The sequence below is a fragment of the Salvia splendens genome, chromosome 22 (genome assembly GCF_004379255.2).
Source record: "Salvia splendens isolate huo1 chromosome 22, SspV2, whole genome shotgun sequence".
Classification (NCBI taxonomy): Eukaryota; Viridiplantae; Streptophyta; class Magnoliopsida; order Lamiales; family Lamiaceae; genus Salvia; species Salvia splendens.
In genome coordinates, this window is record NC_056053.1 from 21,924,970 (window position 1) to 22,173,193 (window position 248,224).

Here is a 248,224-nt window from a genome sequence, read left to right on the forward strand (position 1 = left end):
AGTTTGTTTGCCACTCCGGCTTGGATGACAATGGCGTCTTGGTGAGGAGAGATGGCCGGGACGGGATCAGCATCTGAGAACGTAATCACTTCGTCCTGCTTCAGCCTTTTATGCGTTGGCTCTTCTCGATTGGAGCCTCTGCGCTCTGACTTCAGGGACGACTTGGTCTTCCCGGCAGGGAGAGCGTCAATAGTCAGGATTACTCCATCATATTGCGGCTCGTCATCGTCTTCGGGATCCGGCTGCCTTTTCGGATCCTGAGGAGCGCAGTTCGCACCTCTCTGCTTCTTATTCTTCTTTGACTGCTTGCTTTGGTATTTTTTCAATGTCCCTGTCCTCACAAGAACATCGATACCTGCAGCCAAGTTTCTGCACTCCTCGGTATCGTGACCGTGGTCTTGATGGTAGGAGCAGTAGTTATCCTGGGGTCGGCGCGCGGCAGATTTCGTCATCCGCTTTGGCTTTTCGAACAGGTCAGAGTGTAGTTCGAAAATTTCCGCTCTCGGCTTGTTCAGCGGTACGAACTGAGCGGGCGGCTTCTCGGGATTGAGACGGGGTCCCAATCTGTCTTGCACCGGAGTCCTTTGAATCCTTTCAAAAGGAGTTCGGCGAGGATGTCCCTGATCGCCAAAAGGAGTTCGGCGGGGATGTCCCTGATCGCTGTGATCGGGCTTCCTCCTGTCTCCTCGGGACGATGAGCTGTCTAACGACCGTTTGCGACGGTCTGCCTCATCGGCCCGGGAGTACTGGTCCGCAATGTCCCACATTTCCTGAGCTGTCTGCGGACCGCACTCAACGAGCTTCCTGTAGAGAGCTCCGGGCAGGATTCCATTTTGGAATGCCGAGATGACAAGCAGATCGTTGAGATCGTCTACTTGCAGGCATTCCTTGTGGAATCTTGTCATAAAGTCGCTGATTTTTTCGTCGCGACCTTGACGAATGGAAAGCAGCTGAGCCGAAGTGATTCGGGCTTCCGCTTTCTGAAAGAACCTCCTGTGGAAGGCATCCATTAGATCTCGGTAAGATCTGATGCTGCCCTGGGGGAGGCTATCGAACCACCTTCTCGCGTTCCCGATGAGCAGCTCGGGAAACAGCTTGCACATGTGGACCTCGTTGAGACCCTGGTTCGCCATGTTATACTGATAGCGCCCCAAGAAATCGTGAGGGTCCACGAGCCCGTCGTAAGTCATCGACGGAGTTCGGTAGTTCTGTGGTAGGGGAGTTCGGGTGATGTCGTCCGAGAACGGAGTCTTCAGTGCTCCGTACACGGCGAATCCGATATCTCGTCGGTATGGAGGAGATTGAGTTCTCCTGTGATTCCGGTACCGAGGAAGAGCAGGAATATGTCGGGGTTGAGGATTCTTCTTCCTGGAAGACACGGCACTACTGCGGTAGTGACTTTCATGTCTGGATGAAGAAGGAGAATCCTCCGTTTTCGTCTTCGGCTCTTGGCTCTTTTGCAGGAAGGCTAAGAACTCATCCTGCTTCTCAGCCAAGAACAGCTTGACAGTCTCATTCAAATCAGGCTGCTGGGAAGACTCAGTGGGACGATTTTTGGAGCGGCCTGTTCCTTCGCCATGAGAACTGGTGGTGGATTTATCCCTAGGTTGTTTTCCAGACCTATGGGATGGATTGGCTTCCTCCGGGTTCTCACGGGCAGGAATGCGGGTATTCTGCGATCTGGTATGCATTTTTTTGGGTGGAAAAAATGGATCAAAAATTCGCTTTATCACAAATTTTGTTCTCTGCTTCCCACAGACGGCGCCAGTGATTGATCCGCGAATTTTTGATGTTAGCAAATGCTGGTAGAGAATGAAAATGCAGACACAAGGAATTTACGTGGTTCGATTTACTGAAGTAAATCTACGTCCACGGGAAGAAGGGAGGGCAAGATTGTATTGCTTGATCTGTTTTCTACAGCTTACAAATACAAACTTGCTATTTGCTATATGGTATTTTATCTCTAGAGAGCTTAACCTTCTCATATCAGATCTAAGTTCCATTTATATCTTGGACTAAGATCGTGGCTTGCATCACCACCCTAAGTCGTGGATGTCGTGTAGGTCATGGCCTAAGATCGTGGATGTAGCGTAGGTCATGGCCTACGATCGTGGCCTGAGTTGACACCACGTGGTAGTGGGTGTGTTGGACATCCTGTATGGGTCCACTAACTCCTTGTTCGGTCGAATACTGAGACCGAACTGCTTTGGTTGCCGATCTGAGAGTAGAGCTTGATGCCGACCTGAGAGCAGAGCTTGATTGGTTGGCTTTTACCGAGCTGTAGGCTGAGGCCGAACTCTTTGGTAATGCCGAACTCATACTCCTGCTTTGGTTGCCGATCTGAGAGTAGAGCTTGATGCCGACCTGAGAGCAGAGCTTGATAGGTTGGCTTTTACCGAGCTGTAGGCTGAGGCCGAACTCTTTGGTAATGCCGAACTCATACTCTTCCTTGGGCTTTGGGCTGATGGGCCGTCATTGCTGTTGGGCTTGTTTAGTACGCACCCCATCAGATACAATTATGTTTTTACAATCTGTCATATACATGGGATTACATTATACTAGTAAATGCTAAAATCAATATAGCTCACTAATACATACGGAGTACTCCCCCCGTTCCAGGTTACTTGAGTCGTATTCCTTTTTAGGTTGTCCCAAGTTACTTGACTCATTTCTATTTTTAGCTAAAAACAAAACATCTAATCTCACCTACTTTACTCTTTCTTTTTTCTCTTACTTTATTCTCTCATCTACTTTATTTAATTCACTATGCACAACTTTCTTAAATCAACTAAAAATAAATTTTTTAAACAGTGGGCGCCAAATTATAGATAGGTGATGCATGCATTCATGATGATTTTTATTTACTGGAGGACTAGATATAGAGACCATACTGATGTTAGATTTGAAATTATAAATCAAATCAACTAAAACAGATATAGAAACTTAAAGGCCCAGAAGAAAAGGCCCAAACCGGTAGTTTTTTGTTTTAAAATTTTGACTTAAAAAATCAAAGGACAAAATAGGAATAAAATAAAATGGAGATGCGGGGTATCGATCCCCGTACCTCTCGCATGCTAAGCGAGCGCTCTACCATCTGAGCTACATCCCCTACGTTAACTGTAGATTCATAATAATGTTTATATACTGACACATTATCCGTGTTTTGGCAGGATAAACTTATTATAATATGTTAATTACTTTTATGGTACTCCCTCCGTCCCACCACAAGCGATGGATTTCTTTTAGGCACGAGATTTAAGAAAATGATATATGTTGAGTTAAAGTGGATAGAATAAAGTATAAGAGAGGAAAAAGTATGAGAGAATAAAGTAAACAAGAGAGAGTGAATAAAGTAAGAGGGGGTTAAAGGTTTGTTTTTTGTTAAAAAAAAGAAATTGATCACTTGTGGTGAAACAATCAAAAATGGAAAGTTGATCACTTGTGGTGGGACGGATGGAGTATTAAGTCTTACACAAATTAATTTTATAAAATATCTATGTACTACCACGTGTTGACTAGCAAAAGAAATTACGAATAAATTTATAAGAGCATCTCCGAGGAGAGAAGGTATATAAAAAATGTATATTGTGTATTTACCTTCTTAAAAAGTGAAATATACCTTTTTTAAAAGTAACACATTCTAAAGGGAAAAAGTATATAGAAAGGTAATTATTTTTAAAAAATAAAATAATAGTACAAAATACATTAAAAAACATAAAGTGTAATACTTTCTCACATACCTTTCCTCTAGTTGAAAGATTTTTCATGAAAAGAAGGCAAATATGGTAATTATAAAATTTTACCTCTTCATTGATGGGGAGATAAAAATACCTTTTCAAAATACAATTTGTCATTCTCTCAATTCATCTTCTTCCACATTCAAACTACAATTCAGTGTGTGTGAGTTATTGTTTCTTCAGCTTCGGTCATCCAACAATAAGAAGTACTACAATCTATTTTAAATCTATCATTTTTTTCACAACAAATATGTTCTCAAATCAACTATTGAAGATATCCAATAGTATAATTGTGTTACTTTTATACATCTAAAATTTAAAGTACTATTCCAAAACCTAAATTAATTCATAAAGTACAACATATTTCTCTAGAATAATTCTAAGCTATTGCGTAACAAGTGTTATGTCCTATTGAGTGACTCAATATATTACTAATTCAACTGCGTATTTATTATTTTTCTTTCATTTTGCATTGCCAATTATCAAAACATTGATAAAAGCAAGAATTGCCATTTGTATTTGGAATTTGCACTATGATTGAGATTGATTCGACTTGGTGTCTTGTTTTCTTTGCCCTCTCTTTGTCGACATGCATCACCACTTCAGATCACATTTGTTTCACTAACAAATATTCCTCCGTACCATGTTAATAGAGTCGTTTTTCTATTTTGGAAAGTTCCAAGTTAATTGAGTCATTTTTATTTTTGACAAAAAATAATTCTCTATTTTACTTTATTCTCTCTTCATCTCTCTTACTTTATTCTAGGGCTGACAATTTTTGATCCGACATGTTAATCCGACACAAATCCACACGAAAATAATGGGTTTGGGTCAAGCCTTATTGTGTTCGTGTTCTTATTGGATTGACCCGTTAAGAACCCGGAAAATTCGGATTGGGTGCGGGTTGGATACGGATAACCCATTAAAAATAATAATATTATTTTTATTATTTATAAAAAAACAATGCTTTACAAATTTCTTGTAAATCAAGATTAAATCATGCAAAATGATTTTTTATCGTATAAATCAAGTTTAAAATTAGGTTAAATCTTGTAATATCAGGTTTTAATAGTATAATATCGGGCTCGGGTCGTTATCGTGTCGCGTCAATCCATATTATATCCTGCTGTTAACGGGTTCGTGTTGGGTTCGGATCGTGTTCGGGTATGAGGGTAGCAGGTCGGGTTCGTGTTTGGATTGACAGTTTCTTTAACAAGTTGGATTCGGGTTAGACCTTATTGGATTGGGTCGTTATCAGGTTGACCCAATAACGACTCAATCCGCACGATTTGCCACCCCTACTTTATTCTCTCTTATTTTTTCCACCATCCATTTAACACACTATTCTTAAACTCCGTGCCGAAAAGAAATGTCTTTATTAACAAGGAACAGAGGGAGTACTATTTTTTATTTTTTAAATGCTGAGAATACGCATATTAGTATTATTTAGTCTCATTTTTATGATTTATTTCCATTCTTATCTACTGCTAATTCCACCTAGTTTAGGCTCATGTGTCGTATTTTTGGGTGTTACCAGAGGAAGAATACTAGCTAGCCCTAAAAGCACAAATATAATTAACGGGGAACCATTAATTAAATAAATACAGAGATAGTAATAATAATTTTTTATTTTCTTCATATTTAAAGTACAACTTGTTTATCCGTCTGTGTATTAAATGAAATTGTTGGGGGTGGTGTAATTTTTAATAAAATGGAAATATAAGAATAAGATTATCGCATGTGGTGTAGGTTATTTTGATAATGTTTTGGTTCATTCAAAGGGTAAAACGGTCTTTTAAAGAATTAAAATGTATTATTTTCCTCTTAAAATGATATATAATACTCCCTATTTATACTTTGTTGGAATATATTGTGATGACCTAAAATGGCTACAGAATAACCCTTGTTCCCAAACCTTACATTACCTAGAATTAACAAAAATACTACTCCATATCTAAGAATGTCCTCTCTTAACTTAATTAAAATAAACCTTATATTAGTGTAGAGAATCTTAGCTAAAACTCCATAAAACAAAGTAGTACAAGTAGATGTGTAGCTTTCTTTGAATGTATCCATCTACATCTACACAACACGTTTGCTTTTGTTCATCCCCACCAGAAAATGAAATGAAATGAAACAGAGTCTCTTAGCTCAGCTATCAAGGATTCCTCCTCATAAATACCCAATTCGCATATATCTCTGAGTCTCCTACCCCTTGCCCCCTCCCATCCCCAAATAGCCAATATTTTACGCTTACTTTTTTCCTCCACCTTCTTCTTGCTAACTTCCCACTACTCACGCACAACACAACACACTACTCTGCCTGACGAAAAAAAGAAAGAAATGATGGGTGTGATGAGCAACCGTTGTTCCCACACTTCCCACATCACGGCCATCATCATCACCAGCTTCTTCCGCCATAAATTCTAAAGATTTCACCTTTTTTCTGTGTTTGCCAACAACCATCTTCAGCCCGCACTCCCGCCAAAATGCCCAATTCTTGAATTCTCTTGCTTATTTTTGTCCCCCCCCCCCCCCCCCCCCCCAAAAAAAAAACTTTCTTTTTTTGTTGATGTGTTAATGGGCAGTGGCAGCGCTATAGATCTGTCTAAGAAGATGAAATCTCGTGGTCTTGATTCTGTGTTTGCTTCTGCTCCTTCAGATTCGTTTCTTGGTAGCCCATCTCCACAACTTTTGTTATGTTGACTTGTTTTATTTGTTGAATTTTGTTGCTGTAATTTATGTCTGATTCTTGGAATTGGTTTTTGGGTATGATTTTTTTTTATCTATATGTGTGTTACTGTGTGTATTAGTTAGTAGAATTCTTGTTGATCATCTTGTAGAAGGGGATAGGCATACTTGTTTGGAGATTCAAGGATTGTGTTGGTTTTGAATTTTTGTTTCTATGCTAGTTTTGCTTAAGATTTGGACATCTTTGGATCATGAGTTGGAAATTAGTTTCTAGGGAGTATGATTTTTTATATATTAGGTGTGTGACTGTCTGTATTAGTTTGCAGAATTCTTGGTGTTCAATTTGTAGAAGGAGATAGAGATGCTTGTTTGGAGATTATTGGTTTAGAATTTATGTTTCTATGCTCGTTTTACTTAAGAGTTGGACATCTTTTGGATCATGAGTTGGAAATGGTTCAAGATCTCTATAGATAGGAATCAAATCACCATTTTAAATCTGTTTCATTCAGTAATTTCTTCATTCTTAGCAATTGATTTGTGTTGATTGTGAGTGAAATTTCCTTATTCTCAGGGCCGGGAGCGATGGTGAGTTTCGGAAATGTTGGTAGGGATGACAGATCAGGAAACTCGTTCTATCAGTTGTTTGAGATGCAGGAGAACGGGGACGAATACTTTGATGACTATTTTAGTCAGCCGGAGAAGAAGAGGAGGCTCTCAGCAGATCAAGTCCAGTTTCTCGAGAGGAGTTTCGATGTTGAGAATAAACTCGAGCCAGATAGGAAGCTTCAGCTGGCGAACGAGCTTGGCCTGCAGCCTCGTCAGATTGCAGTGTGGTTCCAGAACCGGAGGGCTCGTTGCAAGACGAAGAGCCTTGAAACAGAATACGAGACATTGCACTCGAGCTATAAGAGCTTGAAGATGGACTATGATAACCTCGTCAAGGCGAATGAGAAGCTAAAAGCTGAGGTAATGCAAAAGTCCTTCTTGAAGATGTTGCAAAACTCGATATTCTTGCTTCGTATATCTGATGTTGCTATAATCTGAGCAGGTTCTTCACCTCGAACACAGCGGGACTGCTCAAGATGTGGAGATATTGGATACTAAGGAACTATCAGAAGCAATGCCAACATCTACCGATGAAGAACATAAAGTTTCTATTTCGACTTCTAAGAATGATGAGCAAAGCTCAACAAAAAGTGATGTCACCAATGAAGACAGTCCCCGGTTGAGAGGCGAGGCTCATCATCACCATCTGTTTGTTGAATCAGGTGAGTCTTCTCATGACTTTGATCCCGGTCAGTCTGTTTTCTCGCTTCATGGAGAAGATAGCTTGAATCACGAGGAATTGCTACAACATGCCTGTGTCTTTCCTAAGACCGAAGATGTCTATTGTCACAACCATGCAACTTCCTGTGGCTATGGATTTTCTGTCGAAGATCTTGCCTTCAATTTCTGGTCGTATTAAGTTCTTGTCCGTATATTTTTACGACCTTTTTGACACCCTTTTTCGTATTATTGCTAGGTAATAAGTGAGTGTTGTAACAATAATCCCAGTTCCCCCAATCATAGTTGGGCCATGTCTAAATGGTATAGGCTTGTTTCAAGCTTTTGTTCATCTATGTATCATATTTTAGTGAAAAATATGTGAAATATGTGATGATTGCAAACCAAAACTAAGAAAAACAATGGAATTCATGATACGGATTATAATTGGCGGGGAACTTGAAGCTTGAATCTTCAATCGTCTTCCAAGAATGCTTCCTCCAGAGAAAGTGTGTTTTTGCGGCTGGTAGAATATATCCCGAGTTGCCCCAACTCTTTTCTCTTATTTCCCTCTTCTAAAATCGCGTTTGGCTTAGAAAATCGTCAGTTCGACGGACCCGGCCGGGTGGAATTATTCAACCAGAAATCTTTCAACATGAAATCCACCCAGTCGGGTAGAAGTCTCTGGAGTCCTCACGTTATAAAAGTGTCACCCGGCCGGGTGGAATTATTCAACATGAAATCCACCCGGTCGGGTAGAAGTCTCTGGAGTCCTCGCGTTATAAAAGTGTCACCCAACCGGGTGGAATTATTCAACATGAAATCCACCCGGTCGGGTAGAACTCTTTTTGCTCCAATTTCGCCTATTTTTGCCTAAAACACTCAACAAACACGTGAATTCTAAAACACAGAGTAATTGGCTGGAAATAACCAATTTGAGCACAGAAACTCAACAATTATGCACATCAACATACTAATCACAGCACTATAAATACGAGTTTGTCAAGCACCTTGTCACCGAAGCACAAGATCACGACGCTGTGAGCCTTCAATTGCATCTCATCGTGCTTCGCCTGAGCCTTCTCATCAAGAACAGCCGCTTTCCCTTTGTTCTCAGGATCCGCCTGAGTCAAAGCCGCAGCTAGACCTTGTTGAATCAAGATTGCACGCATCTTCATCTTCCAAAGACTGTAGTCATTTTTCCGGTGAACCTCTCCGCCTCAAGTCGCGTCGCCATCTGCAATTTCTTGGTCGTCGATTCGATTCCCACTGGACGACGCCAATTGTTGTGGATTCTATCTTAATCGAAGAACAAGAAAGAACTTTGTTTGAGGGGAGAGAACGAGAGCTCAATTTTTTTTTTTGGAATGTGGAATCTTTTTTGAAGTGATGAAGAACTTACTCAAGATACAAACCTCATGCCTTATATCTATGCACAAATTGCAGCTAACAAAAGAGCTAAGCTAAAACAGAAAGTAAAACGGTTGGAGCGAGCTGTTCCAACGGATAGATCCTAACGGTCACTTTCTAACAAACTCTCGGATGCACCGAGCTTGTTTCCTTTCATCTCTTCAAGCTGAATGCTAATCAGCTTTCAACAGAAACCAAACAACATAACGTCTACGTCTATAAAATTAATTTGGGCCATTATATGCCAAGGAGAATATGAAGGATCCATATTATTAATTAGGCCCAGTACAATAAATAAATGTAGGCCCAATATATTTATATGAGAAAAAATAATTATTCAGCCATTTAAACCTAAAGTAAATTTGCCATGGCAACACACTATAATCTGAGCATGTTCTTCACCTTTAATTTCTGGACCGTATATTTCTACGACCTTTTTGGTATAATTGCTAGGTAATAAGTGAGTGTTGTAACAAATGCCAGTTCCCCCAGTCATACTTGGGCCATGTCTAAATGGCTTGTGTCAAGCGTTTGTTCATCTATGTATCATATTTTAGTGACTCATTTTAATGAAAATAATTTAACTTATGTGTTGATTGCTTGTTTGATACCAAAATTGATACGCCTTCCATCCGCAATATAAAATCTTATTTTGTCATTTTGGTATGTCATCGATTTAAAGTTTCATTTATTTTATTTTTCCATTCTAAACATATGGATCTCAGCATTCAACTAAATCTTTACGGTCATATTCAGTGGCGGATCTAGGGGGGGCAGGAGGGGGCGGTCGCCCCCTCCGTGCGACTATTTTCCCCTTATCGGGACGTAAAATTACCATGTCCGCCCCCTCCGTTTGCCTCCGGCGTCACCCCGAACAACGAAAAGAATAGCCATGTCCTCACTCAATCAAGCTAATACTATATATTCCGCCCCCTCCGATTCCGGATCCTGGATCCGCCACTGGTCATATTCTACTATAAATCAATATACAAAATTGGGGTTCACATTCTACTAACTCATTTCCCCATTTTCTCAACTGATACATTTCTCATTTCTCATTTCACTTTCAATTAGTGATTATAGATATATGACATAATTATTTTATCAAATTCCATATTTTAAAACTATATACTATCAGAGTATATAGCTAAAGAGCTTTGATTAAGAATTTTGCTTTTTATATATTCGAGTCCTCACTCCTCCATTTGCAAGAGCAAAATTGGCTTAAGTGATGTTACGTTAATGATAAATTGATAAGAGTATATATTGGCTTTTAAGTGAAGGCTTGACCGTATATGTTAAATTTTGTTTGATATTGGAAAGTGGTTGCATGTCTCCATCGTTTTTACTTTTTCTGAAATTCGTATTTAAATGCTACTCATCATACTAATTCGATAGTTAAATACAAGATTGCTAAAATATAATATGCGTGTGTTTCAGTGTTTGCACGTCTTCTTCATTATTTCATATAATACGTGGTAATGACTTAAAACTGACTCTGGCATATAAAAGGGAGTAGGCAAAATTAACACTTACCCATTTATTAATTACAATAATAATAGCATAAAAACATTCAAAGAGTTGATAGAGGAGGCTAAAGACCTAACCTCTAACCAATGTTTTAAAAACCGGACCGGCAAGCGAACCGGCGACGTTACTGGTTCACGGTCCAACCGGTCCAACCGTTTTACTGTTGCAAATATATATAAAAATATATTAAATTTAGTAAATGATTTACAATTAATAATATATCACAAAACATTAAACCTTATAGATAATTAGTGATGTATAAATATAAATAATATTAAAATTTAGTAAATATATTCAGATATATATATATATATATATATTTAATATTAGTTAGTCTAGATAAAAATTTAATATTTCATGTATTAAAATAGATAATGTTTATATTAATTTAAGAAAATTTATTTCGTAAAATAATATATAATTAAATACGAATTAAGTACTTATTAATTAGTTTAGATAAGATTATTCATTAATGTCAATAGCTAGGGTATATAAATTTAGTATGTAATATAAAAAATTTATTTATAGTAAATAATGAATCTTATATGATACTAATAATAATATAGGTGGTAAGTAGAGCATCATTAAAATATAAAGGATTAAAGGATGACAATTATATATATTATAATTAACAATTATATTAAAGAATAATAAAATTAAAATGAATTATTAGTTTTTTAGATAAAATTAATGGTTAATGTATAAAAATATTTAACGTTCAAATTATTTAATGAGCTCATCTGGTGGAGTGGTAGAGGTCTTCTTAACTAGAAGAGAGGTCATTAGTTCAACCTCTACCAACAACAAATTTTAAAAAAAATTGAATGGTTGTGAAATAAAAAAAAATAAGATTACTACATTAATTTAATTAGATCTTACTTCATTGCTTTGAGCATGTTAGCAAAATGATCTTGGTTGTATTTAGTCCTATCATTGTCATCATCGCATACCATTTTGGCTGTCTTCATGTGATCACTCTCAGTGGCAAACCCTTTTAGAATTTATAAGCAGTTGTTATTATATCTATATATATATAAAAGTTGAGTTTTGGGGGCAATTTGGGAATTAAAAATTTTAAGTAGAAGTGGAAAAGTTATAGATAACATTAAGATTTTCAATTGTAACTGCCACACTCTCCAGTGATCTATTCATATGATTTGTTGCATCCTAAATTCACAATATCACCTCTAATTTTCCATGGTTCTATGCATTATTTATTTTTATATTACTATGCAATGTATTTTTTTGCTGTTGATTATTTTATAATACACTACTGTTAATATAGTCTATGGGTTTAGGATCACTATTATGATTTCAATGTTCTTTAAACTTTACACACTTTTCTATTTCAGGATCAGAATTCACAACTTCACCTCCAATCCATTAAAAAAGAAAGAACGAAAGTCACATTCAAGGAAAGCAAGATGAATGGTTCTACCGAGTTTTCCATTTTTGTATGATAGATTCATTTTTTAAAAATGGTATAGTGAATAGTAGAAGGAAGTGAAAAAAACTTAGTACTACTTACTACATGAGGAAGAAGACCAACACTGAAGAAATGGAGAAGAAAATTAGAAGCATAAAACAATTAGTTTAATGTTAAGTAGTCGTAGTATTTATTTATTTAAGTTCAGTGGGCTAAATTTGTTTTTTTATTATTTAAGTTTTAACACTATTGTTTATTACAAAATTAGTTTTCTACTAAGATGGATTTTTTTTTTCTATTTGTGTATTAATAATGTTTGCTTTCATCCTCAATTCATTCACTCGGTTATTTTGTGATCGGGGGAATTACCATTTATCTATAAATTTTTAAGAACTGAGTACTCAGTGGCTGACTATAGTTCTTTTGCAACGGTAGTGAAGGAGGAAGTAGAATGAGAGTAGTGTGAGAGATGGTGATGTGAAGAGCTTCTACTACTATCATGGTCTCCCAATATGTTGGTATAGCTAAAATCTATAGTAATATTTTAATAATTAATCATACTCAAATTGTTTTCATACTCTTATATGATTATTACTTTTATGGTCATAGATATTTTATGCATTTAACGTTATAATTTGTGATTTATTATTCTATATTGATATTTTGAATATTAGTATAATTTTTTAAAGTTGTAATAGAGATCCAAAAGTATTATAGTCAAAATATATCGGAGTATTTGCGTTATTTAAATGTCAAATTGATTGAGTTTTATGTGTTTTTTTTAATTCTTATATATTTTCTTCATTATAGATTTTGCACAATGATATCGTTTTCCATTTCAATTAATTAATCGAATGAGACCCATATTTCTTATTAACGTTGTTTCACTAATGAAGTACACGTGTTCTTGATTATATATTGTTGTGTTTGTAGTTTTTGCATTAGATATCAAAAATATTTTAATCACTATTTATAGGTTATATTTAATGATGAATTTTTTTATACTCTGACTTTTACGCATAATAATTTCATAATACAATTTTGAAGGAAATACAATGGGTCGTGCATATAATTGCTATAAAATACTGCTATGTCTTAGTGAGGAAAGTCAAAAAATTTTTCCAATTGTTAAGATATATGTTTAGAGTTTAGGGTTTAGGATTTAAATTTTTAAAATGAAAAGGTTTTTAAATCAAATAACATAAATGTTAAATATTAGAAGTGATAGTAAATTTATTTAAAAGATTTCTTCAGTTACAATATTATTAGTATTTGATTAAATGACAAGCCAAAAGCTCCCCAATTTAGTAGCATATGCAATGTAAAATTCATTCACACAGATTTTTTACATTTAAACGGCATCTTGACCTTCTCAATTCCAACCGTCCTCTTTCATAATTTCCAAAATAAATAATTACACAAGTTATGTAACAGAACAAATCTTTTAAATCAATTTATTATCACTTCTAATATTTAACGTTTGATATTTCAATAGCCATTTATGTTATTTGATTTAAAAACCTTTTCATTTTAATGCTTAGATGAATGCAAGCAAGATTTTTTTGTTTACCGTTCACATAGCCCTATTGTAAAGCACTTTCTTGATATGAGCATATAAACAGATTTACAGACAAGATTCAGATAAAAAACCTCCACTATCAATAAGGATTATCAAGTAGGCTAACCCAGTGTAAGATATCGAATACAGATCTAAAACCCCCAAAATAGAATAAGTGATCAACAAAGTAAAATTGAACTGGAACAAAAGAAAGAATTTTATTGATATTTGGCTCATTTGTTGGTCTTGATGAGTATATTTTAAAGTTAAGGGTTTAGAATTTAGGTTTCGAGGTTTGAGTTTTTAGTGTATAGGATCACTATATTGCAATTAAATGAAGCTCGATAATTTATAATTTCTACTAAAGTTAAGGGTTTAGGATTTAGGTTTCGAGGTTTGGGTTTTTAGTGTATAGGATCACTATAGTGCAATGAAATGAAGCTCGACAATTTATAATTTCTATCTCTATTAGTGGATAATTATTATATTAATAAACTTACTTTTTATATGTCTACGTGAATGTTGTTTTACATTAATAATCTATTTTATTATAATTCTAATCTTTCTAAAATTGATATACGTACATACTTTACTTCCAATTTTAGCTTTATTATCACAAACAACGTTTATGTATGGTATTATTTGTGAATTTAATCAATTTTTCATTATTTTTTACAAGACCAAATTGTTGCTATGTATATTACAAGGGTGTGTTATATTGCTAACTCATATTTAAATTGCTAACTACAAATAAATGATAAAAATTAGATATTCAATCAAGGGTCAATATCCATCATTTGCGAGTATCAATGTATCCAACAAAAAAATGTGAATTAGGGTATTTATGTCAATTAACAATAAAATAGTTATAACAAACTTTTTTAAAAATATCTCAAAAGTTTAAATGCATATAACTATCTCAATTTAAATTATTTTTTCACACAACATATAGAAAATTAAAGATAATTTTATAATGATTCTAACGAGACCTTATTTGCATATATTCCGATGTCAAAATTTGAAAAAAATTATTGAGTTTTCGTATTTTTGTAGTGTCAGATTAATGTAAACATAGCTAATAAAATATGTCAACATAATACATATAAAATGTCAATTCGAAATTATGTTGACATATTCCAAGCATCATAGTTATTATCTTATTTTTAATTAATTCACAATATGAATTTACTATAGTGAAATTAAATCGATCCGTGTGGACTAATTTTAAAATACTACTACTAGACTTTAAGTTCAAAAAATACGATGGATGATGGTACTATTTTCTGTAATTATCAATTTATCACCTATTGTATAGTTATATATATGTATCAGATAATCAGAGGTTATAAGAGCATCTAAGGTAAGGCGGATTATAGTTTGGATTATGCATAATTCGGCTTATAGTCCGCCATTGCGGCCTTGCGAGCACCCGAACTATAGATCGAAGCCATCGGACTATAGTATTCTATTTTTTTTTTGCGTTTTTTTCTTTCTTATTTCCACTCTATACATACACCACATTTTATCTTCATTTATCACACCTTTCAATCTCTTCTCAATTCACTTCCTCATTTCGAAGAAATTTGGTCATGTAGTCGTTGAAATTGTAGTTTTTTAGTATTTCGCGTTACGTTTTTCAGCTTTTTAATAAACTGATGATTTTCATATTGATTTATGTATATTTAGCGATTTTCTTTTATCTTTTTTTTTAAAATCAAAATATTAAAAATAATTCACAAAATAGTTGTTTAAATATTAAAAAGAATTCACAAAATAGTTGTTTAAATATTAAAAAGAATTCACAAAGATTTCGAAATGTCAACTGCAAGTAAATTATGTCAACTCGGAGGTATTATCGTCAATAGCATGCACATCAAATGTCAATAGTTTGCACATCAAATGTCAACAACTTATAGTTGACATTGTATATGTATAGTTGATATGAATTGTATATGTAATTGACATTATATGTGTGTAGTTGACGTGAATTGTATATGTAGTTGACATGGATTGTACACATAGTTGACATTATATGTGTATAGTTGACATGAATTGTATATGTAGTTGACATGAATTGTATATGTAGATGACAAACAAAAAAATTTAAAAAAAAATTAAAAAATTAAAATTTTTAAAAAAATATTTATTGAATAAAATGTACCATGAAATTACCATTCTGCCATTTCATAATTAATTAATCTAAAAATATTTTCCACGTGATAAATTATTGACCACTCATTTAATAAAAATGAATGACTAAATCTTGGTGCAGAATTGTTACTTTTGAAGCTTTCTCAAGGCAAAAGTATACCTGCAAAAATAAGTGAAGATTTTACAAAATAGTTGCCCACATATATTTTTTAATTGTTGCAATAATATAATGAATAGAATAAAATACAGTAATAAAAAGGAAAGATAAGAAACTAAAATAAGATAAACATCAAAAGTAAAATAACATAATTAAAAACACAAATTAGATTAAATAGTTGGGAGAGAAAGATAATACTCCACATGATTTGACGGACAGAAGCATCTTTACTGAAATAGTATTTTTTTTATTAATAGAATTGGTATTTATAGAAGATTTGATAGTAACTCAATGGTATAGTATTATTTATTGTAAATTAAATTAATAATAAATATCCTTTATATCTTGTGACCTTTCAAATTATTCAAGTGGAAGTGAAGAGACAAAGCACATTGTTTTTAAATTTGACCGCTTGATTTTTTCGCACGCTTTGTTAGATTAGATAATTTAGTATGGAAACATATGCATGATTATAATGTAATGTTAGTAATGGATCATAGTATCGAAACATTTCCAACCATAAATCGAACGCAACAATATTCAAGAAAATACATAAAAGAAAATGAATGACAATAAAAGAAAATACAAAATTTGAACCATTACAATATTAATTACCATTACTATTATCATTGCCATATTTATTACCATTACCATTATTTGGGATTAAAGAATTAGTGCAATTTACCACCACCCCCAATTAATTTGTTTGAATCATTTCTATGAATTAATGGTCTGCAATCAATTTATAACGTGACAATTATAAACGACAACTTTGATAAAAAATCTATTGATTCAAATTATTTTTATTAATGGATTACAATTTGAATGGGCAAAAAAATTTATAATTTAGTTGTTATTAATTTACTTTATAACAAATATTATTGGCTTTAAAGTCACTAGGAATATGAAGAGCTACCCGTTTTCTATAAATTTTGCTTGTACAAAGATGCTTTGCGAAAATAAAAACACGAAAACAATTGAGTTCCACCAAGCGAAGAAGCTCGAAGAATTGATGCAAATTCATTCTTGCTAATGGCAACTTCAACAATAGTGCAACTCATTGTTGGGATTGAACTAGCTCCAACCATTATATAAAATGTATCCGATTTTTTTTTTTGGCTATTTTGTACAATATCTACGATTTATTGTGTTGAACTATAGCAATCGCAAATTTGCAAATATGTTTTTTCTTTTCAAATTTTGAAATTTTCATTTACACTATTGCTTCTTTGTTTGTTGAATAGAAAAAGGAAGAGATGTCACTGGTTGAACTGGCCAACGAGCAAAGCTTGGGTAGGAAGGTGTTTGTCGTCCGCACAGAAGAAGATACTTCTTGGAAATTTATGTAACGTTAGAGGCGTCGTTTAAGTATAGATTATAGGGATATTTTCTTTTTTGAAAACAAAATTTTATATATATGCGTAAACGTAACTATAGTTTTGTATTTAGTATAATGTATTATATATAATTTGTGAAATAAATTAGGTTTATAATGACATTATTGTTTTTTATTAATATAATGACATTTATTGTTATTTCTTAGATAAAACTCCTTTTTATATAAAAAGAAAATATTTTTCACTTTCCTAATTTATAAAAAACATCTATAAAGACACTTATTATTTTCAAAAATAATTTCACTTCCACTTCCTTTGATCATTATAAAAATAAATAAATCACGAAGTTTTCCTATTTTTGTAAAGGTTTAAGGTTTAGGACCTTAGGTGATTACTTATAAAATTCTATCAAATGTTGGGTATATCAATATATATTAATTATAAATTGTGAATGATTCTCTTATAATTAACTATATTTTTAATTGTAGACCAGTATAATAATATTATTTCATGTTTCAAATAAATATTTCGTACTTTGATATAAATAGAATGGATCGTGCATAGCCTGAGTGTAATTAAGAAAATAATTTGTTGATCCCAAACTAATTAACAGTAATAAAACGTATGCCAACAAAAATGTCATTGTGGAGTATAAGGAGATTGTGGGGTATTTAGGAAATGCCATTTTAAATTTAAATATTATAATTTAGATCAAACTGATTATATTAATTAATTTACACTACATCATCTTAGTATTTATGGAATTGTCATTTAAGCTTAAATATATAATTTAAATACTACAATCTAGACATTTAAGAATAAAAACTTTCTCACATTTTTTTATTTATTTGTGTAGTAATTAGAGAAATGAAAAGGTTCCCATGATCTCCTTCCACAACTCACCCCATTATATATGTAGTAACTAGAGAAATGAAAAGGTTTTTATGCTTTTGTGTAATAATTAGAAAAATGAAAAGGTTTTATTTATATAAAACAAGTTACGTACATGATACAATATAAGAAAAATCAATCTATTTAGTAGTATTGTTGGAAAATGATGGTTTCAATTAATTTAATATTATGTGGTGTTTAATTTTCTTTTATGTATTTTCTTGAATATTGTTGTGTTTGATTTATGATTGGAAATGTTTCGATACTATGATCCATTACTAACATTACATTATAATCATGCATATGTTTCCATACTAAATTATCTAATCTAACAAAGCGTGCGAAAAAATCAAGCGGTCAAATTTAATTTTAAAAAAATGTGTTTTGTTGGTCATGATGATTATATTTTAACGTTAATGGTTTAGGATTTAGGTTTCAAGGTTTGGGTTTTTAGCGTATTAGGGTCACTATATTGCAATGTAATGAAGCTCGACTATGATAAAGTATAGTACTAATTTAAATGGATACAGAATACAAAAAAGATTACACATAATTTTGTGACAATATTATTCTGCGTCGGCGTTTTTATATTTCAAAATATAATTTTAAAACCGTTTTGAGGTTTGAAAAGCTATCGTCCAATTTTAAAATTTGCAATACTACCAATTTGTTTTCGGAATCAAAACTTGATCTTGTGTTAATCAATTAACAATTTAAAAGCGTATGATAAAAAAATATTTCGTCGTGCATCGCACGTGGGTTGAAACTAGTTATACTTAACATAAGAGTATGTTTTATTACCTAATAAAGTAATCTTACCATTTTCAGTGATATATATTTCTTTGAGTTCTGGATACTTGTCATTCATATACAAGAGCATCTCATGAATCCCCTTTGGAACAGAGTAAAGCCACACGGCTCCAGACTAAAAAGAAATTGAGGTGAAATTTATATAATGTTGACTATGTGAAATACTTATGAGATAGAATAGGAGATAGTAGTAATTACCTTTGTTCCAATGTACTCATCTCCCCTCTTTGCTGCAAAATTAATATAAAGAAAATATTACTCTATTATATAAAGTTTGTGAACTCATCCAAAAAATAGTAGAGACGACTCATTTGGTTTATAAATCTCACATAAGTTGTATTACGGAATACTCACAGGAATACTTAACCCTTTGATCTGCATAGTATCCCTCTCCATTTGGAGGGTGAGGATCATCGGAAGCATACTGCGCCGTGTAGAAATTCAGACCAACGAAATCGTAGGAGCCTTGGATCTTTTTCACTTCTTGAGGTGTGAATGATGGGAGATTGTCGGGTGGAACGTAGTCTTCCATACTTTTGGGGTAATGCCCGTACATTATAGGCTCCAGAAACCTATACAATTATAATAAGATGACGACAGTTTAAGGTTTAGGGTTTAGGGTACATACCATCCCAACATGAAGTCCACTCCCCTCAAAGCGGCTTCACCATCTGCGGCTGAATGCTCATCGAAGGGCGTAAACCAATGGGAGTTGAGCACTATGCCTATCTTCCCTCCTTGTGCCTCTTGAAATTTGCTTCGATAAAGATCGACTGCTTCTGCATGTGCAAGGAGAAGATTTTTTGTGGCTGTGTACCCCTCGGAGGGGTCGGCGGCGATGAACTTGTCGTTGGTCGTGGAGTTGAGGGGTGGGACGCCGGCGATCTTCGTGGAAAGTTTGTCTCCCGGGATGGGAACTTTGTGGGCCGGCGGACTGTAGCCTTGAACATATCCGCTCACGGCGCAGGTCCATGGCTCGTTCAAGGTTGTCCAGTGCTTCACACGATCCCCGAATTCCCAGAAGCATACCTCTGCGAACTCTCGAAAATCGTCCCTGCACAGCTCAGTTGGTAAGACTGACGTTTATTTTACTAGTGCCAACTTATAAGTAAACAAATAGGGATTAAATTTATATACTTGACTTTATTGGATAAGAGGCCAGCATATTCGTTTTCCAAGCACAAAGGAAGATCCCAATGAAATAGTGTCACAAATGGTTTTGTCTGCACACAATATATATATATATATATATATATATATATATATAGGGGAGCGTTATTCTCCTTTTCACATCTTAGATCCTTTTTCCTTCTTAATATTACGCGTTAGATCTAAGGCATCAACGGATCAGATTGATTCTATAAAACTGGTTCCGTGTTGCATTATAGAAGGTGGTTGTATGCATTACAGGGTTATTATTGACATTTGAAGGAAAAGTAACTGTCACATTTTGGTATCTGCGAATAATGCACCACATGGTCACGAGTAATGCATATAATTGACTATATAATGCACAATATGTGAACTGCAATGCATACGAATAAGATGTACCATGTTATGATGTTTGACACACGTTTCTTGTTTCCCCTAAGGGTTTAATAAGCTTAGGGGCTAGGGTATAGTACGTACGCATTAATAACAAATTATAAAACGATACGAATAATTCACCAAATTGTCACGAGTAATGGATGTTATTAACTATATAATGCACAATATGTGAACTGCAATGCATACGAATAAGATGTACCATGTTATGATGTTTGACACACGTTTCTTGTTTCCCCTAAGGGTTTAATAAGCTTATGGGCTAGGGTATAGTACGTTGACATTACTAACAAATTGTTGTTATTGGAATATACGTATGTGCATTATTTGGTTTAGGTAGTGCATTATGTAGCTGTTAATTGTCATTATCTCAGTATATTATGCATTATTAGAGGTATTGTGTATATGGGTTAATCAACGGATTGAAGATTACATACATGCATTTAGTAATGTCTACGTACTATACCCTAGCCCCTAAGCTTATTAAACCCTTAGGGGAAACAAGAAACGTGTGTCAAACATCATAACATGGTACATCTTATTCGTATGCATTGCAGTTCACATATTGTGCATTATATAGTTAATAACATCCATTACTCGTGACAATTTGGTGAATTATTCGTATCGTTTTATAATTTGTTATTAATGCGTACGTACTATACCCTAGCCCCTAAGCTTATTAAACCCTTAGGGGAAACAAGAAACGTGTGTCAAACATCATAACACAGCACATCTTGTTCGTATGCATTGCAGTTCACAAATTGTGCATTATATAGTCAAATATATCCATTACTCGTTACCATGTGAAGATTACATACATGTCTACGTACTATACCCTAGCCCCTAAGCTTATTAAACCCTTAGGGGAAACAAGAAACGTGTGTCAAACATCATAACACAACACATCTTGTTCGTATGCATTGCAGTTCACATATTGTGCATTATATAGGCAATTATATGCATTACTCGTGACCATGTGGTGCATTATTCGTAGTGGTTTCCAGCCATTATTACATTACTATTGTACCCTCATAATGCACAAAATAGGACAAATAATGCAACACGGGATTAATTACCCAATGTTGATCTTGATCGTCCATTTCTCTAATCTAATGGCTGATATTAAGAAGGAAAAATGAGGAAATATAGGAAAAGGAAATGAATACATCTATCTATATATATATATATATATATATATATATATATATATATATATATATATATATATATATATATATAGGGTTTTGATCTATGCAAAACTAGATTTAAATACAGAAACGCAGAACAATATCATAATTAGGTCACTTTTAGGTCATAATTAGGTAATTTTTAGGTCATGCTAACAAAGCATGACCTAAAATGATCTTAGCATGACATTAAACTCAAATCTTATAATATGACCTAAAACTGCTTAATTATGACCTTCTGTGTTTTTAGTTAATTATTGACCATTAGATCATCTAATCCTAGGGCTGAGATTTGAGCTGCATTTCTGGATTTAAACACATACTTATTTTGATCATCTCCATATATATATATATATATATATATATATATATATATATATATATACATACTTATTATAGTATTGTGATTGCAGAGAGAGAAATCTCAAATTAACAAATTACTCCATATACTAACCATGTTGTAACAGAGTGTCGATAACATCATTATAGTAAGCAATTCCTTCTTTGTTGATTCCACCACTACATCTTCCAGCTGTTGAGAGTTTCACTATAATTAATTAACCAATTACTCAAAAAACACATTCTTTAACAACATATAGTGTAATTTAAACCTGGCAATATTCTTGCCCATGAAATGGAAAATCTATACGAATTAAACCCCATTTTCTTCATCATCGCAATATCTTCCTGCAATATACATATAGAGTGAGTTTAGGTCGACGACACGAGTTTTAATTGTATATGAAAAAATAATAATAACCTTATATCTGTTGTACATATCACATGCAACATTTCCATTGGATCCATCAGCTATTTTCCCTGCACCCACACACACAAACCACAATCATATTAATATATCACTTCTTACTTCATTATTTTCATGATCTCTTATTTAAATAACTAATTAGTTTTAAGAGTAAGAAAGAGACAAGGAAGCCTCATAGAGAAGTCATCCCATATGCTAATGCCTCCCTTAGCAGCAGCCCCTTCAACCTGCCCCAAAACAACAAAATGCAATTATTATAATTAATTAGCCTTCATTAATTGAATAATATCTTGATAAATTAATGATATCAACACACATAAATAAACCTGAAAGGCAGGGTTCCAGTTCCAAATAGGAAGTCTTGAGGAAACCAGTTATGGTTGATGCCACTGTTATCGTTAGAATCCGGCACCGGTCCATCGATATTCCACCACGTTGAACCGCCAGCTGATGAATTCCGATCTTCAACGGTGCCGTTCTTATTGTCATCCAGAGGCACCATCGCCATTGCTCCAAATTAGTCGCACAAATATTTTTCTGTGAGTGAAATGTTCGAAACCAACTTCATCTATTTATAGTGTGACACTCACTTTTTCATCTACTTATCATGTTCATAATAAGAACTAACAAAATTAAAAGCTAAAAAAACTTGAATTTGCAATTATATTCAAATATGAATATATGCATGGCGTGCATGCTTAGTCACTTAGCCTACTAATTATCGAATGATAGTTCATAATTGCTCATAATAATTTATCAATTTGTTGAGATATAGCTATTAAAAGTTTCAAATGTTACGTGTAGAAAAGAATTTATGCTCAAATGGAATCACCAATAATTTTTGGTATATTGCGTGTCTGTTATTTCTCAATATTGTCTTCCGAGAAAGAAACACAAACAAGGACAGATTAATTTAAATAGTTGAAAATAGAGAGAACCAAAGGAATGAAAGATCGGTTGTAAAGTCATTAATTTGCATAAATAAGGCTAAACATGTGTTGTTAAGCTGAACTAATTAATTTGAGAAAAGAACCAAACAAACTAAAGTCTACATTTATAAAATAAATTTGGGCACTAAAGTGCCTGGTAAGGAAAGGAACCATATTATTTTCATTCAAATTGGGCCAATTATCATAAATAAATGTAGGTCAAATAGAGAAAATTAAATACTCGGCCCATTGGGAACCTAAAGTCAATTTGGCGTGGCAACACTCGACTCTATTTTCATTTAAAAAATATACTATAACTTACCCTCGAAAAATAAATAAAAGAATGAAGTACCCTAATAGTCCTTGATCTTGTCAAAAAATGAATCAGTGGTCCTTAAAAAAGTTTTATAGCATTTTTGGTACAATAAGACTAAAGTAACCCTAGGCACCAAAAGTGTAAATTTTTTATGTTTAAGGATATTTTAGACTTTAAGTACTATACTATTTTTGTATTTTAGTTACTTCTTAAATACTACTCCTAGTATACTCTTTTTATATTTTTATTTACTTAAAATAGTTTATTGTCATTATAAGTTTAAAAATAAATACAACCGTAAAATATTTTAATTATACTTTATTTATTTCTAAATTTAAATATTATTCATTATAAAACTCAGTCTATATGAAGAAAAAAATAAATGTAATAGTAACTTTTTTTAATAAAAATATTAAAGTGAATTATAGAAAAACTTTTTGCACGTGATTTGTTTTCATTTAAAAATTTTAATTAATTTTTTTTAATTTCAGAAGAAAAAATATTATAGTGAACTATAGCAAATTTTTTACTTAAAAAATGTTACTTAAATATTTAAATGTTGCTATACTTAAATGAAAAATAAATATTTTAATTACGTTAATTAAAATATAGTATAGTGAGAAAATACTTTTAAAGTATAATAATTAAAATTTAAATTAATTATATCTACTGTAAATTAAAGCGAACTCTTGTAAACATTTTTAATAAAAATATTAAAGTAAACTAAAGTAACTTTTTTATTATAAAGATCAATGTATACGTTATTCAAGTAATTATTGAAAAAATCTAAGTGAATTATAATTCAAAAGAAAATGTTTTATGTTGTAAAAATATAAAATCAACTAGTACTAAAAAGGAAAAAACATTTAGCCCGAAAATGTGTTTTTATATATGTCCAAAAAAATTGCAAGAATGAAGAGGTACCAAAAAAGTAATTTTCAAATACCAAAAATGCCCTCCATGACAGCTAGGGGATTTTTCAAATGTAGAAGTGTAAAAGAGACCGGCAGGTATAAAAAATGTGATTTTTAGGGACCAAAATGACTATAAATTTTTTTTAGGGATCATTGATGCATTTTTTGACAAGATCAGGGACTATTAGGGTAGTTAAATAGGAAAGGAAAAGGAAAACATAAGAATAATTAAAAATGAAATCACTTAATTAAACTTTTGGTATATCACGTTTGAAAGAATAAGCCAAACAATCCAATTTACACCAAAATAATTGGTAGACCATATACAAACTAGTGATGTACTATCTTAATTTGACAAACATACATCAATCAAAACAACTCATTTTCACACTGTTAATTATTCACAAGAAACAAATGCTAACTAAATTGGTACCTTCAATGGTCCCATGCCACGGTCAATACTATATGCCATTACTTAGTTGTAAATTAGTAAAAATATTTATAAAGCAATAATATATAATGTGCAATAATCCCATGCCACGTCCAAATACTATATGCCATCGTTGTAAATTAGTACAAATATTTATAAAGTAATAATAATACATAATGTGCAATAAGTGTTCGTTTCTAAAATTGATACAATGAAATAGAAGTAGATAGCAGGCAAGATGAATTAAAATTTGACACTAGCTAGCATATAAAAGAAAGTAGGCGAATTAACACCTACTGAATTATTACTTTCAATATTCATAAAAACATAGTAAGAGTTGATAGAGGGGCTTGAAAACCTACCTCTATCACATTATTGCCTTATTCAAAGATACTCAAACAACGTACATAACATAATGCTTAACTCGACCGTAGTCGTATAGATGCTACGTCAAATGAAATACTCGGATAACTGCCTCAACATTAGTCTTGATTGAATTCCTCCACGAGTTTGAGTCTTTTCTCTGTATTCATATTCTCCCCGTTCTCTTCATACATTCTCTTCTCAAAAAGCGGCCGTGGGACCCACCGGGGATGGAACCACGCAGGCGGCTGGCTTTTGCTCTTGAGAAACTTAGCGAACCATGAGGCTGAATTCTTAGGATACCTTGTGAGGTCATTCACATAGTCTACGTAGTTCAACCCAAACCTAATTGTGTAGCCGTCGCCCCATTCAAAGTTGTCGCACCATGACCACACGAAGTATCCCTTCAGTTTCCTCAAAATGTCTTTGTGTCTGTCATCCATGTACGTCACGTGTATTAATTAATAGTAGTGATATAAAACAAGGGATTCCTATATTAATTTGAGATATTAATTAATTTATATCTTACTTCATTGCTTTGAGCATGTTAGCAAGATGATCTTGGTGGTATTTAGTCCTATCATGGTCATCATCGCACACCATTTTGGCTGTCTTCGTGTGATCACTCTTAGTTGAAAACCCTATTAGAATTAACAAGTCGTGTTATTAACTACTACATCTCATATCTTTTATTTAAAAATATAATATATGCTTCATAACCTAATAAATGAATGTTACCATTTTCAGTAATGTATATTTCTTTGAGTTGTGGATACTTGTCATTCAAATACAAGAGAATCTCATAAATCCCCTTTGGAACAGAGTGCAGCCACACAGATCCAGACTAAAACAAAAGATTTAGGTGAGATATATATACATATATATAAAAGGTTTTTAACACTAATAAATAGGAGATGGTCCTAACCTTTGTTCCAATGTATTCATCTCCCTTCTTTACTGCAAAATGAAAAGAAATCACATAAAGTTTGTGACCATGATGATACTGACTAAACATGAGAACTCATTGCAAAAAAGTCAGACAAAGAGTCCATTTGGTCTATAAATGCCTTACACAACTGATGTGTTCCGTAACATATATACTCACCGGAATACTTAACCCGCTGATCTGCAAAGTAGCCCTCTCCATCTGGAAGGTGAGGATCATCGGAAGCATACTGTGTCGTGTAATAATTTAGACCAAGGAAATCATAAGATCCTTGGACCTTTTTCAATTCTTGAGGTGTGAATGATGCAAGATTGTCTGGTGGAACGCAATCCTCCATGCTTCGGGGGTAATGCCCGTACAATATAGGCTCCAGAAACCTATATGATTATATTCAAAATGACGACGACGACGATGAATATATTAATGGGAATGGTACTAGTATTTACCATCCGAACATGAACTCCACTCCCCTCAAAGCAGCATCTACATCTGCAGTTGAATGCTCATCGAAGGGCGTAAACCAATGGGAATTCAGCACTATGCCTATCTTCCCTCCTTGCGCCTCTTGAAACTTGCTTCTGTAGAGATCGACTGCTTCTGCGTGTGCGAGGAGAAGGTTTCTTCCGACTGTGTATGCCTCGGAGGGGTCAGCAGTGATGAACTTGTCGCCCGTGGCAGAGTTGAGGAGTGGAAGGCCTCTACAGGGGGCGATCTTCGTGGAAAGTTTTACGTCCGGGACGGGAACTTTGTGGCCCGGTGCAAAGGAGCCTCGGACGTATCCGTTCACCGCGTAAGTCCATGGCTCGTTCACGGTTGTCCACTGCTTCACGCGATCCCCAAATTCCCAGAAGCATACCTCTACATACTCGCGGAAATCGTCCCTGCATGCACAATTCAGTTGGTAAGATATTTTTCGGGGACTACTTACTAGTAATCAAGACTGGGATTGGATTTCTTTACTTGACTCTTTTGGATAAGAAGCCACCATACTCTTTCTCCAGGCATAAAGGAAGATCCCAATGAAATAATGTCACAAATGGTGTCATGTCTGCACATTTGTATACACGTATTATAAACTTATTACTTATTGTCATTGAAAAAGAAATAAAAAAAATCAATCAACTAACCATGTTGTAACACAGTGTTGATAACATCATTATAGTAAGCAATTCCTTCTTTGTTGATTCCACCACTACATCTTCCGGCTGTTGAGAGTTACACTATAATTAATTACTCATTAATTACTTAAAACCACATTAATTCTATAACAACATATAGTGTAACTCAAACCAGGCAATATTCTTGGCCATGAAATGGAAAATCTATACGAATTAAACCCCATATGCTTCATCATCGCAATATCTTCCTGCAATATATACACAGAGTTTAGAGACGGCACGAGTTTTAACTGTAGATGCAAAGAAACAAATAATAACCTTATATCTATTGTACATATCACATGCAACATTTCCATTGGATCCATCAGCTATTTTCCCTGCACAAACAAACCACAATCATATTAATATATATCGCTTCTTACTTAATTATTTTCATGCTCTCATAATTAATTAATTAATTTTAAGAGTAAGAAAGAGACCAGGAAGCCTCATAGAGAAGTCATCCCATATGCTAATGCCTTTGCCTCCTTTAGCAGCAGCCCCTTCAACCTGCCCCAAAACAACAAATGCAACTCTATTTGATTAGCCTCATTTAGTTATATAATCATAATAAAATCAACAAAAATGAAAAAAAAACCTGAAAGGCAGCAGTTCCAGTTCCAAACACAAAGTCTTGAGGAAACCAGTGATGGTTTATGCCACTGTTGTCGTGATAAGCCGGCACTGGTCCGTCGATCACCCACCACCTTGAAGCGCAAACTGACAATGTCTGATCTTCAACGACGACGTGGCTGTTGTCATCCAGATGAACCATCTCAACTCCTTGGATCGCCATTGCTCTAAAGTTGTACAAATATTTCTTAGTGAGTGAATGAGTGAGTGAAATTTTCAAAACCAACTTCAATTATTTATAGTAGGGCAAACGGGCAAAAAAACTATGAGGTTTGATCAAATTATGGTCTATCCCGCAATTTTAAAAAATGGTTGATAATATCACCTCTAAATTTATCAACGTAATGCGTACATATGTAAAAATTAAACACATAGTGACTAAATGTATTAAATGGTGTCATCGTTTAAATAGCCGAATGTTTTGTTCGCGTGATATTTTTCATTTGCCAACAACATACTAAATAATTTCTCTCAAATCATGGACTATGAGACAATCGAGAAAAATATCAAAACTATTTTTTTGGTCATTTGCCCTTTAATTATAGTATGCATCTCACCTTTTATCTCATTTTCTTTATATTTTCGCAATCCTTTGTTGATTTTTACTTAGGATAGGGATATTTTAATTAAAGCTATATATGTCGTATATGTTGTGTGGAGGGTAAATTTCTAATTTTAATTTTTCCTGTTTATTTGCCATTTTTGGCATATAATAGAATGGTAATTGATTCATTGTGAACTTATCAAGTCATAATTGATAGTATTTGCTAAGCATGGGTTGTATTTGTTTGCACATTTTTATTGCTAGATTAATTCTTTATTATATACTCCCTAGTATTTTTAAAAAAAATCTACGATGATTAGTTTGTAGTAATAATTTATGTGAATTAGTATCACGTGAAATATGAGGACAGAGGACTGAAAGATATCGTTGTAGTGATCGTGAAAATTTTCTATTTTATCCTTTTGTTTCACATGGAGAATTAAATTGGCCAGCAAAAAACATTTATTTGTGTTCACTTTGGAGTTGTGTGTGAACGTTGACGTTGAGTCGAGACCATCATATTTTAATGAAATTGCTGGCGTTTTCTATTGGCGCTACCTTGGATATTTTTATCGATTATTAAATCATGTTCACATTATATATTAATGAATTAAATGTAAATAAAAAATAAAAATAAATAAATAAAAGAAAAAAAAGAAGAGGAATTTGCAACGCCTACTGAAAGTTGAATGATAGTGTGTAATTATTAATAGTTTGTCATTTGGTTGAGATATAATTATTAAAAGTTTTAAATGTTACGTATATTTTTCAATTTTATCTATGGGAAAAGAAAATCAAACAAGGACAGATAGGTTAAAACTCATTAATTTGGAAAAGTGAACATTGGGTTGAACATACTGACGGATTAGCGACGGCAATAGGTAAAGATTTAATTTAACCCGTTGTTGACCCGAAAAAAATGGAAAAAATTTATAAGCTAATAAAATTTCAATTCGATTATCTCGCAATCCAATGAATTAGATCTGTGCACAATTATTGTTTTGTTTAGCAACTGATTCGACACTTGATTATTATTTTAATAAATCGAATTACTACATATATAGGGTCTTGATGAAATATACTATGAAGTCAAAAACATAGAACTACTTTAAAATTTATCGAAAATGTGGAGTATATGTTACAATTTTGGTACATCACGAGCTTATTAATTATTTTCATTTATATCTTTGAGTGGAATCACGTGCATGGCATAAAATGGACCCAAACAAGAACAGATTGGTTGAATCACATTAATTTGAAAACAGAGAACTAAAACAGGTTGAAATTCACTAATTTGAAAATAGAAGGCCAAACTAGTACAGTTAAGCTGTAACTAATTAATTTGACAGAAGAAACAAGCAACCAAACTTAAATTATTGCATTAATTAAAAGTGAAATTAGATGGTGAAAACAGTTGCCATATTAATTAGCAAGAATAACTAATTGCCCAAGAAGACGAGACGTAAAGTTTCAATTTTGTGAGGTACAACACAAAAATTAAATAAGCTGAACCTTAAATCAAGAAAAAGAAGTGAAAACAATCTAAATAAGGATAAATATATCTGAAAGAGAAAATCAAGTTAGTTGCTATTCGCTCTAAATAGAGAAAATCTCGTACACTAAACGTTGTCCACGCGCAACAAAAAAATTATGTAATCAATACATCTTACAGCATCAGCAATGGGGCGCCATAAGCATTTTAACTGTTTTGTTAATTAATTTAACTGTTTTCAAATATATAAATGCAAATTTATTAAAAAACACAACGATTAACTAAGAACGGTAAAAAATTTATTGATTATAAAAACAAATTTACACGAGTTAGAAATTAAAAAAAAAAAAGACTATCCACCGTGCGACATCTCCAAACGTCGGCCTATTAGGACTTGAGTATCCACCGGAATCCATTGTATAGCGTAATTTGAGAGTTGAAAAGTGAATCGAAAAGTTACAAATGAAAAGTGAAGCCAGGGTATATATATATATATAAACAAAATTTTCGAATAAAAAAAAAACTAAAACGCGTTGCATCGTCCGCATTGCCCACAGTGGGGGACGATGGCGCGGACGATGCCATATCGTCCGGGCTTCGTCCGCGGACTAAGCGTCGGGCGCGGACAACGTATCGTCCATCGTCCGCGGTGTCACAATGGCGGACGATAGCGCGCCCGAAGCATCGGGCGCGCTATCGTCAGCCTCATTGCTGATGCTCTTAATTAACACTTAATTATCCTAATTAATATTCTAAATTCTATAATTAATCGTAGGGCGCGCTATCGTCCGCCTCATTGCTGATGCTCTTAATTAACACTTAATTATCCTAATTAATATTCTAAATTCTATAATTAATCGTGGTTGATTATATAGAGTTCCTTTTTTATGTCGCTAGTATCTCTGTGAAGATATACAATAATAAAAAATACACACAGGCCCTGCTAGGAGAAAATTAAGGAGCCAGGATATTTTCCTTCGTATTGGACCCTTAAAGTAAAGTTAAAAATAGGCCCACTTTTATGAGCAAGAAATGAATACTCGGCCTATTTTAAACCTGGTCCTAGTCATTATAATCAGCACCCAATTTAGATAATTATATGTAATTTAATTAATAGCAAAATATTTTTCACACTTTCACCGATAAATCATCTGATCAATAAATCAATAAATACATGATTACATAAAAACTCTTGGTAAAATCTTTCTTACTCTCGCCAATAAATCCTTTGATCAATGGTCAAAATTACATGATTTAAAAAATCATTATTGAATTTAAAAAGTACTATATTGAACCCTAAAATCACTATTGTTATAAACTTGAAACAAATTGTTATATTTGTTGTATACTTAAAAAGTAGTCTATTATAAACATTACATTTCATGTGTTAAATCCCAAGACGAGTCAATCGTCATATCTGGTTAACGTAGATGGTATTTTTTTGTGTAAATGGCCAAAAAAAATCACAAAGTTTAATCAAATTCAGGTATATATCTTAACTTTAAAAAGTGGCTTATTAAATTATAACTTTAATGATTTTATGAATTATTCCATGAATTTGAATTTCAGGAGAATTAAGCATGATGTGGACGATGAAAACATATGATGTGGACGTCGGTAACATATTAATAAGTTCAAATGCTTATTCAACATCTTGTTCAATTCTCTCTAGACATTCCTGGCATCCACATCATCACAATTCCCCCCAATTTAAATCCATGAGACAATTCAGAAGATCGTCAAAGTTATGATTTAGTCAGTCATTTTTTAAGTTATGGAAAAACTATAATTTGACTAAACTTGGTGGCTTTTTTTCTGTTTTTCATTTTAATTATCATATTTGACACAACTAATTGGAAATGGCGTTCTACATGATTTTTTTTATCTTACTTGGCATGAATTTTAAAAGTGATTTAAAATATTAAAAATATTTTACGGTTGCTAACATAAGATTAGTTTATGCCGGAAATATCGTATTCAGGTCTAAATTAAAACATGACACACAGAAATATAAATTTTGTATATAATCTAAAACTATTTTTAAAGTTGAATTTACCAAGATTAGACAATATTTATGTTCCATATCTCATTCTAAAACACACTGCTCAATCTTCACTTTCAGAAGTAACAGTTGCCCTCAAAAAAAGATAAAGAAAAAAAAAACTGAAGAAATTTGAACAAAAATCGTCTTCATGAGAAATCATTTTTTCTAGAGTAAAGGCCAAAATTAGTCCTGAACATATGCCCATTTTATCATTTTGGTCATAAACTTTATCTTTTGAATTTTTTGATCCTGGACATTTCAAATCGGATCACAATTGGTCCTCCGTCAACAATTCCGTTAATATTTAACGGTCAACGATTTTAATCACAATTTGGACCAACTTAAACAATTTTTAATTATTTAATCATCAAAATTATTATTTTTAAATAAAATCATAAATTATTTATTAGAAATAATTAAATAATTTTTAAATAATTAAATTATTTATTCCAACTTAAACAATTTTTAAATAACAAAATTATTTATGATTTTATTTAAAAAAATAATTTTTATGATTAAATAATTTTTAATTATTTAAGTTGGTCAAAATTGTGTTTATCATAAAAAAATCATAAATTATTTATTACAACTTAAACAATTTTTAAATAATTAAATTATTTATGATTTATTTAAAAATAATAATTTTGATGATTAAATACTTAAGATTTTTTTAAGTTGGTCAAAATTGTGTTTATCATCAAAAAATCATAAATTATTTATTACAACTTAAACAATATTTAAATAATCAAATTATTTATAATTTTATTTAAAAAAATATTTTTGATGATTAAATAATTAAAATTTGTTTAAGTTGGTCAAAATTGTGATTAAAATCGTTGACCGTTAAATATTAACGGAATTGTTAACGGAGGACCAATTGTGATCCGATTTGAAATGTCCAGAACCAAAAAATTCAAAAGATAATGTTTAGGACCAAAATGATAAAATGAGCATATGTTCAGGACCAATTTTGACCTTTACTCTTTTTTCTATAAAGATTTGTTTGATTTTTCAATATTTTGCAGTTTAAATAATAGAAAAATGAAATATTGACAAGATAAAATGACCATAATAGGTCGGCGCGTACAGAGATTTGCAGAGCGGATGATACCGCAACTGGTTTCACCAACCGCCGCATCGCCTTTTCTACCCATTCTCAATCTACGCTCCTCCACCACCATGAGCGCCGCCGCACCTCTCGAAGCCCTTTTCAAGGAGAAAAAGGCGCTTCGCTCCAGAGTCAGGAAACAGCTCAAGTCAATGGACCCCGCCCTCAGATCTCAAGAAGGCAATCACCAATAACCAATGCTTACATTTTTGGATGATTTTCTCTCCGTTCTGGAGAAAGATTGGATTTTGAAATGTGGGTTTTTTTGTTGATGCAGATGAGGCAATCCAGCGTGTGGTTTTGGAGGCTCCTTGGTTCAAGTCTTGTACACGACTCTGTGCTTATATCAGCTGTGCTGCTTTGAGAGAAGTTGATACTTCTAAAGTGTTGTCTGAAATCTTGAAGAATACACCCCAAGGTAGTGTGTGTGTGTGTGTGTAGGAATTGATTAAGGAGTATCATCTGCTTGAGCTGGCTTATATGTGATCTTACTTGTTCCAATTGTATTTCAAATTGCATTTTGATTCTAGGACTTTTATGGATTTAAAAAAATGAATTTTTGGTAAGTGCAGTCTGTGGTGCTATGTGAAGCCTATTTGGTGCAATGCATGAAGCAATAATCCTTTCTTAGCATTTTGTATTATGTGATTTTGCACAATGTCACTCGTTTGGGTTGAAAAGTGGGAAGGTAGAGGTGTATGCAATGGGATAAGGGGGATTTCTTTATGAGATTGTGTGTGGTGAAATGAGTTCTAATTTGCCCGTTGTGCGATAAGATGATGATTCGCAGGCGAGGAAGAAGCTCTATGTTCCGAGGGTGGAAGACAAGAACAGTTTCATGAGGATGCTGAACATCACTAGGATGGATGATTTGGTTGCAAACTCAATGGATATTTTGGAACCTGAATCTTGCGATGCTGAGGGGAAGGAACGTGAAGACGGTATGTAAAGTTCCTCACTATACTAACTGTTGAACAGCATGCGTTTTTGCTTAATTTCTTTTAATTTGACAGTTATATCAAATGTTTCTTCCATGCTGTGATCGTCTTGATAAATAGGCTTAAAATGCAATGCATAGCTTTGAACTGTATGTTATACGAGAAAGGAGTTTAAGAACAGTTATGCTTGTTAGTTGGTCACTCAAAATGATCTCTGATTCTAACTAAGCTTAATTATTCATATGCAGTCATGCTTGCAGATGCACCTGTAGATTTGTTTCTTTTACCTGGTAAGGCTTCAAACCTTTTCAATTATGATTCTTCTAGGAAACCTAATGTACTGATTCGACTAGATACCTGTTTCCATCAACATAAAGTGTAAGTACATATATTCTTTAATTTTGCAGGGCTTGCTTTTGACAAATCTGGTAGGCGCATTGGCCGCGGGGGAGGGTATGTCCCTGATTCTTGTCCTTGATATGTTGGATTTTATACGGTTATGATATCATGAATCTATGTATACTTGAAGATCTTCAGAAATTTCTAGAACCTGAAAGTAACAAATCTCAATATAGAAAGAATAATTTGCAGTAGTATTGTCATTTATTGCCTTAATGTATGATCTATTTATATTCATGTCAGAAAGATTACTGCCAAAGGCAAAAGAATACGGAGTTACATAAAAATTTAAGATTTTGATGGAGACAGCATTAAGTGCCACCATTTTGTTTTCTCTCTTAGTTTTAGCTATGATATTCTATCTTCATCAAACACATTGATGTCCATCTCCCTTTTTGTTTCTTCCGATGTTGCAATTCATATACCGAAGTTATTATGATACATTCCTCACAAAATACCAAGAGCTTGCCAAGAACCGTAAGTGGAAGAAACCTCTATTTGGTGCGTTTCTGTATCCTTTACACTCGTACATACGTTCGAAGTTTTAGCTTCTACATGTCTTTACATATACTGACACATTCATTTTGCTTTTATGTATAGTTGCTCTTTCATATTCACTGCAAATATTGGAAGATGGTGTTATACCTATCACCCCCAATGATGTCCCCATTGATGCTCTTGTCTCATCCACCGGGGTGATCCCCATTAGTCAAGCAGCCAACGAGATGCATCTGTGATGAAGGTACAACGAGATGCATAACCACGTTTGTCCTGAGTTACTCAAACAGCATATGATACAAGGAAATTTGGAATTGTTGCTGGATAAAATGCTCTTAAACACCATGAATGTATCACAACTCTATTTCATTTTTCCTGATTTTTACTGGATTTCATGTATTCCTACAATTTACCTATGCATTTATGATAGATTTTGTTGGTGGTCAATTTCAGTTCTTACCAGAGACAGGTCTATTATATGAATCATAAAGGAAGATTCTTTCTTGATTTTTCCTTGTAACTTGGCATAACGGTTCTATTAGTACGGTTTCGATTCCAATATTTCGAACTGTGAACCGTCAATTAACCGACAGCTACAAACCAAAACCAGCAATAAACCACAGTTTTGATCCAAATTGTCATACGACCGGCCAAAAACCGCCGGTTTGGACACAAAACCGTAACTGCCAGTTTTAGATACATAATCAGAACTGCGAATAGGGACTAGTAGCGAAAACCAAGCCAACCACAGATGCCATTCATTAACAATGTACAATGATTGTTGTGCAGCAAAATGCTGCATTTACTCAATAGCACTTCAGCACTTATCTGAATAAGACTCATAGTCACTGAGGCACGGCGATATCACTTCCCGCTCCAACAACTGCAGCACCTGCTGCATCGTCGGTCGTGCCTCAGGGTCTGCATCTGTGCATCTCGCTGCTATCTCAACCAGCACCTCCACCGTCTCCATTGTCACGTCCCTGCACCTCCTGTCGACTATATCCTCCACTCTATTCTGTGTGTTGATCCATCCCACCACATTCAATCCCCTTTGCACGAACATTGGATCCGTTGGCCTTTTCCCCATCACCAGCTCCAGCAGCAGCACCCCAAAGCTGTACACGTCCGACTTCTCTGTTGCTCTACCGCTCTGTAAGTACTCTGCACCGTGTTTAAAACCCCTGTATTACACATTCCCCGTAAAAGGCTCCTACTTTTATGAATTGAAACAAACCTGGAGCCAAGTAGCCGAATGTGCCTGCAACCACGGTCGTGACATGAGCATCCTCGTCCACCAGCAGCTTAGCAAGGCCGAAGTCTGACACACGGGGCTCTAGTTTTTCATCAAGGAGGATGTTGCTCGACTTTATATCACGATGGACTATCTTCGGAGAGCAGTCATGGTGCAGATACGCCACTCCTCTAGCAGAGCCAATAGCTATCTTCATACGAGCGTTCCAGTTCAGCAGACACTCTTCATGGATATTGTCTGATCACATTGAGTGGCAAATGTTAGTAACCATATGATAAACATCGTGTTTTTTCATTGCATTCGAACGAGGAGAGCTATACCGTGCAAGAAATAGTCCAAGCTTCCCATGGCTAAGTAGTCATATATAAGAAGCCTTGCTGTCGGGAGACGACAGTAACCTCTTAGGTTTACGAGATTTCTATGCTTGACACTGCCTAAGATCTCGATCTCTCTCTCAAACACCTGATCCGAGCCTTGTCTCGTCCCGTCAATCTTCTTTACCGCAAAAGTTCCACAGTCGTTCATAACCATTCTATATACAGTTCCAAACCCTCCAGCTCCAACGACATCTTCCTCTTCAAGAGATTCGATTTTCTCTACAAGCTCGCACGAAGGGTATGGAAGGTCACCATGGAAAGTTATGAGCTTGGCTCCTGTTACAATATCAACAAGTAGATAATAAGATATAAAAAGGATCGAAGGAATCTGATAAATTTGTTGAGGCATTTGTTCATACTTCCTTCTTGATGTACTTGTTTTTTCACTTCTGTGTAAGTTTTTGCAGCTCTCTCTTTCTTCGTCAGCAGCCAAACCCAGAGAAAACCGAGAAGGAAAATAATCCCAACGCCTAACATGGATACTGCTCCAATCACGATACCTTTGATGTAGTGAGAGGATCGCTTGTGCACTGTCGAACCTACAAGTTTGTGTTAATACTTGCTGTAAAATCCGTAAACCAGAGCTGTGTTTTTAGCGGTTGCTACTAGAAAGCATGTGATACCTGTTGCTTCGTCACTTTCAGCATGAGGAAATACAGCCGGAAAACCAAGTGAAGTTCGACAAGGCTTGTTTACTAGTTGGCCACACAGATCTAAATTGCCAATAAACCTAAGCATAAGCATAGAACTTTAGAACAGTTTCTGAATATTGTTGGAAAAAATTCGATCTGTTTAATGATGAAGTTCGAGACGGAGGATCTTACGATTTGCTCCCAAACTTGCTTAGCACACCAACATCAGGGATTTCACCAGACAAGAAGTTTGATGACAAATTTCTGGAAAGATTGCATAAAAAACTTTGCTGTCAACATCTCCTTGAAGCAATAGAGTGGCATGTATGACAGAATGTTATGTAACTTACAGATATGCTAGACGCGTTAAACGACCTAGAGAAGACGGTATAGCACCTTTCAGTGTATTGCTCGATAAATCCCTATGCATCACATCACATACATACATCAATAAAGCTAGACATCAATTAAACAGATGCTACAATCTGAAGAAAATAAGCATTGATCTTACAATATGGTCAGCATAGAAACGTTTCCAATAGTCGAAGGTATTCCTCCTTGAAAATAGTTCGCTCGAAGATACCTACACAATCTCACAATAAGGATCACTTTTTATCCCATAAGAACACCAATTCATTCCAAGAAAAACTATGTAAATCGCCAAAAAAGAGCTTCCACATTTCCACTTACAAGGCTCTGAGTTCAGAACACTGTGCAATCTCATTAGGAATAGAGCCATGAAGACTATTCTGATGAAGTGCCCTAAATCAAACAATTCAAAACAAGCAAATTAGATAAACGAATATGCTTGTAAACTGACAATTAAAACAACAAGATTACAAGAGGGACTCTCACAGTCTCTGTAATTTGTTGAGTGCACAAATGCTAGGGAGTATAATTCCTCCAAGCTGCATATGTGGTAGGTTTCTAAATGCACAAAAACAAAATTCCTATCAATATAAGCTGAAAATTTGATGAATGAACATGAATGTGAGAGCAAAAATAAGGGTTACACATACATAGATATCACTCTTTGGTCATGTGGGCTGCAAGCAATACCAGTCCAATTACAGGGAGATTCATCAATATCTTCCCAGTTACTCAGAAAGTTGTTGCTGTCATTCAAACTGGCCTTCACTTCCAACAGTGTAAGACCTAGAGAGAGAAGATCAAAAAGACTAGATTTTTACAATGACTTTGGCGAAAGAAGATGCTATACCATCTGGAGAGAGAGCAAGAGAGGAGCCCAGCAAAAGGGCTGTTGCCAAAGCAGCTAGGAACTCCAAAATTGAAACACCCATTTTCATTTCTGGACTCCAAATGTGAAAATCTTTACCACGTACATAAAGCTTCCAAGAATGGAATTTTTTTCACTTATTAATGTAGCACTACTTTCGTGGAAGAATTTGAATGGAAAGAGAAAAGGGGAAAGTACTTATGATGAAAAGGTTGAAGCTTTGTAGGGATGGTGGGTAGTATGATTAAAAATGTGCTTACTTCAAAAATTCATAATTATTACTTTCATTACAAGAAGTTACTAGCTGAACCAGAACACTGTATGAGAATCTGTGCAGCGAATTTGCTGGCATTTTGAGGCGCGCAAAAACTGTTTGGTAAAATGAAGAAACAAGATAGGTGTCGGGTTTTGAGATTGGGATCGGGTAGACAAATTATACGAACTCAAACAATCATAGATAGCCCAAGATTTGTTCTTGTAAACAATAATAAAATGCTGAAGGCAACTTTCATTATGGGCAACCATCTACAAAGCTTCATCTCTAGCTAACAGTAAACTAAGAACATGCTTCTACAAAAATAGCTAAGCCAGAAATGTAACCATTATCATTGCAATGAAATTCTCAAGATAACCAAACACACAAAGGGGTGAACACTCTCAACGAGGCTATTCCAAAATTTATCGAGGTTTACTTTAAAAAATAAAGTAGCAAGTGAGTATTTATACAGGTCGGAAAAATGGATATGGGAAAATAGTGTTTAAAACCAAAATTCGGTGTGCCATGTTGCCTGTAAGAGCATCCGCAATAGCGGACGTCGGGGCAGACGTCCGCTATTGCGGTCGGACGTCCCGGCGGACGTCCCAATTTTTGTTTTTTTTAAACTCTATATATAAGGCTCGTTGCACTTCATTTCATTCGCACTTTCTCTCTCTCTACTTTCATTTCTTGCGAAGATAAATGGAGCATGACAGTGATTCTCCCGCCATGAGCGATTCACAAACGCCGAAGTTCCCCGTTGGAGGTGGGGGAAACGCCGGCGGAACTGCAGGGATGCCCCAAATGATGCCCCAAATGCCAGCGATAATGGGCGGGTACTATAATATGTGCCCTTGGATGGTACCCCAAATGCCCTGGGGGAGTGGAGGGACAGTGCCCCAAATGCCTCAAGGGTAGTGGAGGGACGGTGCCCCAAATGATGCCCGTGATGGGGGGAATGATGCCCGGTATGATACAGGACATGCCTGCTGCTGCAGGAGCAGCAGAGTGGGGGTCCCTCAATCGCCTGGGGACAATGTGTGTCGCCCATACATGGATTTATTGTCTAGTGATTCATAGAGTACTCCACTTGAGACTCAGTTCACCGTCATTGAGACTTTCTCTTTGGAGGAGTTGGTGATATCTCCGGTCAGGGAGTCTCCCACTGAGATACCACCAGCGGTAGGAAAGTCGAAGAAGAAGGGCAAAGGGAAGGGCAAGGGCAAGGGCACTAGTGAGTCCTCGTGTGTCCTCATCGACGAGGGGGGGTGGCGGACGAGGGAGAGGAGGAGGAGGAGGAGGAGGCCGGCGAGGGAAAGAGGACCGTCTGGAGCGAGGCGAGTGCGTCGCCCTGGCAAAGGAATGGATTAGTATAGTCGAGGATCCCTACATCGGGGCTAGCCCGGCAGGTGGGAGGACTCACGATGGAGAGCAATGCCGGAAACAGTGGGAGCGGCTGAGGAGATCGTTCACCCGATTTACCGGCATCTACGAAAACAACGTCCGTACGGCAACCAGCGGCATGTCCATGGAGGATGTGAAGAGTTTGTCCATGCAGCAGTTCATCGACAAGAAGAAGAAGTTCGGCGTCTTCAAATATTGGGATGTCAATCTTGTGCTGCAAGATTCCGCCAAGTTTTTTGCGGGTGTTGAAGCTGGCTGGCCGAAGCGGGTGAAGCTCAACTCCTCCGGCGAGTACAGCAGCAGTGCCGATTCCCACGACCTCCCCGATGCGGACGGTTAGGGGAAGCGCCAGCGGGTCCCACGAGGTCCAATCGGCAGCTCCTAGCCAGGACAATGCCGAACTCACCCACCTCGCGCGCATGCAGCACAATCATACTTTACTCGACACCATAGAAAAGTGGCGGGAGGCGACTGACCCCTTATACAAGGAGATGTTGAAGGGGGTCATCGACAGTATGAGGCGCGAGTTGGGTCTCGCACCCCTGCCCGGGAGTGACGGCAGGTCTGGCCAAGGGGACGACGAGGAGTGAGGCGGGGGCCGCGTGTGTCGAAGTTTTTGGATGTTTTTTAAATTTGAACTATGTATTTTTTTAACTATATATTTTTTTTATTTAATCGTGTATGTTTTTTTAAAATAAATTTGAACTATGTATTCATGTCGAAATTTTAATTCCGTAAAATTGCATATTTGTGAATTTGTGAATTTTTATTATTGGGATGTCCGTCGGGATGTCCTTGGGGATGTCCACTGTTATATAGTGGAATGTCCTTATGACGTGGCAGTGTTGTGGGATGTCCTTATGACGTGGCAGGAGGTGTTTGGAATGTCGGTCGGGACATTCGTTCCTATTGTGGATGCTTTAAGCCACCTAGTCGGTGACCCTCGTCTTTGATGTCACATTTAAAAAAAACTAATCACACTTTCTCTCTCTTCATTATTACTCCAATTTTCTTTTTTTTTCTCTTGCATAAATATATTAAAACCCTGTATCATTCTCAAGTTAGTATCAATAATTGAATATGTCGAGAACGCATACAATGCTCAGCGGAGCTACCAACAGAGAGAATGTAGAGATATACGAAGAATACCATATTTCAGCACTTAGAATTCTCATGTTGTACATATTCCATATTTAAAGGGCTTACATTGCTCTAGCTGGCTTCTTCAACCGCTCTCAATACTTTTTAACAACTTCTGTAAAGCTAAGTAATAGTAATTTGTAGTAACTGTTAAGCATATTGGATGCTTAATGAATAAAATAGAAAGTTAGGGACTGAAGTGCAATAAGTCATCTTTTGAATTCTGTTATGAAACTCTTGGCTCATAAACGTCGACACTCGCACACCAATTAGAGTCTCAAGCTCTATTCCAGATTAGGGAGAGAGGAGAGAACGAGCTGTACATTTTCTCGCTGTTCAAGAACCAAGTAGAGTTCTTGCAGTTGAGTGTGTTGCTTCTTGAATGTACTTGGTTCGCCTGAGTGAAGTTTGTTTGCTATTTTCATTCCAAAGGCAGCAAGATCATTGTGTATTTTCCTGCTTGAATGTTGAACGGATCATACTCATGAGACAAGGTCATCCCAATCTAGCAGGGAAGCATATCAATCACTATCCAGTACACTAAGATGTTGCAAATAACTCATGTTTCCTTTCACGCAGAAGATTTTAATGATGATTAAAAATTGGGGCTACCCAACCTCTTAATAGAAGCAGGCCACATGAAACATAAGAAACAAAATGGAATGAATACTCCAACCTCTATTTGATCCACATCATCAAACACCCTAGCACACTTGCCTAATTTTTATACTACTATTAATTAGTACTAGTATATGTTTCAGAGAAAGCAGATCAACGCTGCAATAATACACATTTAGATTTAACACCAAAAAAATACAAAATCCAAGCATATTCGTACAATTCTAACACTGGTGAAACAAATAAACTACATCGTTTGCAAATTATCCTCATTTCAGCTCATCCCTTCCAACAATATAATCTTGGTACGGCTTAAAACTTCTTTGAAATTCTAAGTCTTGTTTTTTTTTAAGTTCGAAACATTTCCAATTCCGTTGGCCCATAAACATCAGTGCTATCATCAAAATCCAATTCTATTGGGCAACCCACATCAAATATCTCTTTCCCTACCATATCCTTACCAAGATCACAAGCAAGGTCTTGGCTTCTCCTAAAGAAATGAGTTGAAAATATGTTTTTCTCACATCCACGTTTTGAAATATCCATTCTTGATGGACTTTGCACGAAGGAAGACGGATTATGACAAGATAACTTCAGTTTCTGGATATGATTGCTCATATCTTCAGTATCATCTGCAAGAGAAACAGAATCATGTTGAGGTCTGACATCTGAGCTTGAAATGTGTTCCTGAGCAACCTCCACAACCTTATCACATAAAATTTTGAATTGAGAATGAGATGAAAAAGCTTCTGGATCTTCACCGTACAACTGGCTTTCCTCTTTAAGGTCATACTCACAGAGGTCATTAAGAGCATGCGTAACGCCATGGGCCGGGCCGCAAATCGCGAGTCCCGGCCCGTCCCATGCATTACACGGAAGGCCGGCACGGCTCAGGCCCGTCCCGGGGCAGCGTTCCCGGCCTGGGGAGCGTCCCGTGTCACGGCCCGGGACGGCGTTGCACGGTGACGGGCCGCAACTGGCGAGTCCCTGCCCAGCGTTACACGGTCCTCGGGCCGGGCCGCAACCAAATTTTTTTTTTATTTTAAATTCGAAAATTTTTTCTATAAATACTACTCCATTTTCATACACATTCAACTTCAAATCTCTTCCTAGAATTCGAAAAAATGCCTCCTCGTCAAAGAATATTCGAAGATCAATTGACCCGAGTGTTAGGAGAGGCGGTACCGGCAATCCAAGAAGAAATGAACAACGAAGTTGAACGCTTCCAAGCTGCTATTCAAGCTTGGAACGAACAACGAACCCGGGAACCACGTACCCGGATGTATATTCACCGAGACCGTGAACAAGCTGCCTTGCGGCTTTTCACGGATTATTTCTCTAGAGATCCGCGATGGAGTGATCAGATGTTCCGTCGCCGGTTCCGGATGCGGAGGCCTTTATTCATACGCATTGTCAACGCCGTTGTAGCTCGTGACCCGTATTTCTGCCAAACTACCGATGCTGTGGGCCGGGAAAGTATATCGACGTTGCAGAAATGCACGTCTGCCATTCGTCAACTCGCTTACGGAACTACATCAGATATGTTCGATGAGTATCTCCATGTAAGCGAGCCTACTGGACGGGAGTCCCTCGCTAGATTCTGTCGGGCAGTCGTCGAAGCATTCAAGGATACGTACTTGAGAAAGCCAACGACCGACGACGTTAGCAAGTTGGTCGACATGCACGAGCGGGCCCACGGCTTCCCGGGGATGCTTGGAAGCATCGACTGTATGCACTGGCAGTGGAAGAATTGTCCAACGGCTTGGAGAGGACAATACACTAGCGGGCACAAGGGCACACATCCCACGATTGCGTTGGAGGCCGTTGCCGATTGCAGATTGTGGATCTGGCATGCCTACTTTGGTGTCGCGGGGTCCAACAACGACCTCAATGTGTTGAACGAGTCTCCATTGTTCAACGACTTGTGTGCTGGGCGAGCACCGAACGTAGAGTTCACGGCCAACCACCGTCGGTATAGTATGGGGTACTATCTGGCAGACGGGATCTACCCTCGATGGCCCGTGTTCGTGAAGACTATCACAGCTCCGACAACCGATCGGAGGGCAATGTTTGCCCAAAGGCAAGAGGCGGCTCGGAAAGATGTCGAGCGTGCATTCGGAGTCCTCCAAGCGCGGTGGGCTATCGTGAAGGGAGCGGCCCGTGGTTGGCAGCGGTCAAACATCGCCGACACAATGTATGCATGTATCATAATGCATAACATGATCGTTGAGGACGAACAAGATAACGTCACTTTGTGGAGCGACGATCCGCTCGCCAGCACCGGGAGTAACTACGTTGTCACCGAGCCGCCCGTGCAGGGCCTTCCTCACGACATCCGCAATGTCATGGCTCGTTCAGCTGCGATGCGCCAAGAGGAACAACACACTCGCCTCCAAGCCGATCTAATCGAAGAAATTTGGACTCGCAACAACGTTTTCCAGCATTGACGTTATGTTTTTATGTATTTTATTTTCAGTTTGAAAATTTATATGTTGTAATTTTGCAGTATTCGATGAAATTAAATTTTCCGTGTTATAAATTTTCAGTGTTTTTTATTTTACTTTCAAAATAGGCTGGAGTTGTGAATAGTGTCGTTTATTAGTTGCGGCCCGGGCCGCAACCTGCAGGGTTACAGCAGTTGGGGCCTGGGCCGCAACTGTAGAAGAATGATGACGTGGAGGGGACTTGGGGCCGGAAATGGGGACGGGGTTACTGATGCCCTTAATAGCTTTTAGAAAATAAGCAGGAACAACTGTACTTTTTTCATGGCTACTTTTTTATGGCCCCACTGTACTTTCCTCTTATTCGTCCCTTAACCGTCTCTTAAATTACTATTCATGGGTCTCACTGTACTTTTTTACTTCATCTTTTAACTAAGGAACAAAACCTGCAATCCTCCATCTCTTATTCGTCTCTTAACCGTCTCTTAAATTAATATTTATTCAATTTCGTTTTTTATTTTTATTTCCCACAAATTCAATTAATAAAAACACACTTCATTAATTAAAATAAAATTACAACATAAAATTCGTAAAATCCTAAAAAATTAAAAATACATAATTTAATAATTTCCTCCGCCAAATTTTGCCCAAATGTGCTCCATTAGATCATCTTGGAGTTGGGCGTGGGCGGTAGAATCACGTGTCCTTGCCCGAATAGAGAACCGTTCTTGTATAGACGGATGCACTCCACTGCGAGGCGGACTACTTGCGGTAGAGCTTCCGGGGGCTTCAGGGTCGAACCAATTTCCCGCCTCAGGTCCTTCGTCTTGGACAATCATGTTGTGCAAGATTATGCAAGTATACATGATGTCGATCATGCTCTCCATGAACCACGTACCAGCCGGGGCTTTGATAATGTTGAAGCGCGCTTGGAAAACCACGAACGCCCGCTCCACATCCTTCCGAGCAGCCTCCTATTTCTGTGAAAAAAGAGCCTGCTTTGCGTTCACAGGCCTGGTGCACGTCTTCACGAAGGTTGGCCACTTCGGGTAGATGCCGTCGGCAAGATAGTACCTCATTTTATAGCGCCGGTTGTTAGCGGTGAAGTTGATGGCCGACGCTTTACCATCCAAAACTTCGGCGAAGAGGTCGAATTGGTGGAGCATGTGTATGTTGTTGTTCGAGCCGGGGACCCCGAAGTACGCATGCCAGATCCATAGCTAGTAGTCGGCAACGACCTCAAGTATAATGGTGGGGTGGGTGCCTTTTTGGCCGCTCGTGTACGACCCCCTCCACGCCACCGGGCAATTCTTCCATTGCCAGTGCATGCAATCGACGCTGCCAAGCATCCCAGGGAATCCGTGACTTCTTCATGAAGGAGGAGCAGAAACTGGCAATCTGTCGTGCTTGGCTTCCGAAGAAATTCGTTGGTGAAAGCTGTCCGGACGCCTTTACAGAATTGGATCAAGCACATTATCCTAGTGCTTTCTCCAATGTGGAAGTATTCGTCGAACACATCCGTCGTTTGTCCAGTCGCAAGCAGACGGATTGCTGCAGCACATTTCTGCCGCGTCATGTGGCTGGGACGACCGACGGCGTCAAACCTTTCTTGGAAGAACTCTTCCCGGGCCTCCAATGTATTTGCGATGTGGAGAAATAGCGGTCGCCGCATGCGGAAACGGCGACGGAAGTAGGTATCTCCCCATACCGGGTTATCGCAGAAGTAGTCGCGTACTAACCTTGTTGCTGCTTCCTCCCGGTTATGATGGATGTAAGTCCGGGAGCGTCTTTGGGGCGGCGCGGCTTCCTCCGCCTCCCGGCGTCGATCTTCTTCAAGTGATTCTTGCATTATTCGATGCATTTGCTCAAATAGATCCATTAGATCGATTAACTTTGAGAGAAGAATAAAATAGATGATTTGAGATGAAAATTGGAGTGGAAAGAGAGATGATTTAAGAAGATTATATGTGTATTTGTGTGTGAAATGAGGATGAAATAGGAGTATTTATAGAGTAAAAAATAAAAATAAAAAAAGGGAAAACCGTCGAAAACAGTAATATTACCGTTTTTGAATTTTAATTTATATTTTTTTATTAAATTTGAATTTAAAAAAAAATGATTTATTGTGTCAGCGTGACGAAACTCACTCACGGCCGACGAGTGGGCGTCACGCATCACCCCTGAGCGCGCCACGTCGCGCAAGCGCGTGGCGAGACAGCTCGCACGCTGTCTCGGCGTGACGTGGGTCTCAGCGGGATGGTGACGGGACAGGACGCTGCAACGCGTCTCGCGCCCGTCTCATCACAGAGGGATGGGATTCGAGCCACCCACGTAACGCGTTGCGGGTGGCCTTAAACTCTTCGGGTTTTCCCTCTTTCATAAGGCTCAACAATTGTTACCTTTCTCTCTTTATTTTTTTACGCTATAGATACCCACAACTTCTTTCCTAATTTTTCCACTTTGTTGATACATGAACAAATCCAGCAATAAATAATTACTACTCCTAAAAATATTTATTTTTTCATATGGGAGTGATCAATTGCTAACTCACTCTCTAGTAGCTAACTACAACTAATTTAAGACTATAGGATTTTAAAATTTTAATGGTTTAAAATTTGCCCCGTGTAATTTTCGTTTTTATTAATTAAATCGAAAAAGATTAAAAAAAACTACCAAATTAGGGTTTTTGATGAAAATATCAGTATAATGTTTTGAAAATATCAACACAATGCTTTGAGAATATCAACGCATTGCTTATGACAATACATTGCTTTAAGAATGACATTCTACATGTATTATATTGACATATTTTACATAGTATAGTGACATTAGTTGCAGTACGAAAAATTGCAAATTTTTGAATTTTTTTAAAAATTTTGAAATCGGAACATATGCAAGTGAGATCTCGTTAGAATCCTTATGAAATTATCTTTAATTTGATATATGTTGTGCGAAAAAATAATTTAAATCGAGAAAGTTATATGCGTTTTAAAGTAATGTGTTTTTTTTAAAAAGTTAATTACAACTAATTTGTTGTGAATTGACCTTAATACCCTTATTGACTTTTTTTTATCGTATTGACATTTCGAGACTGATGATCTAGGCCATTGATTTGAATATCTAAGAGTTATTATTTAATTATAGTTAGCAATTAAGCATTGAGTTAGCAATATAATTAGGGATGTCAATCGGGTCGGCCTATCGGGTTTCGGGGCAACCCTAGTCGGGTTGCGGGTCAATCGGGTGCGGGCTAACCGGGTTGTGATACTAATATTTGATATATTTCGTGAAATTTTAATATATGTTTTAGAAATTTAAATATTTTTTTAGTGAGTTTAATTTATTTAATAATTATAATATTAATAAAATTCAATATATACTTTTATATTTAATATAAAATTGAAAGTTATTTTTTTTAGTTATCTATATCATAAAATTAGTCAATGAAGTGTCGAATTAGGAGTAAAAAAATAGAATAATAGAAATTTTATCGGGTTTTCGGGTCAGCCCATCGGGTTTCGAGTCTGGCCCTAACGAGTTGCGGGTTAATCGGGTGCGGGCTTATCTGTTTTAATTTTATCGGGGTAGATATTTCCGGCCCTAACCCTGTAAATTTGCAGGCTATTCGGGTCAGCCCACAGGTTGCGTACGACACTTACATCCCTAAATATAATTCTCTCCTCATATACTTCTACTTATATACCGATAAATTTATCTTTACTGAATATTGTAGGTCGACTATTCTTCAAAAATATAAATACTTTAATTAAAATTGTTGTAAAACATTAACAAAAATATGCATATATTATTTGGATTTATTGCCAAATTTACTAATCCATCGCTAGGTTTGGACGGGGCAAAGAAGCGGAGACGGTTTTTATTTACCCATTGATTATACTAACTACGTTTATCAAAAATAATTTTGTTTTTTTATATTTGGATTATCAGCTAAAAATTTTCTCTATCGATTTATAGCAAGCTTTAATCTACCTTTCTATCTACATCTTTCTTATTTATTCAATTTCGCATTTAAATTTGAGTCACTATCAAGCCTATTTTTTATGGGCGGATGTAATATATTGCATTCCTCTATAATTTGGATGCGGATGACATGACATGACGCAACCTTATCTACGTAAGAGCATGCAAAACGGTGGACGGACGGCGTCCGTCCGTGCCGCTGGCAAGAACAAGGTCCGCCGCCGCTGGCACGGCGCTGCTCACTGCATCAAGCGCGTCCGTGCCAGCGAGCAGGCGACGTGGCGAGCAGCGATTGGGCAACGTTTTTTTTATTAAAAATCGGTTTTTAATTAAAAAACCGATTAAAAATAAAAAAAATATTTTTTTCACTTCCCAAAAAATATATATCCGTTTTTCACCATTTTCCACTTTTTAATTTTTTTTTATTTTTTTTCCCAAAAATACACATTTTCATCTATAAATACCTCACTTTCACACCCAAAAATTCACACCAAACTATACAAATCTCATCTTCATTCTCTCATATTCATTCTCATCTTCATTCTCTCATTTTCATTCTCATCTTCATTCTCTCATTTTCATTCTCATCTTCATTCTCTCATATCCATTCTCAAAGACAATTGGGAGTAGTGCCGTCGGATGAGTAGTCGTCCACGGGGTATTTTTAGTTTTTAATTATGTAGTAATTTTTAATTTTTAGGAGTTTAATTATGTAATTTTTAATTTTTAGTATTTTAATTATGTAATTTTTAATTTTAGGATTTTAATTGTGTCTTTTTTATTTTATTTGTAATTTAAATATTTATTGTCGTTTTTTAATAAATTTTAATATTATGGAAATGTTTTTGTTTAATTGAATTTTAAATTGAATTATGCTCGTCCTTACGGAAGAGCACAGCTGTGGGTGTTGTGCTCTCGCTAGAGAGCAGGTAGAAAAAGTGGAGTCGGGCCCACAACCATGCTCGCTGCCAAGAGCACGGTTGTGGTCTTGTGGATGCTCTAACCGTGATTATTGGTATTATAGCTTAGTCAAATTGCTAGATTTGGAAAAAAGGAAAGGAATTCATTAGAATCGCCTATGTACTAAATTTGTTGTTTAAGATAATATTCCAAATTTTTATAGATGATTCGAGGACTTGGTTTGAGACTTGAGTAATCACTAATTTTTAAATTTTTTATGCTATATTATGGATCCATACATTTCCGTCCATGCAATGAGTATCTTTTAGTTTGTTTAGTTACTTTATATTCCATGATTCCTACTTCCACAATCAATGATTATATTTTCCTACTTACGATTCATTAATTCATAAAAGTTAGTGGTGACACAAAAGAATTTATCCTTAGTTGATTTGAACAAATTTTATAAAATCATGACATTGTTATGATAGAAATTTCGAACTCAATTAAATATACCTCAATAACTAAAATGATGTGATGTTAGTTCCAATAATGTGAACACCCTAACACAAATTGATATAAAACATTGACTTATGCATGCATTCACATTTATCTATTTGCTTCCATCCCAATTCCCAAGTGGATTGTTTTCTTGCTGCCTAGCTTTATTTTTTAAAAGAAAAAAATACATCAGTTAACTAAGATAAAATTTGATGATGATAATAGTAGAGTTAGAGTATATCTATCCTATTAAGCGAGATTCGCGGCTTGTAATATCTTTCCTATTATTTTGCGATAGGGGGTAGTTCTCTTTTTCTAATATTTATATATTCCCACATAAATATTTATAGAAATACTAGCAAAATAAGTAACAATTGCATATGAATTTGATCTAAATTGTGGGTATGTCTAGACTAGGGAATTTTTTCTCATAAATTGTATGCCCACAAGGCCACAAGATCTTCGCCCATCTAGCTAATTCTAATAAATGATCTTTTCACAAGATGTCAAAACTACCATTTTGTGAGTGTATATAAATATTTATCGGGATAAGAAAAAGACATTATGGCATATAGAATAGATGGAGCACTACATAAATGGACCACTCCATTACATTACTCATCACAAATTCATGATAATAGCTTCCACTCTTTCACTTAGCAATCATACCAACTCTTTTATTTTACTTTTTCCCAAAACTATTGAAAGATGATATTATTGCCACAAAAATTATAAGCATAGTTTGGTAATAACTAAAATAACCTTGAGGCTTCTCCAAGAAAAACGTCCACTGTAGTTCAAAATCTAGTAAAGGAGGCAGTATTTTTTATGAAACCTGATGACAAAAAAAGATTACTATGAACATAAATTAATTCAAGTTTTTTTCATAACGTAATTCAAGTTGTGATTTTCCTTAGGCCCACAAATGTACGTACATGCCGATAATTAGCGGGCGGTTTGGTACTATTCTATTATTAATACCTCCGTCTCCAAAAATTTGTCCCACTTTGACGGGTTTTAAGAAATGTAATGGAAAGTGAGTTGAAAAAGTTAGTGGATTGTGGGACCTACTTTTATATATTAGTTTTATAATAAAATGTGAGTATGAAAGAGTTAGTAGAATATGAGGTCAATGACTAAAAATGGTAAAAAGTGAAATGGGACAAATTTTGGGGGACAAACGAAAATGGAAAACTGGGACAAATTTTCAGGGACGGAGGTAGTAAATTATAAAACCTTTCCTTTTAACAATTTTTTAAAAACAAAAGTTTTATCCAGTATTAAAGGATAAATATATCATTTTGTCTGATTGTTTTGATGTTTTAATAAAAATGACTTAATCTTTCGGTAATGAAAGACCGAAAAATTCAATTTTCAATCAAAAATGTTCTGATAAATTTTTTTTTTAAGTTATGAAATTATCCATAGAGTATTTAAAGTCTCTTCCCCAATTTTTTGACAAAACTCTAGCACAATTCTTAGAGCATCCATAGAGGAGAGCACACCGTTGTCCGTCCGTCCGTGCCACTGGCAAGAACACCCTGTCCGCCGCTGGCATGACGCTGCTCTTAGCTAAGAGCACGTCCGTGCCAGCAAAGCAGGGCGACATGGCGCGTTTCTATTGGCCGTTGGCATTTTTTTTCTTTTTATAAAAAAATCAAAAATAATACCAAAAATTAAAATAAAAATGGATTCCCAAAAATATACAGATTTTATTACCATTTTTTTGAAATTTTTTTGAAATTTTAAAAAAATTAATCCCAAAATCATCTATAAATACACACATTCATCATCCATTTTGGCGAAATTCGGCCACGAGTAGTGAGTTTTTTTAATTTTATGAATTTAATTATGTAATTTTTAATTTTTAGGATTTTAATTATGTAATTTTTAATTTTTTTGTAATTTGTAATATTATTCCAGTTATTTTTAATGCATTTTAATATTGTAGAAATGTTTTTATTTAAATTGAATAATAGAATGGTGGAACCCTTGAGCATGTCCTTGTGGAAGAACACGGATGTGGGTGTTTGTGCTCTTGCCTAAGAGCAAGGAGTAAAAGTGGGTCCGGCCCACATCCGTGCTCGTTGTCAAGAGCACAGATGCGGATACTCTTATTCTCCATCGTTAAAAACCTATGCCTATCATGTCTTCCTCGGCAGCCATACCTAACTCCTCGGGATTCTAAATCAAGAAGATGCTTTGTAAGCAAAAATTAACTTGCTGATTTTTATTTTCTGAAAATTGTTTTCAAGTTATTCACCTTTGTAACAATTGGTCAAATTTATCTCCAAATTAGATAAACCAAAATGGAACCAATCCAAAATTAATTAAATTGAGAAAATAATTAGATATATCCATTTTAGTTTGACGAAAGTTGCCTTCCCAAGAACAGCATTCCTGACAGTCTGCATGGTCCATGTATTAAATCACCAATTATTCCTATTTATGAATCACATTTATAGTGACAACATCCATACACACTAAATTAAACATAAAAATGAAATAAAGCTCAGCAAAAAAAATTACCAAAATCGTAACGAGATGAAACATGTTCTGACACATAGAGATTAATTACTTAACAAATAAATAAAATAGGAGCATTATATTTTACAACTACAATTATCCTAATCTTTATCGGGAGTCAAACTTACCTCCTAAACTAATTCAGTTACTGTGTGAAACAACACTGTAGATGGATAATCAATCATCAATCCACGATCCAAATCCCCAATTTCTCCCAATTTTCTCACAAAATTCCACTCCCAAATTTTGGCGTTTCAGCAAATACCTCATGTGCACGCACCCACCCTTCGTCATCATCACACAATATTTTTTTCTACAGAAAACGTGCCCTGCCGACGACAAAGACAGGTTAATTTCATTATATATTCCCGGCCAGACAACGTTAACAAATCGCCCACGCTTCTGAGCTAATGCTCTTCCATTGCCATTTCCTCTCACATCGTAAAAAATGGCGGAAAATGAGAGAGAAAATGGCGACGGATCTCAGATCCGCCACAAGGATAACAACGATGAGGAAATTGTGGTCGGAGATGACGATGAGCCTGAGGTTAATTACAGAGGAATCAGAGCCATGCCTTACATCATTGGTACACTAATTAATCCATTTTTCTTTGTTTATTTCATTCTTCTTCAATTGATTACGAAGATTAATTGTGTGTTTTGAATTTTGATAGGGAATGAGACGTTTGAGAAGCTTGGAGCGTTGGGAACGCTTGCTAATCTTCAGGTATACTTAACCACCGTTTTCAACATGTCGCGCGTTTCCGCAACCACGCTTCTTAGCATCTTCGGCGGCACCACCAACTTCGCCACTCTCCTCGGCGCTTTCTTCTCCGACACCTACTTCGGCCGCTACAAGACCCTCGGGTTCGGCTCCGTCGCCTCCTTCCTGGTTCGTATTCATTTAAATCACGAATTTTGGTTAACTTTCAATCAATTATACTCACTATGTCCATGATTTAAAGTCTTATTTTAATTAAGTGCGGATTTTAAGTTATATGAAAAAGAAAGTAGATTGAAAAAGGTAGGTAATGTGAGTCTCACAGGACTCGCTCCGTTTCGTTTCACTGTAATTGGGTCTTATTCCATTTTGGATTGTTTTACTGTAATTGGGTCTTATTTCATTTTGGATTGTTTTACTATCGTTGAGTCAATTTTTTCACACTCCACTTAACTTAGTTAACACAATTTTTATAAAATCTCGTACTCAAAAGAAATGTCTCTACTACATAAGAACAGATGGAATATTAACTTTATAGCGAGACGTGATTGTAATTATTTAGTTGAGTTTGGAGTCCATTTATCGAAAAAAATATGCACTTCAAATTTTGGATGCTCCGAAATGGAAAATGTAAACTTATTTCATAGACAGATGGAGTATGATATTCGAAAATTGAATACATCTATTACAAAATGACGTCTTTTGGTGATAACTACCAGGGTCTGCTGGTGATAACGATGACGGCGGTGTTCAAGGGGCTGCACCCACCGCGCTGCGCCCCGGAAGCGGCACAGTGCGTGGGGGCGACACCGTGGCAGATGACGGTGCTGCTGCTGGGGTTCGGGCTGATGATCGTGGGCGCGGGCGCGATCCGGCCTTGCAACCTGGCATTCGGGGCGGACCAGTTCAACCCGAAGACGGAGGCCGGGAAGAGGGGGATCGACAGCTTTTTCAACTGGTACTTCTTCACGCTGACGTTCGCGCAGATGGTGTCGGTGACTCTCGTCGTCTACGTGCAGTCGGACATCAGCTGGTCGATCGGGCTCGCGATCCCGACGCTCTTCATGCTGATCTCTTGCTTGTTGTTCTTCCTCGGGACTAAGATATATGTGATAGTGAGGCCGGAGGGGAGTTTCCTCACCAGCTTGGCGCAGGTGGTGGCGGTTGCCGTGAAGAAGCGGCGGCTCAAGCCGCCGAAGCAGCCGTGGATCAGCCTCTACAAGTACATGCCGCCCAAGTCCATCAACTCGAAGCTGCCCTATACCGATCAGTTCCGGTAAGTGTTTAATTTGTTTTGTTATGTTTTTCTTTAATTAACTTAATTAGGGAATATTATTAAATATGGGAATCAAATCTAACTTTTTCTTTTGGAATCTAAAAACTATAGTTTGATGGAATAATAATAATATTAATAATTATTAATATTTTATTGCGGAACTGGTCCTACATCTACATGTACCAACCCACACCACTAGTGCAAGCACCACCACTACTAAATCAATAGTTGCATGATATTTGCCTTATCAAATGGAGTAAAATAAAATAAATGCATGATATTTTCTCTAATTTTCTACTCTAAAATGTTGGTATTGTTAACATATTATACCTGTAAAATTAAATACTACTATTATAATTCTAATACCATTAATCCGTTTACATCAGAACTCGTAAGGTAAATCTTCCGACAAGAAAAAAGAGCAAGTTGAAAATTCCCAGCCAATCTCACTTTTTAAAAGTGCTTAGCTAAAATCTTAACTTTCCACCACTCACTTTAGAAAATCATAGTCAATTTTTACTCTAAAAAGTGAACACATGAGAAAGATTTAAAGTTACATTTGTTTAAGATTCATTTATATGCGATGTCACAAAATAACATCACACACTACACATGTGTGTTTCTGAGATGCAATCTTCTTTAAGTAGATCAGTTTAACTAATCCTCAAATACCACAACTTTATAATCAATTGATTTGGATAAACTCGAATCATTTTCGTATAATTTCATCCGTCCCATAAAAATATCTGCAAAATTTTCATTTTCGTTCGTTCTATTGAAATATGGGCATTTCCATTTATGGAAAGTTCTCCCCAACTCATTATTCATATACATCAATTTGTTTATAATTTATACCACTATAGTCCATCATTACAACTCATTAAACGTTAATAATAATGTACTAGATCATATTATCCACTAATATTACTTTAATTATATTTTTCGTCATCTCTCTTACTTTATCAATAGTGTATTAATTTCAGTGTTACATATTTTTATGATATGGAGGGAGTAATTTATTTTAGTGTCACTCCAAAAACTACCATCATTAAATATTAGGGTTTAGCCCCCAAAATAATTATGACAATAACACCGTTAAAAACAGAAACTTACTTTGGAGTCAAACTCTAATAATAGTAAAAAAATTGATAGAAGTAAAATCATAGTTTTGCAATTATTTTATCTGTATATGAAATGTATTTTTGATGGTGATTTATGAAACTATTTTCTCTTATGTTTTCCTTTTTCGTTTTTACTTTACTATTTTTAAAAAATAATCTCGTTTTAATAATTACTACAAAAAATTAGTAAACGGAAAAAATAATTAATTTTTTTAAAAACATTATAATTCTAATACTATTATACAAAATTTTATTATTTAAATAGCTATTATATTATTCTTTCATTAAATAAATAATTACATAATTGCCAACAGATTTCTGGACAAGGCGGCGATCATAACCGGCGGCGACGAGATGAACCCCGACGGCTCCGCGGCGAACCCGTGGCGCCTGTGCAGCCTGCAGCAAGTCGAGGAGATGAAGTGCGTGCTCCGCGTGATCCCGATCTGGGCCGCCGCGATCCTCTATCACGTCGGCGAGAAGCAGCAATACATCGTCTTCCAAGCCATGCAGTCCGACCGCCACCTCGGCCGCCGCGGCACCAAATTCCAAATCCCCCCCGCCACCTACAACATCTTCTCCATGCTCACCCTCACCCTCTTCGTCCCCCTCTACGACCGCGCCTTCGTCCCCCTCCTCCGCCGCCTCACCGGCAAACCCGGCGGCATCACCGTCCTCCAGCGCATCGGCGTCGGCATCTTCCTCACCATCGTCGAGTCCCTCGTCGGCGCCATCGTCGAAGACCGCCGCCGCGCTCTCGCCGCCGGCGACCGGCCGGTTGCCAGCGGCCACAGCGGCGCAGTGTCTTCAATGTCGGCGATGTGGCTGGTGCCGCAGCTGGTGCTGGCCGGCTTGGCGGAGTCGTTCTCGGCCATCGGGCAGGTGGAGTTTTTCTACAAGCAGTTCCCGGAGAATATGAGGAGCATCGCGGGCGCGTTTTTCTTCCTTGGGTCCGCGGCCGCGAACTACGTGAACGGTCTGCTGATCACGGTGGTGCATCGAATGACGGAGGGGTCGGCGGCGGGGAACTGGCTGCCGGAGGATTTGAATCAGGGGAGGTTGGATTACTTTTACTATCTCATTGCGGCGCTTTGTGCTTTGAATTTTGGGTATTTTGTGATGTGTGCGAGGTGGTATAATTATAAAGGGAGTGGGGGGAGTGTTGAGCATGAGATGAGTAACAGGGACATTATAGATATAGATTTGGATTCAAGAGTTGTGTGACAAATTTGGTTTTGTATTTAGGGTGGATGAGATTGGTGAAAAGAAATGTTGTGAAATTGGAACTTTGTATCCATAGTTTCTAATCTCTGTGTCTACATTTTGGTGTATAGTTAATTTCCTATAAAATCGAACTAGATCTACTCTGTTATTCCATTTACACAGACAGCAATATTGAAGGTTTTTACCACTGCCTCAGAAACAGAAACAGAAACAGAAACACACACAAACTAAACTCTTCCATGTTTATATGAACATTCACTTCTAACATTAGTATCTTAAATATTACACACTTGTGCTTGGATGCAACTGCAAGCCTCACCTCAAATCAAATCTCTACTTCAATTGCACCCATCCTCAAATCTTCTTATACCGTGTACGACTGCTGAATCGTATCTATGTCGAGGCCTTTCAGCCTCACCACGGACTCCACATGCCCCTTCAACGTATGCAGCTCCCTTAACCTGCACACAACGTTCCATCAACATCAATTTTGTCGGATAAGCCATTTTTAAACATAAATGTGTATAGCATTATTACCTAGCAATCTCGGCTCTCCTCTTTGCTTCCTCAGCCAACTGATTGAGTTCGGAGAAGTTGTTCGTTTCACTGAACAATTTGGTGTCGGGTACTTGTAGGCCGTGGAGAGTCCTCTGCGCATGCGCCCATTTCAGCTCACGTTGCTCTTTCCCGAAATCCTTCTTCCTGGTGAAAGCAATCTGCAACACATAAAACCTCATTAGAAAGAAAGTGAGAAATCAATCAAGAAAAGCAGAATAACTCACCCTTTGCTCAAGAACAAGATCCCAAGCCCTTCCACTGAGGGCGTAACGGATCAAGAATTTGATGATATCGAGCGGGATGTAGAAGATGATGTTATAAAGCCAGACCACCCCTGCCCAGCCCCACCCAATCCCTTCAATCGCTGCGAAGCTCCAGTTGGCATACACCGCGATCAAAGTGGCAACCTGTTTTAGTCAACTACGGATATCAAGGCGTTTTCGAACAAATTGGATTGGAGGTAAAAGAATTTTGCTAACCAGTTGTGCAACCACAAACGCTGCCACGAGCAACAAACCGGGACGCTCAACATATGACCAGTTTCGGGATCTTGTAACGAATATTAGAGCCTGGCTGATGGTGCTCACTTGAAGGTATATTGCTGAAGCGAGCTTTTGGAAGTCGTCGGTTGCTGTCTTTTCGAGGGTCGACACCCCAAATACTCTCTGGCAATTAAGATCAGAAAAAACTATGTTGAACAAGAGCATATACATAAGGAACAAGACTTTAAAACACTTAAAAATGCATGGAACAAATATATGAAATGATTTTTGCAACTAAAAATTGGTCGTAAGACGTTCCCGCATATTTATTCAAAATCGAGTAAGGGGTGTTACAAGTCCGACAGTAAAGAATAAGCTCGGAGAATAGCTTCACAAAACCTAAACAGGCGAGATCAACGTACCGGGAAGAAATCTGTTTTGTATGCTGCCCAAAAGAATATCACAGTCATCATTGCCAAGTAACCACCTAGAATGACTCCAGTTGCGAAAATCTCGGAAAGCTTCCAGCTGTCCGGAAGAGGCGACGGCTTCACTCTATCTTTCGATATGGTCATGATGGTACCTTCACCGTAAGCATTGCACCAGAAGTATCAAGAGAAGCACTAAAAATGTATGTGTGTGTAGAGAGAAAGAGAGACGAGAGAGCAAACCATCATTGAGAATTGCAATGATCAGCACCATAAAAGGAGGAAAGTCGAATTCCCATATCAGGGCTAACAACATGAAACCGAGCTGGTGCACAACGACAATAACAACAAAGAAGAGCAAAAAAAAATGGAGGAAGACATCAGAGATAGGTTTGAGATGTAACAAATAGTAGAAGGAACCTGACCAAAGAAGAATGGAGCATATATAACGTACCACAATACGGATTGTTATAGAAACAGCATAAATCTGCGAAGGACGGGAATGTGAAATAGGTTAGAACCCACAAAACACAGAAATGGTTTTTTTGCTCCTAAGTCATGACTTTGAACTCAAATGTCAGAACATCGAGGGTAGGGAGTACCGTGTAATTTTTCATCCTTTGGAAGATCGCACGACTAGTTAAAACAGCGCTAATAATGACACTGAGGCCAGGTTCCGTAAGTACAATATCAGAAGCACTGCGAGCTGCATCAGTCGCATCAGCAACAGCAATTCCAATATCGGCCTTCTTCAGAGCAGGAGCGTCGTTTACTCCATCACCAGTCATTCCACATATATGCTTCCTCGCTTGTAGCCGCTTCACTATTTCATATTTGTGCTCTAGCCAACATACATAACCGGTAAGTGAGTAATAAGAAATTTGGGTATACGCTGTTTAATATGATGAATGATCAAAAACTTTACCAGGGAAGACACCAGCAAAACCATCAGCTTTCTCTATGAGTTCATCGATAGGTAGAGAAGCAATTGATTCGTCTTTGTTCTGTCCCAGCAAAGCCGACGAAGGATACATGTTGGTTCCCATCCCCAACCTCCGTCCTGTTTCCTTTCCGATAGCAAGTTGATCCCCTATCAAAACATACCATCAAGCCATTATAATTCAAGAAAACATGTCGAAAACAAGCACAACTTGATGATAATCTTTTCATTGGATCCTCATCATTGTAAATGAAACTCTGATTTACCAAATAAAAAACAAGTCTTTATATTTCTATAAAGTTGCAATAAAAAATTTACCTGTTATCATTTTAACATTCACTCCGAGATTTAAAGCCCTTCTTATAGTTTCCGCACTGTCGTGCCTGGGTGGATCAAAAAGAGGCATGAGACCAACGAACTGCCACGGGCCTCCAGGACTCTCTTTGGTTCCTTCAGGAACTTCCTGCAAGAACGAGCATCAGTTGCACCTCAAGCTACAGTAAAGCATCGTAGTTCAATATGTACAGATTACACGGAATGATGCAAATGCATACCTGGTATGCCACTGCAAGTGATCTTAAACCTCGTTCAGCAAACTTGTCGATCACAGTATGAACCCTTCTCTCTATTTCTGACTTGTTGTGTGCAAGGTGTAGAATCTGGAGGAATGGCGGAAATTAGCATTTCCATCATACGAAAAACAAAAAACCAGATAAATAAGACTAAGGATTGTACCTGCTCCGGTGCACCTTTACTGACCCGGTGCCATTTTCCTTCACCATCTATGTAAGTCAATGCTGTCCGTTTGTCAGTGGGATTAAAAGGAAGGAAGTGTACCTCTCGAATTCCAGCACGAGCCTGTTCATTACATAGTTTAAGTAGCTTGCAGCAACATTGAAACCAGTATTTTTCGTTATAGGACATGACAAAGAGTAAATATACCTCTTTCGGGTCAGCCAACATTCCAACTATAGCTGCATCTATCGCATCTTGATTTTCTGTTCGAGATGCTCGAGCAGCCATAAGAACAACCATATCTGAATCAACACCTTTGGTGAAAACCTATGCACAGAATTGACAGAGGAACAAATTTTCAATCTTATTAACATAGAGCAATGAAGGCATAATCGTGAGAGAAGGGTGAAGAATCACTGACCTCAATTAGATTCTTGTCAACGGTAAGCTTATTCAGAGTCAGAGTCCCGGTCTTATCGCTGCAAAGGACATCCATACCTGCCATCTCCTCTATAGCAGTCATTCTCTTTGTGATAGCTCCCTGCACGGACAAACATCTCGTTACATACTGAAATCACTAGAGAAGCATTTAATCAACATTATGATAAGAATAACGCGCACCTGCTGAGCCAAACGATGAGAACCAATGGCCATTGTAACTGAAAGAACAGTCGGCATGGCAATTGGAATTCCTCCAATGAGCAGTACCAGAAGATTGTCAATCCCGGGGCGATATTTCCTATGTTGAATAGGGTACATGACGATGATCTCTATGATCATCCCCACCGCAATAGAGCATATGCAAAAGTTTCCAATAGCAGTTAAAACCTGAGAGCACAAAAATTATTGGGAAATTCATATTTTCCATAAAATAGCGTTTGGGGCGATCCGGAATGACTATCGGCAACTAAAGAAACTCACCTTCTGGAAGTGCCCGACTTGATTAGTAGAATCAACAAGGTGTGCTGCCTTCCCAAAAAAGGTGTGAACTCCAGTGGCAATAACAATAGCCTCGATCTCTCCCTGTTTGCAGGTGGATCCAGAGTAGACGCCATCCCCTGGGCCCTTCGTCACAGGAAGGGACTCGCCCGTCAAAGCAGACTGAACAAGCACATCATTAACCCAGTTAAAGAGCAAAAGACTATCTTAGCATGAATGCTGAACGCCCACAAAGAGAGGGCACACACCTGGTCGATTTTCAGTGGATCACCGTCAAGCAAACGAGCATCAGCAGGAACGATATCTCCCAGTTTAATGCTGATGATATCACCAGGCACTAATATGGATGCCTCCTCCTCGCTCCACCTTTCATCTCTCAGAACCTTCACAACCACCATCGATCAGATGACCTCGAAAAACACACAACTACGCATCAGAAAATCCAGAATAAAAATAGTAACAGACCTTGGCTTTTGGAGCAAGACGGGCCATGAGAGCAGCTGCTGCATTTCCAGCATTGTTCTCCTCAAGAAAACTGATTGTTGAGTTTATCACAAGCAAAGTGATGATACCCACAAAGTCCTGCCAATCCGGAGGCTTGCCCTGCCAAAATTACACAAAGAATCAATATGTCTCTTCAAAACAAGAAAAGGAAGAAACAAAATAGGTAGAATCAGGTCCGAACCCCTCCATTTGCAAGAGCAATGGCCATGATAGCAGCAGCTTCCATAACCCATGAGAGAGGGTTCCACATAAACCCCAAAAACTTGAGGAATTTGCTTTCCTGGGACAATATGAAAGTTAGATAATGACGCAAACAAAAACAAAAACAAATCATTGATTCAAATGAAGAGAGAGAAACACCAACAGTCAAGGTTTAAACCTTTAACATTGAACAATAGATCATTTGGAGCTGAACTATCTCAAATTTAGACAGGTTGAAAAATGGAGGCAGAGGTTAAAAGCTTAATTAAGACCCAGAGAGCTCGTGAACCACATTACTTCACAAGAATTAAATACACAAAGCAGATAAAAGTAGAAAACGAAAAAAAAAATCTTTTAACAAAAATCAGAATTGAAAGGAACGAAACAAAGAGCAAAAGTTGCAGTGAGCATTCAAAAACCTTCTTCTCCTCAAGCTTGTTGTATCCAAAAATGACCAATCTCTCCTCAGCAGCCTTGGTTGTGAGACCTGCTTTGGTGCATCTTAGATTCTCAAATACTTCCTCAATGGGTATGTTTTCCTGCAAAAACACACACACAGTGAAACCATTTGCCACAGCTTGAAACTAAAGAAGCTAGCACACCCCACAATCACCAAAATCTTGAATTCCAGCTATCAGATCCATTACCAAATCAACAGTTTCCTTCAACACAGCATCAAGAGCTTCAGGCTTCTCTCCCATCTTGAAAATCTGAAAACTTTCTTCTTTAACAAAAAGCCCTCTTACAAATCAATAACTATCCAAGGACCACCATGAACAAGAAGTCTGTTAAAGCAGGCAAATTTGTTGGAAGTTGTGAAGCAGCCAAGATGAAAAAAACAACAACTCAAACTTGAGCAGAATAAGAAAACAAGATTTCAAGAGCAACAATGAGGCTCACCCACCAACACCAAATCTTTGAAACCGCTGTTATCAGTTACAGTAGAGCATAACCTTTGTCTCTTTTATTTGCATTTCCCATTATTTATATGTTAAAGAACAGGCTTTTCTTTTAAAAATGAACAAAAAAAATCTTTTTCACTTTCCTTATTTTGGTGGGTTAGCTTTTAGGTATTTGAACCATCAAGCATCAACATTTGTACACATTATTACTGCATAACATAAAGTGAAAGCTTTCGATATTATTTTTTGGCTGATTTATGGTGAAAGATGGATTTAGGGATAAAGGTTGAATCTTTATTGAATTTATGAGCAGCAGCAAATAAAACTGCACATGGGGCTCTGAAACCCTACTCGTTAATTTCCTCTGTTTTTTTAGTGTCATTTTTCCATTTCTTGGAATAATTCCATAAAATACTACTCCTAGAATGCATAAATCTTAGTAGAGCAGCAATTAATAGGGCAATTACATAAATAATTCGAATTCTTTGTGGATCTCACTGTGCACTGTTACTGTGATTTTAAAATTGCAATTTGCAGCATAGAAATAGAACCATCGTTTCTGAGTTTTCTACAGCAGAAGAAATCAGTCATAGCTATTATTTTAATAATCTTGCACCCTGAAACATAGACTTCTTCACTACTGTCCCACGTATCTCTTTCTCTCTCTTCATAGTTTCATACCAATATTTTAAAGTGGTATGCCCACGGGGCAGCACAGTTGGCAACGAAGGAGCAGATCTTTCTGCAATGAGCCTGGCTTCCATCTCTCAGGTACAAGTGTAAGGCCTTGGGAGATGGCTCCCCTTAACGAGCTATTGCGTACCCTAATTTAACCCCCTCATATGATGTCGGGCCGGAGTGTCGGGGCGTTTTTTTGCTGCAATATTTTAAGGTGGTCCATTTTTTCTGCTGGAAAAGGATGCCTGATTTATGGGAACCATGTTTTGGAGTGTGGTGTGCACATCTATTATCTTTTCCTCGGAAACTTAACACTTCAAAGAGTAAAAACAGTTTGAAGTGTAAAATATTTTGATTGGTTTGGTTTGGTTTGATTTGGTTGTAGACCAAGAAGTTGTTGAAATTAGTAGAAAATTTTGATACGCCATGTGTTGACTTTCATTAATACAGATTGTTATTGCTTCTGATAATTTCACCGATTAAATTGCAGTTTATATACTAATATAAATTTAATTTATGTTGAAATTTTATACAACTAAATGATAGCTTTTCAAATGTTGGAATGAATCTAAAATTGAACCTATATTAGATTACACTAGTACATCATTTTATCTATAAATTCAATTTCAAACTATAATGAAAGTACATGTTAATTTGTGACTTTAATATCTACATATTTGAGTCAGGTGTTGATTAACATATTAAATTATTCATATGGTGGGAAGTTCCTGCAGCCCATGCACAAATACACAATCATCAAGGGTGCGTTGTAGTACTGAGCTAATAGTCTGTCGTGCAAGTCTTCCACTAAGAGCCCGTTGTATCAAAAACGAGAGAATATACATACTCCTTCCATCTCCCGTGGATGACATCTTTTTTGGACATCATCTATAGAATGTTATCAGTATTGTTTTATGTGTTAAGTGAGGAAAGAATAAAATAAAAATAAATATATTTTATTTTTAATAATTAGTTATTTTAATTATGATAAATTGAAATGGAAAGTTGGTGATCATACAAATGGAGTATATATGTAATTTAAAAATTATTCTTGAATTTTGGTACTCGAATATGTATTACTACTACATTTATAAATTGAACCCTAGCCATCTCATAAAAATCAAGAGTTCAATTCAGATTATTTTTAAATTTTCAACTGGGGTTCGAAAATATCAATGTCATTGCGCTGCACCACGTGTTTGTGACTACAATGACTTACCACAACTCATTATTTATGACATTTTCATGGAAACGTATCACAAATTCAAGATCACTCATAATTCTATTACTTGATACTACTTGACAGCATTAAATTAATCAGTTATTTAACTTATTTCTTCTCCTCCTTTTGTTAGGTGTTATAGACTTATAGGCTTAAGGTCATCCACAACGCTGTTCCTATACCGTTCTTAAACCGTTTCAGTGTTTCTTAAACTACTATTTGCGGGTCCCACTGTACTTTTTTACTTCATTCATTAACTAAGGAACAGAACCTGCAACCATCCGTTCCTTAACCGTTCCTTAAATTACTATTCATTCAATTTCATTTTTTATTTTTATTTCCAACTCAATTCAATTAAAAAAACACACTTTAATAAAAAAACAAACACACTTTATTAAAAAACACACAACATTAAAACAAAGTTACAACTTAAACTTAAAAAAAAATAAAAAACACACAATTAAAATCCTAAAAAAATAAAATTACACAATTTTAATAATTTCATCCGCCAAAGTTTGCCCAAATATGCTCAATTAGATCATGTTGGAGTTGGGTGTGGGCGCTACAGTCGCCTGTCCTTGCACGAATAGATAACCGTTCTTGTATAGACGGATGCGCTCCACTTCGAGGCGGACTACTTGCGGTTGAGCTTCCGGGGGATTCGGGGTCGAACCAATTTCCCGTCGTCGATCTTCTTCAAGTGATTGTTCCAATATTTGACGCATTTGTTCAAAAGGATCCATTAATTTGATTAAATTTGGGAGAAGAAAAACATAGTTGATTTGAGATGAAAATTGGGGCGGAAATAGAGAGGATTTGAGAGGAATAGATGTGTGTTTGTGAGTGAAATGAATATGAAATAGGAGTATTTATAGAGTAAATAAAAAAATTACAAAACAGCTAAAAAAACGGTAACAATACCGTTGCAATTTTTTTTTTTAATTGAATTTGATTTTTTTTTTTAAAAATGAATTATTGCGTCACGTGACGAAACTCACTCGCGGAGCAGCGAGTGGGCGTCAAGCGTCGAATGGGAGGCCGCCACGTCGCCTCGGCGCGTGGCGGAACGTGTCGTGCCGCGGGTCGCGGCAACGACACCCGGCACGGCATGGGCACGGTTTGGCGACGACACGGCGGCTGCAACGCGTGCCGCCGCGGAACCGTTCCTCCGGAACGGCCTAGGCACCGCAACGACACAGCGTTGCGGGTGCTCTAATTATAGCGTCTCCATTAGTAGTATTCTTATTATTTAATAAGCTATAATCATCATTATTATATTTTCCTATTAAGGAAAATACGATATTATCCTATAGTGATTACTAGTAAGATCAAGTCACATATTCAAATACATTGAAAACTAGTACTACTACTATTAAATACACTCTTATGTGTCATTTTTTGTGTGTATATTTTGCTTGAAAGAAAAAAGTTGCAAGATAATATGCGTGGAAAGTGGATGTCCATATTTTTATTACAATTTTGTATCTATTTGCTTAATGCATTTAGAAAAACTTCTATTCAAAGAAGAAATAAGAAATGGGATTTAATCTAATTCCAGATAGATATACAATAGGCATACGTGCTCACCATTTATATTTTTTAGGGAGAGGGATTATATTTTTTGTTTTTATTTCATTTTTCAGTATATTATTGAAAACGTATCCACATCGTAGTTGAATTTTATGTGCAAATCGAAAGCAATTTTGTATTAATGTTTTTTATAGTATCGAACTGTTTATTTTCATTGTCATATCAGCCATGACCATTATGATTATTTTATAAATGTTCAAGGCTATATCACGTTTTATATGTAGAGTTATTTTTACACAATTAGTTATGTACTCCTCTTTTTGTGGCTATATGAACGACTCTAAATTTAAGTTCACTATAAACCAATGTCACAATCACACATTAAATATTATAACATGGATTAAAAGTGCATTTGTTAAAGTACCTAATTTTACACAATAATCTGGATTTTATATAAATAGTTAACAAACCATTTATAGAAAATTGAAATGCATGAACTCAAATTTACATAATTTCCTAATCGAAATGCATTACTCTTTGCTAGCTAGATTGAAGTTCTTTTTATGTAGGTAGGTTAGGTATGCATGAATATGGTTAATTAATTGTTTATATTTGACTTGCTATTTGCTAATAGTGTGTTAAATCTCATATTAGCAAAATTAGTACTAGTTTGATGAGAGAAGGCCTAACTTGTTCCAATTTACAAATGTTTACTTTCCTAACCAGTATTCAACTTTTATTTTATTTTAGGTGTATACAACATCAACTATTACATCATGTTACTTTGAACAAGGTGGTGTCGAATGTAAGAAAAAATAGAGTACATTACATAATATAATTAGATAAAATCGGGATAAATATTATAACCGCATGCAACAATGTTTAGGGAAAATAAGGCATCAATTCCTCCTATTTAATCCATATATGCATATACTTTTCAAGGTTTGTATTAAATAGTAGTAGTATCAACTTATGAGCTATAATAGGTGCTACAGTTGTTACATAGCTGCTTCATTAATACGTGCATTTATGAAATATTATACTCATAAAAGTGCATTTTTAATATTTGTATTATACTTAATAGTAAAAACTTTGTAGGATATAATTATGTACTGTATATTCTATTTTTGATAACGACGTAAATAGGTGACTATGTGTATCATTCTATTATTGCGAGTAATTAATGATTAAAAGTCGAATGTCAAATATCAAAAAGCAAATAAATTAATGATGCAAGGGTGTGTTTGACATTAAAAAAAACCATGAAAATTGAGTTTGAATAAAAAAACGAAGCGCCCACCGTGGGGCTCGAACCCACGACCACAAGGTTAAGAGCCTTGCGCTCTACCAACTGAGCTAGACGGGCTTCTGTGTTATCTTTCTCAGATTCAAGATTTTTGTTGGTGTTTGAAACATCACTAAAATAAAAGATCTTTTTTTTATTCTTATCATTTTCTCTTTCTTATATTTTGATTTTTGAACCGTACTAATTTGCGGAACCATTTTTACACTGTTGCAACATTAAAAGAAAGATACCACGTGAATTATACGAGCAAATATATTTGTTGAGATATATTCAATCTGAAATATATTTTTAAAAGATAGATAGAGATTATATTTTCTAAAATTTATTCACAAAATTATTTTTAGATGGTTTAATAATTAAAAGGAATTTTGACATAGTAGTTTGCATAAAATATAAATATTCTATAAAAATTAAAAAATAAATAAATATAGGCGTGTCATGATTCACATGTACATTTCGGAGGAAAATAATTAAAAAGAATACTAGTATTAAATATGATATGAGAGGGTTAGGTTTCAACATGTGAATAGTAAAGAGAGCATATTGTCTTAACTCCTAAGTCCTAACGTTAATAACATGGTATAATTTATGTGTTGGCCAACAACTAATTAATTAATACTCCTAATTACTATTAACATAGCCAAAATAATAAATAAATGATGACAATATAAATAACTTGATCTCACTTCCACAAATTCCCTGAAATTCTTTCTTGTGTCATATTCACAAAAAACCATGCATCTTTAACATTTCCAATCAACAAAAATCAACTATGGTGTTAAAAAAAAAAGGGCACACTATATACATGACAAACATGATAAAAATGCGAAAACACAAACATATTACATAGATTACGTATCCTACCTGAATGGTGAAGCTCCTCCACTTGAGAAGCTTTGTGTTTTCAGGATGTTTGATTCGAGCAAGACGGGATCGCTTCGCTTCAAGTTAAGACGACGAGAAATACAGAGGCGTAGCGTGATAGTTGATGGTTAGGAAAACCTTTTAAACTACAACAGTTTGGCCAGAGAAGCCATCCTGCAGCAGCAGAGACCCATCTTTCATCAGGTTAACGCTTAAGCTCTTGAACCGTTCTCTTGAATATTGTCGAGACGCCTTTCTCCAGTCCGTTCCAGTCTTCATCATTGCAACGAACTCGTCATAGCTGATTCGACCGTCCTGAAATAAGAGCGATGATTGCTTAGCTTAGATTCATCAAAAGTAATCCAACACATGCTTATGTATTCTATATCACCTTGTCAGTGTCGACTTCTCGCATGATGTCATTGAGCACCTCAGCATCGGTCTCTCCTGATTCATCGGCTAAAGCTTCTCGTAGTTCGTCTAGTTCTATGTAACCGCTCCCGTCTTTGTCAAAGAACATGAATGCTCTGCGAATGTGTTCGTCGTTCTCCATCCTCTGTAAGTGGATGGTGACCGCGACAAACTCCCCGTAGTCCAATACTCCGTTTCCATCCACATCAGCCTATATGTATCATTCTGTTAGGCCTTGCTACCTAACAAGTTATACAATGTAGGACTGCATAAAAAGAGTATGATTATTACCACATCCATCAGCAACTTCATTTCAGCCTCAGCCAGCTGAGAACCAACTTTTCTTAAACCAGTTTTTAGCTCATCGAAAGTAACCTTCCCGTCGTTATTGGTATCCATCAAAGCGAACATGTCTCTGATTACTTCCATCTCTTCAACAGATAAATGCTCTGCTATCACCTATTCAGTTATATGAAAAAAAATCAACTTTTAAGATATAGTCATGACCTCTCGTCTATACATCGAGACCATTTCTATATATACCAGTTCTATTCATTTACCAACCAATCCTTTAATAATGACCACAAAAGTATGAGTATGCTATACTCACCCTCAATGCTCTCTTCTTGAATCTATTCATGACAGAGAATTGCTTGAGCCTTGCCCTTACAACGTCCCCAAGTGGAACATTCGAAGCTTTCTTGGCGTTTTGTATCCACGGGTGATCTAACAAAGACAATAAAGGAAACAAGTATGGGTCAGAGCCGTCACATGAGCCAAATGCAGCAAAAAGATCACGTCTAGTATGCTCTCTCGTCTCCATTTCATAATAGGTTAACTATAGTTTATAGGGCAACTCAGTAGACTCTGGTACAGCTCAACAGTGCCCAGTGAACACGAAACTAGTTAAAAAAACAGAACCCAATTCGAGTTGATATAGGAGCATTTAGTTAGCTTGCCACTAAACTGGAATTTAAGATTATCCAAAGGCCAGTTCTTTAATCTTCCTACAAGTTTCAGTGAAGAAGTATTAATGTTTCCAATTATTTAACCTAATATACTAGATATGATGAATAAACTATCCAGTGGTCTAATCTTGAAGAATTATATCTGGAAAATTTAACATTTTAGAGCTGAGAATAGGGCTTTTCACTTTTGATCTGATTTCAAAAATTACCTCCCCACACTCTAACCATTTCCTATGGCCACACACTATCAGCTATCGGATAGTAGAGGACTCGAGCACACAGACGATTCCATTGCTGGAAGCTATAAAATCAGCAAAGTTTGCGCAAAAACACCATGATCACTATACAGGCTGTACATGTCTATGCAAACTAATATCTGAAAACACCTCTCTTTTCTTTATTATTATTGCTCCTTTAACACTTGCTTTTCACATCCTAAATCTTTTTTAGAAAGTTCACAGTTTTGCACGCTATATGCATCTTTTCCTCTCGCAGCCTGAAACATCATCATTTTCAAACAGTAATCGATGCGATACTCACCAAGAACTTGCTGGGCAGTCAGCCGCTTTTTCGGGTCTGGATTCAACATCTGTCTAACAAGACTCTTTGCACTCTCAGAAACTTGAGGCCATGGTTCCCTCTTGAAATCAATCACTCCTCTCAGGATTGACAGTGCAACACCTTGCTCGGTTTCTAAAAAAGCACAGTTTTCGTGTAGATATACTCAGCAAAACCGTGTTAAATCGAGTGAAGAAGGAGCAGAGGAAGAAGAGGTACCACCTGCCCAGAAAGGAGGAACTCCACATAACAAAATGTAAAGAATCACACCAGCACTCCAGATATCAACTTCGGGCCCATAATTTCTCTTCAGCACCTCCGGCGCCATGTAGTATGGACTTCCCACAATCTCAGAGAACTTCTCACCTGGTTCAAATTCATTTCTTCATTAAAGAAAGAGCTCAAGAGTTTATAGTAGAGATATAAGCTTTAGCCTGATCCAATTTTTATTTATGTTAGTAGTTGGTATGAACTTTAGATTGCAGATAAACCATTCAATTATCAAATATAATAAATTACCAGAAATCGATAGGAATTGAGTGAAAAAAGTTTACCATTACTGCCACAAAGCCAAAAGGAGAATTCAAAAATCACTGAAACAATCGAATTGTAGGGAAAATAACACACACCAAGCTCACTGGAGAGAAGAACACCAAAACCCCCAAATTGAAAGGGGGGAAATGAAAAACAGCTTCGTGAATTTAGCGAATTTAATACCTAATTCTACAGAAGAAGAGGAAAGAGATTCTCTCACCAGGCTTGAAAAACACAGACAATCCAAAATCAATAGCCTTGAGAGCCGAATTCTCCTTCTTATTGGCGAATAGGAAGTTCTCCGGCTTCAAATCGCGATGCATAACCCCATGCTCGTGGCACATCCTGACCACCTCCGCGATCGTCCTGGCCACGCCGGCGGCCGCGCGCTCGCTGTAGTGCCCGCGCGCGACGATCCGGTCGAACAGCTCCCCGCCCTCGCAGAGCTCCATGACGAGGTGCACGGCCTCGGCGTCCTCGTAGGTGGCGCGCAGCTTCACCACGTTGAGGTGGTCGGGGATGCTCGACATGATGGCGACCTCGCGGCGCACGTCCTCGACGTCGACGGCGGTGCGCAGCTTCTTCTTCGAGATGGACTTGCACGCGAGCGCCTCGCGCGTCTCGCGGTCCGTGCAGAGGTATGTCACGCCGAACTCGCCGCGGCCGAGCTCGCGGCCGAGGACGTACTTGTCGGAGATTTTGGCGCGCGGGATGAAGTCCTTCAGGACTCTCGCCGGTGACGGGGATTGGGCGTAGGGATTGGGGTGGCGCTCGCGCGCTTTTCGGTTGGCTTTTGGGGTGGAAGGGGTGGGGGTGGAAGGGGAGGCTTCGGGGGCTCGGATGCACGCGTTGCAGTTTCCCATGGCGGAGGAGGTTGTGGTGGCTCCGCCGTCAACGGTGGTGAGAAGAAGAAACGTCTTTAACTAGAAAACGCGGGTCAAATTGGATAAATATTTGGCATTTGAAAATACAATATTATTTCTTTTATTTATGTGATAAAAATAATACAATAAAATTTAGTTTCAAGTGGTATTTTATTTTTTAATGGTGTGATTTTTCAAGCTAACATTAAGACATTTAGTAAAGAAATATATCATGATGATGATTATTATTATGAGGAAATTATCTTGTTGGAAGATTGATGGAATTGGCGCTAAAAGTCAACATTTGTTTTTCATGATTGCAGAAAATTATTAGAGACTAAATAAATTGTATGATTATCGAGTCACTACCAACCACTTAGATGATTGATTCAAACACAATTGATTTTTTCATTGTTTATTGTCTTTTATGGTTTTTCAAGCATTGTGTTTCATGAAATTTTGTTGAGTTAAGTCTAGTCTTATTATAAAAACTATTGAGATACCCTAATTAATAATCTGTGTTTATGTGTGTATAAAATAGAGTTTAATTGCATCAGTTGAAATCCAGTTAATTAGTAAAATTATTTGTTTTGGTATGATGGTTTTTGAAAACAAATGACATTTTGACAAGTTATGAATTTTGCATGAATTTTGACAAGTTAGTTTTGGTATGATGGTTTTTGAAAACAAATTAAATGACATTATTTTGTGATGGGTTGTAAAATTATTTTTTTATATAAGAAAAAAAGTAGTGCTGCTACAATTTTATGTCAAGTTTAAGACATCAAGTTATTCAAATATTTAAAATACTGAGTAAAATAATAAATTTAATTGAAATTTAGCCAATTTCACATTTTCGGATCATTTTGATCAATATTACCTACCTAATAATGGAAAATCCATTCTCTGAAGTCTTTATCTTTTACTACTAGTATTTTAAAAAAAAAATTCTTGTTAACGTACATATGTACATAATTTTTTTATTCTTGAAAAATGACTACAAATGAAACAAATAAATAAATGGTTTTGAATTGGTAAAAAATCTAAATGGCTAATTGTACTATATAATTTTCACAATTTACACTTTTCTCACTTGTCCTTATTCGTGTCGAATTTGTGAAGAATTGGTCGTTGATGAAAGTCCATGTGAAGTTGGTGAAGTCAGGAGAAGTACATGAAACATAAGAAAATGAAATATTGTCATTATCATCAACTATCAAAGAAGGTTGACCCCATAATTGCAATTTATATAGAGTATAGAAAATGAATACAATAAAATGTTGTCGTTTTGGTACATCTATAATAAATTTATAACTTGGTCTGATCACATTTACGCGTGAACCCAAAAAAGTTCACAAAAATTTTATACTATTACTTGAAATTTGTGTTTGTTAGTTTTAGCATAACAGAATTGTTTGTTATCAACTTATCATCATATTATATTTTAACACAGACATTCATAAAATGTTCTACTAGTAGTGACATATATACTTGTGTAATGTAGAAACATACAAACAGATACACCAACAGAGGCAATTGTGAACGAACCATAAGTAATAAACACTCAAATTAAAGCCAGATTAGCATTTTAATTCACATGTTTATACATAATGGCTTTGACTATTACACAAATTATATTTCTAACAACATTTATTGAATTCTTAATACAGTATATAGTAGTAGTAGATATCATTATAGGCCTAAAAGGCAATTGACTAAAATGTGAGACTAATATATTGCAGAAGTAAAAGAATCCCATGCAAATAAAGAGTTTTGACTGCAACAGAAATGGGACCTCAAGAAATAATAGTGAAAAAGGAAGAAATGGTGATGAAGAAGATTGAGGACAATGATGAAATAAAATGCCTTTTTAGTAGTAGTAATTGTTTTTCACCACAACTCTTCTCACCCTTGAAAAAAATGGCAATGGAACAAAAGTTTACATGGAAAAAGGCCATAACTCATCATGGTTGCTTGTGGGTGTTTGGTATACAAAAGGCATTAAAAGTTGCAGTAATATTTTCATGTTACTTTTTGCAACTCTATTTTAATGGGTGTATTGAACAAGAATAAGGAAATCAATTTTAGTGGGGACTTTACATATTTATGTTTGTGATGTGTCAATAATGCAAGCTGTGCCAGCTGATAAGGGACCAAATTGGTAGTTTGGGAACTATTTAAAAATGGTGTGTCTTGGGTAAAATACTATTCACTTTTCCAAAATGGAGAAAGAGCTCTGGTAATTGGTAAAGGTAACCATAAATTATTGGAGTAATTTGGGTAGAAACTTACCAAAATGTTGGTATTTACCATTTCTTTAAGATCTCCATATTTAGGTGAACTACCTTCAAAATTGATCAACTTGTAATGGGTTTTGATAAGTAGCTACAAATAAACTAACTAAATATCAAGATGCAAACACAGCTTGTGCAACCTTGGACAGAAATTAAGTTTTTGGTCAAGTCAGGTTACATAGAAGAATCATAATGATTCATCATTATGTGTGAAGAGGATGAAGTGTTTTACCTTGTTGGGCTAGGTGTTTTACCTTATTGGGCTGAGCACTTGATAATTGGGCTAAAGTTAAAAAATACTGAGTTTTTTTTGGACCATATCAATTAGCCAATTTATGTGCCTTTTTATCCACCAAAAATAGTCATCTCACCTCTTATTCCTAATTTAATTCTTTAATCTATAAATATGCTTTGAATTATTATGCAATATTTTTGTCTCTAAATCTTGATACATAAATGACCAATTCCCAAATCAAGTAATTACACATTTGGTCATTAAATAATTACTCCCTCCGTCCCGCTTTAGCAGTCTCAGTTACTTTTGAGCACTCCTATCTATATTATTCTCTCTCTTACTTTACCATTTTTCCACTTTAACTATTTATTATCATTTTTATAAAACGAGTGCTCAAAGTAACTGAGACTGCTAAAGCGGGACGGAGGGAGTATATTACACATAAGATTAATTAAAATATTGTGTCATTAATTGCTCATAGCCTAATGCATTTATTTCCATTTTTTCATTTTATATTTATATCGATGCTTGGTATTCTCATTTTTTTTCTCTCTATTAAAAACAAAATATTATGTACGTACATATCAATTCTCGAACATAAAGTTAGTAATGGTTTACCACATTTTAAGTTCAAGCAAAATTTCAGATTTATTTAGTAGGAGTGTTAAATAAGTATAAATTCATAATGTACAGATTAAGGTATCTAAATTATAATCGTTCTTTAAAATTATTATGCAAAATATTATTTGGTTACATGCGAGTAGAATAGCCCAATTGATGCTTATTTACTATGACTCCGTGTATATTCAAGAAGCTATGTATGATATGTGAGATAATAAAGTGTGTGAATATGCCCAATGAATAGGATGGTAGAATTTATTCATTATTGAAAGTGAAACTATTTCTATAAACATCTAGAGAGGTATATACTATACATATACTTTATATTCTAGTGGATGGTATATGATTTTTAAAAAGGATAAATATAGAGATTTGATAAAAGTTACATTAGTACTTGCAAAACTCAATTTTGATAAAGTAAGAGACATATATTCTGATGATGCCGAGAGACAACGAATAATATCGCCATTTACAAAAGTTGAGTTTGGACCAATAAGAATCTAATAAATAGGAGTAGTATAGAATAAAATATTTGGAAAATGATAACCTACGTTTATAGTAAATTATTCCTTCACATATCCATCATATATGCTATTTGATTTGACTTTTTAGATTTTTAGTTCATCATATTTTGGGTTTCTGGTAATTACAAAATATTATTCTATAGTATTAGTAAGATTTTATTAGATGTGCATGACTTTTGATAGTAGTCATAGTCGGCAGTACGTTATAAGCATAAATAATTATAAAGTATTTATAATTTTAAAACAAAACTACACTAAATAAAAATTGCAAAAATCTATTACAGATGCATGAAAAAATTACATACATGGCCAAAATTCTCAAAATCACAAGTCTCTCGTTGGGGCACTTTCTCTCATAGTGCGACGTTAAACATTTGAGATTCGCGTATAATATAGAACAATTTTCATTAATATGGATAATGTTATGCATGTTTCCGAATTTTATTTTTTCATAATTCTTTCCAATTCTAATGTGAATCTCAAGTGTATTAGCTAAATCAAGTCGCACTATGGTTTTATAAGCAAATAACCAATTTTGGAATCCGCACATCGAATTTATGAGAGTGGATAAAAGAAAGATATGTATGAACGTTAACTTTACCAGAGGAGTCGAGTACATTATATTAGAATGTGTTAATGTTTTGGTGTTTATATAATTTTATCAACATGAATGTTTGATGCATGAGTTTCAAATTTTTACCTTTTGTTCTTGAAAAAATGTTGTAATATCTTTGTTACTACTACTAACATGTTTTACCTACCATATTCATTATTGGTGGGTGTTGTCAAATCTTTCAATTGATTTTATTAGTTATAACTAATTAGTCATAATTAATAGTACCAATTTTTTTCTTAAATACTAGTAATTAATATCAAATTAGAAGTGAAGATTTCGATAAACCAAAATCGATATCTGATAATGAAAGCTCAATCCTACTAACCATGCATAATTTAAAAAATTGATAAAAAATATAAAAAGTTGATCAAAAGGAGGAAATTTCTGAAAGTGGGTCAACCCTAGTATAATAAATACGAATATTTATTGTCGGAACAAATTCGGAATGAGGGGCGTGAAGAGAATTAGGGATTTGAGCTGTTGGATGGAAGAGGAGAAGAGAAGAGATGAGAAGAGAAGAGATAGCAGAGTGGCGTAAGATAGACCGGTGGTGGAAGGAATCTTCGAATCACACAATCTCCTTTGCTGCCTACTTGCTCTCTTCGCGTGCTTCATACGGTCTATTTCACGCTTATCTGCTTTCTCCCCTCTCTCTAACTCGCTCTTTCTCTTTCTAAAACCCTCTCGCCGCCCTTTACTTCCCACGGAACCTCGGAGTTGTTGCTTGTTACTGCTTTGGACTAGGGTTCTCCATGCCTTCTTTTTAAATTTAAGTCGTTTATACTGTTTAATTGCTGTGCCTGTGTTTATTAGTGTTTGATTTAGTAGCTAAAGGGCTTTTTCGTGACAATTGTGTGCTGTATTTCGTATACTAACAAAAGAGGAATTAGGGTAATCAAGCAGTGACACTTACTTTTGTATTGGTTATAGTTGATTATTTAGTAAGTTGTAAGCAGTTTGGTGGAGGAATGGGAGAGGAGGCTGGGAGTCCGGCTAATGCTCGTAATCTTGTTGCCGATGGCAGACCTTCGTACTGGTTAGATGCATGTGAGGATGTGTCGTGTGATGATTACTTTGTTGATTTTGGACCTGGTACAACCAATTCAGTTCCTGGCCCTGAACCACACTCTGGAGGCTGCACGGATCCTGGTTTTTTTGGGGGAATTGATCAGATTCTGGATAGCATAAAGAATGGTGGCACGGACATGGTTAATCATACTCCCATGAATGGTATTACCAATGGAACTCATATTTCCCCTGCCCCGCAAGTGTCTGTGCAGGATCAACGATCACTGTCTAAGAATGCTGTTAATAATGGCAATGGACAAAGTCTGGTGGTCAGTAGCAACAGCTCAAAGAATGACAAAACTAACCTTGGTAAAAGGTCTCATGAAGTTAATGGTTCTGAGCAAAGACGTGACAAAAAAGTTCGTGGAAGGGATCCAATGGAGAGGAAAGTTCGGGATAGGGCTCCCAGAAGGAAGAGACAACGTGGTTGGGATGATATGGAAAGTGATGGGCAGCCGAGAGACCAAGTCAGGAGAAAAGAACGCCATGGTGCAGGTAACTGGAAGGACAGAGACCACAGGGAAGCAAGGGGTTACTGGGAGAGGGAAAAAGTAACTAATGAACTGGTTTTCCGAACTGGTTCTTGGGAAGCATGTAAAAATAGAGATGTGAAAGCAAATGCTCAGAAAAACAACAAATATTCAGGGTGTTCAGAAGAGACAAAACCAGAGCAGCCGACTGAAAAACCTCCTGAGGAGCAAGCTCGCCAATACCAGTTGGATGTTCTGGACCAGGCAAAGAAGAGAAATACAATTGCCTTCCTTGAAACAGGTGCAGGAAAAACACTGATTGCTGTTCTCCTTATGAAAAGCATCAGTACTGAATTGCAAAAACAAAATAAGAAAATGCTAGCTGTTTTTTTGGTGCCTAAAGTACCTCTTGTTTATCAGGTATAATCTTATGGACAATATTCGAGAATGTAAGCTATTTTCATTGTTAATTTCCACACAGATTAAGTCTTTGTTTGATTAAAATGCAGCAAGCAGAGGTAATCCGTGAGCGTACAGGTTTTCTAGTTGGCCATTACTGTGGTGAAATGGGTCAAGATTTCTGGGATGCAAGAAGATGGCTGCGTGAATTTGAAAGCAAACAGGTATTTTGAGTCAAACAACTATTCTAATGTAACTTGAACAAGTTGTGATAATAGTCATTTCAAGACTCTTCCTTATGAAGTTATTCCAAATGTGCTTGTAAAATATTATTAGAAATCTGGAAGGTGTAGACTATGTTGTGAGAGGCTCATTTAAATTTAGAATGTTATAGACTCCTCGTTTCATTACAGTTGAGCTGAATATGGTAGATGAATAATACTTAACGAAGAAAGAGCTACTTGGGAAAGACTACTATAATATAAGACTCACGTATTCTACAAATAGCTTTCTGATCCTTGTGTTGCAGTATTCAGGATTATGCCACACCTCTGACTATTGATTTGTTCTCCATAAACCTTGTTAACTTCATTTTCAAACGTTGTCAATTGTTTTGGGGCACCATTTCTTCATTGCTGAGTAGGTCTATTTGTTTAGAAAGGAATAGTAAAATTTTAGAAAACCTATAACTCACCCTGTCGTGTTAGGACAACACACAAAGCTTTCAGAGCCTTCCTCATGTTTGATACTACTATAAGACATGCATGTTAATTGTTAAATACTTTGGAAAGGAGGACAATCTCAACTGTTTTCACGTGTACTGTTGCTCAACACAGGTGTTAGTGATGACGGCTCAAATTCTTCTGAACATTCTGAGACATAGTATAGTGAAAATGGAAGCCATCAATCTCCTTATTTTGGATGAGTGTCATCATGCTGTGAAGAAACATCCTTACTCTTTGGTGATGTCAGAGTTCTATCATACAACACAAAAGGAGAAGAGGCCATCAGTTTTTGGGATGACTGCATCTCCTGTAAACTTGAAGGGTAATTTTCTAGTGTGTTATGATTGATTATGTTAATTATCTACTACTGTGGACAGCAGAAATTGTCCTAGGTGGAGCTTCCAGGACTGGTCTAGTCAGCCTTGTTCAGTGTCAGGCAGTCTTATGCAGGTCCCTGGGGGGCCATTTTGATCTTTATTTTTATAAAATTATTACCATTTTCTCAAGATTTGGTTTTCGAGGAACTTTCGGCTTTATAATATGAATAAAAACTCAAAATAGCTTGATACATACATGTATTTATTATCAGTTGGGAATCATGGGCCAATTGCTTCAGTATTTCGGTTTTTTTTTGTTGAACCCTAAACTAATTATGTGTAATTCAGGTGTTTCTAGTCAAGTTGACTGTGCAGTAAAGATTCGGAATCTAGAAAGTAAGCTAGATTCTGTGGTTTGTACTATTAAGGACCGTGAGGAGTTGGCAAAACATGTGCCAATGCCTTCAGAAGTGGTAGTGGAGTATGATAAGGCTGCCAGTTTGTGGTCACTCCATGAGCAAATAAAACAAATGGAACAGACTGTCGAAGAAGCTGCTCGTTCAAGCTCCAGAAGAAGTAAATGGCAGTTTATGGGAGCCAGGGATGCTGGAGCTAAGGAAGAGCTGCGCCAAGTTTATGGTGTCTCTGAAAGGACTGAAAGTGATGGTGCTGCTAATTTAATACAGAAGTTGAGGGCCATCAACTATGCACTAGGTGAACTTGGACAGTGGTGTGCTTACAAGGTGAGATTACAACATTTCTGATTTATATGTCACAAGTTTAGACATACATTTGGTTCCAATAAATTTTTTTGTGACTTTTAGTTCCAAATGAGTCCATTAGACCAATACACTAACTGTTTGAACTTCCATTGTCCACTCGATGTGCTGCATTAAATGAATGAATTCTGCAATATATGTATATATATTAGTGATGCTTGCCCCTTTTACAGGTTGCACAAGGATTTTTAACTGCTTTGCAGAATGACGAGAGGGCGAATTATCAGCTCGATGTCAAGTTCCAGGAATTGTATCTGGACAAAGTTGTTTCTCTTTTACAATGTCAATTGTCTGAAGGAGCTATTTTGGAGAGTGATGCTAGAGAGACTGAAACAAATAATGGCACTGCAGATGAGAATGCACCAGAAGAACTAGAGGAAGGAGAACTTACCAACAATAGTGGTAAGTGCTTCTACTTCGTGGTAGTACAAAGTATCATTATTTGTCTCACTCATTGATGATTCACATTATCAAGCATAATATTGCAAAAAGAAATGGCACTTACAATCATGTATGGGGTACAAGATATATAGTACTTGATCTCTGAGTCTCAACTAAGTCCAGATCTGACTGCAAGATTGTTGCTTAGAGTTATACTTATCCATTGACAGCCTTTATCATTCATATTTATTATTTGCTTACTTGCATTTTTGATAACAGTGTTATGTTGAAATAAAATTTTTACATGCTTGCCTTTGTAACCTTCCCTAGTTGGTTAATGTCGTTTCTTGTTAGTCTTCTTTGTCTAAGTAATCAATATGGTCAGCTGTGAAGATTTAGTTAGTAGTCCTACTTGAGGCTTTCTAATATTGCTTGTCCATATATAGAGTAAATCAAACAAGATATTTTCTTTGAGGGTATCTAGTCTTCTCGCAGAATGAATGCTATATAAGTTAAATGACTAGTAAACAATGGCTGCTATTTGTTAATTTCTAGGACAGTAGGACATCAATAATTAGTCAGATCAAGATAACAGTGCTTTGTCTCTATACTGTGCAGCATATGAAATCTTTGAGCTAAGAATTATTCATGAAATGTACATGTCAAGCAACACTCGGTTTGATTTGCTTGTTTTCTCAAGCTTGATGGTGCTAATGTACCATCAGAAGCAGAGTATATACTATTATTTTTATTCATATGTTGCTTATATCCTATTGCTCTCCTGAACGTTTGTTGGATATAAAGTCTTGTATGTGTTAATCCTAGTTGTCTCTGGTGGAGAGCATGTTGATGTGATTATTGGAGCTGCTGTTGCCGATGGAAAAGTGACTCCAAAAGTGCAGTCATTGATCAAAATACTTCTCAAGTATCAGCATACAGATGATTTCCGTGCTATAATCTTTGTCGAACGTGTTGTGACCGCCTTGGTTCTTCCTAAGGTAACCAAGTGCAGAACTCACCACTTTCGTTTTGCATGCTGTTGTCTTCACTTAATCGTTAGTGTGTTTGTGCATGTAGGTTTTTGCAGAGCTCCCATCATTGAGTTTTGTCAAATCTGCAAGTTTGATTGGGCATAACAACAGTCAAGAAATGCGAACCAGCCAGATGCAAGATACTATTGCCCGATTCAGAGATGGACGGGTATGTTGGACTAATGTGATCCCCCCAGATGCCTTAACCTTATCTCATTAAATTGTTTGCGATGTGAATTTTATCCAGGTAACTGTTTTAGTTGCCACTAGTGTTGCTGAGGAGGGACTTGATATTCGGCAGTGCAATGTTGTCATTCGCTTTGATCTTGCCAAAACTGTATTGGCATATATTCAATCTAGAGGCCGTGCCAGAAAACCTGGTTCTGACTACATCTTGATGGTTGAGAGGTAACATGGTTGATAACTTGATATGTGATTTTAGTGCCTGCTGTCACACTTTAAGAGGTACTTTAAATTGCTTAGTTTATGTTACCGATCCATTTGTAGGGGAAATCTGTCCCATATGGCCTTTCTAAAGAATGCTAGGAATAGTGAGGAGACCTTGCGCAGAGAAGCCATTGAGAGAACTGATATCAGTCATCTCAAGGATAACAGCAGCATAAATTCTGCTGAAGATATAGCTGGTTCAGTGTACCAAGTGGAGTCCACTGGTGCTGTTGTGAGCTTAAATTCTGCAGTAGGGCTCATCCATTTCTACTGCTCTCAGCTACCCAGTGACAGGTCTGTCTCTCTCGTTCATTGTTTTCTCCTTTTCTACCAGTTGCTTCTTAAAAATCTTCTCTTTAACCGTTTTCTTTAATGCAGGTATTCAATTCTCCATCCAGAGTTTATTATGGAGCGCCATGAAAAATCTGGAAGCCCTACTGAGTACTCTTGCAAGCTCCAGCTTCCCTGTAATGCACCATTTGAGAAACTGGAGGGACCTCCATGCAAATCAATGCGTCTTGCACAGCAGGCATCTTTCATGCGTCACTATCATTTATAAATTTGTCTAAGTGTATGAGAAATATTTGAATCATAGATTGCAAAATTTGTAGGCTGTTTGTTTGGCTGCTTGCAAGAAACTCCATGAGATGGGAGCATTCACTGATATGCTATTGCCAGACAAGGGAATGAAGGGAGAAGCCGATAAAATTGATCAAAATGATGATGGGGATCCTCTTCCTGGTACTGCTAGGCATAGAGAATTTTACCCTGAAGATGTAGCTGACATTCTCAAGGTTAGTTCCTTGATCTTTCTTTCTGTTACATCCAACTGCCTTATGTTTTGAAACATAATGTGAATTCACGAGTCGTGTGAACTTTATACGCACTTTCTGTGTCTTATTATGGTCAAAGTTGACTAATATTGGTAATACTTTTCCCTTCTGGCTAAATGCGAATCCCACCTCGATACCTTTGGCTATCCTTTACTTACTTACTTGAGCAAAATTAATGTAAAACCCTGTGTAATGGAAAAATTCCATTTGTGAAATACGATTTGTAGTCTTCCTACCGAATAACGGAAGAGTCCACATAGGGTATTGGCATAAACCTGGAGGTTATTTGTAGTTGCGGCTCCAAATTTTTTTATATAAAACTATAAATAATGTATTATGTGCTTATTTTTGCAACTTATGCTCGACTATTAGCTAGGATCTTACAAGCACATTTTCACCATTTTTCTCTGCAGGGAGAATGGGTATTGTCAGGGAGGAGCTGTGACGACTCCAAGTTGTTTCATCTTTACATGTATTCTGTCAAATGTGAAAATGTTGGCTTCTCCAAAGATCCACTCTTAACTCTGGTTTCTGACTTTGCAATATTGTTTGGCAATGAATTAGATTCAGAGGTATTTTACTTTCCTTTTCAAAATCTTTGTTGAGCTTCTAAACAAGGTTCTTAGCATTCTTGCTCACACTTACAGGTACTATCAATGTCAATGGATTTATTTATAGCTCGGTCTTTAGTAACAAAAGCATCTCTTGATTATAAAGGGCTAATAGATATCAGAGAAACTCAGGTGCATTTATCATTTCATTTCAATTTGAATTGTTTGTCATGTGTTTATGAAAGTAGAGCTTGTCAAGAAGATTGATCTTTGTTCTATGTAGCTGGAATCGCTCAAGAGCTTTCATGTACGATTGATGAGCATTGTATTGGATGTGGATGTTGATCCCTCAAATACCCCGTGGGACACAGCAAAGGCATATTTATTTGTACCCTTGACTGGAAGTAGATCTGAAGATGCAGTGAATGAGATTGACTGGGATCTAATTCAGACTGTTACAAAGACTGAAGCCTGGAACAATCCCCTTCAGAGAGCTAGGCCAGATGTTTACCTAGGCACCAATGAACGAACTCTAGGTGGGGATAGGAGGGAATATGGATTTGGAAAATTAAGAAACAGCATGGCATTTGAGCAGAAATGCCATCCTACTTATGGTATTAGAGGAGCTGTTGCCCAGTTTGACGTGGTAAAAGCATCTGGGTTAGCACCTAAAAGAAATGATACTGATTTGCCACACCAAGTTGATTTAGGAGAAGGCAAGTTGATGATGGCGGATTCCTATATAAAAGCAGAAGATCTGGTTGGAAAAATTGTGACTGCTGCTCACTCTGGAAAGAGGTTCTATGTGGATTCTGTACGCTATGATATGACTGCAGAGAACTCATTTCCAAGGAAAGAAGGCTACCTTGGTCCTCTGGAGTACAGTTCTTATGCTGATTATTATAAGCAAAAGTATGTCCTCTTGCCCGTTGTAAATTTGTCTAAATACATTTTTCCGTCGATGCTAATTCTCATGGGTGTCATTCTGGTGGGATTGGTTGGGTTGAGAGAAGAAGGGATTCTTTTGCCAATAAGAGGAGAATAAACTTGCTTCATGTTATGTAGTGTATTTCTACTGCTGAAGGTTCTATATATCCTGCGGATTTTGTTTCTTACCAGCATATTTTTTAAAAAATACTAGCTATTATGTAATACTTTAAATAGTTATAAGTAGAGAGTCTCTGGGCTTGTTTTTTGATATATTCTCATCAACTATTAGAATTCTAGGATGGTTCGTATAGCTTCTCTTCTGCACTTGCAATATGGTGTGCTTGGTTATTAACACCAATCAAATTGTAGGTACGGAGTAGATTTGACATATAAGCAGCAACCTTTAGTAAGAGCCCGTGGTGTTTCCTATTGCAAGAATCTTTTATCTCCACGATTTGAACACTTAGAGGGTATGCTCTTTGAATTAAATTTGAGTATGTCTTGTTAGGCTGATCATTCTGTTATTATATCTGATGAAACACTGAACTTTGTGTTTTAGGTCCTGAGGGTCATTCTGAAGATATCCATGAGAAGATATATTATGTTTTTCTCCCTCCTGAGCTTTGTTTTGTGCATCCACTTCCTGGATCGCTAGTTAGGGGTGCTCAAAGATTGCCATCAATTATGAGAAGGATTGAGAGCATGCTGCTTGCAGTACAGCTTAAGGATATTATTAATTATCCTGTTCCCGCGATAAAGGTTCTATCCATCATAATGAATACTCCATCTTTTATCATTCTTTAGCATTATAGCTGATGTTTTTGCCTTCTGTTTTCAGATCCTGGAGGCTTTGACCGCAGCATCATGTCAAGAGACGTTCTGCTATGAACGAGCAGAGCTATTGGGAGATGCTTATTTAAAATGGGTAGTTAGTAGATTTCTTTTTTTAAAATATCCTCAGAAACACGAAGGTCAGCTTACTAGAATGAGGCAACAAATGGTAAGCAACATTGTACTTTATCAGTATGCACTGGTGAAAGGGCTTCAGTCGTACATCCAGGCAGATCGCTTTGCTCCATCTAGATGGGCTGCACCTGGAGTGCTCCCTGTTTTTGATGAAGACACCAAGGAAGACTCATCATCATTTTTTGATCAAGAAGTTAATTCTGATGGTAGTTTCAGGAGAAAGCATGATGATGAATATGAAGATGAAATGGAAGATGGAGAACTTGAGAGTGACTCTAGCTCATATCGTGTGCTGTCTGGAAAAACACTGGCAGATGTTGTGGAAGCGCTTATTGGTGTATATTACGTCGAAGGTGGAAAGCATGCGGCCAACCACCTTATGAGATGGACTGGAATTGATATAGATTTTCATTTGAAAGAGATAAATTACTCAGTTATGCCGAGTTCCGTTCCCGAAAATATACTGAGAACTGTTGATTTTGATGCACTTGGAAAGGCCTTGAGTATGCAATTCAGTGATAAGGGCTTGTTGGTAGAAGCTATAACCCATGCATCACGTCCATCTTCGGGAGTATCTTGTTATCAACGATTAGAATTTGTTGGTGATGCAGTGCTGGATCACCTAATCACAAGGCATCTATTCTTCACATACACAGATTTACCTCCTGGACGCCTCACAGATTTGCGAGCCGCTGCTGTGAATAATGAGAATTTCGCTCGTGTGGCTGTTAAACATAACCTTCACTTACATCTCCGTCATGGATCAAGTGCACTTGAAAAACAGGCACTTACTGTTTCGTTTTCAGCTGTTGACTTACTGGTTTAAGTTATGCACATTGTATAATCTTCTAAACATCCATTGTCTTTATTTTGTTGCATTTTCAGATTCGAGATTTTGTGAAAGAGGTCCAGGTTGAACTTTCAAAACCCGGGTTTAACTCTTTTGGCTTAGGGGACTGCAAAGCTCCTAAAGTTCTCGGTGACATTGTAGAATCGATTGCTGGGGCTATCTTTCTTGACGCTGGATGTAACACTGCACTCGTCTGGAAGGTCTGATTCTTTATTTTCTCGCATCTCATGTAGAACGCCTTTTCTGGAGCTCTAAGCTTCTTCATAAGATTTGAGATTTCCATATTGAACCACTGAGTAAAAGTGTAGCAACAATCTGTTTCGAATGTTGCCTATTGAACTTGAAATCTCTTGGATTGATGAATAGGTTTTTCAACCCTTGTTGGACCCAATGGTTACCCCAGAAACGCTCCCCATGCATCCTGTTCGAGAATTACAAGAAAGATGCCAACAACAAGCTGAAGGTCTCGAATATAAAGCCACCCGAAATGGGAACCTGGCTACTGTGGAAGTATACGTTGATGGTATTCAGGTTGGGGTCGCTCACAATCCCCAAAAGAAAATGGCACAAAAATTAGCTGCTCGAAATGCTCTCGAGGCACTAAAGGAGAAGGAGATGGCCGATGCCATAAAGAGCGCAGAGGATGACGATGGTCAAGAGAAGAAAAATGGGATCCAGACTTTTACAAGACAGACCCTGAATGATATCTGTTTACGCAGAAATTGGCCGATGCCTCTATACAAGTAAAACATCTCACTACAAGTCCGAACTTCTTTAACAGCTCACATTAAGAGAAAGTGCCTAAACCTAATTTCTCTTCTGTAGGTGTATAAACGAGGGTGGTCCTGCACACGCAAAAAGATTTACATTTTCTGTACGCGTTAATACTTCTGATAAAGGATGGACCGATGAATGCATTGGTGATCCGATGCCAAGTGTCAAGAAGGCGAAGGACTCAGCTGCAGTTCTTCTCTTGGAACTTCTGAACAAATGGTACGCATAACGATTCTTTTACACGCTCAACGGTATATTAGAGAACTTGAAATTATCATTTATTTCGGCGGTGGCAGCAATGTATTTTAATCATTATTTCTGCTGCTTATTTCGACTATGAGAGGTAAGAGAAACTCCGGCTGGAATGTTGATATGACGAGGAGAGGATATAAACATAGAAATTTCATATATTTTGTTTCGCCTCCATTGATTAATTGCTGAATATTTTCATTTTGAGATCATTATATTATTTTCTTTTGTTATTTCTTTAGCTGGATTTGTTCTTTACTATAAATATGAACTTGTGTTGGTCTAGTTTTTTATTCTCTGTTCTAACATTACTAACACAAAATGTGTGTACTGAATGAGTAATGTACACATTTATGTGCTAGTGATGTTAGAATAGAAGATGAAAACCTCTCTTCTGATTTGTAATGAAAATAGTTGTAATTAATGTTAAAATTAGATGTTTCACCTAAAAATAAAAAAAATCAGATGTTTGTTGATGACTTCATGCTGTGGCTTGGGTCACGTTAAATATTTTTTTATGTGGTTTCTGGGGGTCCACGATCATCCAGTATTTCTCACAATTTTGCATTGGTCATCTCCATGGACTATAGTACATTTTTTTTACAAATAATTATTTGGGAGATTCCAGGCGACATTTGGCTCTATAAACCTAAACTTTAGTCATTTTTATTTTGCCTGCTTTAAATTTGCTGGTAAATTACTGAACTACTCATTATTTTACATTTTTAAATATTCCATCCGTCCGTCATTAAATGTCTCATTTTTCCTTTTTCTTCTGTCTGCTAATAAATGTCACATTTCACTTTGACTTTATTGATAAATGGATCATGCATTCCACTAACTTATTTTATTCATATTTTATTATAAAATCAATATATAAAAGCGTCTCACATTCCACTAATTTTTCTGGCTACTTTACTACATAAAGTTAAATAATTTTCAAAACATGTGTATGTCAAATATGAGTCATTTAATTATGGATGGAGGGATAGGTTATTTGGAATTGAAAGCACCTAATACATGCAACATTTGGCTGTATATTTCTAAACTTTAGTCAGTTTTTTGTTTTGCATAATAGCTTTAAAAATAAATCATTGAATTATTGTTTTGTCCTAATTTTGTAACTTAACTATTGTTTTTTTTTTTGCACCCAATCATGATTTTGGCTGTACATAGCTTGTTGACTTACTAGTCGTCACGTTTTAGGTAGCGAAATAACATTATATTATACTAAATCAAATTTATTTATTTATTGTTTATATTGAGTCATGTTGGATTAAAATCAAGAATATATGAATAGTTTGATAATTCATAAATGATATTTAAAATTGATATAAATTCACATTTTGTTAAAAAATTATGAATTCACCACAAATACATCTAAAAATATTTAATTAATAGTACTGTATAATTAGGATAGTGGCTAGCATGAACACTCACACGGACTATTGCTACTTCGAGAATATAGCAAGTTTATCAAAAACTCGAAATTTCGACCATATTGTACCTTATTATATTATTCTCGTATTTATCAATTTATCTAACATATCCGCGGATCTTTTACTTTTTCAGGTTTGACTAGGTGGATTGTCCCACAAGAAATCAATTTATCTAAAATTGATTAAAAAATTTATATCACAGAATACGATGTAATAAGCTTCTTTACTAGTAATTTATACTTGGACTGTGGATTTGCATCCAAATTTCAAATGTTTTCTTGAGTTAGCAAATGTGATTTTTTTTACTAGTGATAAAAAAAATATTCTCGAATTTCGGTAAAATATTTATTCGTGCACATAAACACGGTCAGCCGCATCTCACGCGCACAACAGAGTCAATACAAACAACCGCACAATATAAAATCCCATAGACTACCAAAGTCGAAATCCTAAAATTAAAGGAAAAAATTATTAAATGAAAAATGATTGCCTAAAAAACTCCGGCCACGAACAAATCGTGAAGCCGATGACGTGGCACTATTGAAATCATTGAATTATTCACAATCTAGAAAAATATCAGCAAATCAATTTAAACAGAAAAAAATAAAGCATTTACATTGTATAAAAAGGGGGAAATAAAGTAAATTAAAAAAGGAAAAAAGAACAGAAAAAAGGTGACAGTCACAGTGCGTCCCAAGTTGCAAGGAAACTCAATAGGTCACAAAAGCCATGAGGAAAAACACTGAAGCAGCCGCCTTATTTAACCCTTCTTCTGTTTCCATTATTTTTTTTTCTTGATTAAAATGTTTGATTCTTGATTTCTTCCCCTACTCTTATTAGTGTTGGGTGGTGGGTTTGATTCTTCTGGGCTTTAAAGAACACTGCTATTGGGTAAGCTTCTTTTCTCATTCATTGACTTTTTTGCTCTGTTTGGAATGTTAAAGTTTGCATCTTTGGTTTTGTTTATCGGTTTTAATGGTGGGTTGCTCATGGTGTGAGGTGTTTTATTCTTTTGTGATGTTATGTAATGCGGGTTTATGTTGGTTTTGATTCTCCTGTTCAGTGATTGTGTTTTTTGTTTTAATCTTTTGGTTCTTCGTTGTATCATTGTTGTTATTTTTTATTGTGTTAGTTGAAAGTTTCGTTCTTGGTGGTTTTTCGTGTTGTAGAGTGATCTATATACTTTTTGTTTGATTATATTTGGTAAAGATTGTAACTTGTGTGGAATAATGATTTGTAGAAGCAATTTTCTGGTTACTGTAGCTAAATAGTCTTCAAAATGAGCTCTTTTGTATTTTTGTTTTATTTTTGAAGTGCCATTTTCCCAAGCTTTTACTCTGGCTTGGGTGGCAAATTGGGAATGATTCAATTCACTTTCTATGAGTCTTTGGCATCAGTTAATAAAGAACTGGGAATTTTATAATATTTCAGTTTCAATTTTAGCATGTAAAATTTCTGTCTCAGTTGTCTAATTGTGGTTTTTGAGATTTGGTTAAGATAAAAGGCTAGGGGTTACTTGAATAAGGGTATTGGACTTATACTAGAGTGGTAATTTTTCATTAGCTGTGTGTATGGATTGGATCGGCCTAATGATATGTTGCTTTTCACAACTTGCTATCTCTGCAGATGTTTGATTTATAAACCTTTTAATTGTATAAATAAATCTGATTATTTGGATGCATAATAGTACAGTGAAACAACTTCGATATTCCAGCATGGAAAAGTGTCCAATCCTCTTCCTTGGCCTCTTCTTTAAGAAGGCAACACAAGATTTGCATCTTCTAAATAATAGTACTCCTTCTTTATGACTAAGTAGCTGTATTTTATTGGTTGGTTGGTTGATTGATGTGATTTCACTTCAGTTCCTTTCTGGATATAACTATTCTGCTTAACTGGGTATTAGATGTTTCCATTGTGTCATCTAAAGGGCTGATCTTCTCATTTTAGTGGTTTTAGTAAACATTTTGTTTCCCTTGATCCTCATTGTGAATGCATTGTAGTGATTTTGATGCAACTTTAGTTGTTTCTGTTTTCTGTAAGGAATTCTTTGTGTTTTTTTTTTATCTTATTCGTTCAGACACTATGAGTAAATGATTTGAAATTCACAGTGTATTTTGCCCTGATTTCGCAGACAATGATCCGAGCAAAGCATCTTGGTAATCTGTCCCAGACTGCTAGATCCTTTTTCCTAGGACAAAGGTGTAGCTCGGCAGATGGAAGTTCATGCTCTTGCTCGGATGATGAGACTTGTATTTCAAGAAGGTCTCTGAGAGGAAATGTGCAACACTTGCAAGCCTCATCCTCATTGTTGTCAACAACTTCAGTAGCAGTAGGTTCACTGACTCCAGCCGATTCAGTAAAAGAAGTGAATATTAGAAGAAAGGACGATGGCTCGCTGTCAAAAGGAGTAGCGGTGTCCCACAAAACTGAAAGAGCGAGCTCTGTTAGTTATGCAGAAGACACTGACGCAAATGACATGCTTCATTCATCACCTCCTATAGCAGAACAGTTTGTTATGGCAGGTATGGCTGCCGTAGGTCTTCTATCTGACTTAGTAAACTATAGAATCCCGATGACAGATGGGAGTGCAAGAGCCACCCAACTCTCTAACTCTGTGCTTGAGCGCACGAAGCAAGTTTCTATAATCAGAGCACCGAAAAATCTCAATACTTCTAGGAAAGACAAAGAATCCGTAAAGCCCAATGCTAAACCACTGTATGGTTCAAACGTCCCTGAAAGGGCTAAAGGCAAAACTGATAAATCAGGAGTAGAGGGGGCAGCCAAGGAGTCAAATAATGCATCAAGAAATTTTGTAGAAAGTCGCGGGCTCTCCTCTGATCCCCGTGATAGGAAAGTGCCAATTCCTCAAAAATCAAGATCTTATTCAAGCCGGTACACGCCAAACACTCAACAGTCGGAGGGGAAATTTTGCGATAATAACTTGGACGGGTTTACTAGGGCAATGAGACAGGGTAAAGTTATGACAGGAGCTGCCCCAGGCGCTAGGAACTTTTCGGTTGTTGAGAGTGTGTGTCGCATTTTGCATCAGTCGAAATGGAGCCCTGCTTCAGAGGAAGCTCTTGAGAAGCTCAATTGTGCAGTGGATCCTTACCAGGCAAATCAAATACTTAAGCAGCTTAAGGATTATAGAGTGGCTCTCGGGTTTTTCTACTGGCTAAAACAGAGGCCTGGATTCAAGCACGATGGGCACACATATACAACTATGGTTGGTATCCTTGGCCGTGCCAGAGAGTTTGGTGCCATCAACAAATTGCTCAGCCAGATGATCAGTGATGGATGTAAGCCGAATATTGTTACATATAATCGTCTCATTCACAGTTATGGAAGAGCTAATTACTTGAACGAAGCCATGGGAGTTTTCAACGAGATGCAGAAGGTGGGCTGTGAACCTGATCGTGTTACTTACTGTACGCTCATTGACGTTCATGCAAAATCAGGCTATCTCGATGTTGCAATTAATTTGTACCAGCGGATGCAAGAAGCTGGACTCTCTCCTGATACGTTTACTTACAGCGTGATCATTAATTGCCTGGGGAAGGCTGGCCATTTGACTGCCGCCCATAAATTGTTCTGCGAGATGGTTAGTCAGGGCTGTGTGCCTAACCTGGTGACCTACAATATCATGATTGCTTTACACGCGAAAGCTAGGAATTACCATAGCTCGTTACAGCTTTATCGTGACATGCAGAGTGCTGGCTTCGAGCCCGACAAAGTGACTTACAGTATCATTATGGAGGTTCTTGGCCATTGTGGCCATCTTGATGAAGCCGAGACTGTTTTTGCAGAGATGAAAAGAAAGAACTGGATCCCTGATGAGCCTGTCTATGGCCTTCTCGTCGACTTGTGGGGAAAATCTGGCAACGTCGAGAAGGCTTGGGAGTGGTACCGAGCTATGCTTTCTGCAGGACTATGCCCTAATGTTCCAACTTGCAATTCTCTTCTCAGTGCTTTCCTCAGGGTACACCGCCTCCGCGATGCATACGACTTGCTTCAGAGCATGGTGAGTCTGGGTCTGAATCCTTCTCTTCAGACCTACACTCTGCTCCTCAGTTGCTGTACAGACGCGCAAACGCCATACGACATGTCATTTTGTTGTGACCTCATGACTGCGTCTGGCCACCCGGCGCACACATTTTTGCTTTCCATGCCTGCTCCAGGGCCGGATGGGCAGAACGTCCGTGACCATGTCAGCAACTTCCTTGACAAGATGCACAGTGAAGACAGGGAAAGTAAACGCGGACTTGTGGATGCTGTGATTGATTTCTTTCACAAGACAGGGCTAAAGGAGGAAGCCGGCACCGTGTGGGAAGTTGCAGCGCAGAGGAACGTCTATCCAGACGCACTGAGGCAGAAGAGTTCGTGTTATTGGCTGATAAACCTCCATGTGATGTCTGATGGAACTGCTGTGACTGCACTATCGAGAACTCTAGCATGGTTTCGCAAGGAAATGCTCGCGTCTGGGGTCTGCCCAGGCCGGATTGACATTGTGACCGGCTGGGGGAGACGGAGTAGGGTCACTGGGGCCTCGATGGTGAGGCAGGCCGTGCAAGACCTGCTCAACGTGTTTAGGTTTCCGTTCTTCACAGAGAATGGGAACACTGGGTGCTTTGTTGGGTACGGGGAGCCTCTCAACCGATGGCTGATGCAGTCCTATGTGGAGCGAATGCATCTGTTGTAGTGCGGTGGCTTTGCTTCCCGGTTTTTTGATGTTCGGAGAGAGACGAGGTTGTCCTCGGGTGTTAGTTGGTAGTGATATTTGCTATGTGTAGCTGAGTTTGAATGATTTTATTTGGCCTAGTTAGTTAGAGACCTGAATCTTTTGTTACAATGTGTTGATATTTGTATCTATGTTTATTTGTTGCTTTTATGGTTAGCTTTGTCTCATTTTTTGATTGAATTTTCATCAGCTTTAAGTTCTGTCAAGATTGATCATCAACGGTTTTCTGTGTGTTCTCTTTTCCCTCTCTCATGTGGAATTATGTTTTGAAATTATAATTTTTAATGTCAAAATAATTTTTGTATAAATCAATTTTTATAATTAAATATCTATTTATAAACATATACTAGTAGTACATGATTATAATCATAGCGGGACAACCTGCTGGCCCTCCTTCGCGAGATGCCTGCTGAGAGGGGACGCTTGCAACGCGTCCTCTCGCATTCTTCACCCTTCGGAATGGGACACATTCCTTGCATTGAGGATGCTCTTAACTCAAAGGAAAAGATCATTTGCCAATGAGTTTCTCATTGTGAGAGAGAGGAGAAGTAAACATAATTTAACTCAATTTACAAGACAATAAACTGGAAAAAACAAACAATAAATAGATATTTTTATCTAATGCCCTCTCTCTTCTTTTCATAGTTTGTAAGAGATAAATAATGAAATAATATAAAAAATCATCCAATATAAAAATTTATTGATAAAATCTTTTTTCACTTCCAACAATCGAAATACCAGTATAACTAATTCTATTTACAACCTAACTTCAGATTTTACTTAAATTATTTTAGGATGCACTGTAAGAAATGGTAGATTTTGCTATATTTCTGTTAACATTTATGAAAAACCAGAAATATTTTATTAAAAAGTAAATTAGAAAGCTATTAAATGTAACAATTATTTATCCCAAAGTTAGGTGTTCATCTTCAAAACCAGGTGTGTTCTTATTTCACACACAACACACACTCTCCATACTCACACACACATCTATATGTATATATCTCCGTGTGTATCTGGTATGCTCGCTTCCCCTTAAATCATTCTGCATCTAGATTTATTGTGTGTGTGAGAGAGCAAGAGAGAGAGAGAGAAAGAGCCGCTCTGCGTGTGTGCTGAGTTGTTGCTTTGATACAGTATTAATACAGATAGATACAAAAAAAGTATGTGTATATATGAATTGATTGAATTCAATAGGCGCATGAGTAGGTTTTAAATGCATGCAATTTAGTAACCGCCGCAAAATTCTGGTATGGGGCACAAGAAGCGGAAAGCCGCTCCTCGCTCCAAGCCTTCCCAGCCGGCGGCGGCCGCATCTTCCAACGGAGCCGCTGCTATTGTCGATTGTGGCGATTCAGTTCTCGAAAATTCCGCGGAATCCATCAACGGAACATCTGCTAAATTAGAGTCATCGATTTCAGTAAGCAATGGCAATGTAGCTTCGTCTCCATTGTATGCTTCGGTGAAGCTCGAATACGAAAAGGCGCTAGTGGCGTTTCGCCGGGGGAACCACACAAAAGCCCTAAGGCTGATGAAGGATTTGTGGTGTAAACACGAGAATTCGCCGCTCTCGGCCTTGATTCACCGCGTTCAGGGGACTTTGTGCGTGAAGGTGGCTTCGACTATCTCCGACCCCAACGTGAAACAGCGGCACATGAAGAGTGCGATCGAGAGTGCGAGGAAGGCGGCGAGTCTGTCCCCTAGTTTGGTTGAGTTTGCTCATTTTTACGCGAATTTGTTGTGTGACGCGGCTAATGATGCCAAGGAGTACGAGGAGGTGGTGCAGGAGTGTGAGAGGGCTTTGGCAATCGAAAACCCTGTCGATCCTGCTACAGAGAATTTGCAGGAGAAGAGTCAGCAGAAAATATCCACACCCGAGGCTCGGATTTCCAATGTCCAGAGCGAGCTCAGTGCATTGGTGCGGAGGGCGAATCTTGGATCTTTGTCGACTTGGATGCACATCTGGGAGAGGAGAAGTTTCGGTTCATTCCCATCAGGAGTGCTCCTGAAGATCCGATGGAGTTGAGATTAGTTCAGGCAAAAAGGCCAACTGAGATTAAAAAAGTTGCTAAAACAGAGGAGGAGCGTAGGAAAGAAGTTGAGGTGAGGGTGGCTGCAGCACGGCTTATGCAGCAGCAGTCAGAGTCTCCTCATTTGGGAAACGGTGGGGATAACAATGCTAATAATAGCAAGGATTCGGTTCTGGGATCAGGCCAGAGAGTAGGGGAGAGGAGGAAAAGTGGGAATATGAGGAAATCTGCATCTTCAGATGAGAGGATGGATTTGGTAAAATCCTATTGGAAAACTCTAAGTTCAGAGGGGAAGAAAGATTTACTGACAGTTAAGATTTCAGATCTAATGGCTCATTTTAGCTCATTGAAGGATTGCACATTCAGTGAAGTACTTAATGAAGCTCTATCTTTTGGGGAAGCTAATAAAATATGGAAGTTTTGGGTCTGCTGTCGCTGCAATGAGAAATTTGCAGATGCCAGTTCATTCATGCACCATGTCGTGCAGGAGCACTTGAGAAGCTCATTGCCCAAAATGCAGCCAATTCTACCTGAAATGTGGACGATGAATGGGTTGAAATGCTTCTTAACTGTATTTGGAAATCAGTGGATTCGAATGTAGCTATTAGAATGCTTGAAAAACAGTTGAAATCTGATACACATGATTTACTTGAAGAATCAAGCTGTAAACACAATGCAGATGATTCAAACGAATGTTATCTTGACACTTACTGCAATGAATATGAAGGGGACTCATCACCTGGAAAGAAGACATCTAGTGAGTATTGCAATGGCAGTAAGCAAGATATCAGGAAGTTTGAAGATGTTGAGTGGATGGGCTGTAATGATCTTCCAAGTAGTAAGGAAAATTTATTCTTGACTGGCCGTTGTCAGATGACCCCGAGCGCACAAAGCTTCTTGAAAGAATCCACTCTCTATTTGAGGCACTATTAAACACAAATGTCTGGCATCTAGTCATCTTAGTAAGATTATACACTTTGCTTTGGAGGAGCTGCAGAGTATAGCTTATGGTTCTCAACTTGACTTTAAAGTGAACCAAACACCTTTGTGCATCTGTTTTCTTGGTGCTCCTGAGCTTAAGAAAATACAAAACTTTTTACAGGAAATTTATCAGACTTGTGGATTAAAGAGATACTCCGATAAAACCGCCATAGGAGATGATTCCAGTTGTCCAGTGCAGGGTGATATTATGGAGAAGATAACACTCAAACTTCCTTTTGGTGATTGATGAGCAATGTCTTCCCTGCAAGATCCCTTGTTTATCCTCTAGCAATGTAGTTAGTTATGTTTCGGGTACGCCTATTACATCCCATCTCAGCTATGATAATGGTGTCATACTCGATTCAGATGCTTTCTTGTCCTGGATATTTACATGTGCCTCAGCCAGTGAACAGTTGGCATCCTGGAAATGTGCGACAGCGGAAAAAGCTCAGCAAGGTCTAGAAATACTCCAGTTGCTGGAGAAGGAGTCTTTCCATCTCCAGGACTTGTGCGAAAGAAAATGCGAGCAATTAAACTTTGAGGAGGCATTGCAGGCTTTAGAAGACATGTGTTTGGAAGAGGGAAGGAAAAGAGAAAATACAGTGGGTTTTGTCTGTCAAAGTTATGAATATGTCCTTAAGAAAAGGCGTGAAGAACTCATTGAAGATGGCTGCGGAATTACACTTATCAGCAACAGATTTGAATTAGAGGCTATAGCTAATGTTCTTAAGGATACAGAGTCCCTAAATATGAACCATTGAGGAAGCTTACAATGGCATTACATCTCTCAGCGACCTGGGATCTGGTGAAGAATATGATTGGAGAATGAAGGACCATCTTCATCAGGTGGATTCTTGTGTAGAAGCTGCAATACAGAGACAGAAAGAACATGCCTCTACTGAGGTTTGGTCCCTAATTCTGCTATCTTAGTTGCTTTTCTATTCAGTATTTTTTTTTCTTTTCAATTATCTTTTATAGGTATAAATATAAAATCCGAAAATTAATTGATATAAAAAGTAAGAGTCACAATTTGATTAATAGGAAAATTTTGTGTCATTTCTATATAAAAAAAATATTTTCATTTTTAGTTAGAATTTAGATAACTTTTGCTCAATTCAAATGGTTATTTAGAGGTATTGATATTTTCGTCAATAAAAATATGAGGATGTCTCAAACATATTGTCTCGTTTTTCTTTCTATCTAGTCTTTATAACTTGTGTTGTCCAAGATTATTTTTTATGGACGGATGGAAACATATCATTAACTGAATAAAATTGATCAAACACTCCACATACATTATGATTTATGCATAGATTGATTCGCATGTGCTTTAATTTAATAGTATTATCACATGTCATAATAATAGGTGATTATGCTGGTTTTACTAGATGCGAATATATATGCTTGTGAAATTTTTAAATTTTTTTTTCCTACTAATTTTAAATATAGCGGTTCCGTACAAAGTAGAGAGATTTAAGAATAGGTAGATATAAAAAATTGGCAAGAGCGGCATGGTTTTGGAGGTTTGAATGGTGAATAATTGTTATGAGATGCATAATAGAATGGGGATTGTGACGGCGAATGAGCACATTCTAGTTATTTAATTAAGAAAAGGGTGTCGCAATTTAATTATTCTGACTATTACAAACTCTATATCTCATGGAGTATATCATATCTGTACTTTGAATTTTTGCTAGATATACTAAATTTTACTCAATGATTCAATACAATGACGAAGCACTAACTCCATTAACAACATATTTCTCCTCTAACCTATAAATCAGAATTTCGACTTTATAGTGTGTGTGTGTGTGTGTGATTGCAAATGCATGTGAATTGTAATTTAAAAAAAATATATTTAATACAAAAACTGAAAAAAGGGAAAGGTCAACTAATTCACTAGAACATACTCACATAATTTAAATTACCTAGTGATTGAGAATAAACTTAACAAAATAAAAAGAGATCCATGAACTAGAAAATTATTTAGCAGCTCATTCGAAAATTTTTAATTATTTGCTGTAGAGCAACTGGGCGTGACTTTAAAGTTTAAACAACGTTTCTCATTTTTTGCATTTCAAATAGAAGAATCTTTTTATTCTCGTTCAACATAATTGATTTTCTCAAACAATTTGCTTAAAAGTAGTAGTGATAAAATATGTAAAGAAAGTGTGTGGTGTGTAAGAGATGGTTTCACGACTACACTTATGATCGAGAAATTAGAGAGAATTTAGTCAATTTAAATATAAAATATTTGTATAAATTGTAAGTATTTATTAAAAAGTGAACATACTAGACAAGGACACAAAGACAAAGATTTATACGTGCGAACATCCATGATACGCGCATTCCCTTCCACTTCCCGCCACATTCCTCTCCCTCTCAATCCCCATCTCCTTTTCCCTCCTCTTCCCAGTTTCCGACACCCTACTTCACCCTCCTCACTACCGCCTCTTCATTCACCCTCCATCACCACGTCCCCCACCACTGTTGTGTCCTCCTTTTGCTCCTCCTCCTCCTCGTAATTGCCTCCATCGATCGTGCACGCACAAGTGCGTCGCTCTTATACTAAACATTATGTTAAGGATCTATGTGCTTTTCACAGTAAATATTACTCCACAATTGTTTGATGTTTAACCTAAAATAATACTTTAGACTTAAAAATGATATTTGGATAACAAAAAATAGCCAGATCAAAGTATAACTAATTTCTAATGCAGAATTGCAGAACGAAAACACAGAGTTTCATTGTTTAGATCGTTTTTAGTTCATTTAGAAAATTCGAATCAGACAAATATGTGGATCATCATATCAAAGTGTAAGTTTATAAAATGAACCAAAACCGATAAAAAATTACCTCCATGTTATCTAAAAACGACCTTCATGATATTCGTGTTTCGAAAATCTATTTTTAAAGTGAACTAAAAATGATCTGTGTTATCTAATAATGAACTTTGTGTTGGTTATGTAGTTTATCATTAGCATTGCAATATATCACAAACTTCGCATAAAGTTATTAATTATATAAAGTTATGGGTTTGATCTACTCTCGTTCTCGTTGTGTACGCACACAAGTGCGTCGTTCGTGCACTTTAGATATTGCTAGATTTATTTGCTTTTCGCTGTAAATATTGGTTCACATTTGTTTGTTGTTTAATCCAAAATCATATATGCTTAACAGATGATATTTGGATGGAGTTATTGATTATATAGAATGTTCAGTATCCAAACATACCATAAACACACATGTATATTAGTTTTCGCTTACATGATACAAAATACCCAAATCACTAGCCTAATGTTTTATATCAATATCTAGGATTTAAATTCATTATTTTATAAACCCGTCTTTTGTGTTTAAATCAATTACAGTTGTAAGAAAGTATTTATTTTGGCAATTTGGCATTCAATAAAATAATCGCTGTAGTTTAAATAAATTACTACTACTACAATTTAAATGGAAAGAGAAGAAAGCGTGCATATTTAATTATTTATCCAATTTTTTAATCATACATTCAATACCGGGAAATGAATTTTTAGGCCGAACCCGAACCCAAACCCAAACCCAAACCCAAACCCTTCTCCTCCTTCTTCTTCCCCAAATCGCAAAACCTTCTGCAATTTGAACCAGCAACTATCGATCTGCAAACCCTAATTGAAGGGACGAAGGGCAAGGAAAGAATTCTAATTGAGGATTTATTTATATTTTTGCTACCGAGAAAGCCGCCAAGATGGTGAAGACGACGAAGGGAGGCAAAACCATGAACCCTACCGATGCATACCGAAAAGAGCTGCGGAAGAAGGAATTGAAGCGAGTAAGTTCGATCACTATTTTTTCTCGCACCATTATCGTATGTATTTTCTGAGTGAATATGATTGGGCATGTAAACCCACCCTGTTTTTTTATTGCTTTTAGCTTGATGAGTTGCCAGATGGTTAAGTAATGCGGACAGTAGTTGTTCGTTCTAATGCTTTGAAGTTTGTTTTGATGTCATCGAGCAGAATAAAAAGGAGAGGAAGAAGGTAAGAGAAGTTGGAATTTTGAAGAAGGATCCAGACACTCTGAAAGATCAAATTCAGAAGCTGGAAGCAATGAGTAAGTTTTTTGGAACCCATCGCTGCATTGTTTTGGGTGCCTCATGATTCTATGTTGGTGTATCTCTTTAGCTTATATAGGCTGTGCTTTAGGTTGATGATCTTTGTCACCGAGGTTATTTAAGAAAAGGTGGAGTATTTATGATAAAAACGTTTTGTAACCAGCATGTGGTCTAATTTATCGCTGACAAAGAGGTTATGGCGGAAGCTGGTAGCATGTGTTTTTATAGATATCAAACTTATGGCATCCTTCTTCTCTCATCTCATAATATCACCACAAAGCAGAAGTAATAGGTGGCTCAGTGTGATATATTCATAGTACGGAAGTAGATGTATTTTCTGTCCTGTTTTTGACCCTTCTTGAAAGTGAAGCTCGTTCTTAGATCTCCACCTTGCTTCTTTAGTCACCACTTACTACTAGGATTCATTTAAGTTAGCATTGCCTCCAGTTTTGAAAAGGACATGCAAAGCATGAAGTTTTGGTCGGCACTTGGCACTTGTTTGCACATCTTCAGGACCTTCAAAATATAGAGAAAGTAATCCCTCAATTCTTTGGTATAAGCAAGCTCTTGGCTTGTTCTCTTTTTTTGTGGGCTACATTTCTCCAGTTAGCTTGTTTAATATAGCGAGAAAACGCGAATAGACCAAAAATATATTTGTTGAATTTCTTGTTTTTTCTCATTGTCTGGAAGAAGAAAATTTTCTTTTATTTGTTTCAGTTCTTTGAAGTTGAAAAACAATACTTCATGCTTTTTAACATTCTCTGTGGTTCTTGATATATGTACTAGGCTTGGTTGTCTTTGATACTGTTATTGGCCGTACTTTAATTACTCATTGTCATGCTGCAGCTGCACTTTTTGTTATCTAATGATGCACAGGACGAATCCAACTCTTTCTACGCAAATAATTTGTGAAAGTTCTGGTGAAGTTTTCCAGAATGTATGTATATTTATGTACGATTGACCTTGTTCCTTTTTCAGCTAGTGCATCCTAATTAATCTGTTAGTGACTAATTTTTTAGCTAATGTTCTTGTTTCTCTCACTTTATTGTTTACTCTAAGCTTGGCTGGTTCATGCATGCCAAGTGACATTTGCTGCAGTCCCTTGCCAAAAGAACATTCTACTTTTTCTTTTTCTTTCACTTTATTTTGTGGGAGAGACGGTAATTCACATTGTCTACTTGGTATCTTAATCATTATTTTATTATTTTCAGAGGCAGATGGCGCTCTGGACAAAGCTAGAAAGCACAAAAAGAGACAACTTGAAGACACACTCAATCTCGTGATGAAAAAGAGGAAGGTAATTCCTTGTTTTAAGCTGTTTAGTGTGCTTTATTATGAATTCTTAGTTTATTTTATGCCCTTTCCTTTTCGAAGTAGAATGACGTTAACTATGTTTTTTCTTTTGTTGTAAAGGAATATGAAGAAAAGATGAAGGAAAAAGGTGAAACACCAGTTATGTTCAGGTGAAGAAGCCTAACCCTTGCAATATAAAATTAATTAAAATGCTTTATTAAGTTACAGATGTTCATATGAGGTTCTGCTCTATAAATTCGAAGCAGTCATTTGGGACCTGTTCGAAGGCAAGTTACTGCTGAAGAGGAAGAAAGATCCAAACATCCCAGACCTGAAGTAAGTTTACTTGAATTTTCCTAATTTTTTTTATTGAACCTTTTCTTTTTCTCTGATTTGCTGAGACATTTAGCAACATGTTTGTGCAGGACTCAGTTTATTATCACCCGACTCTGAATCCTTCCGGAGCTCCCCCTCCTGGAAAACCTCCAATGTTTAAATCATCAATAGGTATGTCATAGGTTTTATCGGACTTCCCTAGTAACATGATCTTGTTTTTCTTCCCAGAAGCTCATTTTACTCTGCACACCATTTACTTCTTAAACTTTAATAATATGCTGCTTTATTGGGTATGCAGGGCCAAGGATACCTTTACCAGAAAGCTCCAGTAATGTGGCATCATCATCACAATCAGAAGCAGAGGACGGCACCTTACCTTTTCCACCTCCACCACCTCCTTTGCCTGGTGCAGGCTTAGATTCTGGAGAAGGCACTAGTTTACCTGTGTCTTTGCCTTTGCCGCCGCCTCCCCCAATGCCTCCAAATCCAGCAGTGGGTGATATTGCATCATTATTGCCTCCACCCCCTTTGCCTCCTCCACCTGGCCCACCGCCTAAGGAGTTACTTGCTGTTCGTCCTCCACTTCCTCCACCTCCACCAATCCAGTCATCCTCCCAACCACCTCCCCCTGGTACTGCTGGCGGTGATAATGCAAATTCAGAAGAATCAGCTGCCAGGCACCCAGTTCTGGTATATGTTGCAATCAAATTTATGTGTAGGAGAGTAGATCTTCAAAATCTGGATGACAGGATATTTCGTTATGTTTTTAATAATCATCTTAATAAAATGGGTCTATGTACTGAATCTTTTAGCTGATGGCTTTTTCTTGCTGGTTTTTTCTTAGATGCCTCCTAGCCTTCCTCCACAGCCTCCACCAATTGGAATGCCTGCTAAGTTGGGTGATACCCAGCCTGAAGGCTCATCTTCTGAGTCAGAGGCAAAAACTCGAATAGATCCTAACGATCTTCTGAAAATGGCTCCTCCTCCACCACCATTAAGGCAACAGCCTCAGATGCCTGGAGCTGCCATAGGGTCAAGTTTGCAGCCTGATATGCTTCCTCCAGGAATGGCACGCTTTCCACCGCCACCACCACCACCACCAGCAGCTGATATGCACCCCCCATTTTCTGCTCCTGGAATACCTGGGCATCCTGGTCACCCTGGACTCATGGCTCCACTATTGCCAAGACCACCTTTCGGACCTCCCTTAGCACATCCATCAATGATGAGACCACCGCTTCCACCTGGCCCACCTCCTATTTCACAAGAAGGCTTTATTGCCTTACACACTGTTCCTCAGAAGCCATCATACATCAAATCAGCTGCATCAACTGTTGTAAAGAGGCCTCTGGCTCAGCATACTCCTGAGCTTACAGCTATGGTAAGTTTATGTGCTTCTGCAATGATGAACGTTTGTAATGTCGTTTTTCCGTGTATAGCATTTTCTATGCGAACTGAGGGTAGTCTTTCCTGCTTTAATTCCAAACTTAATCTTAACGATGAGCTCCTTAATCTGTTGTTCTGAAACATAAAAATTTGTAGTCCATTATATCTGTGATATCTTTTAATATGATCATACATCCTTCACTCTCCTCTGTATTATTGGCTAGAGAAAGTTCCAGCGCTTCTGGTTGTTCATTTAGATTACGACCTCGACAAGAATGCTTGGTCTGTTATCTGTAATCCCACGAAATTGACCTCAAGAATGTGATTTTGCAGGTTCCGGCATCAGTTCGAGTCAGGAGAGAGTCTGCACTTCCTAAAGCGAAGCCAAAGACAACTACCCCTACAACTTCCAACCGGCCAGTTGTGGCTCCGGCAGTTGCAAAGCAACAATCCACTGGCGCGTCGTCTGCATCGAAACCACAAAGTATTGATGACTCATACATGGCATTCCTGGAGGACATGAAAGCACTTGGTGCTCTGGATAGTTGAACCAGATACGATAAGAATGCTTGTACGGTAGGATTATGCGACGAGGAATCTGTGCGATTCAAGGCTCTTCGTGTGGCAATGAGCTTCAACTTGACCAATTAACTGTGTTCTCATATCCAATTGTGCTTGATTTTTTGCACCTTGTGATAGCCATTCAATTGTTACTGTTATCATCAAAATATGTACCCACAATGTTTACTTTGAAAGGTCTTATGGCGCACTTAGAAACTGTAGCATCTGCAATTAATTTTAGTAAATGCATAGAAAGAATATTTTGATCTAAATTTTTTGTGGGAACACAAATAAATATGCCGACAATGACACATTTCGCTCGTGCACGGTCAAACATTGTCGCAATCGCAATCATATTAAAAAGAGGCAAAGACAAAAAATCATTTGAATCATTGTGCAGGAATTAGTTTTTTTAAGATTTGATCTGACATGTACCCAACTATGTTATACTCGACAACAGACATCATGTCGTTTGAAAGAATTAAATAATAAATCTATTTCTATAACAAAAAACTAGTTTATTTGAGAAAAAAACTAATTTATTTATGCATTTAATTAAAAATATATTGGAGCATATATAATACATGGAACGTGTATAATATTGTGATCTTATATTATAGATTTTTGCATAATTTTTTTTATTTTTCAAAACCATAAATATAATTAATGTATACTTTAATTTAAATTTAAAAAATAATATAGAAGTGATTCAAATATTAAAAAAATTGAAAATGAGGTTGAAGACTAATCAAATCTTTTTAACTTGTCCATTAATTATATTTATTATTTTAAATATATAATTAATATATCAAATTACTAATAGTATAACTTTTTTTATTGTACAAAATTTGGTTGTTTATCATTACTTAAAAATAAAACCCTTGAATTATATGGATAAACTTCTATGGGAGATGAATGAGGAAACAGTATTAATGCATTCAACCAATCAAGATCTCATGCTATCTAGATTATCTTTCTTTATTCAAGATCACCTGTTTTTTTCTCAACTACCTAATAATTTGTTGAACTTTTATTCCAAAATTTATGAGCTCAAGTCAACTACGCAGACAGCAACCTTCCATCTTAGTTCACAATGTCAAACCCAGGGAGAAAAAGACAGAAACTTTATAAATATGTTGAGTCATAAAAACATAGGGTTTTGTATTTCTCATCTCCAATCATCAGTTTTTGGTGAGAGACCAGAAATAGGAGGTCAAAGCAAAAACGTGTTTGCCAAGTGTGTTTGAAACCAAGAATTTTTTTTTTTGTTGCTTCTTTCAACTTTTCAGGGGTTGATTCTTGAATAGTGGGCCTTTTTTGGCTTGTCCCTCTTCGAAAAATTAGTTCTTTTCCTTTTCTGTCTATATTTTAGTGTAAAATTAGGAATGATGGAAGGCAGCCCTTTTGTTAGGATTATTCAGTTCTTCATCCTGCTGCAGTTTCTTGATTCTTGTCTCTCTCTGCCACTCTGCACCGATTTAAGTAAGTGTGTGTGTGTGTGTGTGTGTATAAGAGAGAGAGGGAGAGAGAGGTTGAAAGAGCTGATTTTGTGTTTCTATTGTGTTACAGGAGCACCCTTTAGTCCAAATTCCACTCTGCAGTTCTGCCCCTACAATGGCACAGTGTGCTGCAATGCAAATGATGATTTGCTTTTGAAGAATCAGTTTGCATCAATGAACATCTCAGATCCTGCCTGTGCTTCTCTTGTTAAATCTATCCTTTGTTCGGTAAAATCATCTACAAACTTGTGCATAATCATTTCCATTTCCGAGTTGAATCGCAGTTTAGTAGCTCGTTTTAACGGCTTAATCTTGTATGTGGCAATAGTATTATCTTGTACTAGTAATCTGCCTATAATGAATATTGGAAAGATTTCTCCACTTGAGATGCCTTCAGTTATAGAATGTCCTCATAGTTTTGCTGTGTTTCGCTTCTGTCATGAGAATCATCTAGTTCATAATTAGTTGATGGATTGATGAAGAATTAGATTTAAAACAAATGAACTTATGCTTGCAGTTGTAGCAGTTTTGGGATTTTCTTGTTTGATTATTCATTTGTAGGTTTTTTCTCTCTGTTTGTTGTCTACAGAGGTGTGATCAGTTCTCAGCTGAGCTATTCAGAATCGATTCTGCGCCTCGACAAGTCCCCGTGCTGTGCAACTCCACTGTCTCACCCAATTCAACGCAGTCGAACCAAGCTTCTCTCAACTTCTGTTCGAAAGCATGGAACACGTGCCAGAACGTCTCCATCCTGCATTCACCCTTTGCGGCCTCATTACAAGGCAGAGCTGGAGCTCCAACCGCCTCAAATTCCAGCAAATTGGCTGATCTCTGGCAGTCTCAAGCAGACTTTTGCAGTGCTCTCGGTGGAGCATCCGATGATGGCCTACCATGCTTTGATGGCACCCCTGTCGCCCTCAACGACACTGTGGCAGCTCCCGCCCCTCCAACCGGGCTGTGCCTCGAGAAAATCGGGAATGGAACCTACCTCAACATGGTTCCCCACCCGGATGGCTCAAACCGCGCCTTCTTCTCAAACCAGCAAGGCAAGATTTGGCTAGCAACCATCCCTAGACAGGGCTCCGGAGGGGTACTGGAGCTCGATGAGGCTGCTCCGTTCCTAGACATAACCGATGAAGTCCATTTTGATACTGAGTTTGGACTGATGGGAATTGCATTCCATCCCAAATTCACAGAAAACGGCCGCTTCTTCGCCTCATTCAACTGCGACAGGGCAAAGTGGCCAGAGTGCGCAGGGAGGTGTGCGTGCAACTCGGATGTGAAGTGCGATCCATCAAAACTGACCCCGGACAACGGTGCAAACCCTTGCCAGTTTCAGAGTGTGATAGCAGAGTTCTCTGCTAATGGAACTGCATCACAACCTTCATTGGTAATTTGCCAGAAGTTTTTGAATTTTTTGGAATGAAATGTGATTGTTTCCTTTTGCATTAGGCCAAAAATGCTAACCCTTCTGAAGTGAGGAGGATTTTCACCATGGGGCTTCCCTTTACGTCTCACCATGCGGGGCAGATCCTCTTCGGACCCGAAGATGGCTATCTGTACTTCATGATGGGAGATGGTGGCGGCGCAGGAGGCGATCCGTTCAATTTTGCTCAGAACAAGAAGTCTCTACTTGGGAAGATCATGAGGCTTGATGTTGATACCATAACAAGTGAGTTTGTGAATACTTATTTGCTGTCAATATGTAATAACTCTGCATTTGGCCTCACTCTCTCGAATTCGCCATAATCGTTGCAGGTGCGAAGGAAGCTAGCCAGCTCGGTCTGTGGGGAAACTACTCCATTCCCAAAGACAATCCATACACACTAGACCAGGAGCTACAGAAGGAAATATGGGCACTTGGACTAAGAAACCCGTGGCGCTGCAGCTTCGACTCTGCTAGGCCTTCGTATTTTGCCTGTGCAGACGTAGGACAGGTAAACTGCGTTCTTCTCATCAACTCCTGATTCCTAAATAAACTTCAAACTCACATAAAAAGAGGTTCTTGAACTGTGGAATAGGATCATTTTGAGGAGGTGGACTTGATTACCAAGGGTGGAAACTACGGGTGGTCCGTCTACGAAGGGCCGAACAAGTTCAAGTCTTCTGCTGCAAACACCTCACAGATACTCCCTGTGATGGGCTACAACCACTCTGATGTGAACACGAATGAGGGCTCGGCATCCATCACCGGTGGCTACTTCTATCGAGCCACGACCGATCCTTGTATGCAAGGAAGGTAATGAACTCTTCTCCAAACTCCGAAATCCCATTAAAAACCTAATCTTTGCACCCATCTTTGCAGGTACTTGTTTGCAGATCTCTATGCAGGGGCTATATGGGCCGGGACGGAGAGCCCCACCAACAGCGGGAAGTTCACGAGCAGCAAGATCCCTTTCAGCTGCGCGCGCGACTCACCTCTGAGCTGCACAGCGACTCCCGGGAGCTCGTTCCCTGCACTAAGCTACATCTTCTCTTTTGGCGAGGACAACGACAAGGATGTCTACCTCCTCACACAGAGCGGCGTGTACCGTGTCGTCCGTCCCAGTCGTTGCAACTACACGTGCACCAACGAGGGAGCCTCAAACGCTGCGTCCCCCTCCCCTGCCTCGCCCCGGCCTTCTGGAGCTGGCCTTTTGAGAGCCCCCTTAGGAGTTTTGGGTGTGATAATCTCGTTTTTGTGCATGGCTTTAGTGAATTTTGTGTGAGGGTGTGTATTCTTGGAGCAAGTAAATAAATTTAGATTGTTTCTACTTTTGTTGGAAGAATTTTGTACACACTTTGTATTTCGTAAAAGTATATTATCGTCTTGAATATTTTCAGACCATTTTCACCTGCAGCAATTTTACAATTCATTGATTATTCAGCAAAGAGGAATATGCTACAAAGAATATATCCCAACTTCACAACTTAATCTGGCTGGCAAACCAGAAGCAACAAAAAGTAGCTGAAACATCACATTCATGTAAGAGCAACAAAATTGCTAAGACACAGCAAATCTATACGATCTCGGACTACTGTCAAAGAGTCAAGTTAAGGTAGGCTAGGGACAGAGCATTCCCTCGTGCCATCCTCGGATGATACCTAGAAATAAAGTCAGTACAAAGAACAAATTTAACGATTTCAGAGGGCCACGACACGAACAGCTCCAACCATTTCATCACCACGTTGATTTACAGTATTCGGTCTTCCTCTGCAAAATTTGCTGATTTCCGTCTTCAGACAGGTTCTACCTTGTAGTGCGCTTTGTCATCTCATGTTGCAACAAATGGGCCGCCCTACCTGTCTTAGTTTGTTCCAAAGACAAATCATCTGCCTTGGAGATTGGTAATGTGCTGTTATGTAATCTTCTATGCACCCGAACTGGCAGAACTTCAAGCTGTGAACGTATTCTACTGCTCTCGAGCTGTTCACTTTCTCCACCCACATTCCCATGCTAACATCTTCCATTTTAAACAACTGCAGAAAGAGGATGCCATTAACTGTTATTGCAAAGGCAGGTATGGGTTCTATAGTGTTAAAACAGATCAACTCCGGATTTTGAAAAGAAATCAACCAAAATCAAACAACAGTAGGCAAAACCAACAGTTTCGGGTTGGTTGGTTTGGTTTGGTTAAAAGATTACCTTTATTTTGGCTTGAACCAATCCTCCTACTAAACCACAACCTAATTGAAATCTTGGTTCCTTTTTCTCTTATTTTAAACAATCAACACCAAACCAAAGAATAAACTGTTAACTATAGGTTTGGTTTTGATTAGACTGGGTAGGTTTGGTAAATTTACAACTTTTCTCTGTACAGAAGAGAGGATACTCTACAATGGCATAAATGCAAATTCCCAAGTGTTAGAAAGACCCTCACCCTTAATCTTCGATTCTCAAAATCGGAAACAATAAAGTTTGCAATGTCGGACGAGATAATGTAGCCGGGTCCATTTGCATAGGGCGGATAGTCTTCCTGCGGCCATTCCTGATTCAAAACAGAAGCAAGTTTTCCATTACCATATGACTATGGATTTTAAGTTATATAACTATATGTGATGTGTGCCCAAAACTTGTTTTAAACACTAAGAGATCATTTACTTTAGTGATAGGATGGATTGGTAGAAATAATTCAAGCTCGTTTAGCTTGAGATGAACCAGCCCATATGAAAGATAGGCACGTCTCGAGCCAGGATAAATGGAAAAATAGGTATCCAGGAACAAAAGGAAAGTAATAGCCGATGATGTGATATACAAGAGTAAAACTTTGAGTAGTACCTCGTACGTGACTGCCCATTTACCACTGCGGAGGGGCTTATGATAGTAATTTATATTTCCAATATACAAGCTCTTGTTCTCTGGAACTTTCTTTGCTTCATTAATAATTGCGTCTATTCTTACAAAGGTGTCATCATCACCCTTCATGATATACTTCGCTGATACAGTCCTTACCTGCAATCACGCCATAGACATGTTTAGTTCAGGCAGATTGGGTAAAAAAGCCCAACTCCAAACTCTTGAATGAAAACGCAATCCACAACTAACCCCATATTCACAGATAGCGACAGTTTTCAGCACAACAAGGTCATAGTTGTCCATATATGGAACTATTATAATGTCTCCAAAAAACTCAGCTTCTCTCTTCACTTCTATATTTACTTCCTTTCTTCCATGCTGTCAAAAGTTGGTCAGTGAGTTAGTTCCAACAGCCTAAAGATTATAGAGTAGTTGAAAAGAACAACCAATTTTACCCACCAAAGCAACAAAGAAACGCACGACAACATCTGAAGATTTAATAAGCTTGTGCTGCATCCAAGACCTCCTCACAGCCATCCGTTCGGCGAAGTGGTTTCCTGCTGAAAGGACACCAACGAACAGTTCAACGGGTGCATTTGGAAGAGGGGGAGCTTTCCATCTTTCAGAAAAGTCCAGATGTCTTTGTGGAGCAAAACTGGGGTGAGTTGTGGGCAATGAAGCAGCAAAGATGGAATGAACATCAATATCCCCGTTCAAAGTTAATCCAGTCGCATCCTCAAGGGCAAACCCCTACATATATTGAACTGAATTTAGGCATTTTCTGAAAATTAATTTAGACAAAGAGACAGCAGTAAGTTACTCACAGTTCGATAGGGAAAGGAAGTGACGTGTTTTCCATCAACATTGACATGGTATCCTTCTAGACCAGCACTAAGAGTGAGCACAAACAATTTTTCTTCCACAAAAGGGAATGGCCAATCGACAGTCACCTTTTTGGTTCTTCCTATCAACCGGTTCAACCACCATGTCGCCTTCGATTCCTCTGACCCATTATCATCATCACGTATCCACTTTTCACATTTCAACAACCCATCAACTGCAGAACAACAAACAGCTCATGATTAGCCGTGCCACAACTAAACTACAAACGCGCATATATGCAATTACAAACAGGACAAATAGTCTATTCGATGTATCTCCAATGCAAACAAATCACTAAGATACACACACCTAAACAATCATCTCCATTGGAGTATATTCAAGAAAAAAACTCTACAATTCAATTCACACATCTAAGTAATTTTCAAGCATAACAAATGGTTCATCCGAAACAGTTAACAATCCAAGTCCAACAAAATGTATCGAAAACAAGCAATCAAAAGGCAATGCCATCGACTCACCCGTCTCCTCATCAGCGCGAGACTTCCATCCCTCACACCTCTGCGACGTCCCCCACTGCATCCTGTAGCAAGTGTTGTGCTCAATAACCGGCTTGCCGCTCCAATCCCCTTTCAGCCTCGGATTGAAGTGCAGGATCCTCGGCGGATCCTCCCCTTCCACAGTCTTCAGCCCCTGCAATTCCATCATAAACTGAGAAACCATCAAATACTGCCCTTCCTTCAACAGCGAAATCTTGGGATCCGTCTCCGCGTGCGCCGCCCTCGGCTTCCCCACCACCGTTATGTGGGACCCTAACGTCAGCCCACAAGGCAGAATCATCATCCTCTTATTCTTCGAGAATTCATCCCCGGTCACCAATATCGAATGCGGACACAGCTCAGAGCTGCCGCCGCCGCTGCTATTCTTATTCAAACCAGCAAACTCACTAAATCCCCTATTACTACTACTGTTCTTCCCGATCAATTCGAGCTCCCGCCATAGCTTGCTTCCGAGCTCGAGGGCATCGTTCGCAGACTTCAAAATGGAGCCTTTAGAGCTCGAATTCGCAATGCCAGCACTGAAATTCAAGCTCGAAAGAGGGGTTTTCGCGAATTCCACGACTGGCAAATCGAGGGGGCGAAGGGGGGCCTCTTTCTCCTCGAGATTCTCCTCGCTCTCGAGCAGGAAAGGCTTCGAATTGAAGAACCCATCGTTGGTGCTGAACAGCTTCTCCTGCGACGAAACGGAAGCCGCCCCATTTCTGAATACGAACGGGAATTCGCAGCACACGAAGAGTATGTAGAAAATCCCCAAAAGAATCAACGCGCGGATTGATCTCTTCCGGCTCACTGAAAACAGCAGGTCCAAATTCGCCCTTTTCATTTTTATTTTCGAATTTCACGGCGTTTTCGGGGAAGAAAACTAGCTCAGCAAGAGCTCGTGATCGCTAACGACGCATTCAAAGAAAGAGGAATTAAGAGAAGAATGGGTTGTTGTGTGTGTTTGGGGAAATGGGAAGAGAACCCATCTACGAAGTTAAACAAGTGAAGAAGAAAGAAACGTTAGGTCAGCAACACATTTGCTGCAACCGCGTCACTAGAGAGAGAGAGAGGCGCTGGATACACGGCGTGTATGTATAAAAACAGAGAGAGAGAGAGAGAGAGAGAGAGAGAGAGAGAGAGAGAGAGAGCGAGCGAGAGAGGCTTTCTGGGTCGGTCACTTTTTATTTTATAAACTAATTAATTAATTAATTAGTGAAGGAAATTCCATTCAAATTTAAAAAGGCTGCCCCTTTCCTTTTTCCAATTTCTTTATGTAACGGAATATTTTTAGAATTTTATTAAATGTGTTTCGTTTTATTCATGTTCATCGCTTTAGACTTAAAATGTTAGGATCGTCCTCTTTATTTGCAGAAGTTTTAAGAATAAAAAGACTGTAACGAACATTGTCGTCTACTTCGAAAGCATATTTGTCATTGTGAATTTCAAAAATCAAGCATATTATTAGGGAAACTAATTATACAGCTCATACTATTGTCATTGCTTTGTTTATCTGTTTTATTTTCAGATGTAATACTAGTATTTATTTGCTGAAATCAAATGACTCTACCATTTTGCTCATGTATATTAATACAATAACTCAGTCAAGGCCACATGTATAAATTTGTGTGGTTATAAAATTTATTTTTTTTAATAATTAAGACATTTTTTTGAGATTGTACATTATAAATACAACGGTCCAAATGTGATTTGAGACATTATTAATAGGAAATCAGAGTTAGAGACATTAATTCAAACAGTAAACAAAGACGTTCGTTAATGCAAGTTGTTAGACCCAAATAACTATCTCATTTATAATTAAAATTGAGCACTCTTCATATACTTGAATCACGCAATAAAGATAACTATATAATACTAATCTCGAAAATATTTAAATGTGGTGATGCTCCAAATAGCAACTGGCAACGGCAAGATTCCTGCCCGGCCAAAGCAAATTACAACTTTATTTTTATTGGTTTAATAAGTCAAAAATTATTAGTGTATTTAATAATAGATATAGTATGTTACTTACATCAAAATCAAATATAGAGAAATATGTGGATATGGTGACGGCTGTTAATTGGAAATGAACATTTTCTGCCGGGATCTTGGTACAGAACTTTGATGTTGGATTATTCTATAGATAGTATATTGTTTTATTTAATTGTATCATTTATATATTCAATGTGTGTTCCCACAAATTAATTTATATAAATTTTCTAAGAAGATTAATTTACAAATATTCAAACTAAGAAGAGCTTCTAGAACTTGTTGAATTTCAAAATTTCTATTTTACACGGAAAATCGAATAGCATATGTTGATTTTGACCAGTTTAATTATTTCAGGGTTTTTAAACTTGATTCAGAAAGGGGTCATAAATTTACAGATAATGCAGTGAGTGAGAAAATTAATGTGATTCAGTTTATTAAATTATTGGTAATTAGAATTGTTTAGTTGGAAAGTTGATGATGGGTCCATATTAAATATGGATTATTGAATTAATAAACAGGCTGCCCAAGATAGGTCAAATTATGATTTTGTGGTGCCATTAGATTCCACCGTTGCACCTTTACAGAGTGAAAACAACAGATTTGATTTGTCTTTGTCCAAACCCCATCCCAAATTATAGTAAGCTCTAGAATGTAGGCTATCAATAATTAAGTCTCTATCAATGTAGCCGTTGCCAATAAATTTTTTTGATTTGATATCTCAACAAATTTTATAGATTAATTAAGCCTTTTATTATTAGCACCAAAAAAATAGTGTGTTTTTCGTGAATCGCATAAAAGGCTTAATCTATATTACATAATCTTGTCACATTATCAATAATCTTGCCACAAATTATAATTCAAATTTGATAAAATATGAAAGTGCTTATAAAAAATGAATCTTACCTCCTTGGATAGAGTAATTTATCAAAAAATATGAAATAATATCTTAGAAAATCCAAAAAAAAATTATGGCAATTGATTGTTTATGGATAGTATAAAAATTACACACATATTGCATTTTTTGTACTAAGGCAAAGAGAACTATATATGTCTTTTTTTTAGATCAATTTATTTCATGTGATAAACTTTGTCCACACAAAGATTAAATTTAGAGTTCAAGATCTTTTTTCGAGTACTGCAAAATCATCACGTGGAGGAGATGCAAGACATCGTTAATTCTTTTCGGAAAATCAATTACAATAATTAATTTAAACCGTAGAATTCATGAATTATGATTTATATTTTCTAGCATGGGATATGTGATTTATGTATCGATTAAATTAACTAACAATATTACTTAAAATTATGTTCCCTGAATTTATTTAATTATACAATATATATACAAATCTTCTGATGCAAACCCAACATAACTACCCATAATATGATAGGGAGTATAATAAACATAGATCATATTCCTTCGTCCTATAAACATAGAGACAATTTTCATTTTTGTTTGTCCTCTAAAAATAATTAACTTCTACTTAGATAGCTTATTTCTCTTTGATAATGTGAACCCTATTATCTATTAACAATATTCTACTTTTTTTAATTATCTTTTATTTCACCAATTGTTCATTTAAATTTATATCGTCGCAAAAATCTCTATTCTTTTGGGACAAAGAGGATATACATACATATAGCATACTGGTACTAGTAAATCAAACGAAAAGGATACTTTACATTTGTATCAAATAGAATTCAACATAAATAATCAGAAGCACAAAAGACTTATTAAATTATCTGAACTCATGTTGAATTGTATAATTTCAAAGAACAATCACCAAACATATTACAATTATTCTGAAGTTTTGCTTTCAAATTTCCAGCCCCCGTGAGCTGTAAGCAAGACAACATCTAGCTAGTTAGAATTAAACATTAGTTTGTCATTTTCAAAACTTAATATCACGACAAATTAAAACTTAATGACATTATTGCACAATTATATTCAAATGTGATAAATCATTTAAAAATAGGTAGGTTCATTTCAAAAGCCGGAAAAGTGAGATGGGAATGGAATGTTCAACAACACGATCTTCGATTCCCCATCGTATTTTATTTCACAAAATCCAATATATAATTATAATTAATATGTGTGCATTAATTTAATAATATACATAAAATCAAAATACAATAATAAAAAGAAAATCCTTCCTAATCATTCATTGCAACATTATTGTCATTTAATATCACATGAAGACCCCTATAGTACTTCTTCAATCACACATAAGTTGTGATATTTGATTGGCTTCTAATATTTTCTTCTCAATTGAAATAGTTAATCCTCATAATTAATCACATTAAATTAGGGCTGGGAAAATATACCGAAATATCGCACTTACTGTACCGAAAATACTGAATTTTCGGTATACCGTACTTTCCGGTACGGTATCATACCGTACCGACAGTTTTAGGTACGGTAAAGGTATGCATTTTGTATATACCGCAGTATATCGCGTTATACCGCAATTGCGGTATATACCGCAAATAACACGGTATACCGTATATACCGCAATTGCGGTATATACCGGAAATCACGGTATACCGCGGCATACCGCATATTGTGGTATACCGACAAAAACGGTATGGTAACAATATCTAAATTTTGGTATACCGACAAAAGCGGTACGGTAAAGGTATGGTTTTTGGTCATACCGCATGGTACGGTACGGTATGCGGTATGGCCATTTCGGCGCGGTATACCGTACCGTTCCAACCCTACATTAAATTACACCACCATTTATAATGTAACATATAGGGAGTATTAATTAAACTTAGCTTAAATCTATACTTAACCAAATAACTCACCCAATCCAAACCTATTTCCACAGCCCTTTGCACCATTTAAACAAACACAAAAACGCATGTTATCCCACAAATTAATTTATTAATCCCCTCTTTATTTTTCTATTAAAAAAATAATATGAACAGAAGATGCATGTAGTCATGCAAATACACCTCACCCCATGCTTTTGTCGCCTCTTTATCAGCTCCTCGTTTATTAAAAGCCTCTTAAATTTATCACAATTCTTGTAATTCCCAATTAATTCCTCTAAAATCATATACTAATGGTAAAAACCAGCTCCTCCGAATTGACGAAGGCTGTCTGGAACGAAGATGGAGAAGCAAAAATGGCTGCAGCTTTTGCTTCCAAGAGATCAGGTATATGTATATAACGTTGATTAATTGAATTGAATTATTAATTTGGTTATAGAGAGAAGAGAGAAATGTTTGATTAATTAGGTCAAGAAATTTTTGATGGCAGGAGAGAGAAGAAGTGGGAAGAAGTGCAGAGAGAGATGGAGGAGCAGTGCTAGGAAGCCTGATCCAAATCTCACTAGCTTCACCCCTCAAGAGGAGGATCTAATCATCCAGCTGCATTCCGTGCTCGGAAGCAGGTTCCACGAAAAATGAAATAAAATACGAGACCGAAAAATGGAATTTCATACCAAATAGTAGCCCATGAGATAGATTATTTATTTCGGATTATATATACTAATTCTATTTGGCCAAACTAGTACTCCTTAGCAACCTGCCCTGTTACTGTAGAAAAAAATTCCCGTAAACTAAGTGATTTTGTTCATTTTTATAGGGTTATTGGTTTGAAAAAGCATGAACTATAAATCTGATATTTTCTACAACATCTAATGTTGAATGGAAAAAACACGAACTTTAACAATTGTACGAATTTCACACGATGATTATTTCCAGCGAAAAATTCAACATACGTGGCTTGCCGTTATGGGAGGGGCGGACAGCTTTACACCAAGTCCGACAACCACCGGGAGATTCAAGCTTTCTTTCTTTTCTTTTATACCGCTTTCTTTCATTGTAGAATTGTGTGCCTTCGGATGTTTGTGAATTTTTTTAAATTGGAAATCGGAGGCTAAATAATTATTACTTGGAAATTAATTAAGTCCACATGAGATTTTATTAATATGCGTCTATTTCAGAAATGACACATACGTCGCCACATAAGATTAAATAATGGTAATTCACTTTGTTAAAGTTGGTGATTTTTCTTAACAATGGTGGGAAATATCAGATTTCAACAATAGGTTATGATTTTTCCGCCTAATAACCCTTTTATTACACTGGTATGAGACATTTTAGGTTTTGTTCGCGAACAAAAACACCTACATGATAACGGATAATCTGGTATTCGGATGAGTGCAGGTGGAGTATCATAGCCCAACAACTCCAAGAAAAGACGGAAAGCGACGTGAAGAATGTATGGAACAGTAAGCTGAAGAAGAAGCTGTCAGCAATGGGGATAGATCCGGTGACTCACAAGCCCTTCTCTCAGATTCTGGCTGACTACGGCAGCGTGGGGGCGTTTCCGCGGGGAAAAGCCACGCGCCACCACCCCCTCTCCTCGAGGGAGTTATTCAAAGGAGAAGAGGTTGTGACGTCGCCGATGAAAGCGGAGCTCTGTGATCAGGTCGAGGCGTCGAGCTTCAGCTGGAACGATTTCTTTCTCGAGGAGGCGTTTGCGGCCCATGAAAATATTGGAGAGGAGTTTGGTGGCGGTGGTGAGGTTTTGGGAGATGGCGAGATTGGTGGCGGATTTGAGGCGTCGTCGGCGGCGTTTGTGGAAGCGATGATTGGGAAGCAAGATGAGATGTGCTCGGAGCTGCCTTGCTTCTATGAGGAGCCATTTTATTACTGAAAAAGAAGTGATAATGTGAAGGTCAAATGTCTCAGGTTCAAGTCGATTGTGCTGCTGTCTTTAAATTTAAATTTATTTGCTATAAAAAAGAAAAAAGAAAAGAAAAATGACCTGTGTGTTTGTTTGTGGAGGATGGAAATTATAAGGGGTATATACTACTATACTTTATAGTGCTATCCAAACCCCTAATTACAAGTTTCATACACACACACACATAGTAAAATAAAAAGTCACTAGGTTAGCATTGCAATTTGTTTACGTCGCAGGTTATTAGAGGGATCCACTATCATCTAATGGGTTTATTTATTTATGTTCAAGTTTAGGATTTAAGAAGTTGTATTGGATCCGAGGTGCAAGATCGTCAAATTGTGTAAAAGAGTGTGCTTATTTAAGTGAATTTTCTTGGATTTGTTGTTGCGGAAATTCAAGTTAGAAATATTTTATAATTTCAACATACCATGAAGTTTTATATTGTCCAAACTTTGGGAAGATAACGATTTGTGAATCTGGAAGAAAATTGAGAGTAACGGTATTAAAAAGACAAAAAAATTTTAAGAAATTGATTTTTATGTCGGAATGATCAGGTTCAGGGCTGACATTTTTTACACGACACGAACAGGCATGGAGTTAAGAGTATCCACATCCGTGCTCTTGCTAACGAGCACGGATATGGGCCCGGACCCACTTTTACTCCCTGCTCTTAGTCAAGAGCACAACACCCACATCCGTGCTCTTCCGCAAGGACAAGCTCAAAGATCCCACCATTCTATTATTCAATTTAAATAAAAACATTTCCACAATATTAAAATGCATTAAATATAATCAGAATAATATTACAAATTACAAAAAAAATTAAAAATTACATAATTAAAATCCTAAAAATTAAAAGTTTCTTCATTAAAGTCTTAAAAATTAAAAATTACATAATTTAAATCCTAAAAATTAAAAATTACATAATTAAATTCATAAAATAAAAAAACCCACTACTTGTGGCCGCATTTCGCCCAAATGGATGATGAATGTGTGTATTTATAGATGATTTTGGGATTAAATTTTTAAAAAAAAATTTAAAAAAATCAAAAAAATGGTAATAAAAATGGTAATAAAGTCTTAAAAATTAAAAATTACATAATTAAATTCATAAAATAAAAAAAACCCACTACTTGTGGCCGAATTTCGCCCAAATGGATGATGAATGTGTGTATTTATAGATGATTTTGGGATTAAATTTTTTTTAAAAATTTAAAAAAAAAATCAAAAAAATGGTAATAAAATCTGTATATTTTTGGGAATCCAAAAATATATTTTTTATTTTTGGTATTATTTTTTATTTAAAAAAAATGCCAACGGCCAATAGAAACGCTTCACGTCGCCCTGTTCGCTAGCACGGACGTGCTCTTAGCTAAGAGCAACGTCATGCCAGTGGCAAGAGCGCAGATGCGGACAGCGGTGTGCTCTCCGCTGTGGATGCTCTAATGGGTTTGAGTAATTCTTATTGGACTTAAAGTTCTTATCGGGTCGATCTAATAAAAATTCGATGATATCAAGTTGGAATCTGATTTCGTCAAGTTAGGTTCGGATTATCTGCTACGAAATAAAACTTTTATTATAATTATTTTTATTAATTAAGAAATTATTATTTTATTAACAAATGACATGGCGGTCGGCCTTATAATACTGATAAACATTGTCTTAGATTCTGTTAAATTACTATCACTTTCTACGATTATAAAATTATAAAGAACCTTTTTAAATATAAAATATACTCCTTCCGTTTCATAAAAATATAGACATTTAGGATAATATGAGTTTTAATACATAATTGGTAAAGTAACAGAGACAGAAAGAAAAAATAATTATAGTATTGTTAGTAAAGAACAAGCTCACCTCATTAGAGCGAAAAAAATTATAAAAAATAGAAAAAATAAAATTTATGAGATGATCTAAAATAGAAAGAAAATATATTTTAATGGAAGGGAGGGAACCTCAAATGAACTGTTATATTAAACAATCAAGGATTCCCCTTATAAAAATATCTATAACCAGTTATAAGAAAATTCTAAAAATAAAGACTAAATCACTCATGAAAAATTCTAGAAAAATGTGCAACTCAATCCACTAGTACTGTTTTTCCAACACTCACTATCTAAAGTTTAAAACATAAACATTTCTCAACAAATATAGTATTAGAATTTTTAATTATTTAAATTATAAAATTTGGTCGAATTTTGACCGGTCTCATAATTTTTAAAAATTGAAATAATTTAAATAATTATAAAGTTCAAATTTTTATATTATTTCATTCATACACAAGTTTAGGGATGTTAATTCAGCCCGAACTCAGTGGATAGACCCAAATAACCGGGAAAAATAAGATAAGAGGGTTAGGGTCGTACAATCAGACTATATAGTCTGGCTCGTTCGGCTTGGCGGGTTACTCGGGCTAGCCCGAGTGGGTTGCAGGTGAGTTGGGAAGCTAAATAAAAAAAATAATTAAAATTTAGGGTTATACAATATATGTATGTTAACAAAAGTGTTTTAAAAATCAAACCAGACCGGCCGGTTCGGCCACGAACCATTAATCTATTGAGTCGTTTCAGACCGGGAAAATCAGAGAGTTGAGCCGGTTTTCTCATTTTTTAAAATCCACATTTTCAGCAATGTATTCTCCATGTGTGAACCTTCGGCTGGTTTCTATTCCCCTCTACCGAAAATTATTATACATCTGAGATGCAGTAAGGTGGTGTTGTATAAAAACAAGAGAATGATAAACAAGGTTTTTTTTTAAAATTAATTCCTATTATGAAGGAAATTACAACTTATGTCAAGAGAGTTTGAACTCGACATCTCATACAATAATGTCTAAGCACCTTGCCGTTAGGACAAAGTCTCTGGACAACAAGTAGAATTAGTAATTTATGGGAAGAGAATTACTAATTTTTAAAATTTCCAATTATATTTTATTTTAAAAGTATATTATACATATGCTAACTTCTATATTTGGGTGAATGGATTAAAGGAAAGTATATAATTCTTTTTAATTACATATATTATATTATATTGCATGTCAAATTGAAAATAAGAATGCTATAAATGATTACTGAAGTATTATAATATTGGAATTTATTTTATATTTGTTGTTATGTTTAAGTATTTTGTTAAAAATATTTGAATATGTATGCAATTGTGTAGACGTATTGGAATTTTGAGCTATTAGCGTTAATATATATTTATATGAATGCTATAGTATTCCCACTCGATCACTGATTCAATCGGTCGGACCAGTTGAACCGTGAACCGATAGCTACATCGGTTCGCTTACTGGTCCAATTTTTAAAACATTGGTTAACAGCCAACCCACTCAAATTGTATTCATTCTCTAAACATCCATTTCCACCTGTCTCCATTCCTTCTTCTTCTATTTCCATCTTCAAACAACACCCATCACAGTTATGCTACTTATTTTTATGTTATTAGTACTTTATATAATTTGTAAAACTGCAGTTTTAAAATTGTTTTTTTTTCTTTTGAAAATTTTACTACTCCCTCCGTTCCACAGTAATAGAACATTTCATTTTGAGCACTCATTTTGAAAAAATGATAATAAATGGTAAAAGTAGAGAAATAGTAAAGTAAGATAGAGAATAGTGTAGAGAAGAGTATTATCTACTATATTCTTTATCTTACTTTACTATTTCTCTACTTTAACCATTTATTATCATTTTTCCAAAATGAGTGCTTAAAATAAAATGCATCTATTACTATGAAACGGATGGAGTATATTTTATCATAGAATTTCAGATTGATACTAATGTAGTGATTGTTTGCAAAAAAGTTTTATTTATGTGATCAATTAGAAATTTCTAGTATCACTCAATATCTATGTGCATAGCTTGCGCGAGTAAATCAGGTGTTTTGTATGGTTATAATACTATTATCTTGCAAATTCATTATGATTTTTGAAAGTTGACAATGAAGTAATGTATTTTTTATTTTGCAACTGAAACTCAATCACTAATAATAGAGACCACAAACTTTTTTCTTTGGCTTACTATATGATAATATTTGATTATTTGTGATAATATTTTTTTACGTATGAATATTGATTGGCTATAAAGTACCTCTGTCCCTGAAAGTTTGTCCCATTTTTTTATTTCCACCTGCCCCCAAAGTTTGTCCCATTTCACTTTTTATCATTTTTTGTAGTGGACCTCATATTCCACTGACGCATTCCTACTCACATTTTATTATAAAACTAATATATAAAAGTAGGATCCACAATCCACAAACTTTTTCAACTCAATTTCTATTACATTTCTTAAAACCCATGCTGGGTCAAAGTGGGACAATTTTTAGGGGACAGAGGTAGTAATGCATAAGGTCGTTTTTACTTTAATAGTCCGATGGTTAGCTCAAAACCCGAAGGTTTAGGGTTAAAAATATATAACTCGAAAAATTCACAACCCAAATAACCCGACAATCCGAATGGGTTAGCCCGAACCCCAACAGATTGGCCTGATTGACATCCCTACCCAAAATAACATCTTTTAATAATGTTCGCAATGATGTATTTACTTAAAATAAGATATCACAAGTTTCTGCATACGAATCTACTTGCATATCTTCGACATGTGTTTTGCCAAAAAATATTCCATAGTCCATCACTTTAACACCATTAAATTCTGCAATGTGGCTAAATTTTTTGCACATTTACAGTTTAAGGTTGTTAGCAGATATTGTGATCCCTTGCCTTCCGTCGCAAAATAAGATATATCTAGTTTTGAAAAATGCCTAAGTCGTATCTTTAAAATTCTAAGAGAATTCGTATTTGATCACATTCCACTTATCCCTCAATAGTCACATCAGTCCGGAGTTCCTAAAGAATGTATCCTGTATGCAACTGATCATAAAGTACAACGTATTCTATTCAGATGTCTTTTTTATTCAGAAACATTCTCTTTGCCGACTATTTCAACCAATTCAGGCTTTGACAAATTTAACAAATTTTAATCGTGTAATATTAGATTTTAATCGTGTAATATCATGTTCGTGTCGTGTCAAGCTAAATATAATTTGTTTAGTAACTTATTTACGTTAACAACAGGAATGACGATTTTGGATATGACATGAAAACTCGACACGACACGCATAAAGTTAATGAGTTGGGACCCATTCTAGCATGAAGTGCCTCAAGCGCATGTCACGCATGACAAGTACGACCCATTCTCGCACGCCACCCTGGCGTGACAACCCCCACGTTGTTTTTGTGATGTTTTATACCCCGTTTCCGTTTGAATTTAAATTTCTCACTTTGATTTCCATATATATTTTAGAAAATGTAGAGGAAGTTGATTGAGAAAAGTTAATATAACTAAGAGGGGTATACCAACTATCCAAAATGAGTAAATTTGGTCCGTAACATTTCATAATATATTTTGACATCCATTAACTATTTATTCATCCACTTTTTTCTTTCTTCTAATTTATTTGGAATTAAGTTTAATAGATCTTATACTATTATTACTAATATATACCATACATTAATTGAATATTATGATATTACTTTCTAGTGCTAGTTAATACGTTTATATGGTTACATCCTCAATTATTTAATAAATCTCGTAATTTTATTAAACTGAAAATTTAAGTTAATCATAATATATAATATATACTACATTGAAATAAAAATTTAATAAAGTAAAAAAAATATAATTCACAAACAGTCAAGGGAATAGATATGAGAATTATGAACAGTTTCATAATGTTGTAAATGGCCTAATGATAATATTCAACTAAGAATGTCATTGTTTTTTTTATTAAATTGATTATTGATAATTTCAACTATTTTTTTTAGACTACAATTACTACATATGAGTACATAAAATAAAACTTAGCTCTTTGAATTATTTAAGATTCTATGTATGTTAATAAATTTTATTTTATTTTTATTCATTAATTTTGTATTGTACTTAAAAATAACATATTCTATGTATAGCTTTAAGATTGAAAAATTAATATTCCATCTAATAAATTGAACTACTTTTATATACAAATATTGTATAAGTATAATGTTTACATATATTTATATCTAAGTTATTTCACTATTAATATTAAATATAGTACAATTATTTAAAATATTACAAATAAGTAAAATTAAACGTAAATAATTAATAAGTAATAGAATATTAATATCATTAAGATATTTTTATATTGAAATTAAAATTAGAGGGAACGTCTTCTTTGGTACATCAAATATCCCAAATTACATATTATTTTAATGAAAATGAGAGGGTAAATAGATTGAATTGCCCTAATTGGCCTTAAGGATACTTTGGTCATGAAAATATTGGAAATAACCAAAAAGTAGTTGAATTGATATTAACTTATAATTGATGGACCTTAAAAGATATTATGAAACATTATGAACCAAATTTGCTCATTTGAGATAGTTGGTGTACTAAAAAAGATGTTCCCTCGATAATTAAATCATATTTTTCTATATTAATTTCATTAGAAAATGTGATCGAATAAAACATATTTTATGATGTAAAATTTTCTTCTTCAATTTTACACCGAATCCAATAAAACATATTTTATGATTTTCTAATTATTTTATACTCCAACTATTGAATATTGTAATAAAATTTGGTTTTCAAATTATGGAAATTAATTAAATATTAGTATATCACTTATATGATATTTTTTTAATACATTCCAAATCTATTTTATTTTATAATTATTAAAAAAAATAATTTGAATTTATACGAAAATAAGTACTCCTACTACTACCATAGCTTTATTTGTTTTACATTTATATAATTAGAGGGAGGAACGGAAGGAAGAAGAGAGAGAGAAAATGGTGGCGATATCACTGTACAAAGGCAACCTCCGCAAAGCCACCGACGTCCCTCGCCGATGGCCGAGCCCCGCCCCTAAAATTTCTCTCAAAGATTTCAAAATCCTCCTCCGCCGTCGTGCCAGAGCCCTTTCCCGCCTCAGCACCTCCCCTTCCGATGTCGCAACGACTTCAAACCCTAATCCTTCTCCCGACCCCAGCTGTGGCAATCCTAATCCGAGCTCCGCGCGTAATACAACCACTGAAATCAATCATGTCGATAATCTCTGCTCGAATTCTGAGTTGATGGTGAAGGGGCAATTGAATAAGGGAGAAGGGGATAAGGAGGAGACCGGGGAGGATAGAAAGGAGGTGGATGAGGATAGCGTTTTGGCGGTGAAGGTGGAGAAGGAGGATGCGGAGGCTGTCAAGAACGACGGTTTATCAGAGATTCCAGTGAATAAGGCGGTCGAGGTATTATGCTCTGTATATTTCTGACTTTTATTTTTCAAATTGATGGGGTTGATTGTTCCATGCTTGTATTCTAGGGTTTGGGGATCTAATTGTGGCTTTGGTAGCGAATTTTTGCGTGTGTATGTGTGATGTGTAGAGATTGCAGTCGTTGCTACTTTCAATTGATTTTTTGTTCATGTGATCATGCTTTTATCTTACTATTAAAGAGGAGTGTTTAATTTAAGGGCATAAGGCGATGCACTAACCATGATGGCCAGCAGAATAAGCTCGTAGTTTTATATGAGATTTTCTATGTTAGTTAAGGATCGCATTTGCTTATGAGAATTCAAATGATTTGTTGGGTTTGCATATACAATGATTCTTTCATAGCTTCGCCCTGCAGCTTGCCAAAGGGCAGCTCCGCATAGTTTAGAAGTCAAATTTTTGTTCATACAAGAATGAATATGTGAAGAGACGAACCTTGGTGACACATTGAGACCTTATGTGTTTGTATCTGAGCTTTATCTTAGCTACTGCACTGAAGAATCCGATTTGGCCAGAAAAAATTAGTTCAATGCATTATGCCTGCTGCTCTTTTTCTTGTTCCCTGTTTGAAATTTGTTCCTTCCCAAACAGCATATTGTATAGTTCTAGTAGGCTAGCTGATATGAGATGCAGGATAATTGCTTATTGATCTGTGAAATCAGACGAGCCCTGCGATCAGTAACATTGATCTTAACACAGCAACATTCTTCGCCTTTGAACATTGATCTTAACATTCTTCGCCTTTGAACACAGCAACATGAATCATAAACAAAATATTGTCTCTTATCATATATTCTCATGTTGATTGTTGCATATTCTTAATAGTAAATTCTTTCTATCTGCATCTTAGAAAATCAACGTGGAAAATGCTACAAGTGACGCGGATAAAAGAAGCCGGGAGGTTAAGGAGAAGTTGGTAGTATTAAATGAGAAAAAGCATAGTCTAGTACAAGTACTCAAACAGGTAACATATGTCTTCTTTTGCTGTTATTGGTGAATCTTGCTATAAGGTTGTATTCATGCAGTATTTTTTTTGTCGACAGATTCTGAGCGCAGAAGAGCACTTAAAGAGACAGAATTGTGCACAGGGAATGCCAAGTCGCCCTCCTCTTCCACTACAAGTGGATACCACAACCGATTCGGGTTCAATGATTAGGGTAAATACCCCTAGAATAGGTAAAGACGGAAATCCTTGTGGTGATATGGAGGGGGGAGAAGCCGATGATGTTTCAAACCACAATCCACATTCTCGTCATTTAGTCCGTACAAGCAGTTGTTCACCATCTTCTGACTCCCAACAGAAGAAGCCATTCTCAAACGTGGTATTTATTCAAATCTTCACTTGATTATTCATTTTCTCTTGTGATCTAGAAATAGCTGTCTAATTCCACTCTGGGAATAGCTTGCTGTCTAATTTGATAACAAAGTTTTCCAGATAACTTGTGAAACTTAGCTATGGCTCTGACCTTGTCCAAAACTTAATAGCCATGGATCTAAGCCTTGTACTTCTCTAAAATTTGCAACCCTAGAGCTTTAGTCATGTATTCCGTTAACTTGCTTTGACGGTCGCAGGTACCCCACTCCTATAGGACTACACTAGCAGTTGCAGGTAGTCCTTCGCGGTTCGCACCTGCTGCACAAGGGCCACCATCAGTTTCTGTTTCAGGAGCAAGTTATATAGCCTCATCCCCTTCTCCTGCAGCATCTGGCGGCACTTCAGTTTTTCGAGATGGCAGGCTCCCTAGTCCATGGAACTAAAAGCGTAGCAGCTCACCTATTCCATTGTACATCACTTCAAAGTCGGCTGGTATTACCTAAAAGCTCTTAACACATAATAGTTAAATAGAAAGCAGAAAATACCCTTATGAAGCATAATCTGTCCTTGCTTGATTTTGCCTGTACTATTAAGAGTATTGGAATGAGCTTATCTTGTGAAATCAAACCAATCTTGGAAAATTTTCCAGTGACTCAAATCATTTATATGTTGTTTTGTACATAATATGAGCTGGCATCACATGTATTACCCCCTGTAACTTAAATATAACCATATGTTTATGTCATTTTATGATCTATGGCACAGATTTCAAGACTACCTAGTTTGTATTATGAGATGGAGAGTGAGAATGTAAGAATCCTTAGTAAAAACTTGTCATTTTCAGTGGACAAATAGAGAAGACATGAGAAGGGAGAAGGTGGGGAGGAAATGGGAAGTTTTTGTGATAATCTATAGGTAGATTTTTTTTAGTGTAACAAATCAAAATTTTGCCAAAATTTGATAATCTAAGTATTATTGAAATACTCGCGCCTCTGTACTAGAGAAAATGTTCCAATCCGATGCAGTTTAATCTTTTCCCATTCCTGAGATTCCAATAATATGTCCAAAATTAAGAAACAAAGGCTGTATAAATTCTAGGACACCTATGAACAGAAGGTTGAAGCATTTAAAAGAAAAGGAATAATTGAATGGGTTTTTTAAGGTTGGTGGCTTGAAAATTTGAAATCACACCTTAGCAAAACAAAAAACAGATACTGCGTTTTATCACATGAAAAATCCAAGTACTTCTGCTAATGCATTAAGTACCATCATGCACCTTCAAGATATGAGCCAGCACACACACACACACACACAATATTCCCTCTCATTACAGTAACAACTTACAAGTGACAACACACACACACATTATACATGATTGATTATACCCTGCTAATGAGATAATCTTTCTCACATCTCTTTCTCATCCTATCCCAAAAGTGGCGTTAGACCAAAATCTCATGGATCCCACATCAAGAAAACCGAAAGCCAACCGTTCATCCACCATCCAAACCATCTCCCACCGCTTCTCCCAACTCTACACAAACAACAAGAAACTCGTCTCCCACGACTCATCATGCATCACTCTCACCAATTCCACCAGCCACCACGCCAGAAACGGCGCCGTTTTAGACAAACTCGTGGACAAAAACCAGCTGGTGAAGGAGGAGAAGGATGCCGGCGATTTAAACAAGCCGTCATCCAAAAAACACCCCAAAATGCAATCTTTTGACGAGAAAATGAAGGGGTTTCAAGGAGGAGTTGAAGTTGTGAGGGCCAGAAATTCTCTCTCATCAATCCCTCCAACCGTCAATGGAGGAGGTAGAAGAAAATCATTCTGCACCTCGCAGGCTGAGCTCGCCGATTTCCTCTCTTGCAACGGCGTCAAAGTTGTGGCCGTTGATATGCCGCCGTTCATGCAAATTCACGCCGTCAATTGTGCAAGAAAGGCGCACGATAGCTTGGAAATGTTCACTTCCAAGCCTCTAGCTTTCACACTGAAAAAGGTAACTAAGTTAAATCCGTGATTAGCCCTTAATCAGTCTTCTTGATTTGTGATGAGGGCTTTGATTTTCTTTACTGTCTCAATTATTCATATGATTGGATTGGATACCCCTAAGTTCCAAGACTCTAGCTTTCACACTAACAAAGGTGACTAAGTTAAATTCACAATTAGCCCTTAATCAGAGTTCATGATTATTGATGTGGGCTTTGATCATTTTCTTTGCTGTCTCAGTTATTCATATGATTGAATTGGATACCCCAAAGTTCAAAGACTCTAGCTTTCACACTAAAAAAAAGTCACTAAGTTAAATTCATAGTTAGCCATTAATCAGTGTTCTTAATTAGTGATGAGGGCTTTGATAATTTTCTTTGCTGTCTCAATATTTTTATGATTGGATTGGATACCCTTAAATTCCAAGACTCTAGCTTTCACACTAAAAAAGGTGACTAAGTTTCCATAGTTAGCCCTTAATCAGTGTTCTTGATTTGTGATGAGGGCTTTGATAATTTTCTGTATTGTCTCAATTATTCATATGATTGGATTGGATACCTCTAAGTTTAGCCTATATGTGGTGAAATATGTATAGAGTGAAAAAAGAAAACAAGAACATGCAATATCCATGTATAGGGAGTACTATTCAAAGATCACAAGCCACCATATTAATTATGTAGTCATGATGTGTTGCTTTTGACAGGAGTTTGATGGGTTATATGGACCTGCTTGGCATTGCATAGTAGGGACCAGTTTTGGGTCATTTGTGACACACTCAGTGGGTGGATTTATGTATTTCTCAATGGACCAAAACCTATACATCTTGCTCTTCAAGACTGCTGTACACAGGGGTAAATGAAAATGATATCCAATCTACACATGGACTATTAAATAGCACAACAAATACTAGCATTTTTCTGGTGGATTGTTTTTTTAAGATTAGTTTAGCATAGAAGGGGATAAAAGATGAGATTTTTAGTAAGAAATTTGTTATCTCTCCCCTGTAATTTTGTACGTTTATGAATGTTTCTGATTAAAGAATTTGAAGATGGTTATTCCTCATTCAATTCACAGCAAATTTTATACCTAAAAGAATTTTGCATCATGTGTGTGACTGTGTGTTTCTGGGGAGTTGGGGAATGTGAGATTTGTGAGTTAAAGTGGGATGGATCACATGTGTTGTGTGGCTTCTTTTTGTAGATTGTTGCAAGCTGCAACCTTTTATTTTTCATTTATTGGTTTCAATAATTATTGAAATACTACAAAGAATTGATTGGATGTGTCAGTAAATTGCTTTTGTGTTAAAAGTTGCTGCCTTTAGGCCATCCACAACGCTGTCTCTATACCGTCTCTTAAACCGTCTCTTAACTACTATTTGAGCACTATTTGAGGGCCCCACTGTCCTTTTTTCCTCCATCTCTTAACTAAGAGACGGAACCTGCAACGCTCCGTCTCTTAACCGTCTCTATACCGTCTCTTAATTACTATTCATTCAATTTAATTTATAATTTTTTTTAAAACCCAATTCAATTTAAACAAACACACTTTATTAAAATTAAAACAATATTACAACTTAACATTAAAAAAACGAAGACATAATTAAAATTCTAAAAAAATAAAAATGACATAATTTAATCTTCTCCGCCAAAGTTTTCCCAAATGTGGGTGGTGCGGCTTCCTCCGCCTCTCGTCGTCGATCTTCTTCGAGTGATTGTTCCATTAATTGGCGCATTTGCTCAAAAGGATCCATTTGTTTGAGTTGATTGAAGATGAAAATTGGAGTGATAGAGAGGATTTGAGATGAATAGATGTGTGTTTGTGTTTGAAATGAGTATGGAATAGAATTATTTATAGAGTAAAAAAATTAAAAATTTAAAAAATGAAATAAATATTTAACGGTAATATTACCGTTTGAAAAAAAAAAAATTTTTTTATTAAAAATCGATTTTTTTTAAAAAAAATGAATTATTGCGTCATCAGTGACGACGCCCACTCGCGGGCCAGCGAGTGGGCGTCACGCACGCATGGGGACGTGCCACGTGTCCCTGGCGCGTGGCGAGACAGCTCGTCTCGTGTCTCTCCGAGACGAGCTACGCGACGAGACGGTCGCGAGTTGGAGACGAGATGGGCGCTGCAATGCGTCTCGCGGGGGTCTCGTCTCTCCGAGACGAGACGCGAGCCCGGCGCGAGACGCGTTGTGGATGGTCTTATCTTGCTTGCCTATTTTTTCAAATGATTCTGCGTTTTAGGGATGGAGTTGTGAGTTGTCAATGCAAACAACTTTGTTAAAATTGATTTCATTTTCTAATTATAAAATGGGTATCTTTTAATACATTCTCATATTAATAAATATATTTGAGTCAATAGACCTGTTCCTGCAATTTTTATATTAAAAATTTTCCCACTTATAATGAAATAAAAACTGATTCACAATTTTTGTCGCATAATAAATCAGCCTGGCTTGAAAGATGGATGGCAAATAACCCACCTTTTGTCACTATTTGTACATCTTAAGCCATATATGGGACAAACTTTTGAATTAGATTGACAAACTTCCAATATGTGGGTTCTCAAAAAAAACTTCCAATAAATTTGTTCATAATTGATGTTGGAATATTACATGTTACAGGGAATTTAAATTGTTAATTTACAAATTTCGTTTTATCTTAAAAAGTAGTACTACTATTTGTTGTTTTTATACAATACTACTATTTAAAGCACGAATCGGCCCATTAGTAATTTAACTAATATTTTTATGTGAGTCCATTTATTAACGAATACGCAGGCCAACCCATTTGAAATGTTATTGGGTTTTTCAATTATTACATTTTACAATAATCATGGGCTGAAATTTATGCCCATACTCAAATAGTAAAAAGGTAGTACTAATAGTTAGTGCATAATGTGTTCTTCATAAAAGGGGAAAAGCCCTTTCAAATTTTCAATGATTTTGACATGTTGCATTTCACCCATTAAAGCTTTGAATGACTAATCTAATCAAATTAATAAGAGAAGTTTCTTGAGAGTAGTATTTTCAAGAACCAAATCATGAATCAATTATTGGTTTGAAACTTAGACATCCCTCCCTCCCTCTAGGAGTTTCAATTGTCTATTTTAGCTGGTCTCCCACTAAGAATTTCAATTGTCTATTTTAGCTCATCTCCCACTAAGAATTTCGATTCGCTCTTTCTATAAATGATGATAGACTTCACCTTCTATTTTATTATAAAATTAATATGTAAAAATGAAACGCTCAGAAATATCTTTTTTTATCAACTTTTCTTCACATTTCTTAAAATTTGTATTGGGCTTAAATAAAACTCCTAATGGGAGACGGAAGAAATACTACATATGAGCTCATTCACTTTCCTCTTATTATATTCGAAGTTTTTGTTATTTTTAATTTGGAAAATAGTATTGAAATTTGAATCATGGATTTATTCGAAGTTTTTGTTATTTTTAATTTGGAAAATAGTATTGAAATTTGAATCCTGGATTTAGCCATTTATAAGAAAATTGCATACTTAAGCCCCACAAGGTATTTGTAAGAATTTGTTAGTCTAAATTCTAATAATAAAAAAAAAGGAACAAGAGGGAATTGTAATGAATTCAACACCACTTGAAAGTGAAGAAAAATACATAGGGAAATAGGAAACAAAATGAGAAGGCACATTAACCATGATTGGATTTTTAGAAACTACCAATGAAACCTTGACATTTCTCAAGTTTCCATCAATCTTTCTTCTAAGGTCTGTCTTCCACATTTCATATTCCCTCACTAGCTATTTTGATGCAACAATAAAATACTTTTGTGGGCACATCCCTATTCCAATGTATCCATATTTGGATGTAATGGACAAATAGTTAAATGAGAAAAAGAATAGTCACAAAACCCCAATACCAAACCATTGCCTTTAGGACATGTGCCTAATGCCCAACAAAGCATAAAACCTAAAAATAAGGTGTTGGTCACTCTCATGTAGACATCACTCATTGTATAGTGTCTACACCAAAAACTCTAGACGTGTCAACTTAGTATGTGTTATGTTATCTCATACCTTACTTTCTAGTTTTTCCCATTGCTTTTTTCTCTCTCTAAATTCTAGTATATTAAGGGTGTGTTTGGTAGGGTAACCATACATATATGACTCATTTAGTGTAAAAACTCTAAATCGAGACATGAAATAACTTAATTTAGTATAATGTGATGTTGATTCGCTGTTTAAAACGTGACATTATTTTAGTTGATGTCCGATAGTGTTACTCAAGTCAATCAGTAAGTTTTTTTAGCATTGAAAATCTTACTATTTTGTTACAATCAAAATAAGTTAATAGTTTGGTTGCAAAATCAAAACAAATAGATAAAATCTAAGGCTGATGTACAAAATCAATTTAGTTCTTTACCAACAAATTACCTATTAAACTATTACCTTCATTCCCAAAAAAGTATATAATTTCACAATTTAATGTAAAATTTGTCAAACTTGCTTTTCAACTTCTCATGTTTAATTGAAAGAATAAAATATACAATCCATTTTTGATATACTAATTTTTAGGATTATGAATACTTATACTTATGATGAAAGTACTTCGAAAGAGAACTTGCACGTTTATCTTATGGACCTAACATATAGTACTCCTCCGACCCATAAAGATTGTCTCACTTTGACCGGGTACGGGTTTTAAGAAAGGTAATGAAAAGTGAGTTGAAAAAGTTAGTGGGATGTGAGTGCTACTTTTATACATTAGTTTTATAATAAAATGTGAGTATAAATGAGTTAGTGGAATATGATGTCCACTACCAAAAATGGTAAAAAGTGAAATGGGACAAATTTTATGGGACGAACTGAAATGGAAAAATTGGGACAATCTTTATGGAACGGAGGGAGTACTATGGAGTATACTACCTAAGAGTCTATAACCAATGGTATTCTTAAAAGAATATTTTGATTTGAGCCAAAATGAAAAAAATATTTAACCATCTTCTCCATTTTCGACACATAGAATATTGGAATATATGCTCACAACTGTTAGATTTTGCAGGTTTAATTAGTAAGTTTATATTCGATGAATTAATTATTAATTTCGTGCAAAAGAAATTAGTGTACGTTTGATTTGAATTTTGGCTTTGTAAAGTAAGATCCCTTTATTAAACGAACTACCAAATTGGGTATGATTGAACGCCGACTTTATCTCATCACTAGTAATGTTTGATGAAAAATATATACTGCGTTAGGCATAGTGAGGAAAAAAGGAACTATTTTGATTATTGAATATTAAAGTTCATTAATTAATTTTCGTTTAATAAACCAAACAAAACACGTGGCTTCGTCTTAATCACAACAAGAATGTATTACTTTTATTTAAAATACACGAATTTTCAATCATATGGTAATACTTCTTTTACTATCTTTTATGTACAAAAATAATAGTAACACTAATAATAATAATATAGGAGTACTATAATATTGATCCGAATACTTCTGCAGGCATTACTTCACATTTCTTCACATTTCCACTGTGATAGCAAATCTAAATGAAGAAGTTGCTTGATACAGATCAAATAAGAGAATTCATCCCAAAAGATTGGTTAGTTAGGAGAGAGCGCTCATTTAATCTATATACCACACATGTTCTCACAACTGATGTGAGAATTGAGTCCGTAATATTCGACCCTCCTTTAAGGGTCAACAGTGTCGTTGGTCACAGTTGGTTCTTTGTCAGGCCATCACTCCGAGTTCTCGTTGGTCACGGCCACGTTGGTCACGACAGATTCTTTCCCCGGGCCACCGGTCCGTGGGTTACCACTCCGAGTCGGCCCCAAACGTACTCGTTGGTCACCGCGAGTTCGTTGTCCGGCCACCACTTCAAATCGTTTGGGCTCTCAATGAAAGCACCAATTGATACAGACTAAACAAGAGAACGCATTCCAAAAGACTAGCCCGTTAGGAAATAGAGTTCATTTAGTTTATATATTCCACACCAGTTGTTCTCCCAACCGATGTGGGAATCGAATCCGTAATATTGCTATAATGAAAAAATTCTCTATTTAATTTAGAGATTACTTATGAGTACTCCTATGATTTATCTTTGGTTGATATAAGAGCATCTCCAATGGCGGACGTCCGGTCGGACGTGCGCGACGGGCGACCGGGACGTCTGCCATTATGGCAGGGGAGGTCGGATACGGACGTCCCGTGAGGACGTCGGGTGTCCTCGGACGTCGGCGCGACGGGCGGGCGGACGTCCGATTTTTAAATTTTTTTTTAATTTTTTTTAAACTCTATATATACGGCTCGTTGAATTTTATTACTATGTAATTTTTTTTCAAATTATGTATGTTTTTTTTAAATGAAGTTGTTAATTTTTCCCGTTTATATTCGTGTTGAAATTTTATTTCCGTAAACGTAAATTGTTTTATTTGTGAATTTGTGATTTTTTTTATTGCGGGAAGTCCTAGAGGGAAGGGCGATGGCAAGGGCGGATTGTGAAGGGGATGTCCTAGTGACGTGGCAGTGGGATGGGAAGTCCTAGTGACATGGCGGGAGGTGTTTTCGGGATGTCCTAGTGGATGTCCGAGTGAGACATCCGCCCACTGGAGATGCTCTAATGTTTGGTCCGGGGCATAGAGGCAAAATACAGACATATATATTTGATTCATCTATTGTTTTATATTTAGAGATGTCAATTGGATTAATCCATCAAATTTTAGGTCTGTTCTACTCGAATTACGAACTACTATGATTATAGTTTTGTGAGGTCAGAAAATTTCAACTTCAACCATTAACGTTCGGGTTTTAGACTAGTCTAGCGAGCTAAAAGCAAATGATAAAAATTAAATTACATAGACTTTCAATGCCTCCTCGCCATCATTCTAAGGCCATCCACAACGCTGTTCCTATACCGTTCCTATACCGTTCCTTAAACCACTATTTGAGGGCCTCACTGTACTTTTTTACTCCATTCCTTAACTAAGGAACGGAACCTGCAACCCTCCGTTCCTTAACCGTTCCTTAAATTACTATTCATTCAATTTCATTTTTTTTATTTCCAACCCAATTCAATTTAAATAAACACACTTTAAAAAACAAACACACTTTATTAAAAAAACACACAACATTAAAAAAATTACAACTTAAACGTAAAAAAATAAAAAGCACACAATTAAAATCCTAAAAAAATAAAAGTACACAATTTTAATAATTTCATCCGCCGAAATTTGCTCAAATGTGCTCAATTAGATCATGTTGGAGTTGGGTGTGGGCACTAGAGTCGCGTGTCCTTGCACGAATAGATAACCGTTCTTGTATAGACGAATGCGCTCCACTTGCGGTTGAGCTTCCGGGGGATTCGTCGTCGAACCAATTTCCCGCCTCGGATCCTTCGTCTTGGACAATCATGTTGTGCAAGATTATGCACGTATACATGATGTCGACCATGTTTTCCATGAACCACGTACGAGCCGGGGCTTTGATGATGTTGAAGCGCGCTTGGAGAACCCCGAACGCCCTCTCCACATCCTTGCGAGCAGCCTCCTGCTTCTGCGCAAAAAGAGTCTGCTTTGGGTTCGCAGACCCACTGCACGTCTTCACGAAGGTAGGCCACTTCGGGTAGATGCCATCGGCGAGATAGTACCCCATTTTATAAAGCCGGTTGTTGGCGACGAAGTTGATGGCCGGCGCTTTACCATCCAAAACTTCGGTCAAGAGGTCGGACTGGTGGAGCACGTTTACGTCGTTGTTCGACCCGGGGACCCCGAAGTACGCGTGCCAGATCCAAAGGCGGTAGTCGGCAACGGCCTCAAGTATAACGGTTGGGTGGGTGCCTTTGTGGCCGCTCGTGTAGGACCCCTTCCACGCCACCGGGCAATTCTTCCATTGCCAGTGCATGCAATCGACGCTGCCGAGCATCCCGGGGAATCCGTGCACTGTTTCGTGAAGGTTGAGCAGGAACTGACAATCGGTCGTGCTTGGCCTTCGGAGAAATTCGTCGGTGAAGGCTGCCCGGACGCCTTGGCAGAATTTGAGCAAGCACATTCGCCCAGTGCTGTCTCCGATGTAGAGGTATTCGTCGAACATGTCGGCCGTTTGTCCAGTCGCAAGCTGGCGGATTGCTGCAGTACATTTCTGCAGCGTCGTGTGGCTGGGACGGCCGACCGCGTCGAACCCTTCCTGGAAGAACTCTTCCCGGGCTGCCAAAGTATTCGCGATGTGGAGAAATAACGGTTTCCCCATGCGGAAACGGCGACGGAAGTACGTATCTCCTCAAACCGGGTTATCGCAGAAGTAGTCACGTACTAACCTTGCGGCGGCTTCCTCCCGGTTACGATGGATGTACGTACGGGAGCGTCGTTGGGGTGGCGCGGCTTCTTCCGCCTACCGTCGTCGATCTTCTTCAAGTGATTGTTCCAATATTTGACGCATTTGTTCATAAGGATCCATTAGTTTGATTAAATTTGGGAGAAGGAAAATATAGTTGATTTGAGATGAAAATTGGGGTGGAAATAGAGAGGAATAGATGTGTGTTTGTGATTGAAATGATTATGAAATAGGAGTATTTATAGAGTAAATAAATAAAATAAAAATTAAAAAAAAAAAACGGATATAAAAAAACGGTCTCATTACCGTTGCAAAAAAAAAAAAAAATTTATTAAATTCGAATTTTTTTAAAAAAAATTAATTATTGCGTCACCGGACGAAGCCCACTCGCGGGGCAGCGAGTGGGCTGCACGCGTCGAATGGGAGGCCGCCACGTCGCCTCGGCGCGTGGCGGAACGGAACGCGGCACGGCAGAGGAACGGCGACGGCACGAAACGGCGACGGAACGCACCCCGCAACGCGTGCCGCCGCGGAACCGTTCCGCCGGAACCGCATAGGAACCGCAACGGCACAGCATTGCGGGTGCCCTAACTCCTTGCACATAATCGATAGACACAACAGGCACATGTCACCAATCCTCATTGTTCTCCCATCTTCTGATGCCTTCCCGCCAATGTTCCAACCCTTGACACAAAATTAGACTTGTGGCTATTTTGCGTGTCATATTGAAAATTGGCTATAATAGACATGGATTATATAATATTCCTTTCGTCCCTCATTAATTGTTCACTTTTGACATTTTCGTCCATTCCTCATTAATTATCCATTTTCACTTTTTACTATAAATGGTAAATAGATCCACATTCCACTAACTCATTTCACTCACAATTTATTACTATAAAACTAATATATAAAAGTGAGATCTATTTTCTACTAACTTTTTCAACCTGATTTTCTTTATATTTCTTGAAACTCGTATCAGAATCAAAATGAACAATTATTGGGGGACGAATGGAGTAGTAACTATTAAACGCACGACTACTTCTTCCTAATCTATCCTTCCAAAACACTAAGATGATATCATTAAATTAAGGTAACTAAGTCAATTTTAGCCAAAACTTACCTACGAAATACAACCTTAATAAATACACACATATACCAAGTCACACTACGTTTTGAATTTGACCACATGAAGTGAGAGTTAGATTGAAGCATTGAATTTGAACCTTAGGGCACCCGCAATGGGGCGCCCGATGGCGTCCATTATCCTCGGGCGCGGATGATGCCCACATTGTGGGCGCCCGCCATCGTCCGCGCCCTACGTTGCGGACGATGGCCTATCGTCCGCGCCATTGTGGGCTCGGCGGATGATGGCGCGGACGATAGACCATCGTCCGCAACGTAGGGCGCCCCATTGCGGGATCGGTGGACGATGGTCGCGGACGATGGCACACATTTTTGATTTTTTGTATAAATACCTCTGCCCCACCTTCATTTGTAACGTTTCATTTCACGATTTCACTCTCGAAACTCACATTTTTATTATTACTACGAAATGGATTCAAGTCCCAAGAGTCCGATGTTTGGGGAGGCGCGTTGGCCGGGCACAGAACCCGCCGAATATCGTCCGTTCGACGCCAACATGCAGTACGATCCTGAATTCAGCACGGAATCGTACGGTTTGTCTAACATGGAGCCGTCACCAAACCGACCCATCGCACTGCCGCCGACGCCACCCCCTTCCGCCCCCGCCAAAAAGAAGCGGACCCAACACCGGGCGCAGAAGTCCGGGAAATTGTGAAGAGTACGCCCCCGGCCGTACGAAATACAAGCCGGAAGAAACCCTCATATTGGCGAGGTGTTGGGTGGATATATAGGAGGACCCGATATTCGAGAACAACCAGAGGCAGGTGGCGTACTGGGAGCACATCGCCGAGCGCTACAATGCGGCGAAGAAGCAAATCAACCTGTTCTCGTCGAAGTACGAGGAGTGCGCGAGGGAGCAGGGGAGCGGCGAGAGCTTGGGCGACTTGCGCTCTAAAGGGCTGTTGTCGTACCAGTCCCTGTTTGGCGAGTTCAAGCACGAGGCCATCTGGGCGCTCTTGAGGGACAAGCAGAAGTTCCAAGGCAGGATTCTGCACACCGGGGCGACAAAAAGGACGAAGATCACCGAAGCTGGAGGTTACACGAGCAGCGAAAGCGGAACTCGTCCGGTGGACCTCAACCGGACGTACGAGGACATTGAGAGTTCCGGCACACCGATGTCCTCCCTGCGTCCCATAGGCATCATCATCCTCGACCGCCGCCGCCCCATTGCCGATTCCCGGTCCCGCTCCCGACCCCGAACCCGATGGCCGCCGCGTACGAGCAGTTGGCAACAACCTCGATGTCGAAGACGTTGTTGCAGACGCACAAGGCCCTCAAGAAGTGTACGGACCCCGCCGAAGCCGAATATCTCCGGGGGTTGATCGATGAGTTGCGCCGGAAGTTGGGAATTGCGTAGATTAGCCAACTTGAATCGTGTAACTTTTGTTTAATGAATGCAAACTTCGCCGGTTTTTAGTTAATCGTTGTGTTTTTTAATTTAGTTTGCATTATATATTTGAAAACATTTAAATTAATTAACAAAACAATAGTATAACATATAGGGCGCGCCATAGGGTGCCTCATTGCAGATGGGAGTAGGAGGATAAAACTGATGACGTGGCGCGCCATAGGTTGCCCCTAATGGCTTTACTCCAACAGGCCAAAATGGGTTGCAAAGTGGTGAAAGAAAAAGGCATCAACGACAACGAAAGGGTGAATGCTAACATGCGCACGAGGCGCAGGAATGGATATCTCCTTCCTCAGCCTCACATCACACTCTCTCTCTCTCTTACTTTCATCATCACTACAATTTCACTCTCCGTAACCATTACTCTCTCTCACTCCTTTATATTAACACCATCCCTCCACGCCCTAACTTCATTCACACTTTCCACATTCATCCACACACTCCATCACACCCCAACCGCTAAAAAGGGGAAATTCAATTGCACAAAATTAGACACGGAATTGAGGAATGGACCCGCCGTTGGTGAATGAGGCGTCGTTTACCGCCGCCGCGAACCCCAATTCGTACAGTTTGGCGGGGCTGCTGTCGTTTTCCGGCAGCGGCGGGCTAGGGCTCAGGATGGGGAATTTGGGAGGAGGAGATGAGGAATCCACGGTGACGGAGCAGAGCGGGAACGGCGGCGTCAAGAGGAGGAGGGATGTTGGGAGCTCGTTTGACGACGAATCTTCCAAAATTGTCTCCACCAGCAGTGCTAATCAAGACGTGGTATACCTTGCTTGACAATCAATGGCTGTTCTAGAGAGAGAGAGAGTTTCGAGTATTAAGTATCTCTCTGTGTTTTATTTCTTGTTTCTTGCATTCATTTCACACTATTAATTGAGCTGCTTTTTCTAATTAAGGCATTGCTAAATGTTATTTTTGCTGTAAAGATTTCATTTTTCTGTATTTCAGTAAGAATGCATTAGAAAATTGGGCGATATTGGAGGAAATTTCTTCATTTTGTACAGTTAATTGGTGATTTGCGTTTGTGTCGATTTTATTCGCTTGAATTGAAGAAAATGATCACCAGAACTTACTCCATCTTCTCTGTGACAGAGTGATTCGAACGTGAAACGAGTGAAGGTATCTGAATCCGAGGATCAGTTGAAAACGGAAGCAGAAACACATTCGAGGAGCAGCAGCAAGCCGGCTGAGGAGAAAAGTAAACCCGAGCCGCCTAAAGACTACATCCATGTTAGAGCGAGAAGGGGTCAAGCTACTGATAGCCACAGTTTAGCTGAAAGAGTCTGTTCTTGCTAGCCTTATTTGAGATCTGAAAACATGTTCTTTATATATTTCATCTCTGATTGCTCTCATTTATCGCAGGCTCGGAGGGAAAAGATCAGTGAGAGGATGAAAATCCTGCAAGATTTGGTACCGGGATGTAATAAGGTGCCTTGGCTTCTTCCCCTCTTCCCGTTTAATAACTTTGTAACTCTTATAGTAAAATCTGATGCTGTTGAGGTTCATATCTACTGTATGTTGAATATAATCCTAATTTACTTTGGATAATAGATATGACAAGTCAAGATAGGGTTAGGTTTTATAACTACTTTTGGGGTATATATAAGTTTTTGATAGTTTGTTTGATTTGCAGTTTTATTATTACATGAATAAAGCTTGGGGCTGAAGTTGTTTCGAGGGCCCATAAAAAATTGTAACTTGCAAAATAAACACATGTAAATTCCATGTAAAAATTCTTTTCTTGACATAACTAGCAAAGTAAACAGGAGAGTATATTTGCTGGTTTTGTGTAAAAGTTAATTAGAGAAGCAATGGCTAATCAAATATATATGTTTCTTCAGGTTATTGGAAAAGCTCTTGTTCTTGATGAAATAATTAATTACATCCAGTCCCTACAACGTCAAGTTGAGGTAGCTCGTCTTCTATTGCCATATTGTTTACTTAGATCTCCCCTGCTCTAACATTGTGCTTTGTCTACTCCAGTTTCTGTCGATGAAGCTTGAAGCAGTTAACTCAAGGCTAAGTCCCACAATAGAAGGTTTTTCTTCCAAAGATGTATGTCCAAAAGCATCTATAGTTAACTTATGGCATTCAGTTTGTCTTAAAGTTAGGATACAATTTACTGCCAGTTTTTATTTTTCTGAGATAACAAGTTAGATAATGAGGCCAATTTGACATCTTATAATGGTAACATTTTGTTATCAGAAGTTTTAAGCTTCACAACTAAAAGGTATCTTGGTGAACCTTTCTTTGTATGGAACTCGTTTACATCGGCTTCTGTAAACATAGGCAAAGAGGCGACGAACTTTGTGCGTTGCTGTCCTAAAAGTTCTTCCAAAATCTATAGAAAGTAAAATACATTATCTTGGTTTAGATGGATATGGGGTCCTCTCTCTCTCTTTTATGGTGCTATGCCTGCAGATATCAACGGTGAAAAGCATATTTTTACTTCATATATGACTGATCTTTACACCCGCTGTCATGTTATTGAACTTGTTTCTTTTGTCTCGATGAAAAATTAGTATTCAAGCATGATTACCTAACTTTTTCTCAGTTGAATACTTGCTTAATGCTCTACATCTTTCAAATTTTCTGAGTTATGCAGCTAGCAGGACCTGCATTTGATGCCAACGGGATGATATACGGGCCACAAACACCGGGAGTGTATGCAAGAGGATCACAAGCGGAGTGGCTTCACATGCAGGTTGGAGGTGGTTTTGAGAGATCAACATGACAACAGATTTAACATATTCTTGAATGGAACCAGGTTGAATTCAATATCATTATATTATACTATAGATTATTGATCTCTTTCTCTATTTATGGATGTACAAGAATAGGTTATTAGGTATTGTAATCATTGTATTGTATGTTAGCAACCATGTGTAACTTATTTATAAGAATTGTCTAAAACTTGTAGTAATTCTTATATTTTGTATGTGAAGAAAGATCTACCTTCTTACTTGAATATTGACATCTCAGTTGTAAACATTTCACATAACCGAACCAAAACTCGGTTGATTATACGTTAGCCAATAAACATGAGTATGGTGTGTAAATTGTAAGTTGTAAAAAAGACAATGAGTTTTGAATGAAGCTTTAACTGCAGAAATAAAGTCTTAGACGATATATGCTTGAAATTTTGAATTCATAAATAAAAAAAGTAGGTGTAATATCTGGGATTCTTAGAGAAGAAATAAAGTGACAAACACTCTCAAAATCATCCAAATTCAGACATGTATTATAGCTCTAGTTCCATGTTACAAACTGCTTAAAATTTTCTAATGGCACTAATTCTTCGATCGTTTCCTCTATTATACATCACATAAAACCATTAAATACTGTTTGTAAATATTGTACCTCACAAAAATGTTCCAAGACTTCATCGTTTACAAACACGATCACGCCAAGATCCTTTCTGCCTGGTTAAAACCTGCAGAGACAGAAGTTTTATCACCGTGAGCTGAATAGATGGCATTGGATTCTTCTCCTCGTAATGTGCAATTGTGCATTGGGTTCACCTGGTTACTTAGAAGACTTGGCGCAGGAGCAGTTTCAACGTTTTCATCTCCATGGTTCGCTCCTTGTGCCTCGTCGTCCGTCTCTGCAGGAGGTAGTGGGTGCGAAGAGACTCCAAAGATTGCATCATCGTGAAGAGCCTTCATCTCTTCCTCTTTCCTCGCCTAAAAAAATGAAACAGCAAATATAAATTACTAGAATTCTGAAGACATAAAAGTAGTAGAGCAATGAATGAGACTTTCATTACCGACACTGCAGAGAAACGAAAGCTCTGTCCCATTTTCTTGACCAACGCATCATCATCATCCGCAGCTGCCAATATTTGATGGGCATTATTGTTATCAATAATATAAAGAGTGGGTTGTGTGGGTAGCCGAAGCTCCCTGTTATTGTAGAAACTAGTATCACACTTAAGAGCTACAAAATCGATAGCACACCTCATTTCTTACATGATCTAATTTACACTCTTTCACAATTTCAAAACCTCATTTTCAAATCCGTCCCAAGATAAGTGAGTCGTATTCCTTTTTGGGATGTCCCACTATAAGCGAGTCATTTCCATTTTTGGCAAAAAATCAACTCTTACTTTATTCCCCACATACTTTATTCTCTCTTCATTCCTCTACTTTTCCCTCTCACACTTTACTCTCTCTACTTATTTAAATACCAATTCCTTAAATCCAGTGCCCAAAAGAAGTGTTTCGCTTATCTTGGGACGGAACGCAAAACACTTATGCAATAATAAAGAGGGCAGTAACATCACAATTATCAGGGTCAGGCCAATTACAGAGAGGATAAGCAGAGCAATTTACCTTCTATCTCCTCCTCATCATCGAGAGGGGCATCCTTGTCGAACTCAAAACGCTCCCATCCAGAGCCTTTGCCAATCGATTCATCATTTTCAGCTGCGGAGATTATAATGTTACTGTTGAAACATGGAAAAAATTCTACTTCCACAACAAAAAAGTTTTGGACTACTGAAACTATGAGAACATTCGAAACCGAACGCAATAAACATTAACCACTTCTACTTTGATGTTTAATCATGTCTTCATAGGCCTCACTAATCTATGATATACATTTAGACAGGGGCTGCTGCAGGCTTACAAAACTAAGCTTTTGCATGACTGGGAAACAGAGTATGTATCAGTCTAAATTATCAAAAGCAAATATGTCTAAGTAGCAGCCAGCAAAAGCATACACAGGAGCCAAAGAAAAACACTAAAGATTTCAACGAGGATAGTTTACCAGTTTTTGAAAGCTGAAGCTTCATCTTGGCTTTGACTCTTTCAGCTGGTGTCTATTTCAATGAAGAACAGTACAATCAATAGAACTCGCAAAGAAACAACAGAAAATTAGTATATACAGTAAATTTTAGTGCAGTTACTCAGATATCCATCTCTAGATGCAAAATCAGAACTTGGAGAAACAATTTTAAAAATAACAACTGAATGCAGATTGACACAGCATTCAACCAAATTTCTTGAAATTTATCCAAAGAACAAGAGTGCAAGAGCCATATATTCCAACAGGAAGTTACCATATTATCATAACCCCCAATCAATTTAGCAAAATCAGTCCTAGCACCAGCACGCGCCACCTCCCGCTTCTTCCCTTTATCCAACCTCCGCTCTTCCGGTGATTCATGCCTCCTACTTCTCTCTCTATTCCTCTCTCTACTCCTACTCCTAGACCGACGCCTCGATCCATCCTCGCGGCTCCTGCTCCTCCGCCTCGACCGCGTCCGGCTAGGGCTCCGCCGCTCCGAATTCCTATCCCTAATTCTATCTCGGCTAGGGCTCCGGCTCCTGCTACGCCGATTAGATTGTTTAGCCCTAATTCTGTCTCGGCTATGGCTAGGGCTCCGAGGCTTATTAGGTTTTTTACTGAGCTTGTTTTGGATTGATTGAAGCTGCGCTTGCTTTTCGAAGCCGGAAGTTTTCGAAGGGCTGGATTCTTTGACGAAGCTACTGAGAAATGATGAAGCAGCGGGGAGAGCGGAGCCCCTGGACGGAACGTCGTCGTTTTGGGACGAATTGTTGGAAGAGAAGCCGAGGCCCTGCTTGAATCGGGCGGCGCCGCCACCTCTGCGAGTCAGGTCGTCGTAGTACGCGGCCAGCTTTTCGTCCTCCATTTCATACGGCGGCGAGAACTTTCCGGTGCCGGTGAAATCAAAAGACTATTTTTGAGGTTGATTTTTATCAGCTTGCTGTGTATCGATATAGCAGTAACATTTTCCTCCCCCATTTTTTCAAATATTGATATTTAATATAAACATTTTGGATAAATGAAAGTTTCTCCTTTGATATTTCGACAAGAAGTTCACCAAAATGATAAATAAATAAATTGTTGCATTATTTGGGGAAGAAGTTCAACAAAATAATAATCCAATCAATTGTAATTTGCATTAATATTTTGTTTCACACATTTTTATGATTAAAATTAGATGAATGCATTCTAATTCGTTATTTCAAAGTTAATAAGATTCAATTGTATATTTGCATTCTAATTCGTGATTTCAACGTATTTTTCCAAATTATTTACTCCATTAGCCCATAATATTCTTCAATTTTGTTGAAGGCAAGTAATTCTATAGTATCATTGTTACACTTATCAAGAGAGGTGATCTGCTAGGCGATACTAATTGAGCGACTTATAGACGCCTATGGTTACGTGGCAATAAGAACGTGATCAAATGCAAGCTCTAAATATTGTACAAACTCCAAATTATGATCTGAACCGTTAGAAAATATCAACAGAGGATAAAATAATAGCAACAAAAAATATCAACTATTGATGCTGTGTTGACATTGCGTTGACATGAAAATCTTGAAATTTTACATTGTATTGACATTGCGTTGACGTTGTTTTGATACTGTGTTGAAATTGCGTTAACATTGTATTAACTTTTAAAAAATTTATCCCTACGTGGCAATATCACCATAAAATTTTTAAATTTTTATCCCTCAATATTTTCTCTCTCCGATTTTATTAATAGTTTCTTCCACAAGTCATACATATATCATATCTCTATAATTCTTGCTCTCGTCGCCGCCATTGAAAATATAAATTTGCACCAAAACTTCAGTCTCTCTCTTGTAAGTTTTCTCCTCACCAAATTTATTCAACCTAGTCAATGAATTTTTTCATTATAGGATCAATATTTTCCACAGTTTAATGAATGCCAAATCAATCTTACAAATCCGGTGGAATTTGTACTTTGCACATCGTCAATGAATTTCTGCAATTAGTTTTTCTCACCAAATGAGTGTCTGCAAATGATTCTTAAAATTTTGTGAAAATAAAAAAAAACTGTTGTAAATATTTCATTTACGAAAGAGGGTTTTTTTAATCAATAGATGATGCCGAGAATATTTAACAATGAACTAGTTTTAAAATCCTGTCTCTCTATTTGATTTGCAATGTTAACAATGAACTATCTGATTTATAAATTACCCAATAAAATTACAATTTGGAAATAATAGAGGGAAAATGGTAGGAAAGGGATAGGGAAGATGACGACGGATTTTGCTGGGAGATGCAAGCATGTCAAAATGATTAAGTTCAGTGGCTCGAATTGTATAGTAGTCGATGGAAGATCAGATTTAGACTGGTTCATAATATGAAGAAGATAAAATGGGGTAAATTAAAAAAAAAACTATTAAAAGAAATATATAATCCACGTAAGTTGTCGCCCTCCCGTCACTTACAATATGGCGCGCACCACCGGACCGGCCGGTTCGACCGGTTCAACCGCGAACCGGTAGGCAGTCTGGTGCGGTTCACCCCTAGAAACCGATCAAACCGGCTCAACCGCGAACCGGTTTTTTTACTTTTCAAAATAATTTTCATAACTGAATGACACATGAATATATTATATACTGAACTTAACCAATGTTTTAAAAATCAGACCGGACTGGCTAGTTCGACCGGTTCAACCTCGAACAGATAGGCAGTCCGGTTTGGTTCATCCCTAGAAAACCGGTCAAACCGGTTCAACCGCGAACCGGTTTTTTACTTTACAAAATAATTTTTTAAAATTTGTTGTTCGCAAGACTTGAGAACCCATGACCTCTTCTCTATATACCAACACTTCTACCACTCTACCATATGACTATTTTGAAATAATATGAACATTAATTATTCTTATACACTAAAAATGATATTTTTATCCACATAAAATCATAATTCATTTTAATTTTATATTCTTTAAAGAAAGTATTTATTATAATATCTATTTTAATTATGCTTTAATAATCACTAAATTTTTAGAGTTTGTAATTACACATAAATTTAATATGTTTTACATGTAAATATAATTTATTATTACTTAATATTAATATTTTTCTTGTACTATATATTAAATTTATATACACTAACCATTGATATTAATATTTTTACATAAAATAACTAATTATTCATGTTTAATTATTGCTTAATATAATATTATTTCGTTCAATACACTTTTTTAGTTACAATGAAATATATCTATTTATATATAAAATATTAAATTTTTTATCTACAATAACTAATGAATCATATATTTAATTTTATTTACCAACAAAAATATTTATGAAATTTAGTCATATACTACTAAATTTTAATATTTATATTACAACTAAAATATATGGTTAATATTTTTGATATATTATTAATTATATGTAAATTTAATATATTTTGTATATTATATACTTAATTATGTGTATTTGCAACAGTAAAACGGTTCGACCAATGATTAAACCGGTTGGATCGGTTCAACCAATAATTATATGTATTTGAACTGTGAACCAGTAGTTTCGTCGGTTCGCCGACTGGTCCGGTTTTTAAAACATTGGTTAAAACTATAAATGAACCCTATCAAAATATAAGCTACTAATATAACCATTTGAATATTAATTCTCTAACAAAAGAATTGCTTATGTTAAAAAAATTGGGCTCGACGTAATATAGACATGGATCCTGAATAATATGTTCAGCCCGCTACTAAATTGGGATGGGCTCTACTACGAATTTACCGTATACATGTCTATAATCTTAGTTTTTGGTTAAAGATTGACATTAATATTTCTTATACTCCCTCCGTCCCGCACTACTCGCACCTTTCATTTTGGGCACGGAGATTAAGGAATGAGTGATAGACAAAGTCAACAATTACGGCTGTAGATATAAATTGTTACTAAAAATGGAAAGAGTGCAAATAACTTGGGACGCCCAGAAAGGAAATAGGTGCAAGTAGTGCGGGACGGAGGGAGTATTAGATATGGATTCACTAGAAATAATTCTGGTTAGAATTGATTGTGTAGGTCCCACATAATTGAATATTTACACGGCTGTTCACTGTCCAAGAAATAGACCAAGATTTGGGGATTTTATTTTTTATGTTATTTTTATTTGATGTAGAATGCCAAATTTGTCCTTTTCCCCAAAATAAATTGCGTGCACCGGTTGGGTGTGAAAGCCAAATTTTCAGATAAAAGAGGATAAACAGATTCGGGACACTAACTAGTCGTCTCGTTGTGATTGCTGAAAGAGATTAATCAATTCTGAAATAAAGATAAAAGAGGTTTGATCATGGATTATAGTCGTACATATAAATAACGATGAATGCCAATCTTTAACCAAAAACTAAGATTATAGACATGTGAAATTAGTTTTGAAATTTTGAAACTTTAATATTTCACATAACCTCAGTCCACTAAAAAATATTCTTAGTAGTGGATGGTACAAATGATTATAGTACAATATTAATAATGTAAGAAATATAGAGAAAAGATTAGAGTATTTTAAATAGAAATCTGATTCATCTCACTAAAAAGAAAATTTACTACTAAGGGCACGATTGGTAGCCCATAAAATCCCGTAAAAGCCCATAAAATGGCTCATTATCCCATCTTTTCCACCGTTGGTAGAGCTCGATTTTGTCGGAGGACTCGACACAAATTTTCCGGATCACAGTGAATTAGACAATAGAAACGGAAATTCTTGCATTTCACCATCGGAGAAAAGTTGTGGTATAATTTTTTCTCCGCTTCTCCGACTACGTGTTTTGGAGCTTTATGACCAAATTGTCCTCCTAGTTTTCGAACTCTACAAGCACATACCCATCACCAGACACTCATTGGCGGCGGCAAATCCAGGTTTCCGACCACCACAGGTATGCCGGTACCGGCGTCGCTTATATGAAACCCTCAAGTTTAAATTTTGGGGCTTATCGGCCTGTCCAGCACTTGCAACACCTGAAAAAGAAGTACATCATATATGGAGTGTATGCATACGATCGACATACAAGGAGTTTTGAAAGAGATACAACGATACCAGACGGACTTCCCTCGTATGTGAGCTTTCGCTTTCCCTTCGAAGCCATCGAAGCATATATCGCAGCGAATACCCCCGCCCATCCTCCTCAACCAACTAGATCAACTCGCCGCTACATCCATCGCGACCGGGAGGGAGCCCACGAAAGGCTCGTTGCCGACTATTTTGCCGACCCGTCGCGGTTTTCGGAAGATTACTTTAGGCGCCGTTTTCGCATGTCAAAGCGCTTGTTTATGCGTATTGTCAACACATTGTCCGCCCCGTGTTGAATTCTTCCAAACAGGTCCAGATGCAGCCGGTCGACAAAGTCTCTCTGCGTTGCAGAAGTGTACGTGTGCCATCCGACAACTCGCTACTGAGCAAACGGCCGACCTCTTCGACGAGTATTTGCATGTCAGTGAGTCCCCTGGAATCCTTTGTCTTAAAAATTTTTGCGCGGGCTTTCGTACAACTTTCGGTGATGAATTCCTTCGGGCACCCATCACCGATGATTGCCAACGGTTGCTTCGTCTTCACGAAACAGTCCATGGCTTTCCCGGTATGCTTGGCAGCATTGACTGCATGTATTGGAGGTGGAAGAATTGCCCGACTGCTTGGATGGGACAACACTTAAGCGGCCACAAAGGCGGCGGCCCAACACTTATCCTTGAAGCGTTCTCCGACTACCGCTTATGGATTTGACATGCATATTTCGGTGTTGCCGGATCCAACAACGACTTGAACGTGCTCTACTCTTCACCCATCTTCAATGATGTGTTGAATGGTGTAGCACCGGCGATCGACTTCACCGTCAACGAAAATGTATACCACATGGGTTACTATCTCGCCGATGGTATCTACCCAAGGTGGTCGACTTTCGTGAAGACTGTAACGACCCGTTAAATCGTTACCTACACGAAAGAATAAACCACGTATCAAATACACTTTCGACAACAAATCGAGACGAAAAGTTAGATAAGAACCGCGTCACATCAGGCACGTTTTCCAAGTGGATAAGAACCACGTCACATCAGGCACGTTTTTCAACGCCGCATTAATTACGCGTCACATCGAAACGAAAAGACGTGAATTTTTGTCTTTTATGAAAATATTTTCTATAAATACAACCTCCTTTCATTTCATTTCATTTCTTTCGCAATCGAGAATCCGAGAGAGAGAAGAGAGAGGAGGAGCCGATGGCGGCGGATCCGCGACGGCGGATTCGTGGCAGCGGCTGCAGCAGTGAAGGGAGAGGGACGAATCGTGTCAACGTTTGTTTCTACCGTTCGTTTTCTTGATTCAAGAAGGTATAGCTAAGATTTCCTTCTCATCTCCTTCATTGAAACTTTATTCTTGAATCCTACATGCATATAGAGGGTGTAGGAATCATAGATCGCAAAGTTAATCGGTGGGAAAGTGAGTTTGCTTGAGAACTTTGATAGTTATGCTATTGTTGATTAAGTTGTGTGAAGTTTGATTTGAATCCTTGGTAAATGATCTAAGTTTATGTGCAAACATGTTAAGAGAGTCTTATCAGGCATGATTGTGTGTTATAAGCATGAGAAAATTTTATTTGGATGATTGTGGAAGAAACTCAAATTTCGAAATTTTGAGTATGAAATTTGTGGTGTTCGGACAGTGGATTCCGACGTGTATTTGACTCATCAAACGAACGAATTTTTCTATGAAAATTTTACTGAGTAAATTTCAAGTTGATTTCTGTGTCTCGTATAAATTTCAGCCCTTTTTGTCGAAAAATGAATTTTTGAAAAATGTTTGAAGTCGACTGCGCAATTCTGCCAGTAACATGTGTTCTCGGCCAGAATGTTTCGAAATCTGTTTGACCGACCAAATGACCTCCGATCGATTTGATTCTTGAACTAGATGAACATTTGGAGTGTCTTCTGAGTCTTGTGAAAATTTCAGCCTTATTGGACATCGTATGAATTTACGGTGAATTTTTGAAGTTTACTGCGCAATACTGTCAGAAATTATACGTTCTGACCAGAGAGTTCAATATGTGAAATGACTGACTAAATGGCGTGATTTCGATATGAAAATTTTCATGGATGAACTTGAATGTGTCCTATGTATTGTGACCAAAATTTAGCATATTTTGATGTTGGGTGATTTTATAGTAATTTTTACAAAACGGTCGCGCAATTCTGCCGGTTTTCTGTCTTATTAAAATGACACTTATTTCCAAGTTTAAAAGTATTATATGATGCATGTATGTCCAAGGAACGTGTTTAACAATGCGATCACGTGTGATACGTTGAAATATATTATGGTTTATTTTTCCACCTTTGTGACGAACGTTGGGTTGGGTAAATGGAAAATAACGATGAGAGAGAAACAATAGGACATGCATGATAATATAAGTTTACGAAAGGCTGATTTGTGTTGTCGTTGGCAAGGGTGATTGAGTATACGTGAGCTCGAGGAACGAGGGTTGCCTTAAATGGATGTTGAATGGTTTAAGCAAACGAGGTGGGCTTTCTTTTACTAAACTCTTTTACGCTTTCAAAAGTATGATTATGGAGAAATAAGGGTGGTTTAAAGTGTTATGTCATGCCATAATGTTTTGTTTATGAGATTGTTGCCTGATGCATAGTTCGTCTGAGCTTGCTCCGTTAGGCTATATGGCTGTAATGAATGAATGAAATGAATTCGGGTCTGGGTAGGGCCGCAAACCCTATCAGGCTGTGTACACAAGTGGGATCGTGAGCCGTCCTTGCTAGTCGGCCGGTCTCGTGGGCGAATAGTGTGGCCACACTTTCGTTGCACTATGGAAAGAGAATGTGATTGAATGATTGATGAGAAAGTGGGGAGATTGATTGTCTGGCCAGACTTTGAAATATTTTTGTGTTCTCGTGATATTTCTTAACTACACATAAAACTCGAGATCACTGATATGGATGACATAACTGTTTTTATGAAAATGTTTTCGGCATGAGCCCATTGAGTACATCAAGTACTCAGCCCTGCATGTGTTTTCCCTATGTGCAGGTTGAGCGGGATGTTGCGGTGGATGTTGAGTCGGCATAGGGAATATGGATGCGTTGTGTCTTCATACATAGGCGTCATCCTTGACTCTCTTTAAAACCTTATTTCCGCTGCTATATTTTTGAACTAAAATACTATTCTTTCAAGCTACTTGAGTCTTTCTTATGAACTAAAATCCTTAAATGATATTCTTAAATGTTTGTCCCTTGGTCACGATCGCCTCGTTTGTAACACCCCTGGGGTGGGCGGTCGTGACAGAGTGGTATCAGAGCTTCGTTCTTTCGCTCTGGTCCGAGAGTCTTCTTTCACCTTAAGTCTAGAATGGTAAACCTTAAACTGGAAGTGTCACGAAGGCTCAACATCCAAAGCATCACGCTCAACTAAAGAAAGTGAGGTATGTTTTAAGTTGTTGAAAGAATGTGAGATCGATGTATGAAATTGATGATGATATGATGAGGATGTTTTGGCAAGTGTACGCATGTGAATGAATGTTATACGTGAAGCTAAATTTTGATGATATGATTATGTGGAATATGAGTACGATTGACATGAAAATTTAAGCACGTGTTATATATGTGAACACGATGTTGTGATAGTATGATTATGTGAAGTATGCACATGATTGACAAGATGATCTAAGCACGTGTGGTATGTTGATCATGATATTGTTATGATGTGATTATATGGAGCATGAGCAAGACTAGTATGATGACTAAGTATGTTTTATATGTGTGAAAGTACTACAACGTGAGCATGTCAACATAGGATGATGGAGTGTTTTACATGAAGGACGAAAGTTGATGAGTTGTTTTGAGAATGTTAAAATTTTTAGAAAATAAATGAGTAATCTAAGAATGTTGTTTCAAACATATATGTGAAGTGCATGAGTGTTTTGTTTGGAATACAAATGTGTTATGAGTTTTGAAAGATTTGCATGGTTTGATATGTAAAAAAAAAAAAAGTGGAAAAAGGATTTTGTGGTTGATGTTTTGTAATATTAATGACTCGTTGTCTAGTGGAGTTTGATTGAGGAAAAAAATGTTTATGATGTGGAAAGTTGTTAAAAAAAAATTGAAAAAAAAAAATTGGAAAAAAAAAAATTTTGAAAAAAAAAATTAAAAAAAAAAAAATTCCTTTTCGATTGGAAAATTTAGCTATGGAGTGTGATGTTATATATGTTATGAGGTGCGAAGTATGAAGCGTTACTCTATGGAGTGTTTTATACGAGTGATGAAAGTTGATGTGAAAGTATGTTTTGAGTTTTGAGTCAAAACTTTTACTCTAAAGTTGAAATTGAAATGCGAAAATTTTGAGGAAAGTGTGAGAGTCTGAAGAAAATTTTATTTCAAAAGTTTTGAATGATAATGTGAAGTGAGAAAGTGTTTTGCTTTGATATGTGAAAATGTTGTGTGTTATAGTACTTGTTGTGATATTTTGTTCTCTACGAGATGATGAAATGTGTCGTGGACTTAGAGTGCCGAAGATGTAGACCTAGTTGACCACGCGGACCGTAGTTCTAATTTGAAAACTCACCTATTGCTTTCCCGAGCAATGAAAACGAACGAGAATGAAAAGTGGGGCGAAATTTCCAAATTATCGAGATATGAGACTAGAGTATCGAGATATAGGATGGAGACTAGTGGACCATGAAATTTTTCTATTTCTTGGAATGACGCTATGAACCTTGCATGCGAACATAGAGTGCCTAAGAAGTATGTTAGATTGAATGATATCGAAGTTAGTTGGTGACAACTGCAATATCACTTTTCCGAGTGATAGGACAAACGGAAATATGTGGTGTGAACTCGAACTTTATCGAATGATTACAAATTCAGAATTGTTTTTTTTCCTGAATGACGAGAACAAGGAGAATGCGAAAAGACGTAGCATATGATAAAGAGTTTAAGAAAAGAAGAAGTGCAAACTGAATAGATGTTCCAAACGAGAAATGTTCGAGGCAAGAAGAGATGCGAAATGATGTAATCCTACAACGGATGTAGAGATCATACCTGCGATCTAGTGGATAAATCCGATCTTCGGTCAAAAGTGGCGATACGGCGAAAACGACCGTTATATCATGTTGAGAGCGCGAGTATAACTACAACGCTTTAAGAAAATGACGATTATCACGTGCAAGGAATATATGGAGATATGGCTTTCGAATACTGTTATTAGTTGTAACGACACGATGAATCTTAACTTGGAATCAACAGTTTCGTAGAACGATGTTACCATGTTCGGCCTCAGAAAGATGAACGTGAGAGTGTGACCCTCGTAGCTAGAATGAATGATTTTAATCAACAGTACTTACTTGGATTATAAGAAATTCTTTTTGGAATCTTTCAATTAACGGTGAGCCTTTGTCTAATTACGACCTTGTTTGACTCACAATTCGCAATTATTGCACGTTATTTCTTTTCCTATATCGAGTCATGACTCACTTTCAGTTCTTGAAAATTTGTGGTTGCCTTCGTCATTTTTGGACATCTTGATTAGTAGTCTTCTTTGATTCATCTTTTGTAAGGACAATATTTTGACTTTATGAACTTCCGCCTTTGAGCTTCATTTCTAAAGTTGTTTGCAGTTATGACTTTCAGTACGATCCCATTCCCAAACATGTTTCTTCAAAGGATGGAATATTCTTCTTGGAACTTTTGTACACCTTTTTATTTCGTAACTATGCATGCGGCAAGTTCTTCCTTGCAGAAGTGAAATTTTTTTTTAGCTCAGTTTCACTACACATATTGTTTCATGCTCAATGATTTTCTTTCTGCAACACCAAGTTAAGGCTATTGTGTCTCTTTTTCCTTAACGTGGTTGATCTAGCCGATCTTCCTAAAAAAAAAAGTTCACTTCACGTTGGTTGCAACCCTGTGAATCCATTGATGTGACATCATTATTCAATAACATGATGTCGTCGAACCATGATCAGTGCTACCTCATGACATTTGTCTATGCTTCTAAATCCTCCCACGATTGACCATCTCGTGTCATGACATGTGTGAACCATCATTCATTGATTTTGCAAATTTGATTTGACAATTGAAATATCTTATTTGGCAGCCTACTATGTAATTTGAGACCTGATTCAGTTTCATCCTGTTTTCAAGGCCTATCTCATATTCTTTCGAGCTCTCGTCAGAAGTAAAGTTTCAACCTTTATGAGTTTATTTGAAACCTTAATTTCCAGAATGAACATGATCAAGATCAATGAAACTTAGACCCTGCCTTATTTTTTTCAAACCAATTTCTGCAAGTTGGTGATGAGATCTAAAAGAGTCGAACTAGAAGTGTTGTTCTTGTTTTCTTGATTAATTCTACAACCTTTCTGATTAAGACACCTTCAGCAGTGTTGCTACAATTTTGAATTCAGTTCATATCCAAGTAAGACTGCATGATCAATTTTCGAGTTCTTGATACTAGACTTGGAGAAAAGGGAGGGGTTGAGCTTTTCGAATGCACACGGGGGAATAAGTTTCTATACTCAGACATGCGTAAAAGTGATGCACCAGCTAGAGGCAAATTTCTTTTCAAACCCCTGGCGACGAGCCGACTATTTTTGTAAGGGATTTCTTTAAATCGACAAACCTCTATAATCTCCGCATTGCAAGCAACCATGATGATAAGGAAAAGGCGTCCGGCGTATCTTGTGTACTTGAACGGAAAGGAAAGGAAGGAATTGAGAGTGGAAGAAGTGGCAGTAGTACTAGATTTTTTTTTCTCGATGTGTTTTACAGAAGCTTTGTCTGAACCGCCAACCGACAGACAATTAGAGTTCACTATTGATTTGGAACCAGGGCCTGCGCCAGTATCGAAGGCGCCATACCGAATGGCCCCTAAAGAGTTGGCAGAGTTGAAGATTCAGTTGCAAGAATTGTTAGACTTGGGTTTTATCCGACCTAGTGTGACACCGTGGGGAGCGCCGGTGTTGTTCGTAAAGAAAAAAGGATGAAACGGTGAGAATGTGCATCGATTACCGTGAGCTCGACAAGATGACCTGAAGAATAAGTACCCACTGCCGAGGATTGATGATTTGTTTGACCAACTTCGAGGAGCGGGCATATTTTCAAAAAAAAAATGGACTTGAGGTCGGGATATCATCAACTAAAGGTCCGACGAGAGGATGTACTTAAGACTGCTTTTCGCACTCGTTATGGCCATTATGAATTCATAGTGATGCCATTTAGGCTGACCAACGCCCCGGCTGTCTTCATGGACTTGATGAACCGAGTTTTCCATGAGTCTCTTTACAAGTTCGTGTTAGTGTTCATCGATGATGTTTTAGTATACTCAAAGAACGAGGAGGAACATGGAAGGCATCTGCAAACTGTGTTGGAAACGTTACGAAGGGAGAAGCTTTATGCCAAGTTTAGTAAGTGTAAATTTTAGTTGACTCGAGTGAACTTTCTTGGTCATATCGTGACGGCAAATGAGATTCAAGTAGACCCCGCAAAGGTTGAGACGGTGCAAAATTGGAAATCGCAGAAAACGCCGAGTGAAATCCGCAGTTTTTTTTTTGGGATTGGCGGGATACTACCGATGCTTCATCGAGGGATTCTCTAAAATCGCGAGACCAATGACTCAATTGTTGAAGAAAGGAATCAAAGCGGTTTGGACACCGGAATGCGAGGCGAGTTTCCAACGGTTGAAAGAAAAGTTGACCACATCACCTGTTCTAGCGGTGCCGGCAGCCGACAAGGACTTCGCCGTCTCTACTGATACATCAAAAGTAGGACTTGGATGCGTGTTAATGCAAGATGGGAAGGTGATAGCATATGCTTCCCGACAGTTGAGACCGAATGAGCTGAATTTTCCGACTCATGATTTGGAACTAGCAGCAGTAGTGCACACACTGAAAATTTGGAGACACCATCTCTATGAAGTCTGATGTGAGATTTCTACGGATCATAAGAGTCTCAAGTACTCGAGCAGAAGGAGCTAAACATGCGACAATGACGTTGGTTAGAAGTCGTGAAAGACTATGACTGTGGTATTCACTATCATCCGGGCAAGGCGAACGCAGTAGCCGATGCTTTGAGTAGGAAGAACCAACCACAATTAGCTTATTTCCTAACGCAAGAGGAAGCGTTGATTCGCGAATTCGATAGAATGAGATTGGAAATAGTAAAAGAGCCCGAGACAGTAGGAGGAAGAATAACGACGCTAGTGATCGAGCCAGACTTGATAACCAAGCTCATAGAAGCCCAATGACGTGATGAGAAGTTGGAAGAATTACGTGTAAAGGTGAGAGCCGAGAAGCTTGACGTACGATGGACGATTGTGTGTGCCGAGCGATGAGGCGCTAAAAGATGAGATTATAAGTGAAGCGCACGACACGCCTTATACTGCTCACCCCGGAAGTACGAAGATGTATCGAGATTTGAAGCAACGTTTTTGGTGGAATGGGATGAAAGGAGACGTAGCGTCACATGTGGAATGATGTCTAGCGTGCCAACAAGTGAATGACTTACACCAGCGGCCATATGGGAAGTTGCAACCACTCGAAATTCCCAAATGGAAGTGGGAGCATATAGCCATGGACTTCGTGATGAGTTTGCCAAAGTCACATAAGGGCAACACTGCGATTTTGGTGATTATCGATCGACTGACTAAAAGCGCGCACTTCTTACCGATTAAAGATTTCCTTTGGATCGGACAAATTAGCTAAGATCTACGTGAGTGAGATTGTACGTTTGCATGGAGTGCCAAAGACTTTTGTGTCCGACCGCGATACGAAGTTCACGTCAAAGTTTTGGATGAGTTTGCAACGAGATTTGGGCACGCAATTGAACTTCAGAACTGCTTATCACCCGCAATCGGATGGACAGTCAGAGAGGACGATTCAAAAACTTAAAGACATGCTACGAGCCAATGTCTTAGATTGAGGGGAAAGTTGGGAAACTGTTCTGCCGTTGGTTGAATTCGCCTACGACAATAACTACCAAGCGACGATCGATATGGCTCCGTATGAAGCTTTATATGGCAGGAAGTGTCAATCCCCACTATATTGGGATGAAGTTGGCGAGAGGAGGATGTTAAGACCCAACGCTATAAAGGAAATGACCGAAATTGTGGATCAAATCCGCGCAAGGATCAAGGAAGCTCAAGATAGGCAAAAGTCGTATGCTGACGTGCGTCGAACGGAAATCAAATTCGACGTTGGTAATAAAGTGTTCTTGAAAGTATCCCCGACGAAAGAAGTTGTGAGGTTTGGAATGAAGGGCAAGTTGAAATCGCGCTTTGTATGACCATACGAGTTTATCGATGAAGTAGGTCCTGTAGAGTATCGTTTGGCGTTACCTCCTAGTTTTGGGAATGTGCACAACGTGTTCCATGTGTCGCAGTTGCGCAAGTACGTGTTTGACCCCAAGCATGTGATTCGTCAAGAAAAAGTGATCCTAAACCCCGACATGAGCTACGAGGAAAGGCCAGAGGCAATCCTAGATCGGAAGATACAAGAGTTGCGAAACAAGTCGATAGCATTCGTGAAAGTGTTGGAAACACCATGGTTCCAAAGAAGCCACGTGGGAGTTAGAAGATGGAATTAAAGAAAAGTACCCCGAGTTGTTTTTGTAAGACGATCAAATTTCGGGACGAAATTTCTGTTAAGGTGGGTAGAATGTAACGACCCGTTAAATCGTTACCTACACGAAAGAATAAACCACGTATCAAATACACTTTCGACAACAAATCGAGACGAAAAGTTAGATAAGAACCGCGTCACATCAGGCACGTTTTCCAAGTGGATAAGAACCACGTCACATCAGGCACGTTTTTCAACGCCGCATTAATTACGCGTCACATCGAAACGAAAAGACGTGAATTTTTGTCTTTTATGAAAATATTTTCTATAAATACAACCTCCTTTCATTTCATTTCATTTCTTTCGCAATCGAGAATCCGAGAGAGAGAAGAGAGAGGAGGAGCCGATGGCGGCGGATCCGCGACGGCGGATTCGTGGCAGCGGCGGCAGCAGTGAAGGGAGAGGGACGAATCGTGTCAACGTTTGTTTCTACCGTTCGTTTTCTTGATTCAAGAAGGTATAGCTAAGATTTCCTTCTCATCTCCTTCATTGAAACTTTATTCTTGAATCCTACATGCATATAGAGGGTGTAGGAATCATAGATCGCAAAGTTAATCGGTGGGAAAGTGAGTTTGCTTGAGAACTTTGATAGTTATGCTATTGTTGATTAAGTTGTGTGAAGTTTGATTTGAATCCTTGGTAAATGATCTAAGTTTATGTGCAAACATGTTAAGAGAGTCTTATCAGGCATGATTGTGTGTTATAAGCATGAGAAAATTTTATTTGGATGATTGTGGAAGAAACTCAAATTTCGAAATTTTGAGTATGAAATTTGTGGTGTTCGGACAGTGGATTCCGACGTGTATTTGACTGACCAAACGGTCGAATTTTGATACGAAAATTTTACTGAGTAAATTTCAAGTTGATTTCTGTGTCTCGTATAAATTTCAGCCCTTTTTGTCGAAAAATGAATTTTTGAAAAATGTTTGAAGTCGACTGCGCAATTCTGCCAGTAACATGTGTTCTCGGCCAGAATGTTTCGAAATCTGTTTGACCGACCAAATGACCTCCGATCGATTTGATTCTTGAACTAGATGAACATTTGGAGTGTCTTCTGAGTCTTGTGAAAATTTCAGCCTTATTGGACATCGTATGAATTTACGGTGAATTTTTGAAGTTTACTGCGCAATACTGTCAGAAATTATACGTTCTGACCAGAGAGTTCAATATGTGAAATGACTGACTAAATGGCGTGATTTCGATATGAAAATTTTCATGGATGAACTTGAATGTGTCCTATGTATTGTGACCAAAATTTAGCATATTTTGATGTTGGGTGATTTTATAGTAATTTTTACAAAACGGTCGCGCAATTCTGCCGGTTTTCTGTCTTATTAAAATGACACTTATTTCCAAGTTTAAAAGTATTATATCATGCATGTATGTCCAAGGAACGTGTTTAACAATGCGATCACGTGTGATACGTTGAAATATATTATGGTTTATTTTTCCACCTTTGTGACGAACGTTGGGTTGGGTAAATGGAAAATAACGATGAGAGAGAAACAATAGGACATGCATGATAATATAAGTTTACGAAAGGCTGATTTGTGTTGTCGTTGGCAAGGGTGATTGAGTATACGTGAGCTCGAGGAACGAGGGTTGCCTTAAATGGATGTTGAATGGTTTAAGCAAACGAGGTGGGCTTTCTTTTACTAAACTCTTTTACGCTTTCAAAAGTATGATTATGGAGAAATAAGGGTGGTTTAAAGTGTTATGTCATGCCATAATGTTTTGTTTATGAGATTGTTGCCTAATGCCTAGTTCGTCTGAGCTTGCTCCGTTAGGCTATATGGCTGTAATGAATGAATGAAACGAATTCGGGTCTGGGTAGGGCCGCAAACCCTATCAGGCTGTGTACACAAGTGGGATCGTGAGCCGTCCTTGCTAGTCGGCCGGTCTCGTGGGCGAATAGTGTGGCCACACTTTCGTTGCACTATGGAAAGAGAATGTGATTGAATGATTGATGAGAAAGTGGGGAGATTGATTGTCTGGCCAGACTTTGAAATATTTTTGTGTTCTCGTGATATTTCTTAACTACACATAAAACTCGAGATCACTGATATGGATGACATAACTTATGAAAATGTTTTCGGCATGAGCCCATTGAGTACATCAAGTACTCAGCCCTGCATGTGTTTTCCCTATGTGCAGGTTGAGCGGGATGTTGCGGTGGATGTTGAGTCGGCATAGGGAATATGGATGCGTTGTGTCTTCATACATAGGCGTCATCCTTGACTCTCTTTAAAACCTTATTTCCGCTGCTATATTTTTGAACTAAAATACTATTCTTTCAAGCTACTTGAGTCTTTCTTATGAACTAAAATCCTTAAATGATATTCTTAAATGTTTGTCCCTTGGTCACGATCGCCTCGTTTGTAACACCCCTGGGGTGGGCGGTCGTGACAAAGACGCTCAGCAACCCGCAAGGCCGGAGACGGGTTCTTTTTGCGCAGCGTCAAGAGTCCGCGCGGAAAGACGTCGAAAGAGCCTTTGGGGTCCTTCAAACCCGATTCAACATTGTGATGGCCCCATCTCGGCTGTGGTACGTGAAAAATATCACCGACATCATGTACACGTGTATTATCTTACACAACATGATTATAGCCGACGAAGGACTGAGGGCGGCTAGCTTTTACGACGAGGATGAAGCCGGAAGCTCAAGCGCGAGGTCTCCCCCACGCCGAGGTGTGCATAAGACTGTGGGTGAGAGGATCGAAACAAGGCACACAATGCGCGATACTCGAAACCACGTTGAGCTACAAGAAGACCTAATCAAACACATTTGGGCGAAATTCGGCCACGAGTAGTGGTTTTTTTTATTTTAGGAGTTGAATTATGTATATTTTATTGATTAGGAGTTTAATTATATAATTTTTATTTTTTAGAATTTTAATTATGTAATTTTTATTTTTTAGGATTTTAATTATGTAATTTTTAATTTTTAATGTATTTTGTAATATTATTTCGGGTATTTTTAATGTATTTTAATTTTGTGGAAATGTTTTTATTTAAATTGAATAATGGAATGGTGAGACCCTTGTGCTCGTCCTTGCGGAAGAGTACGGATGTGGGTGTTGTGCTCTTGCCTAAGAGCAGCCAGAAAAAGTGGGGTCGGACCTACATCCGTGCTCGTTGGCAAGAGCACGGTTGTGAATGCTCTAACCTCATTTAGAAAGTTACTCCACTTTAGGAAGAGAAAAAAAAGAGGAAATAGTAATGATGAATGTTTATTTTAAATGGGTGAATTAGGTGCGATCTGAGATCAGATCCAAACAAAAAGCATAGAAATAAATACGACGTATGTGACAGGGAAAATATTTATTAGTTTGGTTGGACCAGAAACATGGGAGAAAGAATCAATTGCATATCATACCTGATTGCGATCTTTCCTTTTTTATCGTTTCAATGTGCAAAAGATTTTTTATTAGATATTCTTCTCTCACTGATTTGATCACTCATTCCACTCTTGTCAAACTCTTGTTTTAATTTTTATTCCTTGAACTTCGGTATTTTACTACTCCCTTTTAGATTGTGTTAGAGATATTTTTTAGATTTATTTTGTTAAATAGTGGAGTATAAGTATTTTAGCTTTGTAGCTGTAGGTTAGTGTTACTGGAAGGGGAAGCAATTGTTAATAGTAGTAATTTCATTTATTTTCTTTTGAACCAAGCGTAGGAGCATAACAATTTGGCCTCTAGGTGTTTCTTATTTTTCAAATATTCATAAGATTACGTAGCACTAGTATTATCCTGATATTATTCAAAAATATGTACTCCATTAAAATATTATATTATCCGCAGTGGCGGACATGATTTTTTTAGTTTCCAAACTATAATTAACAACTGTTGCCTATAGTATTATTGGGGTCACCGAAATAATTAAAAAATATATTTATTTTATAATAAAAAATATAACTTTCAAATTAAATTTACCAATATTAATATATGAACCCTAAAGAATTACTCCATCCGTTCCATATTATTAGAGATATATTTTTTTGCACGGAGCTTAGAGCATCCGCAGCGGTGGCGAAAGACGCCACCGCCGTCCGCGCCGTTGGCAAGGCGCAGGACCGCCGCCGCTGCAGCCGCGCCGCTGGCACGGCGCTGCTCGATGTATAGAGCACGTCCGTGCCAGCGGACGCACACGTGGCGCGCTCCCATTCGTCAACGGCATAGCCGTTGTGTTTAAACTTTTTTTTTTTTTTTAAAAAAAATCGGTATTTAATTATAAATAATGCTAAAAAATAAAAAAAAATATTTTCCAAATCCCAAAAATATGGCCGTTTTTTTCCCGTTTTTTCTGAATTTTTTTGATTTTTTTTATTTTTTTTTCCCCCAAAATCATCTATAAATACACACATTCATCATCCATTTATCACATCAAATCATCTCTCATTCATCTCTCATTCATAATTCTCATACAAACTATCAACACATTCATCCCCCACTCAAAATCTCAAATGGATTTCACCCATTTGGCATGCATATTTCGGCGTTGCTGGATCCAACAACGACTTGAATGTGCTATATTCGTCACCACTCTTCAATGATGTGATGAATGGTGTAGCACCGGCGATCGACTTCACCATCAACGGAAATATATACCGCATGGGTTACTATACCGCATACGACGGTTGGCCAGAGGATCGAGACAAGACACACAATGCGCGATACTCGAATCCACAATCAACTACAAGAAGACCTAATCAACCACATGTGGGCGAAATTCGGCAACGAGTAGTGTCATTTTTAATTTTTAGGATTTTAATTATGTAATTTTTAATTTTTAGGATTTTAATTATGTAATTTTTAATTTTTAGGATTTTAATTATGCAATGTTTAATTTTATTTGTCATTTGTAATATTTATTGTGGGTTTTAAATGAATTTTAATATTATGGAAATGTTTTTGTGTAATTGAATTTTATATTAATTGTGCTCGTCCTTGCGGAAGAGCACAGTTGTGGGTGTTGTGCTCTTGCCAGAGAGCAGGCATGAATAGTACCGCCCGGGCCCACAACCGTGCCGCTGGCAAGAGCACGGTTGTGGATGCTCTTAAGAAATACAGAGTATATTTAATAAATATGTAAAGTGGAGAGAATAAATTACTAAGAAAAATGAAAATAGAATAAAGTAACAGAGCTAAAAAGTATGAGAATAATATAAAAATGAAAATAATTAGGACTTCCAAGGATCCTTAGAGCATCTACAATAGTGGATTACCTGACGCCCTAGCCACCGGCGTGCAGCTAGGGTGCTTGGCTAGTTTGCTATTGCGTTAGGCTAGCCCGACAGACGAAAAACCCATCCTATAGAGCTATGGCGTGGAGGAGAGCGGCTAGCCGATTTATAAATTTTTATTTTATTTTTTTCTAAAATATCCTATTCCCATTTCATTTTTTTAATGTTTATTTTTCTCCAATTCATTTCATTGTTGTTGTTTTTGGTGTTTTTTTCTCGGGATGGCTAGGGCGTTGGCTAGCCTATTGCTGGACTGTGGAAAGTCTTTGACGTGGTAGACTGTAAGAAGTCCTTAATAATACAAGAGGAGTTTTTGACTAGGCTATTGGCTAGTCCGTGCTTATTATGGATGCTCTCGTGACAACACTTAGATCCGCCATTGAGTATAGGTCATAGAAACGTTAGAGCATCCCCATCGTTGCTCGATGGGGCGGACGACGTCCGTGCCGATGGCGCGACACACTCGTGTTCGCTGCTGTGCTCGCGCCGAAGGCACGGCGCTGCTCGATAATAAGAGCACGTCCGTGCCGCTGAGCAGGTCGACGCGGCAGCCTCCTATTTTTTCTATTTTTTTAAAAATTCGAATCTAATTTAAAAAATCATTTTTAAATAAAAAAATATTTTCCCACTTCTCAATAAATTATATCCGTTTTCTCCCCACTTTTACTTTATTTTTCATTTTTCTCCCCAAAATTCACATTTTTCATCTATAAATACCCACATTTCCACAAAAAAAATTTCACACCGCACTATACAATTATCATCTAAATTATCTCACCAATCTCAATCTTTTCACTCTTGCAAAAAAAAATGTCCGGCTCCAGCGATCACTCCTCCGACTCCCGCGGATGGAACCACGAATGGTTCAACCCAACACCATTACCTCATCCGGATACGGAATTATCGGCCCCTCCTCAAACCAAGGTTCTCAAATTTCGAGTGGCTATCGGCCTTATCCGGTGGACGAGCAAGATGCCACTGATGGGCGATACTGGTGGACACCCGAACAAGGATCGGGAGGGATCGGCGGCTCCCAAACTCCGGAGGACAACCCCAGCGCTCCTCCTCCTCCTCGTCCTCGTAGTGTTCCTACTCATAGTCGTGGCGGTGACGTTCACGTCCGCACCGCGTACACTCCGCCGGAGATGGAGAAGATGTTCACAAGCTATTTCGAACTATCCGAAGATCCAGAAACCAACACGAACCAAACCGGGGAGAGGTTTTGGTGGCGCGTCTCTCGCTGGTACAATGCCAACCGACCAGAGGGAACCATCGAGCGCAACGAGAGTATGGTGCGCAACGCCATCTTTAGAGCCAACGAAGAAATTCAAAAGTTTTAGGGGTATTACCTTCAGGAACAGCGGTCGGCGGGGAGCGGCATGAGCGAGGCCGACATCATCACGACCACCATGTCGACCTACCATTCCATGCATTACAAACCATTCAAGCACCTCGGCGCTTGGCAGCAGGTGCGTAGAAATCTGAAGTATAGGGGAGACTTATCATCCTCCTCCAGCAAACGGTCGAGGTCGTTATCTCTATACGACGACGGCTCCGATGAGGTGGCTAGCCAGCTTGCCGGAGCTAACTTGGGTAGCCCTGTGATAGACCCTTGGTCTATCGGACTAGAGCACCAATAATTTATAGGGAAACGACGAACAAGATAAGAACAAAATAAACCCTAGTTGAGGTGCTAGGGGGCGATTTCCGCCAGAACCGGGAATGAGAACAAGTAATTAACTTTATTTCTCAATGTTTCAAAATGCTAGAGAATTCTATAATTTATAGAATTCTAAACCCTAAACATATCTTGCTAATCAAAAAAGATAATTAAAATAAAAGATTACAAAAGATATGGAATATAACTAACTAAAATAAAAGATACTAAATCAAATAAAATAAAAGATACTAGAGATGATTTTTTGCGAGATTCACTAAATCGAGGACCCTATCAACTCTCCCGCCGTTGAAAACCACCTTGCCCTCAAGGTGGGTCATGAATTAAGAGCACGAGTGTCTCGTCCAAGGTGAAAGTGCTCTCAAAAACTCCAAGGTCAAAAATACGAACCCCTTTCATCGCACCAAAGTAGGACACTAATTCTCTTCCGTAATAGCTATCATTGTACCCAATAAGGATCTCCTTCCAACCGAATTGCTTGACAATTGTTGCATCAACGAAGTAACCATCCACAATCGTCTCTGGATAATCATCGACAACGCTCTCTGATCCATCCTTTGTGCTAGCCACCTCTCTCACCAATGCATCAACTCCTTTAAGAGCTACTAACTTCCTTATAAAACCACGAGAATCACTCCAATAAGAACATGAGTGACTCCTTCTCAAGGTGGATGTACTCTCAAAATCTCCTGGGTCGAAAACACACACTCCTTTCTTCTCGCCAAACTGAAGAAGTTCACGTCCCCATCGTGTTGAAGCAGTAGAGAGAGTCGACGACATCGCCCATGTTACGTAAATATCAGAATGCCTCCAGAATGCTCTTGGGTCTCGGCCAGAACAAGACAAGGATACTTCGTGACCCAATCTGGACTTGCGTGCATATCCGACGGAGTTCACAGCTGACTCGCGGCTTTTGCGCGTGTTTGGAGCAGCGACAGCGGCTGAAGTTACTCGCAACAGTGACCGCTTGTTCGTGACAGCAGTGCTGATCCGTGACAGCAGCGAGTCCACGGCAGAAGCATTAGCAGCACGGCTGGAGCAGGTCGTTCGGTCAGGCGGCACTTTCAAACCTCTTTCCCTTGTATCATCTAAAGTAATGCTTAGCAGTTCAAAATGTTGGTTTCCTAGAGCAGCTGCTGCATCGTCCTTTCCATAATCAATTTCATGAAACCTCTTGTTACATCCCGCCTCCATAGTCTTGTAAACTATCAAATCCTCAAGATTCGGTGGAATAGAGGATGCGTAAGCATGCTTCCTATACTCCTCCATATTCTGTCGAGCCATCTTTTCATCAAGAACAATGCTAGAGTCCAATATGCAATATGCACCTACATAAACTGGTTCACTCGTAGCAGTCTTTGAATTCTCAACAATATAGGGGATCCCAAGATTGACCTGATCAAATACACAAGAACTTGCCTCCTCAAAGAAGGCCGAAGCAAATACCTCCTCGGTAATAGTTTCCGAATTCTCATAGCAATTTATTGTATCAAAACCAATTCCATTAGAAATAATATTGTTGGTCGATTCCATAGTTGGAGGCTGATCAACCAACTGATCATCATCAACAACATGTGAAACCTCATCCTCTAATTCGGGAGCAAAGTGGGTAGTCTCCACACCTACGTTATATGCTTCCCAAATCGTATCACACGAGACATCATCAACGCTGCAGAAAGTTGGCGCTGCATCAGTTATTGAAGAATCCAACGTGACTTCTTTCGGTGCATCAACAATAGGCTCAGATTGATGGACATTGTCCACCATATGTGAATCACCCTCAAGTAACTCCGGAGTAAAACGATGATAGACCGCCACCAAGAAATCCTCCCACGAACCATCAATGTCAGTTTTTTGATAATTATGAAACCAATCGGTCGCCGGCGGATCGAACAAGTATTTCGTGAGATATAGACGATCATCGAGCGGAGTGTAGTCGTGGTTGTAATACTCTTGGACCTTACAGATCCAATCTAGGGCATTCTCTCCATCGAAACGTGGTGCTTTGAGGCGTGGCATGGAATAAGACTTGAAACCCATCGGTTCCTGAGTTACCGACGGAGGGGGCGACCAACGCTGCGGAGGTGAACCCTCGGCAAGGCTTTCCCGCACCTCCACGGTATGCTGCCCGAACTTGGCTAGAAATTCGCCATGAGCAACAACTAGACGGCGTAAGTCCATGAGAATCTCGAGAGCATGTTGTTGTGATTCCATAGTTCGTGCAGAATCTGGCGTAAGTGTGACTTGGATAGAATGGTGGGTTGTGCGTGTGAGGGAGTTGAAAAATAGAATTTGAGGGAGAGCGGTTTTGATGAGAAAAAGAAAAGGCGTCTGGTTGGAAAAAAAAAAGAGAATTTGATGTGATGGAGGAAGAGTAAACAATGAAAGCACCAATTGATAGACCCTTGGTCTATCGGACTAGAGCACCAATAATTTATAGGGAAACGACGAACAAGATAAGAACAAAATAAACCCTAGTTGAGGTGTTAGGGGGCGATTTCCGCCAGAACCGGGAATGAGAACAAGTAATTAACTTTATTTCTCAATGTTTCAAAATGCTAGAGAATTCTATAATTTATAGAATTCTAAACCCTAAACATATCTTGCTAATCAAGAAAGATAATTAAAATAAAAGATTACAAAAGATATGGAATATAACTAACTAAAATAAAAGATACTAAATCAAATAAAATAAAAGATACTGGAGATGATTTTTTGCGAGATTCACTAAATCGAGGACCCTATCACCCTGACGCCGGCACGAGCAGTTCCCAACGCCGGCCGCAAGGAAGGAAGAAGGCGACGACCAACCGTTGTCGCGCCGAGACTCCATCCGCCCCCGCTCCCGCTCCCTTTGTGCCACCTCAATCCCCCACCAACTCGTTGTGGACACTTTTGGCGCAACTCAATTTGGCTGATAGGTCTCAGATAACTCCCGAGCAAGTTGATTCACATTTGGCAATGATACGGGGTCTCTGAAAAATATTGGGGATAGGGCCAGATGACTAGTCTTCCATGTGGGTATTTTTAATTATGTAATTTTTCATTTTTAGGATTTTAATTATGTATTTTTTTAAATTTTTTTGTAATTTGTAATAGTATTCCAAGTATTTTTAATGCATTTTAATATTATAGAAATGATTTTATTTAAAATGAATAATAGAATGATGAGACCTTTGAGCATGTCCTTGCGGAAGAGTATAAATGTGAGGGTTGTGCTATTAGAGAAGAGCATGAAGTAAAAAATTAATAAAAGTGGGTCTAGACCTACTTCCAAGCTCTTGCCTAAGAGCATAAATGAGGATGCTCTTATCTACTTACAATCTCCGGCAAATAAGGATTCGGTGAAGTAAGAAAATTATACTATAAAGATTTAATGAAATAAAATAAAGAGTATAAAGCATCCACGATGCTAATTAGTAATTAGCCATGACCACAATTTGCAATTATCATGTTAGCTTTTTTTCCGTTTCGATCCTAACAACTGCAATACGTACCCAGTAGAGTCAATCCAAATAAAGAGTATAAAGCATCCACAATTTGAAATTATCATGTTAGCTTTTTTTTCATTTCAATCCTAACGACTGCAATATACGGTACAATCAATCCATTTCCATCAAATTTTCAGCCATAACTCAATTTCAAAATTTAATTTGGCCAAAGTTCATAGTTTTAGGAAGTAATATCCCTAAAAGAAATTTCTCAAACCACTATCGAGATGAAACCAGGGACGGAGCCAGGATTTGACGAGAGGAGGGGCAAAAATATTTCATATTTGTTAGGATGACAAGGGGCATTTAAAAGAGAATTTAAAATAAATTTTAAATTTGAAGAAAAATTCCATAAGTATAGATTTTTGAGGAGGGGCAAATGCCCCACCAATTATCCAAGTAGATCTGCCCATGGTCATGGAACGGTGGGTGGCCAGATAGAATCGAGGGTGCAATACAATCTTGTTTGGGCGCACGTCTGGGTGGCTGCGTTGCGGGTGTCATGAGGACAATAAATGTGCTTTGGCTAGAAATTACTCCCTCCGTCCATCAATAAGTGTCCCATTTTACTACTTTCGTCCATCCACCAATATATATCTCATTGCTATTATTCTCTCTTACTTTTCAACACAATTTCTTAATTTTCGTGCAAAAAAATTGACTCAACTTAATTAGAACGGAGGGAATATATTTTTTTAAATTCGTGCTAAATCAAATTGACCTTATATTAGTGGACCGAGGGACTATTAAAATAGTGAGATTTTATTAAATTACAATATTGAAAATAGAGAATATATTTCGATGTTGATCCTTCTATCTTTTTCATAAATGTATTTAAGGAATTAAAGACTAAGATTTGTTAGTTGGAATTAAATTAGAATCGAGATTTGATTGCGAGAATCTTTTGAGTGGGACTCAAATCTAAAGTGTTAGATACTGATGACGTCATGTTTGGCAACAAAAAACACGTGTCTTGTTCAGCGGTCTTTCCTCATCTTCTTTTCAAGCCGCCGGTTTTTCTCATTTTCATTGACCCGGTCTCCGGTTTAGTTTTCAACCCAGTCTCCGGTTTACTTTTACTCCTTTTAATGATTTTTTTCTCGAATCTTCATGCTCATAGTCAACTAAATTCGGCTTATTTTTCCATATAGAAATCTAGAAAATTAGATTCGATCCCTATTTTTCTATGTGTAATGAATGATTGAACGTGTATTATGTGTTTGATTTTCATATTTTTTTACTTCTATTCTACGTGACTAAGGTGCGATTTTTCAACTTCATTATTCAAAAGAGTGAGATTTCATTATAAAGTGTGGCCCAATCTCATTCAGCGAATCTGAAAAAATATTATCACAAATGTCTAAAAAGTATTAATCATATTTATATTACTGTTAACTTTTTTAAAAAAAAATTATCCCTTAAACCTTGAAGGTATAACTTTTTGAAATTTATACTTATAACTTTTTCAAAGTTTTATTGTAGTATATAAAAATATAATGTGCAAATATATATATGTAGATAATAAACAAATACACTTGTATTTTTTCAGTATATTTAGTTTAGATTTGAAAGCAGGGATTACCAAATTAAAATCATGAATAAACTAGTGACTTTTAGTTTTGATTAGGGTCTCACAAGAAAGTCCCAACAATTATACATATATAAAACCTCATCAATAAAATGCCTTTTAATTATAGTGGAGCAAGCTTTGATGTTGCACACTATTTATATTTTACCATCTTGGCACTTATTTTATCTATGTGCTTACATGTTCAAAACACATACTTCAAAACACATACTTCAATAGTAATGAAATTTTGAAGTAATTAAATATTCCATCCGTCCCAACTAAGTTGATACAAAATTTTTGGGCACAAAGATTAAGAAATTGTGTTAAAAAATATGAGAAATGAATAAAGTAAGAAATATATAGAGAGTGTAAAGTAGGTGATGGAATAAGAGTGCTTGGATGTTTTGATTTTAGTCAAATTAAAAAGAAAATGACTCAACTTAATTGAAACGTCTCAAAAAATACGACTCAACTTAATTGGGACGTAGGGAGTACAAGATTTAATGAAGCAACTCCTGTCTTTGAGTATGAATAATGATGATACTTGCAAGCTTGAAAGAAAATTTTAATCATTTTACTAATCAAGAATCCAAGATGTATTGTTGAATTGAAGTGAGTTGAGACATTAGTGTTGAGTCAAGTCAACTACTAGCTATAAAAGAAGGGTTGAAGGTCTAGACCAATTCAAATTATTTTGACATCTTCTGCATTGCTACAGAAGAAAGAAGACATTTCGTGATTTATTTGAAATTTTGCTGATGCCTTATAAGAGTGTCCACTATAAGGTGGACACGCCCAATAGCCCCGCCCCAGTTTTTGTCTATAGCCCCAGTTTTGTTGTCCATAGTCCCAAAATTCTATTTCCGCCACTATAGTGGACACCTCCAATAGCCCAAAATTTTATAAATAAAATAATCGCATTATAAATAAATAGAAAACTAGGTAATTATTAGAGCCGAATATTCGTTGTATTTCAAACCGGTAAAATGTTACAACGAATATGTAAAATAAAATACAACTAAAAATTCCGCCACCGCCTACTCGGTGTCGGAGTCGGCTTCCTCGTCGTCGTCTTCTTCTCCTTCTCCTCCTTCTCTCTCGCTGCTGCCGGCCGCGGTTTCCCCAGGAGCATTATCAACAGACCCCAGTCGACTCTCAATCCGAGTGATGAGCCGCTTGTAGACGTTCCTGAGGTACGGGTCAGTTTCCCCTGCGTATTTGCTGCATACGTCTTGCAGTTGTTGCATCAACTGCACGTCTATGGTATTGGCCAATACCTCGTGGGGTTGCACCGTGGGCAGTGGGATTGGGGCAGACTGGGGGAAGCGCGATCCGGACGCGGCCGCCGATATGTGGGAGGCACTTCTACCCCCTCTGGCGCTGCGGATAGAGGCTTGTTGTCCCGGGGGCCGTCGTCGCCTTATGTGAGTCGCGGCTGACTCTTCTACTTGCTCGTCGGACTGCTCGAACTCGTGCGAGCCGCTCCCACTGCTGTATTGCCCGGCAAGGTTGTACCTTGTGCGCTTCGGGCCAGGAGCTGTGCCCACCTCTTGCGCGACGATCGACCTGAATTTCGGACTATCCGCGAGGACAAGATACTCCTCCCACAAGGTGAACTTCGGCTGGCCCGTCTTGCGGTATTGGCCCTCCGACAGGGTCTTCACATCAGCTGCGCTTCGGCCACTCTCGGCGTGGCGAAGGTTGTTCTCGTAGATGGACGCGAACAGCTTGGTAGCCCGCAGAATCCTACCGACCTTTTTTCGGATCTGTTCTGGGTCGCGTTTCTCAGCGCAGTCGGGCTTGAATTCCTCGTATGCCCCACTGACGCGCCTCCAAAAGCTCCCCGAATCCTGATCGGTGCCCACCACGGGGTCCGAAGTGATAGAATCCCTCGCCTTCGCCACGGCAATGCTCTCGGCTTTGGTGTATGGCTTGCCGCGGCTGGACCCCTCGCCACGGCTAACGCCGGCGTCACTGGCCGAGCTACTCGCAATGCCAGCCCAGCTGCCCGAGCGTCCACGACTGCCGCCGGTGCCACGACTGCCGCCTCCGCCCCTACCGCCACCAGGGCCCCGGCGTGTCTGGGATGCCGCCAGAACTGAGCAGACCCATCATAGTATCAAATGCGTCTTGATCTGCTTCGGTGATCGGAGATTGGCTGGCTTGGAAAGGGGAACCCGGCCGCGGCTGGTGAAGCGCGTCTAGGTTGGGTCTGTAATCCCCAAATGCGGAACGACTCAGATTCCGCTGTAAAGGAGGCGGCGTTGGAGAAGACCTCCACGGCTGAGATGGATGAAGGGGTGGACTCGATGCCCACGGTGGGGGAGATTGATTCCAATTCCAATACTGGGACGGAGTCCCGCCATATCCGGCAAAACCCGACGGCTGTGATGGATTGGTGTCATATCCCGATTCCTCAGAGTCGGGTGAGTCGTCGTTTCCTCGATTCATTTTTTTAGAGAGTAGTTGTGTGGATAGTGAGTGGATGGATTTTGTGAAAATGGTAAAAATAAGTAGAGGTGGTGTGGTATTTATAGAGGGGATGGTGGAAAAACGTCAAATTTCTCGTTGCCGGCGAAATCGCCGCGGCGGTTCAATGCACTATAGCCGCCGCGCCTATAGGCGCGGCTATACACCCCTCGGCGCGACATCGCCCCGCACACGGCGATCGCGCGTCCGCCGCGTCTCCCACCCCTCGCCGCGTCCAGCCCGCGGCTATCTACCTTCTCCACTATAATCCGCGGCCCCACCGCCGCGCCGCGCACGCTCTTATAAGAGTGTCCACCATGGGACGCTCGCGGCTATAGCCGCGGGTTGGGGCGGTGGACGGGCGGTTTATAGTGGCGAGCGCGTCCGCCCCGGGGGTGGACGCGGCGGACGTGGCGGGGGTGGGCGGACGACGATCGCCGGGTTCGGGGCGAAGACGCGGCGGGGGTGGGCATAGCCGCGCCTATAGGCGCGGCGATTATAGTGGGGGCATTAGCCGCGGCGCATGCGGCGGAATTTTTTTGATAGTTTAAAATGGAGGTTTAAAATGGAGGTTCTGATAGTTTAAAATGGAGGTTTGAAATGATGAGAGAGAATTTGTTCAGCCAATTTTGATAGTTTAAAATGGAGGTTTTGATCCGCTTTTAGATTTAAATTTAGTCTAATTTTACGATGAAATATGATTAATTATTCGTTGTATAATTTTACCGGTTTGCAATACAACGAATATTCGGCCCTAATTACCTTGTTTTCTAGTTATTTACACTGCAATTATTTAAATTACACTTGATTAAAACTAAAAATATTTTAAAATAAAAATTGATTATAAAATTTGGGGGCTATTGGAGGTGTCCACTATAGTGGCGGAAATAGAATTTTGGGGCTGTGGACAAAAAACTGGGGCTATGGACAAAAAACTGGGGCGTGGCTATTGGGCGTGTCCGCCTTATAGTGGACACCCTAAGTGATACTTAAGAATATAGATGTAGGTAGTGTATAAAAATACTTTCAGTAACTAAATTCGAGTAATAACTAGAGACCAAATCTGATTAACCATTAGATTAAAACTGGAAGGACGACATTATGAATACATTTTTAGTTACCAATTAGGTCATTATAAGATCATCTTACTTCAGGTGAATGGTACCGTAATGAACAAAAACGATCTAAAAATAACATTATATATTATAAGCTAAATCGATCTAAAAATAATCTAATTGATATCTGAAAATGACTTTTGTGTTCGGGTATGTAGCAACACATTAGAATTTAGTTATTGAATTTAGTTTTGATGAATTTTATTAAAGTTTGTTGGAGATTATAAAAATAATTTAATAGGTTTAAAATTAGTATTCTACAATATTTTTTGAGCCCACTCCATACTAGCAAGATACACCTATTTGGTTAACTTCTTCAGTTTCATTTCATACTATATATGTTTTCCAACACTAGAATATTATGTCCACAAAAAAAAGCAAATTTTCATTTTTGATTTTTCACTAAAATTGTTTTTAATCTATTTATAGTAGTAAGGTTTTCTCTCTAATTCATAATTCACGATCATTTTAATAATTTTTTCTCTATTTTTTAAAATATTTTATCGTTTTTATATTAAAATTCATGTTATCAAATAGTATTAAGATTATTTTTAAATTATACAGAGATGGGAATAGATTTATTGAATTCTTTAACTATATTTAGATAGAGAAAAGAAGAATTGAATGCAAAGGTCTAGTCAATCAAAGCTCAAGATCCAAGGCTAGTCAACTAGAAATGACCACTCAATTTCATTTTTCACTATTTCCTTTTTTAACCTTTTTCCCACCAGGATTTTCACCTCAGCAGACATGAAATCAGACCGAATTTCACACGGCAACCATTGCCCGTACACCGCTGTCCCAAAATCATTATTAAACCAACCAGATTTTGCCACCAATTTTTTTTATTGTGTTTCAAGAGTTGAAACTGTCAGATGCAAGCGACAAGTCGGATATAATTCGAACTAGATTTGCAAAGATTTCCCCTGTCTCTGCTTTTTGTCTTTTCGTTTCCCTAAAGCAGATCTCTTTCTCTCTCTGTGATCTTCCAATCCCACCATTCATTGCCACCGCCCCATATATATATACAAAACTCTGCCCTTCTTTTCCCGAACGTATATTCTTCCGCTCCCAGGCATTTATTGTTGCAATCGAGCTGTGGGAGATTTCACTCATAATTTCTAGATTGATTTAAGGCAGCTGAGGTGTTTGTGGAAAAGCCCACAAGACGAAAATGGCTGTTGAAGATATCGGGAGCGGTTGCTCGTCAAGCGGTGATCAAGAATTCCATGTTCTCGCGGTGGATGACAGTATTATTGATCGGAAGGTCATCGAGCGGTTGCTCAAGATTTCTTGCTGCAAAGGTGTGTGTGTTTGTGTTTTTCAGCTCTGTATGTTCCTTTGTGTTTGTGTGATTTTGCTTTGGTTGGTTGCTAAAGTTGCTTTGATTGTGATTTGCAGTGACTGCTGTGGACAGTGGGAGTAGAGCTCTGCAGTATTTGGGGATAGATGGGGAGAGAAGCTCTCTTGGATTTGATGTAAGTCGTAAGAACATACAAAATGTTTCTCCAAATTTCTTACTTTGCTGTTCATTGTTTGGATCATCGATTTAAAAATTGAATCTTTATTCACTTGGGTTCTTGAAAAATTCTGGATTTTGAGCTGGGTCAGTCTCAATTTTGCTTAACCTTACTCTGTAACAGAAAGATGATGTTATCTTATAACTGTGTCTTTAGCAGAATATTAGATTCTGATGTATGAGTATTTGTTTCAGGAGTTGAAGGTGAATTTGATTATTACAGACTATTCTATGCCTGGAATGACTGGATATGAGCTTCTCAAAAAGATTAAGGTTGGTGTTTTATATCTTTCGAGGGATCAAATCTGCTTCGATTCAAAACTGAGACTGTATTTGGGAGCATAAATTGTGTTTTTATCTGCATCCTTTTAGATGATAACATGTTGTATGTCTTCCTCTTTTGACAGGGCTCCACCAAGTTGAGGCAAATACCGGTAGTGATCATGTCATCTGAGAACATTTTGGCTCGAATTGATAGGTATTTTTCTCATTGATTTAGGTCCCCTTTCTCTTGTGTTGAAGAATCTGATTTAGGTTTATTTAAGTCCATTTTGTAAGTGAGTTGAACATAGGACTGGTTCTGTTTTTTCGTAGAAAAGGCCTCTTTTTCATAGAAACCTCATTTCAATAATTGCAATTATCAGATCTGTCATCAATTAGTCTTGAATATTTACTGTATTTGGACTAAGACTTAAATCTTCATGAATACTATTTCAAGAATTGCTATTATCAGATCTGTCATCAAGACTCTTGATTATGGATACAATTTAAGAAATTACAAGTGCTCATTGATATTTACTGTATTTGGATTAAGCCCTAAATCCTCATGTGTTCATTTACTTGTGGTTTAGGTGTTTGGAAGAAGGTGCCGAGGACTTCTTGATGAAGCCCGTGCAGCTCTCGGATGTGGAGAGATTGAGGGATTTCATGTTGAGAGGAGGGGAGGAGGAGAGGGAGGTTGGGCGCAAGAGGAAGACGCCCGATGATTCTTGCGACTGCCGGCCTCTCAGGAAGCGGCCGACACTGCTCGCGACCGCCTGTTCCTCGAAGTTTAGGGCCCTAGAGGAGCCTGTGATTGTGCATGAAAGTTGAGACTGGAAAAATGTGGATGCTGATTTTTTGGATGGTTGGTGCTGCCTCGGTTTTTCTATTTTTGAACATTATTAGATTCTTAGAAATTTAGGAAAATAGGGATGGGATGATTTTCTGGTAAATAGTTGAATCTGTATCTGTTCTGTGTAAGCTGACAATTGACAATGGAAGCTTCACTGCTATTTAGTGTGTATTTGGCATAACTGAAATTTTTGTAGATCTCTCTTTAGAAAAGGAGTGTCTATTTGCAGAAGATAACTATTCCTTTGTTTATTTACCACAAGTGGAAATGTGGTTCGAATCGATCCCAATTTTTCATATACAAACCAAAGTAAAAAAAAAAGATAAAAGAAAAAGGAACGAGCTCTAGTAATGTGGATGATAATTTTTTATATAATTTTGTTTGGAAAATCTGATTTGTTGTTGTTCCATGTTTACTTATTAAGATTGATTTTGTGGAGATTTCCACAAATAATGCTAATTTTATTACTCACGGTTTGAATATATAATTTCTAATTAAATTTTAGTTATTCCCTACCATGAAATATGAACAAATATTTGAATACAAACATCAAGACATTTAGTTTGTACTATGTGTACTTGTGAGTGGTGAGGTGTTAGAGCACCCGCAACGCGGGCCGCCCGCGTTCCGCGTTTCGTGCCGCGGGAACGGAACCGGCGCGCGACGCGTTGCGGAGGTGCGTTCCGTCTCCGTGTCGTGCCCATGCCGTCGCCGCGAGACGCGGCACGGCTTGTGTCGCCACGCGCTTCGGCGACGTGGCTCGCCCTGCGTCGTGCGTGACGCCCACTCGCCGGCCCGCGAGTGGGCGTCGTCACGCTGACGCAATAAATTCATTTTTTTAAATGAGTTTTAAAAAAAATATTTTTATTTATAAAAATTGTTTTTTATATTTAAAAACAATTTTTACAAATAAATGAATACTAGAAATTCGTATTAGCCCATATATATTTGATGGGCATGCGAATTTATGAAACTCATTCTTGGTTGTCTCTCTTTTATAGAGACATCTTTGAATGTTTCATGTTCCACTTTCGATGTGGGACAAACTCATTCTTGATTATCTCTATTTTATAGAGACATCCTTGAATGTTTTATGTTCCACTTTCGATGTGGGACAAACTCATTCTTGGTTATCTCTATTTTATAGAGACATCCTTGAATGTTTTATGTTCCACTGTGGGACAAACTCATTCTTGGTTATCTCTATTTTATAGAGACATCCTTGAATGTTTTATGTTCCACTTTCGATGTGTGGCAAACTTATTCTTGGTTGTCTCTATAAAATTGTATTTTAAATTATGTCATTTTTTATTTTTTTTGGATTTTTTATTTTTTTTTGGATTTTAATTATGTCTTTTTCAATTTTTTTGAATTTTAAGTTGTAATGTTATTTTAATTTTAATGAAGTGTGTTTGTTTTAATTGAATTGGGTTGGAAATAAAAATAAAAAATGAAATTGAATGAATAGTAATTTAAGGAACGAATAAGAAACGGAGGGTTGTAGGTTTCGTTCCTTAGTTAAGGAATGGAGTAAAAAAGTACAGTGGGGCCCGCAAATAGTAGTTTAAGGAATGGTTTAGGAACGGTGGGGGAACAACGTTGTGGATGGCCTTATTTACTATCTCCGTTTTTTTAAAATAGCATGTATTTCAATTTTGACTCATTCCTTACAATTCTAATATAGAAAACTTTTGAACAATATGTTATCCTTATAGCATAATATTTTATTTACAATTTTACTATCAATAATAAAAATTTTATATATTATGGATCCTATTATCCACTAACAATATTTCTCTTATCTTTTATTTCTATATTTTATCAATAGTTTATTAAAATCCATATCATTTTAAAACTTAGTTATTTTAAAAGACAAGGTAGTAACAAAAAAGTCTCTCTCTCACTTCATGTGTATTTAATTGTAAATTAATTCTAGATAAACTATGATAGCAACTTATGGTGGATAATATAAAAAAAACTGTTTGGTCATGTTTGGTTGTCAGGATTCTGCTTGAAAAATTAATTTGATTTCTTAAATTTTAAATTTCTGTGTTTGTTTTGGTTTTTAGTCAATCTGGGAAAATACTCAAAATCCGAGAACAAGGAAAGTTAGTACAACTTTCCAGGATTCTAAATCCTAACTATTCTTAGGTATTCTTTTTTTTCTTACATATTTAATGCAATATAGTATAGTTTTTTTATTATTTATAATATTTTAAAAATAATTTAAAATTATAAATTATACTTGGTACTTAATTTCAGTATTATAAATAACTACAATTAAAACTATCGTAATTATAACTATATTTATAATATTTCATAATAGTAATTAATAATTTATTAAATGATTAAAATATAATTATATACTCCCTCCGTCCCCTATTAATTGTCACTTTTTTTCATTTCGGTCCGTCCCTCAATAATTGTCACACTTCATTTTTACCATAAATGGTAAGTAGGTCATACATTCTACTAACTCACTTCACTCACATTTTATTATAAAACCAACATAAAAAAGTGGGTCTCACATTCCACTAACTTTTTCAATCAACTTTTATTTACATTTCTTAAAACCCGTGCCCGATCAAAGAGTAACAATTAATCGGGGACGGAGGGAGTAATATAAATCGTATAATAAATAATTATTATTATATTTTATAAATTAATAATTAATCAATAAAGTCGTATTGAAATTTTTAATTATAATTTTTTTCAATTATAATATACGTAAATATTTTTATAATAATAATATTTATTATTATAATAAATGAGTATAATACTCTATGTAACTATAATTACAATTATATTATTATATATTATGATGGAAAATCCATATTTAATCTATCCATCATCATAATAAATATAATAATATAATAAATATTATTTGTAATTAATAAATTTTTTAAAATTTTATATTATTATTATTTTTTATAAATAAAGAAGTAATAAGTATATTTTTTAGTTTGGTGTTTAAATTAAAATATAAATTTAAAATCTTGATATTTTCCAAACACATGAAAGTAAAGTTACTAGGAATCATATTCCGGGATTCATTTTCCCAGGAATTATTTTCCTTGCCAACTTTACTTTTCCGTCAACCAAACATGGTCTTTAAGTTATTTAAAATGAAGATTTTCATATACTTTTATGGGACATAAGGAATATATCATTACAAGACGGAGAATTTCATTTCTACTCTCAACTTTTTGATTAATCAGTGTAAATGGAGGAGAATTTGGTCCGAAATGGGCCTCTACTAATATAAAACACATGTTTTGTCAAATTTTTTTATGAAAGTGTGAACCAACTTTAGCATGAAAAACCAACCACTTCAGCTGAGCACTTTCCCAGAAATTTCGAAGAAACACATAAATTCCAAACACTTTTTGCTTTCTCATCTCATTTTGAACACTCTCAAGTCCAGCAAGAATCCAAGTCAATGAAGATCATCACCATCATCATCATCATCATTATCCATCCAATTACAGCAACTTCCACACACCTTCATCCCAATATATCTAAATCCCAGTTTCAAGCATCTCTTCACCATTTGATCCTCAACTTGTTCACAAACTTTCAGAGGAGAAGATGGTTGAAGAGAGGCTAGGTGAGAGGATAGGTTTGAGGGAGGATGTGATTCAAAGGGCTTGCAAATTGTCCATGAAGGCTCATGACAAGGGGAAGCCATACCTCCACGAAAAAACCCGGGGCACCACCGATGTTTTGTTGGCCTTCCCCGGATCATGGTGTGTGGATGACTGGTACACTAGGGATCCCTTCGGTGAAGTTAAGGTTGATGTCTCATTATTTCCATGTATAAGAAGTGTTGGCAATGAAGAGATAGGTTTGGTTAATGAAGCTTTTGCTAGGAGGTTTGATGCCTTATTGAATAGATCATCACTTGCAACTGAGGTAAAATCTTTGATTTGGAGTCTATTGTTTTCTTGAACTTGTTTTAGTTTGATTTGGATGATCTTAATTGCCAAAAATGGGCGGTTTGAGAACTATTTTAAAATGAGAACTTTGAAAACTAAAAATCATATCAGTTCTTTGATACATTATTATCAGTTGACATCACAAAATATATCAGTTCTGTCATGATATGTTATTAATATAAATTGTGAACTGATATATTTCTGTGTTCTGACTTTAAGAAATGTTTTGAAATAAATCATCTCTTTGCTAGAAGTTATGTAGTAATTGAAGTGTGTTTGAACTAAAAATGGATCTCAGGTGGAGAAAGCTATGTCTGAGGGGAAGCAGATCATCTTCACCGGGCACTCCTCGGGCGGTGCAACGGCCGTTCTAGCCGCCATTTGGTGCTTGGAGAAACACATAAGGCCCAACCATTCTCAGACAATGCCTCTATGTGTAACTTTCGGGTCACCTCTAGCCGGAAACCACGTCTTCTCACACGCTCTGAGGCGCGAGAACTGGTCCCGTTGCTTCGTCCACTTTGTGATGAGGCACGACGTCGTACCACGGATAACCCTAGCACCTCTCTCGAGCATCCAGCGGTGGCTGCAGGCCGTCCTCGAGTCTCTCAACCCGAGATCACAGTTTCACCTGCAGGACTCCTCTGCAGCGTCCGGCTTCCTCCTCTCGGTCATGAGGAACGCGCTGTCCGTGGCAAGCCACGCCGCGTGCATCCTCAAGGGCTGCACCAGTTTGCTGCTGGAGACTGTTGCAAGCATAGTTGATCTCAGCCCTTACCGCCCTTTCGGGACCTTTATCTTCTGCCCCGGGAATGGGAAGCTCGTCGTGGTGGAAAATCCGGACGCGGTGCTGCAGCTGCTCTTCTTCTGCCTTCAGCTCAGCCCTGAGGAGGAGAACACAGAGTTTTTGTGTAAAATGATGAGAGACCATTTTTTATATGAAAGTGAATTGCAAGAGAGCCTACATATGCAAGATGTGACATATTTAGACAGCCTTGTGAATATCCCTTTAGAGGCTCATTCCACTTCCAAATATTCAGCTGCACTCAATGATCTTGGCATTGTATGTTCTACTCCATCCGTTGCTATTTGTTTAGTAGTGAAATTTAAGCCGCTGCTAAATTTTTGCGCTGGCGTAGATCTGCTGCTAACCATTTTTACCGGCGGAATTATGAAAATAACTAGTGACACACGCATGATCATGATGCTTTTGTATCCGATTTTCAGATGGCGCAAGCGAGGCTATGCCTTCGTGCAGCGGGGGAGCTGGAGAGGCAGAGGATGGAGAACCAGAGGAGAATAGACTCCAACAGAGACACCATCAAAGAAGCATTAAAAAAGATACATGACTACAAAACCAGCTGTGAGATTAGGAAGATTGGCTACTATGACACATTCAAACTCCAAAAGGACATAACTGACTTCAATGCCAATGTGAAGAGGCAGGAGCTCTCGGGGATATGGGACGAGATCGTGGAGATGATCAAGCGATACGAGCTGCCAGACGGGTTTGAGGGGGGTAAGGAGTGGGTGGAGCTAGGGACGTTGTTCAGGCGGCTGATGGAGCCGCTGGACATCGCGAACTACTATGGACATTTGCTGAATGAGGATACGGGGCCTTACATGGTGAAGGCGAGGCCGAAGAGGTACAGGTTCACGCAGAAGTGGAGGGAGCACGCGGAGGGGATGGGGGCCGGGGGGAGCGCTGAGACGACGTTTTGGGCAGAGGTGGAGGAGCTGAGGGAGAAGGGGTATGATGAGGTAAAGGGTGAGGTTTTGAGGCTGGAGGAGGAGTTGTTTGGATGGGTTAGGGATGGATGGGTGGGGAGAGATGTGTTTTTGGAGGGTTCTACTTTTGCTAAGTGGTGGAAGACACTACCTCATGAGCATAGGTCTGGTTCTTGCATTGCAGCCTTCTTCAAGAATTGAAGTTTTGGCTTTTGAATAATATGGGTGGAGCTCAATGCACCCCAAGATACATCAATAAAACCTCACTTGCTAAAAGGGATTTGACATCTCTCTGTAGTTGATATCTATGTAAAAAAAATAATAGAGATGGCCTTCCTCATGAAAAATCTAGTCATGCCAAGAAAACTAAAACAAACACTCACTCCAGAAATCAAAATAAACAACATTACAGACAAGCAGGCAGCTCTCAAAAACATTGTACTACAGTGACAATTATTCATCACACATTGAATTCTAGATAGCAATGCAATTATTGAAGCTTCATATAGGGAACAGAATCAACTCTCAGCATGGAGTGAAACCTCAATTTGACTCACAATGGGAGCTAAAAAGATGAAGATTCACTAAAACTGATAAATCATAAAAACAAAGCATTTATTTGAGAATGTTTATGCATCTCATTACTATATAACTGAAACTTCCCCATCTTGCTCTAGAATTCTCTTGTGACAGAAAAGGCAGAGCTTGGATCTACAAGGAGTTGTGTTTCTAATTTTTGAAATATTATCATTTAAAGTGGAACATCTAAAAGAGAAGATTCGGATGAAGGAAAGTATATTACTGGAAAAATTGAAAAAAATGATCCAATAAAAAAGGCATTGCATTAGATGGTTTGATGTTGTGTTTTGGTAAATATTGAGTGTGGATGAGATTTTTTATAATTAAATATATGAGACCGCGGACCAAATTGGTAAATAGACTTGTGCCACAGTAATCAAATAGCTTTGTTACAGAGTGAAAAAATATGCAAGCTCAAAATCAAATGGAGATGTTTACTAGTTCATGATATCAAGTTTATTATAGTAGAAGAAAAAATTAACAACATTGGCATACAATAATAGTACACAATATTAATAAATAAATGTTTGATTATTGAATCCGAAAATATTCATAAATCTGATTAAGATAGGAGAAAACTTATTTATCAAATAAAATTGTTTTTTTGACAACAAATAGGGTTATAAGGATTGGCCAGCTGATTCATAAACTGTGTAAAAAAAAAGTCGAATTTTTCATGCAAAAGGGTTTGACGATTGGGTTGAGAGTCACGAATTGTATTCGAAATCAGCAATAATGAAGTATCCAGTGGATTCAGCGGAAGCGGGGCGAGCGAGGAAGAAGGGGGCGTGGGTTCGGGCGTGGCTGGTGGTGAACTCCGCGGGGGAGGCGGAGGTGGTGGAGGCCGGCAAGCACGCCATCATGCAGCGGACTGGTCTCCCCGGCCGAGATCTCCGCATGCTCGACCCCGCTCTCTCCTATCCCTCCACCGTCTTGGGCCGAGAGCGCGCGATCGTCGTCAATTTGGAGAATATCAGGTCGATCATCACTTCTCGAGAGATGATTTTTCAAAATTCCAAAGATCCTTTGCTTACTCCTTTTGTCGATAAAATTCAGCAAGTGTTTCGCCATCGTCAGGCTGTCGTATCCAGCCAGGTTTTCCCTCTCTCTCGTCGTTGACTTTGAGTTGGTTGAATTGGGGAGGGAGATGGTGTATTGTGAATATTAGGGATTTTTTTTGTATTGCAAGTTGAATTTGTTCTGTTCTGTTCTGTTAAGGAATTAGAATTGAAATTGGAGGTAGAATTCTAGGGCATAATTCAATTCCAAATCCTTTGTTTGGTAAAAAAATGGAATTTGAAAATATTATCTAGTGTGTCTAGGTGTATTGTGTGTGTGTGCAGTGTGTAGTTTGTGACTGTGTGTGCCGTGTCTGTTATGTTTATGTAGTGTTTGAAGGTGCACAATTTTATACTAATTCAAATTGTGGATTTGAGAGGAATTGAAATTGTAATTCAATTCAAAATTCAGATATTTGGCGATAACAAACATCGATTTGGAACTGTGGGCTCTAATTCCAATTCCACGGCTCCAATTCCATGACATTGAACCAAGCCTAATAATTGTTTTTATGAAATTTCTACACATATTTCCGTGTCAAATTTGAGACAAAATTTGCATAGTTTGGGTACTACAATAATTGGTAAAATTCAGGATAAAATTGAAAGAGGTATGATGGTTAGGTATATACTTCTGCATTTGTATATGGTGTGGTGAGTTTCTCACTCATTGATGAAATGATGTTGAAGGAGTCTGGAGAGGAAGGAAACAAAAAACCAGTGTGGACAGATTTTTATGGCTCGAAGGAGCCGGACCCAATGGGAGATGGTGGTGACCAAATTTATACTTACCAACAAAAGAAAGAAGAGTGGAATGCAGAGGAAACAGGAGAGAACGTGCACGATTTGAAGATTCTTCCATTCGAATTTGTTGCCCTCGAGGCATGCCTCCAGGCTACCTGCAGTAGCTTGGATGATGAAGTATGGCTAGATTTCTTGGGCAATTAACACTGTTTTTTAGTCTAGATTTTGGTAACTAATTTGTGTTGTTGTGTGTATAAACTCATGAACTAGGCAACAAGACTGGAGCAAGAAGCTCATCCAGCATTGGATAAGCTCACTTCCAAGATTAGCACTCTCAATCTAGATCGGGTTCGACATATTAAGAGCCGTTTGGTGGCAATAACTGGGCGTGTGCAGAAGGTTTGAGCTCTTTCGGATTTAAATGCTTTTTCAACTAGCTTGAGTTTGTGTGGTTCTTCGGTTTCTACTGTTGCTCTGGATGAACTCTGTTACAGATTTCCATTACCTTATGCATGCTTGGAGTGCTTGCTAAGTACACAACCCCCACTGTTTCCCATCCCCAAGTAAAACACACACACACACATCAGTTAAGTTCTATAAAAACTAATAGGGTAGTTTTGACCATTGGAGTGCTTGATAAATTCATCTGCTGCTTTTGAGAACTTTGGGCTAATCGATATCTGTAAGACATGAACAAATCGGAAACGTTTGTTTCTCAGTAGAAATAATCTGTCTGGTGTAATTTTTTTCCAGCACCATAACCTTTGAAAATGGCTGAGTAATGTAGGTGAGGGATGAGTTGGAGCATTTGCTCGATGACGATGAAGATATGGCAGAGATGTATTTGACAGAGAAGTTAGAGGAGGAGGAGGCGCTTGAGAATTCTTCTACCAAAGAGCAAGACATGGTAGATGAGGAAGCAGATCAGTATGGCAAAATCAAACCTCCATTTTACTCCATACTTTAATCAAATTCACGTAACTTAATGTTCTGATAATTAGGGCTAATTTCGAGACAAAGATGGGACTTGATGATGCTGACGAGCAGCAAGCTCCGAGCATGCAAAGTTCTAGCATCAAGAGTCTCGATGTGGAGGAGCTCGAGATGATTCTAGAAGCATATTTTGTACAGATTGAAGGCACGTTGAACAAGTTATCCGCTGTAAGGCTTCTTATTTCAAATATCAAGAATGTGATAATTTGTACAGTTTATAGAAAAGACACTAATTTGGATGAGTTTTTCGGTAGCTGAGAGAGTACGTTGACGACACAGAAGACTACATAAACATAATGCTGGATGACAAGCAGAACCATCTCCTGCAAATGGGAGTGGTGCTCACTACAGCGACTTTGGTGGTGGGCGCGTTTGTGGCGTTGACTGGGGTGTTTGGCATGAACATTGGCATCGAGCTCTTCGACCCCAAGTTATATGGGATGCCCGAATGGCTCTGGACCGTCGGTGGAAGCATCATAGCCTCTGTTTTCTGTTACGTAATCGCTGTTGCCTGGTGCAGGTACCAACGCCTCTTGGAATGAAGAGGGAGGAGGAGAAGAGTTATGTTTTTTTCTTGCTTGCTTTACCACAATCCAATGTTGATCTTGTAGCTTTTGAATTAGTTTTGATTATGAGTTGGTTACTTCACTTTTTGGTGAGAGATACAAAGATGTTGCCCATTTTATGAAATTGATTTTTTTTTAATAAATTACCATCTCTCCCTTATTTTGTAGAGTGAAATAAACATTTAGCTTAATGGGCCTCAAAGCCCGCAATGAAGGTGGGGTCCTGAAACCCATAATGGTTTCCGGCCCAAAGCGTTGGATACATATATATTGAAATTATCTTGAACAAAATAAAATTAGTATTCAATCATCGATCGTCACATCTTTTGATACGAATAATTTATGTATTCAATCATGCCAAATTTGAGAGAGAATTTTAAAATGGGTCCAAAGACTAAAACATGATTGTGCACTTGCTGGCATGTGAAATTGTAATATTTTGATGATACTACAAGACTGAAAATTCTCGAAAACTAGTAGGTCCTTTATTATTTCAATGAAGGGTTCTCTTTTTTATTTTTATTTTCGCAATATATCACACTGACACATCATTTTATGGACTACTCCGTATTTAATAATTTTCCATAAGGATGCTTTTAAGTACTACTAGTATTTATCAAATTATGCCATGTAATGACCTAATACGGCTCCATAATGACCTTAGACCATCCACAACGCGTCTCGCGCCGGGCTCGCGTCTCGTCTCGGAGAGACGAGACCCCCGCGAGACGCATTGCAGCGGCCATCTCGTCTCCAGCTCGCGACCGTCTCGTCGCGTAGCTCGTCTCGGAGAGACACGAGACGAGCTGTCTCGCCACGCGCCCGAGACACGTGGCACGTCCCCATGCGTGCGTGACGCCCACTCGCTGGCCCGCGAGTGGGCGTCGTCACTGATGATGCAATAATTCATTTTTTTTAAAAAAAAATCGATTTTTAATAAAAAAATTTTTTTTCAAACGGTAATATTACCGTTAAATATTTATTTTCATTTTTTAAATTTTTAATTTTTTTACTCTATAAATAATTCTATTCCATACTCATTTCAAACACAAACACACATCTATTCCTCTCAAATCCTCTCTATCACTCCAATTTCCATCTTCAATCAACTCAAACAAATGGATCCTTTTGAGCAAATGCGCCAATTAATGGAACAATCACTCGAAGAAGATCGACGACGAGAGGCGGAGGAAGCCGCACCACCCCCACGACGCTCCCGGAAGTACATCAATCGGAACCGGGAGGAAGCCGCCGCACGGTTAGTACGCGACTACTTCTGCGATAACCCGATTTGGGGAGATACCTATTTCCGTCGCCGTTTCCGCATGCGGAAACCGCTATTTCTCCACATAGCGAATACTTTGGCGGCCAGGGAGGAGTTCTTCCGAGAAGGGTTCGACGCGGTCGGTCGTCCCAGCCACACGACGCTGCAGAAATGTACTGCAGCCATCCGGCAGCTTGCGACTGGACAAACGGCCGACATATTCGACGAATACCTGCACATCGGAGACAGCACTGGGCGCTTGTGCTTGCTCAACTTCTGCAGAGGCGTCCGGGCAGCCTTCAGTGACGAATTTCTCCGGAGGCCAACCACGGAGGATTGTCAGTTCCTCCTCAACCTGCACGAACAAGTGCACGGATTCCCCGGGATGCTTGGCAGTGTCGATTGCATGCACTGGCAATGGAAGAATTGCCCGGTGGCTTGGAGGGGTTCCTACACGAGCGGCCACAAAGGCACCCACCCAACCGTTGTACTCGAGGCCGTTGCCGACTACCGACTTTGGATCTGGCACGCGTACTTCGGGGTCCCTGGCTCGAACAACGACGTAAACGTGCTCCAACAGTCCGACCTCTTTACCGAAGTTTTGGATGGTAAAGCGCCGGCCATCAACTTCGTCGCCAACAACCGGCGGTATAAAATGGGGTACTATCTCGCCGACGGCATCTACCCGAAGTGGCCGACCTTCGTGAAGACGTGCGGCAGGCCAGCGAACCCAAAGCAGGCTCTTTTTGCGCAGAAGCAGGAGGCTGCGCGCAAGGATGTGGAGAGGGCGTTCGGGGTTCTCCAAGCGCGCTTCAACATCATCAAAGCCCCGGCTCGTTCGTGGTTCATGGAGAGCATGGTCGACATCATGTATACGTGCATAATCTTGCACAACATGATTGTCCGAGACGAAGGACCCGATGCCGGAAATTGGTTCGACCCCGAATCCCCCGGAAGCTCAACCGCAAGTAGTCCGCCGCGAAGTGGAGCGCATCCATCTATACAAGAACGGTTGGCTATTCGGGCAAGGACACGCGACTCTAGCGCCCACACCCAACTCCAAGAGGATCTAATTGAGCACATTTGGGAAAACTTTGGCGGAGAAGATTAAATTATGTCATTTTTATTTTTTTAGAATTTTAATTATGTCTTCGTTTTTTTTAATGTTAAGTTGTAATATTGTTTTAATTTTAATAAAGTGTGTTTGTTTAAATTGAATTGGGTTTTAAAAAAAATTATAAATTAAATTGAATGAATAGTAATTAAGAGACGGTATAGAGACGGTTAAGAGACGGAGCGTTGCAGGTTCCGTCTCTTAGTTAAGAGATGGAGGAAAAAAGGACAGTGGGGCCCTCAAATAGTGCTCAAATAGTAGTTAAGAGACGGTTTAAGAGACGGTATAGAGACAGCGTTGTGGATGACCTTATTCTCGCTAAGTACACATAATTAATATACTATGGGGGTGTTCGGTTTGCAAGATTGTATCCGAGATTAAATTTATAGGGTGTTTAGTTCATGAGATTCAATCCAACAATTCAATCCTAGATGGATAATCATGAGATAATTAGTCATAGCTAAACCCCATATGAATAAAATAATCTTACAACTCTATCCTAAATTATATCTTTGTATTATTTTATCTTGGAAACCGAACGCCACCTATAATAATTGTGTTACAACTAAAATGATCTAAAAAATGACTTTTGTGTATTCAAAATCTGATCTATCCATTTTTCAATCTAATGGTTGAGATTTTATCCCTAATTATGCATTATGATTTAATTATTCATAGAACACTGCCTATATACAGATGTATTTATGACCACATGCATGCTAGCTGAATGACTATATGCATGTATGTGCAAGGATAAGAGCATCTCCAGTGGGCGGACATCCCACTCGGACATCCACTAGGACATCCCAAAAACACCTCCTGCCACGTCACTAGGACATCCCACCCCACTGCCACATCACTAGGACATCCCATGCATATCCGCCCTTCCCATCGCCCTTCCCACTAGGACACCCCGCAATAAAAAAAATCATAAATTCACACCCATCGTCCTTCCCACTAGGACATCCCGCAATAAAAAAAAATCATAAATTCACAAATAAAATTCAACGAGCCGTATATATAGAGTTTCAAAACAAAAAAAAAATAATAATAAAAACGGGACGTCCGACCGGACGTCCGAGTTGAAGCCACAGTAGCGGACGTCCGCCCGCCCGTCGCCGGGACGTCCGAGGACACCCGACGTCCTCACGGGACGTCCGTATCCGACCTCCGACCTCCCAACGGCGGACGTCCCGTCGCCCTTCCCGGTGTCCGACCGGACGTCCTACTGGAGGGGCGCCATAGGAGATGCTCTAAGAATCCCATGTCCCAGAAGAAAAAAACCCCAGTCACTAGATTTTTGTCTCTTCAAATTGCTTCATTTGTTTGGATCAAGACTTCCCATGTTATGTGCCCATTCTTCAAATCTTGGACTCATGTCCACATCCACAACATGTATCTTGTATCAATACTGCCTCCCATTGTATATATCACATATCAAGATACTTAAATATTAGGTTTATCTGACTAAAATATAAAGTTACATGATTTGACACACAAGTTAATGACCAATATCCAAATATTGTACAAGTGCTAAGTTGTAGTGGCCCTTAGCATGATATGAATTTGGAAAGGTTGTGTCACCAAATTAATTGCCATATTTTTATGGGATAAGGCTAGTGGTCTTCTATTTTCATGTACATGTTTTTCTTGATTTTGAAGATGCTAAAGCTTCTTTCCTTTATGAGGAACTCTATGAATGAATACATGAAACACCAACATAGATATACCGTATAGCAAATAGGGTAAACTCATGATACTTTAAATTGTGAAGTCATCATCAAGAAAAACTCATAATTCAGTGAGTGAGTGGATTTGTAAATTTTTGTGCAAAATGCATGGAAATGATGAATTGCTTGCTCCTCTTTAATTTATTGCATTTGTTTCACGCGTTTTTGTAAATTGTAACCATCTTCCAACCTCTTCATGGTGATGACCACATATCTATAAATAATAAATCAAATAAAGTTTCACATCCAAAATTAAATGCATCATCCAAACATCACCCTCATCATATATATAGAGCTAAATCAATTCAATGCCAAAATATCAAATTCACTGAATAAATTTACTATTATCAAATATAGGTGTATATATGTATTTAATGTATCTTGAGAAAAGTACTAGCAATTTCTTAAATTTCATTTTTAAACAACAAGAAAACTCTAGTACTGTACTCTACCCTCCAACCACTCCCACATGCCATGCTTCATTTTTCTATTTTTTTTTCTTATGATAATTTTCTATCTATGAAATTAATGAGGGTGTAATGATCAAGTTAGGCCATACAAAAATTGAGGAGAGAGAGATTGATGGTTCACCTAAATGACCTATATATTTCAACCATATATATGTTCGGTTGAAAGGACTATGTCTACTACCAAAATTCAATAATCTTTACTCCTATGTTGACACAATATTGAAGTACATATATTCAACCAACAAATCATGTTCCTAGAATTACCTAATAATATATCCCATGTGATATATTGGCATTCCTCGTTTTCGACTCTACCTATGAATTAAATGAATTATTCATTGCATAGTTATGAGTTTTGACACACTTTTGTTACACCTAGAAGTGATTGTTTCAAACAAATTTCATATGTTTATTTCTATTAATTTTTGGCATACAATTTAGTTAGAATGGAATACATCCCAACAGCAAAAAGTTATACTCCGTAATTAAATTTTTTTTTTACTAAGGGAAAAAGGGCTTGAGCCAACAGACAACGGCAAGCAAATATTTATGACAAGAGATCAAGAGTCATATCGTATAAATCCAAACAAAAAAACAATATAAAAAACCTAACTAATAGCAAAATAAAGAAAACAACACAGGTGACCTAATCAAACAAAAGCAACATTAACAACATGCAGAAAGAAAAGCACTACGAAAAAACCAAACTCTGGCAACTTGGCTCCACACAACTAATAAATAAAAACATGATTGAGGTGAGTTGAGAGTTCAATAAGATGCTCCTTAATTGGTTAACCTTTTCACTCATATTTTTATTTTATTTTATTTAAATATAAAAAGGGTACATAGGGATTGAACCACATGACTCTAATTAATGACCTACGAAGAAAAAATTGATCCACCATGATTGCTATTAAATTGTGTTAGTTAACTAACCCCTATGCTGTCCTAGTTCATATGAAATTATTATGCTCAATTAACGGCTTTTAACTGCCACTAAATAGTTCCTCAATTCCACATTTAATTCCTTAAATTAGGACCAATCTATATATCTATCAAGTTTAGATTTTTAGGACGGCTTTAGATACATGGAAAATCCAAAAAATTAAACATGTAATGTGAATCATAAAACATGTCGTCCAAATTTACATATAAATTCGTATCGTATCCAAAAATTCTGTTTTTAGGAGACATAAGGAGTATAATTTATCAGCAACGTATCAAAATTATATAGTCAGCTATGTTGGTGTCTCTAGTTAGATTCGAACATATCCATGCCCTCCAACTTTATGTCACGGAGTAAATATTGACAAAGGAAATATAATTAAAAGTCATACTAATATTTAATTACAGCTAAAGGCTAAAGTTCACATGCATAAATCAACCTGTAGCTTTTTGTCACGCTATTAGCCACTCTCACCAATATTTTTGCTGCATTTAATTTATGCAACTATCACCTATATATATGTATGATAATGTTGTGTGTCTTAGTACATACACTATTGTTGCTTATTAAATTATTACTGTAGTCCATTTTAGTTTTCTAAACATGCAAATGGTAATAAATATTGATAATGTTGGTGTGTATGCATACACTATTGTTATTTATTAGTACTATTGTCCATTTTATGTATTTGGAAACATTTGAACTTCAAAAACATCAATCGCGATGCCGTTTTGAATAGTTTTTCTCATATTCAGAATTTTTTCGAGATACAATAGCATGAAAAAAATATTTGTTTGTCCATACAACATATAAGTCCGTGAGAGAAGTGGCAATTCTGTTAAAATATTGTCATGGTGCACAAGTTAAATAAAGTCATTAAACAATTAAACATTCTACACAAGAATGTCCAGTTCATTTTCATTTCTTAATCCCCCAATTACCACTTAAAACAAAAACCCTCCATAATTAGTGCTTTAGTTAATTCACAAGCATATGCCCACTGGTGAGAAGACCACCCTAATACGACACCGTTTATCCTAACCCCACGACGTCGTTTACCTCTCCATTCTACTCCTATATAACCATTCACCTCAAACCAGTAAAAAAAAAACTGCCCAACGAAATCCAACCACCGTGATGCCGCCGGCGCCACCGCTTCCAACCTAATCACTCTCCAATTCCTTCCTAAAACAACAATGTCGGGCTCCAGCAAGCAGGCGCAGGCACACGAGCTGAAGCAACGCGTGCTGACGTGTCTCCACAAGCTCTCCGACAGGGACACCCACGCCGCCGCCGCAGCGGAGCTGGAGTCCATCGCCCGGAGCCTCCCCTGCGCCGCCCTCCCCTCCTTCATCTCCTCCATCACCTCCATCGAGTCCTCCGACCTCTCCCCCGTCCGCCGCCACTGCCTCCGCCTCCTCTCCGTCCTCGCCGTCGCCCACCGCGACGCCCTCTCCCCCCACCTCTCCAAAATCCTCTCCTCCGTCCGCCGCCGCCTCCGTGACCCGGACTCCTCCGTCCGCGCCGCCTGCGTCGCCGCTGCCCTCTCCCTCGCCTCCCACCTCCCCTCCCCTCCCTTCGCCTCCCTCGCAAACCCCTTCCTCGAGTCCCTCTTCTCCGAGCAGGACGCCGGCGCCCAAAACGGCGCCGCATTGTGCCTCGCCGCGGTAATCGAGGGCTCCCCACATCCCGACGCCGGGAGCCTCCGCAGGCTGCTGCCCAAGCTCGAGAAGCTCGCGAAATGCGATGGATTCAAGGCGAAAGGTGCGATCTTGGCGCTTTTTGGGAGCATTGTTGAGGTCGAGGGAGTGCTTAGCAGTGGCGGAGTGAGGAATTTGATCAAGTGTTTGGTGGAGTTCTTAAGCAGCGAGGATTGGGCGGCGAGGAAGGCTGCTGCGGAGGCGTTGATGAAGGTGGCGGCGGTGGAGAGCCAGAGAGATGCGCTCTCGGAATGTAAAGCTTCTTGCTTGAAGGCTTTTGAAGCTAGGCGATTTGATAAGGTTTGATTTTTGGATAAAGATCGGATTTTTATTGGTTTGGATTCTGTTAATTGTAATGTGTGTGTGTGATTTTGATAATCAGGTGAAGGCTGCGAGGGAGAGTATGAATTTGATGGTGGAAGCTTGGAAGGAGATTCCTGATCCAACGGCTGAGGTTTCATCTAAAGGTATGATCTTTAACATAACTTGATTTCAGCATTTCACTTTCTTTCTGGTTTCCTATTGCCCTCATTGTGTTCTTATTGATTCGGCGGTATGCAGAAACTGGGGCTGGCTCGAAAACAGAACCATCTTCACAAGTGAAGAAAATTAGCCAGCATGGCTCTGCTGCTTCTGCAGCAAGGGGGAGAGCTTCTGTAGGGAGCAATGGGAACAGAACTGGTCCTCCAATGTTCCGAAAATTGGATAGCAAGAAGCCCTCCAACGCGAAAGTAGACGTTTCTGCTGCTGATGATGATGCTCGTATTAGCTCTTCTGCCACGCCTGTTTCTGGATATAAGCGTGGGGATGGGGTGTGTGGAGAGGAGAGGAGACGGTTTGAGAATCCGGAAATCAGAAGGGCGCTGTTCAGTGAGAGCTACGAGAAGCGGGATCATAGTGTTGTAGTTAGTAATGAAACCGGAGATATGTGTAGGAATCAGAGTGACTGTGAAGACCTGTCTCTGATCAGGAAGCAGCTTGTTCAGATTGAAAATCAGCAGTCGAATTTGTTGGAAATTCTTCAGGTAGTTATATTTTTGTCTGCTAAGTGTACTACATTTTCTATCAGCTATGATTTGCTGATTTTGTTTATCATTGTTTTGTAATCCAGAGATTTGTTGGGAGCTCACAGAGAGGCATTCAGTCACTGGAGGCGCGTGTGCACGGTTTAGAGCTCACGCTGGATGAGATCTCGTATGACTTTGCCGCCTCCACAGGGAAGATGTCTACAAATGGAGCTTCGTGCTGCTCGCTGCCAGGTGCAGATTTCCTCAGCTTGAAGCTGCGCAGAAAGACACACGAGCTGTCTGCCTCTTGCGGAACCTCTCCATCGACTGCAGCAGCTGGCAGCATTCCTTGTAAGAACGAAGACAGTGGCAGAGGGTTTCTGTTGCAGAACCGGAGGCGTCCCCTCCATGGGGGGCGTGGGGTTATAGTGATGAACCCACTAGCTGAAATCCCTCCTCAGGTTCATGCTTGATTGAGGATTTTCAGACATCATTCTTCCTGACCAAGAATGTTTTGAGCTATGTTTGTCAACTCAATGAGAGAAGATATGAAGAAATGGCCGATGGACCGCCTTTTGGCCGGTGTTGCTCCCGGCAGCGGTGGCTCAAAATGTTGTAGAGTAGATGCATTTTGTAATCCATTTTCATATGTAGTGATAATCTGTCTTGATTTAGGATGATGACTATATCATCATTTGTATGTACATAGTGCTGTGAAATGAGATCCAACTTTTCTAATGTGAAAACTCATGACTGACATATCTTTTCATCCAGAAAATATGAATATTGAATACATATTGAAGAATGCAAACACTATTTTAGATTAACTTTGAAAATATTCAACTACAGATTCTTGGGAAACCAGATTATATATTTCATGTCACTCTGAAAATGCAACTTACTACTGTAAGATTACAAGTGATTGTCATCATCTCTCTTCCAAAACACACCGATCACACGAAACGCCCTGTCAATGCCACCACTTCTTCTCAGACAAGGATATAAGCTGCCAAATTGATGAACAAGTAATAAGCAAGTGTCAAGATTGATTAACCGCGACATTTAAAAGATGTTTAGAGTTTGATACAAAAAATATTTTGATATAAGAGGAGATCTAGTCATTGAAACCATCTCTTAATGGTGATTAAGTGCAAACAATAAAGAGTTTAAATTTATGAAAGTAATGATACAGCACTCATCAGATAAAGAAGAGAACTAGGAAAAACAGAAAGGAAGTAAATGCTTCATAGCAAAATACATATTCCTATGAACAGGCAAGTGGATGCACAAACAGGAAACAAGCAACGTAGTTGAGAGGTTTTCATTCACTAACCTGACGAGCAACTTGCGCCAATCGCCTACTGTCTCGGGATGACTCTGACAACAAGCTAGCCTTGGATGACTGCTGATTCTTACGAGTGCTTTTATCAACTTCATTTCTCTTTTCTACCTCAGGTGACAGTGACACCTTCATTTCAGATTCGTTCATGGCTCCTCTCTTGCGCTTCCTTTGAAATGTGTATTTGATGATTCTTTCCCTTACGGGTTGGCTTGGCATATCACCATTTTCAACATCCCCTTTAGAAACAGAAGGCAAAAAACTTTCTTCAAGCTCAGTTTCTTCCCCTAACTGCACCATCTTTTCCTTCAACCCTTCACATTCCTGGTCAATGCATTTGTTCTCAACTTCATCTGTGCGTAGTATTGGAGCTACGGATGAAGGACTCTTACTGGAGTAATCATCATCTTTGACTGAAACAAGATTATGTCTTGATGAAAGTTCGGGCAATGGATCAGGTCTCTCGGGAGGATCACTTGGCTTCTTAGTCAAACATGTTACTGGTTCTCTTTGTTTAGTAGATCTCTGTCTTTTCCGACGAAAAGGTAGGAAACTACTTAACTTAACATCCGCCAACAATTTGTACTCAAGTTCACTCTGTGTTCTAGCCCTGAATGATGGATCTTTGCTCTTGTATTCAACCTTTTCCCGCTCTTCGCTGCTGTTCTTATCCAACAGATTCCCCTCACACGCACGGATTCTCTGCGTACAGCCATTTCTATATAGCCCGGGCTCTTTATAGCTGTCTCTTAATGCTATTGAAGGCAAATCCCGATCCCTAATATGTGAACTGCATGTGCAATCTTTCTCACTATAACAACACTCGGAACATTCCTTTTGCTGCCTTGGGTTAGGCGTTGTGATTTCGGAAGCTCCAGCAGATTCATATCCGTTGTTCAGATGATGATATTTACTAGATTCATAAGAGTTGATTGTAGTAGGCACCTCATTTACGTTCTGCAAACTACTTTTCTTTAACCTTTCCAACTCAGCCTGTACCTCTCCCAATTCTTTCCTGAGATCGCTGACGATATCTTCAGCTTCTTGAAGTTGAGCTTCCAGTTCTTCAATCTTTTTCTGCTGATTCAGCGCAGCAGCTTCCGCCTCACTAGTCTGAAAAAGTGGTTCGAAATATGAGCAAAAAGATTGCAACTTTGTGCAGGATTTTATGCTGCACGTTTCTTGTTTGCGTGCTGGATTTTATGCTACACTAGATGGAATGGTACCAAAACAAGAAACTAACAGAAAATGCAAAAAATGTTTAAGTTATGTCACAACACAAACTCACAAGAGAGAAATGTGCTAGTATTTCGCTAGCCAAATGCAATCAAGCATCATAATGCCAAATAGTTCAGCTGAAAACAAAATACTTAGGTAACACAACATTAATACATTTGGAAATCGAAACTCAATCGAGAACACCTCTGAATCGAAGAACCAAAAAAGAAAAAAGAAGAAACTTTTACGACACACAAACATTAAGGCGACAGAATAGGTAGACATCACAAATCAATCTAGGTAATCAAGCATCTCCAATCAGAAAATCGTTTCAAGAAACAAACCAGGCACACTCTAAACGAACAAAATTGACACTCAATTGAGAACACCTCTGAATCAAAGAATCAAGAAAGAAAAAGAAGAAATTTTTAAGAAACACAAACGTTAAGGCAAAAGAGTAGGTAAACATCACAAATCAATCTAGGTGATCAAGCATCTCCAATCAGAAGATCATTTCAAGAAACAAAGCAGTCACACTCTAAACGAACATGGCCTCTTTTCAACCAATGCACATATCTCCAAAACACATCAAAATCATAGAAAATCCAACTAAAAATGGAAACTTTAAATCAGATAGCTCACCTTATCATCCATCATTTTCTTGAGGTGCAACAGCATCCACAACGCCTCCTCCTTCGCCACCTTCAGCTCGTGCTGATACTGCACGGCCTTCCTCTCAGATGACATAACCCGAGCTGCTGCCTCCTTCGATATGTTCAATATTATATCAGCATACGCCTTCTGCAATCCTATCACTTTCTGCACAAAAAATTACAACCAAAGAAGACAACTTTTAGTCCAAAGAACAACAAAATGCTCATTTCAACATAAACTCTTCGAAGATACAATAAACCATTCCCAGATACCTAGAGAAATTCATCAAAACTTTACCCCATTTCGAAAATTTAGATTAGTATCAAGAACAACTAGTTCAAAGAGTGAATAAAAGCATAAAAAGGATAATCAAAACACTACTGCATTTTCCAAAATTACTCAGAAATGGAAGAAAATTCAAAACCAACAAACGAAAATAAACCGAAATCGCCGAAAGCGAAAGCATAGAGATAAAGAAAACAAGCAAACGCAAAAAGGATCGAACTTGAAAGCAATCAACAAACAAAATGCAGGAGTAGAAAAACGGTTAGCACAATCAATTAGGTAGTCGGTGCTGCTGTTGCCTGTTGAAAAGCAAACAAGGATCGGCGGCGGAGATTACCTCTTTGGCGTCCATTTCTCTCCGATTCCTCAAAAGAATTCAGAAAAAAAAGTTGGTTTTTGCTTAGGTTTTTCGGTCCGAAGAGACTCTCTCTATATTAAAAACTCACTTCCTCGGCAGAGCTGTCTGTTATGAACTGAATCTTCTGATCACTACGAAATCTCCATTCTACCCCTGACGAATCCGCTTATTTTACGTGAACGCCCAAGGCGCTGCAGCCAGTGGGTCCCGAGGTCGCCACGTGTACCTGGCGCGTGGGGCCACGCGGGTGTCAAAAAAGCAAAGGAAGGAAGTGCGATTTTGTTTCACAACATTAAATCAAACAGCGACTCCCTTTGCTTCTCTGTCGCTTTCGCCGCAATCGGCGTCTCCTCCTCCACGCGCCACCGAGATCAGGCCATCGAAATCGTAGCAGCTGATTCAAGGCACAAATGCGGTGGAAGGAAACCCTAACATTGCCAGGTTTTGATCGGATTATCATTGTTTTTCGATCATTAAGATCACCATATGACCTATATGCGAGTGTTTGGATGTATGATTTATGCTCTTGCTCTCTTTCCCTTCTCAACCTTTCATATTATTGTGGCAATGCATAAATTGTTGGCTTGAAATGGCTACATTTTTTTGTTCTATGTCTGGAGCTGGTTTATTTGGGGATTAATTGTCGTCATGTTGAAAACGCTTTTATAATCATGAACTGTTAATCATTTTGTGATTTGATCCGGCATAATTAGGCTTTGCTAATCAAACTGATACAATGTTGCTATGTTTCTGATGAAGTACTATTTGTTTGATTGTGCAGAAGCCTTGTGGTGAAAATGCTACTTTTGGTGCAGAGTAGGAAGTATGCCTCTCTGCATTGAAACACTGCATAAATCTTTTCTTCAAAATGCAAGGCTGCTTCAATAAATGATTATCGCTTGGTGAAAGGAATTGGAAGAGAATGCAGACACCCAGGATAAAAAAAAGTTACCATAAATGCCAGTGTTGCTTCAGTATCATGAGTGAATATACTCCTGTTTCTGTTACCAGCATCAACAAACCGTATGTTTGGAATTTCCATTCCAATGGCATGATAAACGAAGAGAACCAAGCAAGAAGAACAAAGCAAGACGAAACTCTGAATTCTGGGTTCTCTTTTGTGTTCATAGCGTAAGTGTTTGTGTGCATAACACGAGTATTCATAGAGATTCTTCAATCTCTATCATCCTAATGCAAAGTCTTTATCTCCTCAAGTTTGCTTACCAGTGAAGCAGCAAATTGATCCCACCAATCTTGGGCCTCTCTGTACGATAATTTTAATGGCCAATGTTGGAAGCTGTACATGAGATTACCATTTACATTCACCGATTTCACAACCTTGACTTGTTTCAGCAAGGGTAAGAGTATGGTATCTCTGGACTTTTTGTTCAATTTGAGTGTTTCAAGTTTTTGTTGTCTACATGTTTTTATGACTAGCACACCCTTTTTAATGTCCGTGTGTTCCTTTTTCTCTTCTCTCATTCAATTAGATGGTATCAAATCAAGGTCACAATGAGATGTGAGGATGAAGATTATGGTTATGTGGTAACTCCAGCAAGACTTATTCAATATGAAGGTCAAATTGCAAGAAACCTATTCAGTTAACTGAGTGATTTTGTCTCTGCCAACTTATCTTTTGCTGCAATTCATCGACTTCCCTCCATCTCTTGTGCCTTTTTTGTTTCTCCTCTGTCATTATTCTTGTACACTGAATGAGAAACTTGTCCTGCCCAACTTTGTCTGTCCTTAGTTTGGATGGAAATCAACATGCCATATATTTGTAGTTGATCTTCAATTTTGCATCTTTCCAAATCTGAGTTACTGCGCAACTTTTCACTTTTTTTGATAGAGTTGTTTTGGGATCAGTATCTCAAAACTTCTTCTCTTTGGGGAAGTAGAATACACGAAATGCAATAGAAAGGAAGGGCTGAAGGCCATTCATCGATATGTCATGTCATTTCATTAATTAAACTGTTCTTGATCTCATGTTTCTTGTTGGATAGTCTTTCACTCTCTTCTACTACCACTTTGTGTTTCTTATAAACATAACTATAATGTAAGACTCCTTTTCTGCTAACATCTTCATAAATTTGCCATCATGTAGAAGCAGGCTATCATTAGGTATAAGCATGTTTCTTTTTCTAGCATCGTGTCATATGTTAGTAGCTAATGTGTTGCTTTTATGGATTAACTATCTCGGTCTTTGATCTCATCTCTTTACTCTCATTGTTTTGAGATTATAGCTGGTGATGCCATATCGAATAACAGAACCTTCATCAAACAGTTTCAGGTGTTAATAGTTGGAGATGCTAAACTAGTGCTCAGACCAAATGCGAGCAAAGTTCACGGAGCATTGAGTGTTCATACGCTGCGACATCAACTTCGACCTTTCAGCGCAAGGGAATAGCACCGACACAATAATAGGTTGTGCTGCTCATTTCGAGTTCCTGGATTCCGACATCTTTGCTAAGTTTATAACGTGGTCCTTCCCAGAATTTTTTGTTGTTGTTGTTGATCTTTATCCTTACATGTCTACTTTTCCATCCAATTTTTGAATGGAAGTAGTTAAATACCAAAATTTTGTACTTGGTTGTAATAATTTAGTAGTCTGTTGTTCATGTATCAAATAATTATGAATATGTATTTGTTGCTCATTTCATTGCGATATTCAACAAATCTTTACAGAAGTTCATCCCTGTTAAACAGAACGTCGCCATTAGAAGTATAACCATTCGTGTTGGTTTAGCGGTAGAGATCAAAATAATATAATCAAGCTTAAACTCACATCATTTAGAAACGAGCCACTTAATTTTTCTGTATGACATTTCATATAAAAAATTTTATTGCGATCAAAATATTGCCATGAAAGCCAAAATTACACATCAATTATCCAAAACTACACACGAATTACTTAATGGACATGTAATTTTGATTATCACATCAATATTTCGGTTGTCATAAATTTTTTGCCAAACATTTTATTCTGAAAGATAAAACAATAGATACGGGAGTAAATGCTACTCTATCCGTCCCACAAAAGTATGCACTCTTTTCTTTTTAGTATGTCCACAATAGTATGCACTTTTAAATTTAGAAACTTTTTTTTCTCTATTTAGATGAGACCCATTCTCCACTAATAATATTTTAATTACTTTTTTTAATCTTTTTATCTACTCCATCCGTCCCACATAATTTGGGACACTTTGACCGGGCATGGGTTTTAAGAAATGTAATGAAAAATGAGTTGAAAAAGTTAGTAGAATGTGGGTCCTACTTTTATATATTAGTTTTATAATTAAATGTGAGTAGGAATGAGTTAGTGGAATGTGGGGTCCACTACCAAAAATGGTAAAAGTGAAATTAGTCAAATTATGTGGGACGACCCAAAATGGAAAACTGGGTCAAATTATGTGGGACGGAGGGAGTATTTTTTACCAATGTGTACATTAAAACTCATACCAATAAAAAATGTATACTTTTGTGGGACAGAGAGAGCGAGTATAGTAAGTAGCAATGAACCATTTTGTAATAAAAAACGATGACACGTTTTCGAATAAAAGTTGCTCTTACTTTAATTTTGAAGATTGCATAAGCATAACAATATAATTATCAGTAGAGGAGAAATAAAGGCATTGTTAACTTTAATTTAAATATAATAAATCTAAAATAAAAATAAAAACTTGAAATACTCGTAGTTAACTAAACTTTTGAAAGTTAGTTAATAGAGTTAGAGAGAGACAATTACCAGATTTAGGCATTTGTATGTATATTTTGTTTATCTAGAATGTGAAAGCAAGCTACGTGTCATTCATCTTCTTTCTCTACCCAAACCGCTAAAACCCCCCAAAAATCCAGACACCTTTCTCCGACTTCGCTCCAAATGACGAAATTAGCCCTCTCCTTCCACCAAATCCTCCCCCCTATCCTCACCCCCACCTCCCCCTCCCCCTCCCCCTCCCACCTCCACTTCCCCGTCAAACACCACATCCCTTCCCCCCGCCGCGGCCTCGCCGTCGTCGCCAAAGCTAAGAGCAGAGAGCTCATCCTCGGCAACCCCAGCGTCACCGTCGAGAAAGGCAAGTACAGCTACGACGTCGAAACCCTAATCAACAAGCTCTCCAGCCTCCCGCCGCGCGGCAGCATCGCCCGCTGCCTCGACACCTTCAAAAACAAGCTCTCCCTCTCCGATTTCTCCCTCGTCTTCAAGGAATTCGCCCAGCGCGGTGATTGGCAGCGCTCTCTCCGCCTATTCAAGTATATGCAGCGCCAGATTTGGTGCAAGCCGAATGAGCACATTTACTCTATAATGATCGGAATTCTAGGTCGCGAGGGGCTTTTGGATAAATCCGCCGATATTTTCGATGAAATGGTGGCGCATTCGGTTCCTAGAACTGTCCTTTCCTATACTGCGATTATCAACGCTTATGGTCGAAATGGACAGTATGAGGTTGCTCTGGAATTGCTGGATAGGATGAAGAAGGATAGGATTGTGCCGAATATTCTGACCTATAATACCGTGATAAATTCGTGTGCACGAGGAGGGTACTCGTGGGAGGGTTTGTTGAGCTTGTTTGGGGAAATGCGGCATGAGGGGATTCAGCCGGATTTGGTTACTTACAATACGCTGTTGAGTGCGTGTTCGAGTAGGGGATTAGGGGATGAGGCGGAGATGGTGTTTAGGACTATGAATGAGAGTGGGGTTTTACCTGACATCACGACGTATAGTTATCTAGTTGAGACGTTTGGCAAGCTAGGGAAGTTGGAGAAGGTCTCTGAGCTGCTGCAAGAGATGGAGGCTGGAGGGAATTTACCGGAGATAATGAGTTATAACGTGTTGTTGGAAGCTTATGCCGAAGCAGGGAAGATAAAGGAGGCTATGGGTGTTTTTAGGCAAATGCAGGCTGCAGGGAGCATGCCAAATGCTGGAACCTATAGCATCTTGTTGAATTTGTTTGGGAAGCATGGGATGTATGACGAGGTGAGGGAGCTCTTTCTTGAAATGAAGATAAGTAATACTGAGCCGGATGCAGACACATATAATATACTTATTGACGTCTTTGGTGAAGGAGGATATTTCAAGGAGGTGGTGACACTGTCTCATGATATGATTGAAGAGAATGTTGAGCCGAATATGGAGACTTATGAAGGGTTGATTTACGCTTGTGGGAAGGGTGGGCTTCATGAAGATGCAAAGAGAATTTTACATCATATGAGTGAGAAAGGATTGGTACCAAGTGCCAAAGCATATACTGGGGTGATTGAAGCATATGGTCAGGCAGCTCTATATGAAGAGGCTCTTGTAGCCTTTAATACGATGAATGAGGTAGGGAGCACACCGACTATTGAGACCTATAATGCTCTGATTCATAGCTTCGCAAAGGGGGGGCTCTACAAGGAAACTGAAGCTATTTTGTCAAGAATGGGTGAGTTGGGTATTCCCCGAAACAGAGATTCATTGAATGGTGTGATTGAGGCATATCGGCAGGGAGGCCAATTTGAAGATGCCATAAAGGCTTATGTTGACATGGAAAAGGTTAGATGTGATCCTGATGAATACACTCTTGAAGCAGTCTTGAGTGTCTATTGCTTTGCGGGCCTTGTTGATGAAAGTGAGGAACAGTTTCAGCAAATTAAGGAGTTGGGTATACAGCCAAGCGTGATGTGCTACTGTATGATGCTGGCAGTTTATGCCAAAACTGAGAGGTAACTTCAACCCTGGCATTTATCTTATTCAAGAATGCATTTTTTACTGGTACTAATGCCTTTAAGATCGTATGACTATTATGGGAAAAAAATTGCGAGTTCCAAGTTAACCACAGAAATTTTGTTTGCGGGAGAAAACAATATAGTAGATTTTTTCGGTATGAGTACTATATCATTGTTTCAAATCAAGTTCATGGCTTATAGCTGATAAGATATATGTGCAAACCCACCCTTTAGTTGTGTGCTTCTCTGTGTTATGGTTTGTTTTATTGATGCCTGTTAAGTTGCTGAGAAAACTCTGTTTTGCATGTTAACTATAGAAAAACGTGACAAGGTGGCACCGTGGCAATTAATTATGACGGGAGTTCAGGGTTTAGGCAAACTCCTTAGGACATTGGTTTGTAATCTGGAAATTTAGGGTGTAAGCTGTTAGAAAATGCACAATAAGCAACACTCACTCTTGGTGACAAGGTCCCTGCAACACAAAATAAAGTACTAGGCTAACTATATAATGGATATAGAGTTCACATCACCCTGTTTGTGTCATTCTATAAGACCTCTATGTGTACATTTTTTATGATAATGAGTTAGTGACTGGTGTTCCTTTGTGTATATTTCACACATGGTTCTTTATTTTTCTCAGATTAATTTAGAGAAAACATAACGTTCCCGAATTTGATGCCATATATCAGCTCTTTGAAATGACTCTTTTTATACTGTATGTGTGAAACGTCACACTTGTCATTTAGGAACTCTGGAATTGTAATGTCTGGGTAGAGTTTCATTTTTATTTTTCTGGATTGAGCAGATGATTACAGGATTCTGAGTATTGTACAGCCTTAATGCGTAGGCTGTTCCATGACCTACTCTTATATAACATCATGAAGTTGTTATTTTCAGGTGGGAAAAGGCTGATGAATTGCTAAATGAGATGCACACAAATAGGTTCTCTAATATTCACCAGGTCATTGGACAAATGATCAAGGGAGATTTGGATGACTCAAGTAATTGGCAAATGGTAGAATACGCATTCGACAAACTGAATTCTGAGGGGTGTGGCTTTGGGATCAGGTTTTATAACTCAATTCTAGAAGCACTTTGGTGTTTGGGGCAAAAGGAAAGGGCTGCAAGAGTGCTTGGTGAAGCAACAAATAGGGGCCTATATCCAGAACTATTCCGTAAAAACAAACTTATTTGGTCTGTGGATGTTCACAGGTATCACTAGCTTCTCTCTTTTGCTTTCCTTTCTCCATATTATGAGATTTAATTACATCATTGATGTACTGTTTCTCGTATCTTACTTTGGATCATTCAGAATGTGGCCTGGTGGTGCGTGCACTGCAATATCAGTCTGGTTGAACAATATGCAAGAGCTGCTATCTAACGGGGAGGAATTTCCTCAACTGGCAACCACAGTTGTTGTGTAAGTGTTAGCATTGGTTATTTTGAAATCTCTCGTTTTTTAACCGTTGCTTTATAAATGTTCAAATGATGCTCGACTCTACTTCCACTCATTGAACTTGGACTCAACTATTTAGATGTTACTTAGCGACACCTCACTTTACTTGCTTAGTTTTACAGAATATAGATATTCCTATTTCAGCGTTCTAGATTATAAGAACAAATTAATGAGGGTTTTTTTCTTTTCGGGATCGTTATCTATAACTAGTTCCCTGTTTCTGCAGGCGAGGGCATATGGAAAGGAGCTCAATAACACGGGATTTCCCTGTTGCAAAGGCTGCTTATTCTTTGCTGAAAGATGTATCGTCATCATTCTGTTTCCCTGGGTGGAACAAGGGACGAATAGTCTGCCAAAAGACTCAGCTAAAGCGCATCTTTTCTCAAGACTCTGATAATGAGAGCGTAGTTAACTTATCAAACTCTCCTTCCCCTCTGTCTGGAAACCTAAAGCAACAGAAGAGCTCTGATGCCAATGGTGTCAGTTTCAGGACAGACACAAAACTCATGGCAAGTGGTGTATGAGCGTAAAATAACAGGTTAATCGCTGTCCTTGGATCCCTTCTTCGCCCCCGGAGGGGCCAAGAAAGGCAAGAACCAGCAGCAGCGACACTGACAGTGTACATTCGATTTTGAATCAAGGAACTTAAGAGTGCAATGCTGCCTAACTGAGGCGATTTGACACGATGTTAGTGCTTTTCAATGTGAAGGACTCAATGGGTCCGGTCCACTTATGTTGTGTCGGGAAACCTTAAAAAGACATGAAAATCTGTTGGTCCATGCGGCCACATGGAGGCGAATATATATATTTATCATGTGTATTTCAACTCATGTTTCGCATAAGTTGATCGACCACATAATCGAGTGAAAGATCATTATTGGATCCATTGTCTGTCTGTCTGTCTGTCTGTCTCTCTGCACTGTGGTGTGTTGTAGGTACATGATCTGATGCAATTGTGCCAAAAGAGATATGGTACAATATTGGTTAGGAAATTGACAGATTGATTCATCTCAGTGTGTGGATTGTGGAATTGCAATAGCAATGGATGGATGGACAATAATTGGGAAGGAATAATTTTTTTTTATCAAGATTGATGAATGATGATAACCTAACAACCATGTGATTTTGACAGCTAGTGTCTCCTTTTGATTTGAACATCCATTCACCTCTTTCTAGTAAAACAACCATCCTCTCATCTCCCCATCTACTTTATTTTTGTATTATATGATGCAAAACTAAGATACACCCAATCGCCATTATTTTCCCTTAGGGTCGGCCGAAAACACCCCCTCCAGTCTGCAGTTTTTTTATGAGGAACGTTTGTGTTTGATGTTATTCCTTAGGGTCGGCCGAAAATAAAAGACCCTTCTCCCTTCTCATTTGTTCACTTAAGGTTGTAAAACTATTTCTACCCAATGAATCCGGCCCCAAAACTATGTTCTGGATTCGTCACTCGTCACTGTTCAATGCAACTATTGACGTGGCAACATCTGCAATCCAAAAACTGCATCAAGAAAGTGCAAGCCATTTACTAGTGTAATACTAATATACTACTCCAGTTCATAGCAAAATGTAGTATGTTATGGAGGAGATATGATTCATTTTAGGTCACTTTTATAGTTTAGTGCAAGTTGAATATCTGAAAAGCATGTAGATATGTGTAATGGTTTTTCCAGTGGCTGAGATTGGATTTGAAAGGGTATAGATGATGGTCAAAAAGATATGAAGCAAATGCATGGTTGCACCAATGCTATGGTGGCAGACAAAATGGTTTGTGGTAGAATCTGGGGATTCCATCTTTCTATATAAAACTTACACTTAACTTTTTATCTTCTACACATAACTTTATAATATTACTCAACTCAATCTCTACTTCTTTTTTTAATAAAAACTTATTGGTTTCTGAATAAAAAGTCAAAAAGGTTCAAAGTTGTGAAGATAGGCCTTTGGTGGGCTTTTTTTATCTTATGATTTATCAATTGTATGGTTTTACCAAGTGTTTTTTTTTTAAAAAGTAAGCATTATTGGTAAGAAAGTAAGTATTTCAACAAATCATACCCCATGTTAATATAGTAGAGGCTAAAAATTTCAAAGTTTGAAAGTAAGTATTTCAACAAATCATACCCCATGTTAATATAGTAGAGGCTAAAAATTTCAAAGTTTGAATTTCACTGATGAGGAAGCGTATTTTATCAGTTACTCGAGAATTTAATTCATTTAATTTGTGTGAGTATGAATGCGTTGTTTTAAAAAAGGTTTGAATTCGACTAACACTTTACCGGTCGAATGTGTCACTTCTCGTTTTCTAGGTCCCATTTACCCCTTTTAAACGGATAGTGGTTGTGGGATTCTTTCATTTACAAAAATCTCAAGTTTGAATTTCACTGATGAGGAGGCTTATTTTATCAGTTACTCAAGACTTTAATTCATTTAATGTGTGTTAGTATGGGTGTGTCGCATTTAAAAAAGTTTGGATTCGACTAACACTTTACTGGTCGAATTTGTCGCTTCTCGTTTTCTAGGTGTCATTTACGCCTTTTAAACAGATAGTGGTTGGGGGATTCCTTTATTCACAAAAATCTCGAGTCTGAATTTAACTGATGAGGAGGCTTATCTTTTCAGTTACTCAAGATTTTAATTTATTTAGTGTTTGTAAGTATGGGTGTGTTGCTTTAAAAAAGGTTCAAATCCGACTCACACATTATAGGTCGAATTTGTTGATTCTCATTTTCTATGTGCCATTACCTCTTTTAAACGGATAGTGGTTGTGGGATTCCTTTATTTACAAAAATCTAGAGTTTTGAATTTCACTGATGAGTAGACATATCTTATCAGTTACTTGAGAGTTTAATTCATTTAATTACTTGAGAGATTAATTCATTTAATTTTGTGTGAGTGTAATATATCACTTTAAAAAAGAATCGAATCCGACTCACACTTTATAGGTCGAATTTGTCTATTCTTGTTTTCTATGTGCCATTTACTTCTTTTATACTGATAGTGGTTTTGGATTCTCTTTATTTACAAAAATTAATATGTATTATTAGTATGGGTGCACCTCTATTAAAAAGAATTCAAAATCAATTAACACTTTATAGGTCGAATTTGTCACTTCTCAATTTCTTGGTCCTATTTACCTCTTTTGGACGGATAGTATTTGTTCTAAGGTTGGATTAATAATGAACTTTTATTTAATCTACGCGTTTTACCAATTAAAATTTAAGTTGTGTTTCATTGTCGCATTTGTTCTAAAGTTGACAATTTACTAAATTACAAGACACATTCTAAATTTGAGTCTCATCCCAAACTAATCACAGCTATCACAATTATATAGTGCATATAAATTAGTCAAACTCCATTTATATACCACACCAAATTACTCAAGTTTTTATATATAATTATACGTAATAAAAAATCTTAACTTCAAACATAATGCTTGAGTTAAAAATATTCATGTTTAAAGTATTATGTTTGAATTACTCAGAACATTAAAGGAGCACACAAATTGAAAGCATCCAAGGAGACTTTTAAAGTTTTACTTTTACCATTTGAATAAAGGGTTTGGGACAATTATTAAGATATCTAATGAAGTTAATTTATTAATGTAATAGTGTAATTGCTGTGACAATAGTTATAAAATCAAGAGATCAATATGATCGAATATACACTAATTAAACATAGGGCTACATACAATTAATTTCTAAGTGATGCAATAGAAAATTCGAAAAGAAAAATCATCTTAAAATTGAACAAGTATATATACAGAAAATAGTTCAAATAACAAACTCTTAATTTAATTTACAAAGTTTTCAAATGAAATTTGTCATTTGTTGAAATTAGAAAGAAATGATAAATTTAAAGTTTAGTAATAGTAATTCACATCTCAAGTCACCAAACTTGCCAATCTTTAATTAATAGTGCACTTTAATTGAAACCAATAAAATCACCCCATGTCAATGTCAAGTAAAAAATTATTGAAGCCTTAAATTACTTTTTTTTCACCCTTCTAAGAGTTATAACCATGATGGTTCCTGAATTATTAGTACTATTTCATTCTATTTATATGTTGACAACCCTAACAATGAAAATTATTCATTTACCACCTTTTCCCTACTATTTTAAATGCCGTGTGTTAATTTCGGTTGGGTGGTAACTGTTGATTTTAGTTGATGATGATTAAACATCAATCAAATAATTGTTATACATATAGTATAAATCAAGATTCATTCTTTTTATACTCCATATAGTATTTTCTAAATATAGTTCTTAACATCCTTACCAATCAGATCTAACTCCAATACTAATAATAAAATAATCGAGATTAATGGGAGGTGTATTATAGTATTTGAATAATTAATAAAGTACTAAAAACATCTAAAATCTCAAAACAAATTAAAATTGATACGTATGCTGTATGGAAAAGTTTTTTATTTTAAATACGATTTTAATGTCCTATAAAAGTGGCTATAAAGACTAAAACTAAAGCATCATGTTTTAGTATATAAGTGAGCTATTTAAAAATGGGTTAATTGCAAAAGGAATGAAATGTTATATACCTCGTGTTGCTCATCATTCATCTGCCTAAAAAATTATGAAATTTGTTTAAATTATGATTATCTTTTATTTTTTAAAATTTAGATGATAAATCATAATCTTTTTTATTTTTTCCCATATGACCGAATTTAATTAGTGATGTCATATATAATACATACGTATATGTCATTATTTATCGAAATTACTAAATTTTACACATGTGCACCAATTTAGCATCGGATTTGTCTGGAAAAATCATCGTGAGATAATTAAGAATTTTCGAACTTCGTGATTTAGTATATAAATTTTGAAAGGTGCAAGACAAACAAAAAGTTTGATGAAACTTTGTGATTTTATAGGTAATTATATTTATATAATCCTTTTAAAATCGACTGTGTTCAATTATAGTAATTTATTTTCGAAACATTTTCTTCAACACCAAGCAAGGCCTCGTATAATTTATGTGACCATCTCAAACAAAGAAAGAGTAAAGGCCAAAATTGGTCCTGAACATATAGTCATTTTACGATTTTGGTCCTAAACATTATCTTTTGGATTTTTTGGTCCTGCACATATGGACATTTGATCATTTTGGTCCTGCACATATGGAAATTTGATCATTTTGGTCCCCCGTCAACATTTTCGTTAAAAACTAACGGTCAACATTATCTTTTGGATTTTTTGGTCCTGCACATATGGATATTTGATCATTTTGGTCCTGCACATATGGAATTTTGATCATTTTGGTCCTCCGTCAACATTTTCGTTAAAAACTAACGGTCAACGGCCGATTTTTGACTAAAACAATGGGTTGGGTCGGGTCGTGTTTGGGTCGGGTTTGGGTTACACGTTAAGAAAAAAATAATTATTTTTTATTAATTAAAAAATTATAAAACTTTAATTTTTAGTTATTTTTGTTGATTAAAAATATTATAACGACTAAAACATGATGTTATTATACGATTTAAACATGATATTACACAATAAAATAAAAAATTACCAAATTAAAATAATCATTTTTTAATCAAAATAATAAAATTAAAGTATATTAATATTAAATCTATATAATAAAATTAAATAATTAAAAAATTATTTTTAATAAAATCTAAGCATAATATTTTCTTCAAATTCATGAAAAAAATTAATTAAAAAATACTATACTTTAATTTTATTAATTAAAAAATATTAATTAATTTTTTAAGAATATTATGCTTAGATTTTAACGAAAATATTATGCTTAGATTTTAAGAAAATATTATTTTTTTTTAACGTATAACCCAAACCCGACCCAAACACGACCCGACCCAACCCATTGTTTTAGTCAAAAATCGGCCGTTGACCGTTAGTTTTTAACGAAAATGTTGACGGAGGACCAAAATGATCAAAATTCCATATGTGCAGGACCAAAATGATCAAATGTCCATATGTGCAGGACCAAAAAATCCAAAAGATAATGTTGACCGTTAGTTTTTAACGGAAATATTGACGGAGGACCAAAATGATCAAATGTCCATATGTGCAGGACCAAAAAATCCAAAAGATAATGTTTAGGACCAAAATCATAAAATGACTATATGTTCAGGACCAATTTTGGCCTTTACTCACAAAGAAATAAAGTAGCCAACATAGTTGGCATGCTAAACTTGTGCAATTAAATAATGTTAAAGTCAACTTAGCTGCATGAGTCCCACTTTCATTGGTACCAATAGGTTAGAGATTTAAATTATAAATATTATAGAATCTTGATAAAATATTTTTGAATATAGATTCATTCCACTGAAAAGAAGCAACTGTTTAATTTAGGGATCAAATTTAATTAAATTATGGTCTGTCGCATTACATTTGAAATTGAAATAGTAGATCTCGAAATTACAATTTCTTTTCAATTGATTACGACGAAATTTCAACAAAATATTAGAGAGTGTGACAGTGTGACCAACTAGTGGAGCATGCTTGTATTAAACGATGTCATTTTAAGAATTACTCATAAAAAATGGTTTAATTTCGTAAACAAAAGTATTACGATTGGGACCAATAAAAATTAGTATAGTATGGAAAATCATTTTTGTACCTTATCTAAATCTTATCTGATTATCCGATTGTACCGCAGGGACCCCATTGCCCCCACTGACCACTCACCATCATTCAATCAAAGTGTCTCCATAAAATTAATAAAATAAAATTTCAATTTGGGTAGAGTAAAACAAGCTCAATTTAATGTGAAAATAATAGAGAGGGAAAAATGTATTACTAGCATTAGTTAAAGATCGATAAATGGGAATCGGAGATTCAGAAAAATAGAAAAAAGAGTGGCAGTTAGAGTGGAAAGATGATTTATATTAGTATCAAAATAAAAATACATTAATTTTTGTGGACGAATTAAAATAAAGAAATTATTGCTTTAAATGAATAAGTTAATTTAAAAAAATAGTGAGAGGGGGATATGGAAAGACTGAGTATCTGATGAAATTAATTATTCACATCAAAATATACCCTTCTTTTTTTCCTTTTTAGCCTCAGATATTTTCCACCTTTTGTCCTTTTCCACAATTAATAGAAAATTCATTACAAAGCACAAGCTCAAAGAAAATTCCGAAAAAAGAAAAGCATCTTAAGCAAACTTCATCGGTCAAAATTGTCTGGGTATGGTCAGAACATAACAAAATTTTCATAATTTTTCACATTTTCACATTTATAAATAATAAAAATGGTATGGATGTGTTATTTTGAAAAGCACAAGTAGCATTTATAGTTATATTAAAGCCTCATTTTATTTTCCTCAAATAGAAAAATTATTAGATGCATGTAATTAATTTGTGTTTTATCCAACTCATGCCTGATTTGATTGCTAACTAAACTATCATTCATTTGCTTAATTTGATCTAATTCTTCTCTCTTACGCAGAAGCCTATTTTAAAAATAAAAATCGTAGAAGATTTGTTTCTCCCAACCCTCTCCACATTTAATTATTTATTTTTCAAACATACAAATCATGCTTAGTTTCTTTAATATTTTTTCACAACTCAATTTTTGTTACGCAAACCGAAGCGTTGCTTAGTCAAAATCGTTAGGTGAAAAAAATAAATATCAGTCTCTTTATAAAATTAAAAAGGTATTCATTTACTAGTACTATATTAATTAAGGACTAGTTATTAATATTTTTATTAATGTGCAGTCATTTCATACTCTCTGGTTCCCAAAAAAATAAATACTAGTATGATGTGAATTTTTATTGAATATATGAGAACTATGAGTAATAACGAATATCATCATAAAAATAATTTAAAATATACTATGAGTAAATAAAGTGACGAGAGAATGAGTGTCATTGTAATCTAGCTACTATGAATAGAAACTAAATAGTTTTGGACATGCCAAAATAACAAAAAGTAACTATTTTTATGAATGAATAAAATATACCCCACATTTTATTATAATTATTAATAGTTAAATATAAATTGTTGTGTACCAATAGGCAATAATAGAATATAGTAGTAGTTAATTTTTCGAAAAAAAAATTGATTAATTTTATCTCATCCCCCATAAAAGTGATGGCGAGAGTGACCAACCCTAATCATGTTCTAAAGTATGAAGATATATATATAGTAATAGTACTACTTATTTAAATTATCTTTGGACGAATCATAACGACTATACGCTGTCTTAAACAGACAAGATTGTCAGTTAATTATGGATTAATCCATTTACTTCAAGTGATAATCTTAATTTTCTTAAATCAAAACCCAACTTGCGCTTAATTAATCAAAGTAGGAGTATTATATTAGGATATCATCGTACCGTATTGGCTGCAGTGCCAGTGGAATCAAAATATATAGTCATGTTATTAGCTCCCACTAATCTCATTTTAACCATTGATTAACTATTTAATTATGATTATACATACGCTAATCTTTTTCGAATAATCTCATTACTCAACTTCCCCGACCTCTCGAAAAGTACCAAAATACCCTCCTAGTGAAGAGGATTCATAATGATGCCCTTGAATAGTAATCCCATTGTCCTGTATAAAGTGAATCATTTCATTTTCACCCATCATCACGATAGTTTATGCAGTATTGTTTTATGAGATGAATTATAGATAGAATAAATTATGATGAGAAATGATTCGGGAAAAATATTGGTCTTATCTGTTCGGTAGAGAAGATAAGTTTAGATTATAATAAATGTTCGGTAGCTTAGAAAGTCAAAAGGGAAGTTCGTGAGAAATTACCATGGCTCGTCTTGATTTGTCTACAATTAATGTACAATCATGTTATAGCCATCGTATGCATCGATATAAAATTAAATGTAAACAATTATAACTTTTGGCATCGATTTTTACTTTATGGAACAAACTTGAAATTCACCAAAATTATATTCTACATATTTACCTATATTGATATTCAAGTGAAAAAGTTGAAATTCACCAAAATTATATTCATAATTTTTCTAGCCATTTGCCTGTTGATATTCAAGTGAAAAATATATATATGGAGCATAAGATATTCTCAAATGTAATTTTCCACTCCTGCTGTTGTGCCCTTGTTGGTGACAGTTTTGGCAAGTCATCTGCACTCCACTTCTCTTTTTTTTAGGAAATTTAGGATCTTTTTCCTCAGGTGCTCTTCTTCGCTTTTTCTTGGGTCTACCAGACATTCTTCTTATCACTGGAGGCTTGACAGTGGTTTCTTCTACCTCGGGCCACATTCTCTGACCCCTAATAGGTTCCAATCCCACCCTATAGCCCTCAAGATATCTGCTTACTGTATAATAATCATCTATAAAGGTAGTTGCATCTTCATTTTTGAACCTTATACAAGCTACGCCATGCACACATGGTATTCTAGTTAAATCCCAAACTCTACATGTACATGTACGATCCCCGAGATTCACAACACACTTATCATCCTCAAAGTGAACCTCAAATTTCCAACCCAACGCAGGATGTGCAGTGTATTCACGACTATCAAACAACTTTTCAATCTTTTCTATAATATTGGGACAAATTCTTCCATGCACCTTCGAGATGGTATGTAACCTGCTTAAGAAAGTCTTTAAGAAGCAACCATCAAGTGCAATCAGAGGCCTGCAACTCATCTTGAAGCCATTCACAAGCGAACTAAAGCCCATGTACATCCCTTTGAAAACATCTCCCTTACCCAAAAGCAAATCAAATCTGCCCTCTTTATCAACTCTTCTTAGTTCAGCTATGTAACTCTTGAGTAAACCATAATGTTCTTCAGTTGATCCTCTTAAGAGCTCTACAGCAATGGCCTTAGCTTTGTAAAGTCTATTTTTATTGACTTCACTCGCATATCTTTGTAGGATGTCCAACGCTAAATCCTTCACGCGGTAGTTTGGTCGCGATCTAAACACATTCAAGTATTTTTTTTTGGCAATCCATTTTGAGCTTATAAGCTTGTTATTCATTTCCCTAGGACAATCGTGTTCACCATCATATCTCTTGATTTCAAAAATCTTTTTATCGTTCACAACACTAGCATAAACCCTCCAAGGACAAGGTGGATTGCATTTGGCTTCTAACTGATCTTTTTCAACCTCTTAAAGTGTATAAATTTTCCGTTCTCTATAGCCCAAGTAGTAAGGGCCTCTTTACACTCAGACGCATCCTGAAATTGTATTCCTAATTGAATTTTTAAGGTTCTATGATCACATTTAGGATTATAAACAACCCTCTTTCTCCTATACTTAAAACGACCAATATCATCATCGTTGTCATCACTTTCAAATGAATGCACATCACTGTCAGAGCTTGCATAATCAAAAATATTCTCATTCTCATCATTGCCAACACAAGCATCAAGGAGTTTAGAGATATCATCAGAGATATCATCACCTACCACTATTTTCCTTTCTTTCACAGCGCAACCATTATCGTTCTCATCAAATAGTTCAATATCAGTTAGCTCATTGTCACTCTCCTCACTTTCAGATGGGTAATAGTTCACATCTATATCACAACTCGACTCTTCATTGTCACCCACATTTTGCCCAATATTTTCAGCAACTACTTCCTGACTTTTCTCCACAAATCCATCTTCTAATCTCTTCCCACCATCTATAAATATCTAACCGTTCTAATTCTGTGAGAAAGATATGCCAACATTTGCATAACTTCTTTATCAGATTTAATAATCACATACAAATTCCGATCTGGAATTTTGTAGCACATCTTAGACCATGACATAATGCCTAATTTTTTAACTTCTTCTTCAATGTCAAAATAGCCAAATTTATCAGGATCAAAGCCATACCTCCCAACAAAACTTCCCCCAATAACTTTATCAATCATTTAGAAGCGCCACTATCTCGTCCAAGGTGATGAAAAATTTTGAGAGAAGTAAAGGGGAAAGGGAGAGAAAGGTGAAAGGGTAAAAACCGATAAAAAGAGATGAAAAACGACAAGGGTTTTCCTTTTATCCATGTCAGATTTTCTTTATTCTCATTTTCTGCCACATAGATAATAAAATAAGTATGCATTTTCCACATCATCTTCAATTTGATCGGAATTTTTAATCGGGGAAAAAACAAAAAAGTCCAAAGTTCATGCATTTATATTAAAAAAAAAGTTTTAGGGAAAAACAGAAAATATTGAAAGTTTGTGTATTTACAAAATTTTAATAGTAATAACATAAACAATAAATGCGGCACATCAATTCTCCATCCTATCATATGTCCATTTTAGATTTTTCTATTTTCTAAAATCTTTAATATATCAAATGATATTTCAATTCACCTAAAAAAATAAACATAGTTAGAATAAGTGGTTGAGATACTATGATTTGAAATGGATCACAAATGGTCAAATTGATATAATTAAAAAGTAACACGCATCAAGACTATTTTATAACACGATTAAATTACAGTACAAAAAATAATTTGTAAGCAATCACAAGAGATCTGAAAATTTTGTCCACATTTTGAGTCAATTAGTTAGTTTCATTTCATGTAAGATTTGGCAACCCTACCAACAAGGACAAAGAGATATATATAACTTAAAATAAAAGTATATAGTTTGAATTATATTTCACAGATAACTTTTTAAAATGGAAACACATGGACCTATTTGAGTCTAGTAAAACAATGTCCTATTTCGTTCATTAAAACATGCCGTATAAGAAATAATGAGTAAACCCGCCACTAATCAAATCATCCTCATATCCTGCCATATCCAGGCATTAAACTGGCTTATCATGAAATAATTTGAACTATTCCGCTTAGCCAAACAGCTCCTTATACTCAACTTTAATTTTCTACTAAGTAATAATTAAATAAATTTCCAGCGCTACATTGTACGGCCTTCACGTTTCACAAAGCCTTTTTTCATCGTCGTATATAAAAAGCGCTAATTCTTGCACCATTTCACTCAATCCAAATCCATTTCCATTTTAGAGAGAGAGAGAGAAATGTCGCAGAGCAGCTTGTCGCCGTCGTCCGCCGCCGCGACCGGCGCTGAGATCATGCTGTTTGGTGTTAGAGTGAGAGTTGATCCGATGAGGAAGAGCGTCAGTATGAATAATCTGTCTGAGTACGAGCCGGTTGTGAACGAGGCGCCCAAGGATGTGGCGGATGCCGCCTCCGGCTACGCCTCCGCCGATGACGCCGTGCCTCAGCGTGCCGGCGGGAATCGCCAGCGTAAGCGAGGTTAGATCTCTGATCATCGTGTGATTTTGAATTTATTGAGTGTTTTTGTTGACTCTGAGATTGCTTGTTTCTGATCATTGAAAATGATTATGGATTCAATTGATAATCAGAGGTAAAATTTGTAAAACTACGGCAAATATCTGGTTAATCGAGGTAAATGAGAATCGGTAGGAAATGGAGATGGTAAAACATGATTTTTGTGCTAAGGAGAGAGAAATGTGTTTTTGCTTATATAATTGTGACGTTTTCGTTGATTTTGCTCGATTTGGACTTGTTTTCAGGAATTCCGTGGACGGAGGATGAACACAAGCTATTCCTCCTTGGATTGGCGAAGGTTGGAAGGGGAGATTGGAGAGGAATCTCGCGAAACTACGTCAAGAGCCGCACTCCAACTCAAGTTGCCAGTCATGCGCAGAAGTACTTCCTCCGCCGGAGCAACAGCAATCGCCGCCGCCGCCGCTCTAGCCTCTTCGACATCACCACCGACTCGGTAATTACTTTTATCTGTGTATTTACTGATAGTAATTATTAGAGGAATGGTTTGTGCGATGCGGCTTCTTGTTGGTGTGAATGGATTCAATTTTTCTGCTGAAGTAAATTCTGTATGCTTTGATTTAATAAATCGGTTGCCAGCTCGCATCTCTTTGTTATCAAGTAGAAACAGACGCTCTTTTTGCGGTAAAAAGCAAAAGCTAACTTTATGAGTGCTAAGCAATGTAGATAGCAATTCCTTAATTTGAAATATTCAATCAACATAGTCAATCGACTTATTTACAGAGTAGTAAGATTTAAAGATTCTGTGCTAAGAAATTAACAGTAGTGTTTCTTGTTTGCTTTATTAGGTTTCTCCAACGGCAATTCAAGAGGCCAAGAACCACCTCCACGGCCTAGCGAGCCAGTTTCCTGCACCAGCCATCCCTTCCAAGTGCGGCAATGGATTCCCAGTCATGCCGTTCCCTGCGACAGTTGCCCCCGTCATGTACCCTGGCCCTGGGAATGCTGCCGTTGCTCAAACTGAACGGGCCAAAATCTCATCACCTGCAATGCTCGCGCCTTGGTCCTCGGCGATGTTGGATCTCAGTTTGAGGCAGCATGTCTCTTTCGAGCCACCGCCTCTGTCTCTGCGGTTATCTCTCTCCTCGGGCCAGGATCAGCGATCTGCCTCCGCCTTCCAGATGAGGCAGGGCATCAAGATGGAGATGGCAGCATAAGTAAGCGTTGCTTGAGTTTTTTTCTCATAAATTGAGAAAAATAAAACATGCTGAAAAACAGCATCAGTAAATGGGAGTAGGGAAAAAAAGCTTAAATCAAGAAAGTATTAGAGAGGAATAGGCAAATTAGATGGCTTAGAAATTGTTCTTGTTTGCATGTGTACAGACCGGTTAACATTATGCCATGCTTTGTTGTACTCCTATTGTTTTTTTGATGCTTTTGCTTCTTGTTTTTGTCAACTTTTGAAAATAAAATAGCTTCCATTATTAAGTGCTTGTGGTGTTTTAATGTTGTGTTCTAGGAGTAGTCCTTTTAAATATTTTTTCCAAGTAAATATATCATTTTCTTTATGTTTGAGGAGACACGAGATTATGATATTCTTGAATGGTGGGGTAGGACAAATCTTGAGGAAATCTTTTGTGTTGTACTAATTGTGATGAAAAATTAGGTATCAGTGTGATTGATGGGATTGGTAGGACCTTAATCTCTTTGAGAGCTATTTAATTATTCATTAATATCTTGCGTTATCCAAGTATATCAAGTATGTGCTTGGATATTAAAAGGTATGACATTTCTTTATGCTACTATTCTCTGTCGCATTACTAAGGGAAGCCCCAATCGGGCCAATCCACTCAAGTTCCATCTGTTAATTTTTTTCGGGTTATAAGTTTTCAATTCGACATTGAGTTATAGGGTTTTGAAATTATACTTAGGGACGTCAGTTGGGCCAACCCACTTAAGATAGGGGAATTATACAGTTAGAGATATCAATTGGGCCAATCTGCTCAAAATAGGGCTAATATGATGTAGGCTACTTGAATTATTGGTAGTACAATTTTTTAAGGTTATAGGTTTTCAACCCAACATGGAACTTTTGAGTTTCAGACTAATATTTAAGGAGATTTACATGTGTTAATGATTTCCAATAGTATGATTTACTTCCAACATATTTATCAAATTCACTTTTATGGATCATGAATTTGTTCAATCTGGAGATCTTACTTTTGTTAATGATTTCCAACGTAATATTGAAGACTGACTTCCCCTCATTCTCAAATTTCTCTAAGGGTGAATCCTAAATGATTGAGATACATGAATAAGAATCAAAAAGAAGAAAACTACTTCAAAGTCTAACACAAGATAAATTAGCTAGCTAGGTTATGGAGAAACAAGGCAACCTATCCAAGCCTCCTTAGCATCAGCTTATTTATTTCCTCATTTAGATGATAACCACGGGTTAGGGGCTACGTAAGTGTACCCATGGAAATGCTCCCCGTCGGTTGGAGTAGGCGCGGGGGAGTCATCCAGAGGCATTGCTGTCCAACATTCGTCAAAGTTCTCTGTGCAGTCTTGGCCGCTCACGTCTGGCTTGAACTTCGGCTTGATTTCTCTCTCCTCGATCTTCTTCCAGTTGATGGTACTGAACCATTTGTTAGATTTGATCTCTTCCGCGCCTCTAGTCCCTCTGCCTAACCGATTCAGTGGATCTTTTTGGAGCAGCTACAGATACAAAGTAGATTAGCATCTCAAGAAAGAAACGTAGAAATTTAAGGATAAGAACGAAAAGGAGCATGTTTCTTACTCCTCTGAGCAAAGAATGAGCTTCACTTGTCAAACGTGGTGGAAGCTTCAATTTTTCGTTGATGATCTTCTCCTGGAGCTTCTTTCTGTTGGCATGCACAAATGGCGGCTGAAATATACAACACCAACACTTCAATCATCGAAGAAAATAAAAATCTTTTATCCAAGCAAGAATACCACAAGTTCAACAATCAACATTATTGGTCGTTTTTTTCAACTTCACGTGACCAAGTGAGGAAAAATTAAGTACGAAAAGCCTTCTAATTATCGAATAGTGGCGTAAATTGATTAATTTTTTCAAGATGTTACCTTGCCAGTTAGCATTTCATACAAAAGGATTCCGATGCTCCACCAATCAGCATTCTTGTTATGACCTTTAGATTGCAAGATCTCGGGAGCCATATATTCAGTTGTCCCACATAGCGAGTTTGATCTGCTCGATTCATCAATCTCCTTCGCCAGTCCAAAATCAGTGAGCATGGCCTGCAGCAGTAAGTAACACAGATTACTCAAAATATGAAGCATATGCAGTCGTGTTACAAGGCAATCTTGCTACTGCAAATTTATCAGGTTAAATCCTAGCCATACATGCCCATCAGAATCCATGAGAATGTTTTCGGGTTTTAGATCTCGATGCACAATCCCATTCTTGTGAAGATGTGAAACAGCAGATACAATCTCAGCAGTATATACCCTTGCCTGGTCCTCACTGCACAAAACATAGCCAAAACAGGTATTAAGAAGATGGAATGAAGATTTTTTTCCCCTTGTTAACACAAATTGTGAAAATAGTACTACCTGAAAATCCCTTGCCTGTAGAGATGATAAAATAGATGGCCTCCATTTATAAAGTCGAGGATCAAATACAGCTTTGACTTGGTCTGTGAATCACAAAAGGTAAAAATGTAACGCAACAAGAAAATATAAGACGTCTCCATATACATTTGATTTAGGCAACTCTACCCTTTTCTTTTCTCCAAAAAACGACTTCTTTTTTTGTATAGAGAAGTAGCACACGCTAACTATGATAAGTGGATGCAAAATCACTGCCCTCGTTTCTCGAGTGACACAATTCACGACTCACAACATATTGAAACATAAAAAAACATATCTCTATTAAAATTGTAAGCTCTTTCACAATGTACAATATTCCCCTCCACAGCATGATATTTGATCTTCGTGGAAAATAATAGTTTGTAAAACACCACAAAGATAAATACTCTCTCCGTTTAACTTCACATGGCTTAAAGTTCAGCCATTTGAAGCGGGACAAACTGACAAAGGGAGTAGTAGTAAATAATCGATTATCCATACAGTTTCTCATAATAATAGGAACTACCATAATCCTCCTAGAGGATTAATTAGGATCATCATCTATACTTAATCAACCATCCTTTGTCAATTCCTTCATACACAGACATTGTTCAGGGTGAAACATACAAGCTTGTTGACAAGCCGACTACATACGAGGTAAAGGTCATAAGTTTCCTCATATCCACCAGTTGTAATCTGCTTTCCGCAACCTAGATACCGATAAGGATGCTTCTTCGACAGAGATAGAGAAGATTTGTATCTCCATATTTTCCCAGACATACTAAAACAGAAATGCAAACTTCCTGGTCTCTTCTCACCACATTAGCAACTATCTAATCTTTCCTCAACCAGAAACAATTCACTAAACATCATGTATGCATCTAAGTAATCAAAAGATAAATCATGTGACCCTAAAAAGGTAACAGAATATTACAAATAAATGCTCAGATCTCATTAAAATTAAGCAGATGACAAAAAAAGAGAAGAAGATAACCTGAAACGAATACTGCAGCTGCACAATAAAAGGGTGCAAAACTTTGGTGAGAATATCCCTCTCAGCCCTCATATAATCAACATGGTTGTTCTTGATTATCGTATCCTTCCTCATCACTTTCATAGCGAAAATCCCATCTCCACCGCCGCTTTTCCCTTTCATCCTAACCTGAAAAACCTTCCCAAACGCGCCCTTCCCAATTACTCTCATGACCTCAAAATCCCCGGGCCCTAATTTCTCCTGCGCTGGCTCATCCCCTCCCTCCTCCTCCACCGCCTCGTCCCCCAGCTCATCGGAGGAGGAATCGTCTCGATCGAAGGTGGGGAGGGATTTGGAGAGGGTGAAGCGGGGGGAGGGGCCCACGAACGAGTGGGACCGGTGGTGTATGACTAGTGGGTCCCCCAAGGAAGGAGAGGGCGGCGCGGCGCAGGGCCCGAAGAAATCGGAGAATTCGAAATCTAATGAGGGGTCCTCCGCGGCGGCGGAGGGGATGTGGAGCTGCGTCAGCCGCGAAGCTATCAGTGAGTGCACCGCCTTTTTGTTGCTGGCGTTCATGGTAGGTTGTGAAATTCGATTTGTTGATGCACTCGATCTGTTTGTGTATATGTGTGGATGAATTCTTGAGTTTGATTGCTTGATTGATCCGAAGACGCCAGCCAACAAAATGGGCGGGCTAAGATCTCACAAAGATTACATTTTTTCTACGAGAGAGGGAGAGAGATTTGCAGAAGCACGCTTCAGAGATTGTATAGATATGAAAAAGTGGTTGAGGGAATTTAAGAAAGTAGTTTTTGAGATATTCACCAAAATTATCAATTTTAATTTGGCATCAGTCATTTATTGATAATAAATTAATGTCATTATTATTTACCATTTCAATAAAAAAAGAGGTGTCTTTATCGGCAGACCGTTAATTCAGGTAAATGCTACCAATCCAAACATCCTTATTTTTGGCAAACCATTTAGTTAACCATCCTCACGCAGTTGACAGCCAGAGAGAACAAAGAGAGACAAGAGAGAGAAGAAAAAGGGAGGGAGGGATCAAGATTTGGGGTGTTCTTACATCCAAAAAACGTTTCTTGATTCTCTCCTCCTCGAAACCTTTCCATCTTCATTCAATTTGACCCTTTTTAATTTGTTCTTGAAAAGATCTTTCCTTTGTCTGCCAACATGCTTCCCGCAGGGGCAGCATTGAGGATCTCCATTGAGGAAAAGTTCGGAACTCTCTCCTATTTCTTCATCTACACCGTCCTCGAATGGCTGGTGATCGTCTTGCTCTTTTTGGACGGCCTCCTCGCCTTCCTCTGCAACGAAATCACTCAATGGTTCGAGCTCAAAACTCCGTGCTTGCTCTGCACCAGGCTTGATCATCTCCTTGTGCAGAGGAGCTCCAGTTACTACTACAATGAATCCTTTTGTGAGGTTCACAAGATGAATATCTCCGCCCTCGCCTACTGCCACGTGCACAAGCGCCTTTCTGACATCCGCAGCATGTGCCAGGGATGCCTTCTCTCATCCGAGAAGGATTCTGGTTGCGATAGGCGAAGGCCCCTTGTTGTGGATGAGGGGAATGTGCAGCTGAGACAATTGAGGAAATATGAGAAGGAGATTGTGGCTAATGAGAAGGTTGGGATTTTGAGGTGCTCTTGCTGTGGGGAGCCTATAAAGTTGAAGTCCCCGTTGAGATACAAGGCGTGTTTGTCCATGGCTGCCCCTTCATCCCCTCGTACAGCCTGGTTCTCGACCGGGAATGGTGATGGTGGCAGCGTTGATGCGTACACAGAGCTTAAATTGATTGCAGATTCTAGATCAGAGCTCCATGGTGATGAATATGGTGAATTTGTTATTAGAGATTATGCTGTGTGTATTCATTCTTCAATAGGCTAATTCTTGTGTATGGATGCAGGTAAAGAGGGCTTGGTGAATAATATGTTTGGTGATGAACCAAAAACTCCACATTTCACAGATAGAAACAGATTCTTTGGAGTCGCATTATCAGATGGTGCAGTCCCAGCGAGTCCTCGGAGATTAGACTTTGTCATGGAGCCGATCAAAGAGGGCGAGAGCGAGGCCGAACTTGTGGCCCGTCTCAAGAGACAGGTGACTCTCGACCGGAGGTCCATGATGGCCTTGTACATGGAGTTGGACGAGGAGAGAAGTGCCTCCGCTGTGGCAGCCAACAACGCGATGGCAATGATCACACGCCTGCAGGAGGAGAAGGCGGCGGTGCAGATGGAGGCATTGCAGTACAAGAGGATGATGGAGGAGCAGGCGGTGTACGACCAGGAGGCGATGCAGAGGATGAAGAGCATGTTGGTCAAGAGGGAGGAGGCGATTAAGGTCATGGGGTACGAGCTCGAGGAGCATGGGGAGAGGTACACTGCCGAAGGGAGTGTCGACCTGTCTCAGGTTGTGAACTCGTGTGCCAAAGTGAGCAACGATACGAATCAAGACATTGTAAACTCGCGGGGCGAAGGGAGAGATGACGCGCGTGAGGTGGTTCATGACGAGGATCATCAAGACAACATTGTGAACTCGCGGGACAAAGGGAGTGATGATGCGCGTGAGGTGGGTCGTGATGAAGATAATCAAGACGACATTGTGAACTCGCAGGACGAAGAGAGTGATGATGCACGCGAGGTGGTTCAGGATGAGAATCATCAAGACATTGTGAACTCACAGAGCGAAGACAGTGATGCTCAACGCGAGGCAAGTCATGATGAGAATCATCAAGACATTGTGAACTCACAGAGCGAAGACAGTGATGCTCAACGTGAGGCAAGTCATGATGAGAATCATCAAGACATTGTGGACTCGCAGGGCGAAGGGAGTGATGTTCCGTGCAAGGTGGGTCGTGATGAGAATCATCAAGAGATTGTGAACTTACCGGTCGTGTCACCACGGGTTGAGGAGGAACGTAAGATCCAAGACGAACTAGCTGCACTGAACTACGAGGGGGAGATGTGTCATATCCTGTGTCAGCTGGCGGAGTTGGAGGAGAGGTTGTACTCTGCAGATGATGCCGAGCTCGAGGTCCTTGCGAAAGAAGTGAGATTGGTGAAGGGAAGGCTGAGAGCAGTGGAAGCAGAGAGTGTGTTGTTGAAGCATGTTGCCATGAGTGTGCAGAAAAGGGGAGTTTTGAGTGAGATAGCTCAACATCTAAGACAACTTAGGCAATAAACATGATGTGTGGTTAGGTTTATGTAGATTCTTTCAAGTGATATGAGGAATCACATGAAGTAGAAATTGGGTTAGAAAGTTTTAGAGGTGTGATGGATACTATTATTTTGTATTTCATCTTTCAACTCATGAGACAATGTGAAGTTTGTCTCTTTCTTGGTTTTTCACTGCTTTGTTACCTTTTACAAATCAATGCAATTAGCAACTCTATGCAATTATTGTCTCAATTTCATTGCCCAAATATACAAATCATTAAAGAGTGGAAGCTGCAACGGAAAGGAACAATTTTGAGGATGCTAATATATTTGAAACAAGAATGATTATCGATTTAATATGACATTTTTAGCATGGATTTTGCAATTTTAGATTTCGATCAATATGAATGAGAACGGAACCACGCTTGGGATCACACCCGACCCGACCTAATGCGTTTATTAACATACTAGTGTAGAGTAACTTTTATACTCCACAAGTAATAATTAAATCGATCTAGCACTCATCGTATTGTTATTGCGTCATGTTAATATATCATGTTATTAATGAGTTCATGTCGTATGCACACTACTGAAATAGGCCCAAGCCATACATGACCTATTTTAGTTTGAACTTGGTCCGATATACTCCCTCCATTTCACCACAGTTGAGTCGTTTTTCTATTTTAGAAAGTTATTTTGTTGAATAATTTCCCATATAGTATTCCCTCCGTCCCTAAGAAGAACATTGCCCTATATAGTTTAACTCACTTTTTCTTTTCTACTTCATTATCTCTATTTTACTCTTTCTATTTTTTCCATCTCTCTTACTTTTCTCTCCTTCCATTTAAACATTTTTTTTCTTAAACTCTATACCTAAAAAAATGCATTAACTATGGAGGAACGCAAATAGTATAAAACTAAAGCAAATAATTTTAGGGTGTTTAAGAAAATGTTAAGATATTGGAAATAAAATATTCTATAGATTAAAAGGTCACCAAATTTCAATATAATTATTTAAAAACAAAATAATAATTATATTTACAAACCACAAGTGCTAAAATTGTAGAAATACGTATATACATAATTAAAAATACAAGTCATGTCACATTTAGCCATTAGGCTCTAAACAGATAAGATATTTGTAAAATTTATTGATTCTTCTTGAAAATTTAAGAAGTGACCGGCTCATGTTTACTATCCTACGAGTTTATTTTTAAATTGTAGTCACCAATGAGGATGTGATTGCACCACTACATAACAATTTGACTTTTTTTCCATAAGAAATAAATCGAAATAATCCTATTATTAATAAAACATCGAGTTACAAAAATTCTCAGTCCAATTTCTAATTATTATCGAAAGACTAAATTAATCCTCAAAATCATCATCCATTTATACAATAATGATAAAATTGACACAATCGAATCCGGCCACGTGACTATCAGATTCCCTTCATTTCTGTACCCAAATGCGAATTCCCCATTCTACCCTCATCGCAAACTCAACACTGACATCCCTCGAAGGTTAGTACAGTAATTAGTCACACACAGTCGCGTCTCCTTCTTTCACCGTTGATGGAGATTCAAACTCCCGCTTTATTTGCATGGCGGATTTTCAAACTTTCAAAATCCCTCTGAAATTCACAAGCCCTTATCCCCCGCCATCCCCAACAAACCCCTTCTTAACGGTACCTCTTCACTGGGTTTTCGTCTGTCGCATACAATTGTCTATCTCTGTAGCAGAATTGCGGAGGTGTAGCTGAAGAAAGAGATGGATTTAGTTCCCAAACACGCCGGAGCAGCGACGGAATCTGGATCTAAAGATATACCTTACTGCCGTAAACAGAAATCCCTCGGCCTCCTGTGTTCTAAGTATGTGTTTGATTCGTGATTTAAGTGTGTGTTTGTGGAAAATTCCTTTTTTCCCCAATTCTGAATCCATCAGTGTTTCTGTGTTTTTAATTTTGATTTTGATTGTGCAGTTTTTTAAGCTTGTACGATCACGACGGGGTGGAGTCAATTGGGCTGGACGATGCCGCATCGAAATTAGGTTTTTAATTTTGTTTTCGGCGGCGTAATCCTTTTTCCCCCTTTCGAAATTCAATTGCTTGAAGCTGATTTTGGATGATTTTTTGCTTGTAGGAGTGGAGAGGAGGCGGATCTACGATATAGTGAATGTTTTGGAGAGCGTTGGTGTAAGAGCTTCTAATTTTGGGGAATCTTTCATCTTTTGAATTATTTGGGGATCGGACGCTGGATTTCCATTTTTGAGCTGATTCGAGTTTTGTGGTTCATAGATTCTTACGAGGAAGGCGAAAAATCGATATACCTGGAAAGGATTTGGAGCGATCCCAAAGGCTTTGGAAAACCTAAAGGTATTTAGTTCTGCTGTTTCTGAATTTTTGTAATTCGATTTCGTTTTCATTGTCACTAACTGTTTTCGATCTTCTATTTTGATTACAGAGAGAAGGTCTAAGAGATATTGGGCCTGCAGCTGATACGAGTTGCTCTGAGAAAGTATGTCTTTACTGATTTTCATGTTTTGTCTAATTCCATTTCTATTCCTTGTTGAAAGATTCAATTGAATGGTAATCTGATTTAACCTTTGAATTAAATGAGTCTTCTAATTTTTTTTCTTGTCATGTGTTTTCCCTCAGATTTCAGGGCCTCAGATTTCAGGGCCCCAGATTTCAGACGATGAAGAAGATGAAATGTGCTCAGATATGAACAGCTTAAGTCAGAATGATAGATCCGATTCGAGTTCTCTTTTGAAACGTGAGTGCCATTCCGATTTGGTTTTATTTTCTTCCAATTCCATTTTATTTTATGAATTGAAGCATTTTATCTTTGAAAGTCTATTATTGGAGATTGACCTTTTATCCTTTTTTTCATGTCCAGGGGATAGTAGGAAGGAAAAGTCCCTCGGGCTTCTAACGCAGAATTTTGTTAAGCTGTTCCTCTGCACTGATGTGAGTGTACCTCAGTTTGTGCCCGTCTCGTGTTTATATTAGCATCTAGATTTTTTGAGATTAATCTGTTTTCATCATTTTCAGATGGATATGATTTCTCTTGATGATGCTGCAAAGCTTTTGCTTGGTGATGGAAAGCACACTTCAATGACTACTAGAAGTAATTTACATGCACCCTTTGTTTTGCTTACCTTACCTGCCTAAACGCAATTTACTAGAGCACGTTTGTTAACACTGTTTGTGCAACTATGCAGCGAAAGTCAGAAGACTGTATGACATTGCCAATGTTCTGTCTTCAATGAAATTTATTGAGAAGGTATATTTTCTTATGGACTGCTATTCTGAGTTAAATATTACTATTGTTTTGTAATTCCGATTATGTGGAATAAATGATAAACCCCTTCATGTATGATATGCAGACTCATCACCCTGAGACCAGGAAACCGGCTTTCAGATGGCTGGGGTTGACTGGAAAGCCAGATAACAGCACTGCTGATTCCTTGATTCCAAGTGATTCTAAGAAGAGGATATTTGGAACTGATCTCACTAATGCTACAACTACAAAGAGGCTGAGGATGGATGAAGATAGATTCAAAATCCTAAAGGTGCATAATCAAGTACAAGTTAAACATGAGAATGAAAACGAGGATGAGACGATAACTGCTGGAAAGAGTTATCAGTTTGGCCCTTTTGCGCCTGCAAATGTGCCCAAGGTTGGAGATTCTCACGATGGAGAAGGGAATGAGGCTGTTGATTGGGATAGTCTATCTGCTTCTTACAGACCTCAGTATCACAACCAAGGTACTTACTCCGACGGCCAATTGTTATGAATTACAACTGCTCATCTGAAAAAAAATAACATGATTTGGTGACTTCCTGAATATGGCCTATTAGTAATCGATAGGTGGAGTATTTCATTATACCACACCATTTTTTAGCCTTACTGATTTAGCAAACATATACTAGTAATCTATTCAACTTGTTTGCATTCTTCCATGACTCGTCAGTTCTTACTGAAATTTTCCATCAAACTGTTGGAATGCTATTGAGGATTTGAGGGTGTCAGTGCATGTTTGGTTCTATAAAAGAATACGAATGTTCTCAGATTCTGATATGGCACTCCATATGCTTGTTCACCTTTATTCTGTCTTTTCACTTTTATTCGATCAGTGTTATTAATCTGTTATGAGACTTATGGCTTATGAGACTATTTACAGCTATGGATTGTAGTGCATGCTTTCACAACATATGTAACTGGCTATCTAGCTTCAAATGGAAATTATTACTAGTATTTAAAAATGAATGCTTTGTACTGATATTCTGGTTTACCTGCTAACCAAAAACTTGTTCTTGATTGTCTCAGCTCTAAAAGATCTTTTCTCCCACTTTGTGGAAGCATGGCAATCATGGTACTCAGAGGTTGCTGGGAAAGGCCCGATGAAACTCATGTCCTAAAACTATTTGGTTCGGTCCGCGTCTCAGAATTTGAAGTTGATAGTAGAAACGTCGAGTATGACGTTGATAGTAGAAACGTTGAGTATGGCGTTGATAGTAGAAACGTTGAGGTACACTTGTAGACTAGGAGCAGATAGCTTGATGGTGAATGCACACTCCCAGTGCACTAAGTTATACGGAGTACTATAACTCACAGGAATCCATCAGTTGTAAAGTTTGATTAAAGCTTTATTTTTCCTTATTTTTTCTTTTCTTTGGCTTCAAATAAGCCTAATCTCTCAGATTAGACTAGGATGCACATTGGCATTAGTGATCTGTTTTTCGCATTTTAGATCGATGAAAGAAGGATGTTTACTCAAGTTTCTTGCTTGTGTTTGTACACTTTGTTATCATGTATAGATTCATATTTATAAACCAACTTTTGGTATCAAAGTCTTGAACTCTAAATGTTGAATTGGTCCAATTATTTTGAGTTTTAACATTGAAGGCTTAAATAACGGGTTATGTTGCTAACACAGAAGCCAGTTTTATTCATCAAAATCTCACTATTAGTCTCGACAACTGAAAGTAAAGCAGTGAACAGGCTACTCGTGATATCTCCACTCCCTTTTCCCATTGATCTCTTGCACAAAATATCGAAGCCTGGTAATCAAGGAACAAGAATATTTATCAGTGTCAGTGAAATTGCAGAAGTAACCTTTTGAATTAGGCTTCGAAATAGAGGGCAAGTAAAATTCGACAGCAGCCACGATTGAATGCAGTGGATGTTGAAGGCATGGCTGCTGTGAAGATGGAATCCACGAGCTCGGCGCTGCATGACAAGTTCGGTATTACATATCGGTTGTTAGCCGAACTGAATCGAGTTCGGTGATTAGCCGAGCTTCATCGAGTTCGGTGATTAGCCGAGCTTAATCAAGATCGGCGAAGTAGCCGTTGTGAAGTAGCCGTTGCTCAGTCATAGCCGTTGAAGTATTAGTTAATTTTCGGTTAGAGTTAGTTTGTAACTGCAGTGTGTAGTTAGTGAGCTGTTGAGCGCGGTTTTTTGTAGTAGTCTAGCTCAGCTACATATACTCTACTTCTACTTGAAGAGAGAGTAATCCATTGTATCAAGATCAATATTCAATAAGAGTTTTTCATTGTTTTCTCAATATCGTGTGTTACTCCATACTTATCACAAATCAAGTTCTTCATTCATTCTTGCAATTGTGGCTTGTTCATTCCTGATACGTCTTGATTTTATAACAAGTGGCGCCGTCTGTGGGAACGAAGAACAAAGCTTAGGCAATTGAAATTGTTTCCTGGCTGTTTTGAGGTTATTTCTGCTACTGCACATCATCCGTTTGAAGAATGGCTACTGCAAGGCTAGAGGCTGAAAAATTCACCGGTTCCAACGACTTTGGACTTTGGCGAATGAAGATTCGTGCAATGTTGATCCAGCAGGGGTTGTCTGCTGCCCTTGAAAAGAAAAAGGAAGGTGATGAAGGGAAGGCCGAGTTGGATGAGAAGGCTGCGGCCAAGTTGGCAGAAATTCAAGCTAAGGCTCACAGTGTTGTGATCCTTTGTTTAGGCGATAAGGTGCTACGAGAAGTGGCAAAAGAAACCACTGCAGCAGGCGTGATAGCAAAATTGGAGAGTCTTTATTTGACTCGCTCTCTTGCTAACAGGTTGTGCATGAAGCAGAGGTTATACGCCTATAGATTCCAGGAAGATAAAGGCATTTGTGAACAAATGGAGGAGTTTTCGAAGATGATTGATGATCTTGAAAACATAGATGTCACTATAGGAGATGAAGACCAAGCTATCCTGCTGCTCAACGCGTTGCCAAAGAATTTTGATCATCTTCGAGATGCGATGGTGTATGGGAGGGAGAAAACCATCACCTTATCTGAAGTAAAGGCCGCATTGAGAGCAAAGGAATTGCAGAAAGGTGCTTCAAGATCTCAAGAGAGTGCAGCTGAGAGCCTACACATCAAGAAGTTCAAGAAGCCAAAATTCAAGAAGAAATTTGAGATTTCTAAGCCTTCAAGCTCTGAAGTAAAGGAGTCAAGATCCTGTTTCTGGTGTAAGAAACCAGGACACCTCAAGAACGATTGCTTTGCTTGGAAAAAGAAGCAAGCATCTGAGGGGAAGAAACTGAACAATGCGGATTGTGTTGAGCGAGTAGAGCTTCCAGAAATCATGAATGTAATGGATGGTGGAGTTAGCGGATCTTGGATAATGGATTCGGGGTGTAGTTTTCATATGTGCCCACATGAACATTGGTTCCAAGATCTAAGTCCTGCTACTGGAACGGTGCTCTTAGGGAACAACCAAGTCTGCAATGTTAGAGGAATAGGAAAGATAAAATTCAAAATGATGGATGGATCTGTGAAATTGCTCAGTGATGTGAGGTACATTCCTGAGATTAAGAGGAATCTCATATCATTAGGCTTGTTGGAAGTAAAGGGGTTTTCATTCTCATCTCATGAAGGCAAGATGATGATCAAGAAAGGAGATCAGATGGTTATGACTGCAGAAAGGAGAAACAGCCTGTACTATCTGATTGGAGAGGTTGTGATTGGTGATTCAAATGCTGTGGCTGCTGAAAACTTGAATCTATGGCATCTACGGATGGGACATCCAGCTGAAGGAAGCCTCAAAGAACTAGCCAAGAAAGGTCTTATTTCTGGAAACACATCAAGCAACCTTGGTTCCTGTGAACAGTGCATCTTGAGCAAATCAAAGAAGAAGCCATATCCATCTGGTATGCATTTATCTACATCTCCTTTAGAGTATATCCATGCTGACTTATGGGGGCCAGCTCCAGTAACCACTCTTGGTGGAGGGAAGTACTATCTGGCAATTATAGATGATTATTCAAGGAAGCTATGGGTTTATATCCTAAAAGAAAAATCAGACACTTTCTCTAAGTTCAAGAATTGGTGCTTGGAGGTAGAGCTTGAGAAAGACAGCAAGGTGAAGTGTCTTAGAACAGACAATGGAATGGAGTTTCTTTCTAGAGATTTTGATGAGTTTTGTAAGGAGAAAGGGATCAAGCGTCATAGGACAGTACCCACAAATCCCCAACAAAATGGGGTTGTTGAAAGAATGAATCGAACAATCTTGGAAAGAGTTCGGTGTCTCCTTTTCGCTTCTGGTCTGAGCAGTAAATTCTGGGGAGAAGCAGTTTGTACTGCTGCATATCTTATCAACAAATGTCCCTCTTCTAGCCTAAAGTCAGATACACCAGATTATAGGTGGTATGGGACTCATGGTGACTACTCAAAGTTCAGGGTTTTCGGATGTGCAGCATATGCACATGACAGAAAGAGTAAGCTTGAGCCTCGGGCAATAAAGTGTGTGATGCTGGGGTATCAGAAGGGGGTGAAAGGTTATAGGCTATGGAGTGTTGAGCCTGGTAATCAGAAGGTTGTATTGAGTAGGGATGTGGTTTTCATTGAAGACCAGATGCCTTACTTGAGCAAGGGAAAACAGAAAGATCAAATTCCCTATGATATGTTTGAGGTGGAGCTAGGGAAGCTAAGCCTGAATCCATCTGCGCGTGACAGTGATTCAGAGAGTGATGAGCTCAGTGATGAGCAACAAGGAGACTCCATTTCTGATCAAGGTGGAGTAAATCCGCAGTCTGCTGATGGCAACCTAAGGAATTACCAACTTGCTAGAGACAGAGTAAGGAGAGAAAATATAAGGAAGCCAGCTCGGTATGCTGAAGCAGATGTGGTATACTATGCATTGTGTGCTGCTGAAAATCTGGAGTATGCGGATCCTCAGTCTTACAAAGAAGCAATGGTGAGCAAGGACAGAGAAAGATGGATAGAGGCTATGAATGAGGAGATGAACTCTTTACTCAAGAATAACACTTGGGTTCTTGTGGATAAAAGCAGCTTGAAGCAAGAATCTAAGGATAGAAAACTCATAAGTTGTAAGTGGATCTTCAAGAAAAAGGTGGAGACAACAGATAAAGGTAGGATCAGGTTTAAGGCTCGGTTGGTAGCTAGAGGCTTTACACAAGAAGAAGGTATTGATTTCACAGAAGTATTTGCTCCAGTGGTAAAGCACACCTCAATAAGGATTTTACTTGCTGTTGTGAACCACAGAAACTGGGAATTGCAGCAGCTTGATGTCAAGACTGCATTCCTTAATGGGGACCTTGAGGAAACCGTCTTCATGAGTCAGCCTGAGGGATTTATAAAGAAGGGAGAGGAGAACAAAGTCTGCTTGTTGAAGAAGAGTTTATATGGCTTGAAACAAAGCCCAAGGCAGTGGAACAAGAAGTTCAATGAGCAGATGGTTATTCATGGTTTTCTCAGGTCTGAGTATGATGATTGTATATACATCAAGAAGGCTGGAGATACTCCTGTAGCATACCTCTTGCTCTACGTAGATGACATGTTACTAGCTGGTCCATCTGTGGCTGAAATCCAGAAGATCAAAGCTGATTTACAGAAAAGTTTTGAAATGAAAGACTTGGGTGAAGCTAGAAGGATTTTGGGGATGAATATCTTGAGAGATAGGAGCAAGAAGTTACTGTTGCTATCTCAGTGAGAGTATATTGAGAAGATCTTGAAGAAGTTTAACATGGAAAATACTAAGGCAGCCTCCACTCCTCTGTCACAAAGCTTCAAACTGTCAAAGGAGCAGTCTCCGAGAACTGAGCAAGAAGTTTTGGAGATGAAGCAAATTCCTTACTCGAATATTGTTGGAAGCGTCATGTATACCATGATTTGTACAAGGCCAGACCTTGCACATGCCATCTCAGTCACAAGTAGATACATGGTTGATCCGGGAAAGGAGCACTGGAATGCACTCAAGTGGACTCTCAGGTACTTGAAGAGTTCTAGGAGCTGTGGGATCTTGTTCAAGGGAAGTCATAAGGAGGGTGAGGAAGCTGTTCAAGGGTATTGCGACTCTGATTATGCAACTAATCTGGACAACCGCAAGTCTCAGTCTGGATATTTGTTTACTTTGTATGGTTCTGTTATAAGTTGGAAGTCCGGCTTACAAAGTGTTGTGGCTTTATCCACGACCGAAGCAGAGTACATTGCACTCACATCAGCTGTGCAAGAGAGTTTTTGGATACAAGGTGTGATCTCTGATTTTGGGATAAATCAAAGAACTATGGTAATTTTCTGTGATAGTAGTTCTGCAATTTGCTTAGCTCGGCATCAGTATTTCCATGAGCGTAGCAAACATATAGACGTTCGTCTTCACTTCATCAGAGACGAGGTTGAGAGAGGAAGAGTGAAAGTGTTGAAGATAAGCACTTTGGACAACCCGGCTGATATGCTAACAAAATGTCTTGGCAAAGACAAGTTTGAGTATTGCAAGGATCTTATAAGTTTGAGCAGTGGAGGAGCTGTGGATTCAGGTGGAGAATTGTGAAGATGGAATCCACGAGCTCGGCGCTGCATGACAAGTTCGGTATTACATATCGGTTGTTAGCCGAACTGAATCGAGTTCGGTGATTAGCCGAGCTTCATCGAGTTCGGTGATTAGCCGAGCTTAATCAAGATCGGCGAAGTAGCCGTTGTGAAGTAGCCGTTGCTCAGTCATAGCCGTTGAAGTATTAGTTAATTTTCGGTTAGAGTTAGTTTGTAACTGCAGTGTGTAGTTAGTGAGCTGTTGAGCACGGTTTTTTGTAGTAGTCTAGCTCAGCTACATATACTCTACTTCTACTTGAAGAGAGAGTAATCCATTGTATCAAGATCAATATTCAATAAGAGTTTTTCATTGTTTTCTCAATATCGTGTGTTACTCCATACTTATCACAAATCAAGTTCTTCATTCATTCTTGCAATTGTGGCTTGTTCATTCCTGATACGTCTTGATTTTATAACAGCTGCAAGAAATGAGAATTCAGATAGACAAACATGGAGTACAACACAATCTAATGGCTCCTTCAGTCCTATGATGTCCTTGTAGAAAAGAAGTGGCAGAGCATCGATCAAAGACTGGCCGAGGCCAGAGTCACACAGACAGAAAAGCAATGTGTGTGAGTTATTAGCATCAGGGAGCCTGCTGGATTGTGAGATCCGAGCACGTATTCCCGCCCCAGTTCACTTCTCTCTGATTCTATTCTGGAGAAAGTGTTGCCATGAACTGGACTAGAGCATCCCTTCCTTTTGGTATTTCTACATTTTATAATCAAAGACCGCACGGCCTGGGACTCGGTGCGCAACGCGGCGCTCAATTCCCGCAACTGGGACTCGTTCATGAGGTCGAGGCGATCGTCCCGGGAGGGGTATTTGCTCTCCGCATTCGTCTTCCGCAGCTTGACGACTTTCTCCTCGACATTCTTCTGCCGCTCGCTGATGAAATCGGACACCCCATACGCCCTAAGGGCACTGGGATCGGCCTTGTAGGAGTCGATTAGGCCGCGGACTTGGGCAGAATCCTCCGGCCAGATGGAGGTTGAGTTGGTGGCAAGGTCGTGGATGATCATGCAGGCGGGGATGTCGCAAAGAGTTGTGAGTTGGTGGAGTTCCTGCTTCAGCTCTTCCTTTCTCTTCTTCAGAGTAAGGAGCCTTAAATTCTCATCCTCGATTAACTCCATCTTCGTAGTTTCTTGTTTAGGTTCTTCCATCACACTAGCTTCATCCTTCATTGCAGCGCTTTCAACTGTATATTGATTTTGAGGTTTATCTTTCTCAATTTCTGGTGTAATACATTCCTGAAGCTCTTCTTTGATCGGTGTTTGATCCTCCGATTTGCTTGCTTGTTTCTTTGAGAAAAACTGAGAAATTGTCTTGGTCTCCTCCAGTTTTACCTGTGTAAAGAGAGCTTAGTCTCAGTCACAAGATTCAACATGCAAGAATGTAACATACATCATTATCTAGTTTTTTTTTCAGACCGGTGACATTTAATTTAAGTAAAACTTCAAAGCCACATATCATCCTAATGATGGTCGTAACCAACTTTGAAATCAAGTCTTGGTCTAAATAATTATTGCGTGTGTGCATAATAGAAAAAGATAACCTCCTTAATGCACTCGGGTCCATCAAAAGAAATTTCATCAATAGCAGGAGTTACAGGATACCAGGCCTGAAAGAAAAAGCTAATTTATCTCAAATCCCACATTCCCAGTTCACATCTCCAGCAATATATCACCAAGGAACAAAAAAACAGATATTTTGGGTTCTTACCAAATCTGTTTCTTCGTATGGTTTGAGTATTTTGTCAAGATTGGACAAAGAAGAATCATCCAGCCACCAATCGGTTGATTCTTTGCTGCCCAAGATTACAGGCATCCTATCTGCAATGAGGTAACCAATAATCAAACGATCGCTGAGTTTGAATTTAAATTGATCTCCAAAAACAGTGTCCATGAAAGCGATGCTGTACTTGAATGAACAAACCACATTATTATCTGTTCAAAGCAGAGGTGTATTTCATCACCGCAAGGGAGAAAAGAACAAACCATGAAGCCATTCCAGAGATGACGAAGATGAAGTTGTGATAATGGTGAAGGTGTAAAGAGTTTCTCCTGCATAATGAATGTGAAAACAGTACAAAAATGGCTCAGAAAAAGCACTGACACTGGTTATAGTCTTAATTAATTTGTATCTCACCTTCTGAATTTTTCCAAGAATCGAATAGAGCAGCAAAAACCAATGGGCGACCATCCTTAAAATGTACATAGTAAGGTTGCTTCGTACAGTCATCCTTCTTCCATTCATAAAATCTGAAAACATAATTTTATCAGGTAAAAACTGGAACTAATTCAGTTGTACTATATCATAAAAGCAAACATCACATTTTTTCAGAGCTTTCAAAAGAAAATTCAGAAATGATGAAAACCAAATGATGATAGATTAGGTTCACAAAACATGGTATCATGAAATGATACTCTGGTTCATTTCTTAAGACTTCAGCTCTCTCTCTCCACACACACACATCACACACCATATATCACTTGAAAATTGGCGACTATTTTTTACGTTCCAGCAACAATGTGATACTCACATTATGAAAACAATGTATATGTAATTAATGGCAACTCTAAAAGCATGATATGAAGGTGTAGATCAGTCTATATATGAAAGTCCAGCAACAACCAACAAGAATATATGCATAGAGTTGCAGATAGACATACCCTTCAAACGATACCAAGCACCTGTTCTTTGGAAGAAGTCGACGTAAGGAAGGATCATCTCTTATCGATTCACACCTCGCATTGAACTGTAAAATCACAACACAAGTAAGGTAGCTTGAAACAAAAAACAACTTTCATGCTTCATCAGTCGTCTCTCTCTTTCATCAAATGCAGACATATGCACAAATGTAAGTCAAAACTAGAAGTTACAGCATTAACAACTCTCTCTCAAATGGACACACACCTGCTCAAAATTAGAGACTACGTTACTAGAGAAAATACATTAGTATTACCATCTTACAGTGATCGATTTCATCAGTTTCCTTAGTAAAGCTAGGAACCAGTCCCCATTTCATGCAGTGTGAAACGACGCCGTCGCCACCGCCATCGTCTAGTCGAACCACCGGCGCGACGTTGTACGACGGCCGATACCTAATTCATAAACCAATTTCACTCAAAATCAACAGTTTTCTTCTTCGTTCGAAGCAAGTAGTAAATCAAACTCGAATCAGCGAAAATGCGAAAATCAAAAGAAGATTTGCGAGAAAATACCGATCCATGTCGACATGGCGGATGGGGCGAGAGTTGAAACGGCATGCCTGAGCAATACAATCCGCTCGCAGAGTACACCTTCCTCTTCCACACATAGCTTGCTTTTTCTTCTCCTCTTTCGCCAGCTTTGTTTTGAGGTTTCTCAGAGTGAAGATCAACCGTTGAATTCGTGTTTTATTTTTTATTTTATTTTGTTGGCAATATATAGTGATGGAAAAATTTGCATTAACATAACGATATGGAACACTAAACAATGCCGACTTAAAAACTACGGAGCGAAAATTTTAAAAACAAAATAAAATAAATTTGATCAAATGCAAACTATGAAATTTTTTAAAATTTCATAATTTGCATTTAAATTTTGAAATATTCGAAACAGATTTGGTCAATTTCATAATTTTAAGAGGTGTTGAAGGATAAACAAGAATAACCCTATACAAATTGATATTCTTTTTAATGTAGAATATACTTTTAATAAAAGCAAACAATACTCTCGATATCTTTATTTCATTGCATTCCCATTTTATGTATACATATATTCGCATGAATAGAAATGATAATTGGTGCAAATGGTTATTGATTTTGACTTACCACTATGAAGTATAGTGTTCGAATCCTCTTAGTGCCTAAACAATCATACACTTTGTTTTTAAGTTTCAAAATGATTAGTTTTAGTTTGTATATGTATTATTTGTTTTTGTTTCACGAAGTTTCTTTAGTTTATCCTTAGGTTTTGTTCTATAAATATAATACTACGATATCATTAAATTTAATTTAAGTTATGAATAGATGGGAAAGTGAAACAATAATTTCGCACATATTATCATCTCTCTCATATTCCTTACTTAGGTCGCATCAGTTTTTGGCGACGACGAAACCATAAATATCTCACAACTATAAATAGTGAATTGGGTCCCCCAACATTAATATTCTGGCTTCGCCACTGTTTGTGACATAGTCTATTGTCGTCATAAGAATTAACTCTTTCATTTATGTAAAAAAAATTACATTGCAAAAGTAATAGTAGTAAAAGTGAAATAAGATATTTACTGTGCAGGGACGAAAAAGGAAAAATGTGACATTTGAATGACCGGGTTATGTTGTTAAACATTAGAAGCCAGTTTTATTCATCAAAATCTCACTATTATCTATCAGTATTCAATATTACAAGGATGCGCAACAAGTGCTAAGGAGTACTGAACTTACAATTTATATTAGTCTCGACGACTGGAAGTAAAGCAGTGAACAGGCTACTTGACATGTCTCCACTCCCTTTTCCCATCGATGTCTTGCACAAAATATCGAAGCCTGTAATCATCATGAAACAAGAATATTTATCAGTGTCAATGATATTGCAGACTTAAACATTTCGAATTATGCTAGATCAATTGTAGTGGTTGCAACAAATTAGGAAGAAATGTGATTTCCATTTCTCTGCCACATCACATAGAAGTAGAGTTTATGTGATTTTGTGGTGAACTAGCTCTTAGGGAATCCTTATAAGTGGATAAACTTTACATATCAACTTTTGCAATATTCACCAACCCTGAAATTTACCTGAGGTGTACGGATGATTCATCTCCTTGCCAGAACTCGAATCTCTCTGGAACGAGTCTGTATCCTCCCCAGTTTTGAGGTCTGGGAATCGTAGTACTGAGCATAACACAATGGAAGCTTTTTAGGGTCTGTTAGCAAGTTGGAGTGGACAAAGTTTGATGAATAATATTTATATTATCACAAACTAAAGATAATTGATAGACAAGAACAGTATCCAGCAGCGAGTTTTTGAATCCAGCACCGGTTGTACTGTTTTTTTCCTTCGTTTCTTCCAACCAGGTGTTGTTTAGCGAAATTGAATGAGAAACCTCAGAGTGTGTGTGCATGTGTGGGGGAGAGAGAGAGAGAGAGAGAGAGAGAGAGAGAGAGAGAGAGAGATTACTGACCCCTCAGGGTACTTTCCCTCCATCTCTTTATACTGTTGATAGACAACTTCCCTTCCAGGAATCACCATGCTCTGAAAAAATAAATAAGGAAACAGTTAAATATTTCAATCTGAAATTTTTTTCCAAAATCAAGCTGAGCACTACTGGATAAAGAGCAAACAAAGAACCTGAATGCCAAGAGTTGGAGTAATCTGAATGTCTCGTGAACGACTGTGGAAGTACTCCTCAGACTCCTCATCAGATACTTTCTGCACGAATCCCTCAACGCGTACCTGAACAGTAGTTAAACATCTGAGTATGGTCTAAGCTACCATGTATACATCATTTCATCAATCTATGAGGGTGTTTGGCTGAGCTGTTTGTCTCCGTCATCAAGCATCAAATAGAAGTCAACACATACCAGTATTTAGGATTCGTGTATAAAAGACCAGCCCATCAGAAGACCTTAGCCTATGGCAAAAGTTACCTGCCGATTTAAGGCACTCCAATAGAAAAGAAGTGCAGCGTGGGGATTTTCTGATAACTCACCCCCTTTTCGACTACTATAGTTACTGCACCTGAAGTTTTGTAACCAAAGAACATGAAGTACCATATAGATAGTCAAATGTTTTCATTCATTTTGTTTGCATTGATGAGGGGATAAGTGTTCTTGAACTGTTTCAACAGGAAAGGGTTAAGAAAAGACTAAATAACTAACCAGACAAATCCTCCTTGGTCGACCTTCTTTAATTGGACCATACGCACAGCACTGTAGGAATAGGAGTAGGAAACATTAGACGTAACAAAATGAAGGAGGTAAGGTCTTGCTGTTCGTCCTCATCAAGATTCAATAATCAGTAGAAAATTTAAACAGCAGGTTGAATATTTCCTTGTGATTATAGAAAGCTAAATGGAAGAAACATACGGTTTACCATCCTTTGTGGCAGTTGATAGGGCCATTGCATCCGGATCCTTCAAACCTGCTTCGCTTGCAACGTCAAACCATTTTTGGAACTGCAACTCAAACCATTTTCTTATTGTACAATGACAGCAACAGAATTAAAAATCACCCGTAAAAGTTGTGTCTGCTACCTGCACAAAAGGATCAGCCTCCACGCTCTTGTCGATACGCTTAGGAGGACTCACACCAGTTTGGTCAACGCAAGTAGGTTCTCCTATTCGGACACACATGGAGGTGCCGGGATATGGTGGAAGTTTCAGCTCATATTTGCTCACAATTGATGGGGGTACAAATCTTCCACCCAAAAAGTGGTGAGGACCATCGAATCTTTTAGCACAAAGCTTTGGAGCCGTTAAAGAAACCTACACACAACGTAATAAAGTTTTATCATGCTTATGAAGCAGTAGAGTTATCCGAAAATTATCACAACAAAACTCACCAGCATGTCGGGTTTGATGCCTTCACCACTTATATCTCCATCTTCTACATGCCAACCAGAAGGAACATCCACAGAAATGATTTTGGGAGATTTCTGATGCTCCCGACAGTTCTCTCTCAGAGATGCCAACCTACGGATAAGGTCATCATAAGGTGGCCTGGGATTTCCTGTCCGGGAGGCACAAAGTTAGGCACAATAAAAATTATTATGCAGACCAATTTCACCAATGAAACAATAATTACCCTGGAAAGAGAAGTCGAATATTGCATCCACTAATATATCAAAGTCGAGTAACTCCTCAGACAGGCTTTCCAGGGAAAGGAAAGGAGCTGACAATGACTCAAGCTACATTGTAAACCATAAATGAGCACTTTTGTTAATACAAGTCAATTTATGAACCTCCATTGGCTAAATACCTGAGCGACGAGACCCTTGTAAAAGGGTTCAGGAGCCCTTTCAGGATAACAAATGCACACATCATATCTAAAATGATGCAAATGACGAGCAGCAACAAGGCCATCACCCCCGTTATTTCCAGGACCACATATTACAAGTACTCGCTTATATTCACTTTGCCTGTACACCTGTCATAGACTGGAAAAATTAGCATGACAGAATACCAAAATTTGCAGCTTCAAAACTACCTAACGGTTGTTTTCCTTCCAAAGCGTAATTAACTAGTCATCACTTGATAACAACTGTCAATTGTCATAGATCAAACCAAATCAACTATGCCAAAACATCCCACATTTAATTGGGTGATAATCACACAGCATCTCCAATAAAAAAGTATTTAGCACCTTTATTTCATAGGCATCCATCACTGGAAGTTTTCAGATTCAAATTCCAAAGACTTATCACAAGCTTGGTTCAAATGTTGTTAAACTTCAAAAAATTCAGACCTTCGAAAATTATTAGTCAAATACAAATTCAGGATGCTAAAGAGGTCCCTCCAATATTTCTGGAAACATATTCTGCAAAAGGAAAGAGCAAAATCTAAAACTACAGTCTACAGAAGACCACAACCACCACAACAAAAACAACACTAATTTCCAACATTTATGGTTGATCGAATCCATTCAAAGAAATAAACTCTAGTAAAGATACACAAACTTAAAAACCAAAAACTCACCTCCGCAATTGCAGCTGCAACACTTAAACCAGCCAGTTCCTGCAGTTCAAATCCCGTAAGAGCAATATCATTGTACAGAGGGCTCAAATCATTTCATCATGAAGCAGAAAGGAAGTATAAAAAATATTTGAAAAATAGAAATCTAAGTCAATACATTTGCATCAGACAAACCTCGAGCTGATCGATGGTATAACCGCTTTGGCTCAGTAGCAACTGATCAATCTCAGCAGCCTGCTGCTGCGTCAAATAAGTGATAGATGTTGGATTCTCCATCTCTTCTTCCTCAGTTTCTTCAACTAGCAGCTGCCAATTTGATTTTCCAGGTCAAAATAGGATCACCAGTAGCAGTTCTGGAGTAGATTTTTTCGTGTAAAGCCACAACCCACAAGACCAAATAAGGAGAGAGAGTGTTGGACAAGAGTGAGAAAAGTTGGTTACTTCCTTCTTTTCTTCTTTCTTGTTTTTGTTTTTGTTTTTTTTTTAAAAAATATCTTTTTCTGCTTAAATGCGATTGTGTTGCGATAAAACGAACAAGTAATCGATGACTACATACCTACTGTACTGTCATTAGTATTAAAACATTATTTTGTAATTTGCAGTTTTTTTTTCTATCTATGTTAAAATATAAGATCCCAGAATGAGTTTTGCAAAAATAAAATTTTTGTTAGAATTGTTTAGAACGTGATGATAATTTCAAAGTTGAGTTTTGTAGGGACACGTTATTTTGATACTATAAAAATTATTGACCTTTAGATTTTGAAGGTTAAACAAATGAAACCATAAAATGAGTACATACCTGATGGGGTACGGACTAAACAAGCCCAACAGCAATGACGGCCCATCAGCCCAAAGCCCAAGGAAGAGTATGAGTTCGGCATTACCAAAGAGTTCGGCCTCAGCCTACAGCTCGGCAAAAGCCAACCAATCAAGCTCTGCTCTTAGGTCCGCATCAAGCTCTCAGATCGGCAACCAAAGCAGTTCGGTCTCAGTAAGAGTTCGGCCTCAGCCTACAGCTCGGCAAAAGCCAACCAATCAAGCTCTGCTCTTAGGTCGGCATCAAGCTCTACTCTCAGATCGGCAACCAAAGCAGTTCGGTCTCAGTATTCGACCGAACAAGGAGTTAGTGGACCCATACAGGATTTCCACAACTTCCAACACACCCACTACCACGTGGTGTCAGCTCAGGCCACGATCGTAGGCCATGACCTACGCTACATGCAGGACCTCCATGACCTCCACGACATCCACAACCATCATTAGTGGTGATGCAAGCCACGATCTTAGTTCAATGTATAAATAGAACTTAGATCAGATAGAAAAAGGTTAAGCTCTCTAGAGATAAAACACCATATAGCAAGTCTGTATTGTAAGCTGTAGAAAAACAGATCAAGCAATACAACTCTGCCCTCTTTTCTTCCCGTGGACGTAGATTTACCTCAGTAAATCGAACCACGTAAATTCTCTGTGTCGTGATCTGCGTTCTCCTGCATTCTTCAACATCAGAAATTCGCCCATCCATCACTGGCGCCGTCTGTGGGAAACAGAGAACCAAATTTGTGATAAAGCGAATTTTTGACCCTTTTCCACCCCAAAAATGCGTACCAGATCACGTAACACCCGCAACACCGTTCGCGATAACCAGGAGGAAGCTAGTCCAGCCCGCAGCTCTGGGAAACAGCCTCGGGAGACTACCTCCTGTTCTCACGGTGAAGGAACTAGCCGCTCCAAAAGCCGTCACACCGAGTCTTCCCAGCAGCCCGATTTGAACGAGGCTGTCAAGCTGTTTTTGGCTGAAAAGCAGGAGGAATTCTTAACCTTCCTGCAAAAAAGCCAAAAGCAGCCGGAGGCGAAAACGGCGGATTCTCCCTCTCCCTCCATACGAGACAGTCACTACCGCAGTAGTGTCAGGTCTTCCAGGAGAAAGAATCCTCGGTACCGGAATCACAGGAGAACTCCATCTCCTCCATACCGAAGAAATGTCGGGTTCGCCATGTACGGAGCATTGAGGACTCCGTTCTCGGACGATATTACCCGAACTCCCCTACCACAGAACTACCGAACTCCGTCGATAACCTATGACGGACTCGTGGATCCTCATGATTTCTTGGGACGCTATCAATATAACATGGCGAACCAGGGTCTCAACGAGGTCCACATGTGCAAGCTGTTTCCCGAGCTGCTTATCGGGAACGCAAGAAGGTGGTTCGATAGCCTCCCCCAAGGCAGCATTAGATCTTACCGAGATCTAATGGATGCTTTCCACAGGAGGTTCTTTCAGAAAGCGGAAGCCCGAATCACTTCGGCTCAGCTGCTTTCTATACGTCAAGGTCGCGACGAAAAGATCAGCGACTTTATGACGAGGTTCCACAAGGAATGCCTGCAAGTAGATTATCTCAATGATCTACTTGTCATTTCGGCGTTCCAAAATGGAATCCTGCCCGGAGCTCTCTACAGAAAGCTCGTGGAATGCAGTCCGCAAACAGCTCAAGAGATGTGGGACATTGCGGACCAGTTTTCTCGTGCCGATGAGGCAGACCGTCGAAAACGGTCTTTAGACAGCTCATCTAGAGAAGACAAAAAGAAGCCCGATCATGGCGATCAGAGGCTTCCTCGCCGAACACCTTCCCCACCAAAGGAGGGATAGCGGTCATCCGAGGTGATCGAAAAAGAGCAAGTTTGTTCACAGATTGCGCTTAAAAGTGCCGAGCAATAAGATCGGCACCATCAAGCATAGCAATCACAGCAGCCGGAGTCAGAGGCAGGCGAAATGACCGAAGTCACACCGGAGCCGAACTCGATGTCGTACGGCACTGAAGCCGTGATTCCGGTTGAGATCGGCATACTCAGTCCCCGAACTCTAAATTTCTCCTCAGAAATGAATGGTGACGGACTAAGAGCCGAACTACATCTGGCCGAAGAAAGAAGAGAATTGGCCTGCATAAAAGCAGCCAAGTACAAGGAGCAAGTAGCCCGGTATTATAACCAAAGGGTGAAAAAGCTGCAATTCCAAGTGGGAGATCTCGTCTTGAGAAACAACGAAGTAAGCCGAGCAGAAAAGCTGGGCGAACTCGAACCCACATGGGAAGGTCCATATCGGGTGTCAGAAGTCCTCGGCAAAGGGTCTTACAAATTGACTCACGTGTCAAGAGCACAAGTACCCCGAACATGGTACGTTTCCAACCTCAAAAAGTTCCATTTGTAAGAGACAGTCCGGTCAGTCAGTCTTGAGTCCTGTTCGGTCAATGTGCTTTCTTTGGTTTGCTTGGTCTTTGTTTGTCTCTGTGCGTTTTGTCTGTGTGTTTTGTCTGTCTCTGTGCGTGTCGTCTCTTACAAATGTTACTGAGGTATCTTGTTCTTCGAAGGCTGATCCCCTTCTTAGAACATATATAAGCCCACGATTGTGAGTCAAAGCTTCTAAAGAGGATACAAGACCACAATTCAGCTTAAACAAGCAGTCCGTCTGAAACGAACTGCAACAAGCCAACGATTGTGAGTCAAAGCTTCCAAGGAGGATACAAGACCACAATTCAGCTTAACAAGCAGTCCGTCTGAAACGGACTGCAACAAGCCAACGACTGTGAGTCCAAGCTTCCAAGGAGGATACAAGACCACAATTCAGCTTAATAAGCACTTCGTCTGAAACGAACTGCAATAAGGGAAAGTCCGATCCACGCGATAAACCTCGCCGAATTAGGACGACCAAGTTCGGTCAAAGAAGTTTACCTCATAAGACCGAGGACGACCATGTCCAGTCAAAGAGGTTTACTGCATAAGACCACTTCGGTTAACTGGGAAAGTCCGATCCACGCGATAAAACTCGCCGAATTAGGACAAGGGAAAGTTCGATCCCGGCGACAAAAATCGCCAAATTAGAACACAAGACGAGTCCGGTCAAAGATGTTTATTTCATCAGACCAAAGACGAGTCCGGTCAAAGATGTTTATTTCATCAGACCAAAGACGAGTCCGGTCAAAGATGTTTATTTCATCAGACCAAAGACGAGTCCGGTCAAAGATGTTTATTTCATCAGACCAAAGACGAGTCCGGTCAAAGATGTTTATTTCATCAGACCAAAGACGAGTCCGGTCAAAGATGTTTATTTCATCAGACCAAAGACGAGTCCGGTCAAAGATGTTTATTTCATCAGACCAAAGACAAGTCCGGTCAAAGAAGTTTACTTCATAAGACCGAGGACAAGTACGATGAAATTTTTTCGCTAAGCTGTAAATACAGTGTTAGAAGCGAAAACAAAATTTCATTTTCAAATCTTGTTCGGCACACAATTCCGCTACCCTACAAGATGGCGTTACGCTATTACAAAGGACTATTCTACTGTCCAGGGTTGCTAAAGTTGAGCCATCTATTCACAAAATCCTCGTGAAGCTGAGTTCGGGCGTTCCAGGCAGCTGCAGAATAAGCAGGTCGACGAGATGCTCTAATCGACCTGCCACCTCTTCTCTGAGCCCGGGAAGCCCTAGCACCTCGGCGGCGAAGAGTCTCTTCACGAAGCATTTGTTGATCTTGCTCACTCATAATCACAGCTCCTCTACGAACTTCAGCCTGTTCTCGTCTTGACGTTTCCGGCTGTTCCAGAGTTCGTTGCTGACTTGGAGTACGGTTTTGAGCAAGTGAATCAAGGGTTTGAGCTGGAGTATGAACATCTGTTGGCGGGAAATGCCTAAGGAATCTCTCGATCGGAGGACGCCGGGAAAGAACGATGTCGTACCGAGAAGCCCAGCGCCGCAATGATTTCACTACTTGTTGGCAAGCCGAGCTCTCCAGCGCATTGTTCCTCCGGAGTACATGATATTCCTCCCACAGTTCGTCAACTCGTTCCTGAACTTCTGAGATGGTCATTCCCCCGCGCCTGCTGATGAAATCCTCATACGCAGTCCTCTCAGCCACGGCGGTATTCAGCTCGGCCTCCAGATCCTTCTTTTCGGACTCTAAGTCCCTATTATCGGCCTCCAGCTTCATTGAACGAGCCAAGAGTTCGTCATTCTTCATCTGGTCAGCTATAGCTCTTTTCTCAGCTTCGTCTAAAGCCGAAGAGTACAGCCGCTTCCAGTGAAGTACCTCCAGCTCCTTGAGAGTTAAGAATACAAAGCAGCTACGTCAGTTCGGCATTTCAGCTTACCGAGCAGGTAGTAAACCACAACAGGAGTAAGAGAGTACGAAAGGCTATACGAAGACACAAGAGCAGAAAGAAGAATTTTTTCATTCATAAGAAAAAATTTTTTCTATACAAGGAGGGCTTCAAGGCCATTTTACATAAAGGAAGAAACTAAACTAAGAGAAGGGAGACGAAATCATACTTCGCTAGCTTCGTCTCCGCCTTCTCGGTGAGGTTCAGCTTCCTTCTCCTTATCTGCTTCAGCTTCAGCCTCTGCCTCCTTGCTCTCCCCAGCCTGCTCGGCGCCACCATAGCCGATCTGCTGCGCCTCCTGATCGGCCTGCTTATCGCCGACCTCCTGCTCCAGCGGCTCGGCCTCACCCTCTCCGTTGTAAGTCGAAGCGGGTGAAACGGGTCCCACGGAGGCAAAGATAGCCTCCAGGCTCTCGTCCCGATCAGCTCGACAACTCCGGACTCGGTCTGCAGAAAGCAGGACCGAGGATGAAGCGAGCTCCTCAAGGAGCGGCAGATT

At 37.8% G+C, this 248,224-nt stretch overlaps 31 protein-coding genes, 1 long non-coding RNA gene, 2 other non-coding genes and 1 pseudogene across 45 annotated transcripts; 21 read left to right on the forward strand and 14 right to left on the reverse strand.

The window, feature by feature from the left end:
- Window positions 1-3,036: 3,036 nt before the first annotated feature.
- Window positions 3,037-3,109, reverse strand: TRNAA-AGC. Its single transcript has one exon. It is a non-coding gene; the product is annotated as a tRNA-Ala (tRNA).
- Window positions 3,110-5,911: 2,802 nt separating this feature from the next.
- Window positions 5,912-8,080, forward strand: LOC121788041 (homeobox-leucine zipper protein HAT5-like). Its single transcript, XM_042186894.1, has 3 exons — window positions 5,912-6,411; window positions 7,000-7,394; window positions 7,477-8,080. Exons 1-3 carry the CDS (start codon window positions 6,318-6,320, stop codon window positions 7,891-7,893), a joined length of 906 nt encoding a protein of 301 aa, XP_042042828.1. The 5' UTR covers window positions 5,912-6,317; the 3' UTR covers window positions 7,894-8,080.
- A 10,848-nt stretch (window positions 8,081-18,928) lies between these two features.
- Window positions 18,929-22,967, reverse strand: LOC121786921 (raucaffricine-O-beta-D-glucosidase-like). Its single transcript, XM_042185516.1, has 8 exons — window positions 22,776-22,967; window positions 22,623-22,686; window positions 22,454-22,512; window positions 22,305-22,380; window positions 22,148-22,225; window positions 19,590-20,037; window positions 19,316-19,533; window positions 18,929-19,191 (listed from the first exon to the last, which is right to left on the reverse strand). The coding sequence occupies exons 1-8, from the start codon at window positions 22,965-22,967 to the stop codon at window positions 19,127-19,129; spliced, it is 1,200 nt and encodes a 399-aa protein (XP_042041450.1). The 3' UTR covers window positions 18,929-19,126.
- Window positions 22,968-25,316: 2,349 nt separating this feature from the next.
- Window positions 25,317-28,355, reverse strand: LOC121787973 (beta-glucosidase 12-like). The gene is made up of 12 exons (XM_042186826.1): window positions 28,113-28,355; window positions 27,955-28,024; window positions 27,794-27,852; window positions 27,648-27,723; window positions 27,485-27,562; window positions 27,318-27,405; window positions 26,804-27,238; window positions 26,517-26,734; window positions 26,337-26,368; window positions 26,150-26,255; window positions 25,941-26,052; window positions 25,317-25,843 (listed from the first exon to the last, which is right to left on the reverse strand). The coding sequence occupies exons 1-12, from the start codon at window positions 28,308-28,310 to the stop codon at window positions 25,531-25,533; spliced, it is 1,785 nt and encodes a 594-aa protein (XP_042042760.1). The 5' UTR covers window positions 28,311-28,355; the 3' UTR covers window positions 25,317-25,530.
- A 4,915-nt stretch (window positions 28,356-33,270) lies between these two features.
- LOC121787658 (5-formyltetrahydrofolate cyclo-ligase, mitochondrial-like) lies at window positions 33,271-35,617 on the forward strand. The gene is made up of 7 exons (XM_042186462.1): window positions 33,271-33,515; window positions 33,613-33,753; window positions 34,112-34,276; window positions 34,522-34,563; window positions 34,681-34,726; window positions 35,103-35,173; window positions 35,273-35,617. The coding sequence occupies exons 1-7, from the start codon at window positions 33,290-33,292 to the stop codon at window positions 35,407-35,409; spliced, it is 828 nt and encodes a 275-aa protein (XP_042042396.1). The 5' UTR covers window positions 33,271-33,289; the 3' UTR covers window positions 35,410-35,617.
- A 277-nt stretch (window positions 35,618-35,894) lies between these two features.
- LOC121787657 (LRR receptor-like serine/threonine-protein kinase FEI 1) lies at window positions 35,895-39,281 on the reverse strand. 2 transcript variants are annotated; one of them, XM_042186461.1, is made up of 12 exons: window positions 38,654-39,281; window positions 38,454-38,589; window positions 38,290-38,361; window positions 38,125-38,196; window positions 37,946-38,017; window positions 37,785-37,856; window positions 37,627-37,698; window positions 37,426-37,532; window positions 37,162-37,284; window positions 36,746-37,078; window positions 36,408-36,662; window positions 35,895-36,334 (listed from the first exon to the last, which is right to left on the reverse strand). In XM_042186461.1, the coding sequence occupies exons 1-12, from the start codon at window positions 38,739-38,741 to the stop codon at window positions 35,988-35,990; spliced, it is 1,749 nt and encodes a 582-aa protein (XP_042042395.1). In that variant the 5' UTR covers window positions 38,742-39,281; the 3' UTR covers window positions 35,895-35,987. The 2 variants fall into 2 exon arrangements, with proteins under 2 accessions (XP_042042395.1, XP_042042394.1); XM_042186460.1 differs by having other exon boundaries at window positions 37,162-37,341; window positions 38,654-39,275.
- Window positions 39,282-52,597: 13,316 nt separating this feature from the next.
- Window positions 52,598-56,875, forward strand: LOC121787934 (protein NRT1/ PTR FAMILY 2.11-like). The gene is made up of 4 exons (XM_042186778.1): window positions 52,598-53,025; window positions 53,113-53,330; window positions 53,879-54,435; window positions 55,871-56,875. Exons 1-4 carry the CDS (start codon window positions 52,887-52,889, stop codon window positions 56,778-56,780), a joined length of 1,824 nt encoding a protein of 607 aa, XP_042042712.1. The 5' UTR covers window positions 52,598-52,886; the 3' UTR covers window positions 56,781-56,875.
- Window positions 56,876-56,894: 19 nt separating this feature from the next.
- On the reverse strand, window positions 56,895-62,625 carry LOC121787933 (plasma membrane ATPase 3). Its single transcript, XM_042186777.1, has 22 exons — window positions 62,472-62,625; window positions 62,215-62,352; window positions 61,987-62,106; window positions 61,548-61,646; window positions 61,328-61,465; window positions 61,111-61,245; window positions 60,845-61,024; window positions 60,545-60,751; window positions 60,345-60,464; window positions 60,131-60,250; window positions 59,924-60,046; window positions 59,743-59,847; window positions 59,507-59,651; window positions 59,174-59,338; window positions 58,851-59,089; window positions 58,703-58,735; window positions 58,492-58,573; window positions 58,243-58,403; window positions 57,818-58,003; window positions 57,563-57,745; window positions 57,318-57,496; window positions 56,895-57,241 (listed from the first exon to the last, which is right to left on the reverse strand). Exons 2-22 carry the CDS (start codon window positions 62,266-62,268, stop codon window positions 57,145-57,147), a joined length of 2,871 nt encoding a protein of 956 aa, XP_042042711.1. The 5' UTR covers window positions 62,269-62,352; window positions 62,472-62,625; the 3' UTR covers window positions 56,895-57,144.
- Window positions 62,626-67,192: 4,567 nt separating this feature from the next.
- TRNAK-CUU lies at window positions 67,193-67,265 on the reverse strand. The gene has a single exon. It is a non-coding gene; the product is annotated as a tRNA-Lys (tRNA).
- A 600-nt stretch (window positions 67,266-67,865) lies between these two features.
- LOC121787549 (calcium-dependent protein kinase 10-like) lies at window positions 67,866-71,418 on the reverse strand. The gene is made up of 7 exons (XM_042186321.1): window positions 70,761-71,418; window positions 70,229-70,372; window positions 69,989-70,141; window positions 69,091-69,206; window positions 68,772-68,939; window positions 68,461-68,691; window positions 67,866-68,384 (listed from the first exon to the last, which is right to left on the reverse strand). Exons 1-7 carry the CDS (start codon window positions 71,401-71,403, stop codon window positions 68,211-68,213), a joined length of 1,629 nt encoding a protein of 542 aa, XP_042042255.1. The 5' UTR covers window positions 71,404-71,418; the 3' UTR covers window positions 67,866-68,210.
- Window positions 71,419-76,128: 4,710 nt separating this feature from the next.
- Window positions 76,129-86,704, forward strand: LOC121787090 (endoribonuclease Dicer homolog 1-like). Its single transcript, XM_042185711.1, has 20 exons — window positions 76,129-77,651; window positions 77,741-77,854; window positions 78,467-78,677; window positions 79,021-79,415; window positions 79,625-79,853; window positions 80,658-80,830; window positions 80,910-81,032; window positions 81,111-81,271; window positions 81,371-81,604; window positions 81,689-81,839; window positions 81,922-82,104; window positions 82,557-82,715; window positions 82,791-82,886; window positions 82,978-83,606; window positions 83,994-84,094; window positions 84,184-84,383; window positions 84,463-85,374; window positions 85,476-85,640; window positions 85,807-86,183; window positions 86,266-86,704. Exons 1-20 carry the CDS (start codon window positions 76,662-76,664, stop codon window positions 86,441-86,443), a joined length of 5,781 nt encoding a protein of 1,926 aa, XP_042041645.1. The 5' UTR covers window positions 76,129-76,661; the 3' UTR covers window positions 86,444-86,704.
- A 1,836-nt stretch (window positions 86,705-88,540) lies between these two features.
- Window positions 88,541-92,796, forward strand: LOC121787091 (pentatricopeptide repeat-containing protein At1g74750-like). The gene is made up of 2 exons (XM_042185712.1): window positions 88,541-88,793; window positions 90,034-92,796. The coding sequence occupies exon 2, from the start codon at window positions 90,037-90,039 to the stop codon at window positions 92,599-92,601; it is 2,565 nt and encodes an 854-aa protein (XP_042041646.1). The 5' UTR covers window positions 88,541-88,793; window positions 90,034-90,036; the 3' UTR covers window positions 92,602-92,796.
- A 786-nt stretch (window positions 92,797-93,582) lies between these two features.
- On the forward strand, window positions 93,583-96,982 carry LOC121786922 (annotated as a pseudogene).
- Window positions 96,983-99,158: 2,176 nt separating this feature from the next.
- LOC121786045 (protein EARLY FLOWERING 5-like) lies at window positions 99,159-103,596 on the forward strand. Of its 2 annotated transcripts, XM_042184561.1 has the most exons (10): window positions 99,423-99,466; window positions 99,654-99,747; window positions 100,595-100,685; window positions 100,960-101,045; window positions 101,162-101,211; window positions 101,308-101,377; window positions 101,467-101,548; window positions 101,676-102,067; window positions 102,222-102,758; window positions 103,097-103,596. In XM_042184561.1, exons 4-10 carry the CDS (start codon window positions 101,031-101,033, stop codon window positions 103,310-103,312), a joined length of 1,362 nt encoding a protein of 453 aa, XP_042040495.1. In that variant the 5' UTR covers window positions 99,423-99,466; window positions 99,654-99,747; window positions 100,595-100,685; window positions 100,960-101,030; the 3' UTR covers window positions 103,313-103,596. The 2 variants fall into 2 exon arrangements, with proteins under 2 accessions (XP_042040494.1, XP_042040495.1); XM_042184560.1 differs by lacking the exon at window positions 100,595-100,685 and having other exon boundaries at window positions 99,159-99,466.
- An 824-nt stretch (window positions 103,597-104,420) lies between these two features.
- Window positions 104,421-107,639, forward strand: LOC121787235 (HIPL1 protein-like). The gene is made up of 7 exons (XM_042185918.1): window positions 104,421-104,806; window positions 104,894-105,051; window positions 105,413-106,213; window positions 106,276-106,495; window positions 106,582-106,760; window positions 106,845-107,062; window positions 107,129-107,639. Exons 1-7 carry the CDS (start codon window positions 104,710-104,712, stop codon window positions 107,529-107,531), a joined length of 2,076 nt encoding a protein of 691 aa, XP_042041852.1. The 5' UTR covers window positions 104,421-104,709; the 3' UTR covers window positions 107,532-107,639.
- A 43-nt stretch (window positions 107,640-107,682) lies between these two features.
- LOC121787236 (hydroxyproline O-galactosyltransferase GALT6-like) lies at window positions 107,683-111,595 on the reverse strand. The gene is made up of 7 exons (XM_042185919.1): window positions 110,461-111,595; window positions 109,924-110,156; window positions 109,559-109,849; window positions 109,349-109,477; window positions 109,082-109,255; window positions 108,684-108,791; window positions 107,683-108,282 (listed from the first exon to the last, which is right to left on the reverse strand). Exons 1-7 carry the CDS (start codon window positions 111,320-111,322, stop codon window positions 108,073-108,075), a joined length of 2,007 nt encoding a protein of 668 aa, XP_042041853.1. The 5' UTR covers window positions 111,323-111,595; the 3' UTR covers window positions 107,683-108,072.
- Window positions 111,596-115,503: 3,908 nt separating this feature from the next.
- LOC121786284 (transcription factor MYB35-like) lies at window positions 115,504-117,588 on the forward strand. Of its 2 annotated transcripts, none has more exons than XM_042184887.1 (3): window positions 115,504-115,629; window positions 115,733-115,865; window positions 116,644-117,588. In XM_042184887.1, exons 1-3 carry the CDS (start codon window positions 115,536-115,538, stop codon window positions 117,134-117,136), a joined length of 720 nt encoding a protein of 239 aa, XP_042040821.1. In that variant the 5' UTR covers window positions 115,504-115,535; the 3' UTR covers window positions 117,137-117,588. The 2 variants fall into 2 exon arrangements, with proteins under 2 accessions (XP_042040821.1, XP_042040822.1); XM_042184888.1 differs by having other exon boundaries at window positions 115,516-115,629; window positions 115,717-115,865.
- Window positions 117,589-123,955: 6,367 nt separating this feature from the next.
- On the forward strand, window positions 123,956-126,550 carry LOC121786030. The gene is made up of 4 exons (XM_042184540.1): window positions 123,956-124,445; window positions 125,320-125,433; window positions 125,513-125,791; window positions 126,042-126,550. The coding sequence occupies exons 1-4, from the start codon at window positions 123,993-123,995 to the stop codon at window positions 126,225-126,227; spliced, it is 1,032 nt and encodes a 343-aa protein (XP_042040474.1). The 5' UTR covers window positions 123,956-123,992; the 3' UTR covers window positions 126,228-126,550.
- A 99-nt stretch (window positions 126,551-126,649) lies between these two features.
- On the forward strand, window positions 126,650-128,869 carry LOC121786031. Its single transcript, XM_042184541.1, has 2 exons — window positions 126,650-127,787; window positions 128,481-128,869. Exons 1-2 carry the CDS (start codon window positions 127,242-127,244, stop codon window positions 128,634-128,636), a joined length of 702 nt encoding a protein of 233 aa, XP_042040475.1. The 5' UTR covers window positions 126,650-127,241; the 3' UTR covers window positions 128,637-128,869.
- Window positions 128,870-138,933: 10,064 nt separating this feature from the next.
- Window positions 138,934-141,620, forward strand: LOC121787288 (transcription factor bHLH79-like). Its single transcript, XM_042185969.1, has 6 exons — window positions 138,934-139,414; window positions 139,745-139,933; window positions 140,015-140,080; window positions 140,494-140,562; window positions 140,636-140,707; window positions 141,258-141,620. Exons 1-6 carry the CDS (start codon window positions 139,157-139,159, stop codon window positions 141,384-141,386), a joined length of 783 nt encoding a protein of 260 aa, XP_042041903.1. The 5' UTR covers window positions 138,934-139,156; the 3' UTR covers window positions 141,387-141,620.
- Window positions 141,621-141,803: 183 nt separating this feature from the next.
- LOC121787287 (splicing regulatory glutamine/lysine-rich protein 1-like) lies at window positions 141,804-144,462 on the reverse strand. Its single transcript, XM_042185968.1, has 6 exons — window positions 143,712-144,462; window positions 143,420-143,471; window positions 142,984-143,076; window positions 142,419-142,483; window positions 142,174-142,335; window positions 141,804-142,085 (listed from the first exon to the last, which is right to left on the reverse strand). The coding sequence occupies exons 1-6, from the start codon at window positions 144,303-144,305 to the stop codon at window positions 142,035-142,037; spliced, it is 1,017 nt and encodes a 338-aa protein (XP_042041902.1). The 5' UTR covers window positions 144,306-144,462; the 3' UTR covers window positions 141,804-142,034.
- A 29,953-nt stretch (window positions 144,463-174,415) lies between these two features.
- On the forward strand, window positions 174,416-176,491 carry LOC121787737 (two-component response regulator ARR5-like). The gene is made up of 5 exons (XM_042186566.1): window positions 174,416-174,926; window positions 175,024-175,100; window positions 175,337-175,414; window positions 175,549-175,619; window positions 175,993-176,491. Exons 1-5 carry the CDS (start codon window positions 174,797-174,799, stop codon window positions 176,231-176,233), a joined length of 597 nt encoding a protein of 198 aa, XP_042042500.1. The 5' UTR covers window positions 174,416-174,796; the 3' UTR covers window positions 176,234-176,491.
- A 3,057-nt stretch (window positions 176,492-179,548) lies between these two features.
- LOC121787617 (protein EDS1B-like) lies at window positions 179,549-182,265 on the forward strand. The gene is made up of 3 exons (XM_042186405.1): window positions 179,549-180,167; window positions 180,489-181,253; window positions 181,418-182,265. Exons 1-3 carry the CDS (start codon window positions 179,844-179,846, stop codon window positions 182,117-182,119), a joined length of 1,791 nt encoding a protein of 596 aa, XP_042042339.1. The 5' UTR covers window positions 179,549-179,843; the 3' UTR covers window positions 182,120-182,265.
- A 142-nt stretch (window positions 182,266-182,407) lies between these two features.
- On the forward strand, window positions 182,408-186,018 carry LOC121787618 (magnesium transporter MRS2-3-like). Its single transcript, XM_042186406.1, has 6 exons — window positions 182,408-183,592; window positions 184,246-184,476; window positions 184,570-184,698; window positions 185,087-185,226; window positions 185,301-185,460; window positions 185,547-186,018. Exons 1-6 carry the CDS (start codon window positions 183,233-183,235, stop codon window positions 185,832-185,834), a joined length of 1,308 nt encoding a protein of 435 aa, XP_042042340.1. The 5' UTR covers window positions 182,408-183,232; the 3' UTR covers window positions 185,835-186,018.
- A 6,277-nt stretch (window positions 186,019-192,295) lies between these two features.
- LOC121788012 (TORTIFOLIA1-like protein 3) lies at window positions 192,296-194,867 on the forward strand. Its single transcript, XM_042186865.1, has 4 exons — window positions 192,296-193,382; window positions 193,465-193,549; window positions 193,644-194,107; window positions 194,194-194,867. The coding sequence occupies exons 1-4, from the start codon at window positions 192,579-192,581 to the stop codon at window positions 194,560-194,562; spliced, it is 1,722 nt and encodes a 573-aa protein (XP_042042799.1). The 5' UTR covers window positions 192,296-192,578; the 3' UTR covers window positions 194,563-194,867.
- Window positions 194,868-194,891: 24 nt separating this feature from the next.
- On the reverse strand, window positions 194,892-198,054 carry LOC121788013. The gene is made up of 4 exons (XM_042186866.1): window positions 197,923-198,054; window positions 197,289-197,465; window positions 195,423-196,541; window positions 194,892-195,095 (listed from the first exon to the last, which is right to left on the reverse strand). Exons 1-4 carry the CDS (start codon window positions 197,935-197,937, stop codon window positions 195,060-195,062), a joined length of 1,347 nt encoding a protein of 448 aa, XP_042042800.1. The 5' UTR covers window positions 197,938-198,054; the 3' UTR covers window positions 194,892-195,059.
- Window positions 198,055-198,146: 92 nt separating this feature from the next.
- Window positions 198,147-200,541, forward strand: LOC121788014. Of its 3 annotated transcripts, none has more exons than XR_006047554.1 (4): window positions 198,147-198,384; window positions 198,725-199,301; window positions 199,434-199,519; window positions 200,228-200,541. It is a non-coding gene; the product is annotated as an uncharacterized LOC121788014 (long non-coding RNA). The 3 variants fall into 3 exon arrangements; XR_006047553.1 differs by lacking the exon at window positions 199,434-199,519 and having other exon boundaries at window positions 198,725-199,074; window positions 199,159-199,301; XR_006047552.1 differs by lacking the exon at window positions 199,434-199,519.
- A 1,235-nt stretch (window positions 200,542-201,776) lies between these two features.
- LOC121786404 (pentatricopeptide repeat-containing protein At1g74850, chloroplastic-like) lies at window positions 201,777-205,991 on the forward strand. Its single transcript, XM_042185034.1, has 4 exons — window positions 201,777-203,646; window positions 204,547-204,861; window positions 204,962-205,069; window positions 205,332-205,991. Exons 1-4 carry the CDS (start codon window positions 201,824-201,826, stop codon window positions 205,627-205,629), a joined length of 2,544 nt encoding a protein of 847 aa, XP_042040968.1. The 5' UTR covers window positions 201,777-201,823; the 3' UTR covers window positions 205,630-205,991.
- Window positions 205,992-214,087: 8,096 nt separating this feature from the next.
- On the reverse strand, window positions 214,088-215,068 carry LOC121786923. The gene has a single exon (XM_042185517.1). The coding sequence runs from the start codon at window positions 215,066-215,068 to the stop codon at window positions 214,088-214,090; it is 981 nt and encodes a 326-aa protein (XP_042041451.1).
- Window positions 215,069-217,017: 1,949 nt separating this feature from the next.
- Window positions 217,018-218,785, forward strand: LOC121787789 (transcription factor MYB1R1-like). The gene is made up of 3 exons (XM_042186629.1): window positions 217,018-217,303; window positions 217,585-217,793; window positions 218,146-218,785. Exons 1-3 carry the CDS (start codon window positions 217,066-217,068, stop codon window positions 218,512-218,514), a joined length of 816 nt encoding a protein of 271 aa, XP_042042563.1. The 5' UTR covers window positions 217,018-217,065; the 3' UTR covers window positions 218,515-218,785.
- Window positions 218,786-219,558: 773 nt separating this feature from the next.
- Window positions 219,559-222,667, reverse strand: LOC121788004 (serine/threonine-protein kinase AtPK1/AtPK6-like). The gene is made up of 6 exons (XM_042186857.1): window positions 221,904-222,667; window positions 220,895-220,977; window positions 220,685-220,805; window positions 220,406-220,579; window positions 220,098-220,205; window positions 219,559-220,015 (listed from the first exon to the last, which is right to left on the reverse strand). Exons 1-6 carry the CDS (start codon window positions 222,456-222,458, stop codon window positions 219,731-219,733), a joined length of 1,326 nt encoding a protein of 441 aa, XP_042042791.1. The 5' UTR covers window positions 222,459-222,667; the 3' UTR covers window positions 219,559-219,730.
- Window positions 222,668-222,872: 205 nt separating this feature from the next.
- LOC121788003 (probable myosin-binding protein 5) lies at window positions 222,873-225,244 on the forward strand. Of its 2 annotated transcripts, none has more exons than XM_042186855.1 (2): window positions 222,873-223,737; window positions 223,810-225,244. In XM_042186855.1, the coding sequence occupies exons 1-2, from the start codon at window positions 223,074-223,076 to the stop codon at window positions 225,081-225,083; spliced, it is 1,938 nt and encodes a 645-aa protein (XP_042042789.1). In that variant the 5' UTR covers window positions 222,873-223,073; the 3' UTR covers window positions 225,084-225,244. The 2 variants fall into 2 exon arrangements, with proteins under 2 accessions (XP_042042789.1, XP_042042790.1); XM_042186856.1 differs by having other exon boundaries at window positions 222,873-223,725.
- Window positions 225,245-226,654: 1,410 nt separating this feature from the next.
- Window positions 226,655-229,913, forward strand: LOC121785947 (E2F transcription factor-like E2FE). 2 transcript variants are annotated; one of them, XM_042184436.1, is made up of 11 exons: window positions 226,655-226,929; window positions 227,040-227,107; window positions 227,200-227,252; window positions 227,355-227,432; window positions 227,521-227,574; window positions 227,715-227,832; window positions 227,956-228,026; window positions 228,111-228,186; window positions 228,281-228,342; window positions 228,446-228,827; window positions 229,390-229,913. In XM_042184436.1, the coding sequence occupies exons 1-11, from the start codon at window positions 226,829-226,831 to the stop codon at window positions 229,479-229,481; spliced, it is 1,155 nt and encodes a 384-aa protein (XP_042040370.1). In that variant the 5' UTR covers window positions 226,655-226,828; the 3' UTR covers window positions 229,482-229,913. The 2 variants fall into 2 exon arrangements, with proteins under 2 accessions (XP_042040370.1, XP_042040371.1); XM_042184437.1 differs by having other exon boundaries at window positions 227,730-227,832.
- A 5,244-nt stretch (window positions 229,914-235,157) lies between these two features.
- Window positions 235,158-238,424, reverse strand: LOC121787531 (abasic site processing protein HMCES-like). Of its 5 annotated transcripts, XM_042186287.1 has the most exons (8): window positions 238,126-238,424; window positions 237,867-238,005; window positions 237,574-237,659; window positions 237,050-237,162; window positions 236,899-236,964; window positions 236,624-236,733; window positions 236,457-236,522; window positions 235,158-236,247 (listed from the first exon to the last, which is right to left on the reverse strand). In XM_042186287.1, exons 1-8 carry the CDS (start codon window positions 238,218-238,220, stop codon window positions 235,426-235,428), a joined length of 1,497 nt encoding a protein of 498 aa, XP_042042221.1. In that variant the 5' UTR covers window positions 238,221-238,424; the 3' UTR covers window positions 235,158-235,425. The 5 variants fall into 5 exon arrangements, with proteins under 5 accessions (XP_042042221.1, XP_042042222.1, XP_042042223.1 ...); XM_042186288.1 differs by lacking the exon at window positions 236,457-236,522; XM_042186289.1 differs by lacking the exon at window positions 238,126-238,424 and having other exon boundaries at window positions 236,823-236,964; window positions 237,867-237,999.
- Window positions 238,425-239,187: 763 nt separating this feature from the next.
- Window positions 239,188-243,038, reverse strand: LOC121787532 (pyridoxine/pyridoxamine 5'-phosphate oxidase 1, chloroplastic-like). The gene is made up of 13 exons (XM_042186293.1): window positions 242,751-243,038; window positions 242,580-242,618; window positions 241,864-242,031; window positions 241,690-241,792; window positions 241,448-241,614; window positions 241,140-241,370; window positions 240,973-241,061; window positions 240,766-240,816; window positions 240,535-240,625; window positions 240,236-240,340; window positions 240,069-240,139; window positions 239,683-239,778; window positions 239,188-239,433 (listed from the first exon to the last, which is right to left on the reverse strand). Exons 1-13 carry the CDS (start codon window positions 242,850-242,852, stop codon window positions 239,376-239,378), a joined length of 1,371 nt encoding a protein of 456 aa, XP_042042227.1. The 5' UTR covers window positions 242,853-243,038; the 3' UTR covers window positions 239,188-239,375.
- Window positions 243,039-248,224: the final 5,186 nt, after the last annotated feature.

What these genes read in the sequence shown, in the direction of transcription:
- LOC121788013 (XM_042186866.1), bottom strand. An exon ending in AGAAAATGATGGATGATAAG is followed by an intron (nt 196,542 to 197,288) that starts GTGAGCTATCTG and finishes CCACTTTTTCAG; the next exon opens with ACTAGTGAGGCGGAAGCTGC. An exon ending in TGGCGCAAGTTGCTCGTCAG is followed by an intron (nt 195,096 to 195,422) that starts GTTAGTGAATGA and finishes TCAATTTGGCAG; the next exon opens with CTTATATCCTTGTCTGAGAA.
- LOC121786921 (XM_042185516.1), bottom strand. Translation starts at nt 22,967, where the DNA reads ATGGCGATGGTGCCTCTGGATGACAATAAGAACGGCACCGTTGAAGAT. An exon ending in ATGGGCAAGAATATTGCCAG is followed by an intron (nt 22,226 to 22,304) that starts GTTTAAATTACA and finishes AACTCTCAACAG; the next exon opens with CTGGAAGATGTAGTGGTGGA. An exon ending in CGACACTCTGTTACAACATG is followed by an intron (nt 20,038 to 22,147) that starts GTTAGTATATGG and finishes AATAAACGTCAG; the next exon opens with TCTTACCAACTGAGCTGTGC.
- LOC121787658 (XM_042186462.1), top strand. Translation starts at nt 33,290, where the DNA reads ATGACCATAATAGGTCGGCGCGTACAGAGATTTGCAGAGCGGATGATA. An exon ending in CGCCCTCAGATCTCAAGAAG is followed by an intron (nt 33,516 to 33,612) that starts GCAATCACCAAT and finishes TTGTTGATGCAG; the next exon opens with ATGAGGCAATCCAGCGTGTG. An exon ending in CTTGAAGAATACACCCCAAG is followed by an intron (nt 33,754 to 34,111) that starts GTAGTGTGTGTG and finishes TTGTGCGATAAG; the next exon opens with ATGATGATTCGCAGGCGAGG.
- LOC121787737 (XM_042186566.1), top strand. Translation starts at nt 174,797, where the DNA reads ATGGCTGTTGAAGATATCGGGAGCGGTTGCTCGTCAAGCGGTGATCAA. An exon ending in CAAGATTTCTTGCTGCAAAG is followed by an intron (nt 174,927 to 175,023) that starts GTGTGTGTGTTT and finishes TGTGATTTGCAG; the next exon opens with TGACTGCTGTGGACAGTGGG. An exon ending in AGCTTCTCAAAAAGATTAAG is followed by an intron (nt 175,415 to 175,548) that starts GTTGGTGTTTTA and finishes CTCTTTTGACAG; the next exon opens with GGCTCCACCAAGTTGAGGCA.
- LOC121787288 (XM_042185969.1), top strand. Translation starts at nt 139,157, where the DNA reads ATGGACCCGCCGTTGGTGAATGAGGCGTCGTTTACCGCCGCCGCGAAC. An exon ending in GCAGTGCTAATCAAGACGTG is followed by an intron (nt 139,415 to 139,744) that starts GTATACCTTGCT and finishes TCTCTGTGACAG; the next exon opens with AGTGATTCGAACGTGAAACG. An exon ending in TGGTACCGGGATGTAATAAG is followed by an intron (nt 140,081 to 140,493) that starts GTGCCTTGGCTT and finishes ATGTTTCTTCAG; the next exon opens with GTTATTGGAAAAGCTCTTGT.
- LOC121787235 (XM_042185918.1), top strand. Translation starts at nt 104,710, where the DNA reads ATGATGGAAGGCAGCCCTTTTGTTAGGATTATTCAGTTCTTCATCCTG. An exon ending in TTAAATCTATCCTTTGTTCG is followed by an intron (nt 105,052 to 105,412) that starts GTAAAATCATCT and finishes TGTTGTCTACAG; the next exon opens with AGGTGTGATCAGTTCTCAGC. An exon ending in CTGCATCACAACCTTCATTG is followed by an intron (nt 106,214 to 106,275) that starts GTAATTTGCCAG and finishes CTTTTGCATTAG; the next exon opens with GCCAAAAATGCTAACCCTTC.
- LOC121787617 (XM_042186405.1), top strand. Translation starts at nt 179,844, where the DNA reads ATGGTTGAAGAGAGGCTAGGTGAGAGGATAGGTTTGAGGGAGGATGTG. An exon ending in GATCATCACTTGCAACTGAG is followed by an intron (nt 180,168 to 180,488) that starts GTAAAATCTTTG and finishes AATGGATCTCAG; the next exon opens with GTGGAGAAAGCTATGTCTGA. An exon ending in CACTCAATGATCTTGGCATT is followed by an intron (nt 181,254 to 181,417) that starts GTATGTTCTACT and finishes TCCGATTTTCAG; the next exon opens with ATGGCGCAAGCGAGGCTATG.
- LOC121787933 (XM_042186777.1), bottom strand. Translation starts at nt 62,268, where the DNA reads ATGGGAGAGAAGCCTGAAGCTCTTGATGCTGTGTTGAAGGAAACTGTT. An exon ending in TGAAGGAAACTGTTGATTTG is followed by an intron (nt 62,107 to 62,214) that starts GTAATGGATCTG and finishes GTGTTTTTGCAG; the next exon opens with GAAAACATACCCATTGAGGA. An exon ending in GTCTTGCTCCAAAAGCCAAG is followed by an intron (nt 61,246 to 61,327) that starts GTCTGTTACTAT and finishes GTGGTTGTGAAG; the next exon opens with GTTCTGAGAGATGAAAGGTG.
- LOC121787236 (XM_042185919.1), bottom strand. Translation starts at nt 111,322, where the DNA reads ATGAAAAGGGCGAATTTGGACCTGCTGTTTTCAGTGAGCCGGAAGAGA. An exon ending in TCGCTATCTGTGAATATGGG is followed by an intron (nt 109,256 to 109,348) that starts GTTAGTTGTGGA and finishes GCGTGATTGCAG; the next exon opens with GTAAGGACTGTATCAGCGAA. An exon ending in TTGAGAATCGAAGATTAAGG is followed by an intron (nt 108,283 to 108,683) that starts GTGAGGGTCTTT and finishes CTCTTTCTGCAG; the next exon opens with TTGTTTAAAATGGAAGATGT.
- LOC121787091 (XM_042185712.1), top strand. Translation starts at nt 90,037, where the DNA reads ATGATCCGAGCAAAGCATCTTGGTAATCTGTCCCAGACTGCTAGATCC.
- LOC121787090 (XM_042185711.1), top strand. Translation starts at nt 76,662, where the DNA reads ATGGGAGAGGAGGCTGGGAGTCCGGCTAATGCTCGTAATCTTGTTGCC. An exon ending in CCGCCTTGGTTCTTCCTAAG is followed by an intron (nt 80,831 to 80,909) that starts GTAACCAAGTGC and finishes TTGTGCATGTAG; the next exon opens with GTTTTTGCAGAGCTCCCATC. An exon ending in ATCCTGTTCCCGCGATAAAG is followed by an intron (nt 84,384 to 84,462) that starts GTTCTATCCATC and finishes TTCTGTTTTCAG; the next exon opens with ATCCTGGAGGCTTTGACCGC.
- LOC121786031 (XM_042184541.1), top strand. Translation starts at nt 127,242, where the DNA reads ATGGATCCCACATCAAGAAAACCGAAAGCCAACCGTTCATCCACCATC. An exon ending in TAGCTTTCACACTGAAAAAG is followed by an intron (nt 127,788 to 128,480) that starts GTAACTAAGTTA and finishes TGCTTTTGACAG; the next exon opens with GAGTTTGATGGGTTATATGG.
- LOC121787934 (XM_042186778.1), top strand. Translation starts at nt 52,887, where the DNA reads ATGGCGGAAAATGAGAGAGAAAATGGCGACGGATCTCAGATCCGCCAC. An exon ending in GCTCCGTCGCCTCCTTCCTG is followed by an intron (nt 53,331 to 53,878) that starts GTTCGTATTCAT and finishes GATAACTACCAG; the next exon opens with GGTCTGCTGGTGATAACGAT. An exon ending in CCCTATACCGATCAGTTCCG is followed by an intron (nt 54,436 to 55,870) that starts GTAAGTGTTTAA and finishes AATTGCCAACAG; the next exon opens with ATTTCTGGACAAGGCGGCGA.
- LOC121788012 (XM_042186865.1), top strand. Translation starts at nt 192,579, where the DNA reads ATGTCGGGCTCCAGCAAGCAGGCGCAGGCACACGAGCTGAAGCAACGC. An exon ending in AAGCTAGGCGATTTGATAAG is followed by an intron (nt 193,383 to 193,464) that starts GTTTGATTTTTG and finishes TTTGATAATCAG; the next exon opens with GTGAAGGCTGCGAGGGAGAG. An exon ending in ATTTGTTGGAAATTCTTCAG is followed by an intron (nt 194,108 to 194,193) that starts GTAGTTATATTT and finishes TTTGTAATCCAG; the next exon opens with AGATTTGTTGGGAGCTCACA.
- LOC121787789 (XM_042186629.1), top strand. Translation starts at nt 217,066, where the DNA reads ATGTCGCAGAGCAGCTTGTCGCCGTCGTCCGCCGCCGCGACCGGCGCT. An exon ending in GAATCGCCAGCGTAAGCGAG is followed by an intron (nt 217,304 to 217,584) that starts GTTAGATCTCTG and finishes ACTTGTTTTCAG; the next exon opens with GAATTCCGTGGACGGAGGAT. An exon ending in TCGACATCACCACCGACTCG is followed by an intron (nt 217,794 to 218,145) that starts GTAATTACTTTT and finishes TTGCTTTATTAG; the next exon opens with GTTTCTCCAACGGCAATTCA.
- LOC121788003 (XM_042186855.1), top strand. Translation starts at nt 223,074, where the DNA reads ATGCTTCCCGCAGGGGCAGCATTGAGGATCTCCATTGAGGAAAAGTTC. An exon ending in GCTCCATGGTGATGAATATG is followed by an intron (nt 223,738 to 223,809) that starts GTGAATTTGTTA and finishes GTATGGATGCAG; the next exon opens with GTAAAGAGGGCTTGGTGAAT.
- LOC121786284 (XM_042184887.1), top strand. Translation starts at nt 115,536, where the DNA reads ATGGTAAAAACCAGCTCCTCCGAATTGACGAAGGCTGTCTGGAACGAA. An exon ending in TTTTGCTTCCAAGAGATCAG is followed by an intron (nt 115,630 to 115,732) that starts GTATATGTATAT and finishes TTTTGATGGCAG; the next exon opens with GAGAGAGAAGAAGTGGGAAG. An exon ending in CATTCCGTGCTCGGAAGCAG is followed by an intron (nt 115,866 to 116,643) that starts GTTCCACGAAAA and finishes GGATGAGTGCAG; the next exon opens with GTGGAGTATCATAGCCCAAC.
- LOC121787532 (XM_042186293.1), bottom strand. Translation starts at nt 242,852, where the DNA reads ATGGAGAATCCAACATCTATCACTTATTTGACGCAGCAGCAGGCTGCT. An exon ending in GCCACAAAGGATGGTAAACC is followed by an intron (nt 240,817 to 240,972) that starts GTATGTTTCTTC and finishes CTATTCCTACAG; the next exon opens with TGCTGTGCGTATGGTCCAAT. An exon ending in GACCAAGGAGGATTTGTCTG is followed by an intron (nt 240,626 to 240,765) that starts GTTAGTTATTTA and finishes ACAAAACTTCAG; the next exon opens with GTGCAGTAACTATAGTAGTC.
- LOC121787287 (XM_042185968.1), bottom strand. Translation starts at nt 144,305, where the DNA reads ATGGAGGACGAAAAGCTGGCCGCGTACTACGACGACCTGACTCGCAGA. An exon ending in GCTTCAGCTTTCAAAAACTG is followed by an intron (nt 143,077 to 143,419) that starts GTAAACTATCCT and finishes TAATCTCCGCAG; the next exon opens with CTGAAAATGATGAATCGATT. An exon ending in TGATGAGGAGGAGATAGAAG is followed by an intron (nt 142,484 to 142,983) that starts GTAAATTGCTCT and finishes AAATATTGGCAG; the next exon opens with CTGCGGATGATGATGATGCG.
- LOC121787973 (XM_042186826.1), bottom strand. Translation starts at nt 28,310, where the DNA reads ATGGCGATCCAAGGAGTTGAGATGGTTCATCTGGATGACAACAGCCAC. An exon ending in CTGGAACTGCTGCCTTTCAG is followed by an intron (nt 28,025 to 28,112) that starts GTTTTTTTTTCA and finishes GTTTTGGGGCAG; the next exon opens with GTTGAAGGGGCTGCTGCTAA. An exon ending in GTGGAGTTCATGTTCGGATG is followed by an intron (nt 26,735 to 26,803) that starts GTAAATACTAGT and finishes ATAATCATATAG; the next exon opens with GTTTCTGGAGCCTATATTGT.
- LOC121787531 (XM_042186287.1), bottom strand. Translation starts at nt 238,220, where the DNA reads ATGTGTGGAAGAGGAAGGTGTACTCTGCGAGCGGATTGTATTGCTCAG. An exon ending in CGCCATGTCGACATGGATCG is followed by an intron (nt 238,006 to 238,125) that starts GTATTTTCTCGC and finishes TTTATGAATTAG; the next exon opens with GTATCGGCCGTCGTACAACG. An exon ending in ATCTCTGGAATGGCTTCATG is followed by an intron (nt 236,734 to 236,898) that starts GTTTGTTCTTTT and finishes ACCTCATTGCAG; the next exon opens with ATAGGATGCCTGTAATCTTG.
- LOC121788004 (XM_042186857.1), bottom strand. Translation starts at nt 222,458, where the DNA reads ATGAACGCCAGCAACAAAAAGGCGGTGCACTCACTGATAGCTTCGCGG. An exon ending in AGCTGCAGTATTCGTTTCAG is followed by an intron (nt 220,978 to 221,903) that starts GTTATCTTCTTC and finishes TGTGATTCACAG; the next exon opens with ACCAAGTCAAAGCTGTATTT. An exon ending in CTCATTCTTTGCTCAGAGGA is followed by an intron (nt 220,016 to 220,097) that starts GTAAGAAACATG and finishes TTGTATCTGTAG; the next exon opens with CTGCTCCAAAAAGATCCACT.
- LOC121788041 (XM_042186894.1), top strand. Translation starts at nt 6,318, where the DNA reads ATGGGCAGTGGCAGCGCTATAGATCTGTCTAAGAAGATGAAATCTCGT. An exon ending in TCCTTCAGATTCGTTTCTTG is followed by an intron (nt 6,412 to 6,999) that starts GTAGCCCATCTC and finishes CCTTATTCTCAG; the next exon opens with GGCCGGGAGCGATGGTGAGT. An exon ending in ATGAGAAGCTAAAAGCTGAG is followed by an intron (nt 7,395 to 7,476) that starts GTAATGCAAAAG and finishes TAATCTGAGCAG; the next exon opens with GTTCTTCACCTCGAACACAG.
- LOC121787657 (XM_042186460.1), bottom strand. Translation starts at nt 38,741, where the DNA reads ATGAAAATGGGTGTTTCAATTTTGGAGTTCCTAGCTGCTTTGGCAACA. An exon ending in CTCAACAAATTACAGAGACT is followed by an intron (nt 38,197 to 38,289) that starts GTGAGAGTCCCT and finishes TGTTTGATTTAG; the next exon opens with GGCACTTCATCAGAATAGTC. An exon ending in ACAAGTACATCAAGAAGGAA is followed by an intron (nt 37,079 to 37,161) that starts GTATGAACAAAT and finishes ATATTGTAACAG; the next exon opens with GAGCCAAGCTCATAACTTTC.
- LOC121786030 (XM_042184540.1), top strand. Translation starts at nt 123,993, where the DNA reads ATGGTGGCGATATCACTGTACAAAGGCAACCTCCGCAAAGCCACCGAC. An exon ending in CAGTGAATAAGGCGGTCGAG is followed by an intron (nt 124,446 to 125,319) that starts GTATTATGCTCT and finishes TCTGCATCTTAG; the next exon opens with AAAATCAACGTGGAAAATGC. An exon ending in TAGTACAAGTACTCAAACAG is followed by an intron (nt 125,434 to 125,512) that starts GTAACATATGTC and finishes TTTTGTCGACAG; the next exon opens with ATTCTGAGCGCAGAAGAGCA.
- LOC121785947 (XM_042184436.1), top strand. Translation starts at nt 226,829, where the DNA reads ATGGATTTAGTTCCCAAACACGCCGGAGCAGCGACGGAATCTGGATCT. An exon ending in CAATGAAATTTATTGAGAAG is followed by an intron (nt 228,343 to 228,445) that starts GTATATTTTCTT and finishes TATGATATGCAG; the next exon opens with ACTCATCACCCTGAGACCAG. An exon ending in ACCTCAGTATCACAACCAAG is followed by an intron (nt 228,828 to 229,389) that starts GTACTTACTCCG and finishes TGATTGTCTCAG; the next exon opens with CTCTAAAAGATCTTTTCTCC.
- LOC121786045 (XM_042184560.1), top strand. Translation starts at nt 99,383, where the DNA reads ATGGTGAAGACGACGAAGGGAGGCAAAACCATGAACCCTACCGATGCA. An exon ending in CCAAACATCCCAGACCTGAA is followed by an intron (nt 101,378 to 101,466) that starts GTAAGTTTACTT and finishes ATGTTTGTGCAG; the next exon opens with GACTCAGTTTATTATCACCC. An exon ending in AATGTTTAAATCATCAATAG is followed by an intron (nt 101,549 to 101,675) that starts GTATGTCATAGG and finishes TTGGGTATGCAG; the next exon opens with GGCCAAGGATACCTTTACCA.
- LOC121787618 (XM_042186406.1), top strand. Translation starts at nt 183,233, where the DNA reads ATGAAGTATCCAGTGGATTCAGCGGAAGCGGGGCGAGCGAGGAAGAAG. An exon ending in AGGCTGTCGTATCCAGCCAG is followed by an intron (nt 183,593 to 184,245) that starts GTTTTCCCTCTC and finishes ATGATGTTGAAG; the next exon opens with GAGTCTGGAGAGGAAGGAAA. An exon ending in TAACTGGGCGTGTGCAGAAG is followed by an intron (nt 184,699 to 185,086) that starts GTTTGAGCTCTT and finishes TGAGTAATGTAG; the next exon opens with GTGAGGGATGAGTTGGAGCA.
- LOC121786404 (XM_042185034.1), top strand. Translation starts at nt 201,824, where the DNA reads ATGACGAAATTAGCCCTCTCCTTCCACCAAATCCTCCCCCCTATCCTC. An exon ending in GTTTATGCCAAAACTGAGAG is followed by an intron (nt 203,647 to 204,546) that starts GTAACTTCAACC and finishes TGTTATTTTCAG; the next exon opens with GTGGGAAAAGGCTGATGAAT. An exon ending in CTGGCAACCACAGTTGTTGT is followed by an intron (nt 205,070 to 205,331) that starts GTAAGTGTTAGC and finishes CTGTTTCTGCAG; the next exon opens with GCGAGGGCATATGGAAAGGA.
- LOC121786923 (XM_042185517.1), bottom strand. Translation starts at nt 215,068, where the DNA reads ATGAATAACAAGCTTATAAGCTCAAAATGGATTGCCAAAAAAAAATAC.
- LOC121787549 (XM_042186321.1), bottom strand. Translation starts at nt 71,403, where the DNA reads ATGGGAAACTGCAACGCGTGCATCCGAGCCCCCGAAGCCTCCCCTTCC. An exon ending in GTCTGTGTTTTTCAAGCCTG is followed by an intron (nt 70,373 to 70,760) that starts GTGAGAGAATCT and finishes AATTTGAACCAG; the next exon opens with GTGAGAAGTTCTCTGAGATT. An exon ending in GAGAAGTCGACACTGACAAG is followed by an intron (nt 68,385 to 68,460) that starts GTGATATAGAAT and finishes CTCTTATTTCAG; the next exon opens with GACGGTCGAATCAGCTATGA.